The 288,358-nt window shown below is 41.4% G+C and overlaps 1 protein-coding gene across 4 annotated transcripts; it reads right to left on the bottom strand.

The window, feature by feature from the left end:
• Positions 1–49,219: 49,219 nt before the first annotated feature.
• Positions 49,220–285,752, bottom strand: grid1a (glutamate receptor, ionotropic, delta 1a). 4 transcript variants are annotated; one of them, XM_034238004.1, is made up of 17 exons: positions 285,674–285,752; positions 283,874–284,029; positions 147,022–147,306; positions 124,313–124,518; positions 95,960–96,013; positions 83,636–83,809; positions 79,970–80,131; positions 79,139–79,258; positions 70,969–71,070; positions 69,418–69,615; positions 66,978–67,308; positions 64,052–64,190; positions 57,397–57,592; positions 55,488–55,654; positions 53,261–53,501; positions 51,084–51,219; positions 49,220–50,143 (listed from the first exon to the last, which is right to left on the bottom strand). In XM_034238004.1, the coding sequence occupies exons 1-17, from the start codon at positions 285,750–285,752 to the stop codon at positions 49,731–49,733; spliced, it is 3,159 nt and encodes a 1,052-aa protein (XP_034093895.1). In that variant the 3' UTR covers positions 49,220–49,730. The 4 variants fall into 4 exon arrangements, with proteins under 4 accessions (XP_034093895.1, XP_034093897.1, XP_034093896.1 ...); XM_034238005.1 differs by having other exon boundaries at positions 49,731–50,143; positions 51,084–51,216; XM_034238006.1 differs by lacking the exon at positions 51,084–51,219.
• Positions 285,753–288,358: the final 2,606 nt, after the last annotated feature.

Genomic DNA, 288,358 nt, shown 5'->3' with positions numbered 1-288,358 from the left:
TTGAGATTAATATTCAAACGGCGTGGCCTTCTGCCTAACTCATGCTGCATTTTGCACTACAAGGCGAAACAATGTACCAATTATTTCTAGAACTTATGTCTCCTTAACACAAATCGTCAGCTGGGATACACTCTAACATACAAACATTTCCTCTGACCTCATGAAATAAATATTTTGATTTGTATCGGGTTTTGAGAAGTCCAAGGTTGGCTGTATTCTCTAAATCAGGGGTGGGGAACCTCCGGCCCCCGGGCCGTATACGGCCCGCGAAACAATTTAATACGGCCCTCAAGGTAACTCACGCAAAAAAGATTTTTTTTTTTCAAATCTAGACCGCAAAAGAATTAAACAAGCGAGTACCTATTTTTCCTGGCCAAGGTCAGGGTCCTTGAACACAACACGAGCCTAACGTGTCATCACGTGGTATATCTCTCGTCCGACAGGGGTTTAGAGCTGCCGGAGAGCACCAGGACGTCGCTCCGGCCGGGACTTCACAAATGTCAGTACCCATAAGGAGCCGTACACATGCTGCAGTTTTTGCGTGTCTGTGTCTTTAGTTGAAAGCCCAGTGGTGATCTGTTCATCTGTCATACTGATCATAGTCAATAACTTTGTTGTTATTAGCATCTGGTTAGCTAGCTATGCTAACAAATATAAGAAGCTTTTTCTACAACCAGTGAGGTAAAGGCACATCTTTATATGATCATTATAGTTCTAAAAAAAATAAGAGAATAAATTAAACGGGTATAAAATACTATATGACAGTGAAAAAAAGCTGTTATTAATAAACAACAATACAGTTTGAAAGGAGAGTGATTTGTAAAATATCCATAAAGAAAATCTGCTTACTGTTCTGTTTCATATGGGTGTTGAGAGATGTATTCATAAATCTCTTAACTCTTAAAGTGCACCAGATTGATGCTTTTAACTTCAACATTTAAAAAAACACGACAGATTTCCTCGTCGACGCATCGCCACACACACACGTGGGTCGCCCAAAGCAACAAGCAGTTCGCAATCACAATTCAAACACAATGGAGACTGAAACGGCGACTACCTCCTCCTCACAGGATTGCGCACGAAGCCCTGCAAAAAGCCCCCAAACAAAAACATCTCGCCCTAGGTCTTCAAAAGCATGGGAATACTTTAAATTTAGTCCAAAACGAAAAGGCATTGTTATTTGCAGTCTTTGCCAAATGGAGTTGGCATACCACACTAGCACAACAGCTATGTTGGAGCATTTAAAGCGGAGGCACCCCCTTGTCTCTCGTGAAGGGAACAATGATAAGTAAGTACTAACTTTGGCTAAATTAATTCCACGTTTGTGTAGTGTGTTGTGCAGCTTGAGTTCTATGCACTTCGGTAGTGCTAACTATCTTATAGCTCTCCGTGCGGTTTGTTCGTGCTTGGTTGGTTAGTAGTTAATGTTAGCTACCTAGCTAGCGGCGCCAGCTGTGTGTTAGTTAACGTTTGTCAGCATTTAATGTTGGCTGGAATGGTAGCTAGTTTACGTCTGCAGTACACCGCTATCTAGCCACTACTAACCCGGAACGAACTAACTGCACAGAGAGCTAACTCTTGTTGTGGTCCTTTACGAGTCAAACATAACATTAGACTAACGTTAGTCAGCTTATGGCGCGTTTCCACTGCAGCGGGTAGCTCGCTTTAAGCGTGCCGAGCCGTGCGGGGCCCGTTTTTGGTTGCGCTTCCACTTGGCCTAGTTTTGGCCCAGGGCTACTTTTTCACCTTTTTTCTGGCCCGACTAAATCGTGGTTCTAGGGCCAGGAACAACCAGGCTGAGTCGGGCTGATTATGCTAAACTAGAGAGAGAATCGCTGGCAAGGCGGCTACAACTACAACAAGATGAACATATTTGACCGTGATTTAATTGTAATACACGTTTCAAAATGATGCCGAACATACTGATACCGGTTAGTAAAAACCATGAATTAATGCTTTGAAAAGTCTGCAGACAGACGGCAGGCGAAAAACCCTTTTTTAAAATGCGTGTTTTCTAAATGTAGCTTGGCTAAGCTAACGTTATATACGCTCCGACCGTCCACACTCACAACAACGGCCTATACAGACATAAACAAACCAGCGACTGTATTCGCCATGACACAGGCAGTCTGTGGTTTGTACTTGTTTAACTTTTGTCTAGTTTCTGAACAGATATGAAGAGCTGTGAGCTATGAGTGCTAAGAGTTAACGGCTGTGTTGTTTTTTGGGGCGCTCATTGAAAAAAAAAACTATTATTAAGAATTTTTTGGTATTTATTTGAGATACATTACGTTTTTTATTAATCGAACAACATAAAAATAATCGTTAGATTAGTCGACTAATCGATAAAATAATCGCCCGATTAATCGTTTTGAAAATAATCGTTTCCCCCCCAGCACTACTGTCCTTAGACCCTCACATCGTACAAGGAAAAACTTCCAGAGAAAACCCCACAGTTTAAAGGGGAACATGGGAGAAACCTCAGGGAGAGCAACAGAGGAGGGACCCCTCTCCCAGGACGGACATACGTGCAATAGATGCCGTGTGTAAATCGAAGAGATAATACATTTTACAGCGTAGATAGACCAAATGTTTTGAAAGACCAAATGTTTGGAAATGCATGTGTCTATAATAAGAAGATGAATCCACGAGGATGTCAACAATCCTGTGGGAGCCATCAGGGAAGTAGTATGGTGAGAGTTAGGCAGGACCGCAGAGACTGGTTCAGCCACGACTCGAAGTCCAGGACTCAGATCCAGTACTCAGGATAGAGGATCCAGGACACAGCCGGCCTGGCTAAAATAACTGGATGGCCTACCTGCCTGTCAGCCTTCCATCTGTGCACAAACTTATCTCGTGCCCTCATTGGTCATGTGTGGCGCGTTCGTGTGTGTTGGAGGAGGGGCTCTGTAAGGAAGTGGCAGATTTGTTCCTGCTGTGTATTTTTAAATTCTAGCGCACTCGAGCTGGTTTCTCCAAAATTACCTACCCCATGCTGACTAAAATGAAACCTGGAGCTTTTGAAATTTTTAAGCACATTTTCTGTATATTACCAAGGTTTACAAAAAGCGGCTATTAGCCGCTTTCACACCAAGTTTACCGTACTTACTTCCCAGCACATAGTTCCCAGCACTTATGGCGCATTTCCACTACACGGCCTTGCTCTGCCTCGCTCGGTATGGCTAGGCCTCGTTAGGCCTTGTTAGGACTGGCTCACTTTATGGCGCATTTCCATTACAGTTTAGGAACTGGGGTAGTAACTATAGTAACGCAGTGTAGGCGGAGCCGTGACGTCATCTTCAATCAGAACCCCAGAAAAACAACATCAGCCGTTAGCTGTTAGCACTCAAGCTCACAGCTCCTCATATCTGTTCAGAAACTAGACAAAAGTAAACACAAGTACAAACCACAGACTGCCTGTGTCATGGCGAATACAGTCGCTGGTTTATTTATGTCTGTATAGGCCGTTGTTGTGAGTGTGGATGGTCGGAGCATATACTGCTGTTATACAATTAAATCATTCACGGTCAAATATGGTCATCTTGTTGTAGCTTCCTTGCCGCGATTCTCTCTCTAGTTAGCATACTCAGCCGACTCAAGCTGGTTGTTGGCCGGAAAGAACCTCGATTTTATGGGGCCAGAAAACTGTGAAATAGTAACCCGCTAGCGTCTACGCTAAGTGGAAACGCACCAAAGACGGGCCCCGCACGTCTCGGCCCGCTTAAGCGAGCTCCGTGCTGTAGTGGAATGCGCCATTAGTTCGCCAGCACTTATTCCCCCATGTGTTCTGAGGGAAGATTACGCAAATGAAGACGGACGTCTCTAGTAGTCTGCTTCATTCTTAGGTAGGAGAGGTGGGGAGGAGGAGGAGGAGAGGAGTAGGAGGGGAGGAGGAGGAGGAGGAGGAGGAGAGGAGGAGGAGGAGGAGGAGGGAGGAGGAGGAGGAGGAGGGAGGAGGAGGGAGGAGGAGGATGAGGAGGAGGAGGAGGAGGAGGAGGGGAGGAGGGGGAGGAGGAGGGAGAGGGAGGAGGAGGAGGAGGAGGAGGAGGAGGAGGGAGGGAGGAGGGGAGGAGGAGGAGGAGGAGGGGAGGAGGAGGAGGAGGAGGAGGAGAGGAGAGGAGGGAGGGAGGAGGAGGAGGAGGAGGAGGAGGAGGAGGCGAGGAGGAGGAGGAGGAGGCGGAGAGCGGAGGGGAGGAGGAGAGGAGGATGGGAGGAGGAGGAGGAGAGGAGGAGGAGGAGGAGGAGGAGGAGGATGAGGAGGATGAGGAGGAGGGGAGGAGGATGAGGATGGAGGAGTAGGAGTTGATGGCGTGAGGACGGATGGGTGGCTGAGAAGGAGGAGGAGTGAGGAGGCTTCGTGAGGTGCGTATGCTGTAGTATTCATTATGTATTGTGCTTTGATCTTCTTCTTCGTATTCTGTTTCTGCGTATGCTCTATGTCTATGATGACGTCTTCTTCTTCTTCTTCTTCTTGTCTTCTGTCTTCTTCTTCTTCTTCTTCTTCTTCTTCTTCTTCTTCTTCTTCTTCTTCTTCTTCTTCTTCGCCGCGCAAACCTACCTCTTTTGGATTTGGAAAGGTTGGCATGTAAGGGCCAGCGCCATATAGATAGAAGAGTTACGACAACGGAAGTCCAAAAACGGTTATCGTCACGTGGTTCATGTAGACGAGGATCGTTCCCCGGAAGTTCATGGCGGGCAATGTGAATGCATTGATAACAGGAGATAGAACTACGATTTTTGGTAATTATTAGTGAATAAAGGTTTTGATTTGCAATATTTATACAACAAATCGATATGTGTATGTATTTACATCAATATGTTTTAAAAAATAAAATAGAATTTGCTAATATTAAGTGATAATATTAGGATTAGTGTGAACAACTAGTTTACATGTTAGGCTAACAGTGCCTTGGTTAAAGAGCCTGTTGCTGTTTATTTATAGCTTTGAATTCTTTAAAACCAATATTATCTTCTTAAACTTGTATGGTAGTCAGGAGCATCACTTTCTAATGTTTATTGATATTTTTAGAGGGAGGGGATCTAAAGTAATGCTTTAAAATTCAGATTAGATTAATGTCTACCATTTTCTTAAATTCATGGTAGTTTCAGTAATCCCATGGTAATTGAGGACACAAGTTATCTAAATGACTAATGTCATCTTTATGGCTTTCAGAAAGGACAGGAGACCGACAGGTGACTATCAAAGGACTAGCAGCAGCAGCATGATGATGATGATGTTAAATGTGTTGTTTTAGGAACATCCATTGCAAATACATGGAATTCAATAAACATTGAATAGCATATCATGCAGATGGTCTGTGCCTTTTCCTCCGTGTTGTCCTGGTTTGCTGTGCTGCCTCCTAGTCGCCACCATGGTTTGCTGTGCTGCCTGGGGATGCTCAAATCGCTCAGAGAAAGGAGTACGAATGTACGGCTTCCCCACTGACACAGAGCGGAGGAAAAAATGGCTGGCTCAAGTCAGCAGGAGCGATTTCACGACCAACAGCAAAAAAATATGTGATGTAATTATATACAAACACTGCATTTGCACTTTTTCACTTAACGAAAACCACACCATTGAGAAAGCTTAATGTTTTGTTTAATACAAAAAAACAGGGAAAGGCTTGAAAAACACAGAGTTGAGACTCAGGGTGCAGGGTGAGGGTCTCAGTGCAGGTATTCAGGCTCCATTGAATCCCCCTCTGGTTCTTGTGCTGAAAGAGGGAGTAACAGACAGGAGAAAGGGTTATACACACCTATATAGCACACCTATTGGATGGGAAATTGCCTTGGGGAGATAAGGTGTTTACTTATATAAAACAGTAGTATTCAATTTACCTTGTGTTTTCACACTCACTTAAGTCCCTCTCCCTTTGCCATCAATCCAAAATCAGCTGAGCTGCAACATTATACAGACGGGTAATAATCAACATAATCACAAGGACACAATATGGCTCTGCTAAAAACACTCATTCTTACACGCACCAAAGTTATATTTATCTAATATTTAACTCCCTCCACCCCCACATACAATCCCGTTTAGAAGCCCCTCTTCTCTAATTCAACAACGTTGGACGAAATGACATTAAGAGAATGGAATTTACAATTAAAAGGCTGTTCAACGTGTGTTGCTAACTTGATTCAGTATCATAGCTTAATCTGTTCCCTAAATCTACTAATTTGGGGATAATCCACTGACATCCTTTAATACACATGTTCAATTTAATCAGATGTACTGATAATATCCGCAATATAAATCTTTAAACGTCTTCTTACCTTTTAAAAGTCCGTCACGAACGGTCTATTATGCTGCAACTCTATAGCTCTGCTAGCCTTGGCGCTAACTTCCGGGGAACGATTGAGAGGCTCCACGATCCGCCATTGCTGTAAAAAAGTGGTCCATTGGAGTGAACGGAGATGACGTAACTCTCAGTCTATATGGCGCTGGTATGGGCTAATGCTAATAATGCTAATTCCAGCAAATACAATGGTGGCTTCACAAACTTTTCAGAGTTTTACAGGTCGTGGTTTGCAATACGCCCAGCCAATCAGAAATTGGATCTTTGGATCCCCAGGAAAGTACCTGCTCTCTAGCAGGGACTGAAAAGGGGGGAAAAGTTCTCATGAACTAAGTTCTCTTTTTGGTGTGAATGCAGAATCCCAGGAACTATCGGAACTAAACGGGGAAAAGTAGGGGGAAAAGTACTCCGGTGTGAAAGAGCCTATTATGTGTGCTGGTGTACTGTGTATAGGTTTTTCTTTTATTCCATATTTTTTGTGTATTGTGTTGTGATAATACCTAAAGCTGTATATTTTTTAAATGTAAAAACAAAACCATAGACAAGATAATTATAACTAGCTATAAACTCAAATGTAATTAAATCCTCGACAGCTGAAGTTGCATTTTCATTAGATGATCACAGTGTGCAGCTGTTTTTGCATTGATACAGTGTCTTACATTGTTGAATACTTGACTGATTTATGAGGGGCATAAGTGGTCAATATATCAGGTTCAAAAAGTCTTTAAATGTGTGGTTGTTGAGTTGAGGATCTGTCTTAGGGTTTTTTTCCAGCCTGTCCTCCAACAAAAAACGACCATATAGGTTGATTGTTCAGCAGCTAAATACGACCCAGAGTCACGTTTTAAAGTGTAGCACCTCTAGTGGTCGTGTAAGAAACAACATGCTCCTGTCGATTGCAAACGCTCCGGAGGGTCGTTTATTCACAAATAACCCTCTCTGGAAAATCCTAAATTGTGGAATAGTTTGGCCATTAAAATACTTTTTTATTAGATTTCTAGCGAGAAGTGTATATTGTACTTTTATAATCTACGTCCAGTGGATGTGTAGGATCTATAGTTTGATAGATATACGAAGATGATTTGAGGTCTCGCCAGGAGAACGTGTATATGGGGCAGCTTCCATGTAAAGTTAGCGTGGGTGAAAACAGTATTTCCGGTCTCGAAGTTTTCATAATAAAACCGGAAGTATTCCCCACACTGTCAAATGATTACACAGTGATATCTCCATTACTCATCCACTAAAAAACATCAGTTTATCCTTGTTAATTACACAATATTGATTGGTTTAAATTGTGTACAATGCTTTTGTGTTTTTCACCTTCGATTCGGAGAAACAAATAGTTTTTTCGGATTTTAGACACTACAGAGTTTCCGAATACACTACACTACCCAGAATCCCCAGCTATCGTTTGGGACTACAACATCCACCTTGCTTTACAAACCCCGTGATTAGCCCTCAAGTTCTGTGATTGGATGTTGGAGTGGCAGTGCGACAAGGTTACGCCGAGTGTCAAACAGCTCTTTGAAATGAAATGGAACCACGCCAGAATCCAAAACTGGACTTGGACGGGTCCAGCCCAGCCCCCAGAATTACACATGCTGGTTATTGTGTGTTTTGCAACATGTTCTATGGCACGTCTCTACTGGGAATTGTAGTTTTAAAAGACGTTTTCGTATTTCCCACAATTAGAAGTTGCCAGTATTAAACTGTATACATCCCTGGAGGTTTAGGGGATACTAAACACATTGGTGTTATCAAATTTAAAATATATAATTAATACATGGGTGAAAATAGCTTGTGTCCATAATGGGCAGCATTAATATACCCACATGACAGCTAAGGTCAGAAGAGCTTTATTTAACAGCTGGTCTTATGTCTGTGACCCCTCCTGTTGTTAATTGATAAGCCTGAAACATGCACTTGTATAGGTTCAGAGGCACATTTAGCAAATATGGCAGTAGCCATCGATCATCTTAAGATAAGATAAGATACTTTATTGATCCCAAGTTGGGAAATGTTTTTATTACAGCAGCATGTACTACTTTGTTATACTCCACTACAATTCAGAGGTTAACCTGGTATTTTTACCCCACTACATTTATTTTTGTTACTTTGCAGATTCTGATTAATGATGTGAAATATAAACAACCCTTAAATCAGACTTTAGTTACACCTGAGTAAAATTCAGCCTTATCAGTTTGTCTGTTTTTCACATCCTCCTGTTATCTTTGGATGTCCTGCACTAAACTATTGTAGAGATCACTACAGTATCTTCTTGATATTTTCTATTATATATTTCTATCATTGACCCCTATTTTGTATGTAGGCTACTCTTAATATTTAAATGTTTTCATCAAATATAACTTATTCAACAAATAAATTCAATAACGTGCTTTAACCACTACGCGGTGCGGGTTAAAAAACCAGTGGTCTAGTTAACATAATAATATCAAACATAATATGACTATTAACTTTATTGTGAAATTAAAACAGAACGGTAAAGGAAAATACAGTTTCAGTCTCTCGATTTGAAGCTTATGCATTGTACCATGAACCTGTATAGACCTGTAACAGTCAACTGCATGAGGAGTTGGAAAGATAAGATAAGATAGAGCTTTATTGTCTCCCTTGGGAGAAATTTGTCTTGGGCATCGAGATAATACACATAAAACATTCAGGTCAATCAGTCATAGATACAGAACAGAGATTACATATCACATGGCAAAGAAACAAACAAGAAACATACAGGTACAGAACTTTCCCTATTGCACATACATAATCAAATTGCACTTTCCCTATTGTATTCATACACAAATCAATATTGCACTTTCCCTATTGCACCTATGCATAGTGTCCGTCAAATTGCACATATCCCTATTGTGTCCATACCTATTTACACATAATGCACTTCCCCTATTTAACCTTCTCGATTGCACAAACTACACTGTAAACATTGCACCTCCCAACAACTCCTAACACAGCATAATCACAATTGTTTCTGACTGTTCAGCAGCTTGATTGACAGTGGAATAAAGGAAAACTTATACCTGTTCAATTTACAGTTTGGTAATCTATACCTTCTGCCCTCGGGGCAGCAACTCAAACTCTCTATACAGGATATGTTTAGGGTCGCATGTGATTTTACGGCCTTGCTTTCTCACCATCTCCTCAAATATCTCCTGAAGAGAGGATGGTGGAAGCATGCCAATTATTTTTCCAGCCCTTTTTACCAAGCTCTGGAGTTGTGATTTAGATTTAACTGACAATTTACCAAACCATGTTGTGATGCCATAACGAATAATAGACTCAATTGCTGCCCTGTAGAACATTAACATGATGCATTTATCCACTCCATGAACCCTGAGCCGACGCAGAAAATGCATGCGCTGGCTTATCTTTGAGCATACCTGATCCACCTAATGGGCCCAGCCTAACTGAGCATCAAAATAAATCCCCACATATTTAAAACGTGAAACCTGCTCAACTCCCTCCCTGTTGATAAGGACGGGGCTGTGATCACCTACTGACTTGGGGTCAAAGATCATTTCCTTTGTTTTTTTAACATTTAACACCAGGTTGTGCGCCTTACACCACTTCACGACCTCTTCAATCTCAAGTGTATACATAGAAATGTCTGAGTCTCTAGTCAGTAGACTAAGTATGGCTGTGTCATCAGAAAACTTTATAATGTGGTTGTGTGTGTGCTGACTCCTACACTCATTTGTGTAGAGTGAAGAGAAGAGGAGAGCTAACGCAGCCTGTGGTGCCCCTGCTTATGACCTGTGTGTCAGAGAGGGTCGAGTTTACTTTCACCTGCTGCTGTCTTTAGGAAGGAGTGATACCATCTAATTAAAAGGTAAGTTCAGAAAATCAGTAATATCTTTAAAAACTACAAAAAAGTCCCTTTCTATCAGCTGTGCACCGTTATGGTGTAAATACAGACTATCTACCAATTGGATCAAATATAAAAGTCAGCCGAATTAGTGTTGATACTGCAAGGAGACGTATTGTGTGAAAATAAATGGAAGATGTTGTTTAATTGTTGATATATTTCTGATCCACGTCACGTATTCAGTTTTGGCGGCATTTCTTCCAGTTTGTCCAGAAGTCTTCTCATCAGGGCTCTATAAATAAATATCTACGGCAGATATGTAATATTTAATGCAGCCGAACCGTGTATTACAATGCCGTTATGTGATGACTTTCAAAGAGAAAATCAAGAACACTCGGTTTTATTTTCTAAAAACGTTTTCCGATTTCATATCACATAAACACCATATCCTGACGTGCATCAAAATCTCTGAAAAAAGAAATGTGTCTCTCAGAATCGTATGGGAAAAACACAAAAGCATTGTACACAATTTAAACCAATTAATGTCGTATAATTAACAAGGATAAACTGATGTTTTTTAGTGGATGAGTAATGGAGATATCACTGTGTAATCATTTGACAGTGTGGGGAATACTTCCGGTTTTATTATGAAAACTTCGAGATCGGAAATACTGTTTTCACCCACGCTAACTTTACATGGAAGCTTGCCGCATATACACGTTCTCCTGATGAAACCTCAAATCATCTTCATAATATCTATCAAACTATAGATCCTACATATCGACTGGACGTGGATTCTAAAAGTATAATATATACTTCTCGCTAGAAATCTAATCAAAAAGCATTTTAATGGCCAAACTATCCTACAATTTAGGATTTTACAGAGAGGGTTATTTGTGAATAAACGACCCTCTGTAACGTTTGCATTCAACGGGAGCACTAGAGACAGAACACTTTTAAACGTAATTATAGGTCGTATTAAGCGCTTGAACAAACGACATATTTGGTCGTAATAAGGGCTTGAACAATCGACCCATTTGGTCGTGTGACTTGTTGTTTTTTTCAGGTAAAGGTGAGACGATAATTATGATTCAGAATAGCCATTTTGAATATCCAACAGCTTGAATTCTTAATAGAAACCAAAGCACCAAAAAGCAGTTGTCTTTTTAAAAAAAAGAAGACAACAACAAATCTGTGGGCGCCATGTGAGCGTGGTTACATTACGACGTTGTCAGCCTTTATTATTCACATCAGTATGTGTATAATAATACTTCTTTCATCTTGTTGCACAGCTTCCACAGCAATCCTTTCCCGGTGTTTGTCATGCAAAATGTCACTACAAGAAAACACATTTCTATAGCTGAAAACTAGCTGTTAACCACAATGTACAGTTTTTAAATGTTCTCATTTACATGACACTTAATTAGATGTTTTACTGAAGATAGCTGACAATAACCCAAGAACTGACATGTAAATGTGTGTAAATTCCCTGACTGATGAATATTCATAACACGTAAAAATATATTACTGTCTTGTTAAAGCAGGCAAATGCACAAGATTCATACATTGTGAATATGGGATATCTTTGACAGAAACATTAGTTCATATTATATGACTCCCAGTGTGACAAATGTCTTCTCATACATTTAATTTCACCTCTGAAAAGACAGGGAGACCATCAATCACTTCTCCCTTTGTGTGAATTACTGAGCAAGTTAAAACTCAACATTAGGCTATTCCATTACTTTTATTGTATGGAAATATTTCAGAATCCAGGGTCATTTGTTTGATACAAATGCAGTTATTTTAATTATTTCCTCACTCAAAAGTCTGATTCCTGGTTTTTTCACAAGGGAAATGTCTAGTGGAAACCACATCTGACTGGAGACATGACTCTGACAAGTGCAACCTGTTCTCTGGTGCTCTGGAGTTTAGTCGGTGGTTGCATCTCTGTCTCCTTTGAGCGGTGGATGTCTGAGGCTGTTTACTTTGTGCCCAGAGTGTTGGCTGCCTCTCAGTACATATCTTGTTTTTAAACCTTTGCAGATGTGGGATTGCTGACCAGGCTCAGAGGTTCTGTCAGAGATGGAGAGCTGAAGGAAAACACACTTATAGCAAAGTTTTTATATATCCATGTGTGACTTGGGTTTACACATCAGTTTACAGTTGTAATGTTGTTATTAGAGGAGCCCTTTTATGCTCTCTGTGGTTCTCTCCCATCCTGTAGTGTGTTTTAGGTTTTTCTGTATGTAAATGGTTTACAAAGGCTAAAATCTGAGTGCCTGAGTTTCAGTCCCATTTTTAATTCTAATGGTTGCTTGAGGTTGTGAACATTTTTCTTTGAGTATCCGTGGCAGTTCAGCATGACGTAACTCTACCTATCAGAAGTGTGTATACTGGAAAAAGGAAAATTACGGCCTTCTATTTTTCACAAATGTTCAGAGATAAAATCAAGTTTCATAACAAGCATCCTCCGTTTCACTTTGTTGCAATGTGGAAACACCAACTCTGTTCTAAAGAAAAATAATTGGTCCTGAAAGAATCACCATAGGTTGCCAGAATCTCGCTATTTGCATGGGAATATATTTTTTCTGAAGAGCAAGAGGCGAGACTTTGTGTGGGAAGACTGTGATCATTATTCTTTTTTGGATTAAACAAGAAAGTGGAACACATTGGTATCAACAGCATGATACTTTTGGCGATGCATTATTCCTTGAGCAGAGCACCAAATTATACATTGTTATACTTTAGGGGACATGAATGTCTAAGCCAAATGTATTATCATAATCTGGATCAAAGAGGTGGACTGATGGTTTAAAATGCCACAGGTGTGGTTAAATCGTTAAAATAGCTTTTCTTCTTAACTGAAACAGTCTCACTGTTTGCAGAATAACTAAATCAATATTCATACATTCAATTCATGAATCACTAAAGATAGTCATTTCACAAAGAGGAAACAGAGAGAGCAGAGAAATAAGGGGAGGACAGTAAAATTGATTCTTTTGTCCCTTATTTCTCTTTCTCACTCAGTATGTCATTTTCTCCAGATAGGGGTCTCTTTATCAAATCAATGACATAAGACAAAGTTTAGTGGCATCAAAAAGTAACATGGGGTCATGGGAGTTGTTTTCTTCAGGTCAGAAAAATGATGAAAACCAAACCACACTGCTTTTTTCTCGTTAGCACAACATTGTTGTGCCTTGGTACATCATTTAGTGTGAGGACAGAGCATATGTTGCTAGAACTACACATCGTAACAAGCTGAAATGGCATTACAACATTTCTGTGTGGACCGTGTCTTACAATGAGAGGTCGTGGTAGTTATTAAAATGACCTTTCGGAATAAGACAAAAGAGTGCAGAGGATCAGCTATCTTTTTTACAATAAAGTTGAAGATAGAAAAGTTAAGGGAATTGAAGTTATTACAAGTCTTCTCAAGGGGTACATGAATACCTAAATATCACGAGACATTAATGAGACATCTTCCTCCAAACATGTGCATGTGAATCTCATGGTGGCTTTGGAAGAAAAGGTCAGGACATCACCAACGTTGTTAGGATTACACTTCTGGAGAGCAGGAATAATTGTATGGCTGCATCCAATAGGTTATTGCCATATTTCAGTCTGGCTCAAGTATTATACAAATAGACAGACAAACATTTCCATCCCAAAGCCGTGCCTCTGAAGTGTGACTTAAAGCAACCCCTCAATAGTCAAGTGATTACAACTCACTCCCCCGTAAGCTCCAAATCAAAGAAAGCACGGCTGCACAGTATATCCATTGCAATCATCAAAACACATAGATAGACTGCAGTATAATGTATTTCTGACTTTCAACAATGAAAATCTGAAGTAAAATTATCATGGCTACCAGAATTGGCTAAACATGAGGGCTAAATTAGGGCTGCATGATTTGGAAAAATTACTAATTGCAATTCATTTGACACAAACTGCAAATATGATATATTTCATGATATTGGAGGGATTGATAATTTGTCATCATTATATATATTTTAAATGACTTAACTGTGTTTCCTTAAAGGCCCTGTCACACTGTCCCGAAATTGACACCCGATGGACACACGATAGAGGAAATGTTCAAATTCGGCTGTGATTGTAGCAACATCGGGCCATTCGTGAGGGCATCTTAAGCCATCGTATGACCGCCGGTGGAGTTTCTCAGGCTCCGGCAGCAACTTCGTGAGCGGCAACTTCGTAAGGTACTCGTGAGGGCATCTTGTCAAATCGTGTCATCTTCGTGTTATCATCGGTGCATTCACCCTCACTCTGATCGTGGCGAATGCCCGATGGCACCGATGATAACAAGATGCCCTCACGATGGCGTTACGAAGGGCAACATTTACACACGAATTCAACACGAAAATGAACCTTCGCAAGGTCCTTCGGCAATTTTTTGGCATGCCAAAGATTTTGCCACCGCTCACGAAGTTGCTGCCGGAGCCTGAGAAACTCCACCGGCGGTCATACGAAGGCTTAAGATGCCCTCACGAATGGCCCGATGTTGCTACGATCACAGCCGAATTTGAACATTTCCTTTATCGTGTGTCCATCGGGTTGTTTTATTGCACAACAAAATCATGTAAATATATTATGTAAATAACCCAATTTGTGTTCTGTGAAACTAAAAAGGATATAATATATTATTTTGAAGGACAGTTGACAGGAAGTTGTTGTTGTTATGGAAACAACATTACGGAGAAAACGTAATATTTTCTACATATAACGACGGATAAAGTAAAGAACAAAGTCTGAAGATATCAGTACAGTATCATAGTACTGTAACATAATTGTTTTTGGTACTTTCATTGCAGTTGTATGTCTTAAATGTAATGTAAATGTTGCCTTCGTGTGTGGTTCGGGGCCATCTTCGTGCGAAATTCACAATTCCATATTCGTGTGTCCATCGGGTGTCAATTTCGGGACAGTGGACAGGGCCTTAAGAGTATCTATACCAACCAATGATATGTTATTCTGTAGAGTATGATTTGGATGTCTCAATATTGGAATTTTTATATAAATCTGATTAATTGTGCAGATAAACTAACAAGATAATAAGATTTAGAGATTGTTACAGTCCAGTATGTTTGTGGAAGGATGCAATGAATTAAATTAAGACAGCAAAGTGATGGATCTCTGAGGTATGTTTCTTTTCTTTTAACCAGATGGTCACACAATAAAATCCCCAAATAAAAAACAATCTGTTAACTAGATATCCTCCAAATATTGTGTTTTTCTTTCTTCAGTTTGGACATTTCTCTTCTGCTTCCTGTGCACTTGAGACACACGCTCTGAAAATAGCATCTCAATTAACTGGCAGGCTGCAGGGGAAGAATATCGAGACTCTAACAGCGTGGGTGCACAACAACCTGTTGGCAATCAGAACATATTTCTGAAGCATGCAGAGATAAAAATATGTTTTTAATATAAACAAACATTAAAAACACAACTAGCAAGAGTGAAAAAGTTATTATTTTAAACATATTTGAAGAGACAGACCCAGTGAAGGAAAACAGATTGAAAAACAGACATATTGGGATTCTGCATGCTACCCGAGTTATGTCTGGTATTCAGCAGGAGAAAGAGCCTCTGCGGCACAGGGCATACAAGTTTCATGGCTCTGTCTGTTTTTCTCTTGGATTATTTATCAAATAGTGAGGAGTTGTTTATCACACAGCTAATACTGCTTTGCTCAGGTATGGGAGCCCAGCAACTTCACATATATTGAACCTTATAATAAATATGAATCTGTTTTCCAGCATCAGGAAGAGAAATGGATGTGCCACGTTCATTTGACCTAAGTGTGGAATGAGGTGGATGTTACACTATAAAGCTCTTCCTGTGATGTTGTCTGAAAAAAGAATATCATAAGGGATGGATATAATGCAGAGTGGTGATTCACCCCACGTTAAAAAGACAACAGAGTCTGTACAAAAATAATAAAATGCCAAGTGAAACAGATCACGCCTGCCAACACAACAGACCTCATGTTATCAAAAGCTGTGTCCGTGAGGTAATCATAGGTCATTGCTAATTGACCCTATTGAGATCTGAGGGCATTGTTTTGGCTTCACAACAAAGTCATTATCTCGTCCTGATTAATCCTATTACAAACCATGCACAGGTCACTGATGTCCAAGGTGTAACTTTGGTTTGAGAAGTGGGGGGGACACAAAACAGGGGGTCCGCAATGAAACATTTTCTCAATTTAATTCCATTTCCTGCCTTTCTACAAATATATTAGGGACTGTAGTGTTAACAAATCCAAGAAAAATGTGTAGTCTGTATAATGAGTGTGCACACTTATCTAGTATCCTATCCATGTGAACCTGTTTTATTTGTGATGACCTCACATCCTCTAGGGGGGTCCGGGGGCGTGCACCCCCGGGAAGATTTGTTTCTTTAAATTGAATCTAAATGCATCAATCTGGTGCACTTTGAGGGCAACATTAAGAGATTTATGGATACAGCTCTCAACACTCATATGAAACAGAACTGTATATATTTCAATAATCAAAAACCATTAGAATATGCTCACAACCAATAACACATATTTGATAAACTCCTCTCTCCTATCTTTATCTTACCTAGTCTGCGGTCTTTCTTTTTATTTATGCATATTTGACTAATCACTCCCCTTTCAAACTGTGGTTTTTTATTTTTGTACTGACCTATAGTACACATTGGAAGGATTTCTTAACTTATTTTATATACAACTAATATTACATAGATGTACATATTTGTTTACAAAGATGACCAAACCGTTTGAGACCCACTGAGATAACTTAGACTAAAGTTTACAATCTAATCGCTCAGAGTCTTTTACCTCTCTGAGCTGCGTTATCTCTCTCAGTCCGACAGGAGAGGACTCTCCCTCTCCTTATTGTTGAAACAGTTTATAATCTCCGTTAGCTCCGAGCTAGCACCAGATGCTAACAACAATCCCCGTCTCTCTTTCTCCCCGTCTCTATCTCTTAAAGTCCGACAGGAAAGAGCTCTCCCTCTCCTTATTGTTGAAACAGCTACTAATCTCTGTTAGCTCCGAGCTAGCACCAAATGCTAACAACAACCCCCGTAACACTCTCTCTCTCTCTCGCTCTCGCTCTCGCTCTCGCTCTCGCTCTCAAGATGCATACACACACACAGACGCTCCTCTGTGACGATGACCGCTTGCGTAAAAAAATAACAATAAACACATTTAAAAAGTGGGGGGGGGGGGGGGACACAAATGGGATTTTGAAAAGTGGGGGGGACATGTCCCCCCTGTCCCCAGTGGAAATTACGCCCATGCTGATGTCTGTATGTTGTAGGGAGGGTGAGGCATCAGACACTGACCTGCCACGGCTGCTTTGTCTGGCACGCCACAAAAATTATATGATATGATCAGGAATGTTGTTGAAAATCTCACAGTTTGAACAAGCTATTGGCTATTTTCAAATAATAAATCGAGTGAAGGCTATGGATTCATCCTCCACCATAATGCCAGGCAGAAAATGTGAATGCTATTTTCACTTAAAGGTGCTGGAGGAGTTTTCTTTAAACAACCGTCCTTGTTATGTTTGCATTCAGAGTTACTCAATAAAGCACACTGTGGGTTTTGTAAAAATGGTATGAGGGTGGATTTTACATTTTCTATTTAAATCATCACTTGCAATATCACAATAAAAGAAATGTAAGATAATATGTCTCATTTCACAATATCAATATATTATCAACATGTTGTCTAGCTTGACTTCTGTAAAAACAAACATGCAGCAATTCACACTCGGGTGACATTTTGAAGTCATGACCAAATGAGCAGTGGAGTAACAATGTTGAAGAAGTTGCAATTGAGTTTTGACCGTTGGCTCACTTAAACTGCAGTTCACACAGATGATAGTTTTGATGAGTTATGATCACAAGCCCAGGCTACTCAACAAGAGTTCTCCAAATAGTGTGTGACAAACCAAAAGTGTTGTCAGCATGTCATCTATACAAACAATCTTCATTTTCTTAAAAACTACTCAAATAAAATCTAGTTTAATGTCTGTTCTTCACTTATTTGTTCTCTGTAGTGGGTTTTCTTTATGTCTAATACATGTTGTAAATGCATCTCCCTGCTTGCAAATCATTTATAAACTTGTAGATCTTGCACAAATTGTTCATACGTATTTTTCCGTCATTAACACAAGTTAATTAAAAAGCAGATGGTGTGTGTGAAGAACCCGAACATGTATAACTGTTAACGAGAACTGGGTATTAATTTAACTACTGCATAAGGAAGGCCTATTCTAATTTTGTTATAATTGTCCTATCAGTTGACCTGAGGGTGCATCTTAACAGATGTGAACACCTGAACAGGGAGCTCAAGGTGTCACACTTGTGTTTTCTCTTGCTTTACCACTCCATCTGTCTCCTACTATGAGACAGGTTGTCAGAGGGTGGATACCGTCCCTGTATAACTGATTAAACGATGAGTGGTACTTCAGTTTGTCTATTAGCCAACTCGAACCCTGACACCCATAGACCTGAACATAAGTATAATAAAATATACAATATTCTTAAAGGTCTATAAGGTAAAACGTACTAAAAAATGCCATTCACTTCCTCTTCTTTTATGGATATCTATAAATACTTTAAATTGTGCAGATAAAACTGTATTACTGAGACTGCTGCGCTTTGACACTAAACAGAACAGAGCGTACTGACTGCACCATCCAGCAGATTCATATTATTCATTCTTTTTGATTTGCACAAAGTTACCCATGCCTTTCTAACTTTCTGTTAGTATGGTTATGAACACAGCCATATTGTTGGAATAAATCTTATTGGAATAGTCAATGGAAAGTGGACCGTTGTCACGGGTGTACAAGGAGTGGACCCAAAAGCACAGAGGCAGACACAGGATTCAAGTACAAAAATAATCTTTACTTGAAAAGCAGTTTCAGTACAAAAATATGACGAATACCAAAATCATAGGATCAGCAGATCCAGAAAAATACATACAATAAATAATCTACACTAATGCTTACCTAACAAAATACTAGAAAAATACTACTACATGATCTTAACTTACTATAACTATAGATGCAGACAATGACTGTAACGATAACTTAATGCAAATAGGAAAGCGCTGGAGAGCTCGGCATAAGACACAAGACAATCTGGCAACAGACAAGGGGAGACAGTATCAAGCACAAGTACGGGCAAAAATAGGACTCAAGAGCACAACCAGGCAATAAGGTCTTTAGTCAAGCGTTTAATCCAAAAGGTAAAAATAAACCAGGCAATGATCAAAAAATGTACTGACTTGAAGTAACAAAAAAACAACCAACTAGGTTGGTACAAATGCTAAGCAGCTAGAACAATAGCTTACGTCAGAAGAGAAACATGGAGCACCTTCTGCTATACAGACAAGACGAACTGGCACTGACCAAGGAAACAGCACAGACTAAATACACAGGTGAGGAGTGATCATTAGGGACAGCTGAGGCTCATTGAGACCAGGCAGGTGATTAACAGGGAGCGAAAATACCCAGGTGAGGGAGTGAGGCGATCAGCCAGGGCCAGGATGTGACAGTACCCCCCCCCTCAACGACCGGCACCGGACGGTCCAGGCTCGTTTGGATGATGCCTGTGGAAATCCCGGATGAGGTCTGGGTCGACAATGTTCTTTGAAGATACCCATTCCCTCTCCTCAAGACCATAGCCCTCCCAATCCACCAGATACTGGCGTCCACGACCCCGCCGGCGAGTCGCCAAGAGCCGCTTGACAGAATAAACTGGCCCTCCATCGATGAACCGGGGGGGGCGGTGGGGGTCTGGAGGCAGGAACCAGAGGGCTCTCTTTGACCGGCTTGATCCGAGCCACATGGAACGTTGGGTGTGACCTCATGGACCTGGGAAGCTTGAGTCTCACAGCAACAGGATTAATAATCTTTGAGACATGGAAGGGACCAACAAAGCGAGGCGCCAACTTACGGGACTCGACTCGAAGAGGAAGATCCTGAGTGGAGAGCCATACTCTCTGGCCGACACGATAGGTGGGAGCAGGGATCCGTCGGCGGTCTGCTGCCCTCTTGTACCGAGCAGACGTCCTAAGCAGCACTTGTCTAGCCCCAGTCCAGATGCGACGGCACCTCCGAATCAGTGCCAAGGCAGAAGGAACCCTGACCTCTCCCTCCAGGGACGGAAACAGGGGTGGTTGGTAGCCATAAGCACACTGAAATGGGGAAAGACCAGTAGAAGAGCAAGGCAATGTGTTGTGCGCATACTCAACCCAGATAAGATTCTTACTCCAAGTAGTGGGGTTCTGAGAGACGAGACAGCACAGACCGGTCTCTAACTCCTGGTTGAGCCGCTCGGTCTGTCCGTTGGACTGAGGGTGATGGCCGGAGGAGAGGCTAATGGTGGCACCCAGGAGAGCGCAGAACTCCTTCTTGGAGACGAACTGGGGACCCCGATCCGACACAACATCCTTAGGGAAGCCATGTAACCGGAAAACATTGGACAGGACAACCTCCGCCGTTTCCTTGGCAGAGGGTAACTTGGGCAGAGGAACAAAATGCACCAACTTTGAGAATCTGTCGACAATGGTCAAAATGGTTGTGTTACCTTGGGACAGGGGAAGACCCGTTACAAAGTCCAGAGAGACGTCCGACCAAGGGCGAGTAGGTACAGGAAGGGGACGTAGTAGACCAGGGGAAGGCCGACGAGAAACTTTGTTCCGAGCACACACCGGGCAGGCAGCAACATAGGCAAGGCAAGGCAAGTTTATTTATATAGCACTTTTCAACACAAGGCAATTCAAAGTGCTTTACAAAAAATGAAAGAGATTAAGAAAATGGCATTTAAAATCAGTCATTAAAAAGAAAAGCTAATAAAATCAACATTAAAAGAAAAAATACATGGATAAAAGTTACAGTGCTGTCAATTAAACATTAAAAGCAAAAGTACATGGATAAAAGTTACAGTGCAGTCTAAGATATGAATAGTTCAATTAAAAGCAGCGAAAAAGAAAAGTCTTCAGTCTGGATTTAAAAGTAGTCAGAGTTGCAGCGGACCTGCAGGTTTCTGGGAGTTTGTTCCAGATATTTGGAGCATAATAACTGAACGCTGCTTTACCATGTTTAGTTCTGACTCTGGGGACAGAAAGCTGACCAGTCCCTGAAGACCTGAGAGATCTGGATGGTTCATAATTTAGCAGGTCAGAAATGTATTTTGGGCCTAAACCATTCAGTGCTTTATAAACCAGCAGCAGTATTTTGAAATCTATTCTTTGACACCCAGGAAGCCAGTGTAAAGACTTCAGAACTGGAGTGATGTGATCCACTTTCTTAGTGTTAGTGAGGACTCGAGCAGCAGCGTTCTGAATTAGCTGCAGCTTCCTAATAGATTTTTTAGTGAGACCTGTGAAGACACCATTGCAGTAGTCGAGTCTACTGAAGATAAAAGCATGGACAAGTTTTTCCAAATCCTGCTGTGACATTAGTCTTTTAATCCTAGATATATTCTTTAGGTGATAGTAGGCTGATTTAGTAACAGTTTTTAATGTGACTGTTGAAACTCAGGTCAGAGTCCATGACTACACCTAGATTTCTGGCTTTATCTGTTGTTTTGAACATTGCACACTGAAGCTCAGCGCTAACTTTTATACGTTCTGCCTTGGCTCCAAAAACCATTACCTCAGTTTTATCTTTGTTTAATTGGAGAAAGTTCTGACACATCCAGTCATTGATTTGTTCAATGCACTTACTCAGTGTTTGAATTGGAGCATAGTCTCCTGGTGAAATTGTTACGTACATTTGTGTGTCATCTGCATAGCTATGGTAACTTATTTTGTTGTTCTTCATTATCTGAGCCAGTGGTAGCATGTAGATGTTAAAGAGAAGAGGCCCCAAGATGGAGCCTTGAGACATACTCCCCCACCTCACTCCATCTTGGGCCACCAGAAGCGTTGCTTGACCACAGACATGGTCCGTTTGACCCCCGGATGGCAGGAGAGAGGGGACGCATGAGCCCAGTGGATGACCTGAGAGCGAAGAGGAGAGCGCACAAACAACCTGTTCTGAGGGCAACCATTCGGCCCTGGGTTACCAACATTTGCTTCTCTGACCCTCTCCTCAATAGCCCAGGTAACAGCACTCACCATACATGAGGGACGTAGGATGGTAGCGGGGGTAGAATGGTCAGAGCCCGTATCAAAGAGACGGGAGAGAGCATCAGGCTTAGTGTTCTTAGAACCAGGACGATAAGACAGTGAAAAGTTGAACCGATTAAAAAAAAGAGCCCACCTGGCTTGACGAGGGTTGAGTCTCTTCGCTGTGCGCAGGTACTCCAGGTTCTTGTGATCGGTCCACACAATAAATGGCACTTCAGCTCCCTCTAACCAGTGACGCCACTCCTCCAGTGCCACCTGAACAGCCAACAGCTCTCGATTCCCCACATCGTAATTCCTCTCAGCAGGAGAAAGCTTCCGGGAGAGGAAAGCACATGGGTGAACCTTGTTGTCCTCTCTGGAGCGCTGGGAGAGCACAGCACCAACCCCCACGTCTGAAGCGTCCACCTCCACCACAAACGTGGGTCCGGGAGGGTCAGTATAGGGGCCGTGGTGAAGGCCTTCTTGAGCCTCTGGAAGGCTTGGTCCGACTGAGAGGTCCACTGAAACCTTGTGTTTGGGGAGGTTAGTACATGCAATGGAGCAGCAACAGTGCTAAAGTTTCTTATGAATCGCCTATAGAAGTTGGCGAACCCTAAAAAACACTGCACTTGCTTGCGGTTTGCAGGGACAGGCCATTCAGAGACATCATTAACCTTAGCCGGATCCATCAAAACATTGCCCACTGACACAATAAAGCCCAAAAATGAAACAGTGGAAACATCAAACTCACACTTCTCGGTCTTGACAAAGAGGTGGTAGTCCAGGAGACGCTGTAGGACACGGCGTACATGATCTCTGTGGGTCGTTTTGTCAGGGGAGAAGATGAGGATGTCATCCAGGTACACGAAAACGAATATGTTAAGCATGTCTCGAAGTACATCATTGATCAAAGTCTGAAAAACAGCTGGGGCATTTGTGAGGCCATAGGGCATTACGAGATACTCGTAATGCCCACTTGGGGTGTTAAAAGCAGTTTTCCATTCATCCCCCTCCCTTATTCTCACCAGATGATAAGTATTTCTAAGATCTAACTTGGTAAAGATCTTAGCACCTTGTAACTGGTCGAAAGCTGATGACATAAGAGGAAGGGGATACCTGTTCTTGATGGTAATGTCGTTCAAACCTCGATAGTCAATGCAGGGGCGAAGTGACTTGTCCTTCTTTGCCACAAAGAAAAATCCGGCTCCAGCGGGAGAGGAAGAAGGTCTAATTAATCCAGCGGAAAGTGAAGACTCCACATATTCCTTCATCGCCCGTGTCTCTGGAGCAGATAGGGAATAAAGACGACCCCTGGGTGGTGAAGAGCCTGGTAACAAGTCTATAGCACAATCGTACACACGATGAGGGGGCAGCGAGGTGGCTCTGGCCTTGTTAAAAACCTCCTTAAGGTCATGGTAACACGGAGGGACCTTGGAAATGTCAGGGTAATCAGGATCTGACATGTCTTGAATTACAGGGACAGCTGGTGGAGCAGTCAGGGAACATTTGGACAGAAAACAGGTACTTAAACATCCTTTACACCAAGCAATAATCTTGCCAGTGGACCAGTCTATGTGGGGGTTGTGTAGGGTAAGCCAGGGGTACCCCAAAAATGATTGGGTGTTCCGGGACCGAAAAACATGAAAGACGAGAAGCTCAGTGTGACCGTCCTGGAAACTTATGCCCCGGCCACACGAGGACGAAAACGGTCGTTTGCGTTACTGTTTAGTGTCATATAGACCGTTCGGCCACACGAGGACGACCGAATACGGCACTAAACGACTGCGTAAACGATAACGGTCCCAAGGTGGATAGAACGGCATACGCAACGCTCTGGGGGGGTCCAACGGCTCCGTGTGTATGCCCTATACGATCATTTTCTGATAATGATGAGGCAATAGCCCCGCCTCTCCCCACCTCTGCTGCTCACCCCCGCGTCAAAGTAAACTGCACACTGAATTCAGATTATTTATCTTTCTCTCGATATGGACCTAAACGCGAGTGAAGTCTAATCTGACAGGACGGAGACACGCAGCTCTGCTCACCTGCAGCTCCTCCCGCTGTGATGCGGCGGTGAACGGAGTAAAACACACACTTCAAGTCCGATCATCACCCTTAGCTATTTTAATTACCTCTCAAACTACCTAAACTAGATATAAATATGTTTATTTTTACTGTCGGCCGGGTCACTCATTACTGGATCAGCTGCTGCATGAAACAGACACTGGCGCTGTCCGAAGAGAGGGAGGAAAAAGAGAGGCTCCGTGTATTTTATTATTATAATATATAGATTTGTTATTCATTTGTTTTAAAGCTCAATAAATAACAAAGAAGACCTTTGACTGGCACTTTTCTAATTTTGTCGGAAGATTTAAACTTTAATACACGTTGACTGGCGAAAAACTCTGCCCGGTTCCCTCGGCCCCCACCGCGGAGAATATACAGAAGGGCAACCATGACAACCATGCTTCTTCGCTGCTTTTGTGGAGGAAGTTACAGCGCCACGTACAGGCTCCTGCATATGTACTGCAGCTTCTCCAGCGGTTGGAGCTAAACGGAGCTGTCTCGTGTGGACAGACACTATCCGGATGACTATTGCGTGTGGACGGAAGCTTTTTTGCGTTTGCGTTAATCCTATGCGTTTAGCCGTTTTCGTCCTCGTGTGGCCGGGGCATTAGCTGAAGAGGTTGGGTGTGGTGAGTTACCCTACAGAGAAGACGGCCATCCAAGGCACTTGCTTCCATTGGTCTTGGAAGGGGAAAGGTCTCAAGGTTCAGCTTCTTAGCCAACTCAAAGTCTATAAAACTGGCATCTGAGCCAGAGTCTACCAAAACAGGATGCCTAAGAACCACAGAAGACGAAGACAGAGTGACATTTGGGAGACAACGTGAGGGACTAACATTAAGTGTAGTGCGGCTCACCAGTGCCCTCTTCTTTACTGGCGAGCCAGATCTTTTAGTAGGCGACAGTTGGTGACTGAGTGTCCCCGTTCACCACAGTAGAATCACCTGCCCTCCCGCAGGCGGCGCTGTCGCTCCTCGGGAGTCAGCTTGGTCATGCCGAGCTGCATGGGCTCCTCCGGAACAGCAGGGGGCGACAGAGGCCCAGTAGACGGAAGCCAGGGCCTGGGGTGATTCCATGAGGACAAAGAGCTGGGCGAAGACTGCCTCTTGTGGGAGAAATAGGGAATCGCAGTGTCTCTCTCTCGCTCCCTCTCTATCAGTCGCTTGTCAATCTTAATAGTCAATGAAATTAGGGAGTCCAAATCAGCTGGAAGCTCAAGGGGAGCTAACTGATCCTTTAATGTGCCGGACAATCCATAAAGGAAAGCATCAAACAATGCTGATTGGTTCCAGTCACTGTCCGCTACCAGGGTACGGAACTTTATAGCATAGTCAGAAACCCTCTGCTTACCCTGGCGCAATCCAACGAGTGCTCTGGCTGCCTCCCGCCCTGGTGGGATGTGCTGGAAGATCTTGGTGAAGGTCTCAGAGAAGAGATCGAGGGAGTCACAAACAGGAGACCTTCTCACCCACTCTGCCGTTGCCCAAGCCTCAGCTCGGCCAGAAAGGTGGGAGACAATGTATGCCACCCTTGAGCGCTCAGATGGGTAGCATGCAGCCTGGAGTTCAATGTGGAGGCCGCACTGAGCCAGGAAAGTCCGACAATCACCGGAATCCCCAGAAAACTGCTCTGGTCGGAGTTGGAGACTGGACTGGAGTAGGATCCACTGGAAAAACAGGCAATGGGGAAGCTGGAGGACTTGGCTGGAGTAATAGTCTTTGGATATTTTCGACCAAATAACAGACTTGCCCACCAAAAGACGACAAAACAGACTCCTGTCTCTCGGCCATCAACTTTAATTCCTGGCGAAGCCCGGTAAGTTCCTGCTCTTGGTGGTAAATCCTGCTCCCTTGACTCTGAAGAGCAGTCCACACAGAATCCTGGTCGGCTGAGTCCATGCTGGCCAGTTCGTACTATCAAGCACAAGTACGAGCAAAAATAGGACTCAAGAGCACAACCAGGCAATAAGGTCTTTAGTCAAGCGTTTAATCCAAAAGGTAAAAATAAAACTAGGTTGGTACAAATGCTAAGCAGCTAGAACAATAGCTTACGTCAGAAGAGAAACATGGAGCACCTTCTGCTATACAGACAAGACGAACTGGCACTGACCAAGGAAACAGCACAGACTAAATACATAGGTGAGGAGTGATCATTAGGGACAGCTGAGGCTCATTGAGACCAGGCAGGTGATTAACAGGGAGCGAAAATACCCAGGTGAGGGAGTGAGGCGATCAGCCAGGGCCAGGATGTGACAGACAGGACAAAATACGAGGTAAGTGGGCACAGGTGGAAACAATCAGGGGCGGGGCAGACACTGACGATGGCGGGAAAACAACCAAGGCAGGAAGTAAAGGAACCTGGAACGAGACAAGGTGAATACAAAATAAAACAGGAAGTGGAACATAAATAACTAAACTAACAAAAACATTTAACACAGTTGCCGACGCACAACAACTGTGGGCTCTGTGCCTGTGTTCATTTGAGTCAAAATGTGGCCACTGTCTCTGGACTGCTTGTTTATGTTGTCAGCACTGTCAGTCAAATCTGATCCAACCGAACCACACAGTCCTGAGGATGCATTAGCTGAGTGTAAACTGTGATGTTTCCTTTTAAGTCATTAATATCTGATTAATATCATTGTTTGTTCTGGACACTTGAACTGATTTGTTTATAGTAATACAACATTTATTAAAAAGCAATAATGGAAAATACACTCTGTTATATACAGTAGCCTACATCACAGACCAGCCTTTAACAATGTGCCGTTTGATTTAAGTTTATTCATGGCAACTAGTTAACCTTATCAGTGTGTACAGTTTACAGCAGTTATTTTTACTCTCCTCCCATTTGGGGAATATTTTTCTTACTATACTGTGAGATGACTTTTTAACTGGAACTGGAGGCCTTTTTAAAATTCAAACATTATGCAGAAGTCTATATACCGCATTTGAGGAAAAACAGTTCTCACATTCTTCCCACATCTCTAATGCAAAGAGCTATTTTGTAGTATGTTTGAATATTTGTATGCAGGTAGGCAGTTTAAAAAACGTCTACTGTAGGTGGACCACCAAATAGTTTTAAAAGAAGTGAGAAATACATAATTTAACAGTTTAGCACTTATGCAGGTTTACCAATATGAAATAACACGGTTTAACACCTGTACTCTCACAGCCGAGGCCCTCTGCTTCATGAACAATTCATTTATTTTAGCAACATCGCTTGTTATTATAATGCCGGGAATAAAATGCTGTTTTATTTGGCCATTGTTTAAGGCAGTAGGTTTAGGCTTTTTAAGTCCCAAAGGTTTAAAGTATAAAGGTGAACAATGGAATTGTATTCTAATCTATTCCATTATTGCATTGTGGTTTGTTGTTGCCCTATTCAGGAAACAGTTGACAGATTTATTCTACTCCTGAGGGAAGACTGAAATATTTATACAACTATTGAAGGGACTGCCATGACATTTCTTTAGGTGTTCATGGTCCCCAGAGGAAGAACCCTAAACAGCTTTCATCCCATCATCTCTTTCAGCTCCACCAACAGGTCAACATTTAAAGTTGCCTAACACTTTGGTTTATGACTAAATACCTGCAAACTATTGACCTTCACAACAGACACACTTTTATAATGTTTATTGCTGATGAGCTGACTTTAGCATGCTATTTGGCTAAACTTAGTACATCTGATTTAAACTGTTCTCTGTTTGTGTTACTGTTCCATAAGATTGGATGACAGTGTGGAAGCCAACCAAAAATGTATCAAGGCAGCAGGATGAAATGGGTCTGAGCAGCAGAGCTTCAGTCTGTGTAAATATACCCACTGTCAGTTTATTTACCAAGTTTATTTACCCTCTCAACCTCCCCCTGAAACAGCCAGTGTGCTTATTATAAGTAATGCATGTTAGCTGAGTGTTTACTGTGATGTTGCATAATTAATGTCATTAAATTTCATTGTTTGTTCTGGTCACTTGAACTGATTTGTTTATAGTAATACAACATTTATTAAAAAAAACAATGAAAAATACACTCGGTTATATACAGTACATCACAGAGCAGCCTTTAATCAATCAATGTTTATTTATATAGCCCAATATCACAAATGTTACATTTGTCTCAGTGGTCTTCACAGTGTGTACAGAATATCAGTATGACAATACGACACCCTCTGTCCTTAGACCCTCACATCGTACAAGGAAAAACTTCCGGAGAAAACCCACAGTTTAAAGGGAAAAATGGGAGAAACCTCGGGGAGAGCAACAGAGGAGGGATCCCTCTCCCAGGATGGACAGACGTGCAATAGTGTTAGGGCTGTACAAGGGCGTGGAACCATATGCACGATGCAGAGACAAACAAAGTATCAAAATAAAGTGTTTTAATGTAGACAGGTCATAACACGCTGAATACATAAAGCAACAAAACAAAAACTACTAATACACTAATCTAACTCTATGGACAATAACTCTATGGACAATGACAAAAGGATCTTACGCTGGAAGGCTTGGAACACACAAGACAATCTGGCAACGAGACAGGGGAAGACGAGAACTATATATACACTCGACAGACAACACCAGGTGAAGACAATTAGACAATCACAACCGTGGGAAAACAGACAAGGCAGGAAACGTACTTTAGACACATGAGGGTAGACAAGACTATCAAAATAAAACAGTAACCTATCTAAACACATAACATGAAACCTAAACGAGGGAACAATCTCCCCTCTCGGTGTCACCCACACCCAGGTGTCGTCCCCTCTAGGGACGACACCTGACGGCCCTGGGACCTCCGGATGACACCTGTAGTAGTCCTCGATTAAGTCTTTGCCCGATAAAACTCAGGACCGTAGCCCTCCCAATCAACCAGAAATGGACGACCTCGGCCTCGATTTCCCACTGACGGGAGACGTTTGACAGAGTACACCGGACCGCCATCAACAACACGGGGGGGGGGGGGGGGTTTGGAGGGTGGAACCAGGGGACTGTCCAGAACCGGCTTGATTCGGCTGACGTGGAACGTTGGATGAACCCGTAGGGACCTGGGCAGACGGTGACGGACAGATACAGGATTGATTATTTTAGTGACAGGAAATGGACCCACAAACCTTGGAGCGAGCTTCTTTGACAAGACCCTGAGTGGCAGATCCTTTGTGGACAACCACACCCGCTGCCCCGGTCTGTATGTAGGTGCCGCCCGCCGCCGTTGATCCGCCACCGTCTTCATCCGAGCCGAATTCCTCAGGAGGACCCGACGAGCTGCAGCCCAGACACGGTGGCATCTTCTGACTAAGGCGTGAGCAGATGGCACCACCACCTCCTTATCAGTTTCTGAGAATAGAGGAGGCTGATAGCCAAAGACACAGTGAAAGGGAGACAGACTGGTAGCAGAGGTGGGCAAAGAGTTGCGTGCATACTCCACCCATGTCAGATGCTCGCTCCAGGTTGCAGGGTTCTGAGAAACCAGGCAGCGCAGGCACGTCTCCAGCTCCTAATTCAGCCGTTCCGTCTGTCCGTTGGACTGGGGATGATAACCTGAGGTGAGGCTGACGGACGCTCCCAGGAGGGTGCAAAACTCCTTCCAGAACCTGGAGGAAAACTGAGGACCTCGATCGGACACAATGTCTCTGGGAATACCATGAATACGGACAACATGAGTCAATAACGCCTGAGCAGTCTCTTTAGCTGACGGCAACTTTGGCATGGCAATAAAATGGACCATCTTAGAGAACCTGTCCACTACAGTGAGGACAGTGGTGTTACCCTTGGATGGAGGAAGACCCGTGACAAAATCCAACGAAATGTCAGACCAGGGCCTGCTGGGAACGGGGAGAGGCTGCAGCAGTCCCATCTGTGATTTTGATGACGTCTTGTTCCTGGCACAAACTACACAGGCAGCCACATATTCGGAGACATCCTTAACCAAGGAAGGCCACCAAAACCTCTGTCGAACGACGAATACGGTCCGCTTGACCCCTGGATGACAAGTGAGCAGTAATGTGTGAGACCAATGAATAACCTGTGACCGCATGGATTCAGGCACGAATAGCCTGTCCAATGGACAGCCACTAGGTTTCGGCCCCTCACCATTGACACGTTTCACCTGATCTACTATAGGCCATGTTACCACCCCAACCACACGGGAGAGTGGAAGGATTGGCTCTGGATCCTTGGCCCAGGGGCTCTGGGTCATGGAGGCGTGAGAGGACGTCAGGTTTGCCATTCTTGGACCCAGGTCTGAAAGACAATGTAAAGTCAAAACGGTTAAAAAAAAGTTGCCACCGGGCCTGGCGTGAATTCAACCTCTTAGCTTTGCGGATGTATTGAAGGTTCTTGTGGTCGGTCCAAACCAAGAACGGCTGTGGCGCCCCCTCAAGCCAGTGCCTCCACTCCTCCAGAGCCATCTTGACTGCCAACAGCTCTCGGTTTCCGACGTCGTAGTTTCTCTCTGCGGGAGATAGTTTGCGAGACAAAAAGGCACAAGGATGCATCTTATGATCCCCAGCCGCTCTCTGTGAGAGAATGGCCCCCACCCCATCATTGGAGGCATCCACCTCGACAACAAACTGTCATTGAGGATCAGGAACAGTCAGTATGGGAGCTGTGGTAAACCTTCTTTTTAACTCATTAAAAGCCTCCTCGGCCCTGAGGCCCCACACAAAGTTAACCCCTGGTGAGGTCAGTGCATGAAGGGGAGCAGCAACAGAGCTAAAGTTCCTAATACATTGTCTGTAGAAGTTAGCAAACCCCAAAAACTGCTGTACCTTCTTCCTATTGGTGGGGGTGGCCCAGTCTGCCACTGCACTGACCTTTGCAGGGTCCATCAGGATTTGTCCAGGAGAAATGATGAACCCCAGGAATGAGACAGTTGATGCATGGAACTCACACTTCTCTGCTTTCACGAGCAGGTGATTTTCCAGTAGGCGCTGTAGTACTTGGTGGACATGTTGCACATGAGTCTCCTTATCAGGAGAGAAGATTACAATGTCATCCAAATACACAAAGACAAACACGTTCAAAAACTCCCTGAGTACATCATTGACCAGCGCCTGGAAAACTGCTGGGGCGTTAGTTAACCCGAAAGGCATTACGAGGTACTCGTAATGTCCTGTTGGGGTATTAAATCCAGTTTTCCACTCATCCCCCTCCCTTATTCTTACCAGATGATAAGCGTTGCGTAAATCCAGTTTTGTGAACACTTTAGCATCCTGCAATAGGTCAAAAGCAGAGTCAATGAGAGGGAGGGGGTATATGTTTTTTACCGTGATGTCATTCAGTGGACTGTAATCGATGCAGCGACGGAGAGAACCATCTTTTTTCTTCACAAAGAAGAAGCCCGCTCCGGCAGGAGAGGAAGACGGCCGGACGAGTCCTGCCTTGAGTGAGGTGTCGATGTAATCCTTCCCCTTTTCTGGAGCTGACAGGGAGTACAGACGGCCCTTGGGAATCGTGGATCCTGGCAACAAGTCAATAGCACAATCATAAGGTTGATGGGGTGGTAGTGCACTCGCCCTAGCTTTACTAAAGACTTCCTTTAGATCATGATAACATGTGGGGACCTTTGATAAATCAGGGTAATCAGAAAAATAGTCAGAAAGAGGTTCGTTGTGACAGTCTGCTTTAGAAGTGGAGATTTTCCTCAGTATCAACTTACTCTGATCGTGTACACACTTCTGTTTACACAACATTCCCCACTCTTGTACTTTCCCTGACCGCCAATCAATGACAGGATTGTGCAAAAGTAACCAAGGGTAACCTAAAATGATCGGGTGTTGAGCTGATTTAAACACATGAAAAACTATGTTCTCAACATGAGTGTCATTGATTGTCATTTTTACAGGTGTGGTGCAATGAGTCACTGTGAATAGTAGGCGCCCATCTAACGCGTTCGCTTTTAACGGCGAAGGTAATGGCGTCAACGTCAGGTTAAGCCTAAGAGCTAGTTCTTTATCCAAAAAACTCTCATCGGCTCCAGAATCTACAAGTGCCCCGTGTTCAATAACCTGATTACCTTCACATAGCATAACTTGAGTTAATGTGCGTGGAGGGAAGTCAAAAAAGTCAGATTGGCTCACCAGTGTCTTCCCTTTCACCGGTGAGCCTGTTCTTTTACTGGACACATGGTTTGTTGATGCCCCTGTTGACCGCAGTAGAAACATCTTGCCTCCACTAGGCGGCGACGTCGTTCCTCCGGTGAGATTCTGGCCCTGCCGAGCTGCATCGGCTCCTCCGAGTCAATGGGGGGCGCTGTGGCCTCTGAAGCAGGTGACGAGCCGAATGATGTCCTCCGGACAGGATGAACAGCTGTTGAGAACCCTCTGGTTCCGCTGGACGAAACGGCAGTCTTCTTTCTTTCTCTATCTCTCTCACAGATGCGATTGTCAATCTTAATAGCAGCCGCTACCATACTTTCTAAGTCTGTGGGAGGATCCATTCTTTCACACACAGTGACGTCACGAGCTACCCACAATGCAACACGCGCCATATAAATATATATAAATGCGCCATTTTCCTGGAGGTGCTAATATCCTGGAAGTGCAAATATAAACAGCTAGCTAACTAGCCAGGCAGAGCGCAGTAGGTTTTTTTTCTGAATTAACGACCGAAGAAATTGCTGCATGTCTTCGGATTACATCTCTGGACTTGAGGGATGTGCTTTAGGTCGTTACCAGCGTAAACTAGAGCTGTGTGGGTTGTTACAGACTGCCTGCAGATGTATGGAAAAACGACAGTGGCCTTCGTCGATTTTGGCTGCATCTACGTCTAATTTCTGGAAACACCAGGTGAATACCCCACTTGTCACAATAATATTTTCATGCCATTGCATATATGTGGTATTTTAGAGATATTGATTAAGGCAATAGACCATGATATTCAGTACAGGAAGCTTAGCAACACCTAGACGGTGTACGGCTGCTTGCACCTCGCGTAAAACGGCGCAGACCGGAAGTACGGTGTCGCGCTCGGCCCAATACCCGTATATGTGTGTGAAAGAATAAGCAATAAATGATCCTTAATTTTCTCTGATAGTCCGTTCCTAAAATATGTCCCTTAACGCTGAATCATTCCAATCGCAATAAATAGCCATAGTGCGGAACTCAATTGCATAATCCGCCACTCGGCGTTGATTTTGCTGAATGTATGTCAAATTCTGTGCGCTCTCTACAGCTGGTGTGTGATGTGCAAACACTCTTTTAAACGAGTGGATGAACTGAGAGACAGAGTTGCAAGTTGCAGAATTTTTCTCCCACTCCGCCGTAGCCCATGCAGCCTCACGGCCGGACAGATGAGAAATGATAAATGCAATCTGAGCATAATCAGAGCTATATATGTAGGGCATTAACTTAAAGTGTAGATCACACTGAGTCAGAAAGGATCTACAGTCATTGGAATCTCTTGAAAACTTATCTGAAGGGGCCAAGCGAGGTAACGGCACATCATGAGATCCAGGAAGCGGCGCCGCTAGGAGGGGCTGCCAGCTGTTGGAATGAGCCGCAGCATCAGGTAATGCGAGAACAGTGGAACCGGCGTCCAAGCGTGCCAGCACACGATGCACCGCCTCCGCCATGTCGCTCATTTGGGTGTTGACCGAGGCTTGGAGTCCATGTTGCTGCTCCGCCAGGTCCCTCACTGCCTGGTGTATGACAGAGAACTTCTCCTCATGATGGTGTAGACGTTTGCCCTGAAGTCGTATCGCTGTTTTAACTGGTTCTGCATCTGCTAATTCCATGTTTTGGCCAGATTGTACTGTTAGGGCTGTACAAGGGCGTGGAACCAAATGCACGATGCAGAGACAAACAAAGTATCAAAATAAAGTGTTTTAATGTAGACAGGTCATAACACACTGAATACATAAAGCAACAAAACAAAAACTACTAATACACTAATCTAACTCTATGGACGATAACTCTATGGACAATGACAAAAGGATCTTACGCTGGAAGGCTTGGAACACACAAGACAATCTGGCAACGAGACAGGGGAAGACGAGAACTATATATACTAGACAGACAACACCAGGTGAAGACAATTAGACAATCACAACCGTGGGAAAACAGACAAGGCAGGAAACGTACTTTAGACACATGAGGGTAGACAAGACTATCAAAATAAAACAGTAACCTATCTAAACACATAACATGAAACCTAAACTAGGGAACAATCTTAGCAGAGCCGTCTACGCACAACAAATAGATGCCGTGTGTAAATTGAAAAGATAATACATTTGCAACATATGTAGTCCAAATGTTTGGAAATGCATGTGTGTATAATAGGAAGATGAATCCACGAGGATATCCATCCAGGACCTATGATCCAGGACCACAGCCACGACTCAAGATCCAGGGCTCGCGATCCAGGACACAGGACCGCAGGATCATCCATGTCTCCGGATCCCGGCGTATATAGACACCAAAAAGAAAGACATTTGGGGAAGCTGGGTTAATCGGAACATGAGAGTACACAGGTATAGACAGAGAGAAGGAAGAAGTAAGATGTCCCCCGACAAACTAAGCCTATATCAGCAAAACTAGGGGCTGAATCTAATCAGCCCTAACTATAAGCTTTATCAAAAAGGAAGGTCTTAAGCGCACTCTTAAAACGGATAGGGTGTCTGCCTTCCGAACACAAACTGGAAGCTGATTCCACAAATGTGGAGTTGATAAGAAAAGGCTCTGGCTCCCATTGCACTTTTAGAGACTCTAGGAACAACCAACAACCCTGCATTCTTGGAACGCAATGCCCTAATAGGACAGTAGGGTATAATGAGTTCTTTAAGGTAAGATGGCGCCTGCCCATTAAGGGCTTTGTAGGCGAGAAGAAGAATTTTAAATTATATCCTGTGTTCTATAGGGAGCCAGTGTAAGGCAGCCAGAACAGGAGTAATGTGGTCCCTTTTCCTAACTCTGGTTAGTACACGAGCTGCAGCATTTTGAATCAGCTGAAGCGACTTGACTGACTTCTTGGTACACCCTGATAATAAGGAGTTACAATAATCCAGCCTTGAAGTAATAAATGCATGGACTAGTTTCTCTGCATCGTTTTGAGGCAAGATATGCCTGATTTTTGCAATGTTACGCAGATGGAAGTAGGCGGTCCTTGAAATTGATTTTATGTGGGCGTTAAAGGATAAATCCTGATCAAATATAACACCAAGATTCCTTACAGTCTCACTGGAGGTCAAATGAATGCCATCCATAGTTAGTATATCTTTAGATAATTTGTTTCGTAGATTCTTCGGGCCAAGTACAATAACTTCAGTTTTGGTCGTGTTTAACATAAAAAAATGTCCTTAAGGCAGTCTTGAATTTTATTTAGATGATTAACTTCATCAGGCTTGATTGATAAATACAGTTGAGTATCATCCGCATAACAATGAAAGTTTACAGAATGATTCCTTATAATATTGCCTAACGGAAGCATATATAATGTGAACAAAATAGGTCCGAGCACTGAACCCTGTGGCACTCCATGGCTAACTTTGGTTTGCGTGGAAGATTCATCGTTAACACGTACAAACTGAGAGAGTTCAGATAGATAGGACCTAAAGCAGTTCCCTGTATGCCTACTAAGTGCTCTAGTCTTTGCAATAAGATATCATGGTCGATAGTATCAAATGCAGCACTGAGATCGAGCAAAACAAGAATAGAGACACGTCCCTTGTCAGAGGCTATTAGAATGTCATTTGTGACTTTAACCAGAGCTGTCTCTGTGCTATGATGTGTACTAAAGCCAGACTGAAAATCTTCAAATAAATCATTGTTTTTTAAGTAATCACACAGCTGTTTTGCGACCGCTTTCTCAAAATTTTTTGAGAGGAACGGAATATTTGTCTTACTATACTGTGAGATGACTTTTTAACTGGACCTGGAGGCCTTTTTAAAATTCAAACACTATGCAGAAGTCTATGTACCGCATTTGAGGAAAAACAGTTCTCACATTCTTCCCACATCTCTAATGCAAAGAGCTATTTTGTAGTATGTTTGAATATTTGTATGCAGGTAGGCAGTTTTAAAAAACGTCTACTGTAGGTGGACCACCAAATAGTTTTAAAAGAAGTGAGAAATACATCATTTAACAGTTTAGCACTTATGCAGGTTTACCAATATGAAATAACACGGTTTAACACCTGTACTCTCACAGCCGAGGCCCTCTGCTTCATGAACAATTCATTTATTTTAGCAACATCGCTTTTTATTATAATGCCGGGAATAAAATGCTGTTTTATTTGGCCATTGTTTAAGGCAGTAGGTTTAGGCTTTTTAAGTCCCAAAGGTTTAAAGTATAAAGGTGAACAATGGAATTGTATTCTAATCTATTCCATTATTGCATTGTGGTTTGTTGTTGCCCTATTCAGGAAACAGTTGACAGATTTATTCTACTCCTGAGGGAAGACTGAAATATTTATACAACTATTGAAGGGACTGCCATGACATTTTCTTTAGGTGTTCATGGTCCCCAGAGGAATAACCCTAAACAGCTTTCATCCCATCATCTCTTTCAGCTCCACCAACAGGTCAACATTTAAAGTTGCCTAACACTTTGGTTTATGACTAAATACCTGCAAACTATTGACCTTCACAACAGACACACTTTTATAATGTTTATTGCTGATGAGCTGACTTTAGCATGCTATTTGGCTAAACTTAGTACATCTGATTTAAACTGTTCTCTGTTTGTGTTACTGTTCCATAAGATTGGATGACAGTGTGGAAGCCAACCAAAAATGTATCAAGGCAGCAGGATGAAATGGGTCTGAGCAGCAGAGCTTCAGTCTGTGTAAATATACCCACTGTCAGTTTATTTACCAAGTTTGTTTACCCTCTCAACCTCCCCCTGAAACAGCCAGTGTGCTTATTATAAGTAATGCATGTTAGCTGAGTGTTAACTGTGATGTTGCATAATTAATGTCATTAATTTCATTGTTTGTTCTGGTCACTTGAACTGATTTGTTTATAGTAATACAACATTTATTAAAAAAAACAATGAAAAATACACTCTGTTATATACAGTACATCACAGAGCAGCCTTTAACAATGTGCCATTTGATCCCATTTGGGGAATATTTTTCTTACTGTGAGATGACTTTTTAACTGGACCTGGAGGCCTTTTTAAAATTCAAACATTATGCAGAAGTCTATGTACCGCATTTGAGGAAAAACAGTTCTCACATTCTTCCCACATCTCTAATGCAAAGAGCTATTTTGTAGTATGTTTGAATATTTGTATGCAGGTAGGCAGTTTAAAAAACGTCTATTGTAGGTGGACCACCAAATAGTTTTAAAAGAAGTGAGAAATACATAATTTAACAGTTTAGCACTTATGCAGGTTTACCAATATGAAATAACACGGTGTATCTGTACTCTCACAGCCAAGGCCCTCTGCTTCATGAAAAATTCATTTATTTTTAGCAACATCGCTTGTTATTATAATGCCGGGAATAAAATGCTGTTTTCTTTTGCCATTGTTTAAGGCAGTAGGTTTAGGCTTTTTTATCCCACTGGTTTAAAGTCCCACTGTTTTAAAGTATAAAGGTGAACAATGGAATTGTATTCTAATCTAATCTAAATACCGAAATGTTGTTTTGACACTTTCTGTAAGGTAGGGTATTCAGATATGGACATAGTCTCCTTGACATCACCCTGGAGATTGCTGCTTGGAAACAACATGTTCCCAGCCAAACTATATTTCTTTGTTCAAATTCTCAATGCTAAACTAGCCGGCTACTGAGTGTAATTTACAGATTATATTATCCTCTATCTACCGCTAACGCAGTGACTAAAGCTATCTTCCAAATTGACAAACTGTTCATTTGAAAAGACATGTAGGCTAGTGAGGTCAATTTATGCTTCCCAATTAAAGCTCTCCATCTGCTATTCTTGGACTCTAAATAGTAAACTATGACGTAGTCCAGTGGTTCCCAAACGGTGTTCCGCGGCACATTGGTGTGCCGTGAGGCAAGTCCGGGTGTGCCGTCGGATTTTGTGACAACCATACATTATTATTGCAATATACAACTACACAAAAATAATTATGTTTTAATATATCAGTACTTTGTAGGTTTATATGTACGTAATCTGCGCGACTTGCACGTCCACATCTCCACGTGCAGTGCTGCATAAACATGGCTGAGTCAGCGATAACTTTCAAGGGGTGGAGGTATGCCCATTATTTTGAGTTCGTCCGAAGAATAGACAGGAATGTGACGGTGAGGTGCAAACTGTGTCCAGGCCAGAAGCTGTTATCCACTGCTGTAAACACCACGTCAAACCTCAACAAACACCTACAAAGAACACATGCTAAAGTGAAGCTACCGCCCACGCTATTTGTTGTTTGTTTATATCAGTCTGTTCTTCTTCTCTGTTTTCCGGTTGTTGCCTGTTTTGAATGACAAATACACACTACCGCCGCCTGCTGGTAAGGAAAGTTATTGCCACTCACGCATGCGCAGTTCGTACGTGCTCGGCGAGTAAAGTAACGAGTTACTTTATGTAGATAGTAACGAAGTAGTGTAATATATTACTTTAAAAAAAAAGTAATATGTAATATATTACATTTTTTTAGTAACGACCCCATCTCTGGAGTTGGCGTTCTCTACTCTGGTTTACATGAAGAACAACAGGAGGTCACGGCTCTCTGTTGAACAGGACTGGCGAGTGGCCCTCTCCTCAGTGCCACCAAGGATTACAATATTCTGCGCGCCCCGACAGGCACATGTATCTCACTAATTTGTAAGTCGGCAAAAATATTTACAATAGCACATGTTTCAATGCTGATTGCTGAAATGTTACATTTATAATTTGTAGTTCAGGACCATGGACAATGCAGCTTCCTTGCATTGACAGTTCTCTGTGCTGAATTTCTGCTGAGTTTCCTTTGCCTCATTTTTAATGTTGTGACCTGTCTGGTTTAAATGAGTGTGTTGCTGCTTTGATGAAGCCTAATTTGATAAAGTTTAAAATTAATTTCTGAAATATTTCGTTAATAAATATTTCATGAGTAATATAGTTGTCTTTGTCACATTTTATTTGGCATTAGTAAATAATTATGCACATTTACAGATATTTTACATGATATGAGTGATAACACGTGTTATAAGGGCTATTTTGCACAATAGGTGTGCCTTGAGATTTTTACTTGTCCTTTGGTGTGCCTTGGGCACAAAAAGTTTGGGAACCACTGACGTAGTCTATACTGTAGATGGCTCTGTAGTTAACAGATGGGCCTTCGGGGGATTAATAAAAGTCCATCTTCTTCTTCTTCTCCTTCTGTGGTGGAGGTGTGTTTTTGAAGAGGGAAGAGGGATTTTCACTTGTTTTTCGTTTTTTTCTGTTTCAATCGTTTCTTTAACTGTATGATCTTACGTGGGGATATTTGTACTCTTTGCAAGTACGGTTAATACTTTTTCGTGAGTGTTTTTCCGTGCCTCGTGGCGGGGATGGCGTCCTTCGGGGCGCCGCCGGTGTCTCTGAGACACGGGTTGCGTTCCAATAATCCAAAAATCAGCTCCTAAATTCTAACCCTATCTCCTATTCCTTGACCTCTGAGTGAAACGTCACGGGGTTAAGGGATAGTGGATAGGAGAATTCAAAAGGATTTAGGAGAAGAGACTGTGGTACTAGAGAATCCGAATGCACTTTCACTATCCGATGTGTTTATGATGCGCCAGCGGACGTCATGAATGTGCGTCTGCTATGGAAACTATGGAAACTACAGTTTTCTATACAGCGGACTACAACATGGATGTTCAATAAGAACGAGGGACTACTGTAAACTCATCTAGAGACTCTGCACCGTGCTCTGATGCTGTTGTTTTATGCTTTATGAATGTGGACAACAGAGAAACATATTCTTCATGACCAAAGTTGGAATTGAAATAAAAAAGGAAAGTGAAACGTATGCTCGTCACCCTCTCCCTCCGGTCCACATATGATTGTATGAACTATTAAAAGATCTTAAAATAAATTCAAATGTATTTATTATAAACGTTAGTCCTTAACATCTATCACTGTGTATATCACCATTCAAACATCTTTTAAAAGTTGAACAACCCCACACAGCTCAGTGAAATGTTGACTTTATTTGATCATTTCAGTAAAAACTAACGTTCATATTTCTCTTTTTGATTATAATACTGATGAACGTTCAAAACAAAGCACTTTGGCAACTTACCACATACGTTTTAAAATGCTTAATAAGCACCGTAACTTTCATGATATAATTTCTCTCATTATCGTTTGTGTCCGTGAACGGCCGACTGTTGAGTGACGGCAAATGCTGCGGCTGCAATGCATTGTGGGGCAGCATTTTCTCCTCTCCTTTCGGCTAGGGAGGTCCAGTGGTTCCTAAAGGAAGTTTGAAACCTCCTTTCCTTTCATTTGGAGAATTGGAACGGCACTTATCATGGCTGCCAGTGACGTACTTCCGGGTCATTTCACTTGGTTAGGAAGGTTCCTAAGCTAAATGGACTATTGAACTGGGCCCACGGAGTGCGTTTGGTGGCCCAGGCCGCAAGCACAGTGGAGCAGGTGCTGCTGGCTGTGGGGGAGCAGGTCGGTCATCTCATATGCTTCCCGCATTAACAAAGCGGTCGTGGTCTTTTTGAAAGACCAGAAATATGTGCGGAACTTATTGAGAGCGGATTAATGGTAAACGATGAATATATTCAAGTTTCGCCGTTGGCGACACCGTCCACGCGGATCACTGTGTCTGGCGTTCCTCCATTCATCCCGAATGAGGCGCTGGAACGGGAGCTGAAGCGTTTCGGTAAGTTTGCTAGTACTCTCCGCACTGTTGCTCTGGGGTGTAGGGATGAAAAGCTAAAACATGTCCAATCTCTGCGGAGACAGGTGTTCATGTTTCTGAATTGTCCCACTCAGACACTAGATGTGTCTTTCCGGGTGAGGCACGAAGAGGGGTTTTATATGGTTTATATAAGTGTTTTGAGTGCGGAGAGTCGGGTCACAAACGTGTTGCATGTCCACAGAGACGGCACGCCGCTCCGCCGGGTGCGGCTGAGCCCGGGGCCGCCGAGCCCGGGGCCGCCGAGCCCGGGGCCGCCGAGCCCGGGGCCGCCGAGCCCGGGGCCGCCGAGCCCGGGGCCGCCGAGCCCGGGCAGCCGAGCCCGGGGCAGCCGAGCGGTCGCTGGGGCGGCCGGGGCCGCTGGGTCGGCGGCCGCGGAGGCCGGTGTCGCGGGGGCTGCTGTTGCACCCGCCGGGGCCCCAGGGGCTGCGGATGAAGTAGGGATGAATATCGTGAGAGATGAAACGGGGATTGTAGAGAGTGTGGTGAGTGTGAGAGAAAACAAATGTGGAAACAGGTAAACGGGTGGGAGATGATGTAGTAGGACAGGTGAGGACTGGTGCTGTGGGACAGGTGGAGGCTGTTGGCACACAGCAGGAGCTGCCGTCTGGTTCTGGGAGGCAAAAAGAGCTTCAACAGGCTGCAGACAATAATGAGGTGACAGAGATGAACACAGACGGTGAGGGGGATTCTAACTGTGTTTCAGTTGCAGATAGTCTCTCTCAGAACGCAGAGATATATTCTTTGGAAGAGATTAATGTCTTTTTAGATGAGTCCTTTGGCAAGGCAGTGGAAGTGAGAGACTTTTTCCCTGACACTAACAAGTTTCTTCATACAGTGAGCACTCTTCAGAAAGTTGTAGGGTTAGACCTGCTGGATGAAAAGAGACGCTATCGTCTCAGGAATCATGTAACTACTATGAAAAAAGTTACGAAAGGGGGGAAACTGAAAAGGTCTAAATAGTTTCAAAATGATCATGCAACACTGGGTGTCTCCTCTCTGCTGTGTGTACCTGTCTGTTCTTTTTCTCTATCTCCTTCCTCTAATGCAGGCTTTAAGGGTTGCTTCTTTAAACATTAACGGGGGTAGAAGTGCACAGAAAAGAGCTTTAGTGTTGGAGGTCTTTAATCAGAAAAAATTAGATGTGATATTTCTGCAGGAAACGCACAGTGATAGCCTGAATGAGACGGACTGGGGAATGTGGTGGGGGGGTCAGTATGTACTCAGTCATGGCTCAAACCTTAGTGCTGGAGTAGCTGTTTTTTTTCTCCTCCTCTCTAAATGTTAAGATTTTATCCAGCACAGAGATAGTGGCAGGTAGAGCCTTGATGGTGAAAGTGGAACTGTTAAGAGTTATTTTTCACTTTTATTAATGTTTATGCACCCAATCAGGGCCCTGCACGTGTATCTGTGTTTCAGTTATTAAAAGACGAGCTAGACACTAGTGTACAGGGGGAGTGTGTTATACCGGGGGGGGGACTGGAACGCTTGCACTAATGTCACTTTAGACAGAATAGGACGGGAGCCGCATCCTCAGTCGTCCCTTTTACTGTCACAGGTGATAAGAGAGGCTGACTTAGTGGATGTGTGGAGGACGAAGCACCCCTCTGTTAAACAATACACCTGGATGAGAATGCTAGATGGGGGCGTCAGTGCAGCCAGGCTAGACAGATTTTACATGTCTGCTTCTTCTATTACTCGTGCAGTGAACTGTCACATCCAACCTGTTGGTTTTACAGACCATCAGCTAGTTTCTTTAGATTTGGTTTTATCCAACACAGAGAAACCTAGATCGTTCTGGCAGTTTAATGTTAACATTTTACAAGATTTGACTTTTTGTGAGAATTTTAAATTATTTTGGATCAACTGGAAATCAAAGAAAGAGTCTTTTCCCTCCCTGAGTCAGTGGTGGGAGGTAGGAAAGGCTCAGATTAGAGTGTTCTGCCAACAGTATACAGCCTACTCCACTGCAAACATTAGGAGAGCTATAGAGCAGTTAGAGAGGGAGATCAGAGAGTTAGAGAGTGTGTCTGCTCGAAATATAGAACAGTCCCTCCTAAAACAACAACAGCTTAACTGTTTTCTTCAGGAGAAGGCTAAGGGAGCTCTGATCAGAGCCCGTTTTACTTCTATGAGAGACATTGATGCACCAACCACCTTTTTCTTCAACCTGCAGGGGCAACGTGAGGCGCCCGCCGGCCACGTTCTAAAAATAGCTCGCCAAGAAAATCCAAAATGTATAAAATACACAAAACAAAAAAGGAAATGTAATTAAAAGAATCTACCACATGCATAAACGAAACTTAAATCATAGCAAACTCTATCTACTTACTACAACTCTATATCTAACACCCCTCCCCCCACCCCCACAATGAATATCGACCAATCACGTTCTTGCTTGATTTGCGGGACCAGCGCGTTCTTATTATACATCCATGGACCAGCGTTGCAGTCGGGAAGAAAAGCAATGTGGCACCTCCCCGCTAATTTTCCTTCTGGCAGAATCTACACAACACATCAGCCCCATTGAACAGCCCATCATGCCAGCCTATACAGCACATGAGGGGCAGAGTTTTACTGTGTGTGTTGCAACTTGCATATTTATTTATTGCACTTGACGCACACACACGCATGGCGTAATCTCCAGGGGGGACATGTCCCCAGCACTTTTCGAAATCCCGTTTGTGTCCCCCCACTTTACAAATATGTTTATTATTATTTGTTAACGCAAACCGTCATCGCCACGGAGGAGCACAGTGTGTGTGTGTGTGCGTGTGTGTGTGTGTCCCTTTATCTATTTAATATAGATAAAGTAAGAAATGGTAACACAAGATAAGAATAAACACGTTTAAATGATTTATTATTGGTTGTGATCATATTCTAAAGATGTTTGGATTCTTGAAAAGTATACAGCTCCCTTTCATCTGAGTGTTGAGAGCTGTATCCATACATTCATGTTGTGCTCAAAGTGCACCAGATTGATGCATTTCACTTAGAGGAGGTGAGGTCCCCCCTGGAGGATGTGAGGCCCCCCCTAGAGGAGGTGAGGCCCGTCCATCCCCAAATAAAGCAGGTTAAAATAATTAAATTGCATGTTATTTTAGTAAACACTGAAAACGGGTCCCAAAGACCCAAACAACACACAAAGGTTAAAGATAAGCATATAATAATGTTAAAATGTGCTAAATATATACACTGCAAAAAACAAAAAAAAGAGGAGTAAAAGTAGCCCCCGACTTGTTTTATTTTTTGAAAGTAGCCCTCATCCTAAAAAAGGTTGGTGACCCCTGGTATAAAGTGAAGCTGAGAGGCTATTCTTATTCCTAGTTCTTTTGGAAACTAAATTAATGTCATTCAGATTTAAAGTTTTAGGGGCAAAAAAAGGCAAAGAGGTTCCCTCAGGACAATAAAACGAAAGCCCTGCATGCAGTTTAAGTTATGATGGCCCATTGAATGGATAATAAAGCTGCTAATAAAGCTACAGTGGCAGTCTGGACAGACGGTCAGTGATCTTCCCGCAGGGAGAATAGAAGTTATTTTACAGCAGATTGCCTCACACTGCCCACACGAGCTAATTATACAGACTATTCATGCGAGTCATGTATGGCAGAATTGTATAATTACAAAGACCCTGTTACTGTGATAATGTGCTATGTGAAAAACTGATGGAGATTTGGGTTTTACAAGTAAGAAGAGTTCATCCATGCACAGTACATTTTCTCTAGTTAAGCATTAATATACACTTATATTAATTGTATTTTCATAATGTTTGAAAAGTAAAATTGTCTCATTTTTAAATTAACTCATCAATAATTAGTTTGGATGGAAGTAATCTCAGTAGCTCCTCTGGGGAATTGGATTGGTTTTAAGTGAGGCAGAGTATCTGTGTGAGTAGTTGATGTAGAGGTGAAAAGGCCTTGTCAGAATATGAGTCACAAAGTGGTGGCAGTGGACTCTTTGTGTTAGGCATTAAACAGGAAGTACGTCCCTGACAGGACTCAGCTCAGCTCTCAGATCAAGGTCAGTGAGTGCTGCCTTGGAGACCTAACAGCGTCGCTAAGGACCATGTCTAAGACTGGCAGACAAGAGGGGTGATAAGGCCAAATCAACACACATATAAACACAGACAGATCTCCGTACTCGAGTATGTTGAAATGCATGCACACAAATACTTGAAGGAAGCAAAAGTACTTCAAAGTTTCATCTAGAGGCAGAGTGCATTCAAGTTGAAGCACCTTGGTAATTACTTGAAAAAAAAACCTCACCGTTGCGTGAACCCGGCCTTAGCAGTGAACACAGTTGGCAAGGTTCCCCTATTGCTTCAGTAGTGACTCCTATAGGAACTTTCATTGTTTTTACCAGGAACAACTTTTGCCTTCAGGTGGAAATGAGCAGATGGTGACTCCAAGTGTGTGAGAGGAGGCAGATGTTGGTCTCCCTCCGAGTCAGCAGAGTGGGTCAGTGGCTGCAATGACTGTGTTACACAGAGAATAAATGGACAACAGCAATAGCCCCTAACACAGCGCTCACTAGTTGAAATGCTGCTGACTCATGACAAGCGGTCCTTGTACCATTGAGGATGATGATGGCAACAGCTGTTTTCCTTGCATCAGTGGTGACGATAACTAATGGCGCTTTCACCAGCCAAAGTTAACTTGGCTAGTCTGAATCAGAAGGGAAATGGATACTCTAGGTTTCTTTTGTTTTTGATCTGGTTTGGTTTAACAATGCAGAAATGAACAAAATTGCGTTTGTGAAGGAACAGGGCGGGAGATTAACCTATAGAAGTCGTTATCATTATAGTAAGGTTGCGGTGTAAAATGGAAATGGCTATATACCAGCAGAGAAAAAACACTAACCAAGCAGCATTGAGCAGATTGCATGTCCCTTCTCCAGTTTATCTTAAATTATGTTTTCAATTTCAATATTTTCGAGAACTGTATTTTATATTTTGTACATGTTCTCTAAGGTCCAATATTACTGCCTTTAACAGCATTAGAGATTGAATAAACAAACAACTCAACGTTGCCTTCTCGTAGCGCCCTGTACTTGTTGAACCCATAATAATCTCTTCTCACCACATCATGCAGCAACATCATTTGTTTAGCAGTCGGATACTTCATTACTTATTAATCATTGTGTATCTTCTTCATATGAAACAAATCAGTTGTTATCTTTGTCTTTGAAGTGTAGAATGTGTTTTTAGCATGAATTTTCACATTACAAGAAAACATCTTTCTTAATGGCATGCTGTGCAGCTCTTTGCCCAACACCCTATTGTATTCCTCTAAGTGATTATTTTTGCTGATCTTATCACTCCAGTAGCATTTACGGCTATTTAGTTGTGTTGCTCTTTCTCTAATGATTGAATAAAATATAGAACTGGACAAAATGCTTCAGCAGTCACTGTTTCGGTCTACTTGCAACTTTTCTCAAAGTAAGTGTCATCACATGCACACCTGGGGCCTATACTACGAAGTTGGTTCAACCTAACCTGGATATGTTTGAGTTAGCCGGTTGGCCTAATCCAAAACATACGCGCTCTCGCTAAACTGTACTACGACGCTGGTTATCAAGTGGATCGCTCAAGCCAGCCGTGTCCTATCTAGTTAGGTGCGCGTTCACATGAAAGGGGTGGTATTAGGAGCATTCGACCAATCACAAACATGGAGAAGCGCACTGACAGCGCAGCGTCATACTTCCTGAATGAAAAGTTAACTTTAATACTATAGTCAAAAATGAAGAAGTTAAACTTTAAACATCCATGACTTAAACACTTTATCCAGGATAAAAGCCACATAGCTGCACCTGCAAGGTGAATACAGCTGGTAACAGAAAAAGTGTTTGAATGCGTACATTAACAGGTTTATGATATCACTGCCCCGTCTAAAACACGATCTGACTTTAATTACATTTGTCTCGAGTGTTTCGTCAACTTAATGTGTTGCTTAAAATAATACTTCTGCATACAGTATGTGACACTGTGAGTGTTGCACGGCCAGATACGGCTCAGCTGACTCAGATAAGGAGATATATGATACATTATGAAGTGATATGATGTGATATGAATGATAATGGGACACATCGTCTGCACTCAGTGTACTTATGTTGTGGCAGATATTTAAGTAAGCTTTCTTAACGCTAATGTTATAATAGTCAGATTGCTCTGAAGATGGGAGGTGATATTCTATTAATGTTCACGTTCACACAGTCGGTGATTTTTGCCGGCCGTCTTTCCTGCAATGGCAGTTTTTCTGTATTTCCTTTCTCCTGTAATATGACTTGATCGCTTTAAACTCCGCACACTGAGCTCTGATTGGTCAGCAGGCAGTGCTTTCACTGAGTTGAGCTCTTAGCCTGCAACCTAACCTGGTCCCGACCAGGTTAGCCGCTAAGCATAAGTTACCATGGAGATCTAGCCTGCTAAAAAGAGAACCAGCTTCGTAGGACCGGAAAGCCGGAGTTTCCCCTGAATTTAGCCGGCTAAGCGAAAATCCTGCTTCGTAGTATACCCCCCAGGTAGACTTGAGCCAGGAACAAGTTAAACTTCTGCACACTGTCAGCACTGAGGTTATTACAGACATGTTTTGGTCAGCAGCTGTGTGTATTCCATGCTGACAGTTGAAGAGAAATCAATTCACTGTGTACATTAACCTAAAAGATAGCCCACAATGCAATATTCAGATAACTATCCCTTGACATTTTTCCGATTTTCCGTCTGCTTTTCTTGGTCGGAGCTTGAATTTGGACTTGCCAGAAGTTTATTTCATTAGTAACCATCGGTGGCAGCCTGTAGGATTTGAAGTGGAGATTTTGTAGTTTATAAACAAACATCAGTAAGCTCTTTGTGCACAACAGGCAGCAGGCCAGGGGAGTCAACAGAGAGTGGAGAGAAATGTTTAGTTTACGGTTTGTAAAATCTCACTGGTTAGAGTGACTTCTTGAATGATATGATGTTCATTTAATCACCATACTGTATACGATCAAAATGAGCTTCCGATAAATCTAACAACAATTAATGCTGGATTATTTTTGTTTGTCTCTATGAATTACATGTTTCCCATGTCTGAGATCGATCAATGGACTGGATTTAAAGCTAAATGGTTGGTTGAATAGCCTGTTGGATGTCATTGGATGTCATTGCTTGGTTGAATTATGTTGGATTTATTTAAGACTGAGATGGGAGCTTGGGATGAGATTCCCCAGCCCAAAGGCCACATATACAGATCAACTAGAGTTAAAGTATCAGTCTAAATCCCAACTGACGACTATTATTGACCAAGTAAATGCATGGTCTTTATGCAAGGGCCGCCCACACAAACTATTACACTGATCAGCTACATGTGGCGAACACAGCTGCATCTGCTTGGCTAACGTTTGCTTTCACAATTGCCATGTGCATGTGGGAACCTCCTGCTACGACTGGCACTGCTGTCCAGTCTGCTCATACAGACCCCATGTATTTCTGTGGGTGGTGGTGTGAAGGGGGCTCCAATGTGAACAATTATCTTCAAACCCCCCATGGACCGCTTTTTGTTTCTTTTTACTAAATGTGGGCTTTTAGTTGTGCTAGAGTGGGGTGAGGCACGTAGGAAAATGATCAGTTCATTAAACATGGGTCAAACGGACAATGGTAATATTTTAGGGCATTATTCTGCTTTTCCAATCCCAGTTTGTACGTGCTAAACGCATGGCTACTTAGATATATGGACCAAAAAATGAAATCGGAAGTGTTATAAGATTCATAACCTTTGGTATAACAAAAACGACATGCAGTTTTAAACTCATACCCAGAAGGTATTGTTTCCTCTTACAGGAACATTCCTTAATTTACACTAAACCATGTCCTATTAAGCACAGTTCAGAAAGTCTTCCAGCTATATATACGTTTAAAAGGGAAATGGAAAAAATGCAATGAGCTGCAAATCCATTTCTAACTTGGTTTGTTTCCCTTATTTTTACACAAATATCAAATATATAATATATCAAATGCAGACTTTTACTTCCCTTCTATTTTACTAGAGTCACAGAAACACACTGACAGCACTGCTAGTCTAAACACTGAAGGTTTTCAAGCACACGTCTCAGTGTTTTGTGTTATACTTTTTATTTTTTTCATATGAAACAAATCAGTTCTTTCAATGTCTTTGAAGTGTGAAATGTCTTTTTAGCAGGAATTCTCACAGTACATTCAGTTAATGTTGATCTGAAAGAAAACATCTTTGAACTTGGCACTTAGAAAACAACAACAAAGAATTGTCACCTTTATTGATTTAGAACAAAATTTACAAAGCCATTCAAACAGTCATTTTTTTTAATACTTTTACATTTTTTAAACTCAACTGTTGAGAATATTCAAAATACTCTTTTTAATGTTGCTTCTCTTTCTGTTTGTACTTACAAATATGTACATTAAAGTCTCAGTGTGTTGGCACGTATCGTCCCACTGACTCTCCATAACTGGTAATAAAAACCTTTTTTTTGTGTTTTATTTATATCTCTCCACAATGTTGGCACTCTGTTTAGCGCTCCTATCTGTGAGAGCTGGAGTGTCTGTCTGTGAATGCTCGCTGTGCTCAGATGGATGTCCCGTGGCTGGGCTCATTGGCTTTTGGGATGGGTCGTCCTGGCACTGGTTGGTAGGACATTGGCATGGGTGTCTTGACTGGGCTCAGCCGGAAGAGCCCCCCATTGGGCGCCCTGTGTTTGCAGCGGATAGAGGGCATGGTGGCACTGCTGAGGGGCAGGGGCAAGGTCCTGCCAGCGGATGCGCCCAGTGTCCTTCCCGCCCCACGACCCTCCTGGAGGAAGGTGGTCACAGAGAGACGTGGCGGGCCCCGATGGGTTGGGTAGTCCCGGGCAGACAAGGCCTCCAGGGACTGGCTGGGATGCATGCTGCCAATGTCCAGGGCAGAGATCTCGATAGACTGGCCTGGCAGCTGCTTGTGGGCCAAGTCTTCGTCCAGGAGGCTGCTCAAACGATGGTGGACCTGCTCCAGGTTCACCTCTTTGTCCTGTAGATAGATGGAAAGAAAGGCAGAACCACAGAGTGTGTGTGGAATAAAAGAGATTGTAATGGAAGGGAGAGCATTAATGTAATTGAAGGGGAGTGTGATAAAGAATAAAAATGAATGTGCAGTGAAAGGGTTGAGGAGGTTATGAGAAAGAATGGGACGGGGATTGAAAGTGAACAAAGAGAAGGGTATAGATTAAAATGGTTGTTTCATTATCGGCATCATGATCAGTTTACATGCAATGGAGTCTACTGTTCAGTTGTTATTGAAATAACACACTGGCTAATTTCCTCTTTATTCAAGAACACCCAAATATAGGCTATAGATTAATTATATATTAGATTAAAGCAGCCAACATCAAGAGAGACATTATCTTTAAAGACTACATCTTGAATATAGTGTCGTAAAAGGAAATGTCTCTACTTCTGGGATGAACTTAAATGAAGTTGTCTCTTCATGCAGAAGTATTTAAATGTTCTCCACAATTAAGTGACCACACATCTGCATGAAGAGCATCTGCTGTTAACAAGACAGGCTCCAATGAGTCAGACTTTGTGAGACACTAACATTTTAATGAAGACAGAGTAGTTAATGTCCCTTGACTAGTAATCTAGATCATATCGAATAATCTTTTAAATTATTCTTCTCTTTCAAAAACATACATCAATGAAGTAACACAAATATGGGAGAGGGAAGGGAGAAGCCAAATAAAAAAAACTGTTATCAGACATATTTTGGCTGCACCCTGCCCTCCACATTGTATCGATCATCATGCAAACATTGAAGTCGAGCCACACAGAAGACAAATAAACAGGAGAGACCATGGGGTGGGATGACAGATGAAGCAACTACAATCTACCCCTGCCCGGCCACATGCCCCGCCCCTTTGCCCTGACACAGCCAATGACCATCCAGCACAGTAAGTCAGGCCTCTCCTGACCTGTGTCAAGAGCCTCCTCCCAGTCTCTCTCTCTGTCTGTCCATATGTGCCGCCTCCCTTCTGGTGAAGCGCTTGTTATTTCATTATATGTCAATGGACCAGAAACTCTTTCCAGACCATAATCCTTAGTCACCTGCTGAAGATCATAGACAACGAAACATTACCAAATGGTCCTTTGAATCCGGACATTGACATATAATTGCACTTTATTACTACTAAATAGGAATAAAAGCAATAGTTTGACATTTTGGTAAAAGCTCTTATTTGCTTTTTTAGATTAGCTTTCTTAAACTTAGATGAGGAGATTTAAACCAATCACACGACTGATTGTTGAGTAGAGCGCTGAAAGGACAGGAGCGATTTAAGGCACCTCTGATTCTAGTCCCATTATTTCTTTTCAACAGTGCTAGCCAAGAAACTGCTTTCTATTGCCTTAACATCCAGCCTCTTGTTTAAGGGACAGACATGAGAGTGGTATCAATCTCCTTATCTAACTCCCAGCAAGAAACAAAAAAGATTTCCCTAGACTGTCAAACTATTTCTTTAAATGGCTGATGTGTACAGGTTAGCAGAAGGTTTTTGTTTGAAATGGCTGTCATAATGTCCACATACTGTTTGTGCTGTCATGGTGCTAGCATGGCTTGGTACAATTACTGTCACACTACTGAAACTTAAATAAATATGTAACACTCATTCCACACAGGTTTGAAATGCAAAAAGTTTGTAGTTTGAGAAAAACAGCTGCTGTGGTCAGCTTTATTTAAGCACAGATGCCATCCACACTTTACTTGTCTTAGTCCAACCAAGCTGTCAAAATGTGTAAGCTATTTAATTAAATACTGAAATAAAACGGAGAAAAGCAACAAAGTATAACATTTTCAGAGTTTGAATCTATATTTTAAGCTATGAATGACATGTATGATTATTGGGTTGTAATTAAAACATTTATTTTGGGTCAACACAATGTAAAAAACTGATTATTTTTAATCGAATGCTCAGTTACTTGTAATCTATTTTTTAACATTCTTTGGATTCAACAAGAAATGATGACTAATCATTTTGGCATTACTGAGAATGCAGATGGACAGTGGGGTATTCGGGGATTTTAAATGTATAAAAACTTTTTATCGTCACATTTCAAGCCGAGAGGATGAGTGTTTGTTCGCTTCAAGACATGTCTACAAACACAATAATTATCGAGCACACAACCATAATTAAACTCTAACAACACATTTAACACTTCCTATGGTCTATAGATAATTAGTGATGTTTGTCTGTTTTGAATCTAACATGACAGCAGTATGTGGTAATTATGAGAGCAGCTGTGCACAAAGACTGAAATAGAAATCAACAGCGGTAAGTCTAACTCTCGTATGCATAAAAAAAGCATGGGTAGAGTTTGATTTACTGTGTGTATTTTCAGGACAGGACTGGGTCTTTAACAGGTGTCCTCAGCCAGCGTTTCTTATTGTTGGACTGTCAAGTCAAACAGGCAGGTCAAGGCTCAGATTCTTTACTATCTGCGATTGCTCACACTTTAGTTTAGGGATCCATGTCAAGCCTTAGTTGTCTGGACGCCTCATGCAGAGGGGCTGCCCAGTCGACAGCAGCGAGGTGAAGTCAGAGCTCTAAAGCATTAAGACTTGAATGGATTGGCTAAAGAGAGCTATTGTACAACTGAAGCACTTATTGACTCAGAGGTACAATTTCAGTATGTGGTTTTGAATTTGCAATTCAACATTTAAATTGACTGTAATCACTTCAGCTGCGGTTTTCTCACATGAGCATCAGAGACTGTGATGGTTTCATGTGTCAGTATGAGAGAATCACAGTGAGTTTGTTTGAGAGAGAAGTCCCTAACAAAGCACCCCAACCTCTCTCCCAACATGAGAAGGAATGAGTAGATTGATCACATGATGTCTGGACTATCATCAGGGGCACACCTATTATAACTGGGTATACTGCAGCTCTACTAAATCGGGGCTGGCGTCAGCGCCTGCTGGATCCATAAAGTAGAGTGTGGCAGTGGCATCTCTGGGCAGGACCGGGGGGCCCGGGGGTCTGGCTCTCGACCGGGGCCTTGGTGGGGCAGGGGGACCCGTGGTTGCCACCATGGCCCGGTTCTGGGTTAGCAGGCTTGGGCCTGGGCCCTGGCCCGACGAGGTGTCGGTGGTCACCTCTTTGGGTGTCTCTCTCCGGCAGGGGTTGCTGTTCCACCAGGTCTCCAGCGCCGCCACCAGCAGGGCCAGCAGCAGCCCGGCAGCCAGGATGCAGAAGACGCCGGCAAAACTTTGGAGACGCAGCGCCCGTCCCTCCGGCTGGTTGTCTGCGTGGCTCATCAGGTCACAGCGGCCTTTCCTTGGCCACCATTTCTGCTTCAGGATGTCAAGGTCACCTTTTTCCTGAAGCTCCAATATCCTGTGTAGAAAAAATACAAATAAGTTATTTCACACGAGTGGGTACAGAGGGTCATGTAATTGCAACACAGCGGTCTAATCCTACAATAACATTAGTTCGGACATGTTCAATTTTAATGAATCAAATGACAAAGCTATTAGAGTCGAGAAGCCGCTAATTTAATTTAATCTTCAAAGTGCAACGACAAAATCTATATAACCGCTCTGCATGACTATAATGACATGATACTACTGTGTAGCCGTTAATGTACTGCATGAGTATTGATTGTTAGCTCACTGAAGACTTGGGCTAGTCCCACGTACTGAAATATTCAACTTTGCGACATAATTGTAGAATAAAGGAATCATTCGAAAAATGCCTTTTAATTAAACTGCCACGTATTGCAGCGCTATGCCACTGTCTCAGCCAAGCAGTCCCCACTCAGCCCCTGGCTTAAGTTTTAAAGCCCAACAAATTGTATTTGGGAAAGCCAGAGGAAAAGCCCCAAAGTTAATATAATGCCATTATCACAAGCTTCAGTTTGCACAGCAACAGATTTTAAGACGTATTCAACTTTATCCAAACACTAACAAGAGCTCAAAAAACTATGTACACGAGGCAAATAATAATAATAAAAGCTTTAGGAATATCTGTTTTGACAAGCTGTATAAGTGTAGAATCAAAGATGATCAAATACTACAGTCTTCTAGTTATCGTACCAAGAGGAATGGATGGATGTTTTGGAGGAGAAGGATGACAGCTGAGTAAAAAATTGGTCGAAACGCCAAACTGTCCCATCGGAGCGGTTAGCTTTCTGCACTGTGATTATTCAACCTCTTCAAAAGTGACTGGCATATGTAGTTGTGCGCAAGCCTGTACTTGAATTCAAAACAAAAAGAAACACTCAGACTCAAAGCTTGACGTTTATAAACACTCGAAAAACCCTTTAAATATTCCCCTTTCCTTCCCTGCAAGTCATGTATTTAAGGGTTTCACCGAGCACTGTTTGTTGTTGACAGGGTAATCAATCATCTAATTTCACATGGTCTTTGGCCTGAATTTATATTTTTAGTTTGTGGCCTTGATTTTAAATTCATTCCTATCAATCTTGTAGAACGGCACCGAAAATATTCGAGCAGCATATTTCTGTCTTGGGATAAAACAGACTAAAAATACGAAATATTTAGGCCAACTTCTCAGTTTGCCTCTCCAAGAGAAACTGCTGCAAAATGTCATTAGTCAACATGAATACGAAAACTACGTTTATTACAGCTTGGATTTCATTTTCATAGCTCTGACCCTCTGTTTTGTCAGTTATAACTCTGTACTCACAACCAATATTGATCTGGAAAAATGGTGCCACTTCTGAAATTGGCAAAATGTATGAGAATTCATCACACACATTGCATATAACAACCCTTGAGTATTTAAACTTGTTTAGAGGAGAGGGCTAAGGGTAAACGTATGACTCAAAACTTCTACTGATTGAGCTTTGCTGTAGTTGTGTGTGGTCCCTATGGTTTTCCTGTGGAATAAAGCACTTTTCGGTTTCACCTTATTAAAAATAAAGGCCCAGTTGTGCCTAATTTTTAATTCCAAATCTCAGAAGTTGTCATGTTAGCTGTTTAAACCGATGGCCAGTTCCTCAAAAATCAAACCCAAGTTGTAATATAGTGTATTTTCTCTAAATGATATGAACAATTTACACTGTAAAAATCGAGAAATTGTCGTTTTCTTGGACCTTGATGTGAAGTTACGATTTTTGATAAGCTTTGGGTATTGCAATTTTACACGTGTACAAAAGTAGCTTAATTCAACTGATGAGTGCTATGTGAATACATGTAAGCGATGTGATGCAAGTAGCTCTTGGCCACTTTAATTTGTTCAAAGAAGCTCTCAGATGAAGAAAGTTTGGAGACCCCTAATTTACAGGATAAAAGAAGGTCAGCTGGTTCCGTTGCTGCACAGTTAAAAAACATAATCTTTTAGTCCTTATTGAAAACGTACTTCTGAGAGAAGAGGTCTCTGTAAGGACTGCCGTGCTGCAGGGCCATGCCGTAGCCTCGGGTGCTCATGCTGTTTCCTGCTACTGTCAGCGTGCAGTCGTCATCTGTCAGAGCGGCGTACTCCACCACCGCCATGTCCCACAGAAAGGCATAGGACTCTTCCTTTGCCTGTCCACAAAGACATAGACAAAGGATAAATACATGACTGATGTGTTAAAAGCAGAGAAACACTAGCTGAGCTAAAAAGATCTGAGACAAATATTGTAACGTAGAGTCAAGAAAATACAGAAAGATAAAGCACACACACACACTAAACTACACAGCCCATGATTCTGTAGACGTCGATATAAACAGGAAAATATGTTGTTGTTAAAAATGAATAATGATTTACTTTAGTTTTTTGGCAAAATCTGCATATTTGTGAACTCCCACCCAAACATCATGAGTTGTATCACCATAATGTAAACAACATTATCTACACCAACAATGTTTTTTTTGTCAAGTTAAGTCTTTATTTCCGACTCCTTGAACTTGTGCCCCTGCGATGCTGGAAGTGTTTTGCACATCAATAATTTTCATGTTAAAGTAAAAGGAGAGCAACAGTAGAGCTAAATATTTGCACAGCAATTAGCATAAACATTTTGCCTACTCATTAGAGTACTTACTGAATAGCAAAACATTAGATCATTAAAACATATGAAAGCTGAAACCTTATTTATTTTCCAGCTTTGCATTTCTCTGCAAGTAGCATATTTTCAGAGACGTGTTCATGTGCTTCAGCCTGAAGCGCACATTGTGGAGAATATGTAGAACCACCCCAGCTGAAAAGCTGTCTGAACTCCTGGAGTTTTTTGTACGCACTTCTCTTGCTTTCTTCCCTGTTCTGTCCCTACATCCTACGTCTTCCGGATTGAGACTGTGCTCTAAAGAAACACAGCTGAGTAGCCTTTTCACCTCACATCTCATTAGGACTACACAGGCCTCTCAAGTTCACTGGGCTTTAATAAATAAACACGTAATGGAGAAATCACATCACCATCAAACACTGAAGTCAGAAGAATGCACATGCAGTACTTTGCGTGCTTAAAGAAAGCTGTAGTAATTCAGAAACACTAGATAAAATGGCTTTTTCTTATAAAATACACCTGGAGTTTAAAATTGGGAAAATGGTTTACCATTCATATGTCTATCTGTGCAATGCAAGCTGGCTACACTGAATGCAATTAGCTGCTCAAGTAAGACTTTTCTAGACTCTTGTTTAATTATGGATTATTCTTCATTCAGTGTTTGTAAGTGTGTGTGTGTTTTTATCTTTTAAAGGAGGATGGAGAGAAGGCAGAATGCATCAAATATTAATTCAGTTGCACACCAAGTTTTTGAGAATACTTGAAAACCCTCACAATTCGATAGATAGAATATATCGCTTTGCCCACATGCCTCCATGAATCAAGAATGGTAATTATTAAAGGGTAAGTATTATCACAGTGTCTTCTTACCTGGCGGTGAGACAGTAAAAAGCTGAATGTAATTATAATCAAGGATGTGCTCATGTCTGGCCAGATTCTTCTCTCTCTGAGCTGGAGATAAATAATATTTTAGATAATTTATTTAGAGGCATTTCCAGTTGATTTAGGGAAAAGCAATTCTTTTAACTATCTCCCTGCTTCATACCATGGATATATTTAATTTATGGGTTTCCACAGAAATGATTATTTAAATAGTTAGCACTTCAGAAAAACTGATTTGATTAATGCTGACTTTTCACATTGCATAGTCCCCCTGTGTTAGGTGAATGTTACTGTTCAATTATATAACGTTTGCAAAGAGGCCTTCAGAGGTCCAACATCAGCAACATGCATTAAAGGTGTTCTGACATCATGTCATTTATAAATAATAAAACAGATCCTCACCCGCTTGATTCCCTCTGATGGGCTGGAGACAGAGTTCTCGAAGGCGTTGTTCTTGTTGATGGTTTTCCAGAGTTCAGCGAACGTGCTGTCCTGCTCCATAGGGTTGGTCCCTTTGGCCTGGAAATACTCGTACACCGCAGAGTCCCTCACCGTCCCGTAGACCAGGTCCACCTGCTTGGACAGGTCCTGGAAGGACCTACAGTCAGGGACACATCAGCAGGTTAAGTTTAATTATTGTAAAGTACATGTATTATAAACACAGCATGACTACATCTACAGAGAGGGGTGAAGGGCTAATCAGCCATACTCTGGTACATAAGTATGGAGTGAGTTTTAAATTAATAATTACAATTGTGTTCATTAAAAAGTCATTAGCCGAATACAAACAAATCTTTGAGAGCCCATCATGTTCCAATCCAATTTAATGTTTGGTTATACTTGGATCCCAGACTGTGCCTTTACAATATCTTGTTGTCATGATACTGTGTAAATGTCTCATACCATTACTTTCCAAATGCACAAGCTGTGCATTTTAGCTGCCAAAAAAGCTGTTATTGCCTACAATATGTCCGTTTGTAAAATATAAACCTTTTCTTTGTGCACATATGAAGCAAAAAATCACAGACAAGCTTTTGGTTGAATCAGAACATATGCACTTACACAACAATTACTATAAACTGTAAAATCACCATCTTCCTTCTGCTATGAATTATGCATTTCACAAACGTTTTAGGCTTATTTAATTCCATACTTCACTCCTCACAACTTAGATCCATAAACACAACTTTTCACTGTCAAAGCATAACATACATCGACAGTCAATGTACCGGTAATTGAATTACGGTTGAGAAACAATTAAAAACCAGATGGTATCACTAATCTAGTGGATTCTTAACAGGGTTTGGACATTCCTGATGAAGTCCCACTGATGGCAGACTGACACTGACTGTAGACAATTATCAACCGACTCTTGGCTTCGCACATTTAAAAAAAATTCTAGTTTTACCTCTCTCCTGGATCACTCCATCCAATCAGTAAGCCGAAAACATCCATCTCCCTCTAGTGTACATTTGAGCCAATCACCAATCATCATCATGCTCCATCACCTAAATGAGCTGCACCTGTAGCGTGCCGCTTGCTGTTCTGATGCCGAAGCTTTCCCCAGCAGTTCACAGTAATGATGACCAGGTTAAGATACTGACAATTATGGGGTTCATCCACATGACCAGGCAATATCCTTTAATAGACTCTGCACCAAACTATAATGTCTTATCATGAACAATACTTCATATCTAAAATGCTTATTATGCAGATGCTGTGTGGGCAATAAGAACTGAGGGTCTTTTATTGTATATGTTGATTTTATTGCCAATTTTGTACAGCATCACATTTGCTAAATGCCAATGTGGTTGCAATTAGAGTTTTCTACCAACGTCATTTGAAGAGCAATCTACCCAGAAGATTACTTACCTCTTTGACTGGTATTAGGTTGATGTGTTTGACAAGCTGCTCTTTGCATTCGCTACATTTCTTGAGAAAATCAATACTAATTATAATATCAGAGTAGCAGCAGAATGTTAATATAACTAAGATTGTCTTCTTGCCAATTATCTTTAAAGTGAGATAATTGAAGAGGCTAAGATCATGATGTTCCACTAATTCAACCTTTAATTAGAAGCCTATGGTGTAGCACTGGTTGTTGGTGTTATTGTTGCATGGTCTCCTTTACTGCACAGAGTAACAAATGCTGCTTTCACTTTGTCTAACAGCTTACTTTAATGTTACTTCACAAAGTGAAGACAAAGAAACATGATAAATATTGAAAGAGATAAAGCTTGTGTAAGAACAATCATGAAAAACAATAATAGGGACATTTAGGCAAAATCAAAGTTCCATAAAATAAAATGATATTTTGCAAAGAACATTTGTCCCATATTTGTTCTTGTTTGTTTCTCAAAGCATTGTAGCCAACACTTTGATTCACAATCAATACAGTGAGGTCCAACCTGGCTCTCTGTTCATTAGCTGTAATGGCTGAACAAAGAATAAATACACACACACACACACGCACTCACACAACCCCTATTTTTCTCCCTCTGCAGTGCACAGCAGCACAGGGTTTCTAAAGAATAGTCCTCTCTTGTGCATGCCATTAATCTCCTCCGAGGTGTTATTATGTAATCAATGGGGCTAAGTGGCTGGCGCCGTTATATTTAGCTTTATAAATGAAGAATTGGCCATAGCCGCAACGATTAAAGCAACATTAAAAACTAAAAACTAAAAACAAAAGAGATCATCCAAAGAGTTCGCCTAATTATTATTAATCTATTCAATATCCTGGAGGACAAAAAAGTTATGAAAGTAATCTGACGTCTCAGTTAGGTTCATTCTCACACTCACTCAAGAGAGGAACATAACAAGTTGTATTGCCGAGTGGAAGAAACAAAACAGAGAAAAACAGTTTCACCTCCGAGGCGTAGGCGTTTTGTAAAGGCTTATTTACAGAAAGAGCAAACAAAAGGGGAAAAAGCCATGCAGTGTTTAAAGAAAGTTTCTAATATGTAAATGCTGGCACAAGTAAACTATTTTCAGATCAAGTAGTTAAATGTTCCCAGTTCACCAGCAGGGGCTTAGAAACTACAATAGGCAATCACCCATAAGCACTTACAGTAGCCAGTGGGAAGCAGGCTCTCAAACATACCATGCAATTGGTTTTAAAGGAGGTTATAATCTCTGTACATGGTGCATGCAGTAGTTCAGTGTCCTTACAATGAATTACGTGTGAAAGAAAGTTGATTTTAATAATACAAAATGTTTTGGCAATTAGAGTCAGTTTTTTAAGATTTAAATCATATCTGCAGAATCTTTCCAAGGTTTGGACATCGGATTAATGACAAACTGCAGATTCTTTCCTGACAAAGATTTGCCAACTAGGGAGTACTTTTCAGAGTTCGCCAATGTTGGAGATATCCACCCTTCTCTGTGAGGCAATTCATTGTATTGAGGATTTTTGATCGCTGCGTATAATTAAAACCTAGATTATCAAATGGATGAAAAGAGACGTTTATAGACGATATTGCCAAGAGGGATACAATGATTGAGCCTAGAAGTGAGCAGTTGGGGAACCCTCCAGGTACTGTGCATCTGGAAAGGAAGATTAAAAACGTGCTTTTTGTAATAGAGAAATTCATATTCTCACTATGTTAAGCTCTCATAGGATCAGACAGCACAACCTTTTAACCTCGACCACCACGACTCGGCACCTGTTTTTGCGGGAATTGAGTTAGCATGTCAGCACCTCAGTACCTGTCATTTTCCAAGCAAACTTACAGTCTGCTCACTTACATGCAATTAAGTAATCGGCTTTCTCCAGTAAACCAACAAACCCTGGTTTCCGCAATCGGGGATAGGGGATTAGAGAAAACTGATTTCCCCAGGTAGATTTCCTCTGGAGACGGCAGATTTCTCTGCAATGTATACGTGCAACCGGTTTTCTAATCTTCTTTTTACAAGTACACTTGTGCATGACGGGAGACTGCAGACAGCGAGAGTAACAGCTGAGTGGATGAAAGGAGAAAATATTACAGAGTGATGCGTCCTTGTGTTTAAACTGATTCCTTCCAAAGTCTTACTAAAACTGAAACTCATTTGTTGCCTGCAGGACTCTTTATGAGACGTTTCCTTTGATAAACATTTGCCTATTTGTTCAACAGACTTTTTCTTTTCTATTTGACAAATAAAATGAGTGACCCATATTTCAAAATAAGGTTAGAGATAATGGAGATCCCCTTACTGTCTTGCTGCATGTATACATCGTTTCACAGTCATAAGGTTACTAAGGTGCATGTAAAACATTTCTCAGATTACCATGTTCTCCAAGACAATGGTAAAAGCAGCAATGGCTAAACCAAACACTACATTGCCCATTCCTGCATCGGACATCCAGTCATGCTCCCATAGGAAACAGCTGCCGCCTTTTATGGAGATAGATTATGGAAAAGCTCGATTTAACCTGAGCTTTCAGTGTGTCTGTGAAAAGGAAAGGGCTTATTGCTAATTTAGTAGTTAGGGAGCAGGTTTCCTAATCCTATTCACAGTCTCGGCCACAAAAGATTGTCAAGAAATTTGTCGGCAAGTTTTACACTCTACATACATTTAGCAGTGTATTCTTCCACAAAGATCATGTTAATGGAAAGTAAGGCAGCATAGTTAATTTAAATGCACAGCTACTAAGTAAGACCTGATGCTGGGCAATTAAAAAAGTGTCTTATGCATGCTCAGCAAGAAATGGAGTATAATGAAAGGTCTCTCCTACTTAAGTTTGAAATGCTGTTTGAACAAACCTATTAATACGAAGGCTTCACGCTATGGATACAGATAACCAATAATTAGCTGCTTGTCAAATGTTCATTTATTTTTCCTGGTAAATGTAGTTTAATTAAGTTCAAAAATATACTTCAAAGAGCATTTAGTCAACACATTTAATTAAATGTTGAAATCTGTCGAATCCGTTTTTTCTATTTATTGATATGTCAATGTATTAAAACAGAAAGCCTTCAGCTGCTTGGCTGTTGTAGAAATGCCTATCAAATGTATTAAATACAAAAATATGAAATGCAATTGAGATAATTAAACTATAACGCAAGGACTCTGTCTACAGTATGTCTGTATGCCCTTTGCATATCTTGAGAAGCACACATCCTATATCCTTCATACTGTATTCATACTAATTTGGTGCGATTTGGACACGCAACCATTTTCAATATGAATACAGTTAGCGTTCTGTGCAGCAGCGTGGGGGGGGGGGGGGGGGGGGGGGGGGGGGGGGGATTCAGGGCTTTGCAGACTGTGTCGAGCACATGTCATTCAAATTGGGCTTTTATAGGCCGGGGCTCACTGACTGCAGTTTACTTTAGCTGATGAACGTTGGATGTTCTCACATTAAGTGGATGCTGGATACTAAATGAACTCTTCTTTACTTCAACACCATTCTAACATTGCGACTACATTTTCTTAAACGTTTGCCCTCTTCATTCATAATGTTACCACAGGCAAAATACCCCCTCTAATGTAATCCATTTCCTACTTTATAACCACTTTGGTTATGTCAAAGCCAGTGACTAATATGCCTATTTGGACATAATCCGCTTAGTGTATTTCACTGGTGGTTTTGACTGCGAGGACATAAGCAATTTAGCTTCATTTAATATTGTATTAATTTATGCGAAAATATTGGTCCCTTAACAGTTGATCACTTCCAGGACATTTGAAGTACAGTACCTCTCAGGTTTAGATATGCACAATGAATTTAGTAACGCCAAGGGGTGAATCCCACACAGGCTACGAGTTCTCTCTTCACAGGTGAGCTGTGTGCTGCTTAGCATGCGTCCCCTCTCCTCACATGTCCACATGTGGCTATTTGTTTAACAGAAGACGGACCCAATGCAATCAAATGCCTCTCTGGCCCTTCTTCGAGGAGCGACAGCACACCAAATTGGATTCACTGACACAAAGCATTTGGACTGAGGACAGGCTGCGGGTCAACATTTACAGAAAAAGCAGACACACCAAACACCAACTGCAGCTAATGAGAGATGCACTCAGATAAACCTTCAGACTGAGCTACAACACTTCACCTTGTTGACACATTATTAAACTGTATGATACCTCAAGATCATCAAACACCTATGTGTGTTTCCAGTAATGAAATACCCTTATATAATAAACACATCTGAATATATCCAATCAAATTATGGGGGCGTACTGTAGGGTTAGACAGAAGTGAAGTTCTCTGTGGCCTGCTACAATAGCTGCATTTTGCACAACACACCACAATCTGTGACTGCACTGTTGGCAGACATTTTACATTTTGGGTAAATAGGCACTGGCTTTAACAAACAAGAAAAACAGAAGGTCAGTTTCTGCTTCATCAATTCCGATTGTTTTGTGTGTCTTTTTTAACTCTCCATTTGACAATGTAATTGAAAGTGAGCCGAGTGCTAAATTGTTTTGAAAATCTGATCAAATAAAAAGGATAGTGATGTTAAAATACCTGTCTTTCTGTCTTAAATCTCAGTGTACAAATCATTCAGGAAGCAGATTGTCATTTTAATCTGGCGCTGACAATTGTTTCATGGCCACCAGCTGTAGGTCATATCAGCTGTGCGTAATTAATGTTAATACCGTCAGTACCTTAATAACATGCAAAATAAAACTGTCTGGCTGTTGTCAGGTGTATGTGCTCCTGTAGCAGGTGTCTGCGCTCAGCCAGAGATTGTTTACGAGGGAAAATAAAGCATCACTCTATGACTGTACAGTAGTTCCAACAACTGCAACAGAGTGGGACGTCTTCTCTCTAGTGGATTGCTTTCTGTAAATTTTTAAGGAGTCACATTCTTCCACTTGCGAAAAATTAATCAAGTTTTAAGAGAATAAATTAATTTGAAGGACTTGGATTTGTAACGAGACAGCTTTACAGTATGTACTATTCCCACTGTGACTATAATCTAAACACTACAAGTGTCATTTCTGTGTGTTGGACATTCAAGGTTAAATACCACAGAATGAAAGGACCCTAACTACAACTTACTTAAACATTGCTGTAACTAAATGTTCAAGTTGATTCCCAGTAAAAAGCTCCCATTTTGTGGCTTACCGGACAGCGTTGTCCATGCGTGACACGGTGAGGTAGGCCGCCAGGTTAGCTGTGTAGGACGAACACACAATCAGGGTGAAGAGCCACCAGCTGCCCATGACGATACGCAGAGCCACAGATCCCAGGATGGAGTCACTGCCTGTGGAAGACCAAATATAAACGCATGGGTATATTAACTAAAAGCAGACACACCCGTGGTCATAATCATAATCATCATTAGCCTTATTATGTACTGCACAGAATTGTACATACTTTGAAATGCAATCCCATTTCAGCAACACATTAGTATAAGTTATGATGCATGTCGAAGTGACAAAGTTCTATTGCTGCCAAAACGTGTAGGTGTGCGTTGTTACTATTATCAAGGTCTTGTGGACTATTTGTATTGTTTTAGTTAATTCCTTTATTGCTGTATGAGCGGGCCAAGAAACAGAAGGTTTAACATCTTGATTCCTTATGTTTTGAATGACTTTGATTATTCATTTCAAACAACTCACTGAGAAAACACACATTGATAGTTCTGTGTGTGTATTGAAGGTTGTTTCAATCAACCTCTGCTTCTTTCTTTAGGTTTAAAAAATATGGCATGCTTTATCAAAAATCCTATCATTAAATATATTCTACTTCTGAAACTCACACATTTAGATTCAACATGCCTTTTGTTAGGGAATAATTCTCCTTTACTCCTAGATATCTAACCTTTTTGTCCTTTGACGTTAATGAACAACCCCGACGTCTGTTATCTCCCTTAAGGAATGGGCTGCTCCAGCTATATGTTGTTATTCCCAGTTTATGACCGGGCAACTCTCGGTCACAAATGGTTTATGGTTTTGAGAACGCTGGAACACTTCCTTCTCGGTGTTTGTGGACTCCAAGGTGTAATCTTCGAGGCCATGAGGGTCAGACAAGTGATTCAGTGTTCCCAGATGTTTAGGCTATCTCCAGTGTTCCCAGATGTTTAGGTTATCTCCCCCACTATGTTGATTACTCTCTGTGAACCTATTAAAAGGTCTAGCAAAAGAGAGGCGCTTCAGAATTGACGTGGCAACTCTCCCGTGCAGTCAGAACCTCTGGCTGCTGTGACTTGTGATGTGAATCCTCCGGCCGATACTCCTAAATAAACCATCAGTGTTTGACATCAAAACTCCTGCTCGTCCCGTGTCTCCTTCATGAGTCGGTGACTCCCACTGCATTGCTACACAGAAGTTTCCCCCACACCTTTAAAGTACCAGCTATTCTACGTTAAAGCTAATGCATTTTTTCCTCATAATAGTCATATTTGGATATTACACTGGAGCAGTAGAACATATGCAAATGATGATTTTGTGCAATTTCTGTAACTTGTCATCACTTCTTTTCCCAAGAGCTTAGTGCAATACAAAATAATCTAGCCTCAAATGTATCTTGCCCACTTTTGTGTATTCTATTACACATCCCAAACCAATTTTATGTAAGAGTGTAGAACTTATTAATATTCATTGTTCTCCTTCTCTTTTTGATGTTCTTCCCTTCTTGTCTTTAAGCCTTTGCCCTTCCTTGTTTTCCTTGAGGGAAGAAGACTGGTTTGTCACATTAGCTTACTATTTTCATTTTCTTTCTCTGTCATATTGACTCTTTATCTCCAAATATCCAACTGCTTACGAGGTGCATGAGAAACATGTCAGCACATATTCTAATGTTGAAGAGTAAAGCTATAGAAATGTCATCTGAGAGATCCAGGAGTGTGAAATGTAATGAAAACATATTTGTCTGAAAGTGTCACAATCAACACAGCTGCGTCCTAAGGACAGTTTGGGAAAAAACTGAAGGCCTTGTCAAATGCAAAGCACTCCGGCGTCAGTCATTTTGATTACACATGGCTTTGACTGATTTCTTAAGGTCATGGAAATGTGCATGAAACTTTACTTGATCCTACACTACTGCAGCCGCGCTCTGTGGTGCGGTCTCTTTCTTCTTCAAAACACTGATTCATCTCTGTGATCAAAATGAAAAATCATTACTTTCCTCAGTTCTCCTAGACGGTTTAAGATGATTTCCTACCTCTCCCTGACCTTCTTATAAAACAAAAGAATGGCAGTCCCAGTTTGAAAAAGCGATGAGTCTGTGGGTGGACGGTTTAATCTGCATGAACATGCAGCAGAACGCCGCCAAGTGTTGGCATATTATGCTCTCTGACAGTGCCACAATATGCATCAGCAGTCAGATCCATATCAAAACCACCTACGTCACACCGAGAAAAAAATTCAATTCACTTGATTGAAACCAAAAGTGACGACGTTGGAACGCGAGCCAAAAACAAGGAGAAAAAAAGAGAAGGATGGAAGACATGGAATTTAGCTTCTCTTGAAATATAGTGGGTGTTGGGTTAAAAACGGCTCACAGGCAGAGTGCCAGACTTTGATAGATGCTGTTCAGGCTTTAACATCACTTGCTGAAGTAGTCATTTATCCAAACCGGACATACCTGGATCACCACCAGACCTAAAGATGGGATGTCTCCTTGACAAGGGCACCTTTAGAAAATGCTAGTGTGGGCATTGTGCCTCAAACTGACTCACTACTGAATCAGCATTTGTTGCATACTGACGTCCACATGTGCATTTATATTGATTGGACTCCTTTTTGTTTTGAATTGTATTTTCTTAATCCCCTGAGGTAGTTTAAAAAAAAAATGCTCCTTGTTTTTCAGCCTAAAATTAGATTTGACTATTTAACAACGGCATGGCTAGTGCTTGGTACCATATGTAGTACTGATAGAGGTCAAGAGCAGGCAGGCTTTCATTCATTCAGAAGTGACACAAATGTTTACTAGTAAGAGGTTTTGGTAGAATGAAACCCTGCCTAAGCACCAATATATGAGGAATCAGCGATTGGTAATTGGCTGTCCGTGGATTTTGTGGAGTCTGTACTAAAGTTATATCACCCACCCTGTTGCACAAAGGCACCGTAGACTATCCAGATGGCGCTCTGTAGTGATGTGGAGACAGAGGGTTGCGGGGGTCCTCCTGCAGTGTTCTGGCAGCGCACCGCCTGGATGCGCCTGAGCAGGAAGATCATGATGCCCACCACAGGGATGGCTGCGGCAATGCACGCCCACACTGCCAAGTCAAATGGTGCCAGCAAAGAGAAAATGTTAATCTTTTCCTCTGACTTGCGCATCAGGATTCCCACTGAATAGTCCAGGTAGCGCTTGCTGAAATCCACGACGCTCTCACGCTCCGGGGTGATGGTTATGGCTGAGATGGCCAAATCAGCTCTCTGTGGAAAGAGAGTCACATGCTTTAATAACTTGACATTTTAAAACGACAACATATATTTAAGACAAAGAGATGTTAGACATTGAAAGAGAGTCTAGCATATTGGACCTCCATGAGATGGTTGGTGTTATCTCATTGTTGAGTTTTTAAAATGTGTGGTTGACTTTAATATCTCCCTAGAGAAATAAACGTTGGTGACCCTGTGGCCCCTTCTCTTGTTTCTCCATCATGCTTGCTTTTCAGTTTTAAATGAGCTTCCATTTAACTTTTTCATACCCTTGTTTCTCTGAGAAGAGAAGAAATACTATTCTAAAAAGGAGCTGACACATGGTGTCTCTTCACTTGTACACTTGAGGGGTCAGAGTTCATATGGTGAGGGATTCCATGAGCGGTATGCGCCGGCCTGTGCCTTTACCTTGGACTTCTAATAGAACTGCTCGGGTCTTGATAGATTGAGTGGGGAAGTTCATGAGATCTTTCTAGAGGGTTATCAAGAATAACTTTTATCCAATGACCTTTTCCCTCTCTGTCTGTGTCTGTGTATTCTCTTGTTCCGATTAACCCAGCCAAATATTTTTTTCTTGTTTTGTGTCTATATCTACACCGGGATCCGGAGTCGAGGCTGATCCTCTTGCTGTAGTCCTGTGTCCTGGATCCTCTATCCTGAGTTCTGGATTAAGTCGTGGACTTCGGGTCGTGGCTGAACCTGTCTCTGCGGTCCTGCCTTGGGTCTCGTCATGCTGCTTCCCTGATGGCTTCCACAGGATTGTCGCTGACATCCTCGTGGATTCCTCTTCTTATTACAGACACATGCATTTCCTAACATTCGGTCTATATGCTGTAAAATGTATTATCTCTTCGATTTACACACAGCATCTATTGCACGTCTGTCCGTCCTGGGAGAGGGATCCCTCCTCTGTTGCTCTCCCTGAGGTTTCTCCCATTTTTCCCCCTTAAACTGTGAGTTTTCTCTGGAAGTTTTTCCTTGTACGATGTGAGGGTCTAAGGACAGAGGGTGTCGTTTTTCTCATACTGATATTCTGAATCAATCTGTGCTGTTATATTTGCTGTAAAGTGTCTCTACTGTAGGCTATTTTTATTATATGTACAGCACTTTGGCTCGACCAAAAATCGTTTATAAATGTGCTATATAAATAAAACTTGATTTGATTTGATAACTTGACTCCCTCCTCTAACAGAAACTATCCTTTATTCTCTGTCTTTTTCACTTAATATTCATCAAGCCACTGTTTTGACTGTCAAATTGAAAGAATATGTTTTTATTCCCAATATGAAGTAACCTTTGGATTGTTAATGCTTTGACTCGAGATTCACTTTCAGTCCACACTTTGAATTTTAAAATGCATTTATCTCTCTCTGTCAGACACAGACAGGCAATGTCTCTGTGCAAATTCATGCTCTCAGCAGGAGGAAACCCTTTTGATTTTCTGACACAATGATCCTTCATCATCATTCTGTCATCTGCTCAGTACGTTGTTGACTTTGAACCTAATAACTATGGAGATAATTTGGCCTACGTGAAGGTTTCAATAATGGAGTGCTTTCTTTTAAATCTTGGAATTAGGTCCACATTTCTTCTCCTATCTGCCTTTTCTTGATATTTTATGTGGAAAGATATGTGTGACCGTGTAGAGTATGTACCTTGAAATGTCCTAAATCTTCAACAGAAAAGTTAATTAAATCACCTTTTATGAAGATATCACTGTACATTAGATAGAGTTCATAAAACTGAGATTGATATAATTAATTTAGTCGTTATGTCTAGGAAAACGTCTAAACTTTTATTTCCATCTTAGGGAGTTCAGTTCCTATTATCATTATGAACTATAACAGCTTTGGTTATGGTCTCAAACTTTTCTCAGTGTCTGAAATGCAGAAATCAGACCCAGATAAATTGATTTGTGATGTCACCCACGGGAGGAAAAGGCAGTTGGCCCCTGCAATGTTTGTCTAATCTTTCCCCTTCCTCTGAGCCATATCATTTGGAAACTATTTCAAAACAAGACAATGTGGACTGACTCCCAGAAAAAAATGATTTGGACTGAAATCTGGTAATTGATTGACAGAGATATAAAGAAAACACACTGACCTTGCCAATGAGTTCTCCAATCATGCCATTCCAGGATCCATTAGGGAGAGCTGAGCCATACTTCCCGTCTCTCACTTGGTAGATGTCATACTTGAAGCCCAGGACCTTTGCCAGGGTGTCCAGGACATCAATGGAGAAGCCCTTGTATCTCTTGGGTTGGCCCAGAATATTCTCTCCCACCATCACAAAAGGCTCTTCCTGTTTGAAGGAAAAGTGTGCCTTTTGTAGAAGACATTACTGACAAAGATAATGCTGAGGAAAGTGAGTGTGTGAGGATTTTTGTTTAAGCCTGCGATTTATCCTCAAACTTTGGAAAGAGTAGAGTATGTGCACTTCATCACAGGCACGTCATTTATCACGATGCACCATAATCTCCTCTGGGCCAGTTTGGCCACCGAAGCGAGGACACATTCAGTCATCTTAAGAACTTTAGGGTGACACCTTTATGAACAGCATCTGAGGTGATCTAAGTTAAACTTCATCTTAATAAAAATAGTTTCCTCAGTAACCGTTGACCTGTAACACATGGCGCCATGGCAATTGCTATGGTTCATCAGCGTGGAAATTGCCATTTTAAATACATTGCACCCAGCCATGGTTCTTCTTTATGGTTTAAAATGTCAGGGCAGAATTAAAAGGGTGAAGGAGGAGTAAAGAGAGCTGAGGAAGACAGAGGAGAGGGACATAGAAAGACAGGGGGGTGTTAAAGTGGGCAGGGGAAAATGACTTGATTAAGTGACACTGCCAGGGGAGAACCGAGCAGAACGTATGTGAATAAATACGGTGCAGGTAAATCATGTGTGAAGAAGAGGGAAAACGAAGAGAGAGCGAGGGAAGTGACTGCCTCTGCTAGAATTGGTAAAGATAGTTCAAGAAAAACTGCTGCTCTATGGGATTGATTTTAACGGCCTTTTGTTCCTCTAGATTCGCAGGACAAGATGGAAAAGGTGACCTAAAACTCCCTCTTCTAAGTGAGAAAAACAGTGTAAAGTATAGATTAGTTGTCTAGTTCTGCAATTTCCTGTGTTGTCCTTATTGGTCCTCCACCTTACTTTGATAACAACTTGTAAAATCCGGTAGAACTAAGCAAATGTTTTATCACAGTAAATTATCAAATAGAAAAACCTGTTTCCAACTCAACTGAGGTAAGAAAGGGGCAGTTCTTTAAGACTATAATAAGATAATTATTTACCGCCATGTTTTGTAAGAATCTCTGCTCTGCTTGCTGCTTTATACTTTTATTAACTCATTATTTATTATAAAAAATCTGCAGGGAATTGTAAGTGTCATTAACAGTGGCTAAAAGTCAATCATAAAAAAGGCAAAGTACTTTGTTATTAACCAATTAATTCATCAGTCATTAAAGTACAATTGACAGTATCATGTTTCTTTGAGTGTGTAGTTCACTGAGAAGCTATTGTTTAATCAGTGGGTGTAAAGAACCACGTAATAGATGTGTTGGATGTTTGTACTGGGGTGTTTGTTTTCTTGCTCAGATATTTGCCTACTCAGGTCAAGTGTTAAAAGACTCAGTATACTCCCACAACTTACCAGTAATGTTACAATCTTCAGCGTCACTCCTTGCATGCCGCTCTCGATGCGATTTTCCTTTAGGCTACCATTCATACCACGAGTGTTGTCCCAAGACGCCAGCTAATAGGGAGAAAAAAAAAAGTCAGATGATAAAAAATTGATAAAAACGGGGCGGTTCCCTGAGAGACAAAAAGGTGACAAACACCTTATTAGTAAACATTGAATTGCAGTAAAAAAGTAAGAGAAATATAAGTAAGGTATCATCATGTCCTGCATTTTGTGTGACAGTCTTTGCTGAGCCACACATGTTTTTTTTAACATCTGAGCTAGTTACCAAGACAACAAGCACTGGCCACTAGTATGCTATTAGGACCCTCTATTCAAGCTCCTCCACTAAGTGCTGCGATGTATTGTCCCTCTTTGTAGCAATGATAGTATGATTAACCAGTAATCATAAAGATGGAGGTGGTGATGAGTGGAAGGAGCAAAAGTACAATAATGATGATGAGGACTTTAAATAGGTCATACTTATAATACCAATTCAGACTAAAAAACAAGTACAAAAAGTAACAGAGTGTTTTTTTCTTTTCTTTCTTGAACCAGTCCCTTCTTTAAAACTCTCTTTCCGCACTGTCAAGGTTTTGAGCTATGTCTGAAGTCGTGAAGCCAATGTTTGTTAAATTCTTAATCAGTGCTGCAAGCAGGACAAGGATTCTCAAGGATTCGACAAATCATTTGGGGTGGTCAATGAGATTTGAGCTGACAGGACAAGAATGGTGGCTCCGGGCCAAACGACAGACACTCTGGCCCCCACAGCCCTCCCTCAGCCTACAGCACACATGCCTCTTCTACAGGAGCCCCCTACAGATGATGTTCCCACATATACACGCTCTACTCAATTTGAAGTGAGAAATGTATGTTTTGTTTGTATTGAGATTAGAATTCTGGATCATTGTGGTCTTCTGAATAAATGGATGTTTTGCAATTACTTGTTATGACCTGTTACCTGTCATTTCTATTCAGTTAACTAAATAGTATCATATATTTCAATGTGTCCCTCCTCCGGTCCCCCTCCTCCCACCCTGCTGGTCCTAGTTTTGTGACCCTAACCCTAACCCTAGTTTTTGACGTTTCGCCTTGAAATAAAGGATTTTTCAGTGTTATCTGCGTTTGGGTCCTGCTTGCTTCACTCACCGTAACAAATGCTTAAAGACCGCTGGCTCCACGAGAAGATATTAAGTAGAAAAAGGTAGCAGAGATCAAAACTGGGAGCAGCAGTAGAGATATTATAACGTTTTACAATCCCATCACAAGTCCAGCACTTAACTTTGAACTCTTGCTTCTTGAAATGTTAAGGTTACTTTGCTCTCTTGCCTGATTTGGCCTAGGCAGTTTGGTTTGAGCCTGAAGTGGAAATATCAGAGCCAAACAACTGAGCAGATTGTCTTTTTGTATTTTAAAAGAAGATTTTGTATTCTAGTGATGTTCCATTTGGGGATATTGATGAGAAAACAAAGTGAACAAACATGAATCTCTGTCACCATTTGCAAAGGCAAACAATTATACAATCAAGAGGAAACAACAATTACTATAGACACACAAAGCAGCAACACATGATTTCAACTGTGAAGGAAATAGAATCATAAGAGGGAAACACTTCACTATTATTTATCTATTTTGTTATTCATACACCATCTGCAGAGCATGTGGTCCTCCACACACTCAGTCTCAAGAGTTATTCTGCTATGTATAACCACAAACTGCTACTGTATCATATTTATAACCTTGCAGCTTGTGTTCTATACATTTTCCTGAATAAGGATGTCACTCAAGAAATGCATTTTCAAAGGGTCTCTATCTAAGCACTGTGTATGTCAACGATATGAAGATCAGTTAGTCGTGGAGCTGTTCATTGTAAACATAACATAAGGTTAGGCCCTATGTATTCACATCCCTTTGTTTACCTAAAAGCTGCCCTTCAATTTGCACGGAAAACTATGTTGATATTCTGTAGCAACTAAGGTACGTTTTAGTTGTAATAGATTGTCTACTTGTTCATCTGTGTATGCGGATAAATGAGACTGTGTAAAGCCACAGCGGTTCGCGTGTTCGTGTGTGCGCGCGTGGGACAAAATGTCAGTCTCCAGGGGGGGGACTATTTTCTCCATGAGCAACTTCGTCCTCAGTGAAAAAACAATGTCCGCTCTGTAAACTGAAGAACACTAAAGAGGAACACTTCTACTTCACAGAGCCTTGCACAGCAGCACGCTACTTGGAAGGTCACAAACAAAACATACAGCCGAGGCAAAGCGCATGCATATGAACGAGTAACACTTCACTGGACACACTGTGATCTTTACCCACCAGATTTTCAAGGACATGACTCTAAAACAGGTTTCATACTTCTACTGAGAACGGATGTATTTTATAAAAATATATACTAAAAGATACAAGAAAGAAAAACACCACATTTCTTTAAAAAAAGGCTTTTTGAGCTTTTCCCCTGGTTCTTTCTTTTTGAAGTGTCAGCCTCATGAGGATTTAGGTTTAAGATAATCTTTGTATGAATATGTATAGTATCAGTATCCAAGAGCGTACCCAATGTAAGTAAGACCAACACATTCAGTTGTTTCCTCCTTTCTCATATATGCGTTTTTGTATCCTACAGCACAATAGAGAATATCATACTTTAATGAGATTTTGTAATATTTCCAGTTTGAAAGTTGCAAGAATATCAGGACTGCCATTAAGTTAATGGTGACAATTCTCAATGCCATAAAATGATCATCTGTAATGGAGCTGAGCAAACGCCAATGACCACTTAGAAATGACAAAGGGAGTCAAATGGCCTAGGATTCCTAGTGCCACAATTACAGTATCTCCTAAACATCGTGCAGGTAGAACTCTGTTCCCTTTCATGGAACCATTTAAGCTGCATCATTATGAATACCCATCCACAGTTTTCACACAGCTATTCTGTTTTTGTATTATTCCTCTGCTAGTTCAGTACCTCAGGACTAGGTGCTTACATATTGACAAGCCCATCATGCGACTGAGCTTCTTATTGACCCACACTCCTTTGTCTGACAAGCCAACTGGATTGAAAAGACTGTGCAACCTTGTACTGTATGTGTGAGTGCGTTTTGAACAAGTGTGTATATCAAACTTTAATCGCCTGCCTTATTTACCACCTATTAATAAATGCTTCATCTGCTTCATCTTTATTTCTTCTTCCTCTATCTATCTATCTATCTATCTATCTATCTATCTATCTATCTATCTATCTATCTATCTATCTATCTATCTATCTATCTATCTATCTATCTATCTATCCATCCATCCATCCATCCATCTATCTATCTATCTATCTATCTATCTATCCATCTATCCATCTATCCATCTATCCATCTATCCATCTATCCATCTATCCATCTATCCATCTATCCATCTATCCATCTATCTATCCATCTATCTATCTATCCATCCATCCATCTATCTATCCATATATCCATATATCCATCTATCCATCTATCTATCCATCCATCTATGTATCTATCCATCCATCCATATATCCATCTATCCATCTATCTATCCATCCATCCATCTATGTATCTATCCATCCATCCATCTATTCATCTATCCATCTATCTAGTTGTCTGTCTTTCAGTCTGTTATGAAACATGAGTCAGGATTCCCTTCACACCACTGTCGCATAGTAAGTTAAGAGTAAACACCTGAATACAATCAAAATATGAGAGAGAAGGAAACGAAACAAAGTGTTCATCCTTGTTTGAAAATAGAATCACTAAAACAAAACTATAAGAAATATGTAGCCATGATAATTAAAGTGTTCCCTGATCACATTAAACAGCATTCATTTTGACGTTGATTCAAAAAGACTGCATGCAAGACATGAACAAAAAAATACAGACAGAAAGAGAGCCGAGCTCTGAGCTTAAAAAGAGCGTTGAACTGAAGTGATCATACACACTTGCCAGTTATAATAAATAAGTGAACTTTACACTCAAAATGTCTTCATTCACCTCATAAAGTCAGAGCATCAAAGTGCAAGTACTGTAGGTGAAGTGCATTTTAGGTGAACTTGATGATGATGATAGGCTGGGTAACATTTGTTCAGCTGTTTTCATGATGGATTGGATCACATGAGAGAGAATTCATCAAGAGGTGGAAAAATACTGTGCACTTTTCATCCTATTACTTGAGAATCACAAGAGGATTAATTTTTAGAAGGAACAACCATAAGTGGCTTCTGCCACTTAAATGCTTTCCTTTGAATGTGACTGGGAGAAAAGGCAATTCAAACATAATTACAGTTCAACATAATGCAGTTTTACCAGGTTGCAAAATGGTTCTGTCTTTCACTTGATGTTCTTGGTCGAATGCACTTATTGTAAGTCGCTTTGGATAAAAGCGTCAGCTAAAGGAAATGTAATGTAATTGTCTGCATCGAAAAAAATTGAACCGACATATACTGTTTTCTACACGGCTAAATTGGAAATGGATATATGGCATGTAAAATACTAGCTGTTGCCTCACAGCACTTTTCTTTATCTTCCCGCAGGTGAAAAATCTAAGCAGGCAGGGGAGGTTTAAAAAAACTGTGGGAGCCAGAAAGTTAGTTTTAAAAAAGCTGGCAATCTTAGTGCTGACAAATTAATCATGGATCAACTGCCTTAATAACCCCCTCCAGGTCTATTGTTGGCAAGAGAGAAGTGCCCTTTGGACACTATTTAATGCCATTTCAGCTTCATGAGCCAGTGGAATAGGGCTGAGCAATAGGACGAGTACATCAGCTATGAACAACTGCAGCTCGGTTGACACAACATTCAATTGGGCACATGGAGCTAATACTGTATGACCTTTACCCATCAACTATCACTGGTTGAAGGGCTGATTATTGGCCGTTAAGAAAAATGTGTCATATCATCCAAAGTGGCCAATTGCAACCAAGTGTGACTGTAAGGTCTCCTCTGGCATCACAGGTCTAAATGTGAGAAGGCTCTGGTCTGGGGGGGGGGGGGGGGGGGGGGGGGGGGGGGGGGGGTATACTTGCACAGGTTCTCATGAGTTATTATTTAAATCTGGTAAGGATCTTGCCTCCAGATGTACCAGATTTATGCTGTAGATGATAAAGCCGTTTTAGCTGCTTCAGAGAAAATATGCATGTAAAGAGCAGCACAAATTGCAGACTCCTTTAACTATAACATTAAAGTGACAATGGCATCATAGCTAACTGAATAATATATTTTAACTTTTAACCCTAAGGGTGTATTTCACTTTTTCTATTTTGAAGGTTAATGGCACAGTCGCATGTCTCAGACAGCCAGGCTATATATTATTTCCAGCACAGGTGAGGCTATTTTGAAATGCTGTCATATAACATGTGTGGTAATATACCCTCTAAAATGAAAAATGTATTTTTCATGCGGCCACAAAATGGAATGAGGGACATTTGGAGCTTCCCTATTCAAACACTGTGCACAACATCAGGCAGACAAACATCATTAGGATGATACTTTTTTGCTCAAGAATAGTGTAAATACAACCAAAAATGTGACTTTAAATATGACTATGATGCCAGCCCTACTACAGTATGTGGACACATTTCAGAGATAACTACTGCATGAGGCATGCACGATGCCAGGCTAGGAAGAACAATTACATTCAAATGAATTACTTTTCTCTATGAAGAGCTTTGTGTTAGCTGGAAGTCATTAGCAATATCTGCTTAGAGATGAGCTGACACATCAATAAGAGCAAACTGGGAAACCAAAACAACAACAACAGCATCGATCACTCTGCTGCAGCCCTGGATGGTGGAGAAAACTCACAGTAGCCATCCAGGAAATAGTATTTCAGTCTTCATTACAGTGTCTAACCAGAAAGACGCCTCATCTAAGAGCCATCAGGCTGGGGAGAAAATGGACTGAATGCAGATAAACGATGATGGAGAGGGAGGGAACCAGGGATAGAAAATGGAGAGAAAGGGTTAGGAAAGAAGAGAAGAGGGGAGCAGGGGGGAGAGGATGGGACATGAGATGAAAGGAAAAGATAAAAGAGGGGTGAGAGGAACAAAATGAGGATGGCTCTGAGGGGTGAACGTGGTTCGGGGGGGATGAAGGACGACTTGCAATCACTGTTACCCTTCACTCGAGAAAACACAGACCTGACAACATGACATTTTATATTAGTACATTGCAGAGGACCATGTCATGGTGTGGCTGAATGTATATAAACTTCCTATTATAGAGAAACAGGGAGGAGAGATACATGAATTTGTGTCTGTTTTCTCACCGTAATGGTTCTGCCAAGTAGTGGGCAGACACACGGATAGACATGCCAGGTAATGAACAACAGCACTGAATGCATTTGGCATCCCATTATCTGGCCTTGCTGTCCCCTTCTGCCTCTAATGCTTTTGAGAAACAAGCTCCGCATGTTAGTTTGCTCCCTGGCCTCTGCTTTCTGTTTGTCTGGCAGCATGCTCTTAGTGTCTGAGATCCAAAACAGTGTGTACAATACATGTTTGTGTGTTAACATGCTGTAAGGCTCAATTGCACAGTATGTATCTGTTTCTTCCTGTGTGTGTGTGTAAACACATGGGATGGCACTGTGAGTAGTGCATCACTTCCTAGTTAATGCTAATGGCCACATTATGATGAATTGGCTTCATGATTTCAGTTAGGCTGAGTGGTAATCTTCATTACCGCTTCTGGTCAGTCCTGCTCTACATAGATTGCTGAGAAACTCCATTTCTCTTCATTCTGCAAGAAGTCCCTGACTGAATCAGGACATCCACAGCGACAAACAAATTACAGCTATGTGAAGAGTGCATAAATAATGCTCTCACCGCCTCACTTCAGCTCTGCAACACTCATAGATCAGACATCTCTCTCAGTTAAGACTTCATGGGTCGGCTCATAAGGCCTGCTCATTATTTTAAAAATGTCTTTACTCAACACAAACAGATCAAACATTCTCTGATAATCAAAGCCAAAGTTGCACGTTTTGTTTTTGATAAAAAACGAACACACCAAGTGTGGAAGTACAGTTAAGTCTCAGGTCGTAATGATACACTTAATGCAGGATGGTTGGTGTGATGAAAAACAAGATTAAAGCAGGCTGATCTGGTTAATTTAAGCGCTCCAGTAGAGGGCACCCTGATACCTGACACCTCACTGTCAAATGGTAATCCCTGCCACCGTAGTTCTCAGGGATCAGAGAACCGCTGATTCCAATCCTACCAGTATGTTTATTTTTGCATTCACCTGACACCCCAGAAAGTACCAAAATACCAGTAGAGCTCTGTATCCTGAGGATTACGATTCAGAAACAGTGGTCTATAAATAAAATGCAAATGCAAAAACAAAGAGTTAAAATCCTTTCTCCAGTTATTGTTCCATACAATGGACTCAAGATTCCTCCTGCAGGTCTTTTTACCTCCCTTGTTATAAATCAGCCTCACTTGGCATGTACTGTGAGTGTCAGATAGGAACTAAAACCTGCAGGACAGCAGTTCTTAAGGGCAGGAATTGAGTACCTACACTTTGCAAGGGACCTCTGAGAAAAAAAAGACAAATAATTGTATTTCCCTCTTATTTCTCTCCTTAAACAGTAAGTGGTCACATTGAGACAATGTCTTAGAAAAGCTTTTTCCATCAGTAGTTTCACAGTACCTGCTGTTCCTGAAACACCTACATAATGGACAGTTATGTAAGTCTGTGCAAAATCGCATCTACAGTACCAACAAAAAGCTTCTGAGTAAAGTTCTGTACAGAGGCTCCAATCCAATGGTCTGTGGTCTAATGCATACAGTATATAAGTGTGAGAGGGCACAGTCGCTTAGCTTTTCGAAATGAGAAAGGCGGGGCACCCTGCTGCGGAATACATTACGCTAACAAATAGAACAGCAACATGGTTCTTTCTGACACACTGAAAGAAAACAATGGACCACTGTTACTGAACATCTGAGTTAGTTACTAAGGTAACAACGAAAAACCATTGGCATATCATTCATCATTTTCTAATTAATAGTTAGGAAATGATGAATGATGAATGATGAATTGTATGTAAAACAAATCTAAATGTAAATAGTAAGTGTCCCCTGAAGTTTCCTTTACTTAAACAAAACATATATATATATATATATATACAATTCTGGACTCACCCGTTTTACATCTTTCCCAAATGTCTCACTGTAGCTGGTTCCAAGAATCTCAAACTGCACATGGGGATTAGAGCCTTCAGTTCGGAAGTCCATCATTCCTGTCAGGCCACTGATCCGTCCCTGTAGCAACAGCGAGCAGAAAATAGTTACTACGTGTGGATGTCACAACACAGGAGCAGTAGCAGTGATAGTGTTCTTGTTTTTTTTACCCTTACTGTTCAAAAGGTTTGGGCAAATAAGAATAGCCTGCAAGCATTAATCAGTACATTAATGAAACCCCTTTGTGCAGTCTAGTTAAATTAACAGTATAGACTGACATGAAGGGGAAGATAAACATCAATTATACCACATGATATATGCAAATTCTAATTTTTTGGCTGAGACGGGAACAAATCAATAAAATAGATTAGTGTAACACAACAATACGACAAGAGCACTCTTTCTCTGTTTCTTTATTTCTTTATGCTCTGCATGGTTATGTCACACTTGAGATTAAAGCAGCGTGAGTCACTGTAAGAATATAAAAATCCATAATCTGATTAAAGTGGATGAAATGTAGCCACTTTATACAATTGCAATTTATTTCAATGATAGGGTTACACAAGCCTTTCGATTAGAAAAGTCTAGCATCCACAAATCTGTCTTTAGGCCAATCCCGGTGATCACATTAAACCAACAGCTTCCTCAGGGTATTTTAAGGACTTCAAAGGATTTTCTAAATGACGGTTTGACTTTAAATACCTTTATACTTGCTTCTGATACTTCCCTGAATGGGTATTTCTTTCTAGATTTGATTAATTTAAGCAAAAAGGACATGTTATTTGCAAATACCTTCTTGATGGTGTCCAACATAGACCACCCTCCATTCCATGGCTTGGTGGACTTCCTCATGCAGTTAAGGCTGGCCATACTGTGCCACTTCCTGTCCTCCAGTTTTCTGTAGAAGGCGTTGGCTAGCATCAAAACACTGTCATACAGGTAGAGATTGGACACCTGTCAGAGGACAAAACAAGTCATTTAAAAAATGCATTATTGGACTATGTTTGTGTTGTGCAACTAACAACAGAATAAAAACTGTGGATACAACGAACTACACACATATTTGTTTTTTGGGCTGCAAGAAATATTCCACAGCCCCTCGTTGGACCCTTGTGAATGAGGCAGTGACACAAAAGCACTTTTCTTTCCGCCTGTTCCTGTGAGGATTGAATGTGAAATAAAAACATTCTCAGAGGGGAATAAAAACGTGTCTTCCTCCTTGGCGATATAATGGATGGCATTGGGAGAAACGGTGAACAGTTTCTATTGTGTCCGTCAATGTCATGGCTGTCATTGGGGGAAGACCCAGTTTCTTTCTTCAATACAACAATATTCAAGGATGGCACAGCAGCAACTTCACTCTGACTGTCCACATGTTTACACTTGCAGGAAACTTTCTGTTGAAGCACTTGGGTTGATTTGCTGAACAATCATGGGATTGCACTCCCTGACAATCTGGAGAGTGGCAAAACAAAAATTATTTCTAGGTCAATCATCCTTCCCGAATGAATTTCAGAGCTGCCATCAGTCCAGCTGTCTATCTCTGACTGCAGTGCACCCTGTCAGGAAACATGTCTATCTCTCCTGTGTTGGCCTGACAGTGGATTTGATAGGTCCTCTGGGTCAAGTCAAGTCAAATTCTCCCACAGCGGAAGATCCATGGGAGCAAAACTGGCTGCCACTCCAGGCAGTCAGTTAATGAAGCCTTCAGACTTCCGTCCACGTGTCTTAGTGGTAAGACATCACACTTGCCTCAAGGTCACTCAGTCAGACGCTAAGTCTAGATGTAATGCAACGTAGGAGCTCTGGACATCTAAGGTTACACTTCATGTGAAAGGGGTTATCACAGTGCAATCTCCACGGTGTTAAACTACTCTGATGAATGCTTAAACTGCCATTACCCAATATTAAACCCTCTTTCATGTGAATTATTTAGAACTGTGGGAGCACACACCACATGCTTTACCATCTGTACAGAGTATGAATAGAAATGAAAAGGACATTGTAATAGAGCTACAGGAAACACATATACCCTTACTTACAGTATACTGTAGGTTTCAACACAAGAGAAGTCTTAGAGGTGTAAAGAGTTGCTCTTACCTTACTATATATATACTATGTGTCAGGGTGAGCAATGTTACTCCGAAGATTAAAGTAGGACTGACATTGTGTTAAACAGCTAACAAAGCTGTAATTTTGCTGAAGGGTATCTTCCTCTATTGACTCGCATTGTCATACAGAATTTACCATAGGTTGGGTTACTGGTTGACACATCCTTAATACAAATGACAGAGAGCGTAATCTCTTTGAGATTACAGAGTACTCCCCACTGTGGAAGCCTTTGATAAGCTTGTGATAATAGTTTATCAACAAATATTATATATTTTTAAGATTTTCCATTTGAATATTTTCAGTTTTAAGTACATTTGCAAGTTAATGAAAAACAAGCTCTTATTCACTTTTTAAAATATATTTGATTCTGTTCTGCCATTATTCCCCAGTCGGAGTGAGCTTCCAGTCATTTATATTCATGGACATTCACGTCCCTCATAATAGCCTTATCTAGGAAGTTTAATCTATATTCAGTCGCATACATAATCAGTTAATATTTGCATTCATGAGGCACTTGGCAGATGCCTGCCTGTATACTGTCCTACACCATGAGAGCATTCTGTACAGTCTCTACTGAAACTGTGAAAGATCAGGAATCATGCTCATAACCCTTTTACAGCACATGGGCTCAGGACCGGCCCTTGGCATAGGCAGTATAGGCGAATGCTAAGGGCGCATCAATCTATGGGGGGTGCCGGAAATAAAAAATTAAAAAAAAAAGAGATTAGAAATTACAAAAAAACATTTTTTTTAATTTCATAACAACACAATTTCCCGATTTTGGATCAACAAAGTACATATTATTATCTTATACTAACAGAACCATGCCTAAATTGCGTACAGCGCCCATAAACTATGGCGCACCCCCCCCCCAAAATCAAGTTGAACTGCCCCAGCCCCAGTAATAACCAGAGGTTTATGTGAAATAATTCTTTTTTTAAATAATGGTTTTAGTGTGCAATTATAGGTTTTAATTTTGTATTTGTGTTAATTTAAAATAAATCAAACTCCCAAAAAACGTATACAGCTTTTATTAACATTGGAATTTACTGTGTAAGCGGCCGCGGGGGGGAGAGCTTTAGAGAGCTCTCTCCTGAAAGACTGAGAGGCTCTGATAACCTCAGCTCAGTGAGGTAAAGGCACACCTTTATATGATCATTATAGTTATACAAAAATAACAGTAGTATGAAATACTATATGAAAGTAAAAAAAAGTTGTTATTAATAAACAAGAATACAGTTTGAAAGGGGAGTGATTTGTAAAATATCCATAAATAAAAAGAAAATCTGCTTACAGTTCTGTTTCATATGGGTGTTGAGAGATGTATCCATAGATCTCTTAATGTTGCTCTCAAAGTGCACCAGATTGATGCTTTTAACTGCAATAATAACACAATTAAAAATCTTCCCGGGAGAGCATGCCCCCGGACCCCCCTAGATGAGGTTAGGTCCACCCCCCACTTAAATCATGTTCAAATGGATAGGATACTAAATACATTTGCACACATCTTGTGTCCATATCTTTCTGTTTTGGTTGTCATGCCACAACCGAGCACGTGCATGCATGCACGAGTCATAGTGAGTGTCTGCATTTTGGGGGGAGGGGGCGCCAGCTAAAATCTTGCCTAGGGCAGCAAATTGGTCAGGGCCGGCCCTGCATGGGCTGCACGCAGAACAAAAGAAAGAGACCAGATTGTACTTGTTTTATAGCCCTGCTTCTCCGACTGATAACAAGTGTCCCTCCTGTTGGCTGCTAGTAAAAGTGGATGAAACAGGGCGGTTGTTGCTAAGCACAGTGTTGCTGTTCACTAAGTACTAGCAGCAAAAGGGATACATTAACAATAAAATCAAAACCTTGTAACTGGTCAAATAACAAATAATGCCTCATCCATCATATTGCTTTCATGCTGTTTCGACCATACTGAGTATTTACATGGATAATGTGGAGTGGTTTGAGAATTTCCTTTGCTCTTCATTTCTAGTGTTCCCCCTCTAGTTGGATGATATAAACAAAATATAAAAAATCTGAGGTGTGTTTTGGGATGGAAACCTTTTTGTAGCATACTTTGCAAACATTTCACCACAACAGATGTATTTTCGGTTTCTCGTAATTCTGTGTGGGCTGAGCACTTGTATTTGCACGACACGATAAATCACTCACAAACCTTTGTCAAAAGGTTGTTTTTGATCCTGTTTGTGTCTGCTTGTTATGTGACGGTATATCTAAAACATGTGTTTACAGTTTCAGTGTAATTTGGTAGAAGGTTAAACCCGAGTTCAAATGAGTGATGAATATATAAGTGATAAGTGATGAGCTTCAGCAGTACATCTTTAAATTGTTTTTTACCTCTAGGGACTGCAGGTAGCCTTCCTGCGGGTCACAGAGCAGGGAGGAGATGCGATGGTTGTTCCTCATACAGCGAACGTTGGTGTCTTTCCACAATGGGAAGACCTGACGAATGATGGTCATCCGCCCCAGAGAGCTGTGCACCAGCTCCATGATGTCTGCATCACTCACCTCCTGAATATGGAAACAACAGGAGTTAGGTTCAACAAATATACCTATACATATTCAGTGTATGTTCAACAGAACCTCAGAGGGGGTTTGCAATGGCTGTGTCTGGTTCTTAAGCAATTCAACACGATTACACATTGGTGCTACAGAGCAGTTAAGATAGATTTAGATATATATACAAATATTAGGTATAGTATAGATTGTTCTAAAAAGTATAATGGAAACAACTGATTAGGGTTTAACATATAAACGTGTGCTTTGTTGCTGTTTAAGGACATAAACCTGGATGATCAATCTTTATTCACACAAAATGGCTGTCCAAGGAATTGGTTTATTCAATAACTTCCACCATCTGAGTCTTTGGTTGCCGAAATTGGATATATAGTTGCTATTTAATCCCAACACATTGCAGTTATACATCATCTTAATGTTGAAAGAATAACACATCTATTACAGTAACCAAACAATGTATTATCTGATCATTTACATTCTAAGTATTCTAAATGTTATCTTTTGAAGGCGTCCACCCTCATTTCCAGCTTTACTAAACACCAGCTGTGCAGCTGTGGTATTGTTCTTCACAGATCACTCAAAATACTCCAACAAGTCACTGGTTGCTTGTTCATCTGTTCTCCCTTTCACATTTCGGTTTCTGAACCTTTGTGCTGATTCCTACCAGAGATCTGTTGGCCCATCAGTGTTGGAGTCTTAGATTGTAAATCCTTCAAGTGACACCGACATCTGCTGTTCATCTTCTCTACTGACCGCCAATCTGTCCTTTATATCCTGCTTAGACAGCTGAATCCACTCTCACATACTTCAGAAGAGACTTGGGGATCGTGAAGCATCAGAATGTCGGTAATATCTTTTTTTCTTTAATACATCGTTTATTTCCAGCCTGGGAGCCATTAATATCGAACCCTTATACTTTAGTCCTAAGGACACAGGCGGAATGTATTGATCTATTTTCACATTTTATTTTAAGATAATTCAGCATCTAGGAAACTCAATTATTTTCTATTTAACATAAGACTGACAAATCAATGAACAGTTATTGTATATCCTTCACAATAATAGTGCAGGTGACCCTTGGCCCTCTCCTGTGAGCGGGTGCATATGTGGAGGGTCCGATCAATATTCATGACACATTGAGATGCCTGGTGGTCTCCGGAGCAGGACAGTGTTCAATGCAGAGGCAGACAGTGAGTCTCCTGGGAAATGTTTGGTGCATATTCTATCTGACAATAAAGCTGTAAGGTCACTGACGGGTCAGAACTTAAGCAGCTCTGGGTTGATATTATCTTTAACCACACATGCCTGAACCCATGCTCCCTATCTATTTTCCTAATCAGTAGTTTTGATCTCTCCCTTTTGCATCGACCTCTCTGATGTATCTGCTGGTCTCTGTCCGCCCTCACAGTTAATTTCCCCTGTCTTCTTTCTGGGTCCTTCTGTGCAGTCTATCTTGCTTTTTTCTCTGTCTCTGTTCTTCCGAAATAGTTTAACCTGCTTTTAAATTAATTTCATTGTTTTTCTTTTTGTATATGTATATTTAATGCCTTGAAGGTGGGGTAGGTAATTTTGGAGAAACCAGCTTGAGTGCGCTAGAATTTGAAAATACACAGCCGTACAAAATATGCCACTTCCTCACAGAGCCCCTCCTCCAACACACACGAATGCGCACATGACCAATGAGGGCACGAGATAAGTTTGTGCACAGATGGAAGGCTGACAGGCAGGTAGGCCATCCAGTTATTTTAGCCGGGCCGGCTCAAATGATTATTCGTGCTTTTTACAGCGCTACGGCTTCCACAGAAGACATTTTGTATGGATTTTTGGTCAAAGCACTTAAGATATTCATGGCTATCGGGATGTTAAGAGCATTCCATGGAATATAACAAAAAGTATATCTCGAGCCGGTTTCTCAAACTTACCTACCCCACCTTTAATGTAGCGCACTGTCTTGATCCAAGTTTTTTTTTTTTAGAGCCAGGATTCCCAGATCTTGAATCTGTGTTCTGCATAAATAAAACACTCCTCAGCTGATTCTAGTTCATTTAGTTTTGTCCTCTGACTCTTTTTCTGACTCAGTCAGGTGAACAATTATGAATATTCATGAGTTGCCTGTGACACATTAATCAGATGAATTACGCTGCATGGTTCAGAGAGCCAAACCCTCACGTCCAAGTTAATAACTTCCAGTGCCACCCAGTCCAAGTGTTCTGTCACCATCGTGGGCGATATTTGTGTCAGAACGTGACCCAACAATGAACCTGACCAGGCGGACAAGGATGATGTGCTTTTTTAAATCAGTTGGAGTAAAAAAAATCCAGACGATTTCACCTACATTTCACCTGTACTATATGCAATATACACATTTTTACAGACACAAAAGACTGTTAAATCAAGGACTCATTACAATGGATTCAGCATTACAGAAGCATTATGTATCTTAATATTGTATAAGCACAAACATAAATGTGTCTTCAGTTCAGGTGTAAAGCAGCTTGGTACTGTAGGTAACACACACACATTTCTGAAAGAGTACAAACAGCACGGCCATGTTTCAATGACAACCAATGACCAAGACATTCACAAATCAAGTTGATATGACAGATTATCCTCTTTGTGCTGCTTAGTCAATGTCATTAATCTTTCACTCGAAATAAATAAAAAAGATTACCGGTAATGATGACAGGGATTTAATTAGAAGTTAAGGTGCTTTTAGAAGCTGCAGGCAACTACATTGAGGAGTAATGGGAGTCAGGGAAGAAGAGCAAAGCACAGTGCGTATGACATTAATTTGTGCTTTAGTGTATTATTGAGAAAAAACGAATTAGTTAGGCAGAAAATAACAAAATGATTACGTTATTATCCAGTTGATAGAACCGAATAATTGGTGTCTTTTTCCAACGGAGAAAAAATAAAACATAAGGAAAAATTCATTAACACAAGGCATAAGCCTCCAATGAGTTGTGATACTCTGACCTAAATTATCTTAGTATAAGCTGCTATTAAATCATCAAACAATAGACATGATAATTGTAAATTATGCAACATTGAAGTGTTTTGCAATTAAACCAATACAATCCCATTCAGGCAGAGCTGCATTGTTGAAACTCTCTCATTATAAACTATTGTACCTGGAATCAAAAAGAATACTGCATACCACAAAGAGAGCAGAGACTGGATAATTACTTTTTTTTTTTTTTACCATGTAGGAGGCACTGCTGTTATATTGAGTATTAAAAACATGACGTACATCCATCACCAATTTGCAATGAGTATTTAACAAATGTACGTTGGCTTGAATAATGACTATCATTAAATATATTTAAAACGTTTCTACTAGAGCAGGGGTGGCCAACCAGTCAGAGGTTAAGAGCCACATTTTTTCTATGTTACTGCAAAGAGCCACATCAAACACACAGGCACTGATACCGCTTGTTTCCGTTTTTTTGTTTTCTGGAGACAAGATTTCAACCACGTCACTGATGCATTTTTGTGGCATTGGGATATATATTTTTTAAATCCTCTGGAGCAGAGAGAAGAGCTGTGGATTATTGTTATTGATTAATGCATCAGTGTTTCTTAGGGTCAAAAACACTAAACTCACAACTTAAAATGAAAGCGTTTAGTTTATTTAATAAAAGAGCACATGTTCAATGTGAAAAGTGACAGTAGTTATAGATTATTTGCAATTTGGTGCTATATATATATTAAAAAAAAAAAATTATATATATTTTTTAAACACCTTGAATTTCAGGGGGGGGCGGGGCTCCGTTGGCGGGGCGCAGCGCCCCTCCAAAACAATGGTAGGGGAAACACTGGATAGTGTTTAATCAACGATAGGTTTCCCCCCCTCAAAGGTGATTGGTTCACTGCATCGCAGGTATTATTGTGATTGGCTCTTGGGCCACATCAAAATTAGACTTGCTGTCATCCTCTCATACTGACACCTGACACCACACATACACACGTAGGGAGAGCCGGGACGAAAGTAACACGGGACGAAAGTAACGGAGCGATTTTATCCGAGCCCAAACAACTTTGACCGGACAAATTACGTTAATACTTAACAGACCTACTAAATATCAGGTTTAACTGTCAGGAGTAGCTAGTGTTGTCACGATACCAACATTTTGGTTTCGATACCAAGTCAAGAATTGCGATTCCGATTATTTTTCGATACTTTTCTTAAAAAACAGTCTTAAATGTAATTATTGTGCTTTATTTCACACCAGAACCATAACCATAACACAAACTTTTAAACAATGAGAACAATAAATTAAATAAATGACAAGATTTCCTATTAAATACAATTAATACATTTCTTACAGACAGGCCTCGTGGTGTCCGTAGGCTTGCCCTCACTCTCAGAGATATCGCTCAAATACTTCCAAATTTCGCTTCTGGCGTCTTTTTTGTCAACAAACTGAGGCGCAGCGGCAGCTGCACTCCCACTTGCAGCCATGCTTCTCGCTTTCTCACATGCTCTGGCAGCTAGCGCGTGCACGAGAGAGGGGAGGGACTTAGAGCGTGCTTGAGAGGGGCGGGACTGCAGGCACGGCTGCAGTGCAGGGAGTGGAAGCAGAGCGCTGAACACACACGGCTCTTATTAAAACGGCGCTTTCTCACCGGAGTACTTTCCCCCGTCATTCTTAAAGTACCGATACTAATGAAACGGAGGAATCGTAACGTTTTTAACGACAGGGTATCGCGGTATACCTTTCAAGTATCGGTACAAGCACAAAAACCGTGCAACACTAGTCAGGAGTCAGTGTCTCTCTCCCCCAAACTCACACATATACAATTCGATATGAACTGAAGAGCCGCATGAAACTAGGCAAAGAGCCGCATGCGGCTCGAGAGCCGCGGGTTGGCCACCCCTGTACTAGAGCTATTACATGTTCAACGACACTGTATACCTAAATACAATGATCTTTTAACTGTACAGCATGCATCAAGTATTTCTTTAAAAGCACGAGGATCTGCAATTAAATGTTAAGTCTACATATAAAATGAATGTCGATCTATAGTACAAGGATAATAACATTAACATTATCATTAAAGAGACCTGCATTAGCAGCAGCTCTTCAGTCACTTTATGATCGTTTAATTTAAATATTGGGCTTTATAAATGATACTGTCAAGCACTGCCATTAAAAACTGCATATTAAAGTAAACTAGCTGATTGTGACAGGGGATGGAGTTCCTGTTTGCAATCACATGAGCGAATAAAAAAGCAACCAAAGTAGCATGTAGTTTGATGAAATTAGATTTGTTACTATGTTTTCTTAAAACATTGGCATTTAGTGAATGATATGGAAGTTCATCTGTTTAACTCCACTTCTAAATAGAGAACAAAACATAGGATGGCTGCTGACAGGTCATTGTTGCCTCAAATGAATGGACTTTAAAATGAAACTGAAAGGAAGGGAAGACCTATTGCATTTGATTTGAGCAGGAGGAAATGGATCTCAATTTTGCATTGTGTGATGCGCATCAACCTAACCATAGTTTTATCGTCGACCATCTCTGTGCAAGGCTGTTTGTTTAGAGGTTCTTAATCCAGCTTTAGTGCAACAACATGGACACTGATGTAAGACAATACTGTGACTGCTAACACTTTAGATGATATAGGTTATATAACTAGTGCAGGACATCTCTAATGCAAGTTGAAATTGCATGTAAATTATTACAATAACTAATAATTGCACTATTTTTAAAGTACAAGTGCAAGTCATCATATTATTCCCATTATTATGAGTATAATCAGCTATCTATATTTGAATAGGTGTTTAGATTTGCATTGCTATGATGGAGCATGCATCCTAGAGCAGCAGTGGTCCTTATTCAATGAAACAAGCTGTGTGTGAATTGGATTGCCCACCTCATAACCTCTGTGACATAAAACCACTGTAACTGCTGTAACATTTAGATAAGGTGGTTAGTGCAGGGAGTAGCCTGTCTGGAGTCCTTTAGATTTATGACCATGAAGCAGGATGTCTCCTGTGGTCACCCTTTGTGGGTTAGTAAATCATCTTTTGACATCTGAATTGGATTTCTGCATAGATTCTCATTTTGGTTAATGGTTCAAAAGATCACAACAGCAAAGCCAAAGGTTTTGATGAATGCAATGTTATACAGTACTTTGAGTAATCAATAAACTGATTCTCGTAAGTGGCTTTTACAGTAATCTACCATCCTTTCCCATTGTCTGGTGTAGCAGAGATTGCGTCAGAACAAAAGGAGTTCCATCTCAGTTGCTTGACGGGCAGTTACCCAATACATCAGTCATATCGCGACTGTCCCCCTCAACTCTTTCTGTCAGAGCAGGCACAGCCACCTAATCCATCAAACATTCTGGGGTGTCAGCGTCCCGCCTTTGAAGAGAAAAAAAACAACAACAAATTCTCCCAATCCATCTGAGTCCACTAGACAGTGTCAGAGGCAGACACCCTTCTGTGTGCCAGCAGCTGCAGCACCCTGGCAGTGGGTGGTGAGGGGGAATGTACCGCTGCCTGTCATCCCCGTGTCCTCCTGCTCATGTCAAGCCACACCATAGATTTCAAAGCTTTTACTCTCTAAATATTATGTTGGTCATTCGTGTGTTGAACAAGTTTCATATCCTGCAGGCTTGTGAACTGTGTGCCATTCAAACCCACTCCTTTGGCTTTAAATTGCATTCGAGTCAAACTAAAATGTTTGCAACTGAAGAAAAAGTTTGAAGAGAAAAGTTGATGGTTTTTTAACTAAGAAATTGTGTTTTCATTACAAAGGCTATAAAAACACATGACCATTTACAAATGTGCTGGCTCTGGAATAAGACATCACTTGAGACCAGTTGTGGAATCTGATAAATAAATGCTACTGAAATGTATTATTGAAATACTTTTTGATTTGCCCACACTGGGGATTGAAGGTCAAGCTAATGTCTTGTATGTGTAAACCTACTTGTTTAGGTTGTTCACCTATAAACCTGATTCGGTGATGTCAGTTAAATAAACAGCAGTAGTACAGCCATGTGTGATCGACAGCATTTAGTTAGCTTCATCTCAGATATTGAAGTTACTTTATATGCATGTGTCATCCAGTCCGTCACACCTTATTGTTTCCTGACTTGTGAATATACTCACTTGTCACCATAATCCCTCCTCTCTATCCATTACACTCTGTGCTCTTATCACATTTCTACTTTGACAGCTACATTCATTATGCCACATGTTGCCGCTGGTGGCAGATTAGCATAGCATTGTGGCGAGAGTTGAATACAATGTGAGCCCTCACTGACTGTGTGGGGTATGAAGGCTGGCGGGAGTCTTTGGGGAGCTGACGGTGTGAACAGGCAGCAGTGAGGTTCAAGGACACCTGGTTAAAATGACTGTCACGACTCAGTCATGATCACACAGCTGAAAAGAGCCAACTGTGCACAGGGACTCTCGACACATGGGCAAAAGGTAACATGGAAATCTGTTCTCTCCCTGCAGGGATCTGTGATACAGCTGGACTGCGTCTGATCAGGCTAACAGGATTTCCCTTGAATGCATGCAAAACTCTCTGGTATATTTTAGTTGTGTAAATAAGGAAACATAATTCACAGCAGCACCCAAAGAACAAACATTAATAGCTGTTGCAAGTAAAAAAACAGAACAGAAAAGATTGTAAAATATAAATTCTGAGTATCACTGTGTTAGTCTTTCATCTGACGTTTTGAATTCATTAAAAAGCTTTTTGTACATTCTTTGTGTGACCAGCCATGTTAGGAGATTCTCAGAAATCAAATCACAGGCTAATAGAAACAAGTTGGTTTTCCTTTAAATCTCCTTTCCTGTGAGAGATCAGCAAGACAGGAATTAATAATTTGCTTTCACACATATGCCCCGATTCAATTTACATGGTGACTGTTGAAAGACATATAACAGGCTTGATGAATAAAAAACGATTCAACAAGAGAAAAGAAGTTGCTCAAGTTTTCAGGTTTCTTTTTTCCTCTTTGCTGGAGGCCAACGCCAGCATGAGTAGCAATTGAATTTTCTTGTTAGCTATTTGAACAGCCATGTCTTATTTTCTCCTTTCAAGGCAATTTTCAGTGCAGTTTATCTCTGGTGATGGATTGAAATGAAATGAAACAGAGAAAGGTCGACTACTGCCCAGTAGAACTCACCTCCATCATAATGAAGTGCTTTGAGCGGTTAGTCAAAACCTTCATCACCTCCTCCCTCCCTGACTCTCTGGACCCCCTGCAGTTTGCCTACAGAGCAAACAGGTCCACAGACGACGTCATAGCCCTCACCATCCACACTGCCCTCTCACACCTGGACCAGAGGAACACATATGTGAAAATGCTGTTCATTGACTACAGTTCAGCCTTCAACACCATTGTGCCCTCCAAGCTGGTCATCAAGCTTAGAGACCTCGGGCTCAACAGCGCCCTCTGTGACTGGATCCTGAACTTCCTGACGGGCAGACCCCAGGCAGTTCGGGTGGGAAACATCACATCCTCCACCCTGATCCTCAACACCGGAGCCTCTCAAGGCTGCATGCTCAGCCCTCTCCTCTACTCCCTGTTCACTCACGACTGCGTGGCCACACACAGCTCCAACACCATCGTGAAGTTTGCTGACGACACGACCGTCATCGGCCAGATCACCGACGGCAACGAGACCACGTACAGAGAGGAGGTCGAAAACCTGACATCTTGGTGCCAGGATAACAACCTCCATCTCAACGTTAGCAAAACCAAGGAGCTGATTATAGATTACAGGAAGCAGCAGAGAGAGGGTCACGCCCGATCACCATCAATGGGACTACGGTGGAGAGAGTCAGCAGCTTCAGGTTCCTCGGTGTCCACATCACTGAGGACCTGACATGGACTCTTCACACCACCACCATCACCAAAAAAGCTCGACAGCGGCTCTTCTTCCTCCGCAGGCTGAGGAGGTTCAACATGGACTCCAGGATACTCTTCAACTTCTACAGGTGCACCATATATAGTATCCTGACTGGCTGCATCACAGCCTGGTATGGCAGAAGGTGGTGAAAACTGAACAGAATATCACCAGGACGGAGCTGCCATCCATGGAGGAACTTTACTCCCAGCTCCTCAGGAAGAAATCCCTCCGGATTATAAAAGACCCCCCATCACCCCAGCCACAAACTGTTCTGTCTGCTGCCGTCTGGCAGGCGGTACCGCAGTATCCGGACACAACCCACCAGATTCAGAGACAGTTTCATCCCACAGGCAATAAGACTGCTAAACACCTGAACTTTCAAACAACATCTGTTAAACACCTGAACTGTTGAAACAACATCCACAACATTCATCTGGCTGCTACTTAGAAGAGAAATTATGTATCTTATATATTGTATATAGACTCTTATTGCACTATTTTTATTTTTATTTGTATTTAATATTTACTTGCACTATATTGTTCTCTGTATCCGTTTTATTGTGTTGCACTGTTGGAGTGAGCCTGTGACCTAAGATTTTCATCGTCATAACTAGGGATGCTCCGATCGATCGGTCACCGATCGATATCGGCCGATACTCACTCTCTACCGATCGATCGGTGCTCTCTAAACATGCCGATCGCGAGAGCCGATTGCATGACGTAAAATACATGACACTTTTCTCTGTGTGCGGCAAAACAAGCTCGCCAAAATGGCTTCACCGGTCTGGCATTATTTTAAGGTGTCCGAAAAAGACAGTAAAATAGCGGTATGCAACGTGTGTGAAGCAGAAATCCTGCAGCTCCGCCCGCCGGACAGGTAAGCGCAGCGAAACACACACACAGGGAGAACCAGACCGCAGTTCATTTCCTCATATTCCAAACGAGAAATTACAGTAGCAAATCACCCGGTTCTTTACGACCAGAACTATTAACGGGATACAAACCGGAGGAACCAGGCATGGAGGGAGGTGGCAGAGACAGTGGGTGAAACTGGTAGGTTTTCGCCTGTTTAGGGAGTTTATATATATATATTGCTCGCATAAAATCTCCGGGGTTTTTTGCTTTGTATGTCGGGGGCGGGAGATTCATGTGATTGGTTGTTTGTCGCGTTGCTCGCAAAAAATCCCCAAGCTTTCAGACACGCCCAGCTCCAAGATTTTCAAGATTTTTGAAAAGCTGCTGCGTGGACGTACCGTAAGAGTTAGACCTAACACACTTAGCTATTTTATCTACCTCTGGAACAAGCTAAACTAGTTATTATAAATATATGTATTCTTCATTGTCGGGTCACTCATTACTGGATCAGTGAGCTGCATGAGATACTGACAGGCTGTCATGAGAGGGAGAGGGGGAGAGAGAGAGAGAGAGAGAGAGAGAGAGAGAGAGAGAGAGAGAGAGAGAGAGAGAGAGGAAAAGAGAGCGCTTCCGCTAATTTCTCCCGTGTTATTATCCAAAGTGAATGTAAACTTGAATAATGTACATCATTTGAATGTAATAATTAAGTTGATTGTTGTTTGTGGAAGCTCCAGTGAATGAGCCCCATTAACTGAGTTTTAAACATCATTTTAAATGGAAGATTTAAAGTGATGTTTAAATCTTCCATTTAAGCCCCGCCCACTCGATCGGATCGGCGATCGGTATCGGCTGATACTGATTCCGGCGATCGGTGATCGGCCCCGAAATTGGCGATCGGAGCATCCCTAGTCATAACTATACTGTAGCTATGTTCGTATGACAAATAAAAAACCTTGGAAAGGATCATCAAAAATGACAGAAAGAGGAAAAGAAAATGGAGAAAAATATATTTTCACTGTCTTTGGACAGGGAATGGGTATTTGTTTCATATTTCAAATATTTAACCAGGCAGGCTTATTTATTCCCCTTTAAATGTGTAACCAGGAGAAATAACTCCACAGTAAGCCACATCACACCAACCATTAAGGGAGCGCAAGAGAAATTAACATGCCATTAGTTCATATGTTCCCAGAGTCTGATGCAATTAGAGCTAATGTCTTGCTAGAAGTCTGTTCTAATTGACTGAGATACTGTTTCAAAGAAAATAATAACAGTCCCTATCTTATTATCTTGTTTGACACTCCTTTATTTTTAGGAAACGTATCAACAAAATAATATGACTCAAGGTGCCAGACATTAAAGTTTCATAGAAAGTGCGGTCTCATTAGCTGTTGATTTTCAATACTTTAGTTTGTGTGCTGAAATGCAGGGTGAAAATGATTTAAAACATACAGGGAAGTTATTCTATAAAGGCTCATTACGATCAACAATGAGGTCATTTAGGCTTCCATATATAGCAGAAGGTTTTCAACACATTGACACTTTTGAAAATCATTATTGAAACGCACTACAACCAAATGACTAAATAAAGAATACAAATGCATGAATTACTTTTTATTTGAAGTCCAATATGTGTTGTATTTAGTATGTGTTTCAACCTTCTGTATCAAGGGATAGAGAAGCTGCTACTAAGAAATACAAAAGCCAATTAATGAATGTATGTTGCTTATAAGACATGGCTTTCTATATATATATACTGCAGCATATACTCATTATTCATAATTCATGCATTACAGATCAATATGTGTCATGTTTCGGATGTTGAACATATGCTCAGATGTTTGTATAAGGAGAAGACATTTAAATACGTGTGCGTGCGTTTGTGCGTGTTTGTTCGACAGAAAGTGTCTTATATTCCAGGTTAAATAAAGTCTGTGAAACCTTTTATCTAATTTATTTCACCCACTGCTTTTATTATTGTGAACAATCCTGTGTCTCCGCTCTTATCTCCAAATCAAATTTAATCTATGAAAATGCAGCGCTGAGGCACTAAAGCTAAAGGCAGAGTCCACTGTTCTGTATTCACAAAGTGCACCTGGATTTTGTGCTGTTACAGCCACTTTAGAAACCCATTTAGGTCAATGTCAGACATACGCGTAAAGGGGAGGGGGCGCACTTAACTTAACGGTATAAGAAGGGCAATTATACACTATTAAATAAAGGCCCAGTCCATCAGTCAGCCAATATAGTATAAAAGCATAAGATGTGCTGCTTATTTATATTAATGTGAATACATGTTTTCATGTGTTTGTGTGCGCCTTGGCAGCATGTGAGGCCTTGTTGACAGAGACAAAGTGAGGTCTGTATTTACTCAAGTGCATACAAGTGTGTTTGTGTTTGGCCTCACCTCATTGGCATAGACCCAGTGACTGTCCTTGGACGCCAGGTTGGTTTCCACAGCCTGCATTGAAAAAAATAACAAGGGGAAGAGAGGGGAAAGAGAAAAGGACATTTGAGAAAACCTTGAGTGTAATTCATTGAAATCTTACAACATGTTAGTCACTCCAAGTATCTTTACAGCTGATTCAGAGATGTCTTGAAGCTATATAAAAGCTGATTTTATGTTACATTTGATGGTAGAATGAACCTTGAGCAAAATTGCGCATACTATGCACAATGCTGTAGTACATAATACTCCGTTGGCCGTACTCATTTTCAGAGACTTTGAAAGTGAAAATGTGGAACCAAAATAAATTGATGCCAGTGTTGGATAAAACAAATCTGTTACCTGTCAGAATCTGGCAGTAGAGAGTCAACTGCGGAAATACTGATTACTAATTATTACTATGAGAAAAGGCTTTGTGGTGACACAGCACAGCATTGTGCAGTGCGACTATTACGATTCTGAAACTTCAGGAACACCGGTAAGAACAACTTAATTCTCAGACCAATGCGTTTTGGCTTGAGACAGGTTATCCAAGGACAACGTCTGACATTGAAGTCGTGTGTTGCTAGACATTTGAGCTCTTCAATTTGAATATGTCACACTGAAAAGAGAAGCTGTGCATTCCCCATGCATAATAGGGCAGACCTTTTCTAGCACTCTGCTGTCACGGCTAGACTTTCACCACCTAGTCTTTGTCAGTATCAAATACATCTGATTTTTCAAGGAGAAAACCAGGATTATATATAACAGTGTTTTGTCATTTACATGACATTTAGATATGAGTTTTCGGGAGAAATTGAATTGCAATTTGGTAACTTAAGTGCATGTAAATGAACTGGCTGACCTGAAACCTCTGAGTGCAGGTGGAAATTACCCTCCATAAACCCTCCATCTCATTATGAAGTTCCTATACCTGTCACGAGACTGCACACATTTGACATCTGTCATGCTTAACGTCTTAATGCATGCCCTCTCCAGCAAATTACTACCATTAGTATCTAAATGAATCCCTTCCATGCAAAGCAATGAAGACTGATGTCTCAAATATGACTGGTGTAAACATGCAGCATTTTTACTCAACAACACTACTCTCATCAATATTAGCTGGTGCAGAGCTATGCACCAAAAGCTGCCAGTCAATCCTGTAACCTCGGAATGATTTGATTTGAATGCTCCTTTCATTCCCAGATTGAGCTCGTCAAAGTGCAAGAGAACCAAACCAGTGCAATAGCAATATTTACCTCAACGGTTGAAATACCACGTCTCGTTCTAAAAGAGCAACAATAACTGTTGCACAAAAAATGGTTTATTACATGGTGGGCTTGTTTTTTTTACCAGTGAAACCACTCAGCTGAATTAAGTAATATTGAGACCAAAAGGGTCCAGTTTAGCATTCAAATCAGATTGGTTTATTTATACTTCAAGAAACGCGCAATATTTCAAATTAAGCTACTGTATAAGAGACTACTCACAAGGCTGTAAAGTACAGCACTGCATATCGGCCTAATCACATTTCAATGTGATAAAGGCAGAGAACAAATGAAGTATTTCAATACTATGTCACACAACAAAGCACTGGAGGGCCTGTGTATGAAAAGTGTGTCTTTGTGTCAGTGTGTGAGTGCGATTGTTTGCAGGTGTGGAACAAAGCAACATTCTGAGAAAGATGAAGCACACGATGCTCAACGAAGAGCCTTAGGGACCACTTTAGGCATAAGGTGAACAAAAAGAAAGCAGAAGCAGAGTGTTTCTGAAAGTGAATCATGAACAGTGTTATTTTGGTAGAATCTAGATATTTGAAGTATATTTTCTTCCATGGAATCATAATTGTATTACCATGTTTGATTTGAATAATTTCAGTTAAAAATGTCGAGTTCTCAGTGCCACGTGCAAAATAATATAATCCGTTTACAGATAGCGCAAGGCAGATTTTTTCACACAGATAATTACATTAGCCCTTGAATCATCCTTGAGTAACACGATAGGATGGTTTACTTTGACAAGAGATACATCGCGACACGTCTCTTTCAGCAAGTCAGCATTACCCTTTTAAATAAAAAAACAAAAGATCCCAAGCAGCTTCCTGTTATTTGATTGATTAGAAAATACCCGCAAAATACTTTAATTTGTGAGTGACCCATTCATTTCAATATTTATGATTTCTCTCTGGACCTGAACAAAAACCTGACAGTGAGAACCATTGTCTGCCTTGAAGAACAACCTTGACATTCAGGCGAGATGACAGGTCCTTGAACTGTATTCATTGTTCCAGACTAAATGCCATAATGGTAAGAAAACAAAGCCAAGTACCATAGTGGGTTAGTTGATGCGTACCAGCTGGGATGCAGTGTTTTGTGGAAGCCCCGGGCACAAAAAACCCTCCACTTGAGAGGCTCAGCCCTATAGTTCACAGCACAACTGAACACTTGAGACACTCTAGAAATAAAGCCTTAGTTAATCTAAATAATATTGTGCCCCTCGCATGGATGTGACAAAACCATTATTGTTCTAAGTGTTTGAGAGCTGCTATTGCAGACTCAAATCTGTGCTGGATTTACAGCTTAACACCGTGATGTCACTCATTGTTAGTCACCTTTGCCATTTTCTCCAACATCAATATATGAAGGCAAAAGGTGAGGACAATTACCCTTTTTAGATTCATGGGAATTGAAATATACTGTATGCAACAGAACACTAATTTGATTCTTAACATTCATGACTGGTTTTATTTCTTCAGTAATTGTGATTGGCCCCAGATTAATTTTCTTCATTCAAAGTGAGACACATCATTTTAATTGAAAAGTGCCTGGGTGCTGAGTTCTCGGAAATATCACAAACACGCCGTGCATAAATTATTTCAGCAAGTTGCTAATAAGGATTCAGAACTTGCAGCTCTTAAATACAAAGGCCCCTTATGTCTCAGTAGAATTCCTACATTATGTTACCTAATACGCCCTTTCCAAATCACATATAGTCATTTTTCAGCTAAACTAAGAAAGGATTTTCCCCTTTTCCTTAAAATATATCACACCAAAGCCTTAAAAATCAATTGGAGACCTTAAATGCTACCGACATCCAGGCAGAGTAATTTGGGCTTTGTGTGTTTTCTTCTTTTCCATTCACTTCAGGAGATGATGTAACAGTGAAACTCTGGAGAGCAATGTGGTTTTGGAGACGGCAGCACAGACAAGAGCCTGGAGTGACATGTGAGGAATATTCTATACTGTTGATACAGCCAAAGCCTGTCGACAGTAAGATCTCCAATCAGAGAGGCATAGTACCCCAGGCATGTTCTTACAGTATACAGTAGCAATGCAACAAAGGCAGCCACAGAATGCCAACTCCAATTTAAAACTGTGACAGCCAGAGAGGGATTGAAAGGAATTGCAAAGATGTAAAAATAGGTAGGGGGAGGTAAAGGTAATTCTAAGACGACTGAGGATGATTTGCATGTGTGGGTTGACACACAGTATTGTAAACTCATTAAATATAATTATTTGTCCAAGTACAAAACGGTAAAGCAAGTTTTGATTGTAAGTGTATTTGTCACACCTATATACAGTAGCTAAACGTTTTCCGTTTAATACAACATTCCTGAATTAAAGCTACTTTCCCAAAAGTCAAATTGTTCCATTTCAGTTGACATTGTTTTAAAGAGGCACATTTGATTTGAATTGCTGAATAACTCAGTAATTTCACTTAAGCTGGAGCAAAACTTTTCCCTGAAAAATAATTCTAACAACAACATAAACATACGGTATATGAACATTGTTTACGTCATTAACAACTTTCTCATTTGTTCACATCACAGTGTACAGACCTTGCAAGTGAAGCGAATCCCCACCCTGCAGCTCACAGTTTAGATAATGATCTTAAATCAATGTGTCTTCAAAATGGTATACAGCACCATGTGGAAAGAACAAACACCCAACCTCCTAGCTAGATAAAAAACCTTAGGCATTTGCTGTTCCCTAATGATCTTGCGAATCACAATTTCTGATTTAATTGTAAAACAGGATGTTTTGATTAACTTTAAACCAACAAAGATTTGCTCATTAAAATGTACCATCAGTTTCAGTCTAGCAATCTTTACCACTCATTGTCTCTAAATGTCTTCATTTCTACCTACCTACACGTATGCAGTGCGTAGTGTGAATGTGAATCTACATCTACCAATCTACAATATATATACTTTACTAGTGGTAGATTCAGGGCCGCCCCTCCCTACAGGCCAATCACGCAGGCTGCATGGGGCCCCGCCCAGAGGGCCTCTGCTGCTGTGCGCAGTTCTCCGCGCACCCCCGCTGAGACGCGAGAGTGAGAGGTGACAAGGGGAGCACGTCTGTAACCCGACACCATTGCAATGAATCGACATCTGACCAATCACGGCTTTGATACGGCCACATGCAGGTGAAGAGATGTCGGTGAAAAGACAGTTTCAGTCCGGGGCAAGCAAGAGGGAAAAAACCTCATCTCACAATGTCGCTTGGGGCCCCAAGTTGGCCAGGGGCGGCCCTGGGTAGATTAATTGATATCTCTAATCACATGCTCAGACTATCATTTACAACAATGCCTGAAACCATAACATTACATTTGCAGTCTCGATATGAGCAGTAAACAAGAGTTAAGCTTACGTGTAATGCTTATACTGGTTGCTGAAGCCAAACCGAATAATGGCAAATACTCAGTTCAGAGGTGTGACACAGACCTAGAAAAGGAGGTAAACATGGCTCAGTCTGCAGTGTTTGAGAACTAAAACTATGCAGGCTTGAAGGTTTTCCAGAATAACTGCCTCATTTGTTTGTGTGGTTTTCTGATGCAGCATTAAATACGATTGGGGATATAATTATTTGTTGTCACACATTTACCATTGAAACCATTCTACTGAATTATACTAGTATTGCAGTGCAGTGTATTTTATCGTTACAAAGTCATTTTTTACGTTTTTTGGGTTTGTGATTAGTGTACAGTATCTAAATGTTGATCTCATATATATATTCAAATATATATATATAGATACGATATGCAAATTAAGAGACTAACTGAATTATCTGAGGGAAAGATACAAACCCCTAACAACTATCTGTCCTTCCATCAGTCTTATATACAATAGTGAGGACACTCATGCACTGATTTTCTTGTTAGTGAAACGCTCTCATGATGCAGAGGCTGCTGTATTTACCCCCCCCCCATCTCTCTTAGTGGGTTCAATGATAACAGACTCGCTCCTATTTGAGGCCATGCAACATACGTTTAAGGTCAGCCCTGGGTGCATAGCAACTAAAGGCCATTGTTGGTTTGAAGTGGCGATATTTAAAAGAGTCTTAGTATTGGGCAAGAGGGTTGACAATGAAGGAGGAACTCTTTATCTCATCTTAAATGATTTTGTTAATATGTAATTATAACTCAAGGACAAGCAGATAGTCAATGCACTGTGAAAAGCAACACAGTGTTAACACAGTGTAAAAATAAAACGGCAATATTACACACTGTTCCAGAGAACAGACAATAATGAGGCCAGCACTTCAGTGGCCTTTCACAGAGTCTCAGTATTTGTTCATGATTTAGAAGAGGATGGACAATGAAAAGATGTTAGAAGCTGTCCAACCTATCCATGATTCTTCTGAGAGGGGATCTCACAAAGGAGCCAGGCCGGAGTAATAAGGTCTGTCATAAAAGATTCACAATAGTCCCTCTGAACCCAGCCTCGCCACCGTTGCTGTGGAAACACACCTTGAGACTAATAATCTGCTCCATCGACACAGCATTGAACAAAAAGGTGCTAACTGCACCTTTAGATAGGTCCAGACTCCAGACATACAAATTAAATGACCTTTTACACAAGCAATCATGTCAATAGGCCTATTCACACCATACATGTACGGGTTAGATTATTGCCTATGTTCATCACTGCCATGTGACTAATTAACTAATGACTGACACTCAAAATATACAGCAAATGATGAAACCAAGAGAAATGTCTCCTGGGGTACTGATCTGCAGTCCTTAGTGATAATCCAACACCTGATTCCCAGCGCTTCTGACCTTCCACTGTCAGTATTCAAGACCAGGTGGCCCTTCCAAGAAGATGGCACACGCGTGTCACATTAAAAACAAATCACGACTCCCATCTGCCGTGGTGCTGAGGCCGCTAGTGCCTCTCTGCATGTAGTTAGCTTCCCACAGGCTTAAGCTACAGCCATGAGTAGAATAGCTAATGTCCCCACTAGAAGACTCACCAGTTGGCACATTAGCTTTGTTATATGGATTAAATTAGAAGAAATGTACCACTCTTCTAAAGCCTGCAATGCAGCATTTTCTGTATGTTTGTAAATGTAAAAAAGTAACATTTGATAAACTATTTATTAAAACATTTATGAGAAAACTAGTGGATAGATACATTTATTTAATCTGCCAAAATGGTTCACAAAGAGCGGCTGCAGCGCAAGGAGGAGCTTAATATGACATAAGCCCTTTTTTCCCTTTCTGAGCACGAACTCTTCTATAATGTCTTTATTGTTGGCATTTTCAGTAAAAAAATATGTGACGGCTACTCTTTAACTGTCCCTGTGAAATATTCCCTCTGTGTGAGCTGTAATGTTGTGCGGGGGATTGTCCCTGACAGGATTAAAACTAGGTGTGACATTTTATGACTACCATAGCAGGCTGAAGAGCCTCCTGAGTGCCGGCATCCAGTGAGGCAGACCAACATTCAGGCCATGGGGGTTGGAACAGTTGCTATTTTTTTTAATGCAACAAACATGACTTTAGCATTGATTTGATCCATCACAACCAAAATAGTTTGAGACAGTCTTGTAATGAGAGGGCATGTTGTATAAAACCTAGGAAAACAATTGTATTCAGAACTATTTTGCTTACATTTCATTAACCTCGCATAATGCACCCAAAATAATACATTCACATAAGTTATAAACACATCAGAATGTACATTTTTTTTAAAGATCTTGCTCTTCCTTATGCTGTTTAAAAGGGGCTTTGTGTGGCTTGAAAGTAAACAACCAGGTTGATTGATTGATGAGGGTTTAGTCCATACAATGGTTAAACTCTTCTGAAGACAGGAATCTGCAGCTCTAGTATGCCTTTACTGAATATTCAACCGTCTCATAATCAGATATTTAAAGCCAGGTATTTTTCTATTTCACAATGAAAAAACGACATCTCTGTGAGTGCTTGACATTGTGAGCAGGCTTTGAATAAAGACAGTTAGCATTTTCATTTCATTTCTTTAACAAGACACCCAAGAACACTCCTTAAACAATACATCTTAGCAGAAGACAAATGACTTTGCATTTCCGCAGGGTGTCCTTGGGGAAGTACTGAACATAAACTAACCCCTTGCACCTAGGGGAAATTTATGTTGTGGATCTGTGATGATATTTGCAATTGGATTTTTATTGCACAGCTGATGAATGTAATAAAGCAGGATAATTAACAGAGAAGAAACTGATTACCTCACCTAAAGTTATGTTGTTCATCTGTGACAACAGTTACAACACAAGGACAAGCATATACTCTATACAGTCAATTTGATTTGAAAAGCAACATGCTGTAAGACATGAGAATATTTTATATTTATAAACTCTACACAAATTAAGCGTAATAAATTAACACTGATATTTTAAGCAAAGTGTTAAAAATAGATTTTACACAGAACATTAATGTTTCACAAACCAAAAAAGGTTGCATCAGGATTGTAGTTATGGAAACCTGCAGATCGTGTACTCTCTCTAAGCCCTTTGATGTTATCTGTACCATGTCTGTAAGATGCATAACTCAAAATAAAGTTGACAAGCAAAAGCTATTTAAATAAAAAAACGTAACTCTTGGGATTGAATCCAAGCAAAGACAATAGATAAGGAAAAGAATACTACTTAAAGGCAACTGAATAATGCATGCCACCATTACCTAACATTAGTCGAGTGATTTAAGGTGAGTGAAATACAATAATTGTTTCCCATAAAAGCACTTTGTACCATTCCAAGACCATTAGCTTCGAATAATGGATCACAGAACTTTCCTTTCGCACTGAACTTCACACCCCAAATAACACATCTTAAGAAAGAGGTAAGTGATTTGTATTTGGAAACATCTAAATCATTTATCTCTCTTTAGCCAATGTTGCATTCAGAGCAGGACAGGTAGCATCCACACAACTTGCATACAAAGTAATCTGTCCACTCTTTATGTTGTACTTCTTGATCAAGTTTTGTGTAAAGGGTCTTGAAGTGGTTTTATTGTACAGAAAAAAAGGGGCGAAGCCTGCGAGCTAGTTCAGGCAGTCAACTCGAGCACCAATGATACATTAACACGTGACGCACCTCGTCCCTCTTACAACCAACCAAACACATTCTCATAAACATGCCGCTCTATTTAAGCTGCCAGGTCTTGCTGTCTCTGCCTCGCTATGCTGCTGCTGCTGTGTTCACTTGCTAATGCTGTGTTCATGTTCCTGCTGCTGTGTTTCATGTCGCTGCTGCTTGCCTGCCCCCACCACCACCACCACCCCAGCTTCCACCCCAGCTTCCACCTGTAGGCTCGGGGGATAGTTATCTAATCATCACTCAATGTTCTTTGTAAATCTGTGGAGTGATGAGGCCCGAGCCTAGACGCCAAACTCAAACTATATGCTGCTTATAATAAACATATTAAGAAACACGTGAGTTGTCTGACTTAACTGACATCGTGGGAAACTGAGACCTAATTGCTCCTTTTAGTAAAGCCAAAAATAGACCACTTTAAAAAGATGTAAAGACGTTTCATATGACTTGTAGAGTAATAAAATAAAGTTATATAGCCCTCTCTCTTAAGACAGCTCACTACAGTGCAGTGTCCTTACATCACAGCCATGTCAGTGTCCTTGAATGTAATCAATGGATTAGGAAGCCTCTTAAGCTTTTTATGTCCTGTGGACTTTTTCCCTTGCATGGGCTATAAGAGGGCACTGCCCACCAGGTAAGAACACTCAGACACACATTTGCAGATGACTACAGACACTGCTGTAATCTCTGCTTGAGGGTACACGATAACACTTCCTACTGCTGAAACTCATAGGCGGCTTTCAGGGAAGGATAGCGACAATAACAGTGAGGTGAGAAACCTAAAAGAAAGCTCAGTTTGGGTATTACAGGAGGAACAGTGTCAGTCTTTTAATTTGAGCATTTATGCTTGAAGGTCTGTCCGATAATTGCAGTGACCTACCTTCGGGAAATGTAGCTTTTGTGGGAAATAAGTACTGCCGTTTCTTTAAAAGCACAACTTTTGGGGGGCTGTTCAAATATCTAAGATATACAATGTGGTAAAATAATGGATGATATAATTATTTTTCGAAAAATAGAATTCCATGTCACTAGCCTTTTTCGGTGCTAGAGGTTATTACTGTCTTATCAAATTCTCACACACTGCCTATCTGGAGGCCTGGATTGAACCTTCATTTAGGGGCATAGCTGTAAATTAATTGGTATTGATAGATACATTATATAATTCCCTGACGCAAAACAGATCTGATACAACCTTGAATACACAACACAAACACAAGGGGCTTTAACTAAACTGAGTATTGATATTTATTTGGCTCACTGTAGAGGTTTGGTACCAATAGCAAAAGATTGTGCAGTATGTACTGTAGGCCTTTGTTTTCATGGATGAATGTAGACATAAGTACATGATATGTTTACTGTATGTATGTGTACTATATGTTTGTTTATACAGCATATGCTTACTTGAACAGACCTACATTGAATATTTTGAGATAATTATTGTAGTAATAGAAGATGTGCTGTTTGTGTGCCCCCCTTCTACTTCTATCCCCTGTCGCAGAGATCCATTCACTGAGTGCATCCTTTAAAACCTGTGGCACATAAGCAGAATCAGATATTATCTCACCACTAAACAAGCCAAATAGGATTTCTCAACTGAAGAGCCAGTTCAGTTTTTAATATTATCTTCATAATGTCGCAGTTTAAAAAGGCACACATTTAATATTCTTCCTCAACAATGAGTCCCTCCTTGTAAAATTTGACAGACAATACCACAGAAGAAGACACGCTATCGCCTGCCAAGAGAAAAAGAGTCCGCGATGTGCCAAGTGAGCGACACAGTTTGAAGAAATTGCTGCATTTCTGGAACATCAAAGCTTGGAAATAAGACAAGTGGTGTCCACATGTGCAGATTTGCTCCTTACTGACTGTTGTGTGGAAAATAAAAGCTGTGGCTGTCCAAGATGCCAATGTGTTCCTGATGTTAACACTCCATCAATAGCCATTCTTGAAGTAAGTGAGCACTTACAATAGTGCTCAGCGGCTGGTGGTATGAGACTGGAGATGTGTGTGGCAGCTCCCTGTTGAGCAGCAGACATGTGTGACTAGGCAAGGAGCTCTTGAAAAAGAATATTAATGCTTGAACCTACTCTAAGTAAGAAATAGCCATGTCAAAATGCATTGAAACATTTTGGCTTGTGCAGTGTTTCTTACAATATAAAAAAATTCGTTCTCACAATACCTCACATTTTCTTTGGAGTAAACAGGGTGTTTTAAAGTAGAGAGAACAAGCTTAGAAAACAAACTGACAATACATGAGCACAGGCCAGAACAAAAAAAACAGGCACGTGGGGTACATGTTATAAGACAGATAGGTCTGCATTGATGTTATTTTCCTCTACTTCAACAATCAAGGATTTTTTTGTATCTGTGAAAATTACAGTTCGGGGTACGTAGACTGTGCATCAAACACTCCCTAATTGGACACAAGTAAGCAAAATAAGTGGGCAGGTGAATAAATAAATAAGAAAACAGGGCGCAAGAAAGGTAATAGTGGGAGGTTAGCTGGGCCAAAGATGAACTTGAATCTCATCCTAATGAATCCAGCAAAGAGTGAGGCATGTCTTCCGAACACCATGGGAAAGAAGAGGTGTTATGGAGAGTGGGAGTGTGAAAGTTTAAGTTTTGACATAATGCTAATTACAAACAGCATTGACTGCCAGGAAAGCTGTGAGAGAAAAATAGGGGAGGAGGCGGCGGTGATGGTACTTTTCCAACTAAATCTCCTAACAATGTCGAGAGATATTGTAAGGAGATGCGTTATTTGTTTTCTGTAAGATGTTCTACTGTTTGCTTAATCAGCATCCTCACTTGGCTGAGGACACCATGCAAACAGGCATGTACATGGCAATGAATTATGTAATTTATAGGGGCTTTATAGACAATAATTCCCAGCAAACAACCAGGGCAATTAAAGCAAAGTCTGAAGAGGTTGCAGTTGTACAGACAAGGAATTAGGCAAATGTGCTGTAAATAAAGCACTTGTGAATGCTTTTTTTTTGGATTCTCTTAAGACCACTGTGGTTGTATCAAAGAAACAAATAGTTGTTCTTTGAGCTGTGGTTTATCCCTTGCTTGTGAGGAATCTAATTTGCCAGCATACTCTGGTAGTGGTCTATGGGAATGATTTTATAGCTTGCAAAAGCTTTTCAATACACATGAGGAGCCCTTTAATTTAATCTGTCTCATCAAGATCAATAAATGTGTCTGAAATGTGATTCTTTGGAACATACTGTTAGAGAATATTTCTGTCTTAGTCCTAAGTGTCAAAGAATAATTCTTCCTTACTCCTAAGATATTTAACCTTTCTGCCTGTTGACATTTACAACGAACCCTAAGTCTGTTATCTGTCTTAAGGAATGGGAAGTCTCAGCTATTGTTGACATTACCAGTTTTATGACCGGTCAACTCTCGGTCACAGAACCAAAGAGTCAGATAAGTGATTCAGTGTCTCCAGGTGTTCACATATACCTTCCCCCAATATGTCGGTTGACTCTCTGTAAACTAGTTAAAGGGTCTACCAAGATGCGAGGCTGATCAGAATTGACATGACAACCCCCCCGTGCAGTCAGAACCTTTTGCTGCTGTGACTTGTGATATGAATTCTCCGGCCGTATCCTTGTAATAAACCATCAGTGTTTGACATCAAAGCTCCAACTCTCCTCGTGTCTCTCTGAGTCCTGACTCTCCATTGCTGCAGAAGTTTCCCTTACACATACTACCCGTTAATAGGCCACAATGATTTTAGGGTGACCATTTTCTGAAACCTTATCTACGCAGTTTGGTGCTATATGGGAATCAAGCCAGAGAGCTAGCGCTGCCAGAATGGGAAAAAGCAAAGCTCTTATGTATATTAAACAAAAGCCAAAAAGGTATACACTGTACCATAAAAAATACATTTCTCAATCACATAGCCATTTCTATACAATATGTAGGGAAGTGCACAAGGAGGGCTGTGAGGACAGAGGGACGTGAGGTGGTGGGAGGAAATGGGTTCTCAAAGCTCAGAATAAGGCGGAGTAGCAGGAGAGGGGAGAGGGTACATGATCAAAGCCTATATTTTGAAATCACTTACTTCTCCATTAGTTTGATTAATGGACCAGCCTCACAGTCAGACAGTGGCAAGGGGCTTGAAAAATGATGCAATTACTGCTTTTTGAATAGAAGGCTGTAAAGGCCTGCTTGAAAGGAGGATCTGGAGGAGATTCTACAGGGCATCCTGGACAGTAGACTGCCTCCTCTCCATCCATCCACGCCCCAAGGCATCTCTCTCTCATCAGGCTTTGTGCCACGCTTCACTGGCCCTCTCTAAACTGGGCAAGCATACTATCAATTGTGATTAATATGTATCTGCAGCATCTTCCAACGTTTCCGTCACATTTTGTTTAATGCTCAGATGATGCTCCACTCTAATGCCTAAATGCAGTCTTTATTCTTTCAACGTTTGCTTTGTCAACATGTATATTGAGCATATTGCTACTGTTACAAACGCTAGCGGCTCAATATAAAAGATTATTTGAATAATTTGTAAACCTCTTGGGTGATCTGCTGGAATAGAAAAGTCTCAAGTGCCTCTTGTGAATTTATTTTATTAAAACATTAAGACAGTTATCTCCAAGGCTTTCGAATTTAAATGAGATGCAAATAATAAGACTTTATGCATACAACAAAGAAAGCTGCTATATCCTCTTTTAATACCTTATCTAAAGTGTTCAGCTATGCGTTACATAAGAACAGAAGAGTGGAGTGTTAATTGCAAATTAAATGTGATAAATGAAACCTTCACATTTGTTGTAAAAGAGACTGTTAAGCAATTATAAAACACTTGTAATGTAAGAATGATTTTTGTTGAATTCTAGCTCTTTCTGTGGCAAAATGTGTGTGGGAAGCACTCCACGATAAAAAGAAGGGAAGACAGACAAAGGAAGAAGGTGGAAAGAGGAATTCATACTTGTCAAAATCTTAATAATCTAATACTTTCGAGGTTTCAGCTGAATGCAGAAGGTACGTGGCAAGTCTTCTGGAAAGGACAAAGGCAGGAAAGCCTTTACTTTTCATTATGCAGTTCTTAAATGCCACAGCGTCTGCGTAGTTTCGGATGAAGACATATTTTGACCACCTCTTTGTTGTATCTATGATAACACTTTAGTTCTTTGTGAGTGTATTCCTGACTAATACGGTATTAAGAAAATGCCTATTCCTCCTTCCAATGTGGAACCTGGAACTGTTCATTTTCTGCATCTAGTTTGCTAAAATCACAGACAGTCAAAATGCCCATGGTTGAAAGTAGCGCCGGTCATGTTAAGCCAGTGTGTGTGCCTGCATGCTTGCTTGTGCATGTGTGTATGCAAGCGTGCTAAAAAGGTTAATCAGGAGAGGTGAAACATGGGGATAGAAGAAAGGAAGTGAGAGGACTTCAGGATACGTTTTAGGACTGTTGGACAAAAGTGAACAAAAGTTTAGAAGGGCAGATGGATTGAAGCAAATGTTTTAAAATACACATTCACAGATTTATGAATTACATTTCCAACATGGCCCTAATTTGTATTTGACGTTATGCTTTTTGGCATGACAATGTTAAACATATTTCAGCTTTAAAGTACACTTAAATTAAATATGAGAACACGGGTAAGTGTTGGCACAATATCATCAAGTAACTTTCTTGGCAGAGTGTGAAATCGAAGATCAAAATATGTCCCCTGTGCTCATTTACACATTTGCATTTACAGTGATTCTCTCCCAAGTGCTCTTTGGGTTTTTACATCAAATCAGTTAAGGATTTCACTCGACGCTCCCAGTGCAAAGTAAATCCGCTAAAGCAATTGCAGAAGCACTCACAGCCGTATGAAACTCCCACAGGCTTGTAGGAAAAACTTTTCTCAGAACAGCAGGTTTCTCTACCGAGGTGTTATTGATGACCTGTTGTACATACATTAAGCTCTTTCAGTGATCCTGCCTCAATCCACAATACCCATAATTGTCTATTTAAAGACTTACTTAAAGCTCTCTTAGTGAATGTTGTTCTATATCAAATAAAGGAATTGCTAATTTCTTCAAAAGTAACAAACCTACGTTCAACTAAAATAGCAGAAAAGTGGCAATGTCCTGCTGTTCTGGATATTTTGTAATGACTGATACACAATATAGAAACTGTAGCTATGTCAAATAATTAATGCTGCAAAGATATTTAGGAAATGAAACTTTTAAACTGCACAAATGATGTTCCTCAGTCAATAATATAACCTGCACATGTAACATACAGTAGTTAAGTAAAAAAGGGATAGAGTTAATGGTTATATCGTTCAAATGTGGGTGTCAACACAGAGCTGCGAAAGAGACATCAAAGGCACATATGAATATGCATGAGCACATGTTGAACACTCACTCCTACATATTTGTGCAAGAGCAAAATCAGGAGAGGGAAAAGCAAGTCAGTAAGATAGTTAAGAAGAGAGTAATAGGGCACCTGAACTACACTTTATATTGATAAACGTTCCACTGGGACTGTACTTTAATTGAAAATGTTCTCCAGAGCTTTTGACCGGTGATAGGCTGTGCGCTGGGTACCAACACAGTTATTGTTTCCCGAGTGGTTGGCTTTGCAATTACCCTTATAAATCTTACTGTATTTTGAGTCCGCCACTTGGGTATTGGGCAATAATCCTGAGCCTACAGCAACAATTTCACAGAGACAGAACTTTCCGACAATCTTGTAGGTTTTTGGTATAATTGCATTTCTTATTATTCTGCGAGGAGACAAACATACACAGTGATAACGCTTTTAACATATACAGACAAAGTAATTTAGTTCTTCAATATTCCAACCCTTTTAAACAAGAATATGAGTTACACAAGTGTTTTTGCAAGAGCAGAAATGTCGCAAACAACACAAAAAAGAATCAAATTAACATATAGTTTGCACTTCACACGTTCTAACCAGCTGGTCTTTGAGCTGTGATCCTGCCGTTGGCTGCTTTACTGAAACAAAAAGAGACCAGCCTCCTCTATTTAAAGGACATCTGCCACTTATGTACAACTCTAGAGGTCACCAGATAAATGAGATAGACTTCAGCAGATACCTTTTACGAGATTAACTATTTTCCCTTGTGAAGAAATAAAAAAGCCCAAGAGGTTAACTGTTTCAATAATGCTAAGCATGACTCATAATGACAAACATCCATCACAGTTTATCACCCTCTGTCAAGACACAGACTTTGTTTAAGGTGCTGCTATTGAAATACATCAACAGAGAAGGCTTTTTTTAACCGGCTGTATCAAACATTTCCTTTTATAGCAGAAGAATAAAGGACAGGATTAGAGTGATCACAGAGGCCGGAAGCAGTCAATGTGGGGTCAATATTGTTGTTTTCATCACTTCCCTTACGGCCTCTACACACGGCGGCGTGCGTTGAAGCTTGCCGGCGGGCATGTCTGATGCCCGACCAACAACCCAGACACACAAGCAGCGGTTTGATTGGCTAGAGCTTGTACTGGCATATGATTCGATTGGCTAACGCTTCCGTCGAAGCTTCAAAAGTAGAACATTGCTCTACTCTTTGCTCCCACAATGCAGTTCGGCGAAGCGTGACGTCACCCCATTCAAAGTGAATGGGCAGAAGCGTTGAAGCTTCAACGCACGCCGCCGTGTGTAGGGGCCGTTAGAATAGAATAGAATATCTTTATTGTCATCACACATCAGTGTAACGAAATTCAGTTGGCATCTCTCACTGCAGTACCTTATCATCATCATTATCACTGTTACCAACACTATCCTCAGTAAAACAATGTTCAAGTGTTTACCATTTAAAGGCCCTCTCCCACATTTCAAAAAGTTCCCCGGCATTGATTAATGTGAAAGTATAAGCCATAACCTCTAATACACCGCAGTTTTAATTCTCTAGCATTACTTATGTAAAGGCAAATTATTTATGAAAAGCTCTTTAACTTCATCAGATGATTCATACTTGCGCAAGTAAAAACAATCCATCATGTAAAGAGCTTGCCAACTGTCCCGGTTTCAATTTTAATACCACAGTTTGGATATACAACAATTTCTCTTGATTATTCCGCCCTCCTGTGAAATATATTCCTGAAGAGGTGGTTAGATTTAGATTTTGTAGTGAAGTTTTGTGTAAAAAAGTGTCGTGTTGTTAAAGGTAACATATTGTGTGCTTAGGCAAACACGTTTTTAGTATTTGAAACTCAAAAACACGGAGTATTGCAGCATTTATCTCCAGCTCCAATTAGCATTAATTGATCATAGTCAGGGAGTTGTGTATTATTGTAGCATGTATTCATCATGCAAAGCAATTAAAGTTTCCCTGTGTGCACAACAGTTTCCCGATGCTTCATGGTAATGTCGCTTGGCTTATTATGAAAAGAAATCACTTGGAGTTGCTGAATTTAGTCACAACAAATACAATTGAAGTACCCAAGGGGTGCGAAATTACACTTATACTACAAACACATCTGTTACTGAGATTCAGGTCTATTATAGTCGGTACTCGTAGTACGGTATTGCAGTGTCTCATTGTTGCTAAATTACTGCAGGTGAACAAAGACAACAAAAGAACGTAATCATATATACCATGGTGTAGTTGTGTCTAACACAACAAGAGAGATGACAGAACAAATAGAGAGAGAATATTACAGAACAAAACAAGTTTGCAGAGAGGGTGAGGAGAAATGAACACAGGAAGAGAAATGGAGTCGTAGACAAAAGTATACAGTGCACAAAGAGAGGAGACAAAAGATGAGGTTATGGGGGGTAGCAAGGGCAGAAAGATAAAGTGCCAATGTACAGAAAAACGTGGAACCATTAAGTTGGGAAAAATACAGAGAGGGAAAAAAGGAATGTCCTGTAACAGGGACGGGAGGGGAAATAGATACAAAGAGAGAGAAGAGGAGGGAACAGAGGGCAGAGGAGGATGAGATGCAGGACAATGATATATCGTTTTCTGGCAGGCTCAATTTGTCACGCTGTTATTGGGAGGAAAATGGAATAGAGGAGCAGCAGTGAGGGTCAGAGGGAGAGGACAGGGGTCTAGACGTGGGAGAGTTAAGCCAGGAGGGAGCACCGCAAGCGGGCCGCGAGTGAGATAAACTCCACACACCTCCTCCCCTCTGGCCTTCAACAGATGATCACTGGGGTCACAGCGCTCTGATGACTCCATCACAATGAACAGTGCCCCAACAAACAGCGGGGCACCAGTTTCAATTTAAACATGGCTGCAATACTGTATGTGTGTATTATTATAGGTAGAACTTTATTTTAAGCTCAAACTGCTGGTTGGTGGTATAGTTGATGGATAACAATATGTAATTTGTTTTTGTTACACAAGGTAGAGAATCTTTACCATGGGCCGGGGATTTCAACACTTTTTACAGACAAGCATTGCATTCATAGTGTTCGGCTAAAGCTTTTCTTTACCCACTGTCCTTATTGTTTGGCCTTTGGACAAATTAAACATATTGCAGCTTTACAACAGTTAGGAATTAGATTCATGCTTCTAAATTATGCATAATAGAACAAGCATGCAGAGTGCAGTCGGTGATAACTTATTGTAATTTATAAATAAGTGCAAAAATGCAGCTTTTTCAAAATGTCCCATTATATGGCAAATACCATGTTGAAGCTGCAACATAACTGAACATGTTTGAATATTAAATAAGGACATCTCCCATCAACTAAAGTGGATTTAGGTCGGACGAATAATGCAATCAGTAAACATGATTAATTCTCAGACTGCCTCCATTGTCAGTTTACACAGTAAAGCTGATCTCAGTACTATATAATCTCTTCTACTTTGTCCTCTATTTAAAACTCTTGCACTCCTCCGGTAAATACTGGCCATCCCTAATGTGTTACTTTGTTTCTCATCTTCATACACCTCCATACAAATGATGCCACTCAACTAATAACACACCGTAGGCCTCATTTGTATTCTGCGGCCATCTGATGGTATCTTCTTGGTGACTGCAAGTTTGCTTTGCGATGGCGTTTAAAAACAATTCAGGCTGGGAAGTACTTTTGGGGCTTTGTAATTATACCTGGTCTAACTCATTAGCACTAAGGGAGGGGGTGTAGACAGAAGTGGCAGTGATGGATCATGGGAAGGAGTTAGGCGTAATGCAGTGAAGGCTTCACGTGGCATCCTTCTGTGTGTGTGCATGAAAGCAAAGGATGTTGTTTGTGCCAGTACGACGCGCCCGTGCACCAACACCATGCTCTCTGTGTCAGGTTAATGAGTCATGCTGGGATAAACACTTCCAGGTCATAGCTAGATTTGGTTCTGTCTGAGGGGAGGAATCCAGGTGCCAAGACTCAACGGTGCGGCATGCAGGAATACTTAGAGAAAAGTGAGAAAAAAAACAAGACTTGGGGTTGCAGACTACAGCCCTTTGCTGCATGTCGTGTCCTCTCTCCACCCATTTCCTATCTATTTTAATAAAGGCAAAAAGGCCCAAATATTATATTTTTAAAATAAATTGTATAAAGTAAGCGAAAGAAAACATATTTGGCACAGGAAGTAAAGGCCATTTGCACTATAGGAGCTAATTTCCCCCGCATTTAAAGTCTAGCTATTTTTTCTTAAAAGTTGCTAAGTGGAAACTGTCTATTTTACACAATTTTCACAGTTTAAAAACTTTAACTGCTGCAGATAGGAAGACATGTCAGATAGAAACTGAAAGCATTTTTGCTTTGGAACATTAAATACATTAAAAACCATATATGGGCATTATGCCTTGATATTAAAGTGTATGCAATGTTTGAAAACTAATTTTTTGTGTAAACTGTGTTTGCAACCTGTGACCCTCTGACTTTGACAACATAATTGTAGAGGATACAGAAATGTTTCTAAGCTTAGTGTCAAGCTGTGTTTACAGCTTTCATGTTAAAAAGATGTGTGTGAGACTTGCTTGCTTGTACGTGTATGTCTGTGTGTGTTTATGTGAGTGTGTGTTGTGAAACCACAAACTGCCATTTCTGACTTCCCTAAGCAAGAAAAGCCATCATCGCTGTCCTTTTTCAAAGCCCCCCATAATAGCATGTCAACTCTGACCGCTTTTAAATCACCATCCACAAGCTTTTGTGGCAATAAGAAGGAAGAGTCCTTGGCATCAAAACACAATTCCAAGCAAGGGCAGATGTGTTTATTACATCTCACACTCAAGTGTCACGAGGGTCCATTTTTAATCAGAGATTCATGGTCTCAAGTCTTGACAAGTGAATATGTTTCCAACGCAGCAGCCACGTCTGCCATGTGGATACCGAGACATGTTCTGAAAGACCTTCAGAAAAGAAATAACGCAAAGCACTGGTGGAAGAAGTACTCACATCTTTGATCAAGGATAAAATATCAATAGCGTTATGTAAAAACACTATTCCACGATTAAGAGTCTTACTTTTAGGATCTCACTCAAGCTAAAATATTATTATTATACAGTATATCGTTGAATAGATATTCACACAATCATATTTGATTATGTTTTGTAAGTTAAGTAACTTGAAACTCCACTTAGTAAAAAAGTTCAACCGTTTCATTTGAAATGTTGTGAATTAGAGGGGTCAAGTACAATACATAAAAGCAGAACAAGTAGTAGTTAAGAACAGTACTGTTGTATATGCATTTAGCTACTTTAACCACTGAAGCTAAGATACGGTTTCATTGTTAGGTGTGATTTTTAATCCCAATATTCCCCAAACGCCCTTTGTACCTTACTGTATGTCTTAGCCCGTTAAAATTAAAACCTTTTGTCATTTGCTTGCTTTTAATAAAATATTGTTAAATTATTTAACTGTTTTAAGGGAAGTAATTCCGGGCATATATTTATTTCATTAGTTGTTTTATTAAATGTTTTAGGTAGCCCACTGTCTTTCAGATATTATACTCCATTTCAGTCTCTCAGCACTCTCCTCTTTTGTCTCTCTTCACTGCTATCTCTTCCATTAGATCTTACCCATTACTGTTTCATACAGGAGTGCTATATTTTGGAAGAGCTCCCCATCCCTTTGTCATCTTTGACCTTTCCTCCCTACATCCATCTCATTTTGTCCTTTATTCCTCTCCCTGCCTCTGTCTCACTTCCTGTCTCCCTCTCTTTACCCTCATGCCACCCTGTGCAGCATCGCTTTCTGGCTCTCTTGTTCCCTGGCATCAGGCAGCAGTGCTTGTCAGTCTTATAGCTCGGAGTATCTGCCGCACAGGAGGCAGAGCTCACCCTGCTCTCTGCTCCATCCATCAACCAGCCTGCAGGGCTGGTATGCAAACTGACACAACGCATTTTGTTTCCGCTCACATCCACACCTTCAGAGAGCTGCTGTCCCACAAGCACTGAGAGGAGGAAAGCAGTAGTTCCAGAGAATAAGGAAACATATATCACATTATAAAAGTGGATGCAGACCAAACTCTCAGGTCTATGAGACCGAATTAATAACTGCAACCTGGAAAAGCTTGCTTGCAGAGTTTCGAATAATTATGCGCACAAATGTTCAATCTAATGGTATCATTTTATAGTCTGACTGTTACTGCACACAACTTTCAGTACATGTATTTCAATTGCTTTAAGCAATTTAATCAATGTTGATGAAAATGAGAGCCAAAAATCTAATTTGGGTGTCATCAAGATATATAGCTTGGAGCTGCATCGTTGACAATTAATTGGAGTATGACTTTGGTAACTCATAAATGTGTCACGATTTTTTACCTAAATGTGCATCGTTTTATGTAAGTGATTTAGCAAGTGCTCACTAATATAACCCAAGGACATACAAATGGCACAATTGAAAGCTTAAAACTCCATGTCCCTAATGACATGGCCATGGCCCTCTAAAAAGCTTGCGTGACTCAACTGAAGTCTCCTATCATGGAGCAGAGAGGGGTTGGGTGTCAGGAGGACGGAGGCGTCATTGAAGCTGACAGAAAACGCTACATCCTCTCATGGCCAGAGTGAACGAGAGATGATATGGCAACTGTCTGGATGGTAGAAAACAAATGCCCATATTCAAGCGTTGGAAACTGCAGAAACTGTCAATGACATAAGCATCAGGTTTTAAGTATGAAAAATGAATTTGGCCCGAGAGTAAAATGGAGAAGTGACAACTGACATAATTTATTTCTCAGGGAAGTAGAGTATCATCAAGCTGAGTCTGCTAATGCAGTTACAGTATGTCCTTAAAAATTGGCCAGTGAACTTAAAATTAAAGAATATGCAAATGTTCAAATATAGGCCAACTACATTAGACCTTTGCTCAACTGTCAGCCCGACAAAGGTGCCTCTCTCCCATCTGCCTAATGCATATTGGAACATTTTCCCTCACCCCTACTTGACCTTTAGACAAATAAGTATCCATGGACAGATTATGAAAAAATGGGCCTTTGGCCACAGGCAGATATCCCATACCCCTGCAAAGAAACATGACCAAGCCAAACTAAAAGAGACACAGCTGTGAAATATATAGTTGGGTTGCCTGTCCTAGTAGTTATTTTGTAGTAGTGTTGCGTCATTGGCCGTCTCTTTATGGTCATGTTGCGTCTCTTTTACTTTTCATTTTGTGTCTCTTTGTAGTCGCTTTAGGTCTCCTAACTTATTTTACAAATTCAGTGAAGAGAGCAAGAAAAACAGAGCAGTTCACTGTGGTAAACAACACTGCTACAGATGATCAACTTCACAGTATAACTAACAATACTTAAGATTGAATGCATTCCTTCCTTAATGCTTTCTGTCACGCCTTGCACCAATCGTCACTACTAATGCCATTAATTCTACTTATTAACCAAAGTTCTGACATTTACATTGCAATCATGGAACTCAACTTATTGTCACCGTGGCAAATTAACTTTCTTCATTCTCCATTCAGATATTAGCACATTCCCCAGTATCTCAGGTGGAGAGTGGGTAGGCTCTCTGACAACAGTTACCAACGCATTGATGAAGCTTTATATTAATGAATGTACACATCTCTACCACTTCTAATATATAAAGATATTCATAGGGGGATTTGAAAGCTGTGCTCAACGTGATGCGCTTCTTTCTCAGTTCCCAAGATGCCTTTTGTTAATTATATGAGGAATTATAAGGAATATACTTGGCGTGATTAAAAAAGAAAGATATAATGGTACAGCAGTTTGCCTGAATGTGTGTGTATGTCTGTGTGTGTGGTTGTGTGTATGCTGAAAAAGTATTAATTGGAGTACAGGAAAAGATCAGAAGCAGTATGTTATTAATCAAACTTTAAAGTCTTGGCTTTTTCATAAGCTGTTAACTGATGTATTTGTGTTTTACTGCTGTAGTTTTAGTTTTTTTACTTAATGTGAGCTTTTTTCTACTGTATTTGGTCTCACAAGATAAAACCGTTACATGAGTCAGCTCAGACTTTGTGTGATACTGTATGCAGAGATAAAGTAAAACCTTTTTTGAGACGTACCGTGGGTATTTCTTTGTGGCAGGTGACATTTAAGAGGTATCCACCAAGAGAAATAGCTTTTACAGTGTCCTGGGATCATGACCATTGAATGAAAAATAAACAAAAAAATAAACATCAGGCTCAATACATGAGTTCGTTTTTCAAGCAGTAATGAATAAGCAAGACGTTTGGAAGAATATAAATATGCATATAAGTGCAAGCTTAAATATTTAATACATATTTAAGTTATTTGAAATACATGTTGCTTTCTCTGGAGCTTAGTACAAACTACATACTGTATGCAACCCGGTATCATGGTGAGACGTGAACATGTGACGCTTTACCATTGCTGGGAGACGTGAAGATGTCACGGTTTCGTCTTTTCAAAACGTGAAAAGCGTGACAGCTACACGGTATTGTTAACCCATGTTAACCAGTGGAGAAATACCCGGAAGTGCCAAGCAAATGGTCTTCCGCGCCTATTGGTCGGTTTTTATTGTCAAAATTAGATGTTTTTAATTTATTTTGTAATCCTCACACTCGATTTCGCCGATTTTCTTGTGGCTCTAGCTGGTCAAGACCTCTTTCAGCAGAAACAAAGGCTACGATGTTAATCCATTTGTGTTGTTGTGGAAATAACGGACGTGACGTTGTGTGATCTCTTAGCAACTGAAGTCCGTGAAATATAAACACCACTAAGGTTCAAGGGTCAAGGGTTTTTGTTATCAGATGCTAGCTACAGTGTAATTTTCAACCCGGTATCACGGCAAGACGTGAACATGTGACGGTTTACCATGCTGGGAGACGTGAACATGTCACGGTTTCGTCCCCTTCAAACGTGACAGCTACACGGTATTGTTAACCCATGTTAACCAGTGGAGAAATAACCGGAAATACCAAGCAAATGCTACCCCGACGTAATGATTTATTTTTTAATAGTCACACTCGATTACAGCGATTTTCTTGTTGCCCCAGCTGGTCGACACCTCTTTTAGCATAAACAAAGGCTACATTAATGTATTAAATCGATGTTAATCCATGCGTGTGGATGTGGAATTAACGGACGTGACGTTGTGCGATTGAGTTGCCAAGCAACAGCTTCGGTTCATGTTAATTTACAAACTATTCAACTACAACCGTAGTTATATTTAAAAACATGTTAGAAGGCCTCACGAAATACTTTAATGCACATTAAAAATGTAAATGTGAAGGAATGTGTGTATAACAAAATACATCGGTCATTAAACGAAACCGGAAACAGACGTAGGCAAGATCCTCAGCTCGATGATTGGATGGTTATCCGTAATGCATGCTGGGATTTGATGTTTATGTGATGTGAAATCTGAAAACGTTTTTAAAAAATACAATAATACTTTATTCCGAGTGTGCTTGCTTTACTCTTTGAAAGTCATCACATAACGGCATTGCAATACACGGTTCGGCTGCATTAAATATTACATATCTGCCGTAGTTCTCTATTTATAGAGCCCTGCTGAGAAGACTTCTGGACAAACAGGAGAACTGCCGCCAAAACTGAATACGTGACGTTGATCATAAATATATAAGCAATTAAACAACATCTTACATTTATTTTCACACAATACGTCTCCTTGCAGTATCAACACTAATTCGGCTGACTTTTATATTTGATCCAATTGGTAGATAGGCTGTATTTACACCATAACCGTGCAGAGCTGATAGAAAGGGACACCTAGTGGTCAAAGCACGTTATTGAATTGTATTATTTTATTATTAGATATTAATAGGAGGATGTGCAAAACAGACAAACTAATAAGGCTTAATTTAAACATTAAAGAGTACTTTAGGTTAAGGTCTTATTTTGAATAAGAAAAAAGCTTTAAGAAGAATATGGAGGGATGAAACCCTCTTGAAACCGCAGGTCCTTCCTTCCTGCAGCGGTCAGACTTTACAACCAGCACTGCCCCTCCTAGACCCTCCTACACACACCACAACACAGACTATAACACCCCTTGCTGCTAAATACAAACCAACTTTGTGCAATATGTGCTATATATATATGCCATTAATAACTGTGTAATGTATACCTGGCCACTAAATCAATATATATGCCGTTTTGTTTTTGATCTGTATTTTTGAAAATGATGTAACTTTTTATCTTTTTTTTAGCATATTGTTTAATATATTCTAACTTAGTACTTTTTTAGCATATTGTTTATTTTATTCTAACTTAGTACTTTTTTAACGCATGTAAGATATGCAACACTAAGCTGTCTGTGGCTCTTTCCTGCTGTAACGCTGCACATTTCCCCTCTGCGGAACTAATAAAGGTATTCTGATTCTGATTCTTTAATGGTCACACATGCAGAGCACACAGCACACACAGTGACATTTGTATCTACAGATAAATATTGAGCCTGACAAAGTACTTAACGTCTAATATATTGCTTTCCTGCAATGTTAACTATGTTTAAGCACTTATTTGTTTATTATTTGTTTATTATTAAACTGATATTACACATATGTATTATACTCTTATAAGATGTATGTAGATAGTATAAGAAATGTGCAGAATGACAGTTTAATGGTGGAGTATAAACACATATTGATAGATGTCTTGTAATGCACTGTTGAGGAACCTGCGACGCAAGTTTTTCATTCATTGCATAACTACACAGTAGTTGTGTATAATATGATAAACCTTAGCTTATAAAATCTTGAAAGGGATGTTCAAACTAGTCATTATATACAGTCTTTAATGAACTATTAGTAGAGAATAACGAGTAATGAATATACTTTATAGAGATCCTATTAATATCTAATAATAAAATAATAAAATTCAATAGCGTGCTTTGACCACCAGGTGTCCCTTTCTATCAGCTCTGCACGGTTATGGTTTAAATACAGCCTATCTACCAATTGGATCAAATATAAAAGTCAGCCGAATTAGTGTTGATACTGCAAGGAGACGCATTGTGTGAAAATAAATGTAAGATGTTGTATAATTGCTTATATATTTATGATCAACGTCACGTATTCAGTTTTGGCGGCAGTTCTCCTGTTTGTCCAGAAGTCTTCTCAGCAGGGCTCTATAAATAGAGAACTACGGCAGATATGTCATATTTAATGCAGCCGAACCGTGTATTACAATGCCGTTATGTGATGACTTTCAAAGAGTAAAGCAAGCACACTCGGAATAAAGTATTATTGTATTTTTTAAAAACGTTTTCAGATTTCACATCACATAAACATCAAATCCCAGCATGCATTACGGATAACCATCCAATCATCGAGCTGAGGATCTTGCCTACGTCTGTTTCCGGTTTCGTTTAATGACCGATGTATTTTGTTATACACACATTCCTTCACATTTACATTTTTAATGTGCATTAAAGTATTTCGTGAGGCCTTCTAACATGTTTTTAAATATAACTACGGTTGTAGTTGAATAGTTTGTAAATTAACATGAACCGAAGCTGTTGCTTGGCAACTCAATCGCACAACGTCACGTCCGTTAATTCCACATCCACACGCATGGATTAACATCGATTTAATACATTAATGTAGCCTTTGTTTATGCTAAAAGAGGTGTCGACCAGCTGGGGCAACAAGAAAATCGCTGTAATCGAGTGTGACTATTAAAAAATAAATCATTACGTCGGGGTAGTATTTGCTTGGTATTTCCGGTTATTTCTCCACTGGTTAACATGGGTTAACAATACCGTGTAGCTGTCACGTTTGAAGGGGACGAAACCGTGACATGTTCACGTCTCCCAGCATGGTAAACCGTCACATGTTCACGTCTTGCCGTGATACCGGGTTGAAAATTACACTGTAGCTAGCATCTGATAACAAAAACCCTTGACCCTTGAACCTTAGTGGTGTTTATATTTCACAGACTTCAGTTGCTAAGAGATCACACAACGTCACGTCCGTTATTTCCACAACAACACAAATGGATTAACATCGTAGCCTTTGTTTCTGCTGAAAGAGGTCTTGACCAGCTAGAGCCACAAGAAAATCGGCGAAATCGAGTGTGAGGATTACAAAATAAATTAAAAACATCTAATTTTGACAATAAAAACCGACCAATAGGCGCGGAAGACCATTTGCTTGGCACTTCCGGGTATTTCTCCACTGGTTAACATGGGTTAACAATACCGTGTAGCTGTCACGCTTTTCACGTTTTGAAAAGACTAAACCGTGACATCTTCACGTCTCCCAGCAATGGTAAAGCGTCACATGTTCACGTCTCACCGTGATACCGGGTTGACTGTATGTTCCCTACAAGATGCATGGAAAAGCTAACCAACCAACAATCATAAATGGATGTGTTATGTACTATGAGTTCACCTTCTCCTTTACAGAAATACATACATAGATTGGAGTTAACTTCTATCTACAACTTTATCCCAACCTCCATGTATCTGTTGCCCTGTATTCGAGGTTCAATGTTTAATTTGAGTTGGAAATCTTCAATGGTTTATCAGTGTTTACTTTCCTTGCCAGGTGGCCAGAAGATTAGGTGTCAGACGGTGACGTGTTTACTGTGCAAAACAAGTCACTCAGGTCGCTCTAATGTGGCCATGTTTTTCACTGAACACTCTGCCAATGCCACGCAAGTGTTTTCTTCAGTCATGCCAAAGCAATAAAGAGCATGGATTAATTAAAAGAAAAATCTTCCACTTATGTCTGTCCCCTGAGCAAGGAGATAGATAAATGTGTTCTTTGTTATCATAAGATCTAACACAATTACTTTTGGTTGACTGGACTTTAGGTCAGGCATGGACACACACATCATCTCAAATTAAACATACTGAGGAAAGGGCAGCTGATTAACAAATGAGCTTTGAACTAAGCAAGGTAAGACAAAAACAATGTGTACAGTAAAAAGGTCTATGAACTTGTGCACGTTCCTCTGATTCCAACTGCTATTATTAAGACGCACGATGTGGCGGCAGCACAGAGAGAAGAGGTTAGCTTCCATGTTAGAATGGTAAGAGCTAAGAACGATGCAAATTACCGAGGCTATGACTTTGACTTTGTTTGACTCTTGCCGGGGGTTATATGCAGTGCTGCTGATCTGCACAGTAAACAAAACTCTCTTCATTGGCAGTGCAGTGAAGGCCACATTTTCAGTAGAAAAACTGCTTCTGCTGTCCAGATATATATTTGTACCAGTTGTTGAAGAATATTGGCACCTAAAATGTTTTTCTAGCCAACTCGATACTGAAGTCAAGTACACTGATCTCCAAACTCATGCCATCTGCTTTCAGTCAGAACTCTACATGGTTAGGAAAGGCAGTTGCATCTTGTTTTATCAGATTTAACAGGGTTCACCATTGTGGTGTTAGTGACCAATTTCCAATAAAAACGATTTATTTTTTCTATAAATCAATTACCTTGTCGTGTTTGTTCATTCAAAAACAGTTGAAGCAATTCAATGTTTTATCAGTTGTCAATTTGGGGTTAAAGACAAATGTGTATACCTTTATTGGTCATCATCTTTAAAGTCTACAGTAGCTCTTACTATTTCTCTGCCCCTGTTGCTAATCCCTCGATAATGAACAATCTAAAAACAACGGAGCCTACCTGGTGGATGAACACCTGTGCACCTCGAGGGCTCATGAGCAACACGGCTCGCCGAAGAGTGTCCCGGTACCGGTTGAGCTCCTCAGTGCGCATCGTGTTGAAGAGGTCAGTGAAGACTCGGCTGACGTTGCGGTCCACCCTCTGCAGAGAAACATCCAGACCCATCCGAGACGACTGGTCCATAAAGGTTTGCAGTCCACGGATGTCTGAAAGAAGAGAAAGAAAGACAGAGTGAGAGATCAGTGGACACACAAACAAGAACAGACAGAGACGGAGAAATAATTACTTTTAAGGCAGGTGCTATGTTCTACAATGCTTTATTCTGGGAGCATTGTGCTTTCAACAGCTGCACATGCATTGATATTTTTTCATGCTTCATTCCAAGGGCTTCAAGGCAGGTTTCGTACTCCTGATCTAAAGCGTTACAAATCACAACAAGCACTACTGTCTGTCTGTTTCCTGGGGTTTACAGGATATGAAACTGCAGGCAGGTGTTGCTGTCCCCATGGACAGTGGCGGCCGGCCCATAGGGGCACTAGGGGCGCCGCCCCCCCTCTTCCCACATGTTTGATTGTCATTACAAATTAAAAATAAATAAAAAAATATATTTCAAAAAAATATTTTTATTTTTAAAGAACAAGGTAAATATTATATAGTTGGTATCAGTAAAATGTATAATCTACAATAAAATCTCGTTTAAAATTGTTTTACGATGTCTAAAGTTACTGATAAGTCACAAGTTTCCTGCCTGGCCGCAGCGTATCATTACCCTCTCTCGTCCGGGCGGTAGAAAGGAGCCCTCAGCCAGAGCAGCAGCAGCCAACAAGCTGACTGTTGCTATCTGTAAACTATGCCGCCGAAACAATTTCAGCCAATCAGCGTCGTCAGATCTGATGCTCAAAGGGCGCCCTGTCAGCGCCCTGGCCTGTGTGTCTGTGAGTTGTTTGGACTCGTATCCAAGGTGACGCTACAGTAGTTGACTGCAGGTGGAGACTCCGGTGCTAGTGGATCGCCGGAGCTGTAGATTAACATTTACATGCTCATTGTAGTTGTAAGGGCAATGCCTGTAGCCAGTACTCAAGTTGTAAAAAAAAATCAGGGGGGATGGTGGATTTTATCATATGGGGACATAATTTGTGCTGATAACCCGCCGAGGGTGGGAGACCAACCAGCAGGGTCGGCGTCATGGGGGGTCATTCGCGGGCCATGCCCCCCCAAATGAGTCACTGTGCCCCCCCAACGCAGGGTGGGCAAGCCTTGTCACTTTGCCGATTTTTTCTTTTTTTTATCATATAGGCTAAGTGAAAACGTTTCCACTAAAGGTTTTTTGTGTGAAATACATGAGAAATAAAGAATACAAATATAAAACACAGCCTGAGGTGTGCTCACTGCTGCTCTCTGATTGGTGTGTTGCTTGACCAATGAACCCCGACCTTTTTTTTGTTATCATTACGTGGCTGTGTGTTCAGATGAAAGCCCGGTGGCGATCTGTTCGTCTGTTACACTGATTATACAGTAAAGCCATCAAAAATAATATGATATACAGTACAGTACAAGTACATGGGTCTCTGTGTTTCATTCAAGCTCGGCTCTGTGTGTGTGTGGCACGAGCGCATTTTGTGAGTGCGCGAGCGGTAACGTGGAATGTTGTGGTTAGCATCTGGTTAGCTAGCTATGCTAACGGATATAAAGGGCTGTTTCTACACCAAGGTGGAGGAGAGTCCTCTCCTGTCAGACTGAGAGGATCTTATAACGTCAGCTCAGTGAGGTAAGGACTCTCTCAGTGTTTAGATAGTTAACTTTAGTGTAGGTTATCTCAGTGGGTCTCAAACGGTTTGGTCACTATTTATGTAAGTATTTTCGAGGAACACCTTTATATGATCATTATAGTTATTAAAGAGAGAATAAATGAAAAACGGGTATGAAATACTATAGGACAGTAACACAAGAATACAGTTTAAAGGGGAGTGATTAGTGAAATATCCATAAAGAAAAAGTAAATCTGTGTACAGTTCTGTTTCATATGAATGCTGAGAGATGTAGGCTATCCATAGATCTCTTCACTTTGCTCTCAAAGTGCACCAGATTGATGCATTTAACTTCAATATTTTAAAAATAATCTTCCCGGGGGAGCATGCCCCCAGACCCTCTGGTTAGGTCCACCCCCACCTAAAACATGTTCACATGGATAGGATACTAAATACATTTGCACACTTTTTATATGGTGGCCTATGTCCAAATCAAATCAAATCAAGTTTTATTTATATAGCACATTTTTCAACGATTTTTGGTCGAGCCAAAGTGCTGTACATATAATTAAAAAAATAACCTACAGTAAAGACACTTTACAGCAAATACAACAGCTCAGTTTGTGCAGAATATCAGTATGAGAAAACGACACCCTCTGTCCTTATATGTTTCTGTTTTGGTGGTCGTGCCACAACCGTGCATGTATGCACAAGTCATAGGTGCACTATACAATAGCACTACACCCCTGCAAGGTGTGTGAAAGACAATAGACTTTACAGCATGTTTTTTTAAATTGAAGTTGGTGTTTGTGTGTTGGTTGTTGACGGCAGTGTGTGCCCCCCCCTTGGTAAATGATTGCCCCCCCATTCAAGTTGTTCTAGAGCCGACCCTGCCAACCAGCATAAAGACAATTATTATACTCCTAAAACAACATGCATGTTATGGATGTTCAGATACTCCTTTCATTGCTCTTGACCAAGGCACCTCAGAATTAGAGTCGGTCCCCGGGCTGCCATGGCACCACTAACATTTAGGGTCAAATGCAGAGAACAATTAGTACAAAATCTTTTTTTCACTTTAATTTAAAGGGGGGGAGGGGATACAAAAATGTGGTTATAATGCAGGGGTGGGGAACCTCCGGCCCCCGGGCCGTATACGACCCGTGAGACCATTTGGTACGGCCCTCGAGGTAATTTATAAACGCACGCAAAAAAGAAAAAAATTAAAGAAATCTAGACCGCAAACAAATTAAACAAGCGAGGGCCTGTTTTTCCTGGCCAAGGTCAGGGTCCTTGAACACAACACGAGCCTAACGTGTCATCACGTGGTATATGTCTCCTCTGGGGTGCAGTTCTGACGGAGAGCACCGGAATGTCGCTCCGGGTCTTCCAAAAATTGCAGTACCCATAAGGAGCCGTACACAATACATGCCGCAGTTGTTGCGTTGCTGTGTCTTGAAAGCCCAGTGGCGATCTGTTCATCTGTCATACTGATCATACAGTCAATAACTTTGTTGTTATTAGCATCTGGTTAGCTAGCTATGCTAACACATATGAGAAGCTTTTTCTACAACCAGTGAGGTAAAGGCACATCTTTATATGATCATTATAGTTATAAAAAAACAAGAGAATAAAGTAAACAGGTATAAAATATTATATGACAGTAAAAAAAAGTTGTTATTAATAAACAAGAATACAGTTTGAAAGGGGAGTGATTTGTAAAATATCCATAAATAAAAATAAAATCTTCTTACAGTTCTGTTTCATATGGATGTTTCATATGGATATGGATGTTGAGATATCCATAGATCTCCTAATGTTGCTCTCAAAGTGCACCAGATTGATGCTTTAAAAAAAAATCTTTTTCATTTTTCATGTTGTGTCCAATATCTTTCTGTTTGGGTGGTCATGCCACAACCGTGCACGTGCATGCATGCGTGAGTCATGGTAAGATATCTGGATTAAGAGGTTGCTTTTTCTTTGCACAGCATGAAAGAAAGGCGAAATGAATGGGCTGTGATTTTAGTATTTTTAAGCAGAGGTCAATCATTTGTACGGCCCTCGGAGGAAGTTGGAAACATGTAAATGGCCCTTGAGGGGAAAAAGGTTCCCCACCCCTGTTATAATGGAAGTATATGGTACACATCTTGTAGGTTAACAGTCCCTCATTTATTATTCAGATGGATCAACTGATTATACTAATAATAAAGTCAAAATAGTTTTTAGAATATTGAATTATAGTGTATTTTTTCAAAAAAGCAGTTACTGGTATACGATCAAAACCGGTATCTAAAGGGTTACATTTGTATCGTAATTAATTAAATCATTATGTAAATTCTTCATGAAAAATGTGAGGAAAAAAATTGGAAAAATATTGATCCGTCATCATTTTATTGCAGTTTAAATACAAATATTTTATGTTAACATTCCCAATGTTACTTTTTTTAACAGGGCATTAAGTGCAAATTGAAATTGTTTACAAAATATGAAAATATATTAAAAGATTATAGAGATAATACAAAATAGGACCAATGTTGTCAATGGCTGCCTACTCCACTCTCCCCCATCTCATAGAAGTTTCCAAAGATTTTCATAATCATGCTTTTTGGTCTCAATTTTTCTGGCTCTTGCTTTCGGATTGTTAGCTAAGCAATGGCTTTGAAGCCAAGTCTTGACATATACCTCTGGTCTGAACTTGTTCAGTGGAGGGCCAACACACTTGATGAAAAGCAAGGCTGACATGCTGTTTACCTATAGGGAGCTTCTAGTTGTGGTTAAAATGTTCATCTGACTAAACCCACGTTCACACTCAGCTGTGGAGATGACCAGAGTGTTCACTGCTTGAAGGAGGGGTTTCAGCTCTTCTGGTGCTGGTGGTATCATTTCATCAACAGTTTTGAGTCTTACCAGCTAGCTAACACGAGAGAAAAACGTATAACTCCAAACTGATTGATTGATTGATTGATTGAAAAGTTCATTAACAGCTTGTATATTGGGTACAGTACAGTACAGCTCAAAACATACAATTGTTAAGGGGATGCAGACCAGAGAAAGACTTTCGTCTTGTTTACATCAGGGTCCCCCATTTCCAATTCATCATAACTAAGTTGTTATTGCTGCTTATGTCCATAGATTGCACCTTTGGTGACTAAAGTAGTGAGTAATGACTAAGATTACTGACTCTTGACTTACCTGAAATGTTATTTTTAGTATTTTTAAATATGAAGTCCCTCAGATCGCGTTGTCCTCCTGGTTGCTTGGCCATTGTGATGACCGTTACCTGCGCTTCTGGCATCGATCAAACAGGCGCATCACGGCGCTCTGGCGCCCTCTAGGGCACTCGCATAGTATAGCGTCAGTGACTTGGTAAAAATGTCATTGCGTGTGTGCGTGCTCCCTCGCCCACAGTATTTTACTCAAAATGCGCAAAATTAATGTTGAAATAGCAGTAATACCAGTGCCACGTTCATTGATAAAGTTACATAAGGGATGGAAAGGGGGAATGGCAGTTTTAGAAGGGGGATGATTTTGACCGTTTTTATTTCAGGGGGGATGCCATCCCCCCTCATCCCCCCTCAACTCGAATACTGCGTAGCACCATGGAGCATATGTGTGGGCTGGACCTGTATTTTACAGGAAAGGAGTGAGCAGAGGGTGGAGTTGTCGATTCTTGTTCAGTTTTCATCTTCCTCACCCTCACTTTGAGTTGCGTGCGCTACTAAAGAGACGCGCTACCATGGAAACCAAACAATTGTGTAGCTGTATTAAAGTCAGAGTGGAAACAGTCGTGAGTAAATCTGATTTTGTCAGAATTCGGGAGAAATGCGGGAGTGTCCCGCGAAAATCGGGAGGGTTGGCAAGTATGACACACACACACAATGTTCGTATTTAGTCTCCTGATTTTAAATGGGAATTCAATCATTTGAGTCTTCCCAAAGCACCAGTGTTCTGCAGTTTGTGTGGGCCTACTGTACTGTTGCACAGGAAGATTCATAGCTAACCACACTGAAGATTATGGATTATCTCATATTTTTAAACCTCAATTTGTCCCCCCCCCCTCCCCTCTAACATCACCAGAAGTCATGATTTAAGGGGTAATTTCTCAAAAAAGTATTCCGGGGAGGATCCCCCCAGACCGCCCTAGTATGGTTTTGTCACCATTAACATAGCCCCACCAAAAATATTTTCCATCAGCCGCCACTGCCCATGGAACTAAGTTTGTGTGTGTGTGTGTGTGTGTGTGTGTGTGTGTGTGTGTGTGTGTGTGTGTGTGCGTGTGTGTGTGTGTGTGTGTATGTGTGCGTGGGTGTGTGTGTGTGTATGTGTGCGTGGGTGTGTGTGTGTGTGCGTGGGTGTGTGTGCTCACAATACAGGAAACCACTTGAAAGAAGCCTGTGCTGCACAGACAAATCAAAAGTGATGTACAGCAGAGGGCTCACAATAAGCACACCATTCCCAGCAGTCAAAGGGGGAGCAATAGCTTAGCATGTGCCAAGTCATGCCTGTTAAGGAGAGGGGTCAGGGTCATAGTCCTTTAAGCATCCCTGTGTGTTTGTTTTTCTCTGTGTACGGATGGATGGGTGGGTTTTGTTGCATCTCTGGAGGTTTGATGAGTCATCAAGCGCCTTAGTGCCTTACGGCTTAGAGCAGATTGTGTATAGTACAGAGGGATAGAAAGTCAAACTAGCGCAAACACAGATATAGCTGCATTGATGCACAACATACAGACGCAGACTCAGAATGTTATACTGTAGGGGTAGTAGTCGTTATTTGAGATGATATGGCACATCGTTTTAAGATGCTTGAAGCAAACACTTGGAATTAGGCTAATAAGAAAGCTCTTGGCCTAGTCTGCGCAGTGAAGCAACATATTGGTACATCGCCCCCGTTTCTCTGCCTATATAACTTGGGGCTCGTTGAGACAGCAATATGACTTAGCACCATATGAAGCAAATCATAAGAATTAGACACAATGTTCGATTTTCCCGGCCACTGTTGCCTTGCAATTTATTTTTGGGATAACAAAAATACTCACAGAATAAAAATGTTCAAAGGGCAGAACAAAACAAGAAATTAAGTCATTCATCATTTTTGAAGCATGGCCAAACTCATACTGCGACACTCTTTGAAAACTCTTTCCACACACACACACACACACACACACACACACACACACACACACACACACACACACACACACACACACACACACACACACACACACACACACACACACACACACACACACACACAACCCTTAGCTTTCTTTGTTTCTAAATCGAATTGAAATTACCCTTGTTGGTTTTGAGTACAATGGGCGGAAAGTCATCTCTGAGTAAGTCCTCTAGTTGTACAGTAAGTGCACAAACACAATTTATAAGTTAATCATAGCTCCTTCCCCTTGTGTTCCACAACTGAACCGTTGCAATTAATTTCAACAACAATATTTTCTATACACAGTTTTTAGATTTAGTAGCATATGGTTACGTATTGACTGTAGACCAAACATACATATATCTGATTTCATGTTTACTATATTCTTAATTGTGAATGGTCCTTGTTGTACCGACCCCTGAGGGCTTGTTGTTCCTCCTTGAACATTAGTGATGAATCAAACAAACAAGTATCTAACTCATAAACACATATTTGTTGTGGAGTTGAAGAAAGGTGATTATATATCCAAGAGGCTTCGTCAAAATCCTTGTTCACAGCATGATTCTACAAGAGTCTTAACATGAATGAATGTTGTCAAACCTGCATAATTAGTTTGAGCTTGGAAAACTTTATAAAGACTTTCAACACAACAGAAATCAAAACATCCTCGTAGAGGCTTTTTAGTTCCTAAAAAGGACAATGCGGTTCAGATTGGATCAACATGAGAAGAGATCTAGATCAAAAGACAAAACTATCCTCTGCAGTGACATAATGAATGCCATTGTTGGCTGAAAATCTTGTATATTTCCCAACTGGGAAATAGAAGGAACAAATTGTAGCAAACAAACAGAGTTTTTAATCCCATGAAGGGTCGAGGGAAAGCTGCCATGCGATAACGACTCTAGGACTTCGATAGAAACATCGGACTTCAAAGCCAGCGTTCCGAACCCAAAGCAGGCTTTTCCACCGGGCGTCCCTGTCAGCCACGCTCAGGGCTGCAGGAAAGAGGATTAACGTGGAATTAAAGGTCTGAGTTTTGGAAATGTTTACCCGAGCGTCATTTCTGAACACAAATCTGCTTCTGAAACTTTTAGATATCAAAGCTCAACCTTTCTCTGCCCCATATATATCAGCATCCGGCTTTGTCACAAAATATGGGAACTCACTCAGTACTGTTGATATCTCTCCATCCCTTACCTATCTTTCACTCTAACAGTATCAGTTTTGGAAGGACAGGCTAGATACATCTAGGGAGACTGAGATATAACCAATGAGGTTTCTCTAACATCCTTTTCAGCTTAATGTTCCTCGAGGTTGTAATAAAAGCGGGACTCCCTCTTGTATTGGAGCGATGCTGAAATGAACATCCCATGATCAAAGGCCTCAGAGGTTTTTACAGAGCTGTCGAGCTGAGTTGCAATCCAAGCAGTAAAGCCTGAGCTATGGCTATGCTACCAGCCTGTGTTTACTCAAGATTGTGATGAATTTGTTTAATTAAGCAATCAGAGTTTTGTCTTGCAACAATAACATCTGTTAATCCGATGCAATGAAGATTTTTTTTGCAAATCTGAAATAGATCAGGTGCTGAGTGTGTTGTGCATTGCCACAAGTGCAATGAGACACACAGAACAAAACTGTAAGAGAGAAACTGCTTCGGATTAAATTCACCCTCATTTTACTTGCTTTTATTAACTACTGTATGTGAATATACACTGAACAAAAATATAAACGCAACACTTTTGTTTTTGCTCCCATTTTTCATGAGATGAACTCAAAGATCTAAAACATTTTCTATATACACAAAATAACCATTTCTCTCAAATATTGTTCACAAATCTGAAAAAATCTGTGATAGTGAGCACTTCTCCTTTGCCGAGATAATCCATCTCACCTCACAAAGTGCTCACTATCACAGATTTTTTCAGATTTGTGAACAATATTTGAGAGTACAACAAATGGTATCTTATGACATAGATATGCACATCATATCCAAACAACAGTAAAACATATTTTGCAGACACTTGCATCCAAATGTTTGACCTGTGTGTGTGTGACAGTAATTAATGCATCAACACTAAATGAGAACCTTATTGCATCATGCAGCACTTAGAACATATTTTACCAAAATAAAACTGACAAGGCAAATGGGGTAAACACAGATATTAGCTGCTGATTATATACACCACAGGAACGCAAATTAAATGTTGTGATCACAAAATGTAATTTCTAGTTCATGCATTATTGATTAGTTACACTACCAATATTTTGTAGCCAAAATAAAACACAAATGTTTGATGAAAAATCTAATGATTAGCCTGACAGTCACAAAACATAATCGGGAAGCAATCTAGCAGCATTTTGGACTGGATACATGTTTGTAAGCTAATGTGGAGAGTGCAAATTATCCATTTAAACCAATAATCAGAGTGCATGTAAATGCATAATCACAATTTATCTTATATCATTTTTTCGATCTTTCTTATCTATCATTAGAGGACCGGGCATTTTTGGTGAAGATAATAGAGAAGAGGGCAAATACAGCAAGGCTTTGTCTGTATGTCTGTCGTCTGCATAATGTACATTATGAGTTATGAACTGGTTGTGGACTAACAATCTGACACCTTGCAGAAGAAGACAAATGGTGAAGAAATTAGAATTATCTTCTCACACAATGCCAAACACCATTGATGGAATGGTCCTTAGTGGTGTGGGACTCCAGTGCTCAGCCTAGCTTAGCCAAAGATAAGGTTCAGGTTAAAGAGATAAATGTACAGTAAGGCTCAGATGGAGCAGATAAATAAACCCTTGCTAGTGATTTTTCTAGATGTATAGGCAGAGAATTAGAGGACAATGTCATACCATAGGAAATTATACAAAATAAATGAAGTTGACCAATCACATTTGTGTCATAGAGTGTTGTACATTACTTTTCTTTTTCATTCTGTTAATGGTTGTGGTCAAAACATTGGCAAGATCTTCTAAAGAGGACATATTAAGCTCATTTTCAGGTTCCTATTTGTATTTTATTTTAGCCTCTGCAGACCATACATGCACAAAAACCTATATCACACATGACAAACCACAAACCACCATTAGCATATTGGGGCTTCTTTAATATAACGGAGACAAAACCACCACTACAGGACCATAACACAGGATTTGGATTAGATGTGTTGGATAAATATGTTTTTTGGTGAAGTTATGATGTTGATTCATCTCATCAGTTTTTTGTCTTTTTTAAGGTGAATCTGTGAAAATAAATATATTCTCTTCCCTGTTTATTCACTGATAGCTGTTTGATTATACTTTTGGTCGGCATGAACATATGCCATTGTCATTCAAAGACAATACAAACTGAAGGGAAGCAGCATCAACCAAAAGGTTCCAATATTAGTAGTCAAGTCCCAACGTGCAGACCTAATATATATTTCAGTCCAGGCCCAGTCCATAGTGTACTGTAGGCTTTAGCAAAAAATACATTTAACTGACTTACTTTGTTACTAAGTTTGGCTGGCATGCCTTTGGGAAGCCGTGTGCTTTGAAGGGAGACAATCGGACCAGAATGCAACAATTTAAATTATAAATATGACAAATAATGCAGGAATACATTAAAACTGAAAAATCAGCCCCTGCACAAAACTGTAGAGTATAATTGAAAGCGTGGTTTCTTTCGTTATTTAAAAATAGGTCAGGTTAAAGGTTTCAAATAGTTTGCTGAGATGAGGAAAATTGCCTTGACATTTTTCTACGTTTTCTGTCATCAACACAGAAGTATGCAAATAAGGTCTTGCCAGTTATTTTACCCTTTCACAAAAAGCTTAAGTGTCTTGCTCTTTGGTCATGCAGGATTGATTTATTCATTTCCAGCGGGTAATCAACATTGTAGTGAGGAGAATAATGGAGTAGTATCTTAAAAATATCCGTACATTTCCTATTTCTTACAATCTCCTATGAATGATTAACCTTTTCTAAATTGTTCCTGGACAACCTTTCAGAATAAGATTTAATACAGAGAGCTATCAGGTAAAACGTTGTCCGTGAACTGTATGTACCTAAACTGCATAACAAAGCTAACAATATTCTCTTCCCAAACACTCTTCTATATTAAACATTTGTTATCCTTTCCTTTCGTTCTGCTTTTAGAAAAAGCAACATTAATTCAAGGTCACCTGTGCGTTCACTTCCTGTGAAATTACATGACAAGTTAGTTGGCAGTGTCACAGACCTTATGGCCTAAATGTAGCATTACATTGTCATTTTCTGTGAAATAAGTTAATATAAAAAAATACAAAACATTTTCGATGCATGTCTTCACCAAAATGCTTGGTTTATATTCTCAGATCCGTCGCCAACCCTAACATAACACATTACACAAAGACCACAGTCTCTGCAGGAGGGATCCTTTGTGTTTGTCCTGCCTCAGTTATAAATGCACGTTCCACATTAGGAACCACCCCCTACATGGGTCCAAGAGCATTTTAATCAATCTCACAACTAATCCCAGCCTAATTCTCTCCTCCTCAAACAGAGAGCCAGTCACCACAGGGTGGGCAGAGACAGATATAGCTGCTCCAAAGTCATTACTAAGCACAGGTTAACTCAGTCAGACCTGCCAAGGAGCCTGCTGATGTTCAAGAAATCGACCTTTCTCTTAAGATTTCCGATAATCGTGCCTCTTGTGCTCCCCTTGTTATGATAAAATGACAGGGCAATTGTACAGACGTTTTTGTCTGCAGATAGGCTATCCACTGTGCCTCCTCCCACACAGAATCAATAGCGTCCTTTTACATAAACACAACTGTGAGTACAGCGTAAGCACACGTTAAATGGCCCTTACAAAGGCACACAGTTAACATATATCAAACCCTTAGACTGAGAGTGTACAGCCTACAACTCTGTGAGGCTGTACTTAGGCCCAGCAATGCTTTGAGCTAAAGTCGTTAGGCGTCAGCCTCTGGGAAACATTAATGACCCAGGGGGGCATTAATGAATTTCATGGAAATCCATCCAATAGCCGAGATATTTCCGTCTAGACCAAAGTGGTAGATTGGCCTGCTGACCTACAGGCTGACATTGCCCTGCTATCATTTAGTTGGATTTGTTTAGGGGTTAATGAAAATACATTTTCATATTACTATTTTAACATATTTCTTATACATCTCTGTTCCTATTACTAGAACACGTTAAATGCAGAGTCTATTTCAGCGTGTCATTGTGTGTATGTGCCGCACGATTAAAAAGAGATTTAATAATCCTCCATTTCCTTTCCTAATTTCCTTCCCTGATCGAACAGCGAAGGTGACTCAGCTAACTCTCAAGGTCTTTTCAGGATCTTACTGTTTGGGAGGGCGTGGGCCAGATAGAAAGGCATATTGTGTCTGATTTAACTGCATGGCATGACTGACTTATTCAATCTGCAACCATTCTTCTGAACTGTAGGAATTTAAAGACATGGATGGTTTGATAAACAAGAGAAGAGGAGAGAATGAACACGAGTTGTGTCAGGTCATGGTAAAATGTAAAATTAAATGTAATAAAACCACATCTTTGGATTCAGTCACTGTATTTTAAATAAGACATTCCTTTTTTGGGTATACAAGTTTATTTTGATATCGGTGCACTTTGGTCATTTTCAGAAGAATCCTTGCAGTGCATGGTCCTTGACTGCAGAGGGAGAGTTTGCCTTGCCTGCAGTTTGTTTGTCAGTCTTTCTGTTGTTCGGGTGAACTTTTGTTGCCTTGACATGCACCAGGTCTATTTTGTGCTTTTCAAATAAAAATACGAGACATTAAACTACCCTTCAGCGCTGTCAGAGAGCAGGGCTGAAATCTGCACTGTATAACTGTTTGAAGGAGGAAAAATAAATTGGCATAAAAAAAAGAAAGACCTTAACAAAAAGGAAAAAGCTGAATCCTAAAAGGCATGAAAGGTCTTTTGGTTTGCAATGGGCTTTATGGGATTATAATATTATTGAATCATTTCATATTTGTTTCGGGCACAAAACCAACAAAAGGATTCGTATTATGAAATCAGCTTCCTTGAACTAAAGATTAAGGTTATTACTGTTGCTTTTGAAAGCCATTAAGGAAAATGCTCTCTCACAACAGAGAATCAAATTATGTGTTGAAAATGTACGATAGCGAATGGAGCCAGAAGAGGTGAAGCCTTAAGAGTTGTTTGTTGTGGCTTTTATGCAACTGATGCATTGGTGGCTAGACTGCTAGCTTCCCTGACACACTTCATTACACCAAGCTACTTCGCCTCTGAGGTCAAGGAATTCAGCCGTTTAAGCTATAATAACGCACCCTGCTCTCCGACTGAAGAGCAGAGTGCTGCACACCACCCAAAAACAAAGGAATATGACTGGTTATATTAATAATTTTCAGATAATGAGTTTTCAGATCATTTTTGCATGTAGTGCTACACTGTTATGCCGGTGGCTCTAAGTTAAACGGTGCTCTATATTTTATAGCATCTGCCTTTACAGACTAACGCACCACCAGCAAATTGATGAATCGGCAGCCCAGCAAAAACAAAGCATTATTAAACTACATCGCAAATCCATCAGCTCACTGCTACCTTACATGTTCGATAAAGATGGCCTTGGTATAGCAATCATGCTTGTGATTAATCTGTAAATTAAATGTCCTTTTTCAAAATATTCCATCTGACCGTCATTTATTCATATTATTAGTTTTGAATCAGATAAAGAAATAATGGAATGATGATCTTTTCGATCTCTGAAAAAAGAAATGAAAAACTTTCTATAGGAAGTAATGTAAAACAAAGATAGCGATACAAAGATGGAGCACAGTGATGATGGATGAGATAGTGCTTTGTCATTGTGACAGTCTTTTAAAACATTTAATTATAGCTAAGAGGGAGAAAGAACACGCCTTGTCAGTGTGGACATCTTTTAATTCCTAAACATTAATGTAACTGCTATTTAATGGTCAAATAATGTCTTGCTGTCTGACACTCAGTGCTTCAGCCGATAAGTCGTTTGCATTATTCCGTGTAATATAACTAGACTTTTATGATAAAAGTACTTGACAAACCATCTCAAAGTTCTTTGCTGATATATTTTTGTTTAAATAAAACATAGTAACGCTGTTTAGATTACAGATTGTTTGACAAATATAATTGTCATGTTTTCAAGCATTGCAGTATTCAGTTACATTTGATTTTTAAATTCACCAATGGATAAGATATAAAGAAAACTTACAAAATAGGAAAAACATCTTGATAATCGAGTCATTAACATAATACAATTCCATAGTTTGTTTATTTAAGCTGTATAAACGTTGGCTACCAAAATGTTTCCGCAGGATATTCGCCAAGATAACTATAGGTTACTTACGTAACCCCAGTTCTCAGAGTAACATGAAGTGAGATGTCTCACTATGGGATGCGCCTCATCGCAGAGCAAACAGAAGCATCAATCTCATTACGCCAATCCTGATTGGCTGGTGATCTTGACGTCAGCGTCAGGGAATCCACCCCCTATAAGTAGCTTGCGCCACGACGCCTGCGTCATTCAAAATAAGCACCTCTTCTCGCTTCACCATAGCAATGAGGGCAGTCTGGTGAGACATCTCACTTCATGTTACTCTGAGAACTGGGGTTACGTAAGTAACCTATAGTTCTCATTCATAACACTCCGTTCGATGTCTCACTATGGGAAATTGTAGCTCCCGTATTGTCAGACGAGCTTATCTCGAAAATCACCAAACCAACCAGAACTTAACAGGTAGAGCTCTGACTCAACCAGGTGCCCAGCACTGCTTGAGTCACACTGGGAGCAGAACGTCCAGCCTGTTAAGAGGTGGACAAAAGTGAGCAGCGAGGACCTGCTCGCCGCTGCACCAATGTCTTGGATGGGAGACATCCTGGACAGAGCCCAGGATGCAGCCAGACCCTGAGTCGAAGGAGCTCGCGGACCCGAGGGTGCCTGCGAACTCTGACTCGTATGGGCCCCAAAGCAATTGCTTCCACAAACCAGTGGGAGAGCCGTTGCTTAGTAACAGGCTTGCCCTTATAAGGGTTAGCCCAGGACACAAGGGGTTGGTCATTATGACAAAGCACCCTTGATCTGTCCCTGTACGTGCGTAAAGCACGGGCTGGACACGGCAAATCCGGCCGCTGTTCCCCGGAGGAATACAGTGGCGGGGAGGATGCCTCAATGTCAAATGTGGTACCTGAACCAACCGCCTTAAGATAAAGGCAGGGTTGGGCTTCAACCACACTCCGTTTGCCCTGGGGCGAACTGAGTGCATGAAGACTGTACAGATAGCACATGAGTGCCACTGGCTCGCTTGGCAGCTGCCAAGGTCAGCTTCATGTCACACTGTATTCAGATTGTACCACTCACGGGCCAGGCCCATAGAGCCAAGCACTCTGGGTGTGGGTGAAAGATCGCCGCCCCCGCTTGGGACAGTATGTCCCTGCGTAGTGGGAGCTGCCATGGCTGCCCGCACAGCAGCTGATATATCTCCGCTAGCCAGTACATAGCTGGCCAGTGCGAAGCTATCAGGATAAGTGTGTGGCGTTGCTCTCTCACTCTGGCCAGAGTTGGGGGTATCAGAGCCAGGGGTGGGAACGCGTACAGAAGGCCCGGGGGCCAATCGTGCGCGAGTGCATCCATGCCTAACGGTGCATTTAGATCGCGCATCGAAAAGAACAGCTGACACTGAGCGTTGTCTTTCGATGCGAACAGATCCACCGCGGCTCTGCCGTAACGCACCCACAGCTGGCTCACAATCCTTGGATGTAGAGTCCAGTCTGCATAAAATGGTATACCTCTGGACAGTAGATCTGCCCCGAGGTTCATCACTCCCGGTACGTGCGTCGCTCTCAGAGAGAGGAGACGTCTACCGCTCCATAGGATCAGTTTGCGCGCCAGTGTGTGTAACTGGAGAGAGCGCAAACTCCCTTGGCGGTTAATATACGATATTGTGGTCGTATTGTCTGTCCTCACGAGGACGTGATGTCCCCTGAGGAAAGGCAGAAAGCGTTTTAGGGTGAGAAACACCGCTAAAAGCTCCAGGTAATTTATGTGCGCCCGCTGGAGGTCTCTGCTCCAGAGACCCCTCACCGGGCGACCTTCATAAATACCTCCCCAACCTGTCAGACATGCGTCCGTGGTGACCACTTTCCGTGAAAGGACAGCACCCATAGGCACACCTCGTACTAGAAAAGTCGGGTGCAGCCAGTGGCGCAGTGCCATTACGCATTTCACAGTAACCATCACTCTCCGCGCGCCATGGTGCGCGGGGTTTAGTTTTAGGGCGGCCACCCAGCGCTGAAACTCCCTCATGTGTAAGCGTCCCAGTCGTACGACCAGGATGGCTGACGCCATGAGCCCCAGCAATCGCAGGCATGATCTGAAGAGAACATGTTTGCGCAGCTGGAAAAGAGCGAGACAAGCTCTGAAAGCTTTCACTCTTTCCGCTGACAAGCGAGCTGAAAAGGGCACCGAGTTCAGGCGTAAACCCAGGAAGAGTATAGTCTGCGCGGGGCACAACATGCTCTTCTCTGTGTTTATTATGAAACCCAGGTTGAGCAGGTGCTTTACGAGGACATTTGTCTGCGTAACAGCCTCCTGCTCCGACTGTGCGAGAAGCAGCCAGTCGTCCAGGTAGGTCGCCAGGCGAATACCCTGTTGTCTTAACGGGGCTATCGCGGCTTCCGTACATCGTACAAACACCCTTGGACTGAGAGACAGACCGAAGGGGAGTACTCTGTATTCATAACAGATCCCCTGAAATGCGAATCTCAGATATTTCCTGTGTGGGTAATATAGTGAGACCTGTGAAGACACCATTGCAGTAGTCGAGTCTACTGAAGATAAAGGCATGGACACGTTTTTCCATATCCTGCTGTGACATTAGTCTTTTAATCCTAGATATATTCTTTAGGTGATAGTAGGCTGATTTAGTAACTGTTTTAATGTGACTGTTGAAACTCAGGTCAGAGTCCATGACTACACCTAGATTTCTGGCTTTATCTGTTGTTTTGAACATTGCACACTGAAGCTCAGCGCTAACTTTTATACATTCTGACTTGGCTCCAAAAACCATTGCCTCAGTTTTATCTTTGTTTAATTGGAGAAAGTTCTGACACATCCAGTCATTGATTTGTTCAATGCACTTACTCAGTGTTTGAATTGGAGCATAGTCTCCTGGTGAAATTGTTACGTAAATTTGTGTGTCATCTGCATAGCTATGGTAACTTATTTTGTTGTTTTTCATTATCTGAGCCAGTGGTAGCATGTAGATGTTAAAGAGAAGAGGCCCCAAGATGGAGCCTTGAGGAACCCCACATGTCATATTTGTCAACTCAGATGTGTATTTACCTATAGAAACAATGTTGTTTCTGTCCTTTAAGTAGGATTCAAACCAATTTAGAACTGTTTCCGAAAGTCCCACCCAGTTTTCTAGTCGGTCTAGTAATATGTTGTGGTCAACAGTGTCAAACGCAGCACTGAGATCTAATAATACTAACACTGAAGTTCTGCCACTGTCTGTGTTATAGTGGATGTCATTGAAGACCTTCACAAGAGCAGTCTCAGTGCTGTGGTTTGGACGAAAGCCTGACTGGAACACATCAAAACAACTATTTAAATGCAAGAAATTACTCAACTGTTGAAAAACAACTTTTTCAATGATTTTACCTAGAAATGGGAGGTTTGATATGGGCCTGTAATTGTTCATTACTGAAGCATCTAGATTATTCTTTTTTAAGAGCGGTTTAATGACTGCAGTTTTCAGGGCCTGTGGAAAAATACCTGAGTGAAGAGATTTGTTTACTATATGAAGTAGATCTGAGGCCATGCAAGGCAAAACATCTTTGAAAAATCCTGTTGGAATAATATCAAGGCAGCAGGAGGAGGATTTCAGAAGTTGTATAATGTCCTCTAGGTTTTTATCATTAATCTGATGGAATTGTGTCATGGTGTTTGAATTGATGTTAAGTGGACACAGAGACAACACATTTGCTGTTCCTGATGCAGAGGCACTGACTGCTTGTCTGATTTTCTGAATTTTGTCAGTGAAAAAGGAGGCAAAATCATTGCACGCCCGGGTGGATAGAAATTCAATTTCGTTTTTCAATTCCAAATTATAAAGGCCAAGTCTTTCTTTATAGATTTCAAAGTGAACCTGGAGTTTTGTTTTTCGCCACCTGCGTTCAGCTTTTCGTCATTCTCTTTTTTCTGTTTTCACGGCGCTGCGCATGCGCGTGGCGGTGGTGCCTTCACAGACCCGCCTGTAATCCGCCTTTTGAGAGATGCCGTAGCTGCTCTCAGAAGGGGAACAGTTGACGGGCTGTTTATTGGTTTCATTGTTTTTCTTTTCATTTTTTTGAGCTGCGCCCTCGGCCTGAAGCCTGGATGCGTCAGCGGCAAATGTTTTATGACAGAAAAATCAACAAATGTGTGACATGTGTTTGTGCGGACTTGAGGATGGTGTTGAGGCATCTCTCGAGGCGGCGGGAACACATTTAGAGCTGGGGAACCGTGGACTTCCAGCTCTGTCACAGAGGGGAGAAGGAGGGGCTGTCACGCCGCTCGCTTCTTCTTCCTCGACTGCTGGCCGAAATTCTGGGTTGGCTGCGCCTGAGCTGCAGCCGGAACCGGAGATTTTCTAGGCCAGCTCGCCCTCGTCTCCTGCCTGGGCTGGGGACTCGGGGCGGGCTGCGACCTCTGCGTCTTCGGTGTTTTAAACCAAGCAGGGTTCGAGGCAGCTTGGGTGAAGGACTGCTGCTGCGAAGGCAGCGGCTTGACCCTTCGAGGGAGGCAGAGGTGGAGTGCCTCGTCCTCCTTCTTTTTCGACTCACACCTCCTTTGCATGGAGGCGAGAGCGGAGCCGAAAATTCCCTCGGGAACGATGGGCATATCCAGCACATCCTCCTTTTCCCGGTCTGGGTGGTTGGTGAGGTTGAGCCATCTCGCTCTTTCCTGCACCACCATGATCCCCATTGCCTTGCCCGTGGCCTGGACGGCGCAGCGTTGGAAACGGAGACAAATGTCCGTGACCGCTGCCATCTCGTCCAGAGTGGCTGCCCCCGGGTTACCCGACAGGTCCTCGCAGAGCTCCGCTTGGTAAGCGGTTAGCAGCGAGGACACATTCAGGGCCCTGGCGGACAACGCTGCGGCTTTGTAGGACCGTTCAGTCATTGTCGACTGAAATCGGTCCGACTTTGCTGGCAGCGTGGGGTTCCTGCTTGGTGACGGGCCCATCCTCGGTAGGAGGTGGGCCGCTACCAGCGGTTCCATGGGCGGTATGCGGAGTAGGCCGAGCTTCTCCATTCCGTCACAGTCTAGGGAGGAGGCACCCTGGATTGGGACCTTGTTGCTGAAGGGCCGGTCTCTCCACGAGACCGACACCTCATCCAACATCTCCGGGAAGACCGGAAGGAGTTGCCTCTTCGTCCGCGCTGCTTGGGGAAAAATGTTTCCCTTCGTAGCGGGACCTGGAGGTCTCCTTGGCCATTTCAGGCCACGGGATGTCGAGTCTGGCCGCGGCGCGTTTACACACGGCCTGCAGGTCCATGCTCAGACAGGGCGAAGCTGGTGTGCTATCGCCCGGGAGAGCAGCCCTCGCTCCAGGCTTTGCAGCCTGAGCCGATGACATAAAGATGTCCTCTTCATGTTCATCCGACTCGGACAGGAGGAACACCGAGTCGTCCTCATCGTAGTCCAGCTCGAGGACATCCTCCGCGGGTGAGACCATGGTGAGGTCTAACCGGGAGCCCCAGCTCGGTAAAGCGTGGGGTCCCATTCCCGCGTGTCTTGCCGTCACCGGGTCCCGGCCTGCCAGGGTGCGGGATTCCGGTTCTGCAGCCATTGCAGATAATGAGCCCCAGACCGACACGGAGAGGGGTTCACTCTCTGCGGCGGACGCCCCCGCGTCTTGACTGCCGGCCGGCAGGTCAGTGGACATGGGGGGATCCTGCTCCGACAGGCTAGCTTGGTGTGCTAGCCATCGGCGGAGGCTCTTCACGGTGAAGCGGACACAATGTCCGCACGAGCCGGGGTTGTCGATAGCGCCTCGGGCGTGTTCCAGCCCGAGGCAGGACGAGCAGACCTGGTGTGTGTCTGTGCCCGAGATCTTCAACCCGCAGCCGCAGAGTCGAGCCACCGAGTCCCTGACTCCTCTGGTGTGAGGGAGAGAGGCGTCCATCTTGTTCGCCTCGTGGCGTGGAGAGGACCCGCTCTCAACAGGTAAGTTGGGAGAAAAAAGGTGTTACTACCCTGTCCTTAATCCAGAGAAAAGGACGGTGTGGGTCTTTTATTCCCGGAGAATACTGACTGGTGTGACAGTATGCTCCTTTAATCCTTTCCTCCTCCGTGGGGAAGAGAAAAGAAAAAACTTCCTCGCTACCGTGGTGTCGATAGTGAGGGAGCGAGCTAGCAACAGGTGTGTTGCTAGCTTGAAAAAATCAGACCTACCCTACTTTCCGGGGAAAGAGAACGGCGAGGTCGATTTCAATACTAACTGGCGTTAGTATTACCGTCTTCCTGCAAAGCAGAAGGAGTAGCCGGCGAGCGCCCGTCAACCGAAATGGTTATATTTGGGTTCAGTCTGTGGACCGTTAAGCTTGTCCGGCTACTATAGAGATGTGCTCTGAAGCGAGAAGAGGTGTTTGAATGACGCATGCGTCGTGGCGCAAGCTACTTATAGGGGGTGAATTCCCTGACGCTGACGTCAAGATCACCAGCTAATCAGGATTGGCGTAATGAGATTGATGCTTCTGTTTGCTCCGCGATGAGGCGCATCCCATAGTGAGACATCGAACGGAGTGTTATGAATGAGAACTAAAAGTGTCAAGATGTCTTATCAGCCAGAATGACTGACAGCACGAGTGTGGGTGTGCAGTGTCTGTTATTTAGCTCAAAAGCTGTTAAATACCAAATGCTGGCATTTAAATGTCAGATTTCTGATCTTGTTTACTTATTCTTCGATGAGTTCTTCATTTCAATCAAAGTGTTTAAACAACTTCATGTATGACTACTTGTGTTTGGCAACCATCTAAGATTTGTCATATAATACACACAACAGTAAGGGAAGGTAAACACAACTCATACAACTCAACCTTAAGTTTGACAAAGAAGTCAAACTAAAATGTATCATATGAATCATGTTAAACCACACAGATACATAATCTGAATAAAACTGAGCAGTTCATATTTCAATCCAATACTTAGTATCCCTATATTCAAAGTGAAAACACAGATTTACAGGCCGCACTTTTCTCTATCAGCAGCAGCAGTAGTACTGCTTCAAGGCAGGCACCATGGGTATTTTGACTGTTATGTGATGAGGATCCTAATTAGCCGCTACATTCCTTAATTTAACGAGTGCAGAGTTAAACAGTGTTAACACCAGCACAAATGTCAACGGTGCTGACTTTGTAGCATCTAATTTAGCTTGCTTAAAAAAAGGCTATTCTGTTACAGCAGTAGAATTACTATCCATTATTTCTCACCAACAGTGCCTTGTTAAACCAAGCCTTCATGCATTAGATACAGGTTCCCTCTCAAGGGTTTGCAATTTAAGGCTATGTATGTTCTACACAAAGACTTTCTGATAGGATATTATTCAATACATGAAAGTGTATTGTACCATTTCCTTAAAATGCAGATTGATGGATAGAAAGCAAGACAGACAACTAGCTATTATAGCAAATCAGAGACAGAGAAAGTGAAAAAGGCAGACTGATAGATACAAAAAACAGCAAGTCGGACAGTCAGGCAATCAAGTCAGACAGACATCTAAATAGAAAAGACAGATACTAAGAGACACATTGAGATAGCTAGTCAGTCAGACAGACAGAGAGCTAACAGGTCAGACAGACAGATAGAAAGAAAGATAGACAGATGCTCTTCCACGGAGGGATTTTAATCGATCCAAATTAATGCTGAGAATCCACTTTCTACAAAGAGACAGATGTGTAAATGTGAAACAGCATGTCACATACATTAACTGGGAGCTCCGTGACTAGCCGTAGGGTCCAACATGTGTGTGTGCTGGGCAGCTTGTGTGTGATAAGTGGAAGGCTGTTTTCCCCTGAGGGCTCGCTTTGCTGAACCGTAGCTTCTACTGTACTGAGAACAATCAAACTGATTTACGATCTCCTCGTGATTGCACTTTTCCGAGCAGTAAAAAGATTAGCCAGCAGTGGCAAAGTATCATCAGAGTAATGCCAATGCAGCAATTATACTCCTAATCATTCTGCCCTTGTACCATCTTGTCAATCACTCCACGCTCCTTTTCCTTTTACCAAATGTGGGTCAGGAAAGGTTTGGTCCATGTGGGCGTTGTGATGAGAACAATGAAAAATAATACAATATATTAAGTACTGTTGGGACACGCCGTCATCCTCTGGTGCCACAAATGAGCCAATTAGGCGCAGACTTGTCTCTTCATGAAGATGCTACTAATGGTGAACGAAGCAATGAGATTTTGTTTTTCCTGACAATCTCCTGAACTTTGATGCATTTTTGTAGCAAAGTGAATGTACAGTATAATGTGTGTCTGTGTGTGTGTGTGTGTGTGTGTGTGTGTGTGTGTGTGTGTGTGTGTGTGTGTGTGGTGATGTTCTTTCATCTTAGCTCCTACTCTGAGTGTGTTCCTCAGCATAAGAATTCTTAGTGTTAATATACGGCTTTACGTCAGCCTGATCTCCCGCTGACACCGGAGTGGTTTTTTCGGAGCATTAACATTTAAATTAAAGAGCTGAAATCATCTCACATACAAATGTCATGTTTTTTTTGGCCATCAGCTGCTCACATTCATCCCAACTCACCATAGTCGCTCTCATAAAAGATGATGAACTTCTGCCAGTGTAGTTCTGAGACGAGGGTGAGCAGCACGTCGTTGATTCGAACAGGTGGACGGGCAGCCAACGTGTAGCTCTCTCCTTCTGGGCTGGGGTTGAGTTGGCAGGCGGTGCGGGGCGCGCCATCCCCATTTCTCTGGATGAAGAGGTGGGGAATGTGCATTGCATCTGTGAGAGACTGCAGGGCACTCGCAGCTGCGCAGCCAGTGGATGTGACCAGAGCGAGGATCCCCTGGTTCATCAGCTCACATGCTGCACAGAGGAAAGAATAACAGAGGGAAGATGGGTGAAGAAAAAGGAGTAATGGGGTGCATACAATGATTTAAAGAAAGGAAATATAATATAGGATAAGGTAATAGGAGGGAAAGAATAATGAGAAAAGCAAAATATATGGAGGAAGATGGAGTCGGGTAAGAAGAAGAGGAGAAATAAGGCAAAACATGGTTAGATTTGCCATTCAAAGTCAATTATAGCATGTTTTTCATTGAACAAATGTCAGGTTGTTAGAGCACTGTACATTATTCAAGAAAGTGTGCTCAACTGGTTTTAAGAATTCAAGATGGGTCTTTGTGTATCCTCCTTAGGATTACATCTGAGCCTCTGCAGTAGAGAAGAGATCACAGAAAGGAGGAGATTGGTTCTCAAATTGTATTATAATGTGAAGACGAGAGATTCAGAGGGGGGCATCCTCTAATCCTTTCCCCAGACAAAAATGAGACAGCTGATTAAAGCCAAAAATGCTAGCTCAAGTCAGCAGTCGCTTGAAAATCAGCAGATGACTCAGAGTGGTGCAGGAGTCAGTGTGCTACTTAGCAGAGAACGGAAGACACAAATTAAAGCCAGGAATATGTTATTATAAACTTAATTCTGTCACATCCACCTCTCTCAATAAACATGGTGAACATCTGTAAGCCAGCACAGACTCAGACTGCAGACTCAAGCTTGTAAAGTCTGTGGTGGGTCTTAAAGCCCCGACATTTTTATTTACACATGTAATTTGGGCTAAATCTGTTTCAGATCCTCTTAGGGCAGGTCAGCATGTCTGCTGGGCAAAATGCCAAATAGCTTATAAAGATGGAAATGCTAGCATGGACATTATTAATATGTCTGCAATTGACAAGAAAAGCTGTTCTTTCTAAGTGGTGGTAAATATTTAATGAGAGTGGGTAGACTGAAGCTGCAGTGATGTGATCTATAAAGTACTCATTATTTGCTCGTTAAATTATCTGACGGTTGATCAATGACCTAAAAGATGAGATCTACCAAAAACACATGTGTTTATTTCATACTAAAGGAAGCGGAGAGATCTTTAAATACATCTATACAATTAATTTGGAGCAAACCACATTTGTTGTAATGTATGGTGAAAACGTAATATGAAGTTAAAAGTCTCTTTTACATTTGACTTCATTGGTGTTTCCAATGCTTTTCAAAACGTTTTCATCAGAATACTAATCATCCTACTTTCTCAATTTTGGGATCAACACACAGGCTTAAACTAACTGCATCAAATCAGGCAATATCCCAGGACACTCACTCTATTCTAAAGCAAAAGATGACTTTCTAAGTTGAAACCACAACTTTTATAATTGTATAAGGAACAGTACACATTCATATTGTTGACCCTTTATAGCTTTGACCAACCCTTCTTGTGTTGTGTGTGTATTCACGTCATAAAGGAAATCATATGTGTCCCCTCTTACAGCAGGTTACAAATATGCAAAACACTGAAACAGGCAATCAGCATAAAAGAGAAAGTGATGGTGATTCAAATGCAAAACAGTTTTAATGAATAATATTGAATTTGCATATAATCATAGACTCTGTTATGAGGTGCATAATAATATATTGCAGGGATTTTCTAATTTAGCAAGTGAAACGGTACAGGGTACTGCTAATGCTGCCATGAACATTTAAGCCATCATTTCTCACACAGCAGGCCTGCTATGAACCTTCTAAGAAGCACGAGTACTGCTCACCATGAACATATCATTAGCATATACAGGTAAGAAACTGTTAAATCCACCATGATACCGGAGGCAGTAAAGGAGGCTGAGGGGAAGACGGGGGAGGGTGGTTTTGAAGAAAGGGTGTTAGGGGGGGGTGTTCTGTCAATGGGGCCGCACTGGGGAAGGGTTGTGTATGTCTGTGCGAATGTATTGCAGAGGGGGAGGACTATTAATGTGACAAATGATGATTTCATCGGCTGACTGTAAGCACAGGAGTACATTAGGGCTCTGTAAATCATGCGTACAGGGGCAACTAAATAACATGCTGAGGAGGAGCGGGAGAGGAGGGATGGCACAGCCGAGGAAGAGGTAGACGCACTGTAGTTAAAGTAGAACAAAAATGTAAAGTGCAAGGTAAAATATAGGGATTATGTGCATCTTTTTACATGAATGCTAAAGAAAGTGCAAGATGTATTGATGCACAGGAAGTATGATAATGTTGACATGGACGCCAGCATTTCCACCAGAGAACATGGCAAAGATAATCCTTTGTGCAACATGAAATTCTAATGCTGTGCTCAGCAGGAAGTCATGTGATTGACAGTAATATAAATCCAGAGCACGATCTAACACTTATCGAATGTCAAAACGTGTCAGCTTGTAACAATAAACTGTGTACTGTACTATGCACTATTCTCTCTTCCTGAGAGATGCCAGTGTTATTGCTGCCATTGTAAAGAGGCTGCATGCACTTAGGTATATAGCTGAAACAAGATGATTCATGGACCATTCAAGAACAGTTTTAAGCGATTGACTTTAATTAATCATCAAATGTAAAATAGCAAACATTCTCTGAGCTATTCAAATGGGAAGACTGCCATTTTTCTGTGTGTTGTAGTACTTTAAATTAAATATTTTAAATCTCGATTGGGTTTTGTCTGAAGATATCTTATACCTTGTTAAGGACAATTTCAAATATTATTTGACATTCTATAGTTGAAAGAAATTAATAACCCAAATAATTATTCCAACAGATGAGTTGATAATGAATACAATCGGAAAATGCAGAAGTAAAAATATAAAATGATCAAATTAATTGTTATATTTTGAGACTGTAATGAAATAAGGCTGTGGTCAAGAGGATTGGCATCCCTTTTTTTGTGTCAGCAGAACTGTTAGTGCTTGCAGGATTACTGCAGTATCACATTTATCATTTATTTCACCAGTTCCACCATCTGCTTATGTGAGAGACTCCAAATGATATACCTTATTTTTTGCTGAAAGACCACTGGTCTATAAACAAATATTTGTTTTAGTCTGATGAGCAGCCCCCTGTCCCTCGGCCACTTTAAGCAGACTAAAGTGTGTCCGTGGCCATTTTGGCTTGGTAATGGCCCATTATACAGCAGACAGCCCACTGACAGGTGGCAGGAGCGCTCAACAGTCATTGGCAAGGATGATAATGGTGGAATCATCACTCTTAAATGTTCCTCCTGAAGTGGACAGAGGCCATCACTCATTTTCTGCTAGAATATTTCTGCGATATGACATCTAATGTCAGCAGTCCTATATATACACCTTAAAGAAATAGCTTGGAAAATCCATATAAACCTTCCTATAACCATCTTTAATATTTATAATCCTATTGATTCGGAATAATTTGATAAATGAATAAACTCTGTATATGGATGCCAATGGATAGGGGGAATAATTTATTACATTTGTTAATTTGTAATTCAAGGAAAAAAACTGAAAACACTGCAGCTCCAGCGCTGTGGCACAGCACATGATGCATGTCCAGTGGCATTCATTGCACCAATAGGAAGTGTTGCTGCTACAAGTCCAGAGTCTTTCACTCTGTGATATTACAACTTTTCCTGAAGTAAAATATCTGTGTAGTTCTTCCACCTCTGCATTAGCTTTCAATCATGTGTGGACACCCAGCACTAAACTTGATTTCTCCCCTGAAAAGCCAATCTCCAGAGCTATGGCTATTTTTTCCTTTATATGTGTCTTTATAATGACGGGACTGTTTGTCATATAACTGGTGATATTTCCCGACCTCGATCTCTCCTCATCCATTCTTCGACTCACATGAAAGACAGCAAAGGCAAGAGGTGAGCTCAGTTGAGCTACCACGGGAGCCAAAAAACAGTTTTTTAAGGGCGCCGTATCGGTAAAAAGATAATGTTGCGAAGAGATGCTGTGTGCCTAGCTGCTGCAGGTGTGGAGGTTCTAAATTGGTTTGTTTCAGCACTAATAGGGAGATGAAAAACGCATCCATACTGGCAAAGCAGTCATTTTTTATCAGTAATATTATAGGAGATTGATGGATGATATATTCAGTAGAGAGGAATGAATACAAAAAAACATCTAATCATCATTGCATATTAAAAAAAAAACCTGACACAATGACCATCACCATGAGATCATGTACTTTTGCTTAACTGTCAGCAAATGCAGGGACCATAACAGGAAAGGGGCTTGTAGATTGTTGGCATAGATATGTTCATAAACTCATAATTGACATTGCTATAAAAAGGACATCTGCCATGCGGATTAGGGCTGATCAACAAAAGTACACAGTATTTCTCAGCAGAAGTCCTCGCCTCATCAGACCAGTGCTGTTATGCAGAGATTGGTCCAGGGAGAGAGAGCATTAGCATCAAGACACCAGGCTGAAAGAAGACATTTCAGCTTTGTGCCACACAATCTGTTTCCTACGAAAACAAGCTGTCGACGGTGTCTTGCCCTCATTTTACAAATGTAATATGAAGGCAGGAAACAAACCACCACACCACTGATGTAGTGAATATTGCATAAATGGGGTACGTCTTTGTGATTTCACAGTCATTTCGTTTGCTCTGACTCAGAGCACAATCCTGGGATACAAAAGAGTCACCACTGAGACAAATGCTGCGATGTTGTCAACACCACCCTACCCTGCTGCGACAATGGTGTAACTATAGCCTAATTGAGACAGCTTATAATGCGTGATTCAGAATAAAATGTCTGTTTTGTTTCCCTAAGAGACTGCTTGAAAAGGCTTTGATTGTATTGTAATACTGTCTGTTTCGTTTAGGATGAGCATCTACTTATTCCCTCAGAATATGAATATATATAATATGATGAGGAAGATGTTGAAGAAAAATGGAAATAAGAATGGGTTTAGAGAGTTTAGGTTAACAAAAACAATCATAGAGAAATGAATGCAACTAGAATATTGTCTACTTAATTTGGGATTCAATTATTACAAAGTTGAAGCCAAGCCAAAACTGCAAAGAACATTTTAATCATAAACTTACATATATACATTTTTGTACTTGAGTCTATCAACTTTGGACCAGGCTCCACGTCTTTTCAGCACAGATTACTGATGACAAGATAATGTCAGGTCATTGATGTTTTTTAAGGGATGACGAGCACAAAATACAGTTTATTTGATCTTTTCACTGCTGGAAGATTCACAAGAGCCTTAAATGATCCATATCACCCTCAGCTAAGAGGAGACCAGATGTTGGGTTATTTCCTCATTATCAATGGGCCCTTCCACTTTGCTTTTTGGCAGCTTCCAAAAACATAATAGCTGTTCTCCACACATAAGGGAGGAATGGGAGGTATCAGTATTAGATGGCAGCTGGGCCACAGCTTAGTTCAAGATTTAAGTGTATAGCAACATTGCACCATCAGGAGGAATGAATTGTTTCTCCATCCGTCTCTCTCATTCACTCACTCAATCTCGACCATGGTCCTTTCCCTAAGCATACTCTCCTGCTGTCAGACTAAGATAAGGGTACACATCCCCATCAATAATATTGATGCTAAGACTAATCTGAACTGTGAAGGAGTGTTTCACCGCTGTAAATTATACCCTATTCCCAGACAACTGACAGCTAGAGCAACATAAATAGACTTACAGTAGATACAGCAGTGGACATAATAACAACAGGACCTGTATAGTACAACTCAAATCAGTATACACAAATATTTCCTCTGTGAAGCTTGAAGATTTAAATTATTAAATTAAATTATGTTTGTATACAGTGGTGGAAAGGAAAACCTAAAAATACAATGAGATTTAATATAACCCCACCACAACCTGGAGCCTCTGAAATCAGTTGGATTCGTACCCAGCTGATCCGTGGCTAATCCCCTCTGGGTCCCTGCTCAGTCCTGGCAGTATGCGATCCCCTTCCATGACTTAGTCCATGCAGTGCCGCCTCGTAATGTCGCTAAGCACGATGCATGGAAGTCAGTTGCAATGCTTTATCTATCCACCAGGAGGAGCAGTGATTAGCAAAGCTTTAACGGTTTACTGCGATGGAAAAAGGTCTGGCTTCACCCGTTTTCATTCTGCTATTGGTGAAACAAATATCCTGTTTTTCACCCGTTTTCATTCTGCTATTGGTGAAACAAATATCCTGTTTTTCACCCGTTTTCATTCTGCTATTGGTGAAACAAACATCCTGGCTTTTTTATATTTATTTTAGACAATCACAAACATCTTGGGTTAGGCGCTAACTACAGGATGCATCGGCGATGCCCTTGAGAAACAGTAACAAGCGGATAGCGGATAGGGAGGAGAATGACACATCAATAATACAATCTATTTAAGGTGAGTGAAACTCGCTGTAGTGTGACCATTTTAATTCAAGTTTAACCATTGCAACTGGACATTTTCATTGTCCTAGTTCGCAGTACAAATCATTTCAGATTTGTAAGATGGACTGTGCTTCCATCCTCAATTTTGAGGAAATGTGTCTAAAATGATGCACAATACATCCACAATATTTCCATTTGATGGAAGTGTAGTATAGTGTGGGCACTCAAACATTAAATAAGCAAGAATGTTAGTTTTTCTAAGTAAGTTTGTTTGGATTACAGTAGAAAGTTCCTTTAGAGCAGGGGTGCCCAACCAGTCGATCGCGATCGACCGGTCGATCGCGGGGAGATTCCCAGTCGATCGCGAGATGTGTCTAAAAATAGAACAACAATATTCTGTTTTATCGTTAATGTCCTGTAACATAATCTTCCTGTGCCAGAATAATGCACTTGAACGCATCAAAGCTTTGTGATTGGCCGGCGTGACCCCATGTGTCGGGGCGTGGCTGGTGAGCAGTGGGCAGTGTGCACTGCACTAGTTCGCTAACGTTGTCCGTGTCAACCATAGACGGTGTCAACACAGGAGTGACAGGCCGCACACACACAAGACCGCAATTATGGCAGAAGCAAAACATATATAACTCTCACTCCGAGTGGGAGGATGATTATTTTTGTATCTATTCCAATTCAAAGTCCATCTGTCTCATCTGCAATGCGAGCGTGGCTTTATCGAAGAAGGGTAATTTAGGAGCGGCATTTCAAAACAGTGCACAAACGCTACGAGACGGAATTCCCTCCTAATTCTGCCCTACGCTCCAAAAGGGGAGGGGCCTGAAAGGACAGTTAAATGCACAGCAGTCCATTTTCACCAGGGCCCAACAACAAGAGCAAGGCTGCTACCATAGCATCTTATCGTGTCAGTCACGTTCTTGTCAAACACATGAAGTCTTTCAAAGATGGCGAAGTTGTGAAAGAAGCAGTCCTGGAGGCTGCCGACACGCTTTTGGGGGACAGTAAAAAACGGTAGCATTTCAACAGGTTTTTGATATAATAAAAACTCAAGTTAGATACCGTTATTAATCAGCTGTAAGTTTTAGTTTGTTTGAACTTATTCATTATAATTATTGTACAACATGGTATAAGAATGCAAACATTAAGATCTGTTCTGTTTAAATTGATTAGTCTATTATCAATTCAGGTTAAGAAACTAGTGTTGCTTGCATCCTATTTTAAAGGCATTTCTTTTTATAATCTACTAAAATGCAACAAAAAAAGGGTTTGATTCTATTAATTTAGTCTTTTATTGCACTTTGGCAGCAGATTCCTGTGTAGCTTCAGATCTGAGTTGTCTTATTAGTAAGCCTCATTTATACTTTTGTAGCAACACTATTTTTATATAATGGCAAATAAAGGGTTCAGCGTCTTTTCCTTTTTTCCTGTGTCATATGTGGCAGCACTTCAATGTTTCTTGAAAACATGACCCACTGTAGTGTGTGACGTGTGAATAAACTCCAACTCTGTATCAACAACACTTGTGTAACTTCAGTTAACTACTTGTGTGTGTGTAGATTAGAAAGAGGTAAGATAAAGGATCTGCAGTATTTTATGAAGTATTCATCGTAGAAAGGTCAGTTTTATACAAGTAGTGTGTATTTACCTGGTAGTAGGCTGTCAGTAATGGCTACGCCTCTCTATTTGGACTGGTAGATCTCGGCAGACTGGCAACTTTAAAAGTAGCTCTCGGTTCAAAAAAGGTTGGGCACCCCTGCTTTAGAGCATTCCACCATTTATGGAAGATACAAAAACAGAGACAAATGTGTGCTAGAGCAATACAACACAATACATTTGTATGCACTTAAAAGCAACCAAAAGTCAACTGCACTTGACTACCATATTGTTTTACTACTGCAAAGCCACTTATTGTTGACTTATGAATTTCTTGATGCCGAGATGGGTCCACTTATGAACAATTTAGTGTGATGTGGCATTGCTGCAGCACTAATGTGAAACATAGCTTGCGTCTGTGTTTCTATTTATTTAAAAACATGCTAGACTTAATCCTGCTATTATTATACAGCACATTACCTCAACTACAAGTGACTGAACACAAATCTTTACCAATTTAAAAAGGTTCTCTCTTCCTCTCAATAACACACACTCAATGAAAGAGTTTAACAAGATAATAAAATACATGTGTTCCTTACACTGATTCATTTTTGTATATTACAGAAGAACTGTCTACTGCTGTTCTCTGTTTGAAATATAAGGAACACATGCATGTACCTAATAGTTGACGGTAACAGTAGGCTTTAAAAAGTATTGATGCTTTGCTTAAATTCTGCTTTTAGTCTTAGGCTTTGTGATACGGCTGCTCCAGGAGCTATAATCAATAAAAAAATATCATTGTGGGTTGACACTGAGACCCAGTTTGTGTAGTGTGTTCATGTCCCTTTGTTCATGTCCCTTTGACCAGGTCCCGATGTTTAATATGCTTTTGAAAGTTGGTTCTTATTATTTCTGACATTGGAGCTGACAAAAGAAGATAGCTGCTGTGCCCTGATACATTTGTTCTGGGGGATGTTTTTCGACTGCTGGCACCCGAGGGATGCAACAGAAAATGGCCTGCAGTCTAAATCTCTGCAGCCTGGGAGAATAGCCTGACCTAATGAAACAGAATCCACTCTGTATACATTCAGTAAACAAAGTTAATAAAAAATAGAAGAATTGTTTTGACTGGGGAGAAACACCAATGCATAGATCTCAGGAAGTGCTGAGTCACTGACTGCTATTTCGACACTGACGCCACCAGACAATGACATAAACAACACCACCAGAATGGGATACAGCTACCACGTCTTGTGGCATCAGTTTAAAATGTTAAGCAATTGGCAGTGACTTATTATGCATCACAAAGCAAATATGGGTGGGCAGTTACAGCCTGTAAGATAAAATATATTATATGTATTCTTACATCATATCGATGTCTCTGTTAAAAGGAAAGTACAAATGCCCCTCCAAAATTGCATTTATGTTAAGCCATTTCAATGAATTCCCACATCTCTGTGTCCTTGTTATTTCTCCACTGCGTCTTTCCTTTTACAGAGTGCTTTCCACTCTCTGTCCCTTGTTCTCTCATCAGCTTAGTACAACCGCTGTTCCTTCCAGGGCCAATATGGTCAGTCTAATGTGCATAACATAGTCCTTTGCATACACAATGATGTGTGTGTGTTTGTTTTTCGTTTTTTGTTTGCTGATTAGCTTCCTTAAAATGAATATGCAGCAATGCCTGTTGTGGCAAAGCACACTGTGCTGAATTGTGAAACAGGTGAATAGCCCAGTTTTTGTATGGCAAACATGTGTTTGGGTTCTGTGATGATTGATTTGGATGGTGTTATTGAGAAAGATTGGCTAGCATTGTCAGAGGATAATCATGACTCATTCACCGTTGGGACAGGGACAGGCTGGGTGCTTGTCTGCTGGAATTAGAAACATTGGGACACATCTCACGCTCTCTCTGTCATTTGCTCAGATATCATCTAATTTCTTTCACTTTCTTTGGCTGTCGACATATCTCACTCAAGTCTTTTTTTAATCTCTCTGTGTTTGCCTCACACTTGTCCTCCTGATCTCACCCTCCATGCTGATTATCACAATCTGCCCTTGTCTTTCTCGGCCCAACTGAATCTCGACCAACACCTCAAACATGACGGATACATAATGAATAACCATGTGTTTATTCAGGGATGTTCTATGTATTCGTGCTGCAGTAGTACATTATGAGTACAGAAGGTTGGAGGATAAAACCTTTTTTTTTTTTTTTTTATAAATCAATGAGAAAAATACAAAAATGCTAATCCAATGCCTCATGCTTTATGAAACTCAGAGCCACATGAATACAGTAATGTAGAGTCAGTCTGAATTCCTCTGAATCACTGTATTCTTGAATTTCAATGACCATGCTAACATGTGGTTTATGTGATAAAAGTGTAAAGCGTAGATGAGGGCTCAGGAGTATAACCTCTTAAGGTGTTAAATTGATTTATACTTCTCCCAAAACAAGTTTTTAGTGGGACCAATTTATGTTTTTGTGGAAATAATTGAATCTTTGGTCCTTATATCTCAAGAAGAAAAGGCCCCCACTAGCAGAGAAGTACCACAGCTAGTAAGAGGCTCACTAGAGGATAACAGATATCCCCTACTGAAAAGTGCCATGTAAAAAAGCACAGGCCAACATTAAATTGTCTTGCAATGGTTTATGATTAGATATTGGCAGCAGTGTGCATTGTTACAGTTGTAAAGGTCCATCTTATCTTATCTTATTATAGCAACAAAAGGTCAATGTTGCTACATTTTCTGTCCACATTTAAAAATATTATTCGGGGGAGGATGAAATGTTCTGTAAAAAAGGAAAGAAAAGCACTATACTGTACAGCATAATACATCAGGTAAGGGCATTTACAACACAACATCCATACACCATAATAAACAATCACCACAAAGATGAAACAAATGTACGCTTAAATGTAGGCTTTAGCCACTGCACTGTAAATAAATAGTTTGAGCTCCTTAGAAAGCTGAATTGATATCCTCTATGGCAATGATCGTCTATTCACCATTTCAATGGCTGACATGAGGTTAGAATAAGCAATCCTCTGCAGTAGGAGTTGTAGCTACAGTATGTTGGACATAATACTACAAACACCGACCAGTTTCACTGAGGCTCAAGTTGTCACACAAGATCGCAGCCTGCTGTTCCCAGTTTGAACACATCAGGACATGTGCAACTCGTATGGCAGATAGGTATTCTCCTATTTAGGTTACTCATCTAAATCAACCAAATCCATTAATAACAAACACCCGACTCAAAGTAAGAACTAACCTTCTTCTTAAGTGATAATCAGCTTGATGGGCTGATCATTCTGCTGAGCTGAGCAACGCAATGTCAAGCAGTTAAAAGACACAGGGTCTGTGTAATGACGCTTTTGGCACAGGTACCGGGGGAAGGAACTTCCTTGAAGTACTAAAAATGCATGTAACCAAATTAAGTGCTTCACAGAAAGCATACACATGATGGTGTACCCTTTAAGACATGCAGAGGTTGGAAACATATGGATTAGAATAGATTGAATAGAGATTTTTTTATAATCTTGTGTCCTAAAAGTGATTTTTGTACAGCCAATCCATGTGTATAAGTGAATGCTGCTTGATGTTGGAAAGAAGGATGTAAGGAGATGCGGTCTGTCTTTACAACATGAAACTGCTTCATTTTCCTACTGAGTTCTGTAAACTCTATAGGCAGTCTCCACATCTTAGAAGAGGTTAACTGTAATGAAATTGCAATTGGCAAGAGCAAGTTCTTTGATGAGTGTAATGGTGTGGATAAAGTCAACACAGAGGTGAAGAGGTGAAAGACTATTATTTAAAAAGTCGGCCTATATAAGTTGTTTGAAAGGATTAAAGTAAATTATGCTTTGAGCAATTTATTAATGCAGGTGGTGCAACATTTGAACATTTATCACTCCTTCTGTCTGGAAGAAACTGCAATAACTTTCTGGTTTGTCAGTATTTCTAATTCGGAGCGCCAGAATTTTCCAGGTTTCAAAAAGGCGTTTTATTATCCAAAATGCACATGCGCTGGCCCTACACAAAATAATAATTGTAATGAGATAATCAGCCAGCAGATCGTCCATTTAAGTTCACACTATAATTAGGAACTTCTTGAAAGTTTCATTCATAAATATGTGTAGCTTTTTAATTTAAAGTACAAACATATGATATGCCTTGTTAGTCAGTTTGTGATGAATATGTTATGGTGGTAAAAGGTTGTTGTACTTTTCTATGATCTTGCACATATTATATTGTCCTACTTTATAATGAGCCCTAATAACTGAACACAAATGTGTCTGAAGATTGAAAATGTGTCATTCGGAGCAATTCTCCAGCACATAAAAGGTGATTCTTCTTTCCTTTGAAGAGGAAGAACTGACTTTTCTCTGGCTTAATGTTAGCACTGTCCTGTTGAAAAACAAATTAGCTCATTATCTTTGGAAGGCTGGGCACATAGGCGCAGCATGCGTGACAAGCCAAGCCTTTGGATGTGACAAGCTTAAAATGTCAACATACTACCTTGAGAGTGCACATTAAACTCAGCTGGTAATGGCTGTCACAAGACAGATCCCCATTATCAAGTCCATTAAGGCACCACACTCCTTCCCAAAAAAATAAAACACCCAACAAGCAGCAGGGTTTTAAAGTTTGGAATGGGCGTCTGTAGATAAATGCCAAGGTGACACACTTTGCATCCTGTTGCCAACAATGCACATTCCTGAATGTGTTAAATATGGTCTGATGGAGGAATTTGTCAAAACATTATTTGAGATGTGTTCTAGGACTTCCACCCAGAAATAGGAAAACATATTTTAACACAATAATAACTCCAACTGTAATAAAAAAATGTAGCTAACTGATGTTATAGCAGCTTGTTTAACATGTATATCCTGTACCATCATCATCCTTCAAGGTTACAATCCTTCATATTATTCTAACCAAAAATGGTTTGGCCAAGGTAAAATATATGCATGAATAAATACTTTTTAGGAGCTTATATAGTTGTGTGATAAAATGCAAACTTCATGAGTGTTAATGCATATATTTATTTTTGTTAGAAAGAGTGAAGGGAGACACAATTAATTAACAAGGACATGCAGTTGGAATTCTGAAGAGATTTTGAGATGATAATCTACAAAGATGAAATGCTTTTTGGAGTAACAGAGCAGTTCAAGTGTGGTTAATAAGTTATGTGAATGGACTGTAGGCTGCTGATAGCAATCCCAGCTCGACACAGAAGGTCTGGACTGCTTCCAACCTGGAAACCAGAGTCAACATCCAGATTGCGCTCTGAGCTTTTCCCAAACGCTCCTCCAGCAACGCTGGATAACCACCAAACTCTGTGTTGAGGCTCCCGTGCTGCCATGCTGCTCATGAACATATGTCTATGAACTGGTCAAATTATCTGCATGACTTCAATCTTTAAAAAAAAGTACAAACATGCTTTATTTAGTTTTCAGTTAAGCCTCAAGTTTTGTTAGGTCGCACAGTGCCTGCAATTATGTACATTTTTGAAAATGTTCTGGTTAATTATAAAAGGGATAATTGCTTTTTGTTTGTTTTGTGACTCACTAATTTCAGCAACAACAAAGGAAAATCTACTGTATGGTTTGAAAAGAAAACAGTGTGATGTAAGTTGAGACGGTTAAGGAATGTACTGTAAAGTAAAGAAAGACTGGGTATGTTTGTTATTTCAGTGATTAAAGAATATATAGCCTAAATAATATGTGGAGCATGTATACTGTGCTAAAGGGTAAGTACACTAAATTATTTGCTATGTTGTGCTCCAAATACTTAATTATATCCCAGAGGTTTAGGGTTTCCATAGTGTTCCAAATACCATTAAGTTAATCAGTGACACTAGAGGAGTTGTCGGGAAAAACATACAAGGACCTCATCTATATTAATATTCACAGGTGATGCAGGCTTTCTTCCCCCAAAATACGCATTCCTTAAGGTATGCGTATTAAGGTAAAGGCCATGACAACTGTTTATTTAATTGCAGAAGTTTGTATTATCTCAAATTCCAAATAGGAAAACACAAATCATTTCTTGAATTAGGATCCAATTTCCTAATCATCAGCCCTTCTCTTTGTTCTGTTGTGTTCTGCACTCTAGTTTTTATTAATTTCCTCTCTTGGGAGATGAATTGTGAACAGAGAAAACAACACAATGTGGAAGAGAGGCTCCTCATGCATGAAATGAAAGAGGGCTTTGCCATTCTGTAGGAGCTGACACTGACGTATTCGCTAGGATAAAGGCTGCATACATATTTTGCATTTTACCAATCCGGGTTGGATGGCCTCTGTATTTGTCCTCTTCAACTCTATATGGCTGTGCATACTGTCAATCTCATGCGAGTGCTCCCTGGCAACAACTTCAAGACTGTTTCCCAGGCAACAGAAATAGTATGTGTGAGTGTGTGTGCGTGTGTGTGTGTGTGTGTGTGTGTGTGTGTGTGTGTGTGTGGTTTTATTTATGCATTTATTCTGCAATATTATCCCAATGTATAGCCCAGCAGCACTTGATAGAACATAAAACACCGGTAATTCAACCTCTGAGGTATGTTCTTCAAAAATATACTGATTCCTTTGTTATTGATCATCTTTTCCAACAGGTTTCACATGCGCTGCACAAAAGGAAAAACCATAGGGAAAAACATTCTTTGAGACCTGCTTCATTTCATCCACATAGTGAAATCCATATACCAATATCATAACGCAATCCCTTTACTATCATGTTTCTTTGCACATTAATCAATTATGTTCAATCAAAACAACAGCTGAGATCTGACAACATCAGATATTATTTTTGGTGCAAATACTCCATTTACACTGTAGTCAAATGATGAAAGTTGCATTGAGACTGAGTTGGAAAGTCTGATGTTTCTATGAAATAAATGAACTGTAACTTATAAATACTACACTACTATAAGCACTAGATGTAATTTGAATACGCCACATGGCATATTGTTTTCATACATATTTAAATATAGTCCCTGTTAAATCTTGTTATGTTGCTGCTACAAAATATTCACCAAGGATAACAACATTTCTCCTAATCGCAGATTAACCAGAATGCTAATATTTTTTAGTGTGCCAGTTCAACAGGTGGCATGGACGACACGCAGGCCAGGCCATCTGCCTGCAGATCCGAGGTCTACGTGTACAGACAGAAGCTAGTGGAAATATGATCTACATTATGTAGTCCCTAAGTAAAATGTCATTCCTCATAATGCATGAGGGGATCTGGCAAAAGTAGGTATATTACCATGTTGATAACATCAATTTGAAGTGTCAGTACGGGGTGAGCTAATACCCGGCCCTGCGAGGCTGCTCGATCGTCTCCTGAGCCGAAGGGTTTCTGCTTTGATTAAAATCACAAACCAGCCAGTCTTCCATACACCTTTCAACCCACTACTTCCTTCAGCAATTAGCTTGATATAATACGACACAGGGTGGCTTCACTGGTGCCATGCGGGACAGAGGGTATTTCAACTACTGGCAGAAATGTCACAAAATTATGTTTCTGATGGCTTTTACCATATTAGACAGACTGACTGGTTAAAGGTGAAGACCCAGCTGTAGCCATAACCAATGCTGTGAAAAGAGACTTTTTTTTTCTCCTGGATAAATTCACAGAGTGACCATTGATAGAGTCCAGTGCCATTCTTTGTATTTAATGACTGTTTGGTAAAGTGACTTGCTTGCTTCCATGGTACATATTTGACTGATCCAAATTCAGAATAATCAAAGTTGTTATATGTATAGGGCTTATATTGTGAGAGGTATAAGAAAGATTGGATATAGTACAAGCTGACTGTTTCAAGTTTACCAAGAGTAATAGAGTTGTCTCTCTTTGTTCGGACTATGGAGGCTGGTGTTGTTGTTTTATAAATCTCATAGGTGCAACTCGATTTGTTCTGCACAAGATAATTGGTTGATGCCTTTATTTGCGATACAAAAGCTCAGAAAAATCGACCTTGTTTTGAAAACAAATTATGCAGCTTATTGGTTCTGTGTGAAAGTATTCATGCCAACCATTTGAAAAAATGTATTGACATGCAAATGAATCCTACACTCCCTTCAGTCGAATAGTCAGCCTAATATGGTAGATATGGTTTGGGATTTCAAAAACTAATACTCTTTTATTTCATTATCAGCTCGCCTCTCCCATACTGTTCGAATGTGTTCTTTTCTGGTTTGAGACACAGGTGGCTTGGTGCTGAATCACTGTCTTCTGCACTGTGCTCCAGTGATCACCGCTATGACTGACCCAACAGACCCAAGCTGCCATCTGCTTGAGACCTCCTGCTGCCGTGTCTCTGTCTCTCAGATCCCAACATGTCCTATGTATCCAAACCATAGACTGTATCTAAACCTTATTCCTTCTCTCCGTCTGCTGCCTCACCTTTCTACTCTCTCCTGTGCCTTCCTTCGGCTTTTCATTTCCTGATATAATTATCTCTCTACAGCTGCATGCTGCGTGCATTTCCAGTGCTTATACACACATTGCAGTGTAGGAGATAAATCATCACTCATTAGCATACGCAAACATACTTATCCTGGAAAACTAATACACCTTTTACAGCTAAATGCTATCCACTGCTACTGTACTCTTGCCGTTTCTCATATAGGGGCTGTAACAACTGTTAGTACAATGGTATCATTACAGTGTTCAAGGTATAACGGAGAATAATCAAGGGCCTTAAGTCTGCCTCACGATTCTCTGCATGCATATAATTAACTGATGCAGACAGTACCAGAGAGACTCAATAACTCTACATAGGTAAAGCTACCACGTTGCTGTGAATGAAGAATTCTCTATTTTACGTTCCTCAAAGCACAAGTTTAAGACTACTCCGTTAGAAACATCTTCTTTTGATTGAAGACTATACTGTAAGTTGCAAGATATTTAACTGTTAGAAATACAGAGATTGTATCGTAAGATATTTTACTTATATATCTTAGTTCAGTCAATTCAGGTCTTCTACATACTCATGACCACAACTTAAACTAGACAGCACCTTTTATTCTTTGATCTTTCTTACTGCCGCTCCTACGCTTTTGAAAAGCTCTACGAGTCAAGCCATCTCTCACGTATGCTCTTTCTGGCTAGACTTTACCCTCCAATCCTTTGCCTCATCTCCAAGTAACGTTTGCTCCCTCTCCCTCTGTATTTTAAATGAGTCCAGCAAGCAGGCGAGAACTCGATTTCCCACTGGCTTTGTAGTTGTTTAGCCCTGAGGTCAGTGTGTGAGCAGTGTGAGCGCAGGGTGGACCGAGCAGCCCACGATCAGCAGCACTCATCCACTCTCATGGGAGCCAGCAGCTTAAAAGATTATTTTCGATTTTTTTTCATGCTCAGCATATACGTAAAAAAAGGAGGAAAACATATTTTCAGAAATGGTTTATCAATTTAAGATGCTGATTTTATTTTTTAATTAGATGACACAATTGATAACATTCTCTCGCCTGTATGATACATATGAAGTTTACAGCCAGTAGCGACATTAACTGTATTACTGTACTTATAAACTGACAGACCAGCTTGGGTTAATGTTTAAAAATATAAGGTATCATGTTGGGTTTTGAACTTAATGTAATAGCTGAAACTGAAATTAAGATTTGAGCCGCAAACTTTTTATATCTGTCGGTCTGGCTGAAGATATACGGTATGATATAAATTACATAAATAACGGTTGGCTTTTGAGTAATGTCCACTTAAGAATTCAGATGTTCACAAGGTGTAAATATATCTGGACCATGCCCACAAATATTCCCATTCGTCCCTTCCTATCCAACAGCTAATAAGCAGATGCCCTCCGCTCGGTCTCCGTCGCCTACTTGTCTGTTCACTTTATTAACTTTACAAGCCTCGAGCACAGACTTTATATCGGCCCTGTAATAATAATTGGCTAATCTCACACTGCTGCACTGCTAAGCATGTAGAGTGTGGACCTTGACAAAGCCTCTCCTAGTTAACCCTTTTTTACAATAGGCTCAAATCCCTAATGGAACCCTCAACAGTCCTAAGTACACATCCTAAATACTGTACATGCTTCAATTAATTTTGGTACAACATCTCCAGTGTTAACATTTCAGTTGAATAGATTTATATCAGAGTAGTCTGTATAAAGGTTGATTAAACGTACATTGCATTAGGTCTTGATGCAATGGTGAAGACTGTAGTGGTAGAGTGGGTTAGCGAGTGGCTGACGACACACTGAGAAAGATCGGAGCTCTATCTGCAGCATTACTGGGTGGAGATTGATGGACTCGAACATACCTGTTAGCAATCACACCGCCCTCTTCCATCCAGAGCCCTTCTTGCCTAAACCCCTGTAGGTGTACCTCTCACCCCTGACTGATAATTGGAAATGTAAGCTCCCTTTGAGTGTGAGGGATAATGTTCTTATATCCCCACTACAGGCACATCTGTTCTAAAGAATAGTGAAAATCTTCTGTTGAGGACATTAAGAAACAAAAAGTACTTAATAATAGATACAGTTAATCCATCTATCCATTTGAAGTGATAACAGCGAGCCACTTCAGCAACATGCCCCTCTCTGATAAAGTTCAAACCGCTATTTTAGATGTGTATACTGTAAGATATTACACAATCAGAAGTAAATACTGTATTTCTATACAGTAAAACACGTTGGCGTATGGGCAACATCCACACATATCTCTAAACTTTTTAAACTGCAGACAAAACTTTTGTTTTTTTGCATCCTCTATCTGCTTCTTGTGTTTCTCAAGTGTTCAGTCATGTTACATCTTTTCTTTGTTGCAATGTGGTGGGCTTCTGGGAATTACATTTAAAGATATTTCAAATGTTCTCATCCGTTGCCTCGGGTTTCATTTTACATCTTGTTACTCGTACTTTGCTACATGCTTCCAACTCTGATCGCTGCAGGGTTTTTTCTGGTAAGCTCCGAATGAGGTGTTTCGTTGGATACCGAGCAGCACAATACAAAAGTAATGTCTAAATGTAAGATTTATTTTTCCTTTGCTTTTGATTTGTGCTGTCAAGAAAAAATACCATCCACATGGTCTTATCAATTCCGCTGCTTCTACCAGGCTCATATGTGTTTCATTCTCTGCTACTTTGGTTCATTCACTATTAGGCTGCACGATTTTGGGAAAAAATCTAATTGCGATTTTTCTGACAAATATTGCGATTCGATTTGCGATATTTGTTTTTAAGCAACCCAACGGAAGTTTATTGTAAAATGCGGCCATATCTCCGGCTAGGAAGGTTGCATCAACAGTGAAATAACTAAACTTACATGAAACTTCCGTTGGGTTGCTTTAAAGTCAAGCTTCAGTTTAAGATTCACCCGGTAATAGATGTAAAACATGTGATGGAGCATCACTAACCTGACACAGATGGTTTGTTTCACCAAACCATCTAGGAAAGCTCCATTGGAAGCCATTTGGAAAGGGCAGGCACTTTCAAAAATACTTTCTATCGTGTCAAAAATCACCTTCCATCATGGGCCACTTCTGATTTGTTAACAATGGCTGGTACATGTGGAGCACAGCACTTCTGATTGGTGTGGATGACTGACACACAAGAAGAAAAACAATCAAAAAATGTTAAAATGCAATTTGATAATCGCATCATTTAAAATCGCGATTTCGATTTAAAATCGATTAATCGTTCAGCCCTATTCACTATCAGTGAAGAGATCAGACCTTAAATGCATACAACTTGGCTATCTTTTCCCATTCAGTCCCCTGGGCCTATTTGTTAGCTGTCAGTGACTATCTACCTTTATCCCTGCCCCGTTCTGTTTGCTGGCTCATGCTGCCAGAACTGGATCTGTCAAATGGCCGTCCCTGCAGGCTAATAGCAGAGCTCTGCATTTTGCTTTATCGATCCTGGGAGATGCATGAAGAAGGAAACAGAGTAAGGGAGCAAGGATAGGGAGAACAATTTTACCACACCAAGAAGATAGTTTGAGGATAATGCTTAGGGGCAAGCAGAAAGGGTTTGACACAGTAAAAAGATAAAACAATAAGATGATGGATAGTGGAAATGAGACTGAAGTAGCAAGAGATTTTTTTCTTGTTGGTGTTATTTTCCCCATAATGACCGCGTCGCTGCACATTATCCCGCTTATTACATGGCCACATTCTCAACAAAGTAACGACATGACTCCCAATATTAATTGAAATGCTTTTATGGATTTAGAAAATGATTTTATTGATTTAAAAAATAGTTGTATTGATTTAAATTGACATGCATCCGCTAAGAAAAATAGTCCATTGTTACTGTTTGAACTGATGTTACTTGGAACTGCTTCGATAGTGTTTTTGAGGAGCTTTTTGATTACAGATTTGAAAACATCGTTGCTTGCTTTAAAAGTAGCACAATTCATTATGTCAAACCTTGGAAAGTATCTAGATACATTACATTACATTACATTACATTGCATTTAGCTGACGCTTTTATCCAAAGCGACTTACAATAAGTACATTCGACCAGGAAGACACAACCTTGAAGAAAACAGAATCATATAAGTACATCAGGTTTCATAGAGCCAAACATTTCAAGTGCTACTCAACTGGCTTTAGATAAGCCAGTCCTTTATTAGTGTATAAGTGCTTTGTTAATAAATCTATCGCTCGAAGTGGAGTCGAAAGAGATGAGTTTTCAGTTTGCGCCGGAAGATGTGCAAGCTATCTGCTGTCCTGATGTCAATGGGGAGCTCATTCCACCATCTTGGAGCCAGGATAGCAAACCCACGTGTTTTTGCTGATGGGAACCTGGGTCCCCCTCGCAGCGAGGGTGCAGCGAGTCGTTTGGCTGATGCAGAGCGTAGTGCACGCGCTGGGGTGTACGGTTTAACCATGTCCTGGATGTACGAGGGGCCAGATCCATTCGCAGCATGGTAAGCAAGTACCAGTGTCTTGAAGTGGATTCTAGCAGTTACCGGAAGCCAGTGAAGGGAGCGGAGGAGCGGAGTGGTGTGGGAAAATTTAGGAAGGTTGAAGACCAGGCGAGCAGCTGCATTCTGGATGAGCTGCAGAGGTCGGATGGCACATGCAGGTAGACCAGCCAGGAGGGAGTTGCAGTAGTCTAGGCGTGAGATGACGAGAGCCTGGACCAGAACCTGCGTCGCTTTCTGTGTCAGCTGGGGACGTATCTTCCTGATGTTGTAAAGCGTGTATCTGCAGCAACGGGTTGTAGCAGCGATGTTTGCAGTGAAGGACAGGTTGTTATCTAGGGTCACACCCAGATTCCTTGCAGTCTGAGTCGGGGAAACAACTGAGGTGCCGATGTTGATTGTTAGGTCAAGAGTGGGACAATCTTTTCCCGGAAGGAAGAGCAGCTCAGTCTTGTCAAGGTTGAGCTTGAGGTGATGAGCAGACATCCACTGAGAGATGTCCGCTAGACAAGCAGAGATGCGTGCGACGACCTGGGTCTCTGAGCGGGGAAAGGACAGAATTAATTGGGTGTCGTCAGCGTAGCAGTGGTATGAAAAACCATGCGGGCTAATGACTGATCCGAGCGAGTTTGTGTACAGGGAGAAGAGGAGGGGACCAAGAACAGAGCCCTGAGGGACCCCTGTAGTTAATTGACAAGGGTCGGACTCAGACCCTCTCCAAGTCACCCTGTAGGTACGGTCTTTGAGGTTTGAGGTGAGGAGGGAAAGTGCAGAGCCTGAAACTCCAAGTTTTTGGAGCGTGCAAAGGAGGATCTGATGATTCACCGTGTCGAATGCAGCAGACAGGTCCAACAGGATGATGACAGAGGAGAGGGATGCAGTTTTGGCAGTGTGCAGTTCCTCCGTGACAGCAATGAGAGCAGTTTCTGTGGAGTGACCTGCCTTGAAACCAGACTGGTGCGGATCCAGAAGGTTGTTCTGATGGAGATAACAGGAGAGTTGTTTAAAGACAGCGCGTTCAAGTGATTTAGACAGGAACGGGAGTAGAGAGACAGGCCTGTAGTTTATAACATCTGACGGGTTGAGAGTGGGTTTTCTTAGGAGAGGGTTTACTCCTGCCTCCTTGAGACTGTTTGGAAAGTGACCAGAAGTTAGAGAAGTGTTGATGAAATGGGTGAGAAACGGTAGAATATCAGGAGCGATAGTCTGAAGGAGGTTTGAAGGGATGGGGTCCAGAGGACAGGTGGACAGGTGGACAGGTATCCCTGCCCTAATGCCAAAGTAACTGCCAACTCCCCTCTCCTGCAGGGGGGTGTGGTCAGTTGCAGCTCACAGAATCAGCCCCCTGCAAAAACAGGGCTGGAAAGAGCAAATAGAGCGAAATGAGGCATGGCTAAAATGCAGCATCTGTTTGGTATTTTGAAAAAAAGAAAAAATGTATATACTTTATATAGGTATGGCCCTACAATATAGGTTTCAAATATAGCATGATAGGTCCACTTTATCAGAGCAACAAGCTGAGCTAGCTCAGTTAGCAGCGCCAAACTGCCCTGGAGAAACACATGAAACCACTTTATTCAGTGTTTTTACCTTTAATCACCGGGTCCCGTTTGCTTTGGAGATTTGATTGTGATTGTTGGTTTGCTGTGCATGCAGAGCCTGCAAGTCACTCACTCAAGCAAGTGCCCCTGATATGAGAGCCGCGCAAGTTCTCATTCATAACACTCCGTTCGATGTCTCACTATGGGATGCGCCTCATCGCGGAGCAAACAGAAGCATCAATCTCATTACGCCAATCCTGATTGGCTGGTGATCTTGACGTCAGCGTCAGGGAATTCACCCCCTATAAGTAGCTTGCGCCACGACGCATGCGTCATTCAAACACCTCTTCTCGCTTCAGAGCACATCTCTATAGTAGCCGGACAAGCTTAACGGTCCACAGACTGAACCCAAATAACCATTTCGGTCGACGGGCGCTCGCCGGCTTTTCCTTCCGCTTCACAGGAAGACGGTAATACTAACGCCAGTTAGTATTGAAATCGACCTCGCCGTTCTCTTTCCACGGAAAGTAAGGTAGGTCTGATTTTTTCAAGCTAGCGTTAGCTCGCTCCCTCACTATCGACACCACGGTAGCGAGGAAGCTCTTTCTTTTCTCTTCCCCACGGAGGAGGAAAGGATTAAAGGAGCATACTGTCACACCAGTCAGTATTCTCCGGGAATAAAAGACCCACACCGTCCTTTTCTCCGGATTAAGGACAGGGTGGTAACACCTTTTTTTCTCCCAACCTACCTGTTGAGAGCGGGTCCTCTCCACGCCACGAGGCGAACAAGATGGACGCCTCTCTCCCTCACACCAGAGGAGTCATAGACCCGGTGGCTCGACTCTGTGGCTGCGGGTTGAAGATCTCGGGCACAGACACACACCAGGTCTGCTCGTCCTGCCTCGGGCTGGAACACGCCCGAGGCGCTATCGACAACCCCGGCTCGTGCGGACATTGTGTCCGCTTCACCGTGAAGAGCCTCCGCCGACGGCTAGCACGCCAAGCTAGCCTGTCGGAGCAGGAACCCCCCATGTCCTCTGACCTGCCGGCCGGCAGTCAAGACGCGGGGGCGTCCGCCGCAGAGAGTGAACCCCTCTCCGTGTCGGTCTGGGGCTCATTATCTGCGATGGCTGCAGAACCGGAATCCCGCGCCCTGGCAGGCCGGGACCCGGTGACGGCAAGACACGCGAACCCCACGCTTTACCGAGCTGGGGCTCCCGGTTAGACCTCACCATGGTCTCACCCGCGGAGGATGTCCTCGAGCTGGACTACGATGAGGACGAAGAGGACGCCTCGGTGTTCCTCCTGTCCGAGTCGGATGAACATGAAGAGGACATCTTCATGTCATCGGCTCAGGCTGCAAAGCCTGGAGCGAGGGCTGCTCTCCCGGGCGATAGCACACCAGCTTCGCCCTGTCTGAGCATGGACCTGCAGGCCGTGTGTAAACGCGCCGCGGCCAGACTCGACATCCCGTGGCCTGAAATGGCCAAGGAGACCTCCGGGTCCCGCTACGAAGGGAAACATTTTCCCCAAGCAGCGCGGACAAAGAGGCAACTCCTTCCGGTCTTCCCGGAGATGTTGGATGAGGTGTCGGTCTCGTGGAGAGACCGGCCCTTCAGCAACAAGGTCCCAATCCAGGGTGCCTCCTCCCTAGACTGTGACGGAATGGAGAAGCTCGGCCTGCTCCGCATACCGCCCATGGAACCGCTGGTAGCGGCCCACCTCCTACCGAGGATGGGCCCGTCACCAAGCAGGAACCCCACGCTGCCGGCAAAGTCGGACCGATTTCAGTCGACAATGACTGAACGGTCCTACAAAGCCGCAGCGTTGTCCGCCAGGGCCCTGAATGTGTCCTCGCTGCTAACCGCTTACCAAGCGGAGCTCTGCGAGGACCTGTCGGGTAACCCGGGGGCAGCCACTCTGGACGAGATGGCAGCGGTCACGGACATTTGTCTTCGTGTCCAACGCTGCGCCGTCCAGGCCACGGGCAAGGCAATGGGGATCATGGTGGTGCAGGAAAGAGCGAGATGGCTCAAACTCACCAACCTCCCAGACCGGGAAAAGGAGGATGTGCTGGATATGCCCATCGTTCCCGAGGGAATTTTCGGCTCCGCTCTTGCTTCCATGCAAAGGAGGTGTGAGTCGAAAAGGAAGGAGGACGAGGCACTCCACCTCTGCCTCCCTCGAAGGGTCCAGCCGCTGCCTTCGCAGCAGCAGTCCTTCGCCCAAGCTGCCTCGAACCCTGCTCGGTTTAAAACACCGAAAACGCAGAGGTCGCAGCCCGCCCCGAGTCCCCAGCCCAGGCTGGAGACGAGGGCGAGCTGGCCTAGAAAATCTCCAGTTCCGGCTGCAGCTCAGGCGCAGCCAACCCAGAATTTCGGCCAGCAGTCGAGGAAGAAGAAGCGAGCGGCGTGACAGACCCTCCTTCTCCCCTCTGTGACAGAGCTGGAAGTCCACGGTTCCCCAGCTCTAAATATGTTCCCGCCGCCTCGAGAGATGCCTCAACACCATCCTCAAGTCCGCACAAACACATGTCACACATTTGTTGATTTTTCTGTCATAAAACATTTGCCGCTGGCGCATCCAGGCTTCAGGCCGAGGGCGCAGCTCAAAAAAATGAAAAGAAAAACAATGAAACCAATAAACAGCCCGTCAACTGTTACCCTTCTGAGAGCAGCTACGGCATCTCTCAAAAGGCGGATGACAGGCGGGTCTGTGAAGGCACCACCGCCACGCGCATGCGCAGTGCCGGCTGGGGCTTTAAAGGTACCACCGCCACGCGCATGCGCAGTGCCGGCTGGGGCTGTAAAGGCACCACCGCCACGCGCATGCGCAGTGCCGGCTGGGGTTGAGAAGGCACCACCGTCAAGTGCTACAGACTCCAATTCGCTGTCACCCCCCCTCGCTTCTCGGGCATTCTGCATTCGCAGGCCCGAGGAGAGTCAGCCCATATTCTGGAGAGAGAGATTCTCTCTCTCCTACAAAAGAGGGCTATATCTATTGTACCCGCCGAGCAGAGTCAGGGCGGCTTCTATTCCAAGTACTTCCTCGTTCCCAAACGGGGAGGGAACGGAATTCGGCCAATACTTGATTTGAGGGCTCTGAACAAATATCTAAGAAGATATAAGTTCAGAATGCTCACTCACACATCTCTGCTGCGGCTTGTGCGACAAGACGACTGGTTTACATCAGTCGACCTGAAAGATGCGTATTTTCACATCCCAGTATATTACCCACACAGGAAATATCTGAGATTCGCATTTCAGGGGATCTGTTATGAATACAGAGTACTCCCCTTCGGTCTGTCTCTCAGTCCAAGGGTGTTTGTACGATGTACGGAAGCCGCGATAGCCCCGTTAAGACAACAGGGTATTCGCCTGGCGACCTACCTGGACGACTGGCTGCTTCTCGCACAGTCGGAGCAGGAGGCTGTTACGCAGACAAATGTCCTCGTAAAGCACCTGCTCAACCTGGGTTTCATAATAAACACAGAGAAGAGCATGTTGTGCCCCGCGCAGACTATACTCTTCCTGGGTTTACACCGAACTCGGTGCCCTTTTCAGCTCGCTTGTCAGCGGATAGAGTGAAAGCTTTCAGAGCTTGTCTCGCTCTTTTCCAGCTGCGCAAACATGTTCTCTTCAGATCATGCCTGCGATTGCTGGGGCTCATGGCGTCAGCCATCCTGGTCGTACGACTGGGACGCTTCAGCGCTGGGTGGCCGCCCCTAAAACTAAAGAGAGTGATGGTTACTGTGAAATGCATAATGGCACTGCGCCACTGGCTGCACCCGACTTTTCTAGTACGAGGTGTGCCTATGGGTGCTGTCCTTTCACGGAAAGTGGTCACCACGGACGCATGTCTGACAGGTTGGGGAGGTATTTATGAAGGTCGCCCGGTGAGGGGTCTCTGGAGCAGAGACCTCCAGCGGGCGCACATAAATTACCTGGAGCTTTTAGCGGTGTTTCTCACCCTAAAACGCTTTCTGCCTTTCCTCAGGGGACATCACGTCCTCGTGAGGACAGACAATACGACCACAATATCGTATATTAACCGCCATGGGGGTTTGCGTTCTCTCCAGTTACACACACTGGCGCGCAACTGATCCTATGGAGCGGTAGACGTCTCCTCTCTCTGAGAGTGACGCACGTACCGGGAGTGAGGAACCTCGGGGCAGATCTACTGTCCAGAGGTATACCACTTTATGCAGACTGGACTCTACATCCAAGGATTGTGAGCCAGCTGTGGGTGCGTTATGGCAGAGCCGCGGTGGATCTGTTCGCATCGAAAGACAACGCTCAGTGTCAGCTGTTTTTTTCGATGCGCGATCTAAATGCACCGTTAGGCGTGGATGCACTCGCGCACAATTGGCCCCCGGGCCTTCTGTACGCGTTCCCACCCCTGGCTCTGATACCCCCAACTCTGGCCAGAGTGAGAGAGCAACGCCACACACTTATCCTGATAGCTCCGCACTGGCCAGCTATGTACTGGCTAGCGGAGATATATCAGCTGCTGTGCGGGCAGCCATGGCAGCTCCCACTACGCAGGGACATACTGTCCCAAGCGGGGGGGGCGATCTTTCACCCACACCCAGAGCGCTTGGCTCTATGGGCCTGGCCAGTGAGTGGTACAATCTGAATACAGTGTGACATGAAGCTGACCCTGGCAGCTGCCAAGCGAGCCAGTGGCACTCATGCACTATCTGTACAGTCTTCATGCACTCAGTTCGCCCCAGGGCAAACAGAGTGTGGTTGAAGCCCAACCCTGCCTTTATCTTAAGGCGGTTGGTTCAGGTACCACATTTGACATTGAGGCATCCTCCCCGCCACTGTATTCCTCCGGGGAACAGCGGCCGGATTTGCCGTGTCCAGCCCGTGCTTTACGCACGTACAGGGACAGATCAAGGGTGCTTCGTCATAATGACCAACCCCTTGTGTCCTGGGCTAACCCTTATAAGGGCAAGCCTGTTACTAAGCAACGGCTCTCCCACTGGTTTGTGGAAGCAATTGCTTTGGGGCTCATACGAGTCAGAGTTCGCAGGCACCCTCGGGTCCGCGAGCTCTTTCGACTCAGGGTCTGGCTGCATCCTGGGCTCTGTCTCCCATCCAAGACATTGGTGCAGCGGCGAGCTGGTCCTCGCCGCTCACTTTTGTCCGCCTCTTAACAGGCTGGACGTTCTGCTCCCAGTGTGACTCAAGCAGTGCTGGGCACCTGGTTGAGTCAGAGCTCTACCTGTTAAGTTCTGGTTGGTTTGGTGATTTTCGAGATAAGCTCGTCTGACAATACGGGAGCTACAATTTCCCATAGTGAGACATCGAACGGAGTGTTATGAATGAGAACTATAGGTTACTTACGTAACCCCAGTTCTCAGAGTAACATGAAGTGAGATGTCTCACCAGACGGCCCTCCTTGCTATGGTGAAGCGAGAAGAGGTGCTTATTTTGAATGACGCATGCGTCGTGGCGCAAGCTACTTATAGGGGGTGAATTCCCTGACGCTGACGTCAAGATCACCAGCCAATCAGGATTGGCGTAATGAGATTGATGCTTCTGTTTGCTCCGCGATGAGGCGCATCCCATAGTGAGACATCTCACTTCATGTTACTCTGAGAACTGGGGTTACGTAAGTAACCTATAGTTTTCCTTTTGTAGCAAGCAGCAAAATAATTGTAACATGACGTTTTTGAGTTAATTTGCCTACTTAATATCGCAAGTCCTAAAAAATTAAAAATACGTCCCGCGATGTGTATGCATGCGCATATCGCGATTATCATCACAACACGATATATCGTGCAGCCCTACTGTAATTGGAACTAAAAGACTATAGATGTCCTTTTTCCAGAATCTCGTCCAACAATATGGCTGAGGAGTTATTCCTGTAGCCAAGCACTGACTCCTCTCACAGTGATTAAAAAGAACCTTCCTTTGTTTTCCAGGCTTGGTTGAAAATTGGAATTATACGACAGTCATTGGAAATGCACGGCTTCTTTTTGGTCAAAGGATTTTCCATCATAATCATCGTCCTCTCTCGTTTTTAACTCTTACACACACACATAAACACGTACACAGGTGCACATCCTGGGAAAACACACAGAGGGCAAAGTGTTCTTTTGTCTGACAGCAGGTTTGTGGTTACCGGAGTGATGGGAGGCAGAGCAGCAACCTGACAAGAACAGACAGAGACATCTCTGTCTCCCTCCCTTTAGCCCCGAGGGCATTGCTAAGAGCAGACATTTTAATTTGCTAGATCAAAACAAATGCTCTAAGACTCTGCTGGTAGCCCCGGGAAACCTAATGGCCTCTTGAATACTGCAGTAGCATGAAGGAACATCGATCTGATGTAGTTTCTTTTTGCCATCATTTTCTAATGGGTCCTGGGCCAAAAAAACTTTAATGAACAAAAAAACGAGAATTAACCATATAATTAGGCTACCTTATAATCAGTATGATGTACTGTGTAGCAGATGCAATTAACTTGGGCCAGATGTATTGAACTCAATGTAGATAAAGGGTGAAAGTAAAGAAGTAATTATTGGTTCATATCTATAGGTGCCGGGGAATGAGGTTACATAAAAAAATAAAACACATTACAAGCTCTTTTAAAAAGGCATTCAATCACAATAGGCTAACAAACCGTAAATTATCTCTTTGAAATTGTAAATATAAAATACATCAATAATAAAAATATATATGTATATATATTTATGTTTGTTCATCCAATCATATATCATAATTGTCATGTGTTAGTGATTCCCATCAAATGTGTCTGGATGTTTGAGATGAAATCAATAGCACTCTCATATCTGTCCATCAAATACATACAAGCAGAACACAGTGTGATTATTTGTATCATAGAGGTTGAAAGGGGGTTAAGGAACCAGCACTTCTTATCTCTAATTCCAAATAATTATACCTTGTTTGTTTATTACTGTAAGTACAAACAGTGAATTATTAAAATGGCCATTCATTGTTAAATGAGCTGTTTTTTCTTGGTCAAGTGCAGTGACTCCCATAGGTCTTCAATATGACCTACCAACATATTCATGTCTCACAAAATACTCGTCAAAATCCTATGCCCCCAATATTTCAAACAACATAGTGCAGTCCAACAAATTAAAAGTGCCAATAAACACTTAAAAGGTGCTGATGGTAAAACTCCAGAAGCAATGTCACCTTAAGTCATATCTGTGTCCTGGTGCATCTAAATCACCCCCGGCCCCCACCTCCTCTTTTTGCGGTCCTCAGATTTTTTTACTTGTAGTAGCCTACTGATACCGTCCACTAGACTCCTAGTTACGTCGCGAGCTGCGTAGATGATTTCAAATACCGCAAAAATAATCTGTGACGCATTTGTGTGTATTGTGTTTGTTTCCCGGGGAAACCCTCACAAGAAACACCGGCTGTTGTTATGCCTGCTGTGACGTTAAGTTGCCTCTTGTAATTATGCTTAAAGCTTAACAAGCTTAACAAGCTTAAAAGTTGTTTTTATCATCTCAATTTGGCGAAACAAGTTTAATATTCTTAAAACCAAGACTTTATTTATTTGAAATCAGATGAAAACAAACTGTCACGGACCCTGCCGTGTTATCTATGATTACTACGCTTTTCATTCATAATTTCAGCGGGAGGGAGGGGGAGTGGTGGAATAAGGGGAATGCAGAGACTGGCTACAAGTGTCGTAGGTTCAAGTTAGACAACTAATGTCTGGGTTAGTGTTCATGACTTCATGTGTATGTCATCTAATGGTTAATCTCAATACACACACATTTGCCGTGCTTTCCATTAGTTTAACATAGTTTTATTCCACTGTTCAATACAAACATGCCACTTGTAAAAATGAAATAACATTTCTGTGAACTGATATTTGTTTAGTGAGCTTATTAGAGGATGTTCCCATTTTTTGGGGATGTTCCCTTTGATTGTAAAATGTCAATGAAGATGTCAGACTTAGTATATGTGTTAATAATTACATACAACACATGGAATTTTTGTGTGTGTGTGTTCCAAGTGAATCTGCGGCCCCCTGGTGGCCAGTAGATCAATGATGTGGCCCCCACCACCATCAAAGTTGCCCATCCCTGATCTAAATAATCATGTTTCTAATGTTGGAGATAAGCAATATTTCTCTTGTGTAAGAGATTCAGAAAGCTCTACCACAATGACCCTGTAGCATCTGCCAAATGGCCTTGTTCTGTTTTAGAAATAAATGTTAGTTTTTTTCTTGTTACTGAAGGACAGATACAAGTATTAAAAATCAAATAATAGTTTTTTTTACTTTTCTTCAACAAGCATCCCTTCTTACCTCCCACCCAGACCTTACCTTGAATTTATATGAAAATACAAGTTCAATACACTATGGCATTGAGTCCATATATGATACAAAATAATAAAGAACAGAAGATGATACAGATACAGATAGAACACAAAATGGTTGAAGTGGATAAGGAAGAAAACAACTATTATATTTTACATGATAACCCTCTCCTATTCAGGGGGGATCGTTTGAAGGCTGTCAAAATAATCGATCAAGCATGGTTTAAAGAAACGGCCTATGGCATTGTTCTATTTGAACACATACGCTTTGGACCAATGACAGCGTGTTGTCATTGGTACAACATTCTCAAACATTTGGTCGTCTCCGTGTGACTCTCCTGTATGGTGACTTTTTTTTATATAAATAAACGAAAACCTTGAATTTACACACTGATATGCTAAAAATAACGTGCATACTGCAGCTTAGAAATATGTCAATAAACAGTATATTTTAATGTACTTTGTACCGGTTACAAGTTCAGTTATTTTAGGACTCCTCTAAGACTATGCATGCTGTAAATAGCTTTCCAGTTGGTGTTTTTTCTCTATCTATCTCTCTCTCCTCTCTCTCTCTATCTCTCTCTCTCTCTCTCTCTCTCTCTCTCTCTCTCTCTTCTCTCTCCTCTCTCTCTCTCTCTCTCTCTCTCTCTCTCTCTCTCTCTCTCTCTCTCTCTCTCAATTTCCGACAAGACAATAGGAATTATTGTGAATCTGCAAATAAGAATACCACCAGCAAGACAGCTGATCTGGGAGTTCTAGTTAATTCCAAGGTGAAGTAAATAGTTTGCTGAACCGAAGTAGGGCAGCAAGAGGTGCTGTTGTAGATTTAGAGGTATTAAGGAGGCAATTTGGAGCATTCTTTGATGCCTGCGCTGGATGGTGAGATTCTTCAGTAATGAGCAAGTTCAAGGTTTTCCTTCTCTCATCAGAGAGCTTTTAAAACCTTGCTCGGCTCAAGTATAAGAGGCGCAGAGGAAGGTAAACTGTCGGTGTGTCTTTTTCAGAAAATACAGAAACACAGCCTCATCAAAGGATCAGTGCAGATACAAGCAGAGGATCACCTGGCTCTTAATCTTAATGTTTTCCATCATTTTTACACCGCTCTGCATTTCCTGCAGATGACAGATGTCAGCACTCTGCGGGTGAATTAAATATAAAGCGCCTAATTTGTTTATTTTTGCAAATTGATCCTCATCAAACCCTTAAACAGCTAACAACCATTGATCTCTGTCTAATCATTTTTCAATCCAATAAGTGATCCATTTAATGTAGTTTTAATTGACAAAGGAGTTATTGGAAGAGCTGTTGACTGTCACGCTACATTATCACATTATACATTACCTCCTGTTTTCTTTGATACAGTAGTTTTAGCCTGAGACAAATGCTCAGTACATTGCTTTAAGCTGTGTGTGATCAAATATTAGCATTTTAGCTTTTACATGTGTCTAAATATATTGAGTTGATTTTGCAAATCCTACAGCGGATTCATCAGTCATGTTCATCCTTTTTGGCAACTGTCATTTAACTTAATTATAAGCATCTACTTTTTCTGAGTAAAATGCATGATTTCATAACATTTAGGGATTAGATTTATTTTGGCAGTGAATAACGTTTTCAGCAAAGATTTATGTCAACTGTTTAAGTTGGAAAGCTTTTCCTCTGTGGTGATGGATCTTAGCCGTGGCAAAACAAGCTCCGCCTGCTGCACCCATCCATCCATCCACACACAGGGAGGCGGACAGACAGGCAACAGGATACAAAATGTTCACTTTCACCTGATGGATTGGCAGCGGCAGACCTACACAACTGTAATTCAACCCATGGTTACCGGATTGGACTGATAGCTGGATGAATGGATTGATAAAATGAGCCCTTCTCTAAAAAGAAAAAGACTGAAATAGAGGAGAGGCACAGGAACACCCTTTAATCACAGTGTGTGACTTCATGTTAACAATCCAAATCTATGCTATTGATTAAAAGCTAATCCCAATATTGACATTTTGTCCTTCACATGATAATGGTTTAGTTTTCTTTTATTGTATGCCAACACATTGTCATATTCAGACTTTTGTGTTTGATTATGTGTGAAAGAGACCAAGAAGAACAAAATGTTACATTCCTGCGTGACAAAGTAAATGTAACTTTCTGAACTACAATTAATCTTTACAGGTTGAGAAAGGTTATCACACATAGGACAAAATAATGAGGCTTTTATTAGGATGGCAAGTGAAGAGTAGAGAGTCAGTGAATATTCAGTTAATTAAAAGAGCACATTCCCACATTGCACATTATTTGATGGCAGCTCAATTTATCATTGATTTAAAATAGCCTAGTATTTTTACTGTGTAAAACAGATAGTCCTCTCCAGCCTCATGTCTATGCTCAGTTTTCATTTTTTCAGGCTAATTATCATCTTCAAAATGCACTGTTTGAGAAACATTTGTAACAAATGCATATTTAAAAAATGCATAGCAACACCCTTATGTTAAACAGTATCCTGTTTTGCTTAATTATGTTTGCTTTATTATAATGGAATCATGAATCCCCAAACACCATTCCCTGGCCTACTTCAATGTCAATAGGTAACACTGACATTGGCAAGACATAGGCATGTATTCCAACAACAGAAGACAACAGCATACACATACTGAAACACATTAACACACAAATACATCCTTGTCCTGGAGTTTGGGAGAAGAACAAACCCGACATTGGCATTGACCACAGGCTGGGTTAACAATGCCCAAAATGCTGCACTAATCCCAATTAGGCTTCTACGAGTGGAGCATGCACACAGAGAGGAAATGCCAGGCTGCCGCTGCTCACCAAAACTCAATTACACAGCCATCCAGGCAAGGAAAGCGGTGACTAAGTCCAGTAATGTGTGTGTTTATGTAAATGTGTACGTGTGTGTGCATGCGTGCAAGTACAGGGATATGGCTTAATGAAGAAACATTGGTAGACACAGAGTGGGGAGGCAGAGGGATTGTGTGGATGTAGAAGAGGTTTTTACTCCAAAAGACAGACACAGAGCGAGGCTTAATTCAAAGTCACTGCTGTTGTTTAAGGGAACTTGAAGTTCACATAGAAGTGCAGCTTCGCAAACAGACCTTTGCAAACAACAAACAAGTAAACTAGGTTTGTCAAGGAACTGACATGAGGTCATTTGGCAAACGGGAATCTAATAAATGGTCACAAACTATTTTTAAAGTTTAAAAGTTGTTCTATTGATGTTAAGAAGTCTCCACTTGCATCCGTTAAAATGACCAGTCGTGACTCGTGTGTGGAGCCTTGGTGAAAATACGAAAAGATTTGTACAACCCTCCGGCCGACACTGTTCTAACTCAGGCATGTTAGAATGACATCATTGGGGCGCAGAACTTGCTCTTATTGTGCTGCATAATAATACAAATCTCTAAGTTATTAGGGTAGAGTTAATTAAAGCATTAAGGGAAATGTAACCCCAGTCGAGCATGTCCAACGTTTGGTAATATACAGGGGACAGGAAACATAATAGGCCAGTCACCTTTTCTAAAGCAGAATTATGGACACTCAGTTATGAGTGAATGCAGAAAGACTCGACTCGAAGGCCATTCGGTCTTTCATAAGGAGATTATACTCTCGGACCAAGATATTGTGAATAGTCTCTCAGGTGTAAAAACCCCAGTCAGGTAGAAGGAGGTTGAGGGGATTTCATTTCTGAAAAATTACAGTCTGATCAGATCACACATTAAACACACTCTGCACATTCAGACGACCTGGAGGCAGGAGAAGCATTCATAACCTAATTTGGTGATTTAGTTAGAGATTAAAATAGATTTCTTAACTTTTTTCACAAAGTTTTATGAATCCACGTGGGTTTGTGTCGGTAGATGAATGATGTATAGGATTATGCTGTATTCATCATGCTTTAGAGGTTTTGTTCTGATAAAAGGTCAAATGTTTCATTAAAACAATGTCTCTGTAATGGAATATCAGGGAACCATTTATGCCACATTACCTAACAATTTCACTTTAAAAATGGTACGGCATATGGCCTGGTGATCGAATGCTAACACAGGATTAATACTCCTTGACTGATGGATATGTGTGTGTGTGGCTGGTTGTGTAGGGCAGGAGGGGAAGGAGGTAGTGTGTCTCCTGTAAAGGTCACCCAGTCCCAGATTACACACATCAGCAGGCTATTAGCTACAATGGAACTGCCAGCGCATTTATCCAATCAATGAAAAGGATGCCATGTTAAAAGGACAGCTGCTATTCTATCAGCCTTTACCTTTAAATGCCCACTCACAAATTAGTGTGAGCAGTGAAGAAAAAGCACTCATACATACAAAAATGTACCGCAAACCTTTTATCAGTGTATTACAGAGCTGCAATAGAATTGACGGACAAAGAAAATGAATTAAAAATGAACAAGATGTCTGGAGGCAATGCTATTGCAGGGCCTTTACAATGTGGTGTTTGGAGCCAGATTCATAGTATGTGAACGTTCATGGATTTGTGAATATGTGAATATGTGCCATTTCCTTTTAATTCTCTTATCATTTAATGTTTCAGGCAAACTTAGCCCTGGATTTTTAAGCCCACTGCCACCATGGAAACACCTTTAGAAAGCCTCAGCTTCAAATCCTTTCACACATAAATGCACAGCCATAATTGAATTCCTCTTATTTTTCAGAGTAATCTGCAAGAAGCCCTCACCTCTGGCTATTTTTATGTGCATGGTGCTGCAATTCAAAGTTTGAATGACAGTAGCATTCTGATGAGTTGCCTTTATGACAACCCCCCACCAACACAGACACACTAACACACAACCTTGCATACATACAAATGTTTTATCTGTCACCCGTTTCTTTCATCTCTTGATGACTTCATTTGTATAATGCCCTTGAGGAGAGATCGTATCAAGAACATTAAGGAATGTCCAATCTAATGTAAGCATGTCGCCTCCAAGACATTTTGCATGATTAAGTCTTCATCTTTTGTCAAAACATAGATGAGACGGATCCTTAGATATCTTGGGGATCAGTTATATTCAATTAATAACCCAAGAAATACTTGCAGAATGAGAAATATCCTTGGTTTTGAATGGAGAAATCAGAAATGTGCAGTAAAAGTCTTTTTTTTACATTCTTAACCTTGAATGCGAGCTGTCCAGGAAATATTTGAGTAGCACAAAAAAATAGACTAGGCGACTAGAATAGTGCACTCAATGGGGATTATTCTGAGAAGGACTTCACAGAGATGGCATGTTTTTGTTATCTGGTTCGTAACCCGAGTACTTCAGACATTTCAATAGTAATTTCATCATTACACAATGAAAGTAAACCTACAGATGGCAGACATTATATCACCCCAAACTAGTCCTTCACCAGGAGGATTACAGTAATTGAAAATACATACAGTAAGTATAGTTCATTTTGTATGAATAGAAAAGATTAGTGTTGCAGTTTTTCAACTATATTCCAACAACTACTATTATGATTAGGAAATACGATGTGGCTTGTGCAATAAACAGGTCAAGTGGGGTACTGAACTAACATTGGGGTAGCAATAATACCCCTCTTGTATCCATCTCTAGCATTTAAATCTGTATTATTGTCTTATAATCTCGACAGTCTAGTGTGAGCCTTTTTCCCTCACTGTGGGTCTACCAACCTCTTTTCTTTGCGGCCCTAATTTCATCGGCAGTGGAAGGAGGAACACAAGGGCTCCCTTTCATCGTAAAAATGTGAGATGAGCTCGAAGCTGAGAGACAATCTTAGGAAAACAGGCAATTCATCTCCCCTTTTCCCTTTTTAATCTCCTCTCTCTCTGTCTTTGCTCTTTACTTCTTTCTCTCGTCCCTTTTCACCCTTCTACACCCAGTTATCAAGGCCAATAAGGAAACAGGAGCCTGGTGGTTATCTGTAATTCCAATTACAAAGACACAATAATTATACGAGAATCAGAGGTGTAGCAATTACAAAAAACATCAGCTCCTTCCAATGACTCTTTTAATTAGTCTCCAGTGCTTGGAAAGAAGGGATGCACAATTCACATACCTTTTTTTAATTGAGAGAAATAATGGTTTGCCTTGTTCTGCTGCATAAATATGCTGACAGACTTATTACATTGATACGACTCCTCTGCAACTGCAACTACCCTCACTGAGACATTAGGTAAATTCATTGGTTCTGCTGCTGCGCTGCCAGGAAAAAAAAACCTTCATTCATCCACAGCTAAATAGCTCATTAAAACAAATGTTGAATACAGTGTCTCTTATGAGAAATAAACAGCATATTATGCTACAGTACATACAGTATATGGTGAAATGTTTCCAATTGTTGAAACATGAAGTAGAAAACATGACGAGCAAATGTATAATCTTTAGAGTCGTGGTTTGTTCTCAATAAAAGCATGTATTATCATTACTTTCACAGCACAATGACGTAAGCCCTGGAGCTTATTTTATGTTCTGTAGCAAACTGAATGACTAGTCATTTATGTGAAAATAGACTACTGATGCTTAATATCTTCAAAGTATACAGCTGACATTAATGTGATACCAAATCAGCCAACAAGTAGCTTTGCCACAGTCATATGCTTTATAAATGTTTACTGAACACTAAATGAAGATGTACAGTACGGTGTGACTGTGAGCTCATTTCCTGGTATTGTTGTGTAATGTTTTGATTCAACCAATGTTTCATTCAGTTATTACATAACTTATCTGATAAAGACATCTGTAGTCATGACTATGAATAAATTATTCTAAGGGTGAGCAGGGAATTGCTGCATCGTGCATCAGCAATTGTTTGCAGCAGGCAGACTTTAAATCTTCTTAATAATTAACAATTCTCAGCGGAAAGCTATGAGTCACCGGCAGGAGTTTGACATACACCTTTCTAACTGACATTTAACATTCAGCCTGCCTCAGCAGTAGAAATCAAACAACAAGGAGGCCGGAAACTGAAATAACCCTCTGTTTCCCCTTCAGTCTGAACACACATTTTCCAATTTCTCCAGATAACTCCATCCTTGCATGGAGATCTGATGTATCTTGGCATCCAAGCAGAGGATTTGGGTGGAAAGAATAGTGGATGTGTGAACTATGGATGCTCAGAAAGATGCCATTTTTAGTTTGGCCAAGCTGGCTTAGTGCTTTCAAATGGTGATCACATTTCCTTTCGTTCCATGGGAGACCTCAGAATTTGAAAGTGCCGACTCACCACAGACGAGACTGGTGTATAAATTGAAGGAATTCAAAATCAATGACTCAACGGATAATCGAAACAGAAATGCTGCTTCAGAAGTGACCACGAGAGGACACCATCCATCCTTGCTGTTCTGTAAGGGCAAAGGTCAGAGTATATTGGAAGGAGGACTGCAACAAACTACATCAATAATATATTCAGACTACTCTGAATTCCTCATAAAACCCTGTAGGGCAGGCAAATCTCCTGAAACCCATTATAGAGGGTACACTACAGTAGGGCAATCAAAGTCACTTCACACTTTATAGTGAACCTAGCCCACTTAAGCTGGAGCAAATGATCGTTGTGCACTCAGCAATCTTAATTAGTAAAATATTAAAGGCCTCTAATAGGTACTTTAGATTTGATGGATGGTCCAGACATGTCCCACCTATTGTGATGCCACAACAGTGACCCGCCCAGTAGACCCAATGAGAGGAGACGTAAGAGGGAGTGGAAATATCAGACAGCTAGTGGTCAGATATGATTAATGATGTAACATTAGTTAGGGTCCATTTGCTATCAGTCCATGACCTGGTATCATTCTGATCCCACTTTAAAAAGGTACGAAGGAGGCCAAGTGACATCAGAGTCTGACCTTGTGCCATTGTCATTTCATTGCAATAACTTGTCGTTTATAATATTACTTTGTGACTCCATTACACTCTCATACATTGGTATACACATTGTTTTGTTGCCTAAGCTTTAATATGTGTTCTTAGTTCTCTTTCAGTCTCTCTGCACTGACCTTGAGCTGATTGGGCGAGATTGATCACCACTAATATGGACGGAAAGGACAAGACGTAAAAATAATAGCCTTACAGAGTATAAAGAATAAAAGTAGGATGACAGTTGAGGTCAAGTATGCCCTACGTCTGTGACTCTGAATTATGTTTAAATGTGCACTGTTGGACAAAAGTATGTAAAATGTCCCCTTTGAAACTCAACGTAGTTTACATTTGTTATTATTACATCTATCTCCCCCTACAGTGCATACATTTTACCAACAATGTTACTTCTTCTGGCAACCTCTCATTAGAACATTTCAATCGTGCTGTACACAATTAATCATATCATAACAGTAACATAAATATGTACTAAATTGAAATACAGTGTATAGTATCACACATAACTGATAGCTGCTTTGGTAAAACACGAAATAAATCCTCATGTGGAAGCTTGTTTGAAGTAAGCCCTATTCCTGTGCATGTTTGACGTTTCTTTCAAAGACAAAAAGAGCAATTCTGCACTCAAAAGGAAGCTTCAACTGTAGACAGGTATTCTCTTTGCAGGATGTTTCACTATCTGTCTCTACTGGAAAAAGCACAACTGTTGCAATGCGAGTGTGTGCAGTAGCTGAGAGAGAAAAAACCCTGAGGCTCACCGGTGATGTTCTATGGGAAAATGCATACATTCAGAACAATCAATCAATCAATCAATCAATGTTTATTTATATAGCCCAAGTATCACAAATGTTACATTTGTCTCAGTGGACTTTACAGTTTGTACAAAATATCAGTATGACAATACGACACCCTCAACAACAACATTAAAACTACGCGTCTTCACAATGTTGAGGTTTTGAGCCAACTGAGCTATTAGGGCTGCACTGTACAAAGAGACAAAACATATCTGTTGACAAAGGGGAGAGAAACACATTGTGCAACAGGGCTGAGCTACAGAATTGAAAACAGACATTATTCAGTTATGTACACTCAGTGAAAAAAACAACTCTCTTTATAATAATGTAATCCAATACAACAAAACTATAGCTTCAAATGTCACTGACGTCTGCAGCCCTGTCTCCTATACAACTCACTTATAAGCCTAGTATACAGCACTTACTGTAGGGCCAATGCAGAAAGTAGTGTGCTTTCAAATAGTGTGACTAAATATAGGATTGTGTAGGTCTGAGAGTTGGATGGTTGTATATGCCTCGAGCCGTTGCTTTCCACATGTGTGCTCCATTCTAGTTTTCTGTTTATTTTAAAATGATCCTTTGTTTCGCTAATCCTAATAAAATATCAGTTAACTCACTATTATTTATTATTTAAGTTAATTAATGAAGGGAATCCAGGTAGTTATAATTGCTTTCAAATGATTACTAATTACAGAGAAATTAGTAGAGATTGAGAGGAGTGGAGTTATGGAAATGTTTTTTTAAACTGGGTATTAATTATGCAAAAATTAGCTGCAACTGAAATTACATTCAACGAAATCATCTAGTGGAACGATCCTAGAAACATTTAATACGACATGTTATAAATGAGGAAAAAGAAAAATCTTAATCCAATTATCATCGTATCCAAAAATAGGTGGCAACAATTACGCAAGTAATTCAGTGTTCCCAGCTGTTTAGTCTATCTCCCCAAATATGTTGATTACTCTCTTTTAACTAGTTAAAAGGTCTATCGAGAGAGAGGCTCTTCAGAATTGACATGGCAACTCTACCGTGCAGTCAGACCTTCTTGACTGTTTGACTTGTTTTGTGACTTCTCCGGCCGAAGCTCCTAAATAAACCATCAGTGTTTGACATCAAAGCTCCAGCTCTCCCCGTGTCTCCTTCCTGCGTCGGTGACTCCCACTGCATTGCTACACAGAAGTTTCCCCCACACTACTCATTTAAGCTAACATGATATCCTGAAAAATGTGATGGAAAGCACTAAAATATGTGTCCCCATACTGTTGTAAATCAAACTCCTCTTAAGAAAGGGAAATAAAGTGTGTTGCAACAATTAATAATATGATCATAAACTTCATGCCAAACAGCTAGTGGATAAAGGCACAAACAGTATGGCCAAGACACTCCGGGAAAAAACATTAATCATGTGTCTCTCCACCCGCCCCCCCGTTTCATGGTCTTTCTGTGTGATTGATAGTCAGCATAACTGTGACTAACGTGTTGTCCGACTTAATTAGCAAAGATGAATGGCGGGGTGTTGAGGCAGTGTCAGCCTTGTTTGCGAAAAAAACCTGTATGTGTGGAGGGGTGCCGGCCAGAAGCAGTGAAGAGTGAAACCAGCGCACCTTGCCAACACAGGTTAGTGTCCATTTAATGGTGTGAAAGGCATGGCAAAGTTAAACTAATCAGTGCATTGAGACACAGACAAGTATTCTAGAGCGGGTTCATAGTCAGAATCCCTACCTGTGGAAAAGTCTCACATTCAGTCACCTCACCTTACAGCCGCCTTGATGTCTCTCAGCCCTCGGAGTATAGTTCCCCTCTAATCATTTGATTAAACATGCATACAGTGACCTCTCAGGGGTTTGACCAACTGTACCACCTGCTGCTCTATAATGCTCTAAAAAATCTCAAAGCATTACATAACTGTTAAAAAGCCAAAGAGTCACTCAGAATATACAAGGCTAATCATTTCTCCACTGAAGCATAGCTTTTTGTTTTTGACTTTTACAGAAATAACAAGTGTTTTCAGAACTAAGAGGCAACAAAGTGCAATCACTTTTCAAGCTGACCTCTGCTAAGCAACCCACTTCAGTTAAGGATAGAAAGCAACAACAACATTTAAAGAGAGACAAAGAGAGAGCAGCTATACGCCAGTAAATCATGCCCACATATAGAACAAAGTGCACAATGTCCAAGTAGTTCTCTTTTCTGCCCAATGCATTTTGGGATAGGCCCTATTTACCCCCATGTGAATGCCCCATTCTCTGCTTTATCCTCCCCAAATCAAACTCTTAAACTCCTCTTAGAGTGGATTTATATCTCTATGGGTGGTGGCTGGAAGTGGAGTCCTACAGAATCACCCTTAGTGACAATGCACTAAGAATAGAGAGCTAACCTGGGCATGTGAAAAATGTGGAAACTGTGGATTTCGTGTTGCTGCTGTGACTGATAAATGTCTCTAACACCAGTGCCATTGGATAGCCCGACAGGAGGGGTGTATTGAGGTTTTAACACACAATCCAGCCTCCCCTAAAAGATGCTGAAAAGAAGACTACTGATGATTGAAACATTTGGACTACCTATGTTGCAAATGTATTATCTTTTCAATTTACACACGGCATCTATTGCACGTCTGTCCGTCCTGGGAGAGGGATCCCTCCTCTGTTGCTCTCCCTGAGGTTTCTCCCATTTTTCCCTTTAAACTGTGGGTTTTCTCTGGAAGTTTTTCCTTGTACGATGTGAGGGTCTAAGGACAGAGGGTGTCGTATTGTCATACTGATATTCTGTACACACTGTGAAGATCACTGAGACACATGTAACATTTGTGATATTGGGCTATATAAATAAACATTGATTGATTGATTGTCACCGAGTGTAGAAAAAGAAGAACAAAGTGAAAAGGATTATCCAGCCTGAAGAAAAGACGAGGTGTTACATTTTGTTCCCAGTCATAACCAAAAACTGTCAGTAGCCGTAGATGGTGTCACTCAGTTAGATATTTAGGAAAAAGTGTCAAAGAAAAATGTAAACCATTTGAGTGGAAAGAGGAAAATGAATATTCTTGAAGTTTGAAACATTTGAGTCCCTTTTTCCATCAATGATAACATTGAATTGTTCTTCCTTTTGTTATTATTAGTGTGTTAGGATAATGAGTACATAGGTATCATTTTGCAGCCATTTATTTGCCAATGTTCTGCCTCAAAACCAACATTCACTCTGCAAAAATGGATTGTTTCATGCTGATAGTTTTACAAATGATATATTTTCCCCCACCAGCATTTTTGAATGCTATTTTCATTACACAAAAGAAGAAAGGGTCTCTGGGGGCATGGAAAACACAATTTAACTAATCGAAATAACTGTGGATTAAAAAGGTCAGAACAAAGCAAGCTGTGTGTAGTGAGAGAAAAGTAATTCAGAAGTTCTTTTAAAAGCTATCATTAGAGAAACTTCATACAAATTGCCGGAAGAAACCTGAAGATGTGATGAAGACATTCATCAGTCACATATGTAATATATATAATCACCCTGTCATCTAGCATCTTAGCTTTGCTTTGACAACATGTATTGTTAATGTGATGATTTAAGTCGGGTACAGAAAAGAGCACTTGGATGCACTGTCAAAATGATAACAACCCAAACAGCAATTACCAAAAAATGTTTGCTTGAAACCACTGATTTACAGTCATGATAGACAGCAGAGAGACATAAGATCCAAAACAAAAACGCATATGTACTTCCCAAGCCTCTGCCAACATTAATTGGTTTTCATTCAAAGCCAGGAGGAAGTGAGCCACAAGGCGGACAATTTGCATCCGTCAAAATGTTGGCAGCCTGGTCAAGCAATGAGGACTCCCATTATAAGCAAACTGTATAGCACCATCAACAATACATCCAGCCAATCAGAGAGGATAACAAGCTCCATGGGAGAAGAATGGCCACAACTTGAGTGGGCCGGGGTGAAAAGACCCCGACTTGCGAGGGACAACGGCCATTTCTGAATTAAAGCAAAAAGTTGTAACATGAGCCAGTTAAGTATTTTATTGCACCGCAAGAATAATGAGTAGCCACTAAAAAATGTGGTCCCCCTCCTGTTTGTACACACGCTGCAACATCAACATCTCCAGTTGTGTCCAGCTACAGCCGGCCAGTGACAGGCCACGCCCCGCTGCGCTAATGGACCCTGATGCTTTTTAGAAGAGATCATAGCTTCCTGCAAATGAGGCGCGTAGAGAGGGGGCATTGGTCAGCGGTTTCAGAAAAAATCTCATTGGACTACTCAGCGACTTGGGTAAACAAGAAAATAAACACACACACACACACACACACACACACACACACACACACACACACACACACACACACACACACACACCACACACACACACACACACACACACACACACACACACACACACACACACACACACACACACACACACACACACAAACGCAGGGATAGCTAGCTGCCAGACCCTCATTAAGCTCATCCTGTGGGTGAGGTGGCAGCAAGCTAACAGCACCCTCTTTTTTTCCGTGCCTCATTTACCCAGGACGGTTAATAGCAGCCTGAATATTTACATTCAACCTACTGCAGCAGGTAGGAATGCAGCTTGCATGTTCAGTATTTTGAAAGCATTTACTGTATGTATTTACTTTTTCCAAGTCAATGTACAGAACATTCTACATTTTGTAGGATAATAAGTAATGAGGGAGACAAGGTCAGAATAACATCTTGAAAGAAACTCTAAGCAAATGATAAGAGATAACAGGTAAACAGGAAATGAAAAATGCCCTATTCTCTGACTTATTAGCAACCTACACTCGACCAGATAATGCACTTCTCAAAAACCAATGACTATTTTATTCTTTATCCACTTCTATTTTTCACTCTATTTGTGTTGTCCAAAAAAAGAAGGAGGCTATTTAGTGATAAAGCAGGAATCCATTACTTGCTTTCACTCTCTCCTCTGACCTGTGAAAGCAGTTTGGTTTTGTCTCATGAGGGGAGGGCTCTGAGTGAAAAATGAATCATTAAAGGATGTGACAACCTCTGCCACGGTGGCTGTCACAGCGAGGAACTGCAGTTAGACTTGGCCCAGGCCCATGGCGGGGCACAATAAGTGGACAGACCTATGACCGAAGCACCGCAATAAGGCCACCAGAGGCTCCAGGCTGAGCAATCATACACTATGTCCTCAACAAAAGACCACAGAAAACTCTCCTGGAAATACTGTCTCCACCCTGTACCCTGGCAAGAGGTGATACCTTGTGCCCTCTCCTGAGTGATAATGAAATCAGGAACACGGCATGTACAAATTAGAAATATACTTTGTTTTAAATAATGGTTGTGCAGTGGAACTATTAGGTGAAAATGGTATTGCAGAAAAATTCAATAAGACCAACTTAACTAACTTAAATATGCAAACAAATTATTACATTGAGGTTTACTAAGTGGAGTTTTATTATAAGGAGGGAGAGAGAGAGGTAAAAAGAGAGGTTGATAATAAGCATGCAGATTCCAAGGAGCTCTCTAAATGCTTTTCTTCTGCTCGATTCCCCCTTTAGATCTGCTTGGATTGACCATAATTATATAGGACCTTGACTTAACAACCTGATTTTATTAAAACAACCAAATTTGTCATAGTTACAAATTGTAATCAGGTACAATGATCCCTGAAAGGAAGAGAACACATTATAATCATAAACAGGATCAAAACCTGATAAAGAAAGTAACGTGTAATTATAACATGTTATATGATTTAAGCTTGTTAGGTTTCATGTTAGAAGCACTTTAGCGTTTCAAATGAACCTACTTATTACCTAATGAAGAGTAGCAGCAGATGTGAGCTGGATGAGCCATCTTGTACCATGTTGGTATTTAAAAGATAGAACATAAACACCATATGCAGAGAAGCATCACAGGTGTTGGCATACTTTTATAATGTCTGGTTTAAAGAGTGCAAGTGTCAACAAGGCCTTTCCCAACAAGCCTGCTATTTTGTTTGGATACATTTGAATGACCTTGTAGGGGGAGTGTGAGGTAATGTGCAGAAATGCATCATTTAGCTTTAGGATCAGGATTTACATTTGAGTGTATGTTTAGTTTTTGTTGAAGGGGTGGATGGACAACAAGTGAATTATGCATTTTGTATTTCTTCATTTATATTATATTATGGCTTTCAGCCCTGTTTTCATCCGTAAAGAATGAGCTCCAAGGTAGCTCCTACTGCGCAATTACTGGACCCTTCTTAGCAACAGTAGAATATTTGTGACATGATTTCCATTTATGATCATTGGGTATTCCGAAAAGCTAGGGTATTGTGTGCAGCCAAATGGTGCCTTGCATAATAACCTACATATAACACAAAAACACATTTCCATAATACTCCATGAGGCCCAAACAGCAAGCACGATGTCTTCATCCATGAGATTATTTATGATTCAGCGAGCAGCCTTGCTTTGGCATGATCATAAAACGTGACATTTTACCACGGTGCAGCTTTTCAGAAAAGACCATTGTTCCAGCATGTATGTTGCTCTGGGAGTTTTAAAGGAAAAAAAAAAGATACAAAAGGAGAAAGTGTGTGCTTCTAACCCCCTAATCCCACCAGGAGCGTCTGCGCTGCGTTGCGCTGCGTTGCGCTGCGGCTGCGGCGTTTTTAGCGATCGCGGCCACTCTAGTCAATGGGTGCTATTCCACCAGACACGCTGCGCCGCGCTGCGCCGCGGCTCGAAGCGTCCCAGAAGCTCCTCGCCGCAAGGAATTTCTAAAATATAGGATGAATCCTATTTTTGACGCGGCGCAGCGCGGCGCAGGCAGGAAGTGGAATGTTCATCCAACAACTGCGAGGCTGCACACAAGACGCTCCGCTTCCGCAACGTTTTGAAACGCGCCTGGTGGGTTAGGACGCAGGAGGAGGACGCAGGAGGAGGTCGCAGCGCGGCGCAGCCTCAGCGCAGACGCTCCTGGTGCGATTAGGGGGTGAGTGTGTGTGTGCCAAGGGCGTTGTTTGTGTGCATATGTATGTGGACTTGTGTATGCACATGCTATGTAAGAGGGATTGAGTCTGAGAACATGGTTGCTTGAAGCCCCTGTAGCTCAGTCACAGAGACAGAATACTGATAGAGAAATCCACACTCCACTAGCTCCTATCTCTCTATCTACCCTCGAGCCTCCATCCACCTCACTGTCTCGCTCTGCACAGCCCTGATCTATCCCTTCCTATTTCAGGCTTTCTCTAACATTTTTATATTTGATTCATGCACACTCCAAATGCTCAGCTCACACAATCTATGCGACCCTCCCTGGTCAATATCCCCCCCGGAAAATACGTTTTTATCTAATCCTCGTCCGATTCTTCCACCCTCTATATTACCACGTCTCACTGCCCATCTCTCCACTGCTCACCTCATTTCCTTCCGTCCCACTCCCTCTAAATACTTGTTAGCTTAAGCAAGACTCAGGAGTCCCTCTAGCTTTGCGATCTCAATTAAGAGACCACAGCTCATTCAATGAGCCTTTAATCCATAGTGAGGAGTAACATGAATGCCTTTGCCCCTGAATATGTCCCTCTTAATACGGGCTCAAACTATGTCCCCAGTGGGCCGCTGCTGTGTGTGCTCAAGTGAAAACTTATTGCCAAACTACTGCAAATAGTCTACATGAATTAGATCAGATCTCCCAAGGAGCCTTTTTTGCTTGCTCATTTTGTTCTTATTGAACATGACCAAAACCGAAAACAGATAAGCAGCTGCTTGCTTTACCACAGGGGGCACACCCAAGGCAGACAGCCAATATTCACTCATGATGGAGAATTTCAAACCTCTATAATGTAAAGAGGCATCTGTTTTCCAATGTCCTCCTTCTCCCCAGGCTGTGCATCTCATTATAAACAGAAAGACAACCAACACTTTGCTTTTTAGGCATTCAAAAAATGTAATTATGTGCACATATGGGCAGAGTTTTGAGCCCCCCCTGTGATGTGGCTTAGTGTGGGATTATGACAAAGTGGGCCAATGTGATTCCATTCAGTGTTCAAAGCCATATTAACAGGGAAGACACCAGAGCTGGCTTGAAGACTTTGTGGATTCGTTCAGGCCAGCTGGAGGAAGAAAGTCCAACAGTGAATACAGTACAGTGACGTATTCTGCTGCAGTAGTACTGGCACACTGGTGACGTTTCTTTTACACCAGATGCACTGTAGTTATGTATTGAGTGTGTGTGTGTGTGTGTGTGTGTGTGTGTGTGTGTGTGTGTGTGTGTGTGTGTGTGTGTGTGTGTGTGTGTGTGTGTGTGTGTGTGTGTGTGTGTGTGTGTGTGTGTGTGTGTAGAAACATTAAAAACGTACCTGGTGTAGAGGATTGGCAGCATCAAGTCGGAGCGAGAATGAGGCAGAGAGGAGAAAGAGAGAGAAAGATGGTGAAAGGGAAACAGGGAGAGAAAAGGGAGACACACAGTTAGTCATGCACTGTACCCAATGCAGTTAGGACTGACTTTAGCGTCATTCGCAAAGTGACATCAATCAATGTCATTGTTCCCACGTCCATATTTGAACAGTCATTAATCATGGAGTCTTGACTGATGTGGGCCATAATGGCACATGCTAGTCCCATCCCTTAATTATAATTGGCCTGAATAGTGTGAATTTATAAAAAAAAAACTTTGCCTAATCTCATACTGCCTGAAAATGTTACAATTACTTCAGTGCCAGGGCTTTCCAACGTAATTGCTTGGATTTTCATTCACGTTTTGAGCTGAAAAAATAAAAGGTTAAGTCTCCTTGTATAATCTTTGTTGCCCTCACCACTCGCCTTACTAATGCAGGGAGGCCAGATTAATATTTCAAGAGCATAATTCTCCATTTGCCATGCAAAAAATCCATGTTAGCTATTGCATATTTGGCTGTGAAAGGCCAAGAAACAAAGACCTTTGCTAAGTGGTGTCTGCCCACAAAGAAGCATCTACCATTGATCATGCAGTTTGACGGACAGGGAAGATATCTCTAAAAGCATTTGAATCCTTGGCACTCCAGAGAAGGCTGGCAAAATTATTTTTAAAGAATGATGAAGCCAGAAGATGTGCATTTTTTTAACTGACTTTACGCAGCCTTGCTATCGTTTCCCCCTTCCAGCAAAAGAGCTATAGGTTTCTCCCAGCAAAAGAGCTATAGGTTACTAGCTATAGGTAACCCCAGTTCTCAGAGTAACATGAAGTGAGATGTCTCACTATGGGATGCGCCTCATCGCGGAGCAAACAGAAGCATCAATCTCATTACGCCAATCCTGATTGGCTGGAGATCTTGACGTCAGCGTCAGGGAAATCACCCCCTATAAGTAGCTTGCGCCACAACGCATGCGCCATTCAAAATAAGCACCTCTTCTTGCTTCACCATAGCAAGGAGGGCCGTCTGGTGAGACATCTCACTTCATGTTACTCTGAGAACTGGGGTTACGTAAGTAACCTATAGTTCTCATTCATAACACTCCGTTCGATGTCTCACTATGGGAAATTGTAGCTCCCGTATTGCCAGACGAGCTTATCTCGAAAATCACCAAACCAACCAGAACTTAACAGGTAGAGCTCTGACTCAACCAGGTGCCCAGCACTGCTTGAGTCACACTGGGAGCAGAACGTCCAGCCTGTTAGGAGGCAGACAAAAGTGAGCGGCGAGGACCAGCTCGCCGCTGCACCAATGTCTTTGATGGGAGACATCCTGGACAGAGTCCAGAATGCAGCCAGACTCTGAGTCGAAAGAGCTCGCGGACCCGAGGGTGCCTGCGAACTCTGACTCGTATGAGCCCCAAAGCAATTGCTTCCACAGACCAGTGGGAGAGCCGTTGCTTAGTAACAGGCTTGCCCTTATAAGGGTTAGCCCAGGACACAAGGGGTTGGTCATTATGACAAAGCACCCTTGATCTGTCCCTGTACGTCCGTGAAGCACGGGCTGGACACGGCAAATCCGGCCGCTGTTCCCCGGAGGAATACAGTGGCGGGGAGGATGCCTTAATGTCAAATGTGGTACCCGAACCGACCGCCTTAAGATAAAGGCAGGGTCAGGCTTCAACCACACTCTGTTTGCCCTGGGGCAAACTGAGTGCATGAAAACTGTACAGATAGTGCATGAGTGCCACTGGCTCGCTTGGCAGATGCCAGGGTCAGCGTCATGTCACACTGTATTTAGATTGTACCACTCACGGGCCAGGCCCATAGAGCCAAGCGCTCTGGGTGTGGGTGAAAGATCGCCCCCCCCGCTTGGGACAGTATGTCCCTGCGTAGTGGGAGCTGCCATGGCTGCCCGCACAGCAGCTGATATATCTCTGCTAACCAGTACATAGCTGGCCAGTGCGGAGCTATCAGGATAAGTGTGTGGCGTTGCTCTCTCACTCTGGCCAGAGTTGGGGGTATCAGAGCCAGGGTTGGGAACGCATACAGAAGGCCCGGGGGCCAATTGTGCGCGAGTGCATCCACGCCTAACGGTGCATTTAGATCGCGCATCGAAAAGAACAGCTGACACTGAGCGTTGTCTTTCGATGCGAACAGATCCACCGCGGCTCTGCCGTAACGCACCCACAGCTGGCTCACAATCCTTGGATGTAGAGTCCAGTCTGCATAAAGTGGTATACCTCTGGACAGTAGATCTGCCCCGAGGTTCCTCACTCCCGGTACGTGCGTCGCTCTCAGAGAGAGGAGACGCCTACCGCTCCATAGGATAAGTTTGCGCGCCAGTGTGTGTAACTGGAGAGAACGCAAACCCCCTTGGCGGTTAATATACGATATCGTGGTCGTATTGTCTGTCCTCACGAGGACGTGATGTCCCCTGAGGAAAGGCAGAAAGCGTTTTAGGGTGAGAAACACCGCTAAAAGCTCCAGGTAATTTATGTGTGCCCGCTGGAGGTCTCTGCTCCAGAGACCCCTCACCGGGTGACCTTCATAAATACCTCCCCAACCTGTCAGAAATGCGTCCGTGGTGACCACTTTCCGTGAAAGGACAGCACCCATAGGCATACCTCGTACTAGAAAAGTCGGGTGCAGCCAGTGGCGCAGTGCCATTACGCATTTCACAGTAACCATCACTCTCCGCGCGCCATGGTGCGCGGGGTTTAGTTTTAGGGCGGCCACCCAGCGCTGAAACTCCCTCATGTGTAAGCGTCCCAGTCGTACGACCAGGATGGCTGACGCCATGAGCCCCAGCAATCGCAGGCATGATCTGAAGAGAACATGTTTGCGCAGCTGGAAAAGAGCGAGACAAGCTCTGAAAGCTTTCACTCTTTCCGCTGACAAGCGAGCTGAAAAGGGCACCGAGTTCAGGCGTAAACCCAGGAAGAGTATAGTCTGCGCGGGGCACAACATGCTCTTCTCTGTGTTTATTATGAAACCCAGGTTGAGCAGGTGCTTTACGAGGACATTTGTCTGCGTAACAGCCTCCTGCTCCGACTGTGCGAGAAGCAGCCAGTCGTCCAGGTAGGTCGCCAGGCGAATACCCTGTTGTCTTAACGGGGCTATCGCGGCTTCCGTACATCGTACAAACAACCTTGGACTGAGAGACAGACCGAAGGGGAGTACTCTGTATTCATAACAGATCCCCTGAAATGCGAATCTCAGATATTTCATGGGTAATATACTGGGATGTGAAAATACGCATCTTTCAGGTCGACTGATGTAAACCAGTCGTCTTGTCGCACGAGCCGCAGCAGAGATGTGTGAGTGAGCATTCTGAACTTATATCTTTTTAGATATTTGTTCAGAGCCCTCAAATCAAGTATTGGCCGAATTCCGTTCCCTCCCCGTTTGGGAACGAGGAAGTACTTGGAATAGAAGCCGCCCTGACTCTGCTCGGCGGGTACAATAGATATAGCCCTCTTTTCTAGGAGTGAGAGAATCTCTCTATCCAGAATATGGGCTGACTCTCCTCGGGCCTGCGAATGCAGAATGCCCGAGAAGCGAGGGGGGGTGACAGCGAATTGGAGTCTGTAGCACTGCGCATGCGCAGGACGGTGGTGCCTTCACAACCCCTGCCGGCACTGCGCATGCGCGTGGCGGTGGTGCCTTTACAGCCCCAGCCGGCACTGCGCATGCGCGTGGCGGTGGTGCCTTTAAAGCCCCAGCCGGCACTGCGCATGCGCGTGACGGTGGTGCCTTCACAGACCCGCCTGTAATCCTTCTTTTGAGAGATGCCGTAGCTGCTCTCAGAAGGGTAACAGTTGACGGGCTGTTTATTGGTTTTATTGTTTTTCTTATCATTTTTTCTGAGCTGCGCCCTCGGCCTGAAGCCTGGATGCGTCAACGGCAAATGTTTTATGACAGAAAAATCAACAAATGTGTGACATGTGTTTGTGCGGACTTGAGGATGGTGTTGAGGCATCTCTCGAGGCGGCGGGAACACATTTAGAGCTGGGGAACCGTGGACTTCCAGCTCTGTCACAGAGGGGAGAAGGAGGGGCTGTCACGCCGCTCGCTTCTTCTTCCTCGACTGCTGGCCGAAATTCTGGGTTGGCTGCGCCTGAGCTGCAGCCGGAACCGGAGATTTTCTAGGCCAGCTCGCCCTCGTCTCCAGCCTGGGCTGGGGACTCGGGGCGGGCTGCGACCTCTGCGTTTTCGGTGTTTTAAACCGAGCAGGGTTCGAGGCAGCTTGGGCGAAGGACTGCTGCTGCGAAGGGTTGCTGCTGCGAAGGGCTGCCGCTGCGAAGGCAGCGGCTGGGCCCTTCGAGGGAGGCAGAGGTGGAGGGCCTCGTCCTCCTTCTTTTTCGACTCGCATCTCCTCTGCATGGAGGCAAGAGCGGAGCCGAAAATCCCCTCGGGAACGATGGGCATGTCAACCACATCCTCCTTTTCCCGGTCTGGGAGGTTGGTGAGGTTGAGCCATCTAGCTCTTTCCTGCACCACCATGATCCCCATTGTTTTGCCCGTGGCCTGGACAGCGCAGCGTTGGACACGGAGACAAATGTCTGTGACCGCGGCCAACTCATCCAGAACGGCCGGTCCAGGATTACTCAACATATCTTCACAGAGCTCCGCTTGGTATGCGGTTAGCAGTGAGGAAACGTTCAGAGCCCTGGCGGACAACGCCGCGGCTCTGTAGGACCGTTCAGTCATGGTCGACTGGAAACGGTCCACCTTCGCTGGCAGCGTGGGGTTCCTGCTTGGTGACGGGCCCATCCTCGGTAGGAGGTGGGCTGCCACCAGCAGTTCCAACCGGCGGGATGCGGAGCAGGTCAAGCCTCTGCGGGCAAGACCATGGTGAGGTCTCGCCGGGAGCTCCCGCCTGGTGAGGCGTGGGGCTCCGTTCCTGCGTCTCTTGCCGCCACCGGGTCCCGGCCTGACACGGCGTGGGCTCCCGGTTCCGCAGCTGCCGCTGTTAGTGAGCCCCAGACCGACACAGTGAGGGGCTCAGTCTCTGCGGCGGACGCCCCCGTGTCTTGATTGCCAAACGGCGAATCAGTGGACATGAGGGAGTCCTGTTCCAACAAGCTAGCTTTGTGTGCTAGCCGTCGGTGGAGGCTCTTTCGGGTGAAACGGGCACAATGCCCGCACGAGCCGGGGTTGTCGATAGCCTCCTGGGCGTGTTCCAGCCCGAGGCAGGACGAGCAGACCTAGTGTGAGTCTGTGCCTGCTATCTTCAACCCGCAGCCGCATGACCGAGCCTCAGAGTCCCTGACTCCTCTGGTGTGAGGGGGAGAGGCCTCCATCTTGTTCGCCTCGTGGCATGGAGAGGACCCACTCGTAACAGGTACGTCGTTGAGAGAAAAAGTGTTACCAACCCGTCCTTAATCCGGAGAAAAAGGGACGGTGTGGGTCCTTTGTTCTCAAAGAATATTGACTGGTGTGTCAATATACTTCTAATCATTTTCTCCTCCGTGAGAGAGAAAAAGAAAAGCGTCCTCGCTACCGTGGTGTCGGTAGTAAGGGGAAGCTAGCTAGCAACAGGTGCGTAGCTAGCTTGAGAAAAATCAAAACCTTACCTTACTTTCCGGGGAAAGAAACGGCGAGGTCGATTTTAATACTAACTGGCGTTAGTATTACCGTCTTCTTGCGAAGCAGAAGGAGTAGCCGGCGAGCGCCCGTCGACCGAAATGGTTATATTTGGGTTCAGTCTGTTGACCGTTAAGCTTGTCCGGCTACTATAGAGATGTGCTCTGAAGCGAGAAGAGATGTTTGAATGACGCATGCGTCGTGGCGCAAGCTACTTATATAGGGTGAATTCCCTGACGCTGACGTCAAGATCACCAGACAATCAGGATTGGCGTAATGAGATTGTTTGCTCCGCGATGAGGCGCATCCCATAGTGAGACATCGAACGGAGTGTTATGAATGAGAACAGAGGAGCGACATTTCGCCACAACTGCGCCGAGCACTTGACTTTATGCAGGAAGCCAGACAGTGGGACATTGTACGAAAAGTCAGCACACTCAGCACGGATAGTGTGCAACATGATTGCAGCGTCCAGGCAGCTCCCGTTCGAGCATATGCCTTGAGTTGCACATAGCTCCAATGATCCATCACACACACACACACACACACACACACACACACACACACACACACACACACACACACACACACACACACACACACACACACACACACACACACACACTCACACACACACACACACACACACACACACACACACACACACACACACACACACACACCATTTGTATTGTATTATTGTATGAGAGAGGTTCCAGGTTGAATTGAGGCGAATATTTGTAATGTTCAGAGGTTGTTGTGTTTAATATTCATGAGAATATTTGTCATTGTTCAAATGAAACAAACATTTGCATAAAGCATATTTGTCCACTCATATGTTGATAACAGTATTAAAAACTTGAAAAATATTCCTCTAAGGTACATTTAGAACAGATCAAAAATGTGCGATTAATTTGCGATTAATCGCGATTAACTATGGACAATCATGCGATTAATCACGATTAAATATTTTAATCGACTGACAGCCCTAGTTTCTGTTAATGGCAGACAATGCTTTAAAACAAAGAATGATTTAACTGGAACCATAAACCTGAAGTTGTGTTAACAAAGGGAACTTGATTACCTTGATTCGTTGAATCTGCTTCAACAAACCACATAGGTCTGGCAGCCTGAGCTTGAGCAATACAATCAGTTGAGAGTAGGAAGATAAGCAGGAATTCTCTGTAAGGTCAATGTGTTGACTCGGCGCTGAACTACATGTATGTGAAAGGATTTTTTTGACTGCACTTTTTACACATATAGAACCAGATGTACGTAAAGAAGGATAACAAATCTATATTGCACCTTTTTTGATGATCATTCCTCAAATGAATATGCTTAATTTGAAAGGGTCTCTCACACTGATTACTGCACGTTTTTCAAGATAAAAAGGTAAATGGCATTTCCATTACAGTGGACATGTTTAAAACATGACGGATAGGTCTATGTCTTCAGGCACATAACCCATTTGGAATGAGGCACGCATTATAATAAATCTGGGAGCCTTGACTCGTACTGTATGACCCCGGATTAATGCATTAATGCTTTACTGTACCTTACTCAAGAGGATACCAGTGAAAACAAGGTTGTCCTCTAATTCAAAGTGCAGTTGAATTGCTTTAATTTACACCATATTGAAATGTTGCCTCATCTTCAATTAAATATGTTTCAAAAAGCTGTGAACCAGAGCAAACACCAGGAGAAGGAAGAACAGTGTGTTGTGTTGTTAAATCCACATTCACTCATTTATGTTGGCTCCTCAGGTAACATACAGCAGGTGAGTGTGAGCTGCACAGTGGGGAAGTGATGCTCAGCTGGATCAATGTTCTTCATAGTCCTTTATGTTCATATTCGGGGATATAAGATAATATTTTTAGAGTTACATTATTTATGGGTTTACTCTATATATATTTTGTGTTAGGTGATTCTATTCTAGATACTGATGTAAAACCAAACTCGCTTTTGTGGATAATTCAAATCTGTCTTTAACTCAATTATTTCCCGTCTCGCTGTCGCCCTCCCGTCCCTCGTGATAAGATGCTCTGCCTATTCGGTTTGCTCTTATCAGCACGTCTGTCACACCCATTTAAAATGTGTGGCCTGAGAGTAAACGCTGCTTGCTCTGTTCTCCCCTCACTCGCCCTGTCATTGCAGTGTTCAATTAGGCCCTGTGGGCCCTGATCCCCTTTAGCCTTCCCTTCAGTACCCTTCCAAACACCTTGACTGCAGCCTTCCCCATTGGCATAGCCTAAAGCAATGAGGCAACACAAACAGGTGTACGCGCACACACTTCTTAATGGATACCTGATTAATCACAGTGCACATGTATGCGCTAATATCGTGTGAGCATCTGTGTTTGTGCGCAAGTGTGAAGTGTTGGCATTGGGCTAGTTCCTATTGTCTGTTTGTGTTCTGTGACTGCTCCAACCTCAGAAACTTTCTCTACAACCTCTCTCAGTGCGAGCATTACTGCCTCATCCTTTATCCCTTTACACTGGTTCATACAAGTAGAAACACTTCTGAACAGTTTAAAAAAGAGCAAAGAACATGAATTGAACATGAATCGAGGGATTTGTTTGAAATACAGGTTAAATATATATTTAAGGCACCCCATGGCATGATTAAATAGTGACAATACAGAAAATGGTACATATTTTAAAAGCTTCAGTAAAGCCTAACAATGTTAGAAAACCTTGTGAAACATGTCCAATAGAAATATGTGGAATGATAAGATACCACATAACATTGGCATTGTTTATGGACAGTGTTTTTTGGATAAAGCGAGTGATCACAGTCAGAATCAATCAATGCTATGTGCTCATTGAAATGGATAGCAGGAGAACGAAACATCAAGGACAGCTATTATTAGATGTTGATTATAGGGGGCTGTCTGTTAATTTGAAGTGCGTCTTTCATCTTAATCAAAGTGACACGAACAAAACAAACCATCACAGGAAACAAAATGGACACCTCAGCCTTTTTACCTATAACAACAAAGCCACTTTACAATAGGTTCTGCACTGAATGGAACCACACTGAAATAAAAGTATAGTACCATGGGTAGGGATGTTAAATGTAAGTTTATCAGATAGAAATACAAAAGTATGCTTCAAAAAGCTAAGTCCACTTTAAGTAAGCCTGATCTCGAGTAGTTTCTAACTCTTTGGGGGAAAGCGGGTCACAGCAACCTAGCTCGGGTCTTGAAGGGTTGTAGCATTTATTCACCTGCAAATACTCTTACACTGTGCACGCAGTGCACTGCTAGGTTCACTGCTATATCTTCAATGCTAACTTCCTTGTCAAACACTGGATAATTTATTCAGCTTTGATGATTTATAAAGGGACACGCTTTGTTGGAAGAAGATAGAGTAAATAAGAACTATGGCAGACTGATAATAATAATAAAAGGCAGCCTATAAGTATCAGACTCTGTTTATTGAATGTGTACTCAATATTAGTTTTTTATTACCTACTGGATGTGAATACATTTGTTGTATTTAATTGAAATGCAACAATGAGTATGAGATTTAAGTGCTGAGATTTTCCCAGGCGCCCATTGTAGTTATGCTTTACTGGTTCGCTTTACTCTGATGTGGCAAGGTCAAAATAATCCCAAGGGTCTGGATTGTAAGGTTACTGTTATTTGTGAGACTTTATGGAGGCCATTTACCAATGGATATATAGAATTCAGTAAGTGGTGGCCAGGTTTGCCTTTCTCACCTGGCTGGCAGTTTAGTGGTTAATTATGTTCATTCCGTTCCCCTCAGTGTGATTCAACACCACACCAGATAGTAGACTTGGTATTGCACAGAAACAATCATCAAGTGGAGACATTCAGAAGGCAAATCCAATCACAATGCAGCAGATAATTACTTCACACCACTCCCTGCCAGATAAGCCTTGCTGCAAAATGTTTTTTCAACTGCCAAGTTCTGACTTTGCTTGGGTAAAATTGTCTTCAGCAGGTCTCAAAACAATAACTGTTTCTAATAAAGAACAATAAGTAAGAATTCTGTATATAATGAACTAATATTGGTATTGATTATGACTGGAGAGAGAAGATACTAAGATTTGTGACAAACTGTAAAGCATTAACCCATCACTGTACCCTGTATGCAAGGGCTGGTTTGCTTTCACTAACTGTACGGAGGCTCAGTCACTGGTACATTTTTATATACAAAGCCATGTTAGGGAAACTTCCATCTTATATCTGCTCCCTGATCTCACGGAAAATTGTAAGTGGCTACTGCCTGAAATCGAATGCTGTGGTTTTATTAAATGTGCCAACTGCTAGGACTATCTTAGGGAAGACAGCTTTTAGATGCGCAGCTCCTCTGTCTTGGAATAGTCTGCAAATTAAATGGAAACTGAACAATCTGGTGCCACTAAATGTTTTTAAAGCTCGGTTGGATGCTACTCAATCGGAAGCTATTGGTACCTGTTTATGTGGATAATTATGTAAATGATGCTGTATGATGTCCTTTTATGTTTCGTGTGGAACTACTTGAGCAGGTCTCCCTTGAAAAAGAGATCAATGATCTCAATGGGATTCATCTGTATAAATAAAGGTTTGAAATGAAATGATACAACTAAATATATAATGTATAGATAAAAATAGAAAATGTATTCTAAACAAAGACATCTGCGCTCCAGCGTGCAATCATCTTGCTGTTATGTGTAATTATCTGAAAAGGTTTCAAGATAATTGCAACTTGGAAAAATGTAAATTGATCACAAAGGAGCTCAAGTGTGTGTTACACCTGGTTGATTGAGGCTTAGAGATACATGGATATAGATAGCAGATGTGTCGAGCAGGTCCTTTTCTGCCTTATTGCCACTGTGCCAAAGAGAATGTTTGATACATCTCCATGAGAATAACATCATTTGTATATTTTAAAAAGCAGATATGGGCGCTGCATAATAGATATTAACAATAAAGGAATTCACATTATAAGAACAAAAACGTGTTTTTTTTCTCATGAATAGATTTTCTGATGACATTCATCGAGCCATGTACCATCCCATTAGAGGGGAAAGGTGCTTACTCATTAAGTAAAAATTGCTCTGGGATTACCAAATGTCACGTAAAAATGCTTATCTAAAATCTATAAATGGCAGTAAATACTAAAAACCACTTCTATTTAGAATGAATATAGACACATGTAAAGATCAGCGCTACAGTTAAAGACAGTGGCTTATCTGTACTCCTCTAAATGGTGCAACAAAGAGTTTTATTTTTTCTCTTTAGCTCCGTAAAGCTTCATATTTGAAAATGTGTTGACATCACCAGACTGTTTACAGATGTGTCAGTGGGAGCTTCAGTATCAGATCGTCACTCTTTATCCTCACCAGCATGCTAAATGTTGTCAGAGCTGAAAATCTATACATTCTATGTTTGGGAGAAAAACATCTGAGTAAGATGCTACGTAAACCCAACAAACGTTTATGGTAAAGTATCATGAAACACTTTCCTTGAACATAAATGTTTAATGATTGATTGGCTCTGATCTCTACAGGGGTTACCAATATAAACTAAATGTATGGTAAAGATTAATCTGGAAGCAATTAGAAGAAGTCTTAGATGACTGGAAAGTCATTTCTTCTCATATTTTACATGTAAAATGATTTTCTTCCTATCTTTGGTTTGATACTAGTTTGTAAGATATTCTTGAGATATACTATTTAAAAACAGGTGTTAACATGGTTAAAAAGAGCGGTTTAAAGTTGTAGGTTAATGAAGATGTATCCCACTGTCTATACTGATTAGGTGGTTTGATTTTTAAGAGCCTTTTAAAAATGTTGGAATCACAGTATATTTGTTCAACAATGTAAAGGTAGGTCTTTGGATTGGGCTTTTTATAAAGTCTTTGATCAGTCTCTTGGACTGTAAGATTGGTTTTCAAGGACACCAGAAAGGATGCAATTCTCTTTTGGGCTTCTTGTTTGAATTTCTGATATGGATTATTTCATGGTTTTGTTTGACTGCAGCATAAATCTGAATTATGTTGATTTTGCCAATTGACAAACAGGATTAGTTTTGATTTAATTAATTTAAAAAAAGTGTATATAAGCTTGTAGTGCATTGAACAGGCTTGAAATCTGAACTTGATTACATATTAGAGCCATCCTTAGCATAACCCCCACATAGCATCATTAATTATCTGGCAACAATTTGGTATACAAAAAATGGCGGACCGCCTCGTTCATCGGCCGTGGGACTTTGGAAAGCCTAAACAATTTTCAACATCCGAACATAGCAGCAATTGTCAAACAGTGCACTCACTTCTATTGTCAGGGTTAAGGCACAACATAGGTTTGCATTAACCTTTTCAACTATTTGACAAAATGCAGTTTCAAGAGAACTCACTCTCTTAAAGTGATCGATCGCTGAGAAATGCTCCTTCTAAAAAGGGCATGATACCAGAGTAACAAGCTGTTTTCCTCCTGCCAGCACACACTGGGGAACATAATGTCAACCCCACCATTACAGTATGTCAACTTTTAAAGTGAACAATGTTGTCTGGATAACTATTAACAAAGAAACATGGAGGGCTCTTTAATGCGCTTGAGGATGCCTTGAAGATAGTACTGTTTTTACCTCACTTTACATTATATAATTCGTCTCCCTCTCTGGTCTACTGGTCATGATAGGAGGAAATTGTATTGAACCAAACAACATGGATCCATGCAGCCAAAAGCTAGAAGGAATAAATGTGACGGAACATACAGTCAACTTTTTAAATTTTCCCACAGCAAATGATTTTTAAGCTGCCTCACCTCGTTGCCAACAGTACTAATACCGCTGGCGTTGAGATGCCAATAAACCAATAGACCTCTGACTTTAAAACAGCTGGTCCATGTTCCAGGAAAATTCTCAAATACCCTACTCCTCACGTTTTTTGTTCAAAACCTTTACAACACACTAAATTACTGTATTGGATAATGCATTGGTGATTTATTTCACCATTTGTTCCAAGCATCCTACATGCTCTGATCCATCTGCATTCTTTTTTATTGACATTATTAAAACAGCCACATTTAAAAATATTACTATACTTATAAAAAAAAGTATTTTATGTAACCTTTATTTAACCAGGATAGGTCTCATTGAGATTACAAATCTCTTTTTCACGAGAGTCCTGGCCCAAGAATGGTAACAGCACAGTTACAGACAATTGTAAAACACACAATCACAACACACTCATACAACAGTTAGCCAAATGTTATCTTATGAGTAACTAAACTGTAACCAACACCATGACATTTGGAACCTATGAACATGTACAGTATAGGTGAGAGAAAGAAAAGCTTTAAGATGTGCCAATGTGTGATGGGAAGGATTCAGCCTGCAGGCAGCCGTCTGTGCAGGTTGGGTTGAGGCTGTTTGAGTCACACTTTCTCTGAGTGTTTCCGAAGAGATGTAGATATGGGCATAGATATGTCTCATAATTATTTGTGTGAACATAACAATAATTTGTGTGTAAATATGTGATTTGTAAATGTAAAACAACATCCACAAATGCATTTAAAAGATTTGCAAACTCACAAATACATTTGCAAGTGTAAAACGGATCTGCAAATACGCTAAATATGTTCACAAATTAAAAAAAAGATCTGTGAATATCTCTTTAACATTTACACCTTTCGATCAGGCATTTGTGAATCCATTTTGTATTTGTGGACCAAAAATGCGCTTGCGGATCTCAAATCTCTGTTCGCGGATCGTCTTTTTACACACACGGAATTTTGAGACATATTTTCCGCATAATTTCAAAGTAAGAGCATGATGGTTTGTTTAATGCTCTGTTTTTATATTATAATGAACAGCGGAACGTTAGATGCATTCTTTATCACCATAACCCTGACCTAAATACGGTGCTTTTCTACAGATTACTTTATTACTGCACTGGTAAGGTACAATTAGGCCGATTAATAAGATGTGAAGTGCTTTGTAACTTCGACCCGCTTGACTGAATACACAACAAACAATGAAGAAAGAGTTTTATCTGGGCTGTTTCACTGCCAGCTGCTCCCCCGGGACCCGAAAGTGGCGTATAGCCTGCACTTCAACATCAACGAAAGTGCTCGATATATGCTATATTGAACCAATAACACAAACTAACTGTATCACTATAACATGATGATGATGGTGATGGTGATGAAGAATGCATCTAACGTTCCGCTGTTCATTATAATACAAAAACAGAGCATTAAACAAACCATCATGCTCTTACTTTGAAATCATGCGGAAATGTCGTCAACAGCGGGCCATCACGTGGTTTCCGAAAATAACCGAGTGACACGAGTAGATTTTAGCCGAGACCGGCGGAAAATATGTCTCAAAATTCCGTGTGTGTAAAAAGACGATCCGCGAACAGAGATTTGAGATCCGTGAACAGAGATTTGAGATCCGCAAGCGCATTTTTGGTCCACAAATACAAAATGGATTCACAAATGCCTGATCGAAAGGTGTAAATGTTAAAGAGATATTCACAGATCTTTTTTTTATTTAGCGTATTTGCAGATCCGTTTTACACTTGCAACTGTATTTGTGAGTTTGCAAATATTTTAAATGCATTTGTGGATGTTGTTTTACATTTACAAATCACATATTTACACACAAATTATTTTTATGTTCACACAAATAATTATGAGACATATCTATGCCTATATATAGACAACAGCATGACAGCTTTCACCACTTTGTTTAACCTGAGGAGCAACCTCAGCTGAAGCACTCGGACAGCAGCCAACACTCACTGCAATCACTGTGCTGACTCAGCCCATACGAGCACATGTTCACTGTTGTCTGCTCTGTAGGGATTACGGCTTTGATACAATGTGTTGTTTAATGAAGCCCTTAGTCAGGTCATTAGGCATAGCAGGCATGTTTGGAAAATGATGTGAGAATAACAGCTTTTAGGCAGTTATTTGATTACATTTCTCAACTTTAGTTAAAGCCGACAATTTAATAGTTGTAGATTTTGAAGAGTTAAATTAGAGCTGGGCAATATTGCCACAATCTTCTATCCTGATTTAGGACATATATATTCATTTAGAGAAAACAATATTTATCACAATAAACATATTTGTGAATTAAAAACTTTTAATTTAACGTTTGTTAAACACACAACAATTTCAAATTGAGTGGACAATAATCTTTAAACGATATTCCCTCAAAGCATTTCACATCAGATGTATGGGGAAGTTGTTGCTTGCTTTATCTTATCATGATTTGCTCAAGATTTGATTGCATAAATTATTATATTGAATAATCGTCCAGTAACCAGTTGAACTGGTCTTATCTGACTTAATATTGTGATCGTAGTATACAGTTCAGTGTATTTTTAACTATATTTACAAATAGACAAATGCATCACATATCCAGGTGTTTATAGACTTCTGTTCATGGACAAAAGGAAGGAAAAATTAAATGAATCCAAACCTAAGCAGGACACGTTTACCTTGGACACATTTGACCAACGGTAGAAACCAAAGATTGTCTTGCTGTGCGCGCTACAGAGCCACCTGGTCCTAAAAAACAGGCAAGTCTTTATAGGAAACAGACCTACAAACCGTCACCTACACATTTCTCTACTTAGATGTTGCTCCTGGTTATCATTATCTTATAATATTGGTTCGATTTTTCTATTTAACAAAGACATTTGTTGACAACAATGGCATTGTTCATCAGCTATTTGAACAGTCAATCAATCAATCAATCAATGTTTATTTATATAGCCCAATATCACAAATGTTACATTTGTCTCAGTGGACTTCACAGTTTGTACAGAATATCAGTATGACAATACGACACCCTCTGTCCTTAGACCCTCACATCAGCACCTCCTTTTATTTTAACGTTTTACCAGTAAATGGCTTCCAAACAGCAGGAGGTGCAGTGTGAGGGAAGAGTCTGAGAGCGGTGTGACAGAGAGGGCTGTTTTGAAGTTTGTTTTCCTGCTCTCATAATCCACCTACTCAAACCCCCTGGAAGGAGCTAGAGATCTTTGCTGAAAAAAAGATTTGAAGCTTGACAGCCAAAGAAAGACAACACAGTGCAAAGAGGGAGATTTTGGAATCCTTTAAACAACATTTAAAAATAGTTATTCTTGTGCCTCAAGCCATTCGCAATAACAAGTAAGTGCACCGGTAAATAGTAGGAAACTTCAATAGTTTTTAGTAATCCAAGTTACTCCAATGATGCTCCATGTAAAGTCCCCTCACCGTCTTGATCATGAATAGATTCCCATTGGTTTACTGTATTATTGCTTTATAAATGCAGCTCTTCGTACAGCAATGGCTGATGAGTAGAGTTAATTAGCAAGCGGCAGGACGGCTCTAGGGTTTATGTAATGTTACACCCACTCTGTCAGGCCAGATTAGCCCAGCACAGAGGGGAAAAGGGCATGAACAAGCACATGAACAAGGGAAATAAAGGAACAGCTTCCTTCCAGCCTGGCTGACTGCCAGGCTGTGACATAGCCTACGTTGAAATCCTTCAATTATGTTGGGATAAAGCTGGCCACAAATCGAGAGTAATTCAGCAAAGTGGTGCGAAGTCTGAGCATGTGTTAAAAAAAGGAATGAATGCTAATACTCCATGCCTCTCTCTCCTCCATGTGAATAAGTTGTGGTTATCTTCCAGAAAAGGCAATTTACACAATGCTGAAATGCAATTGCTGACAATTACTTTGACTATGGCAAAACTGCATCACTCCAGGTCCAGGTTTAGGTACATTTACTGCCTGCAAAGTTGTATATGACAACAAGTAAAACAATGAGCGCTCCTTAAAGTCTAGTTTTGGCTGCAAAAATGTTGGCCTTATCAGTCTTTTCATGACATGAGAAAGAAAGAGTGTATGATTTGAATTCACACGGAGCTGAAGAAGCTGCATGTTGCAAATGTTACAGAGGCTCTCAGACAGAGAGATATGTGTGAGTGCATGTGGCAACCAGCAGCAGGATTCCTGGGAATGTGCCATGAAATCTCAAGAATCACAGCTCTATGGGCCAGCGGTTGACATCTACAGTATCGGCGGCTATGAATCCCCTCAGCACCCAGAAAGATTGTACTCATGCAGCATGCTCTTGCAGGGTCCTTTTAAAATATCCCCAATATCATCCTAGCTAAGCCGTCATGCCAATTAAAAGTTAAAACAATAAAGATTGATAATGAATTAGCATGCACTATTTGTTTGCACTGCTTAAAAGTGTGTGCATACCATAAATGTAAACACTTAAATGTAAGAGAGCAGTGATGTTGGTTACATATCAATTAGAATCCCAATCAAGGCTACGTAGGTTCACTAGCGTATCTCATTAAAAGTGTTAGGAAGCTCTTCTGGGGGAAATACGTTTTTTGCTACAGTTGCTTGTAATGTAATTGCTGTCACTGCTGCTGCTGTTAATTCTAGATGTATTGAAGAGGCCTGCCTAGCTTCCATCTAACAAGAAATGATGGCATTGTCCTCTCAGGCAGCATTTCTTTCTCTTGAAAAAAAAGGAGTTCAGGAGAATCTCTTCTATTCAGTTCTCTGTTCAGTGTTCTTATCTTGAATGAAAATGATGCAGTTGTTTTTTATAATTGAGGTGGAATGAAGCCACCCTGGTACATTGTGTCAAATAGTGTAGGGGAGATGGAGTAAACATAATCTGTGCCACCATTAATAACAACATTGGGATTTATGAAGAATAGAAGAATAGCTTTCTGTCTCAGGGAAATATCAGTTTATGTGATTTTGAAATTAACATTAAGTAGTGCTCAGCTAGTACAATTTATGGTAAACATCAATCTATACACAGAGCCTGAAGAAAAATCCCTTAAAGCTAACTGCTGCTGTTTCCAATTGATTCGCCGAATAAATACATTGAACAGCTAATGTCAAAACATCTACAGGATATTTAGCAATCACAATTGGAGTCATGACTTAAGACCTTAGATGCGAGTGCCACCCGCTGTGATGGGGCATTACAGAGAAACTGACCCCACTGCACACTCAGACTTACCTTGGCATGCATATAAAATCAAAGGCACACACATGCATGCAATGCAGAGTTTAGTGGTTCCATTCCAGTGAGCATGGCTCAGGAATGACATTCAGCCTTTATCCTTGAAAGACGGACAGCAGAGGAAGATAGGAGGAAATGATGCAGCACTTTGTTACTTTGACCTTCAATGCCCACTTATCCAAGTCATTTCAAAAAAGACAACATTTTCTATTGTAGGCTGTCTAAGAGAGGAAGCTATAAAGCATCAACAGAGAGAGTGACAGTCAAAAATAATGTGAAAAGCCCCAAAAATATTTGCACTCGTGTCTGGATGAGGAGTGCCGATGCTGAACAAACCTCAGAGTGGCTTTTCACTAAAAGGACAGTCAGAGGTCATCCCACTTCACTGTAATCAGCAGGTTCCAAGCAAGACACTGGAACATGGCTTCCTGATCTCGAGGAAAATAAACTTTCATCGGTAGAGTTTTAGTGCTCTCGTAAAATAAACAAAACAAACAAAAACCTTTGTTCAGACTCTCTGGTCTGAAAGAACCCTGAATCTCAGCCACAGGCTATATGTTCAAAAGATGCAAATACACAAAAAAACTAATATATTCATCATCACAAGTACATTTAACAAAACTGAAATAGTACAACCTTCATGAAGTCATAATGTAAGGCAGTGCGGTTATATAGAAGGATGTTAGTTGTATTAAATTGCAACTAAGATAATATTACATAACACCAGTCTAATTTATAATATTGAACAATTGAAATGCCTATTAAAGAGTAAGAAAATGCCAGTGGAAATGTCATTTTTATTGCGTCTCTGCATCAATATCTGACTATCTGCACCACCAGTTTCCGCTTTCATCTGGCTAATGATGGCTGTGCTACAATCCCGTCTTTTCTTCCTTCGCTTGGAGATCCTCGATCAAACAGTTTATTTATCAAAGCATAGCCCGACTGATAATCAACGCATAATGTCTCACCTGGGAGAAAGCGTATAGTTCCTCAGGTAGAGACTTTGTGAGCCGTCCAGAACAAACAGAACACACTATGACCAAGCTGTGCAGTCCTTTCATTCGTCCATCAAAAAACAGTTGGAGAGCAAAACAACACTGCCTAATTGTACAAGGCAATTTCAATTCTTCAGATGATCCTGGCAAGTTTGTATTGGCAAAACCGGCCAGAAATCCATCACAGCAAGCAAAGACGGGCTTAAGCATTGATGTTAAGGGGTCAAAGAACAGTAAAAGGAATCCTAATGAGTCAATTGTTAGCTACTCCCCATCATCGTTGTCTTTCTGTCTTTCTCAGTTTTCTGCTCAGGTGTTTCTTGCCAAGAGTTCACCGCCTTTTAAAAGAAGAAAGAGGCGATGGGTACAAGGACATAAATGGGACCCAGGTGCTACTCACCGTTGCATAGAGCCTCCTTTCACCTTTTTCTCTCTCTTTTCACCACTCACTTGACCTTGTTGTCCACAGATTGATTGACAGTATATAGGAGAATGCTGCGATACTGCCTGCTAGATAGCTTCATTATCCCCACACTGTTGAATTCAATACATTTTCTCCTGAACTTGTACAATAGCTTAGACAAAAGTATCAGGGTCTTAAACAACCTCATTTGAATAATCTTATAGCAGAGCAAAGATACATTTACATAACTACACGTTGGATTTCCCCCGAGGCACTGGATGCTTTGACTGCATCTTTGGATTTCATTCAATCTCCTAAAATTGGCTGGGAAGTAACACTATTTTCTGGAAGATACAGTAAGTACCAAAGTGACTCTTTAAAATGGTTTCATTTGGAAAGGCGAGAACATAATGAAAGAATGATTTAAAGCATGGTGAACGAACATACAATGCTATCAAAATCTCATTTTTGTATATATTTAACTGTCTGACATGCCTTCTTAATGTGTATCTCTCGTTACTAATAGCAACACCCATTTGCAAAGGCTTTTGACTTATGCTGCCTTCATGTGCAGAGCCCTAAGTATCTCAGCCTGATCAAAGCCGTGTCCACAGTTCAAGAGACAAGGCCGGAAGATCTCCAGATAGATGAATAGCATCATTAATGGCAGTGACACAGGGATTTAATTGTGGCTCTTGTATTCCGGCTAGCATGGCCCCCGGCGGGCTATCTCTCAGCGGTGAGGCCGAGTCCAGCAGCCACAGAAAGGCAGCGCTGACTGATTGGCTGAGATGGTAATTTCATTGAGCTATATCCATGGCTACACTTCCATTTCATTCGGAGAGAGACGCTTGTTCATTTAGTTGCATCCACTTGACAAGCGAGCTAATTATGAGTGGCTGCAACTTGCCCAAAGATTGCCAGATTAGTCAAGCAATAATAAACTGAAGGACTGTTTTGTGTATCTAAGAAAGCAAAACAAAAAAACGTAGCTAGGAGGTAAAGGGCTGGGAAGCAGAGTGATGCATGATAATGACTAAATTGGTATTTGGTACTGATGCTTAAAACTGTAAGCCTGTGAAACATGTCCTCAGTAATGAATAATAGTTGTGCTTACATAGCAGGTTAAATCTTAAAACAATAAATTAACAATGAAGGCGGGACATTTATAAAATATTTTCCTTTTAAATGACAGTTTCCTGCTGCATGAGCCTTTAGCACGTTCAATTTGAATAAACTAGATAGAGACATTGCACTCCATTACATTCAATTTGGTAACAAAGTTTTATATAAAATGTTAATACAAGCATATTTTCAAAATGCAGTGCTCTTAATCACAAGCTAGGTGCCATAACGGAGACCTTTTCGAACGGAGGTGTTAAGCATGAGATCTATATGCATGAAAATGCATACTTTTTTAAATGACATTTACTCAAATGATTGCAGTGTCCTTAAGTACTTCTACTTTACTACATTCAGAGATAATTATTGTCGATGTAACTATACAACAAGTATGTATTTACTTTAGTCACAGGGCAGATTTCACATCCAAAAGGACCTTTAAGATTATTCACTTTTTTGATTTTGATTTTGATTTGATATACTTTATTGAAGAGAGACACAACTAAATCGTGATTGATTTTGGAGTAAAATACAGTAACATACTGTTTACGTCAGAATGTGATCTTGAGCTCCTCAAAACATTTCAATGGACTTCTAATTTATGCAAACTTGTCATGTGAAGAAAAAACGGGAAAACTGAAATCATATTTTCGGTAAAACAGACAATCCAGATTAGGGTTATTAGACTGACGTACCCACCATAATTCTGCTGGAGCAGACCCAACATGAAAGCTTCAGGAGATCAAAATAATATTCTACTCCTTAAAATGGGGCTACAAAATACTTTTGAAAAACGATGATAATAAAACCAAAATGATAGATTTCGGACTCTCTACAACACTGCCCCAGTAAGTGAGTATCTTTGTTTCATCATCATGAAGAGCAGGTTTTGTTTCAGACTTGGAAAGACATTTCAATTTAGATTGGATGCTTTGATTTGGCAAAAATAACCGTGGCTCTGAACTGCAAATCAATGGAATGAAACAAGCCAATACTTCTTCATCAATTTGTCTCATCAGTGATATATCTTTGTTCAAAATGGAGCACATCACAGGCGGACAGGGATTGGATATCATGCGTAGAGATGGTTCTGTTGGTTGAGTGAGTTCTATTATTCCAAGCCAACTTAATCAATGGCAGAGATGTATTAAGGAGAATATGAAGGTTTATTCAATAATACTCACTGCTATAAAATACTTCAACCAAGCTTTATGAAGAGCGTAGAGTGAGGAATGAAGAGCGTAGAGTGAGGAACGAAGAGCGTGGCTCTCATGATTGCCTCAACATTAACCCTTTTCTTTTTCTTCACTGGGCTATGCGTTTCCAACAGATGGGAGAGCAGAAGATGAAGCAAAAGAAAGCACCAGAGATAATAGGGAGAAAAGGCCGCATGGCAGCACAGGGGAGGCCCATTTAATTTGCCAGGACCAAAGCATGACCAAAGCTGCAGAACATTATGAATAAATGACATGCATTATTTCACACGGATCTGCTTTGACTTTCACTGTTTTTGTTAACTTTGTCATTTCCCTGCTCTCCCCACTCACAGCACCGTGTCTGCACAAATGGGAGCTCTGAAACAAGTCCAGAGTGCCAGCCTGTTCCTCCTCCCCTTTGTCTGTGCAGTAAAGAATGTTCCCTCATCACTGCTGCTGTGTAAATGTCCCCTGCTTCGCTGATGGATCTTCACAGAACTGATTCAACAGCAGGGTCTGACTGAATTCCCCTCCCTCAGATTCATCTTGAGCAGACACATGGTGCTGCACATATGAATGAAAATGCACATACATGTGTGAATGTATAACACATTCACATGAACACCGAAACAATTACTGTATGCAAAGATATTGATGCACAGAGGGAGCAAATGTGCAGCGGTACACATCAGAACTAAGTGTTGTTTCACTCCCAGACTACACTGTGTGGTCCCTTTGTATTATACAGTTTAAAATGGTACCATGTATAGTAGGGTCCAACTAAATAGTCACTTGCCCCTACACACACATTTGGCGAATACCCTGCACAAAGGAAGCTCAGCATTCAAAACAGCAACATTTTATAATGATAGATCAAATACTAAACCTTTTCATATTCCAAAAAAACACTCTTCAAACCCAATTAGCTCATTAAGACCAACATGTGACAATAACACAGATGACAGCTATAATAATAATATTTCTTCTAATGTGATTGGACTATGCAGCTTATCACTTATTGTTCTGTAAACATGTCCACCTTTTCTGATAGAATACACTGTTATAGTTCTCTGGTTGCAGTCGAGCTGCTAAACAAAATTTGGTAGGCACAATTATCTCCTCATAATCAATTCCATTATAGTGGATTTAATTATGTTATAACTGCAAGCCTGAACATCTCATTTGAAATGTTGTATTTGGGTTAGTCAATGCAACAGACTGCCTCTGCAAACCGTTTAGGATGGATGTTATTTAAACAATGGCAGCCCATAATCACAGGTTGAATAAAGCAAACCTTCAGAGGCATATGTAAGGTGTGGAAAAACATCAGAGAGTTTATAATTAACACTGTTTAATAATCAGCTTCTTAGCATAGCAGAAGTCTTCTTGTGCAAATATTAACATATCTGCAAATAACTATTTAACTGTGTTAAGTCAAAGGAAAACATGTTTTCATTTTAGAAATGACTGGTGGAAAATGTATCACTAATGCATCTGTGTGAAACCTTTTTACACAACTATTCAATCAGGAATCCGTATTGAACCCCCTTTAAACTGATAGGAAACAGACCTAAACTATCCTTCACAGATATTTATATTTTAGTTTCTGCTCCTATATTTGCAGTGGTTTTCATGCTTCTGAATGTATGGTTAACCCATTATACCAACTTAAAGCTGGGATTGGAAAAGCAGGCAAGAGTGACAGATTTCTTAAATTACCAATTATAAAACCCATCAAAATGTTGTGAAGAATAAATTATTGAACAGATTATTCCAGTCCAGTGACAGCCACACACGTTGTACGTTATCTTATTTTTGTCAGGTCATTTTGAGGATGGTTGTTGGGATGTATTTCAACAAAAGCTTTTTTATCAAATGAATTATGAACCCTAGATTACAACTGTAAATTGAAACTGATAAACTAACATTTTGAGTCATTGTCACAGAAGGAAGCTACGTAAGCCTCGATTATTCACAACTTTAATGTTTTTTTACGCAGAATTATAAAGTACTGTGTGAAGTTCGCCCTTGTTGTAGTTCAACATGTTCTGTGTAAGAAAATTGGATCTAATAGCTTCATCTGGTGCCACTTCTTCTGCTGGACAGCTGTTTGTAGATGGGATAAAGATATAGAGGAGGACCTTCTTTGTTCCTCGTGCAGATGTTTTGTTCAGAGGAAGGAGTTGGAATGAATCTCTGTGGAACATTTGAGCCCTGACGCATCTGTTTGTGCTCAAACCAGGATGTGCCTCTCTTAACAAACTTACTGTCTGTCAAAGCACTCTATTCAGTCCTAATTAAAACAATGTTGAAGTTTAACTAAGAGTTTGAGTCTGTAATTAAGATAACCTGCTACAGTTGAAATTGTGAATTCACCAACAAACAAACAAAATTATGTCGAGATTCATTATTTATCAAAATGTATAAAGAAATGTTACATTTTGTATAGTGTAGGATATTCGGAAAATATTTGGGGGGGCATCTTTTACCACATTGTCTTAAAAGGCGGGGCATTAAACAGTATATTGGGCATAAGTTGCATAACATTATCACCTTCAGAGCAATTTCCACTTTTGGTTCTTAACACTTATTTAAATGTTCTATCTTTTATAGCCCACAAGTGTTTGGATCACAGTCATTTAAGTATAACCATTCCTACAGTTTAAATGATCCAACACTGCCAGGCTAGGTTGCCGTGGAGAAGAAAGGATTGGTACTGTAGGTTTAGGCGAAGTGTGCTTGCCAGGAATCCCGGCATGTCTAATTGCACAAACCCACTATCTCTCCTCCTCTCTGGGTTTTGCTTTGAGACAGGATTTGGCTAACAGTGTGGTGGAACCTGATCCGTCGCTGGCAGGCAGAGGAAGGCAGCTTTGTTTTTGCCCCCAGGTGGGCGTTCCCGTAGGGCTTTGACGTCAGGTGAAAAAGGAATTGTGTAGTGAATACGACCAAATGTCCCCCGAAGGATCCAACTGTGATCATTCAATTACAGTGGAATTCTCAAAGAAGCAAGTGTTAAATAATTTGACTCATACTTCCTATCTTTTGGAATGATTTTCTGAATCTGAGACAGCCCTGTGTTTAATGCCTCTAGCAATATTTGTGATATTGTGTTCAAATGCAACACGCACAAAGGATAAAGCTTATTGTTATCATACTGACTGCTCTATAAGAGATACATCAAACGTTTAGAAAACTGAAAATAACAGTAACATTATTTGGGGAAACATATGGTCTTCTATGCTAACCAACATGTTGTATTATGGCACTCAAAGTGTACTGTTTGTTTGTTCTGGTACCACTAAGATTCATAACATTAAGATTTGAACATTGATCATTAGTCACTGCACACTATTGAATAAACACAATTTATAAATAAAATATGGTATATTATTCAAGAAAAACATACAGTGACTGATCATCTTTTGTATTGGACTGATTATGACAAATACACAGATTGTATGTTCTGAACCAACTTTAAAGAAGATTGAGGGAGAAGCCCGCTATAGGAAACCAACTTTATGTCTTAGCATATGGTTACCTTAGCCTGGAGCAGCTTGAACATTATAGAGGAATTACTCTTTCAGGACACATCATTACGAATGCGTGCCAAGCATCAACAATAGGGTAATTTATTCAGCTATAGTGCAGGTGACGCAGCATTTTGGACACAGGTGGGTGCAGACACTGAGATCATCGTTGTTGTGCTGCTCTCTGCCTTCGTACCAGATGGCAAGCCCTTTCTACCTCTTTCTTCTCTTTCCTACGCTAATTTTTCTCAGTTTTAACATAGATGGCAGTAAATGCTATTCTTGCTGAGAGAGATACCGCCTCCTGCCAAAGATGGCACCATGAGGCCCGCTGTCAACTCAAACGAATGCTGAACCATTTATGAGATGTCAGCTTCTGTTTACAGCAATCATTTCTCTCAGTGGGGGTTATCACTGCGAAGGATCCTGCTTATAGATCATCTGTTAAACACATCTCATCTCTCATGATCTCTCTCTCTCTTCCAACCTCCCTTAGCAAAACAATGGCTAATTAGTTCTACTCAGTTTTGTACTAATTTACTCCAGTGCTCTGGCGTCCTCCTTAAATCTCACAATGTGATTCAAGATAAATCACTCTCTGTACCTTTTTTGTCCATTTGTTTGTGTTTAGTGTGTTTGATGCAGACACATCTTGCATGGATGATGTATGCATGGTAAGTGACATTGAATCAAGCTCTCAGCTGAATCACAGCGTTAGAGAGAAAATGAGAAAGACAGGGAGGGTGAAAGGGGAGGAACAGTGAGAAACTGAAAAGGGAGAGCGCGCCATTGAGCCTCTGGGCCGGGTAATTGTAATGGTGTCTAATGAATAAGGTCATTACTGTTAATGTCTTTCAGGGCATTACAGTCTATGTGTTATGTCCTTTATACACCCAGGCAATGCCTGGATTATGACACAGAGGCTAAAGTATAATTTGCATCACTTGAATATATAAAAAACAGATCTATTGTCTTTTATTTTATTGCCTTTCTTTTATATTTCACAGTAATGACTGTGCATGAAATAATGAAGCCCCTCTTGGCTGTGGATTACCTCAAGTGTCTATTAAAAGGAATGAAGAGGAGTTCTTCTTGTTATATAAAAAAAGATCAGAAACCTTTTCCCATATAAACCACCCAATGTTACAATATCTCTGCCTAACTCACTTGAATACAAATATTTAAAATAACCTTGGCCAATAGAAAACATTTGAGAAATATTGAAAACATTGGTACCCGACTGATCATTTCAGATTTGTTTTAATCACAAATACCACAAATTACGTAGTTCCAGCTCGTTATTTGATTGGCTGCTTTACCAAACTAAATATGCATATGTTGAACTAAACTAGCAATTTGATGACATCACTAGTCAGTTTTCGCTCCGTTACACACACAATGTTTTTGGAGAAAATAAACTGGCAGATATTCATGTTGGTGTGAGTCTGAAAGTAGGAGTAGTGAATGAGCCATCTGTGTGTGTGTGGGGCATTTGTTGGAGATAAATGCAGCTATTGTAGCTACACAAAGAAGTGCAAACAAAATGACTGCTGTCGTGTGCACCTATGTGCTGCTGCTGCTGATGACCTTTGACCTTGTTGGATGCCCTCAGGACCCTGGACGGTGCCATTTGTCTACTCGATGTTTGTGACAGTCTGTCTACCCAGCAGGTCCTCTCAGGCCTTACTTTCAGCCACTGACCCGCACCAATGAGAATCCAGACCGTATGTTAGCTTCCTCCAGCCAGAACTGTTGGCACATGGTGCAACCCACTGCCACCCACAAACACACACTCATCACTACACTTAGACTGTACACAACATATCAAATTAAAGCATTTTAGCTGAATTATTGGTGCATGCTTGCAAATAGTAGACAACGGTTAGAGAATGTAACACACACATGTACAGTTGCCATGTTGACATGTCTCAGCTGGCTTGGAGTGGCTACACAAACACCATGACTCCGGCCATATGGACAGTGACATACTGCTCTTCATTAGGGCCCAAAGCGACAGCCCACTGGGGCTAAGCTGTAACTCACGGTCACATCATGGGCGAGTAGGATTGCTAAATGGATTTTACTCCATGAACATGCATTGTAGTGCTTATAGTACAAATATATCTTTGCTTGTTAACTAATTGACAAAAGCCATTGCTCTCAACATTATAGTTTAGTTATTTATGTAGTAGCAAAGGGCAGATATAAATAGAATGAGGGGTTAGCAATTCATGTTCATTTCTGTGAAAGGTTACAAAGACGTTTTATGCCACAGCATCGATTTAGAGTCAAATTGTAAAACGACAGAGTTGCAAAAGGCAGACTATTGTACAACATAATGCAATCCAATGCAATAAAGAGTACTATATTTGTTACTTCTTCCATATGCACTTTAACTATAATCATTTCTTTAAACTCAAGTCAGCAATGGCCATATCCTTCATCTTTGATTCATCTTTATAATATTTATTTTGTCATATGATCTGTTTGTATGATCAGATAATGCTTTTTGTTTTACTTCAATGGAGGAATATACATGAAAATATGACAGAAGATATCTTTACGCTTATACTCTAGTCTCTCCTATGTATTTTTATCCTGCCTGTTTCATCCATAATTAATATATTTTGTTCCTACAGTACATGAAATGTTTATAGTTTATTTCCAATAATATGCTCATCGAGACAGCAGATGTACGGTTTATAGTTCTGTTTTCTAAACAACCGTGTGCAGGATACATCAGCTTTACCTGCTTATCTTTGAGGGGAGCAGGAAGCCAATTCCAGCTGACGATGAGCAACCATTCACACTCACAATACATGACCTACAAACATTTAGGATACTTTTAACAGTTAGAATACATTAAGCTTCATTTAGATTTAGAGTTTTTTAAGGATTACATACATTTTTGTTTGTGTGTCCTTATCTTCATGATATGTGGGTGTCTATAAATCATATTGGTGTGAGTCTGTTCAGTAGGTGGTACTCAGGGAATGAGCAATCTGTGTGTGGGTTCATAGCTTTCAGGTTGTTATGTTTGAGGTATTTGTGGGAGAGATTCCCTTTAGTGGGTGTCATTTGTCTTTGATATTTGAACGTTTGTTTTAAAATGTATTTGTTTTAAGAGGGGTGTGGTTGTTACCCATGAAGGGATACAGATTACACAAGTTGTGTTGTAGTAATGTTCCTATTAATTTGTTTAATTGGCTCTCAGTATAATTGTTCTCCTGTTTTTTAAATGATTTGCCAAAAAGATCATATTTGATGTACCTAACTTAAATGATTTGGTAAAAAAACAATAGTAGTTTATGTGTCATATTGAACTGCAACACTCTCCGGTCTGTCGTCGTAGCCAGGCAACAGCAGATACATATATATATATATATATATATATATAATATGAGGTGGGTGCAGCAAACGAAAGAGAAAACGTGTCACTTTCAATAAAAGAAAAAGATGTAAAGGCTAATCCTGACGCTACTGTTAGCGTTTGCATCAACCCACCACAACCTGGGGCTCTTACAACTCACAATCGCAGAGGATTTACGAGTCATCTGACCCGGCGTTGTGTGGGGAAAGAAACGAGGTGGAGAGGAGGAGACATATAGTCATATAGAAAGGCAGAACAGAGCAGAGCAAAGAGAAGCAGCAACATACTCACGTAAGAGTGAGAGAGGACAGCCTTCATTATACATCACATTAATTTGTCATTATGTGAATTATGACTTTAGTTTCCATTTAATATTAGATACTCAAGTGATTTTAATCAAGTTGTATTGCAAAGTTTACTTTTCATTTCCCAACTAAGTACTTTGTTCTCCATGATGAATATTAACTATTGCATAGATGCCCTGTATGTAATGTCTGATTTATTAAAGAAAGACATGAAGGTTGATCACCAAAGTTGGCTATGGGTAAATCAGATATTTGTGCCAAGGGTTTCTAACTTGATCATGGCCTGGCTGTAACATCTCAAAGCTCTACACACCAAAAACATATTAGTCAAGGTTAGAAAGTCTGCAAAGATTTTATTTAATTGGTTAATTTGTTGATGTCACATTGTCAGATTGTGCCATTTCAAAACATAGATGTGAAATAGTTTCCACTGAATGCACCATCAGATTGCTTTGACAGAGACTATTACTCATGCTTCAACAGACTGTTCAGAATCACAGGGCATTAAAGTGCTTTCAAAAGGTTCTCATTTACATTTTCCCTTGTGTTCCCTGCACTCACTTCTACTGAAGTTCGCCGGGGTTGTGACTTTCAATGACTGTAATTGGTTAAAGTCAAACTGGTTTTAAGACATTTTTCATTTTGTATATATTACCAAATATCTGTAAAGATTAGATGTTATGGATCAGAGAGCTGTAGGCTAATGTCCTTAAAATACCTCTCCTGAAAATATTGGTTAGGTGCACCACATGCTGCACCTAACCAATATTTTCATTCACTTAACTTCTCTACCAATTATTATCTCACTTAATTGTATGGTCAATAATATATCTGAAAATAGTAGAAATAAATACACCTTTGAGAGCCCATGGTAAGATCTTCAGAAGCCTTCAAATAAAGAAAACAATACATTTGAAAAACATTAACATGGCTTACAATTGGCATTAAATCCAACAGTAACAGCTTTGCCTTTTACAAAATAAAAGGCAATCGATGCTAGATATCATTTCTTATAAAGGTATTTCTTAGATTAGATGTAAAACGGGTATGCTTTATCTGACATCAATATAGGGAAAAGGGATATCAATAATTAGTTTTTTAACACAAAAACTGCAGCGTGAGAAAGGAAATGACTGTTTGAGTATTCAGAGAAGGAACTGCATAATTGTACTCCGTATAAAAGCTCACACGTTCCATTTGATCAAGATAAAATGTATTGGAAACCTTATTAACCCCATTCAAATGAGCCAGTCAGTTAATGGATACAGGTTGGGACCCTCTCAGATTTCCATTATGATGTTGCTAAGACAGTCAGTTCATCGACTGTAGCAAAATCAGTCAATGTATGTTTCAAATGTGTTGTGAATATAAATGTGTTCATTTATGCAGCGGGCCTTTGTATTCTGTTGAAATGTGACACACCTACAAGCAAACACATGCATGTACATGACAACCTTTTGCACATCACTTTCTTTGTCAAAACAGCTTGTCAGATGAATAGTTTAAATGTGTTCTGCCAACTATACAGCTTTTCTCCATTTGTCTCCAGTGCACATGTTCAACAGGTAATATGGCTTGCAATGCAGTTGAATACAAAATGCTCAACAAAAATGCAGAGACAGGTGGGTTTGGGAGGGCCTAGTTTCCAGAGAGATAAGAAAGAAGAATGCATCGGAGGTGGATCGAGGGGGGGATCAGGGAGGAGACAGGAGCTACCTGTGGGATTATCTAACATCCCATCTGCCCTGCATGCTGGCACAGATAAAAACAAGACAAGGGACCACTACCAACACCCCCGTCAGCGCAGCAGCAAGAACAAACCCCACTGCAGTGAGATATAAAAAACACAATGAAATATATCACGCTGTCATCGTGGGCTCTATCTTTTTTTAATCTAGGATGTTTTGTTGTTGGCCCATAGCAACCCTATAATCAACAGTTAGTATAGAGCATAATTGTTTAATAATCATTGACTCCCACTGTAATTATGATGACTGTCCAGAGTGTTGAATGGAAAACCGAGCCACAGATCTATTGTATTACATTGTTCACTGTTGGATTGTATTATTTGAATTATTGGATTGTTTCGGCAATCTTAGTGCATAATCATAACAGAGCTGCTTCTAGACGAGGTGTTTAATTATATGGTAAGGCCGACCACAATAATAGACTTGAAGAAAATGCTCTAATAAAAAGCTCCGCTAATTCTATGGTAAACGCATGTTCAATATTAAAACCTTCTCATTCAGCACAATAGCCACCCTTTATTTAACTTAACAAGACTGCTATACAGTACACCTGAAAGAAACAATAACAGGTCAAATAATGCAGATATCATTTTAGAAACAGGAGAGAAACTAATCTTCACAGAGATTCAGTTACAAGCTACAAAGAACACACAGAGACTTTTAAAAACATCTTCATTGCTGGTTTCCTGCAGAGACGTGAGTTAATCGTCCCCCTACTTTGAGGGGGAGAAGGGATTCACTACAGGCTGGTTAGGGTCAGTAGATGCCCAGCACAGGAGAGTAAAAGGAGAGGAGAGAAACTAGCGTGACAATAATGACAGCAAAGACTCTCACACTGAGTTGAAATGAAAGAACTGAACAATAAATAGGTTAAATTAAATCTCTTTTCTCTCAAGGGGGGCAATAGTATGGGAAACATACTCGCAGATGCACGCATGAAATGAGAAATAGTAATCCAACATGAAACATTACAAATTATTCTCAAAGGTATTGTGCTTTTTGATGTGTGTACTCACTTCCACTCTTGAATATGTTAAGCTGAAGCTTCTAAGCCTGAAATATACTGTATTGTCGAGATGGCTCTTATGCATAAACTAATGATAGTGGAAAGATATTTGTTGTGCCTTTCAGTAGATTGGCCTAACTGGCAAATGGAGTGTGCAAATTATAGCACAAGCAGCCGTTCCCATGGAGTAACAGAAAGCAATATTGCCTGGAACCATCGAGTCATAGGTTGTAATTGTGTTTTAGATTAAACGCTTAGTAGGCTGATTATTGGTGCTTGCTTAGTCAATAAGCGGCTGGGTGAGAGGAGTGCACACTGGACCTGCCGAGGTGATTAACTACATGTTCCTGAATTTTATCTGTGATCAAGCATAAAGATTAAGAGCAGCGGTGGTGAGGGAGGAAACTGCATTAAAGAGAAGTGCACTGAGTGCCAAAGGGTCTTTAAGTTCACTCCAGGCTAGCCAGTGGATATATCTGCGAACACAGAGTCCTCATGAGGCTGTTTTCTCTAGCAGTGCCTGGAGGTTCTAAGCAAAACTTGCATAACAATGTGTTCCCATTCCATTAACCACTATCATGACTTTGACACCTAAGGGGACTTAGACTTGTATGGATATCACAACTTCCAGACTCTGAGGCTAGGTTTCTTATGAAATGAGATAGCCACGTCACACAAGCGCCACACTGAGCAATCACACTAAGCTGTTGACATTTTGAGAAATCCCTACTGTGTCATCCCAGGTGAAAAATGATCTTCGGCTCAATAACAATCTATTATGGATAAGGTTTTGTGGAGACACTGAGTCCTCACAATGGGTTGTCATCCTAAGGAGGAACATTTACTGGCTCTCACAAGGTCTCTGATATGTAATTATTTACAGAAATAGTATCTAACTCATGTCACAACAGCGGATGAAGAGGAATCAATGTTTGCTGAAGAAGTAACAAACATAAATCAACAAAGATAATCGCATCCAAGTTATTCGTGAACAGACAAAATGAGTTGATTTGATCTATGTACAAAAAACAATGATGGAGGAGTAAGAGGAGGAGCAAGAGGTTTAACATGGTTAAACTGTACACCCCAGCGCGTGCACTACGCTCTGCTTCAGCCAAACGACTCGCTGCAACCTCGCTGCGAGGGGGACCCAAGTTCCCATCAGCAAAAACACGTGGGTTTGCTATCCTGGCTCCAAAATGGTGGAATGAGCTCCCCATTGACATCAGGACAGCAGAAAGCTTACACACCTTCCGGCGCAGACTGAAAACTCATCTCTTTCGACTCCACTTCGAGCAATAGATTTATTAACAAAGCACTTATATACTAATAAAGGGCTGGCTTATCTAAAGCCAGTTGAGTAGCACTTGAAATGTTTGGCTCTATGAAACCTGATGTACTTATATGATTCTGTTTTCTTCAAGGTTGTGTCTTCCTGGTCGAATGTACTTATTGTAAGTCGCTTTGGATAAAAGCGTCAGCTAAATGCAATGTAATGTAATCTAATGTAATGTAATGTAATGTAAAAGAGGTGTTTTTCACCATTTCACATCATCTTTGCGGCAATAAATCATTCTTCTATTTGTCCATCCATCTTTCACACTTGCTTCTTCACATTCATTTACACTTCAGCCAAAGTTAACTGAAGTGTATAAGCGACAACAAAACTATAGGTTACTTGCGTAACCCCAGTTCTCAGAGTAACATGAAGTGAGATGTCTCACTATGGGATGCGCCTCATCGCGGAGCAAACAGAAGCATCAATCTCATTACGCCAATCCTGATTGGCTGGAGATCTTGACGTCAGCGTCAGGGAATTCACCCCCTATAAGTAGCTTGCGCCACGACGCATGCGCCATTCAAAATAAGCACCTCTTCTCGCTTCACCATAGCAAGGAGGGCCGTCTGGTGAGACATCTCACTTCATGTTACTCTGAGAACTGGGGTTACGCAAGTAACCTATAGTTCTCATTCATAACACTCCGTTCGATGTCTCACTATGGGAAATTGTAGCTCCCGTATTGCCAGACGAGCTTATCTCGAAAATCACCAAACCAACCAGAACTTAACAGGTAGAGCTCTGACTCAACCAGGTGCCCAGCACTGATTGAGTCACACTGGGAGCAGAACGTCCAGCCTGTTAGGAGGCAGACAAAAGTGAGCGGCGAGGACCAGCTCGCCGCTGCACCAATGTCTTTGATGGGAGACATCCTGGACAGAGTCCAGAATGCAGTCAGACTCTGAGTCGAAAGAGCTCGCGGACCCGAGGGTGCCTGCGAACTCTGACTCGTATGAGCCCCAAAGCAATTGCTTCCACAGACCAGTGGGAGAGCCGTTGCTTAGTAACAGGCTTGCCCTTATAAGGGTTAGCCCAGGACACAAGGGGTTGGTCATTATGACAAAGCACCCTTGATCTGTCCCTGTACGTGCGTGAAGCACGGGCTGGACACGGCAAATCCGGCCGCTGTTCCCCGGAGGAATACAGTGGCGGGGAGGATGCCTTAATGTCAAATGTGGTACCCGAACCGACCGCCTTAAGATAAAGGCAGGGTCAGGCTTCAACCACACTCTGTTTGCCCTGGGGCAAACTGAGTGCATGAAAATAGAGCCAAGCGCTCTGGGTGTGGGTGAAAGATCGCCCCCCCCCCGCTTGGGACAGTATGTCCCTGCGTAGTGGGAGCTGCCATGGCTGCCCGCACAGCAGCTGATATATCTCCGCTAGCCAGTACATAGCTGGCCAGTGCGGAGCTATCAGGATAAGTGTGTGGCGTTGCTCTCTCACTCTGGCCAGAGTTGGGGGTATCAGAGCCAGGGGTGGGAACGCGTACAGAAGGCCCGGGGGCCAATTGTGTGCGAGTGCATCCACGCCTAACGGTGCATTTAGATCGCGCATCGAAAAGAACAGCTGACACTGAGCGTTGTCTTTCGATGCGAACAGATCCACCGCGGCTCTGCCGTAACGCACCCACAGCTGGCTCACAATCCTTGGATGTAGAGTCCAGTCTGCATAAAGTGGTATACCTCTGGACAGTAGATCTGCCCCGAGGTTCCTCACTCCCGGTACGTGCGTCGCTCTCAGAGAGAGGAGACGCCTACCGCTCCATAGGATAAGTTTGCGCGCCAGTGTGTGTAACTGGAGAGAACGCAAACCCCCTTGGCGGTTAATATACGATATTGTGGTCATATTGTCTGTCCTCACGAGGACGTGATGTCCCCTGAGGAAAGGCAGAAAGCGTTTTAGGGTGAGAAACACCGCTAAAAGCTCCAGGTAATTTATGTGCGCCCGCTGGAGGTCTCTGCTCCAGAGACCCCTCACCGGGCGACCTTCATAAATACCTCCCCAACCTGTCAGACATGCGTCCGTGGTGACCACTTTCCGTGAAAGGACAGCACCCATAGGCACACCTCGTACTAGAAAAGTCGGGTGCAGCCAGTGGCGCAGTGCCATTACGCATTTCACAGTAACCATCACTCTCCGCGCGCCATGGCGTGCAGGGTTTAGTTTTAGGGCGGCCACCCAACTCCCTCATGTGTAAGCGTCCCAGTCGTACGACCAGGATGGCTGACGCCATGAGCCCCAGTAATCGCAGGCATGATCTGAAGAGAACATGTTTGTGCAGCTGAAAAAGAGCGAGACAAGCTCTGAAAGCTTTCACTCTATCCGCTGAAAAGCGAGCTGAAAAGGGCACCGAGTTCAGGTGTAAACCCAGGAAGAGTATAGTCTGCGCGGGGCACAACATGCTCTTCTCTGTGTTTATTATGAAACCCAGGTTGAGCAGGTGCTTTACGAGGACATTTGTCTGCGTAACAGCCTCCTGCTCCGACTGTGCGAGAAGCAGCCAGTCGTCCAGGTAGGTCGCCAGGCGAATACCCTGTTGTCTTAACGGGGCTATCGCGGCTTCCGTACATCGTACAAACACCCTTGAACTGAGAGACAGACCGAAGGGGAGTACTCTGTATTCATAACAGATCCCCTGAAATGCGAATCTCAGATATTTCCTGTGTGGGTAATATACTGGGATGTGAAAATACGCATCTTTCAGGTCGACTGATGTGAACCAGTCGTCTTGTCGCACGAGCCGCAGCAGAGATGTGTGAGTGAGCATTCTGAACTTATATCTTCTTAGATATTTGTTCAGAGCCCTCAAATCAAGTATTGGCCGAATTCCGTTCCCTCCCCGTTTGGGAACGAGGAAGTACTTGGAATAGAAGCCGCCCTGACTCTGCTCGGCGGGTACAATAGATATAGCCCTCTTTTCTAGGAGAGAGAGAATCTCTTTCTCCAGAATATGGGCTGACTCTCCTCGGGCCTGCGAATGCAGAATGCCCGAGAAGCGAGGGGGGGTGACAGCGAATTGGAGTCTGTAGCCCCGTGTTACTGTCTTGAAAACCCAAGCAGATGATGTGAGCATCTTCCACTGCATGCTCCTTAGAGCCAGTGGAGATGTCACATCTCTTCCCCTCTGAGTCTCTATTTGTTGTGTTATGGGGCCCTCTAGTGTCTGAACACAGTGGTGCCCCCTTTCGACAATCCCCACCGACACTGCGCATGCGCATGACGGTGGTGCCTTCACAACCCCAGCCGGCACTGCGCATGCGCGTGGCGGTGGTGCTTTTAAAACCCCAGCCGGCACTGCGCATGCGCGTGACGGTGGTGCCTTCACAGACCCACCTGTAATCCGCCTTTTGAGAGATGCCGAAGCTGCTCTCAGAAGGGGAACAGTTGGCGGGCTGTTTATTGGTTTTATTGTTTTTCTTATCATTTTTTTGAGCTGCGCCCTCGGCCTGAAGCCTGGATGCGTCAGCGGCAAATGTTTAATGACAGAGGAACAAACAGATTTGTGACATGTGTTTTTGCGGACTTGAGGATGGTGTTGAGGCATCTCTCGAGGCGGCGGGAACACATTTAGAGCTGGGGAACCGTGGACTTCCAGCTCTGTCACAGAGGGGAGAAGGAGGGGCTGTCACGCCGCTCGCTTCTTCTTCCTCGCCTGCTGGCCGAAATTCTGGGTTGGCTGCGCCTGAGCTGCAGCCGGAACCGGAGATTTTCTGGGCCAGCTCGCCCTCGTCTCCAGGCTGGGCTGAGGACTCGGGGCGGGCTGCGACCTCTGCGTTTTCGGTGTTTTAAACCGAGCAGGGTTCAAGGCAGCTTGGGCGAAGGACTGCTGCTGCGAAGGCAGCGGCTGGACCCTTTGAGGGAGGCAGAGGTGGAGGGCCTCGTCCTCCCTCTTTTTCGACTCACACCTCCTTTGCATGGAAGCAAGAGCGGAGCCGAAAATTCCCTCGGGAACGATGGGCATATCCAGCACATCCTCCTTTTCCCGGTCTGGGAGGTTGGTGAGGTTGAGCCATCTCGCTCTTTCCTGCACCACCATGATCCCCATTGCCTTACCCGTGGCCTGGACGGCGCAGCGTTGGACACGGAGACAGATGTCTGTGACCGCCGCCATCTCGTCCAGAGTGGCTGCACCCGGGTTACCCGACAGGTCCTCGCAGAGCTCCGCTTGGTAAGCGGTTAACAGCGAGGCCACATTCAGGGCCCTGGCGGACAACGCTGCGGCTTTGTAGGACCGTTCAGTCATTGTCGACTGAAATCGGTCCGACTTTGCCGGCAGCGTGGGGTTCCTGCTTGGTGACGGGCCCATCCTCGGTAGGAGGTGGGCTGCTACCAGCGGTTCCATGGGCGGTATGCGGAGCAGGCCGAGCTTCTCCATTCCGTCACAGTCTAGGGAGGAGGCCCCCTGGATTGGGACCTTGTTACTGAAGGGCCGGTCTCTCCACGAGACCGACACCTCATCCAACATCTCCGGGAAGACCGGAAGGAGTTGTCTCTTTGTCCGCGCTGCTTGGGGAAAATGTTTCCCTTCGTAGCGGGACCTGGAGGTCTCCTTGGCCATTTCAGGCCACGGGATGTCGAGTCTGGCCGCAGCGCGTTTGCACACGGCCTGCAGGTCCATACTCAGACAGGGCGAAGCTGGTATGCTATCGTCTGGGAGAGCAGCCCTCGCTCCAGGCTTTGCAGCCTGAGCCGATGACATGAAGATGTCCTCTTCATGTTCATCCGACTCGGACAGGAGGAACACCGAGGCGTCCTCTTCGTCCTCGTCGTAATTCAGCTCGAGGACATCCTCCGCGGGTGAGACCATGGTGAGGTCTAACTGGGAGCCCCAGCTCGGTAAAGCGTGGGGTCCCGTTCCCGCGTGTCTTGCCGCCACCGGGTCCCGGCCTGCCAGGGCGCGGGAATCCGGTTCTGCGGCCATCGCAGATACTGAGCCCCAGACCGACATGGAGAGGGGTTCACTCTCTGTGGCAGATGCCCCCGCGTCTTGACTGCCGGCCGGCAGGTCAGAGGACATGGGGGGTTCCTGCTCCGACAGGCTAGCTTGGCGTGCTAGCCGTCGGCGGAGGCTCTTTACGGTGAAGCGGACACAATGTCCGCACGAGCCGGGGTTGTCGATAGCGCCTCGGGCGTGTTCCAGCCCGAGGCAGGACGAGCAGACCTGGTGTGTGTCTGTGCCCGAGATCTTCAACCCGCAGCCGCAGAGTCGAGCCACCGAGTCCCTGACTCCTCTGGTGTGAGGGAGAGGGGCGTCCATCTTGTTCGCCTCGTGGCGTGGAGAGGACCCGCTCTCAACAGGTAGGTTGGGAGAAAAAGAGGTAACCACCCTGTCCTTAATCCGGAGAAAAGGACGGTGTGGGTCTTTTATTCCCAGAGAATACTGACTGGTGTGGCAGTATGCTCCTTTTAATCCTTTCCTCCTCCGTGGGGAAGAGAAAAGAAAATACTTCCTCGCTACCGTGGTGTCGGTAGTGAGGGAGCAAGCTAACGCTAGCTTGAAAAAGTCAGACCTAGCTTACTTTCCGGGGAAAGAGAGCGGCGAGGTCGATTTCAACAATAACTAGCGTTAGTAATTACCGTCTTCCTGCGAAGCAGAAGGAGTAGCCGGCAAGCGCCCGTCGACCGAAATGGATATTTGGGTTCAGTCTGTGGACCGTGAAGCTTGTCCAGCTACCATAGAGATGTGCTCTGAAGCGAGAAGAGGTGTTTGAATGGCGCATGCGTTGTGGCGCAAGCTACTTATAGGGGGTGATTTCCCTGACGCTGACGTCAAGATCTCCAGCCAATCAGGATTGGCGTAATGAGATTGATGCTTCTGTTTGCTCCGCGATGAGGCGCATCCCATAGTGAGACATCGAACGGAGTGTTATGAATGAGAACAAGGCATGTTAGTGGTATGCACTCTTACACACCAGCCAAACCTTTTAATTCATTGAGCACACAATGTTAACACTGGTCAGCAAAGCTTTACTGCAGTGGGTGTGTCAACAGCACTGACCTGTCAATTAACTGTAAGTCTAACTACTGTGCAGACGGCTTGCTTCCGATCATTAAATGTGTTTGCATGTGTTTTGTAGGGCTGTCTATTTCTATTGAGGAAAAAATACCAAAATGTTATGACCTGGTTAAATAAATAAAAATTCAATCCATTAATGCAACAGGTAGCTTTTGTGATTCAGCAAAAATAGTTCTTCAAATAGTCATCACCTTTACATATTGCAGGCCCAACTGACCTATCAGTATACTAAGCTAATAGATAAAGAAGCTGACATGCAAAGCCGTGCTGATAGAATAATCAAAACATCACAAAGGAACAACGTCAACTCTCCAAAAACCTCGGCCTCCTCAGGAGACACAGTGAAGTCCTATGACACCACAAGAGAACATCACAAGGGTTTAAAAGACATCAAAAATAAAGGAATTCAAAGTTAGATTCTTAAAATGCTTTTAATAATTGGCGTGTTCTGATTGATCAGGCTCAATCTCAGCTCCCTCTTTTGGGAGCGCTGCAGCTCTGGAGCGACTCTTCCTCACAGTTTACTCAGAATTCAGAAGAGCTAGCTAAAAGGTTCATAAACGTATAAAAAAACATTGGCTGGCCCCACTTGAGCTCTGCCTGAGGCTATATGACTTCAGTAATACAGAAATGACATCTCCCTGTGAAGCCATGGACCACTATAAAGCCAGTCAGTTTATTTATGTTTTAAATTGTATACATGTTTTAAAGAGTTAGTAACAGCAATGCTTCCCACATCATTTTATTCTATTTGTGGGGGCACCGCACCCACCCACCCCCAGCCCTTAACCTATTCGGGTGGCCCACGCTTCCACCTACCCCCCCCCCCAACGTTCTTGTTGCTCTGTGTTGCGTTGTTAATGAGTGAGACACAGCGGAGTTGAGGATCCGTGGGGTTTATTCTCCCAAACATATAATTTACAATTTAGGCATTTAGCAGATGCCTTATTCCAAAGCGCTTTACAATGAGCAATTACAGGGACATTCTCCCTGGAGTAACTAAGGGCCTTACTCAAGGGCTCACTAGTAGTGTTCCAGGCAGGATTTGAACTCATAACCTTCCGATCACCGGCCCACCTCACTATCCATTAGACCACCAAAATTAAAATGATACAAATACATAAATGTATGCAAAACACTGAACAGTAGAATCATATGAGAATTGTTTTAGATTATAAAAGAAAGGACTGAAAAAATGTGGAGAATGTAGTTTGAATACTCTCTTAACCCTTTAACTGCGAGACCAAGAAAAAAGCTATGGAAAAAATATTTTTTTGCATTTTTTGTTATCAAATGGGCCACAAATAACCACAAACAATTATTTGTTTTGTTGACTGACCACACAGTTTTGTTTTTATGAGCCTCTACCAACTGGTCGAGCTGGCCTTGGTAAAAGTACATTTTCAACAATCATCATATACAGTACAGTATTTGTACGCATCAAACTCAAATAAAACACAAACTCAAATACATTTGTTTATTTTATGGAAAATTAACAATATATACAATCAGATATATTCATAAAAGATAATAAATTATAATTGTAAAAAAAAAAAAATGGAAAAAAGCAATGTAAAGTGTTTTTCATAATAAAAAAAAGACTTGCTCATCTTACTGTATATGCTGAATTGGCCTAACAAGAAACCACTGGCCTAAGAGCAAATGTCTATATCCTGTGTTGGCCTAACTTGCTCATCTGTGTGCAACTTTGGGCTGAATGCCATGCATGAAAAGTGCTATATAAATTATTATCACTCTTTCACTCTGAGACTCATAAGGCAGTACTAGATTTAGAAATATTACCATGAATCTAGCCATTTATTTACCATATTTTATTGGAAAACATCTCTGAAACTCTGAAAAAGTCATATTGCTAGTTTACCATAAAAAGCCAATTCGACCGATTGGTTGAGTATATTTTCAAAAAAATAATTACACCCTTGTTAAAACTTTTTTTGTGCATCAAGTTATCTAATTATGTTCAGTCAGTACCCTGACACTAAAATATGTCAAAAAGGATATGGTTACCTTACAAAAGTTGACCAAAAAGAGTGATTTCTTCAGCAGTGATTTTTAGCATTGCCAACTTCCTCAGTAGAAGCTAGCTGAAGGGCTTTCTGTTCGAACCACAGTGACATCTAGAGGTTGTTTTGTGCATAACATGTCAACCAAAGGGTAGAGCTGGCTGAATCAGATGGAGTTCAACTTTTTTTTTTTTTTCAACAAGATATCAAGACACACAATGTGCTCTACCAAATGGTGGTGCTGGCAGTTAAAGGGTTAATGTGGTCAGATAATAAAATAAAGCATACCCCATATACATAACATTCAAATACATAGCATATTTACACACTCTTTGCACTTGTGTGTCCAAAAAGCTAATTTGTTGCATGTAAATTAGATTGATGTGTAGATTATTGTAGGACATTAGATTTTTTCATTTGTTGTTTTATTATTTTTATTATAAAAGACCAAAATGTAACAATATTGAAGAAACATTTCAATAAAATACACACAAATACTATACTGTATTGCATATACTTGCACATAATTCATTTGCATTACTATTATTTTCCTTTTTGTCTAAAGCAACAGCTCTAGTGTTTTGTGCTGAAAAATGTATCTTAACAGGCAAACACTCGCTGTAGACAGGAGTATAAATATTTTTCTTTGGTCTTGGAAATAAGCTCCTAAAGCCACCGTGGTGGGAAGCAGTCACACAGCTACGGTACAATACAACATTCTACATTTAGATAACGGCATTTCTGTATTTATTTAGTTCGGGTTCACACTGCTGAGTTTCAAGCATGAGTAACCAGCAGGTTTCTGATGTCAATCACATTGAGAGTACACAACCGTGATCAAATGCATTTTGAAGTCATTTCCAGGACTCCAGAAGACAAACAAGACAGATATTTCACACATCTCAGGGGCAGATATTTGCTGTGACCATGATGTGTAGACACATCCATGTGACAACAGGTCATATATGCTGTCTTATACAGAGAGTTGTTGTACACACACCTGCTGGACCGACTACGTAATTAACGTTTTATGTAAGGTGAACATTTTCGTCACTTTACGTGCTCGCCGGGCGGAGCATTTCATTGGGTACAGTTATTGTTTTACACGTATATCTTAATTGTAGAGCAGAAGTTATGTCAGGGTTCTGGTATTTAAACATTCCTCCAACATACCAGTATTCCTATCATTGTACCTTTTACACACTAGCTTGTTAAGTAGGCCTAACAGTTCATTCTCCAACCAATGAATACTGTGTACGATATAATAAGAATCCTAAAAATACTAAACAATTATAAATTCTATTTTAACATTCTGCTTATAATTGACAAAATAGGCCTTATTATATGCAAAGTATTAATTACATTATAGGGGACACACTTAGATTTACAATGAATTACTCGGCTAAATGTTCAATCATAATTATGTTGTTGAAATACAATTATGAATGATTAATATAATAATCAGTTGCAGCTTTACTCTGGATTTATTCATTATTTGTCCCTAAGGGTTTGGCTTCATTAACAATACTTGTTTGAGTGAAAGGTGTGTGGAAAAACGACTGGTGTGTTCCTTGCCATACACGAGTGTGAAAAGAAGCATGTGTGTGTATTTCAGCAACATATTTCTATATTTTGTATACATGAATGCAAGTCTATATGAGTATTTCCATTGTGATCGGTGGGGGACTGTAGCATTGTAAAAGCCCATCATTGTAGTTTCATTTTCTCCACCTGTCACATTTTCATATAGAGAGCTGTGAGCTTATTGGACATCATTACAGCTGCTTTGTGTGCCTTTTGGCGCTGTAATGAATACCTCAATGCTGCTCCTTTACACCTGTCACACACAAACACACACACATTGACACTGTTCTGACATGTATCATGATATTTCAAGAAAATGCTTATTTCTTTCTCTCTCATGACCCCACACACACACACATGTACACATAAGGATTGTGTTTGGTGCATTTGAGGGTGAGGGGAGCTGGCGGGTGAGAGACGTATGGCCTGCATTTGCATCCATGCTGCAGTAATGGAATCAACAACTGATGAGTGTGCATACCAGACTATTTACTCTGCCTGGCTTCAAAACAAAAAGCCACGGCCCCCACTATCTTTCTTCCAGTGGCCCTTCCACCCCATCTCACAACATATGTCCCTATGCCCCCCCTCCCTCCCTCTGAACTCTGAGTTAATCATTTAGAAATAATTAAATTCAATAAAGCGGAACAGATTAAATAAGAAACAACGATTGGGCGTTAAGGGGCAGGGTGTGTAGCAGTAGCTTCCTCCCCCGCTGGAGGGGGGAGCGTCTGATGTGCTGAGACAGAGAGACAGGCAGGGGGAGATAAAGACAGAGAGGAAGGAACGACTTACAAGAGTTTCAGAGAGGAGATAGAGACAGACAAATGTGTGCAGCAGCGACAAAAAGGTATGACAGAGGATAAGAAAAAAAGCCAGGGGAGAAAAGAGGAAGCATGAAAGGAGAGCAGAGGAGCTTGAGGATTGGTTAAATATTCACAAAGGGTGCGTGGTGATGGGTAGTGACGTACGGCAAGGAGGAGAGAGAAGAATAATGAACATAGAGAGAGACCCCCATGCTATACGACACAGCTGGCAGCTCGCAGGCACAGACACAAGCCCACAAATACAATGCAATTAAAGAAAGACAAATGTGCACCAAAACTCGCACATACTCTGCTGGCAAACGTTGCATTACACACAAAACATTCTCACTTTAGGACATGTGTAAGTTTCATTGTGAGTCAATTGTTGTTGGTTGAAGGCCTGCTTTCAACAGTATAAATTACTTAAAATGCCCCCATCCTAGTATCACTTTTAAAACTGCTTAGTCATTTCCTAAAACACCTTTTAGACCGTAAATGTTATTTAAACAAGGGTAAATACTTTTTTCAGTACTAAATGGATTCGTTTAGTAACCTATAAAGTATTTACAGACGGTAGATTGACTAAAAAATACAGGGTCCTTATACTAAATTGTCATGAAGGAACAGTGCATCAACGTGGGTCATTTCAATATTGGAATTGTAATGGTTTCCTAACGGTTTATGGCACATAGGAAGCCCAGCTTTGGCTACACACAGGACGTAGTAAACGGGTTTAGTGTTGGTTTTCTGCTAATTGGATTCCTATTTGCCGCGGCCTCTAGAGAGAAAGCTCTACGATATTGACCTTGATAAAGCAGATTCCACCTTGCTTTGGTTTACACTGCAACAACAAACCACTGCATGATATTTTAGACATGCAAATCCCTCCGCACCTTGTTTTCCATGAGTAGAGGGTTTGTAATGAACTGTACTTACAGCTGACATCTAGGCCTTTTCAATTATGTATCATTTTTGGAAGTTGGCTCCGTACCCAGTATACTCCCTGTTGGCCTTGCACTGGAGAAGAAGCTATTGACCGGGCTGCACTGGATCGGACATAAACACTGTATTAGTGTGATTGGTTGAGCTGATCCATGCTGGGGGCAGCCTGTCTGCCTGCCTGCTGCTGCTAACCAATCTCAGAGGGAGAATTGGAATTCAATTAGTCTGACCAGAGGAGCTATCTCGCTCTCTCTTTCTCTCTTTTATGTTTGTTATCCAATCTCTCGGCCATTCTCTAACTTGCTCCCTGCTCTATGCTCTATGTTCTCCGTCTTTCTCTCCAACTCACTCAGAATTTCCTTCTGACTACTGCAGCTAACCCGACTCACAGTGGAGAGTGGATTTCAATTAGTCCTGCCCTAGGAGCTCTCTCTGGTTTACTATTCATTCCCACATTCTTGCACTTCATCTGATGGTCACTCAGATTTCTCCTCTCTCTCGCAGGTATCCCCTCTGTCCTTTTTCTAACTGCTCTAAGCAGTAGTATAAATCCTTATAGATGGAAGGAAAGGACATGGGCGGAGAACAAAAGATAAAGAAATAAGGAAGCTAGAGGGAGAAATGGAGAATGATTGCCGTAAGAGGCAATTGACATCCAGGGGGCTATTAAAAAGAGAAAGAGAAGATAAAAGAGGCGCGAAAGGGAGAGATGGACCTGTAAAGAGGAATGATGGGGTAATGGAGTGAAAAAGTAAGAGGTATAAATAACTGGTTATGATGGCAGCAAGGGCAACAAAAACACATGGGGGATGGAGGGTGGTAGAGAAATATAGGACGTAGAAAGTGATGGACGGAGAGAATAGAATAAGGTGCACATTAACATGAGCAATAGAAGCCTGAGAAACATAGAAAGACATTAATACACAGAGGAAGAGAGACAATGTGGAATGCTGGTATGATATATTCATCATGAATATCTGACTCTTAGTGCGACAGATGTTCTGAAACCCAGTCAGCGCATCCCTCCACTTGCCTCTCCCTTCATCGCTCCCATTATCAGTCTTTCTGCCTGTAAACCCACAAAAAGCCTGCATTATCACAAACTCATACAACACTACATGCCGCTCTTGTGAAAGTGAAGATGCGGGCTACTTTCAAATCCTTTCACACAGTCGCACAGCATATATGCAAGTCGCACAGTTGTTAGACGTCTCTTTCCACAAAGCTGGTGTTATCCACCACCACCGCACACCCACCTGTGGACATTTTGATTGCGCTGAGTCTTCAGTGGAGGGAAATGGGGAGAGTTGCCTGAAAGAACTTCAGATTTGATTAATACTGCTGTAGTTTGAGGTGCACGCCGCTCTAGCACCGCCAACGGCCTGCGCTATGCTCCTCCACAAATCCCAGGAGCATCATGAGTAGTCAGCTTCCCTTTGACGAGCATCTACTCTCAGTACTTTGCAGGATTTCAAAGTTTTAGAGGGTGTAAAGTCTTTCTATTACAGTCTAGTGAGGAGGGAAGTGTCGCTTTATCAAAAAGTGTTGCCGTTCCAGACATGATGTCAAAAGAAAGTCAGCATATACAGATCAAAACAGAACAACATTTATTTGGTTTTACAATGTGTTTGCCAGCATTAGCTAGAGTATGTTACTTTGGGATTCAAGACAAATGTTACCAACAGTACTTTGTACTCTCTCAGGATATTCAGACATCTTACCAGTAGAGCCTTGCTAACTTCTATAATTCAGACTCATTTGCAGAATCATAAAGCGGGTTAAACCAAATTGTCATACCCCTAAAAACCTTGAAAAGACTATAAGCTGTACTCTCACATATTATAGTTGATCTGTACTGCCGTACTGTGAACACAAGTCTATTTTCGTATTGGCTGCAATTGTTGTCTTTGTTGAACTCCTCTCTTTTTTTAACCACATTCTACTGCATGTGGATTTACAGAAGCTGTGTGAATTGATTTTTTCTCTAAGCTACTGAAACTAAAGTAGTAAACAACATGTACTGAAAGACTTAAAATGTTTATAAATGTAGCATATTGTATTATACTGAAAGAGAATGTCAGTCACCAGGAAATGAAAATGGACCTATTATCTTAGGTATATATTATAAGTGATATTAACTGGCAGGGCTCCCATTTGATGACTACTTTTCATCCACACATGTTCATTTTTGTATTCAGCACTTATATAAAGACATTTAAAAATGAATTAAATCTTTAATATGTACTGCTCACTATCTGTTAACAAAGCGTTTTTCTTAACATTGCAATTTTCTTCATTTTTAATTGAAATGATTTGTGTGGGGTTTCAAGGTTTACGTTTTACATGTTAAACTCATAAATGTACATGTTTTAAACCTGACTAATTGAGACAGGTAACGGTAGCTGTGAAATAGCTTTATAAAACAGCTCCCGGTTCAGAATGTTGAGATAATTGAAGACAGACTTTTCACACTATAGGCCCTGCTTTTTTGTTTAGCCTTCTTAATGAAATGTGTAGAAGAAGCTTATAAAATATTATTTTGATTAAAACCCATTCAAATATTATGATATTAATGGAGATAAAAGCTGGAGAGAAAGCTGCCTGTTTAGCATAAAAGTCACAATTTCAACGTCTTGAAAAGAACTTGTTTCTTCTACTTTGTTGGCATTTCCATTTATCTTTTGATGTGTGTTACATAGGAAAGTGAACACAACACCTATCCTAATTTAAAAGGTGTTTTTAAAGACATTCATGGCAAGGGCTTAGACAAAGCTCCTGATCCCATCGAGAGATAGCGGGGCGCGACCGCTTTTGATTAGCATGCTGTATAGGTAAGATAAGATGGCATGCAGGAGTGGACGAATTGGGAGTTAAAGGGTTTTCACAACCAATCGTCCTCAACATCTCTTGCCAGAAAATACTATTTGCTATGTTTTTCTTTTTGGGTGTGTGTGCCCATGTACACCAGCCCGACAGAAGGCACAAGAAAGAAGGGGAAGGACGTAAACAGAAAAGTTGTGTGGTGTGCATGTATTTGTGTTTATGTGAGAGGGAGCTTTTAAAATCCCCAGAGAAAAATGGTGTTTCTTATCAGTCCTTATGTTTCAAGGGGGGATGAAAGCAATCTTCAAATGGCATCTGCAGTCGAGGAGCACTTGAACCCAATCAGCACCCGTCAGACCCAAATGGACCACAGGAGAGTTTGTGTGGTGAAGGAGGCTTAATGCCAATCACACCAAACACTCACATTCAAACACATCAATCAAGCATTCTCATACGGTCTGGGGAAATAACGACACGAAAATCAGACACCGGTTGCACCTCTGGAGTGATGACAAACACACACTCGGAGGGGGGAATAGCACAGCTTTGAAGCAGCAACAGATGCAGGAAACCTGTGGTGATAAGGCAGATCACAGGGGTGACATGAACGGGCTGTTCAATTCGTTCACTGCCAAAAAAAATGCATGTCTCTTCTCCTCCCATGACACCAGGTGGCTTTCCGGCAGGACACACAATTATTTACCTCCATCGCCAACTAGGTTTTCCAAGCTCTAATTTCACTGAACTTCAATGCCCATGTTTCCAAAATATTCAGGCGACTTGGGTAAGTATCACAACATGTTGCTGGCAATACAAATGCACGCTAAAAACACACACAGACTCACTTGTTCTGGTTAATAGTTGGGGATAAGGTGGACTAATTAAAAATAATGAGCTCTGGGGTGTTCATATGCCAGCCATAAGGTAGTGATATCATTCACTTTAAGAGAGACATGTTGTTCATTTAGATGAGTAAGCTCTAGTTTATCTTTATGATCCATTGGGGCGCTTATTTATCCCCAGTAAGCGTCTTACAGTAAAGGGTGTTTTTATGTTGTAGGGATTGTAAAGCCACTTTTTTATTATTAAAAAAATGACTTGTTTTACCTGAGCATAACCCTCCAGGGTCCCATAATAAAGCTTGGCTGTATCTTCGAAAAAGGGCTCATTTGCTCATTCAGTGAATTCCACTTCCCCATGGCAAACAAATCAAAGTGTGAAATGTGTTGACATAAAGGCAGGTACATTCTATTTTAAAAAAAATCAATTTACTCACCATTAGTAACCCAAAAAAACCCTTGATATTTGGATCACATTCTCCATTCAGCTGTAAAAAAGCTTTTACAGAAAAAAAAGTGGCTACTTATTTTAGTCAAGAGGTTCAGTGTTTTTGAGTTTCATGAATAATTGAAGATAATCATTGTCCGGCTACATTTGGCTAAGAAAAGGGGATTATTGTGACCTCTTACATTAATTCTGTTTATCAGGTGAGATTGGGCTGCATGCCAAAGTCTGAGCATGTTGTAATGACAAACCCCACCTGTGCCCACTTATACTCGGCTTGGGTGGACATGGAGTGGTTTGTATAATTTGGAGAGCCTATCCCACTGAAAGCGAAAAAAGGGCACTGCCACGGCCAAATGACACTTTGTCACACTGCCAACTCTCAGTAGGCGGCTCAAAAACCTTGAGGAGGTAGGAAACTGCTTCTCTTTTGTCATATTCCTACTTGAGGAATAAGTGTACAAAAGGTGGCACTTGTGCAAAACAACATTTGGACTGCGTAAGTGGAAGGCTCCCTGCGTTGTAACCAAGGCAACATCAAATGTGGTGACTGCACGTTATTTTGCTGTACGTTTCCTCTGATTCTGCCGTTGAGCTTCGAGCGTTATTGCTGAAACCCTGTACACATTTAGCACACTTACTTATGCTATAGGCTAATATATGCAAATAATGTACTCAAGTATTCAAGCTTAAATGGCAATGGTAGCATAACAAAAACTTAAATTACTGCTTTGTGTAGAGGAAACTTCTGTGTAGCTATGCAGTGGGAGTCACCGACTCAGGAAGGAGACACGGTAGGAGCAGTAGCTTTGATGTCAAACACTGGTGGTTTATTTGGAGTTACGGCCGGAGGATTCACATCACAAGTCCAAGAGTCAGAGGTTCTGACTTCACGGTAGAGTTGCCACGTCAATTCTGCCAGCCCATTTAACTGGTTTCGCAGAGAGTAAACAACATATTTGAGAAGATAGCCTAAACAGTGTGGGAACACTGAGCTACTTGCGTCGGACACTTATGACCTCGAAGATTTCACCTTGGAGTCCACAAATACAGAGAAGGAAGTGTCCCAGTGTACCCACAACACAGACCATCTGTGACCCAGTATTGACCGGTCACAGAATGGGAACAATAACATTATTGGCTGAAGCAGCCTGTGTCCTTAAAGGAGGTAAACAGACATCAAGGTTTGTCCTGTATGTCACATCTTGGCGTCTATGACAATTATTTCCCTAACACTTTGTATAATTGTATTTTTTTTATTCAGTGAAACTGTTATTATTTCGGAGTAAATAGGACACCTTGGTTGTTTTATCATCACTAATGAGAACAATGTAAACTAGTGAATAAAGAGAAAAGGAGAGAAAAAAAGGGGGAAATAATGTAACAGTATCGACACAAAATCAATGAGGAAAAAAAGGCTGGTGTGCTTAAAATGGAAAATAACTGTCTTTATGCCAAACATAGAATTAACTTTGGCAGTACGTTTCCAAGATGAAACAAGCTCAAAGATAAGGAAAGCCTGATGAGTGATGCAGATGTGGGTCTGAAATGCTGCTCTTTTCAGCTTGTTCATTTCACCATTGTTTGCTGCAGCTGAGAAGCTTCTTTATCTTTGAATTGTGATGGTGTCTACACAGTATGACTCTAGCTTTAATGGTAAAGGCGCTATGTTTTCACATTATTGATTTTCATTTGAGTATTTGTTTGTAATGTAGCTTATGTGTTACAAATGACTGGAAGTCTTTTATATTGCTGTGCTTAGACCAAATTGTGCTTGGTCTGAGCACAGAAGCCACTTCATAAAATATAATAAGAGGTCCAGTGATTTCCCAAAAATGCATTTCTGGGAAATGTAATGTACTGTACAAGAACAAAATATATGAAACTTAACAAAATGTATCTCTACTGAGGCAGAAAGAAGCTAATGGATGATCAATTTTCTTGTATTTTTTTAGATAATGAGTTTTGCGCCAACAGACAACAGAAATAGAGGATATGGTTAGTGCTGCTAGCAAGTGAGGTGCCTTTAACAATTGAGCACCTTTGGAGAACAGCAGAGGGGGAAGTGGACAAAGCAATGAACATGTCACAGTCCCTCACCAAGAAATGATGAACTACAGCATCAGCGTTTAAATGTTCAAATTAAGTCAGTGGTTGTAAAAAAAAAGGCAATGATCAAAATACCAATCACTGGGGAGGGTGGACTACACATGGAAAGGGAAAAAAATCAATGTTTATTTATATAGCCCAATATCACAAATGTTACATTTGTCTCAGTGGACTACACAGTTTGTACAGAATATCAGTATGACAATACGACACCCTCTGTCCTTAGACCCTCACATCGTACAAGGAAAAACTTCCAAAGAAACCCCACAGTTTAAAGGGGAACATGGGAGAAACCTCAGGGAGAGCAACAGAGGAGGGATCCCTCTCCCAGGACGGACAGACGTGCAATAGATGCTGTGTGTAAATCGAAAAGATAATACATTTACAACATACAGTAGGTAGTCCAAATGTTTGGAAATGCATCTGTCTATAATAGGAAGATGAATCCAGGAGGATGTCAACAATCCTGTGGGAGCCATCAGAGAAGTAGTATGATGAGAGTCAGGCAGGACCACAGAGACAGGTTTAGCCACGACTCAAAATCCAAGAAATGATCCTCCTCGAGCAAAATAAGTGCACTTGAAAATCAGGAAAGTTATTGGCAGCATCCCCAATAATGATACCACAATAATGCCATAGAATATATAAATGCCAATAGAGGCATTGTTGACACCACCAGTGACCTTTGACCTTTCTGGAGAATCAGCACAATGACTCTCAATCTTAGAAAGCAGCTGAGATGAGGAGGAAATGAAAAGGAGGGCATGTCTATGAGGGCATGCTATCAATAGAGAAACGAGAGGCGGGGTAGGAAGTGAAGATGTGCTTGTGTGTGGTCCCTTGGGATCTTAGCATCTGTGTCACAGTAATTAATAACAGATTAGCCCAGAGAAAGTCACCAGAGATAGACAACCGATCCACATAGTTGGATTACAGCGGCCTCTGCTTCTTTTGTCTTTCCGCTTCTTGCTTTTCTGTCCAACATAACTGTGCATAAACATTCCTCCGAACACACACAAATTCAAACAATAATGTAAGGTGAACAACTGGATATATATCATTTGTGGTTATGCAGGAGTGACACAAAGAGTGTCAGCTCTGATCAAGAGCTATTTCTCCGCAGTGCAGTGTTTATCTCTATTGCTTCAGAGTTGCACAGGCTCATCTGAACTGACTGCGATGTAAGCAGCGCACCTCGGAGTTCGGCGCTTCACACGGCTAACAAAAGCCTAAAAGCACAAAAAGGACGGCTAATTAAATATGAATGGGGCTACATTTATGGTTTAGGACATCTTGCCAGCGGTACCAATGAGAGCATGGGACAACTTCTTTTAGTTGTCACTATATCTATGTAATGGTCTCTACGCAGTAGTGGAAACAAACTGAAACTATTTGTATTTAACATTCAAAAGCATTTGGTAGGCTTGTGAAATACAATGCAATATTAAAGAATCAAACAACAGTCCCCAACTTTACAAAAAATAAATGTATCTACAAGTTGTTGGCAGTTCTTCAAATCACACGTTTCTCTGCAAAATATCTGACTTCTCAGATATTTGAACCGAATGATTTTTCAAACACACAGGGAGAAAAAAAAAATGCAATATTTAGTAAAAAGGCAAATATTAGGATGGTCAATCATTTTTGATCGACCTTGTGTGGCAACTCTTAGTTTTGAGAAAAAATCGTCAAGGTTGTTCCTGAGCCAATAACCACTTAGCACAGTAAATTACCTCTTGTACACTAATACAGGGGTATTCCACCTTTAAAGCCCAGGAAAATCTTAGCTAAGAGAGGGCCAGAGTAGAGACCCTCTTCAACATTTATTCAATTGAGATGCATATGAAACTGGGCCTGTAATAAGGTGTCGGGCAGCTCAAAGTGCCATGTTTAAACACAGCTGTTCATGGGGCATACAATACTAGAAAATCCATGCACTAATGCATCTGTGACAATCTAATACAATATTATACTGTATATGGGTCAAACACTATCTTATTATACTTTAGATGTTTAAAGTAAATGTTACCATTAATGTGACTGAACTTAGATAGGATAGATAGGATTTAACATGCAGACATGTAATTGCAATAAAGTATTTGTACATTTTAGAAGTAATTATTTTACTGCATCAGAGGTTTGGTGACTTTTTCAACCCTGGTCTTTTTGGCTTATTATGTATTAGTATATTTAGCTTTTCTCTAGGAGCTACATGAAGAGGTACAGATTGGCCCGAACAGACTCCCATGCTTTTGACTTGTTAAGTTATCAAATACATGCTGCATATTTTATTACAGAAGCATATAGGCCTTCACACACCACCACTAAGGGCCAAGCAGAGCGCCGGGCCCCCCTCTGGAGAGCTCTATATCATGTGGGAAACTATAACGAGCAGATGGCAGTCATGATGTGTGGTATGGCCGAGTGCACTTGACTTACAATGCCGGATCAGCCACAGTGGTAAGAGACAATTTCGCATTAAACTCGAAGCGGAATTGATGGTTTAATTAGTGCTCCATTTTAGTGACGGAGAGGAATGGCTTATTCAATATATTGGAAGACATTTGCTGCTTACAGAAAAAGGTCAAAGAGAAAAAATAAAATCAGGGAACAGCCTTCTCCCGATTTAATAGTTCTCTGACAAAGCTTTAGCTCCCACAGGGGGAGAGTGAAATCAGAAATGAGGGGAGGAATATCGAGTAAAAGTGCTAATATCAGGCTGTAAGGAGAAATGAGATGGAAGACTATCTATTATCTGACCTCAGAAGAATGAGATGAGAATGACAAGCACAGGGACACTTACGGCCCGTCCACACAGCGGCGTGCGTTGAAGCTTCCAACGCTTCTGCCCATTCACTTTGAATGGGGTGACGTCACTTTTAGCCGAACTGCATTTTGGGAAGCGACGTGGAGCGTTGCTGGCTTCAAAAGTTGAGCAATGTTCAACTTTTTACATCTCGACGGAGGCGTCAGCCAATGAAATCCCGTTTATGCAAATATGCCAGTACAAGCACTAGCCAATCAAACCGCGTGTATGCTGGGAGAGACTACGCAGGTCATTTCCTCATATTCCAAAAAATTGAGGGAAAATTCATTATAGCGGTAGAGAATCACCCGGTGCTGTATGATCAGTCTCTGTTCATCTACCGGGATACAAACCGGAGGAGCGAGGCATGGAGGGAGGAGGCAGAGACAGTGGGTGAAACTGGTAGGTTTTCGCCTGTTTGGGGATTTTATATCCAGTTTACTTCGTTTTAACATTGCTATTGCTTTGTATGTCGGGGGCGGGAGATTCATGTGATTGGTTGTTGGTCGCAAAAAATCCCCAAGCTTCAGATACGCCCACCACCAAGCGTCAACGCACGCCGCTGTGTGGACGAGCCGTTAGGGGAAAATGGGTGAAAAGAGACATTTGAATGTTGTTGCATGGTGTCTTTGTTATCTTCATGTTACAAAAGCCTTGCAGTGAAGCCAGTGTCCTGTCAGGTATTTGCAAAAGAATTTGCCTTTGTATAGCCAACACTAGCATATTCCAGTTGCCTTTATTGTTTCACCCTCAGCTTTCTACACTCCATGCAGATCACTTTAAACAACCTACACACATTACCACACACTCAAACTGTGTTATAGAAACACACACACACAGACACTCGTTCACATTCACGTTGGGCACGGCTCATAAGGAACATCCATCAGCACTGAATACACACTTGTGAATCCAACGCTCAATAAAGCAAATATAAACCTTTAGTTTCCGTTATCTGTCTTCTGCAGGAGCCAACGCTGTGACAGAAAGCAGAGAGAAGAGAAAGAAAAACTAAAATAAAAGAGAAAATAATGACAATAGATGAGGATCGGCCATAGTTTTGCATTTCCTCATTGGATTTCTTCAAGTAAGTGTATATAAATGTACAAAGAAACATTGCAACCAAATATCTCTATCTTAAGACAAATGCCCAACCTCCATCTACTTCTGAAAGACAATACAGAGGAGAGAGCTGCTTCAGCAAACATTTAGCAGAGGCTTATGCTTGCTGTGGGAGAAATAAATTCAATATGTCTCATGTCTCACTGGTCCACCGGTCTCCTAGTTTTTTTTTATCTAGCTCTCATCATCTCCTTTTACATAACATCACCAAGCTTTTCCTCCGCAGCGAATATCCTACATATAATACTCTTGTAGTAGTTCCACTGAGGCCTTATACAATATACATGCACAGCGTGTGTGTGTGTGTGTGTGTGTGTGTGTGTGTGTGTGTGTGTGCGTGCGTGCGTGCGTGCGTGCGTGCGTGCGTGCGTGCGTGCGTGCGTGCGTGCGTGCGTGCAACTGTCTTAAGACTAAATTGATGCGTAGACACATCTGCGGGAGTGGTAAATATTGACCTTGAGCGGAACAAATGAGAACAAACTGGAGTTATTGTATTTGTTGTTTTGTGAGAGGCTGATCTTACACACAGGGAGATTCTGCTCACACACTGCTGATGCGTTCACAGACAGATATCTTACAGCTAAAGTCTGTGCAGTAAACTCATTGTTTTGGGTGAATGATCCCACACTGCACCAATAATCCAGTAAATGTGTTAAACAAGAGAAAACGGCTCTGCTTTAAGTCTTGACACATATTATAACAAAGTCATTTTACATTCAGTGTTACCCACCAAAAGGCATTGTGTGTATTTTGAGGTCTAACAAAGTGCTATTCTTCCTCATTTCTTTACATTGTTAACATCCAGCTACAGTGTTCTTCTTCCCTGCCTTTGTGTGTTCACATTAGCATTTGGTAATCAGCGGAATCAACCAACAGCAGAAGGTGAACTGTGTTTTTGTTCATGTGCATTCACTTGTGTATGCACAATACAAACAAACAGGGAGCGACTAGCAAAGACTCTCTATGGTGACACTAGAAGCCAAAACTCCACAGGGTGCTTTTAAATGGGACATGGTATGCAATACTCCGTTTTCTGGTCTGCCTAGGTCATACAACATGGGATTTAACAAGGACTTGGATTTGGCTGCAATTCTATAGTTTGTCACATGCAGGCTCATTAGAATATACCACCCCCCCATTCTAAAAATCACCACCAATGGCCTGCGAACTACCATGTCCATTTATTCAAAAAGGCAATCCCAGCAGAGTGTTTTTTGAGACGAAGGCTTACAGAGACAGGTGTTAAAGTTCAAGGTTAAGGACAGAGAGTGAATGCAGGTACATCTAGACAGAAAATATGTTTTCTTTGTGGTTTTCATTAATCATGTAAACACTTCTAGTAGTAACCCGATATACATGCAAAACCCTTAAAAAAGTGGATACAATGTCCCCTTTAAGGCAGTCACTCACTGGGGTGAGTGACTGTAAAAACTGTGCATCTCAAAAGTGACTGCTTTGCACACCATAAAACTGCAAGTCAACAAAGGCTTCTTTTAACAACGAAGGAAGATCTTACAACCGTAAAAAAGCAAAACCTTGCAGTCTTAAACATTAAATGGACTCTCAAATTAGTTTTTTGATGACTGGCATATGGAACGGTTTGGAGAGAATGACCAAAAAAAAACAATTTTATCGCCAAGGAATGAGGAATTGTTAGTGCCACCATTTGCAGATTGAAATTTGACTGAGGCAGATAAATCTGGAATTGGCACCAGGATACATTTACTGTCTACTGCGGCCAAAGCGTATCTAAAAAATGGATGAAATGCATAAGATTTGGATTGTGCAAGCACACACAGAGACACAGGGTTTGAAGGCAGCAGATGTATCTGGGAGTCACACAGATGTGCCTGAGTCTGCCCAGCATGAAACCGCTTTTATGTTCTGGTTTTTCTCCTTCTCGGGGTGTGTTTGTGTATCATGGGGTTTAGCCGTGTTAGCTGGATGAAACACACCGCCCCTGCTCCCTCATGAGAAAGGTCAAGCTTGAGTGAAATTAGCCAATAAGACCTTTACTGAACCCTGTGGCTGTCGACACACGCAGCTGCATTTTCCCTAGCTAACTGCTTGACCATTACTGATGTCCCTCCACACTCTGCAGCCATTTATGAGTATGTCTCGTGTTATCATAGCCCCCAGGTGGGGCCATGCTTCCCTGGAAAGAGAGAGGGAGAGAGAGACTGATAAGAGAGTGATGGAGGGAGAGAAAGGAAGAGAGGGGGATAAAAGATGAACAGATAATAGAAGGGAGGTTTGTGTGAGGAGATTTGAAAGTGAGTCAGTGGCACCTGATGCCATGCAATTTTGAACACAGAATAAATAGCTGATATTAACAACATTCATGCAGAGTATAATTGACATGCTTTTTTTTGCTGAAACGTAAACACACAACAGGTTACGACATTAAAAATAGATCGATAAATGATAACGTGTTGGAGGAAATTCAATGTTCAAGATGCCGTGGAGCTGGTTAGAGGAATTAATTGGGTGTTTATTTGGGAGCCAGTGAAGCATGATTGGAAAATATCAATAAGCCAACCGCTGTCTGACGGATGAAGATTTCCATCCAACATTGAGCGTGGTTGCAGCTGTAACTAATGCTTCTGTATTTAAGTCAATCAGTTCCTGTGATATCTCCTGTACATCGGCTGATATTTTTCTCATTTCACATTCAGCACCTTCCTCCCCGAGTGCATCAGATGTGCTGTAGTTATATTAGTGGAAGCATTTCAACGTATTCAGCGGATCGTCGAGGGATGAAGGGTGCTTTTTGAGATAGTGGAATGTGTGATTTCCTTATTGTGTGCTTTGATTCCTACGCCTCGCCATGTCAGCTCACAACAAAGATAAGTCGGAACTCACTTACAAAAACCCACACAGAAAGGACCACATGGGTATTTGGATCTCTAGCTATTCCACGATAAAGCCTGCATGCTCTTTGCGCAGGGATGCACACTAAGATAGGTGACATTTGTAAAGGCGTATTCAAACAATGACTGACGCTCTCATTGATCCAACATTTCAAATGGTGATACCATTGATATGCATGAGGATATCTATCAAAAGGATCAGTGAACAAACCAAGAAAGAAGGAAAAGGAAGACCGCCAACAAATTAAAACCATCAGAGTGGAGTTTACGAAACAAACGTAGATTAATTTATTTGTGGTCTTGCTGCAGCTTGTAATAATAACATCTAACAAAATGATTGTCAACCCACAATGCATATCGTCTTGCTTTGGACTCCACTTTCCTGACAGCTAATGGCGATGAGAATATCGAGTTACTGTACATCATGTAGGTGGTGAATGTTTCAAGGCATACATAACTGTTCACCCTTATATCTATTTACAGCAGCAGGAACCTCATTGGAAGATATTTATATAGTTTCCACATACTGTACATGAGAAAGGAGCATTGGCTGAACCTTGGCTCTGTGTTTAATCAAAGCCTTTTACCACTGAAGGCTTGTTTGCTCTGTGCTGATTTACGGACTGTCAAATGTCAAGAAACCCAGGCCTTTATTAGGATGGCTCTGATTGAGATGAAACATCAGATCATAATCCTGCAGATGTGCTATGAAAAGGTCCTGTAGTAATACAGAATGTATTTACTATCTATTTCATTTCAGAGAGGATGTCAATGAAAAAGACCTCGATAGGAGACATGCTGGAAATCTCTATAAATGTAAATGCTGACATTATATGTATTACATTGAGCTTTCCTTTCAATGTTGGCATGCAATTTGTGTTCCACATCTAACTTTGAGGCCTTTTATTTAGACACCTCATCACTGTAGCTGCCATTTTAGAAATATGTGCAGAAGCTTCTACATTTCTGTGTAAAGTGACATCTTAATGCTAGCTTCACACTAGCTGTAAGTGTGGGGATGATATGGTATTCTTTAGCAAATCCAATCCAAAGAAGTGTTTGTATATTTCCTTAGTTTGCAAGGATTAAATAAATGCATATATTCTCCACCCAGCCTATCATTCCCATCAGTTTTCATAACCTCTGTGTCAGATCAGGCAAGGGCTTCAGTTTCGATTAAACTTTGCTCACTGCAGGACGACATTTACGTGAGAGGACATCTGATATTTTCACACTGTAATTACAGGCACAGGTCAATGAAACACAGAGGCAGCACGCCCTGTTCTTACTACCCAGCAAATCAGTGCTGACCCAACCAACCGGGCTAAGACCACCTTCAACGGGAGCTGCACATATTCAGCTGAGTGAAACAATGTTTGAATAATAAAAACAATGTAAATCAGAAAATGAATTCCTTTCCCCAGAGAACTTTTTGATTGACATATTTCTTTATCAAAACATTTTATTAAAATGTGATTGATTCCTGAGTTGCCATATTCTATTAGTAATTGTACCGAAAAATATAAATCTGGTATCAATCTCAGGCTACAAGAAAATAAATGAAGACAGATTGGCTTAAACCATTTGCAAAATGTTCAGTTTAGAATACTTAATTATTGAATAATTCAGATCCAGGTGTAGTTACAACCAATATCTATCATAGCTGTCTTGGTATCAACTGCTTGACATATTTAAGTTCCGGGATCATTTTTTTTCCATAATATATACAAGTCTATTTTTATATAGATATAGATTTGCTCCACCTCCTAATGTAGATGTGACTCAGGCAGTATGCCAACCTACCTCCCACACCAGTCATTGAATAAAAGAGAAGAGACGTTAGAGGAGGTGCTAACTCTCTTTTTGATTCCTGTCTCCGTCTCAGTCTGACTCCGAGGGAGTTTAGCTGGGTCTGGCAGAGCAGCCTTTTCATCACGAAAGCTGATAAAGGGAGAAGCCATGTTGGGCTAAGGGTGGATAACGAGGCACAGCGCTGACTTCAAAGATGAAACAAGTCTTGACGAAAGCATTGCCTTACTGTACTGGTAACCCATTTTGGTACCCACTTTACAATAAGACTACCCTTATAAAGGATTCATAAAGGGTTTATAATTAGGTTATTAATTAGGTTGTAAACACTTTATTAATCATTAAGAACCATTTATAAACCAGTTCTAAAATAGTTTTCATATATCGACACAGGCTCACTATTTGGCAAGAGGACTAAGCCTTATATCTACCTACCTATACCTAGCTTACTTCGTCTTCTTCATCAGCCAAAATCCTTGGTATCTGTTGTTCACTGAGTTGATTCCCCCCCCCCTTCCATCTTGATGTTTCTTGGCATCTCTTTATGACCATTTATTTATGAGTTACTAGCATTTATAGTTGCCAATGAGCCTAAGGCACACCTGTGCAATAATCATGCTGTCTAATCAGCATCTTGATATGCCACACCTGTGAGGTGGGATGGATTATCTCGGCAAAGGAGAAGTGCTCACTATCACAGATTCTTTCAGATTTGTGAACAATATTTTAGATAAATGGTTATTTTGTGTATATAGAAAATGTTTTAGATCTTTGAGTTCATCTCATGAAAAATGGGAGCAAAAACAAAAGTGTTGCATTTATATTTTTGTTCAGTGTAGCTAGTTGTGGTCCATCCATCCATCCATCCATCTTCTCCTTCCCGCTTATCCGTGGTCGGGTCGCGGGGGTAGCAGTTCCAGCAGAGAGCCCCAAACTTTCTTTTCCCTGGCGACATCAACCAGCTCTGACTGGGGGATCCCAAGGCGCTCCCAGGCCAGCGAAGAGATATAATCCCTCCACCTGGTCCTAGGTCTACCCCTTGGTCTCTTCCCAGCTGGACGTGCCTGGAACACCTCCCTAGGGAGGCGCCCAGGTGGCATCCTAACTAGGTGCCCGAACCACCTCAACTGGCTCCTTTCGACGCGAAGGAGGAGCGGCTCAACTAGTTGTGGTATGACATTTAATATTTCTAAATCCATATACAAATACCAATGCCTTTAAATAATGAATGAGTAAATAGTATGCTTCTCATCCTTATTAGACTTTAGTTGCACAAAGTCAAACAATGATACTTAATTTCAATGGCAGTGATTAATTTAATTAATGAAGAATTCATTTTTAAAATGATCAGGTGACTGCACTCATAAAAGGTGCTTTTTGTAGGAAATTTGAGACATTTTGTTTGAATTTTGTCATGGAATTGAGAGCTCAGTGATGCTCGTGCTTATGGTCGGTCAAAATAATCCGGATGCCCTGCATTTCACCTTCTCCATAACTGCATATTTGCAAACACTTAGGGTTATCAGCACACATGCAGCACACACATACAGTCAACCAATGGGCCAGTGCACATATGTTAGTCTCATGTTAGTCATAAAGACATATCTTCTCGTAACACAAGCTACTTTGTAGATGCCTGCAGAGCATGACAAGGTTGAGACTGTAGATGGAGGGGATGCTTACAGGGCAGCTGATATAAATGGTTTGTTCGCTGAAGTGTGGGGGGACGGGGGGACGGGGGGGGGGTGGCTGCAGCTTTCTAATTAGTATTCCTTTGGCTGTAGAGGACACCAGTACACAACCTAGTTCTCTTATAGACACACAACTAGAATTAAGTAAAAACCGGTGGATAGTGCATTCTTCATTGACAGTCTTTGTAGCTTACAATTGTGTGTGCAATGCATGCAGGGGGATCGCATGCTGGTGTTAAATGATATCCGACTGTTAGCATCCATGGTCTAGATTTGGTTTCCAAGTAACTGCTTGGTGTGATCAATCCCAGCTCCACACAGCAGCGGGAAATCTATTGAGAATAGACATGCTTCTCTCCAACCCTGTGTAAACTTGGCACGTTAGAAGTTCATCCTTTCAGAGTCTTATATGTGAACCAGGCATATATAAGATGTGAACACCGAAGATACTACTCTCAATTCTATCCTGAGAGAAAACAGCTGAAAGGCAAGATAACGTCTTTCCACAGACAAGAGAAACAGCATTCATTACTCCTGGTTAGACTGTTCTATTACTCTGGATTCACTGAGCAAAAGTGACATGTACCATTCACTTTCTTTGACAGTCTCCTACATTGAAAACACAGGGGCGTTGAGGAGGATGACAATTTCCTTCTGGGCTATTCATTTATCAGCCTAGAGGAGCGAGAGATTTGAGGTGTAATGATCTGATTCAACGGCAAACTTAAGAAAGGTCAAAAGCAAGATAAATGTCATCTGCGGTGAATCCAGGGGAGCTGCTAAGACCTCCGAAATAAACACAAGACAGGTATTGACTTAAGACGTTTTCTCAGGACCACCGGCTGCAGCTTCAGAGCCACAGGCCGCTGACAGATAATCATAAAGAGGGTGAAAGGCTGACTTTCATTTCGCTGGCTGAGTTGAGTGCATAATGTCTGATAAAAATAATACCATACTGGCCATGAAATAAATCAGAAGAGAGAGGTAACATGAAATAACAGCAGAGTGAGAATGCCAGCTACAGTTTCCTTCGGTATAAATAGTGCATCACATGATTTCCCTGTGGACCATATCAACCTCAAAGCACTCTTTGTATGCTAAAGCACTGCATTAGAAGCCCAGTGATTGATCTCAGCCCCCCACCCACACTGACAGTGGATGATGCAGTACCTAGAGGCTTGACTCCATGCCAGGAAGGAGGAGACGGCTCGGAAGAAGTTGGTCAAACGAGGAGATGGAAAGGACAAAATGGAAAGACAGGGGGGTAGAAGTGATTCAGAAAGGAAAATAAAAAGGTATTAGGTGGGAAGAAGGTAGAGGAATTAAGTAAGGAAGGAAAAGAAGCAATTGAGGACAGAAGAAAGGGGCTAAGGAATGAAAATAGTAAGTAGGTTAGGATGGACGAGATATGGAAGTAATGAAGGCAAGATGGAGGAAATAAGGAAGACAATTAGATGATTAAAAAGAGACGAAAGCAGGAAGGAAGGTAAGGAGGGCACAAATCAAGCATTAAGGAACAAAGGGGTTAAGAGAGTGAGCAAAGAAGTAAATAGGTGAAGAAGGAATAAGGTAACAAGAAAAATAACCAAAGGAACTAGAAAGCAGGGAACTAACCAACTAATAAGAAGGAAGGACGGGGGTCAAATATAATAAGTTCCAAGTAAAACATAACACAAAGGAAGAATAAATTACAGTAAGGATTAAAGAAGCAACAAGGTAGGGAAATAATAATGGATGGACAGAGGGGAGAGGAGAATGTGGAAAGGCTGGAAACACAAAGATGACTCATTATTCTTTCTCTCAGTAACCATAGTTTTGTAGTAACAAACAATATATGTGAACAAGGACCCGATTGATGGATCATTCGTTCACTGGGGTGGCCAATAACATTTATGCTGGAGCACATTTTAAGTGTTAAAAGGAGTGTTCCAACTCCATTTGTCCCTGGCATTTTATATAGAGAACAAGTGCACGAGAGGAATGCAGAGTGATAGGCATTAGCAATATAATACAAAACACTAAACATAGACCAAAACTATTTGCAGTAAAGCCATGCTCTACCTCACAGTTTATAAATATCTCCCCGGATCATAAACTTCAAGCAATGATCAACAGCTCAAAACACTTACATACTGTACACATTTGACTGTAACAGGAAATGGATAAAAGCAATGAAACGAAGAGGTACAAACATGAACATGCCTACTCTATCATGAGCATCCTATCTCTGAGCATAGAAACAAACAACTTCCTCTCTGTGTGTGTGTGTGTGTGTGTGTGTGTGTGTGTGTGTGTGTGTGTGTGTGTGTGTGTGTGTGTGGTGTGTGTGTGTGTGTGTGTGTGTGTGTGTGTGTGTGTGTGTGTGTTGTGTGTGTGTGTGTGGTGTGTGTGTGTGTGTGTGTGTGTGTGTGTGTGTGTGTGTGTGTGTGTGTGTGTGTGTGTGTGTGTGTATGAAATCATTGTTAAATCCCATTTTTGCACAGTTTGTCACATATTTGGATCAGCAGGACACAACTGCGTGCAACTTCCATGCAAAGACAGGGGCCGTTTCTCAATCTCGAGGATGCTGGCTTGGTAGTCGCATACTTCCAAGTCACTTCCTTCAGAAACAAAGCAAGTATACTTCCAAGCCACGGCTTCAGAAAACGAAGAAGAATGGAACAGGCTAACAAGTGTGCCACTCTCTCTAACGGTTTCAACATAAACTGTACCGAAAATAAATACCTCACGATGTCTATCTAATTATGAACTTGCTTTACTTTCACGGAACACATTTTTGGTGAAAACAAATGTAACAAAGTAACATATTTACCAACACATGTTCTACGCCACTACTTACATTTAAATGTGTGCTGCGTCGGTTCAGCCATTCTCCGCAAGGGTTTTTTAAATTGGTCCGTGCGCAAAGCATTGTGGGGATTTTAAGGACGCGAAGTCTACCCATGTGCAGCCTCGACATTTCCCCCAAACCAAGGACGCGGCCTCTGTGGAATTCCAAGTATGCTGGACATTGGAACAGCACTCGGTGACGTAGCATCCTTGAAATATTGGCTTGGAAGCCAGTATCCTCGAGATTGAGAAACGGCCAGTCACTTGCAAAGAAAATGGAGAGGATCCATTTCTCTCATGTTGTTTAAGAATAACACCAGAAGACTTATATCTAAATAATGTGTTGATCCTCTTCTGAGGACTGGGGGGTGGGAACCGACTGTGATTGATTGACACGTCTTTCACTTTCCTGTCAGCTCAGTTGCAACTGTCAGGGTTGGAAAATGTATACTTATAATTAAAATGTATATTAATACTCGGTCTAGTGAACTTCTCTGATTATGTTTATCATGTGTGTTAAGGCAGAAAATCATGTTTGTTTTTATCGTTCTGCATTATAAATAAATTATGTTTACATGCCCCAGTGTTATATTGCACAGTGTATCGTTTTATCATGCTTAACATTAATAAATAATGTAGCCAATTGAGCTCATATTCAGTGCACTTTATCACGTCCATTGTATCACGTCCCACCTTACCACAAACATAGTATATATTTTGATCCAACAAATATAACGTAAACACCTATAACAGCTAAGACTAACCTCTTGAACATTTAACATAAACTTATACTAGCTGTGCTCATGTGTTTTTTTTCCTTCTCCATTATGACATATCAAAATGCTTGAAAAAAGACAAAGTAGTACCATAATTGCTTGCCTTCTCTATTTGGGTCGGACTAAAAAGCGTTGAGTCATGTTTCTCCATCACTCACAGTATTGCTGTCCATAATCCCTTTATCAAAGTAAATATCTACATTAAAGTCCCATTGCAGCCGTATATTTCTGTGTGGACATACAGACATATTCTCTATGCTGTAATTGCATGCCAACAGCATGTGTGTCTCTATGTGTGCACTGGAACATGCATGTGTTTGCAAGACTGTTGTTATTCCTGCCTGTGTACCTCTGTGATGGACTATCAACAGGTTAATCCCAATAAATCCAGCCATCTAAATGATTGTGGGTCTTCTGCAGCAGAATGATCAATACAGAGATAGAGAGAGGGATGAGCCACGGGCAGCCGGCTCTCCAGAACTCGGATGCTTTCAGCGACGTCAGAGCGGACTCCAGTGTGTGTGGGCGAAGGGCACTGCAGCGGTTTTTAATTTCTGAAGAGCAAACAGGTTGCCTTATCAATGTGTCAGGGGAGAGCCATTTTCTGATTCCCAGACGCAAGCTGTGATGTGGTCAGACCCTCATTTGAGAACACACACGTACAAACACATGAGGGTATACAAAGATCAGATGTGCATCAAAGACATATACAAAAATATATGCACAAATCTGAAGTGAAATCTGGCATGCACACACACGCTAACAGTATACAATCCCTCATTATCGTTTCAGTTCAGGACTGCAGCGTATGCACAAGGGGCCAGATGCATGTACATGGACAGATTTAATCATATCTTCTCACTTTTACTCAAAATCTGCCTGTTGAGTAATACATTAAGTTATTTTTATCTTTGAGGATGTTTATAAGAGATACATTATTAGCCGGTAGTCTTTACTGCTAACAACATTTCTAACATATTTCCGTAAATACAATAAAGACATATCTGTAGACTGATGAGTCATGACCTCCAGTGCAGATTGATCTTAAGCCTGACAATTAGCTACCAGAAGAATGTCTCTTATTTCACCTGCTTGTGTTCTTCTCCCTATGAAATTCACCTAACTGCCCCCAGCGGATACGGTTCATATGAACAGTAAACATATTATGTATGCAAAGGTAAGCCGATTATATGTACATGGATAATGTGTACATGTATTCATGCATAATGTATGTGTGCGCATGAGAGAGGAAGTGCAAATGCCAAGGTGTACCTCTGGTTTGTACATGCTGTATGAAAGTCACCACAAAGAGAGAGTCAGGCTTCTGTATGACTGGTAGTTATTAAGCAAGTAAGCAAGTAAGCAAGTTAGCACGAAGGCAAGTAAGTAATGAATGAAGTGAGGACACTCTACTTGTATAGCACTATACAAAAACAGCAGTTCCTGAGTGCTTCACAGTTCATATTAGAAATGCATAACAGTAATCTACCCAGCATGACACATATAAGCTGCATTTTTCAAAACATAAACAGATAACAGTACAAGCATTGTAACAAACTAAACAAAATGGGAATGCAAAAAAAGACAAGGGCAATTGCAAGCAACATACATTTAAAATGCCAGCCTATATAAGTGGATTAAAACAAATGTGGTTGTAAAAATCACATTCCCCCATTGTTTTGAGCTTGGACAAAATATGCCAAGACATAATGGGAGACAGACTGCAGAACACATCGATCCTCACTCTCTAACAAGCATCAGTCATATCCCCTCCAGCCTACATCTACCAACAAGTCCTTGAGTCACTTATTCCGACCCAATGGTGTCCAAACAACTCCCACTGTCTAACCAGCATGTTGTATAACCCTACTATTAGACCACTCTCAGAGAGAAGGAGATAAATGTACAGAGCAGGGCTTGAAGTGTTTTTGAAGGTCTTCAGAAGAGGTGATGGAAGATCAACTGGGCTAATCACAGGAGCGCAGAGGCGACAAGCTGGCTAATGGCTCTGACGTCCATCGCCACATAGCTGTTGACACTGTGGTAGCAACTCTAATCTCTTCAGTATCTATAATCAACCTGTCACAAAGGCATAAACATTTAAACCACAGTACTACATCAGAACTATGCTGGGAAATAGCAGTGCCGATAATTCACTCATCCTGGTGCCTTCATGGTTTCAATCATGTGACATGAATGATTTTACTCCCCATATCTACATGACCAGACTTCGTCAGTGAATGTGAAAACATTTCAATATACTACAGTGAGCGAAGGTCTTAAATTGAATCTATAAAAATATTGGGTGGATAAGAGATGTATATAATATAATCATTAGATATTTATATTAAAGGTGGGGTAGGTAATTTTGGAGAAACCAGCACGAGTGCGCTAGAATTTGAAAATACACAGCCGGAAAAAATCTGCCACTTCCTTACAGAGCCCCTCCTCCAACACACACAAACGCACACATGACCAATGAGGGCACGAGATAAGTTTGTGCACAGATGGAAGGCTGACAGGCAGGTAGGCCATCCAGTTATTTTAGCCGGGCCGGTTCAAATGATTGGTCGTGCTTTTTACAGTACTACGGCTTCCACAGATGACGTTTTTTTATGGATTTTTTGTCAAAGCACTTAAGATATTCAATGCTATCGGGATGTTAAGAGCATTCCATGGAACACTACAAAAAGTGTATCTCGAGCCGGTTTCTCAAACTTACCTACCCCACCTTTAACTGTCACATATTGTAGTCATGTATAACATATTGACTATTCTTACTGTGATATCAAACAACTCTTCATCTTTTGATTAAGTGATTTAGCATATACCGGTCACAGTTTTACAGCGTAATCCTGGGGAGGCCATGGAGCGTTATATGGCCCATTTTTCTTTTGGTGATTCATCTTGTACATGATTGTCTTTCAAACCAACTGGGACCTGGGAGCCCATTTTAGTTTTATGAATTATTATGATAGACAGCCAAGGTATTCCCAGTTCATCAGCATTTCTAATATTTATCCTGAGTCACAGTAGCAGAGACTTGTGCAAATCATCACCTCCAGTGTAATTGGATTATTTGATAAATTGTTGGGGTGCCAAATAAATCCAGATTTACTCCCCCATCAAGAAAATAGGTTTTTAAAATATCATTATAGTTGCAATTTTATAAACTGCTAATGGTATGAGTCATGCTACTGGCAGCAGCGTACTGATGATGAGCAGACTCAGAGCTAAATTTAGCACTAAAAGGCTTTTTGAATTGCAATTACACCAGAGTCTTAAAATTAGGACAGACATGAGATTTATTTTTAGAAGTTTCTGTTAACTGTGCCAGTTAGGTGCTACTTTTAGCTTTAAGATGTATTGTGAAAACACTTTCTGATGTCAGGTAAGTGTTCACTGTACAGCAGCAGCCCATTGCCGCAGAGGTAATGAGGGTCTACGGAGGCTCTAGGAGGGAGAAAACACTACTCCGAGGGGCAATGAACTATGTTTATTTCTGTGTAGGGAGTACATTTACCGTGAAATGTGCAAACGAACATGGTTCGCTGTTATCTGAACAACAAACCCTCGATCACAAATAGAAGCGCCCATCGTTTGAATAGGAAGTGAGCTTCTGGAGTTAGGAGCAATTAGCTCACGAGCAGAATTAATACTGGAAAGGAGAACACCGACTACGAGGCAAACGTGGGGAGTGCAATTAAAACAGTGAAGAGGAATGAGGACATAAATGATTGGAAGGTTTTTCTCTCCTCAGGTCACCCAACTCTTGTACTACCTAACACCAGCAAAGCATGCTGAAACTCGCCCAGAGTACCCATCATACCAGGGATCAAAGTCATGGCTCTGCCTTCCTCACTGCTGGAAACACGGCGAAGATTATGTTCCTTGATCTCCCCACTCTTCACCGTACTCATCATTTTGTTCAGATTCCCTCTGAGATCATGCCCTCATGTGATACAACCTTCATCTCTGCATTTATTAACTTCTTAGATGTTGCCTTTTATCATTTTAAGCACTATAGGTTGTAATGCCAATATAAGTCCAATGATAAATGTCAAGAAAAGTGAAAATAAACACCACTGGTGGAATAAGTAGTCAGATTCCTAAGAAGTAAATGAACCATAGAATAACTACTTATTTATGTCTCTAGATAAAAATTGTAGTGCAAAGCGTATGAGATAGAGCAGACATTGTGAGTCTAATATTTTAATTAAACAAGCTCCACTCACTGCAACATACTATATATCCAACACACCCTTTGCTAAAGGGCAGTCTATTTAAACCCCCAGTGCTCTGCTCATTCTTTATCTCTGCCACGGCCTGCTGCTGCTGCTGCTCCTCTGAAAGCAGCTGGAGATGCTGCATACAGTGTTTCATAAGCTCCTACATCCACCCCAGCATTGACCTGTATCTACGGAGTCCAAGGTTCCCTGGGGGAAATTATTATCATCACTCCCCATTCTCTGCAGAGGGCGATGAAAAGTTACAGGGGGTGTGGAGGTCATAGACAAATAACCCCTCTTTAGAAGGGCGCAAATTATTATTATTTGTATTATCGATGAATAAAGGGTCCAAGGACAGAGTGTGTCGTATGATTGATAAGATTGTAAAACCCCTCGAGGCAATTTTGTTATATTTGGCGAAATAAATTGAAATTGACTTGATCCATACCTCTATAGTTTTTTAATTGAATAATTGTTTAGTTCTATCACTTTTATGAAAGACCAAGACCTCATCTTTAAATATATTGTTCAAATGAGTCTCAAATCAAAAGCATTGATTGATTAACGAGGATATAAAACAGTGAGAGACTGCCATGTTTGCTTGATGAATGAGATTGACGATTAAATCATTAGCACATTTGCCTCACGTTATTATCTTCCTTTCATGATTTGAATGGTGTTATAATACTTAAATTGCAAGTGTTTGTATTAGCCTCTTTTCCACAGATAACTCATGTTACAGACTTACATCAAGATGCACGAGTAACTTGTTATTTGAGCAGTATCTTTGAATGATAAACGACAGCATGATACTTCAAGTTAGAGTGTCACTACTACATACAGTCTTGCGATGGTACAAGGATACTTCAGCGAAAGAGATGCACACGTGTTCTAACATGAGGGCATAAACCAGGGACCTCTAGATGAAGGAGAGTGGCTTCCTCCCTCACTATGCTACTCCTCAGTCTCCAGTGAGCCACTTTGTAGAGGAGACTGGGAAGATTGAGGACTCTACTACCTGTTTGATGCTGGAGAAAGGCGAGGAGTAATTAGTGAGGCTGGGAGAAGACGTAAATGACCCCTTCAACAAACATTTAATGGATTGTACAAGCGTCTGGCCCCCGGGGAAAAGAAGACAGAGATGTCTTATTATGTAACATGCGACCTGGTAATTTGTGCGGTTTTCCATGGCCATCCTGCTCACATTCTTCAAGGTGAACTACTCTGAAAACACACACAGACATATAAACATCAGCAGAGTCATAGAGTGTCAAATGACCCCACATCCATTATAAAACAAAGGAAATCTACAGGGCCGTGTTCCTACAAGATATTATATAAAAGTCTATACAAGAAACAATAATTTCATTATTTCACAACACGGCATCCAAGAAAAAGAATGAATAATATTTGGGTTGACGAGAATTGACTATGAAGTTTCCTTATGTTCTTGATAGTCATTTGTTCCGTGCCTATTGTTTTCGATGTTGATGCCTGACACCAACTGTTGTGTTTATTGTTTAACCTTCAGTCTGCTTCCTCGAGAGCATTTATACAAAAGAAAGTCTTATTCATCTCAAAATGAATAGCTTAGGACAGGTAATGGTGACAAAGTAATACTGATTGTACAAAAGCAAAGCTGCATATTGCAATAACAGGTTGTGTGTTCTTCTTCGATGGTGTGCAAATATAGCCTCAAGTGGGTGGGAGATTGTTAGTGTTACCTGCTTAAATGTGAAAATAAACAATGGTGGTGTGCCTATCAGGGCTCCTCTGTGTCTCTGTGCCCTTGAAGAGCTCCTGTAGGAGCAGAGAAGTGCCTGGGAGAGGCCTGATCAGCCTGTGACAAATCAGCCTCTTCTCCAGCTTGTTTTTCATTTGGGTAATGCTAGCCTCCTAAGTGATAAAACAACCTTTGTGGAGTGGTCTTTACACAGCCAGATTAAATGTGATCACCTTGCCAACATACCCTGGAAGATTGCCATGATTAACAGGCAAGAGAGAATAATGATAATCATATGCAGGATAATAGCCCATACCAAATGGCTGCATGATCTGTACATAAATCACAGCCCATTTCCCACCCTAAAGGACACGGTTTTACCATTTGGCGGGATTTAGACGAGAACAATCGGATTTTTTTTAACCCCAATGTGACCTAAATCTGATTATCTCACTACCAATTTAGAATATATAAAAACACTCGCAGTAAATCTGGATGACAGAGTGTTAAAACTTTGTTTTTTCTTTCTTTCTATGCCGATTATTTATTTTTCTTTGGTTTGGTATGATTATACGCCTTCAAAGACAGCAACGGGCTTCACACTGGGACACACAGCAAGGTGGAGACCTCATGAATATTACAATGAAGTTAATAACGCTCAGCAAATATTAGCTCAGATTCAAACAAGACAATAATGACTAGACTATACAATCTGGGCTTGGGGGGGGGGGGGGGGCATTATAAAACCGCTTCACGACATCCTGTAACCTGCCATGTAGAGTACAAAAAAGCATGTAAAAGGGTGTAAAATCCTGTGTATTTAATTAAAGTGAAGGTGTTTATGCTCTTGTTTGTGAGCTTTTACACAGAAGCACGCTGTGGTAAAGTTAATAGATTTGTTGGACATAAACCGTGCAATTGTGGGTGTTTATATCACTTACAGAAAGCCAAATCCCATCAGAAAAGCTTACCAGTATTTTATTCTCCCACTTAAATAGAGAGGTTTTTAGGTACGCAGTCTGTATATCCGCACTAGACAGAGTGAAAGCTGCCAGCATCCCATGAACCAAATTCATGCACAAAGTTGGAATTAATTGGCATCAACTCAATTTTGTGATCTATGGGATACGGGCAAAGCTTGCATTCATATAAGATCCCTGACAGGCTTTAGCATCACCCACAACCCTTAGGGAAATCCCCCCCAGAACTAATCCATATGATTAGGGAGGTACATCATGAGAAAAAATGCAAAACGAAGCACACCATTACAGAGAAATGGGGAGAGCTACCACAAAGTAATGAGAAATCAAGTGGTACTGGATCTTAAAATGTAGTCAATGCTGAGATCTCCTTTTAGACTAGATCTGGGCACAGGAGAGGGCCCATGCATCAATGACAACTGTGAAAAGGCAACAGCATCAATAGGCTACTTTTACAAACTTGATATGCTGTACATGTGAAAAAGTAAAAGTCGCTGCCAGGCAACTAATCCCGTTTCCCTTTGATGAATTTAAAAGTCATCCTTTTCTTGGCACATTACCACGTGATGAAAAGGTCAAACTCGTCAGGTTATATCTTGTCGTTTGCAATAAAGTGTGTGAGGTGAATACCAAAAATGTTGTATCTCCTCTGACTCCGTGTGATGATTAGACGCGCCATGTAATCTGACTCACTGTGGGTGAAGGAACATTCTTTACACAAGAATCAACTTTATTTTCCGAAGGCGTTGACACATAGAAATTAATGAAATTCTGGTTTTAAATAGCTTTCACACATGGGGCCGAGAAAAAGCATAAAGGGAGAAATGGTAGACAGGAGAGAACCGAGCTAATGAGAGATACATTGACAGATATAAACAGGACAGAGGCTATACAACGATATATATATATATATATATATATATATATGTTGCATATTCTATAGTCCTGAGTTATGAATATAAAAGTGTTTGTCTTGGTAAAGCAACAAGATGCATTACCTTGGTATAAAGAATGATTGTAACTCCAGCCATTTTTGTTTTTTACATACATTTGCCCTACTTTGTAAAAAACCTTTGTTAGATATAAAAATTATATTTAAGGATGAGATAAGCGTGACCACAGCTTTCTTCTTTATTGCATTAATGGTATCATCATATCAATTTGTTGCAGCACAGTCGGCATGTATTGTTCATTGGCTATACTTTCATCTTAAAATATCTCATATGCATAAAAGGGAACTTCAAACGTTCTTTATTAATTGTGTGGCCTGAACTCCGGAGTCCAGTGATTTCTGCTGAGTGGCTAGAAAGACAGCTTTCCTTTGATCATTAAAGCGGTTCAGGGAGGGAGGTGAGGTCATTTAGAAGCTGGAGCCCTACAGGGAATTAGACGAGGGGGAAATCATCAATTCAGACAGCACGGTCACATCCTGTTGCTTAAACACTGCTGATTGGACTCGATCTCAGAATCGTTACACAGCGAGCCGGTGATGACTTCAGGAATGTGCCCAGCATTGACACCAGATACTAATATGGATGAGGCAGCTCCAGGGAAAGATTAGCAGATGTTTATTTTCTATAGGCTCCTCTGGCCTTATGTGAATTGAGTCCTAACTTTACTCTCTTCCTATAAAGGGCAAATGCACAAATAATTAGACAGTGGGAAGTCTCAAGGTTTGAGTAAGTGAGCTCATGAGATAACATCATCAGGCAGAAGAAGTCATGTACATCACTTTCTCTCTGCAACCATCTCGCATGAGCATTCTGTAAATCAGTAATGTAAGGTAAATGTGTACTATATAGGCTTATTTATATATCTATATGCTATTTAATAATCTGGATAATATTATAATAACAGTACGTGTGCATACAGTATAGGAAATTGTTTATTTGTGTATTGTATGTTTGTATGGCAAGTTGCAATACTCTGTTCTACTACAATGCATTATATGAGACCTTTCTCTTCATTTGTGTATCACAGGAACTTAAATTAGAATAGTTGTTTATTTTTTATCATCCACTTTATTTTCTACACCATGATACCTTGTGAGAATTATTGGAAAAACTCTTGGTCCATTGCTTTAACTGATTGGACTATTAGCTGTTGCTTTTGGGGGAAATAACTGATTTGGGAACGCAACCAGTCACACTTTCAACGACATAATGTGATCATACCTCTCCCTACTACAGAAGGAATGGCCTCAGACAGTAGAAACAAACTCACTTAGCTTATAGATTGCAGCTGCAATCGAGCTATACTTAATGTGTGGATTTAACAAGGGTGTGTTAAACATAGACCAAAAACTGTTTCATGTTTCCAATGGCTACCAGAAAAATCCAAATCCCAATGAATGAATATGCTAAAGGAAAAGATTATACATACAATACAATCTTAATAAGCATGATGAGATTCTGCTAACTAACTAAATCACAATGAATATCGCTCAGCCCTGATGGAATGGATTGTGCTGCAAAATTAAATAAACAAAGCACCATAATGTTGAAGTCTATATATAATTGTGGCCTGTATCCAAAGCAAACCTTGCATATTCCAAATTGTTCATGGGGATTTATTACTCCAAGCACCACATGTATAGAGGTTGCTTTATAATAAAACACCTAATAACACCCCTGTTAAATGTAAGGCTCGGGAGTAATAATAATCAACGGCCTTGATCAATAATGCACACCGCCCAGGTTGTCCAGGGTCAGAAAGCACCGCAGGAAACAAAAAACTGAGTTTTTGTTCCCATTGATCCTAACCCAAATCTGTGCCAGGTGTAATCCATTTCTGTGAGAGCGCAAACTTTTAAAGCCTCCTCCTCTTTAAGCAACACAGCAGTGGGATAACCCCTATTCATATTGCACAGTCAGAAATACTGCAAAAGGGTAACATTAAGAGGCAATCAAAGAAGCTGAGATAGGCTGTGTTGGATTAGAAAGGCTATAGTATCGGTTAGTTTAATCGGGTAGCAAAAGCTAAAATGGCATTGACAGCACTGAGAATTGAGGATTGAAAGGCATTACAGGACTACTGAGATTATTGATGACACATTCCCCGAGCCTTTCCTATTCAGAGCTTGCGCTCCGACAGAGGAGCACGTAATCATAGATTTACGATGTTAAAGGCACAATCCTCAAAGCTGTCCGTCTGTTCCTTACAGAGGGGGGATGATACTGAGCCTCTGCAAAAGCATATGTGACACACAGAGCCGAACACATGCATTTATATTTGCAAATATTAATGAACACGAATAGGGCTGATCTGGCTCACAACAAAAGCTGCTATTAGCCCTTAAACAAATGGACCCGATGCCAAATAAAAATCCTTCCCAATGCTCTTAAACCAGCGGGAGCAGATTCCTAATGCCTTCTGAAGGTAAAGCAAACACAGAGAAACAATTAACCATCACAATCTGCCTTGAAAACTATAAAACATGGGTTATTTATTGAATTTGAGGCCAGGGTTGATCCCTGTTAAATCCTATGAATATTGTTCAGATCAAATTAAGAGAAAAACCCACCAGCATTCAAAACATATTTAGCTCAAATTCCACTTAACTAACTAACCAGAAAACGAAAACAGATGTGTGGTCTCAGGAGATATTTCATGCAAATTAAACTAAATTAATGACAAATCAAAATAGCAGCCAGCCCTTGAAATATTGACACACAAACACTGCAACTATTCCATCACCAGCAAAGAAATCCCAGCAGCCACAAACAGGCGAGTTTGACTTTCAGGCTGATGTATTTTCTCTCCTCTGGGCCTAGAAGCGAGAGAGGGTCATTACTGCTCGCTCGCTTTCTTTCTCATGTCACAGAACGAAGCTGAAATTCCTGTCGCTAATCTCTGCTACCATCTCTGTTTTATACACTACACATGATCTCATTATATCAAGCATTTGTGAAACGAGCCTGGCTAATTTGAAAGAAAGAGGGCACCGCTCAGTACGAAGTCATTATGACAAATAGAATATGAATTTCCACGTGAAATGGCATTTGTAAAAAAAGAAAAAATGAAATAGCTCCAGCATCCCCCTCAAGTACCTGATTGTATCATGCTGTTATCGAGAGGGAGAGAATCGTCGTGCATATGACGGATGTTTTAAATGATATCCTGCATGTGCTTTGATTTTATCTCATCATTTCAATTCATATGTCTCCCGGCCTGTTTCTCCCGCATCAACAGGTGGACGAAGAAAATGTGTTCCTGAGTAGGGAGCAGTTGCCATATCAACGATGCAGAGGATTGAGGCATTAGATTTCTCATCCCAAGTGCAGCTGGATATAAGAAACATAGTTTATTAAGTCAACGGTCCGTGGCATCATGACCATACAGCGCCGTGTTATCTTGACATCTTGTTATGTGGTTTTTGAAGAATTGCAATTCATTAACATGCTGCCAATGCAGGACTAACAAACAAGCTAGTTTGTTGTGCATTCACATCCGAATCACACACAAAAACAAACCCACACAGTGTACCCTCACTAACCACATGCCGGTTACAAAAGCACACACACTGTTTGTGCCGGAATGAATGTGACTGTGTCCGAGAGTTTCCATTTGTGTGCAGTTAAAAGGAGGCTTTGTTATGGCAGTGAGTGGGCATGCGGTGAGTCAGTGAGGGACAACTATTCAATGGGGAAGGGCCTCGTTTTCTAGCCTCTCTTCCTGGTTGCATGGCCTGCCAGGGCGTTGCTAGGAGGCCGCTGGCACTAACAGAAATGATGAGTTGCCCTGATAGACATCCTCCTGCTGTCCAAGAAAAAAGGGAAGGATAAAGACATGAACTGAAATGCCGCCACCGCTTCCTCCGCCGTTGTTCGCCTCCTTCTCCCCTCGAGGCGATCTGCTTCTCTTCTCTTCCTACTCATGACTTTAGTATATTTTCCCAGTGCCTATAAGGCATATATTTTCTGATTGTGATACCGTTGTTGTGCAGGAGAGATAAAGCTATACTGAAAGTTTTTGTTGTGTTCAATATTCGGTTATGTTTTCTTTCTGTTTTGGCCCAAGACACAGTCTTAACTACTGGAAGAAGTGAAGGCACTGAAAACTAGGTGCAACAATCACTAAAGCCAATCTTATTTTAGCCTGAGGGGGTTGGTTGCTTTGCGTGTGTGTGTGTGTGTGTGTGTGTGTGTGTGTGTGTGTGTGTGTGTGTGTGTGTGTGTGTGTGTGTGTGTGTGTGTGTGTGTGTGTGTGTGTGTGTGTGTGTGTGTGTGTGTGTGTGTGTGTGTGTGTGTGTGTGTGTGTGTGTGTGTGTGTGTGTGTGTGTGTGTGCAAGGTGTTGCTTCTTTCCGTGTGAAAATGTTCTTGAGCTTATTTTGGAATATCCCTGCAGTGCCCTCAATGACTGTATGGGAATAACTACATCGGACACAATCTGCTTTTAGAACAGAAGATATGATTCTATCTGGTCTTATAAAGGCTAGTTTTTATTTAGTTTGAATCAAATGAAGCTAAATCCTCCTTTTAATGCCATTTCATGTATCTCTTCTTGAAAGACTGATGATCCTGAGGCATGGTACTTGGTTATTTGTTACTCTTTTATAAGAGTCATACAGAGAATTGGGACACTGTGTCGAATATATATATGGAAGGAATATAATGGATGAGAACATGTGTTATGTAATTCCCTTATGTGGGAGACTATGCATATGCCTGTAATATGAAAAGCCACTTGTGGTATGCCTTCACATCCTGGTCTCATATTAAATGCAATTATCTTACCAGCTCTGACCAGACGCATACGGCAATTTAAACATTTCTGATTACTGACCCTCTTTAGTCTAAATACTTTTTTTTTCAGACTGAATAGGGTCAGTTATGTATAAGTCTCATGGGAACACTTCAAGGAGGACAGCAGCCGGTTTCAGGATAAATGTAGAATGGGTTGGAACAAGAAAATGATTAGCGAAGCTTGCCCTAAAATGCTTTTGGGGGGTTTTCCCTTTCCGTGTTATTTGGATCCAAGCAATAATATGGGCTATTTGATCCTTGTGAGCTCTACAACATGTAGAAAGCTTTGGTTTACATGAGTTTATAATATATCAGAGGGTGAGGTGATCAATAAATACACTCTCTGACAGTCACATCGCTGGTGTTTTTGCTCTAAAAACTGTTCAATCAAAGTGACGCCTGACGACAATAGCTCAAAAAGTATAGAATTATTTGTTTTCACTTGTTCTGTAATTGTGTGTACAGTATGTCAATGTAGCTTTCTAAATATTTGGAGGTTTTGTTTGTTAAAGCAGCAATCCAAGGGGAAGCATGACCAGCCATGAGTGGAGTGTAACAAAAACACCTGCACAACAACTAAACAATTACCAACACAGGAAATGCTATGACAAGTATACGCTGTAACTGTTAACAAAGAGTGCTTTTCATTCCTTTGAGGAAAAATTAGATATTTAAGTGACAGCAGGACGCTGTTAATGCACAATGCTTTGGAAAGGTTTTGTCAGAGGCAAAGAAAATGACTGCATGCCTCAGAGTGACATGATCATGCCTGATGATTAACCTGCTGTCTCGTTCAAGTGAAATAATGAATTGTTCACATTGCTGTCGATTTGAAAAGGCTTGCTCTCTCCATCACCTCTTTCTCTGGATAAAGTGATCCTCCTCAGCATTAAACATCCAGCTGAGTTAAAAAAAAGTAATTGGCTCAGTCAAAAGCCTCAGTTAAAACCATTTTTTCTTTGCTGAGACCACGGCTTAACTTTGAAAAAAATGTTCAGCGGGTGAGACCTTTACTCTCAGTGTGAGATTACTTTCCTTTTCACAGGAAAAACTCAAATGAAACGCTCAAAAATGTAGTAGCAACTGTGCAGAAATGTGATATTTGTAAATGACTGTATCTGGATTGACACTTGTGTTCAAGGGTGACATATTGTATGCAGCTTTCTTTGATTTATTTCTTATCCTATACAGTTTTAGTCAAACTCGCGCTGTGGCTCTTGTGATAGCAATGATGGTCAACCACTTTGTTCCACACTGACATATTCCAATAACTATCAGATGGATGACCTTGATATTTGACTGGTATTCAAAGTGCTCAAAGGGTATCTCATCTATGTGAAGGATTGGTGAAAAAAAAGTCATTCATGTTTCACAAACAATTCCCCCCCATTCCCTCTTGTGCCACCATAAGGTGAATATTTGTGTTTTTTTGGTGAACATTTCTTAACAAATTGTGGATTTCCAAAAGAAAAATACAAATTCTGGGTAGTGCTAGAACATCCTTACACCATAGAGTGGACAGACATCAGGGGTGAACATCACGTTGGACCACACGCCAAGGTATACTTTTCAAATCAAAATCAAGCACACGTCTTTCATCGTGTGCAAACCTGGTTGTGAAGGGGTTTGAGAAAACTGATTGTCATCAGTTGGAAGAACACACATTTCAGCCCCTTGTTTTATAAATAAAACTGCTCTCATTCTTAGTTTTGATTACAATTAGCTGGTCATGTTGATCTGCTGAATAAGGACAAGATAAAGGAAGGATTCATTGAATTATGAGGCGTGGATTACCAAAGCTTGTTGCAGTGATGATTGAAACCCAACATGACACCTTGCTTGTCTACAACATGGCAAGAACTCACATACTTGTGATGGGTCGGAAGAGCAGTAATCAGGGCTATATATATCTCACAAGTTCTCTGGGGATGATTTGTCTTGAAGTGGTAATGAGACGGATTAGATAACATGACAAATCATGGCCTATGCTGTTAGACTGAAATATGTACTTGGCTCATGTTCTAAACCAAAACAAATGAATTATTTATCTGAGACTTATCTCTTTATCTTAGGCTGACTGATCTGAGACAATCTGTGAGTAAGTCTGTGAGTAAGGCAGATGATCTTCAGGGCTCTGGTGTTTTTTCTCATCATTGCTTAAAACTGAAGAAGTATGTTTCCCCATTTACATTTTAAACATCCTGTGTGAAAGCTGTGATGTGTTGGATCGAGCACTGTTAGGGTAAATAGTCGTTGAATGAGCAAAGAAACGAGTGAGTCTTAGGATAGATCCGCTTATCATTCATGTTCAGAAAAGCAGAGCAATGGCTAGTGATGATTTTCACTGTAGAATTCAATAAAAGATTTCTTCATTAGACAAAGTGTTGGAAGAATATCTTAGGACACACATTCGACCCAGTTTTCGGTGCATGTTTCGCCCTCTACACTCTTTTAGGCTTTCACTCATGAGGTTTAAGCTTGGTTTTGATTTCACTCAGAGAGGGCTTACACACTAGCTTAGCCTCATCTTTGGATAAAATCCATGTTGCCTGTGCAGGGCAGAAAACCCATGGCAGTGAGAGAGAGACACAGTCAGAGGCTCAGCGAGGAAGACTGAGGAGGGATTCTTGTGACAGATGGTCCCACTCGGTAGCCTTCTCTCTGGGCAGTAATGCAAACAATGGTTCCCAAATACACATTGGCATCTCTTCATCAATGAGGCAAGTGTGCCGAGTCTGCAGTTTTGAATGACTTTGCCCCTCTTGTCTCACCCCCTGCATCCCCCTCCTCCGTCTGTCTGAACGGAGTGTGAAGCCGGAGATAGCCGCGCAGCATTTCTTTGGCTGACTCCTGTTTAGCCTCTAATAGGATTTACTCGGGGGATGATTTTCTGCTCCTTGTCCTCCTTCCTGGAATGAAGTCTTCGTGCCGCCAATGGTGCAGGTGGTGGGTAGTCAATTATACACACTTCCCTTTCAGCTAGTCAGCATCCTAGTGAGTGGAGGGGGGTTTTAACAACCTACCATCCCCAAACTATTATCACACACACTACACATCCCACCAAAACATTACGATTTTACGTAAACATCAACAACAACCCTGTGTCTATAAAACCACCTCAAACAACACAGCAGACATACATAAAAAGGCATGTATTCATACCACGATGCCCAAACAAGAAAACCTCTCCAACCATTTATATGCTCTCTCTATCTTTGCCACCCTCCCGGTCGCTGTCATCTCAGCGGCTCAATAAAAGTCGGAGCATAACAGTGCGTACAAAGAGAAATTATGCTAGTAACATATGGGACTTCAATGTATTACAACCGAAGGTGTCCTGGGGCCTCATCAGCATCAATCTGATTGGACAGGACGTCTCCTTTGGGCCACCTCTGTCTCCCTCTCTCCCCCTGTCTCAGTTTCACTCAGTCTCTCTCATTCCAACAGGTAGAGTAGTATTGATGGCCAATCCCCAGCGGTGGTGGGGGGCTGTTCGGGGTCGTGGCAAAGCACTAACATCTGTCACAGTGTTCCCTACACCTCGTTATAAATCTGTCAAACCAGGGAGGACAGGAACATGAATAAGACATGGAGCTGAGAGACCTATGAATGGGAAAGCATATGTTGATGTTTTCATGTATGTATAACAGGCTGGTTTTTGAGTTATGTATTTCACGTGTGCAGCTGTTTTAATATATTCCGCGTTCTTTGGCACATTCATCAAATGCTGCTGTCATCTGAAAATCAATACTGCTGCTAAATGTCTTTCAAACCACTATTACAGCAACAGGCCAGGTTGAATTAGGTCTCCTGCTAGTTTCATGTCACTGTCTGACAGTGCTAATTCTAAATGACCCAAATGTTGTTTTCTGATGCCAAATGTAGGGATCTTTCGTGCACCAAAGGGGGGATAAACAGAACATCAATCAAGATTTGTATTCAAAATGTGTCTGCTTTTCAAATGTGTTTTTCCTGCCTTTGTCCTTCAGAGACAGACAGCTATCATACCACCCAGAAGCCATTAGTCAGCCCACACAATGACCCCCCAGAATCAAATATGCCAGTGTGAACAGCGATGAGAATACTTTGAGAATCAGCTCTCAGCTGTCTGCCAGTGAGGCAGCATGGGGAGTGTGATGAATTCATAAATGCACAAAGGCCCAAATTGACTGCCACTCTCTCTAATTAGCCCAATACAGTAAAACTGTTTCCATCAAACACCAACAAATACACTTCCCTATTATATAAAGAAACGTCAAAACATCTGCTGAAGTCCAACCAAAAGCAAAGCAGCACATGGCTTCACAACAACACTGGCATTGTTTATTCAAATGAAAAGATTACTAAAATCCCTGCTCATGGTGACATTTAGCTCGCTGCCGATGATTCTTTTGAATACAGATCAGACGTGGCATTTAAGTGAATTGACTCTTTTCTTGAAGTTAATCAGCCAACCAAGCCTTCCAACTCAAAAACCAAAATCACTTTTCAAGTCTTCACACATTTGTGTGTATTTATTTTTATAATTGGATACTTAGAAATGTCCCTGTACCTTCAATTGCAGTCTGAGAAGTGCTAAATGAGACATCTGTTACACATGTCAAAACTGTGTGACAGAGGTTTTTCCACTGCGGGAGAGGAATACTGACTCGCTGTTTCTGTGCACCACAGAGGACAAAACCTGTAGGCCTACAGGCAGATCCAGCATTTAGCAGCCTTGACCTCCCCCTGCCTCTCACCCTCTGTACTCGGCACTATCACTCTGCAGCAGTTGGCAGACATTGCTGACTCTGGCTATTGTAAAGAAAAGCAGAAGGAAAACGTATTCTATACCGTGGCTGTCAGTCAGTGAAATGCAGGTCTCATAGGGACTCCCCTGTGTCATCCATACTGTATGGTGTGAATGGCACAGGTAGAGGGACAAGTAATGTTGTGTAATCCATAGAGCTGCACAGCCAGTAGAATATACAGACTGACAAATAAAAGATACCTGCGTGACAAAGGAAGTTAGAATTTCAACATTTCTACCAGGAGATTAAATGAGTTACTTGGAAGCAGACAGAGTAGAGAATGAGAAAAATAGTAGCGTACAGTCAGCAGGGAACCAAAACTATTGCAACACTTAATATATACAGCACTGTAATAACATGCATAATACACAAAAACATTGCACTTTGCACAAATACAATAGCAACACATCGAAGCCCCGTGATATACTGTAAATAACACGTTTTTTGTTTCCCTGTTTCACAACAAATGCATTTCTCACTGCGTTATCAGAAGTTCACACACATTCAAGATGCGACTTTTCAGTGTGTGTGTGTGTGTGTGTGTGTGTGTGTGTGTGTGTGTGTGTGTGTGTGTGTGTGTGTGTGTGTGTGTGTGTGTGTGTGTGTGTGTGTGTGTGTGTGTGTGTGTGTGTGTGTCGAAAGCCAAAGAAAATAGTATCCGCTGTAGTATTGATAGGGCAGATACGATTTGATTCAAAGGGTAATGGCTGTGTGTGTGTGTGTGTGTGTGTGTGTATGTGTATGTGTATGTGTATGTGTGTGTGTGTGTATGTGTGTGTGTGTGTGTGTGTGTGTGTGTGTGTGTGTGTGTGTGTGTGTGTGTGTGTGTGTGTGTGTGTGTGTGTGTGTGTGTGTGTGTGTGGTTTTAAAAAGTGGGCACTCCATCCACTGTATTGTAGGTATTGATTACTACAGTCCTTCCCAACCTTTTATGTTTGACAGTCCTGCATAGCCCTATTAGATTATATTCAAACAGTTTTCTGTACCCTTCATATCTTGTTCAAAATGTCTCCATTTGAATCGATAGAACGGTTATTTAACTATTTATTATATAGATATGAATATTGTACTAGTCTTCTGCCCTATGCATGTTGGTTCATAGCTATGCAGCGCGTTAAACACACTTACAATATAAAGGTGATGACAGATGATTAGCCTCGAGTTGATCATTGAAACAATCCTAAAACTGGGAAAACAGTAATAACTGCATTGAGTAGTTTTCCGCCTTTCTAATAGTGGCTCCTATAAACAGAAAATAAACATTTTATTTACCGCAAAGTGGACCACCAGTGTGCAACCACCTATAGGTTAACCCTACACGGATGCTGAGTAGTGTGAAGGGATTAAATGGTGATACCTCTGCCACAACATCACTTAGCTGATTAAGCCACCAGCAGGCCTTTCTACAGCCCATTGAGAAGCTTATGACGGATTTAAATAACCACTGGGTAATTAACAGGGGTTGGTAAAATGGTCTGATCATCCCCCCCTCTGTGTTGAGCTGGTAAAAAGACGTAAAAAAAAACAACAAACCCATTATCAAGATTTATGTGGCATTATTAAATTCACCGGGACAATAATAGAGAAAGGGCAGCATTCCATCACGTTTAGAGCAAGTTGAGTAATGAGTTGTCATAAGCAGAGAATCAGATGGAGGATATTACATTACCCATGCCAACTCTTTCAAAGGAACCATTATTTCAACTTTTGTCATAGAGATTGAGCAAAAAAGAAGAATAAAAAGGCTCTGCCAGCTCCCTTCAAAGTATATTTCCTTACAGGGACAGTAGGAGTAAAGAAATAAATCCTCCTTGACATTACCTTGGCTGGGGTTAGATGAAAAGGGAGGGTCACTAGTGGTGTGGTGTGTGAAGAGGGCTCTGTGAGACAGAACACTCAACAGATTACTGCACATCAGAGAGGCAGGAAACTACTTCCACTAACTGCCGCCAGATGGCTATGTTTTCTACCTGCTTCACTCTAAATGTATATTTAAAAATGAATCAGGAACCTGCAGGGCTAAGGGTTGAAGAAGGATTTTGAAAACAATGCTGAAAAAGGTGCTCCAAAATTGATTGAATGTCAAAATGCAGAAACTGTAAACCTTATGTTTAATGCAGGTCAAACAAATCCATGTTGGTAAGTTTCAACTTGGGAAAGATCTTTTTTTCTGTAATATAGCAGTTTTCATTATGTTGCTCTATGTTTGCCTCTTCAGTGAAAGGTGGGGTAGGTAAGTTTGAGAAACCGGCTCGAGATACACTTTTTGTTATATTCCATGGAATGCTTTTAACATCCCGATAGCAATGAATATCTTAAGTGCTTTGACAAAATATCCATAAAAAAACGTCATCTGTGGAAGCCGTGGCGCTGTAAAAAGCACGACCAATCATCTGAGCCGGCCCGGCTAAAGTAACTGGATGGCCTACCTGCCTGTCAGCCTTCCATCTGTGCACAAACTTATCTCGTGCCCTCATTGGTCATGTGCGCGTTCGTGTGTGTTGGAGGAGGGGCTCTGTAAGGAAGTGGCAGATTTTTTCGAGTTGTGTATTTTTAAATTCTAGTGCACTCGAGCTGGTTTCTTTAAAATTACCTACCCCACCTTTAATTGGTCAGACTGAAATGTCTCAACAACTTCTGGATGCAATGTAGTTTAGGCATTCCTAATACGTAGAGAATGAATCCTATTGATTTGGTGATCCCTTAACTGTTCATCTGGTGCCACGAGCAGGTTGACCTCTTTGGTTTCCAATTAAAATAGATAAAGATTTAAGATAGTCCAAAGCCTTAATGATCAGATAATGAAATTGCCCTCAGTCTTTGCTGTACTGCTATTCTTAGTGCTTATTCGTAAACGCTAGCGTGCTAACAAGCTAGACTAACAGAGGTGCAAACATGGCTAAATGGACTAAACATGCACCCGCAGCAGGAATGGTGATTTGAGTGTGTGCCTCTCTGTAAGCTGTCCTATTGTGGGTTAGAATGTATTTTTATAAAAAGGTATTTTCTTTTTTTGTAAATCCTCTAAATGCTTTGATGCGTGGAAAATCCCAAATGTTGCACCAACATGTGCCATCACAATCCTTTTTCCCACCTGCTCTGAGAGATGAAATAAATCAGTGCTGGTGGGGGAATCCTTTCACTTCCAAACGCATGTGAAAATGGAGATCTCACATCCTCAAAGCAACTATGCCAAAAAAACAAATGAAAAAAATCCACCTCACGAACTAAACTTTTCTTGAAATATGCATAATTTCAGATTTACATAATCACACAACATGGTTGGGGGCTTTGCTGTCCCCTTTCTGCCACTTCATTTGAATACAACTATAGACAAAAAGGTTATTGAAGCTGTGTGTGTTTCTTGTGAATGCTTATCTCGCCTACAGGACAAACCTTTTTTTTAATCAAGGTGGGAAGAAAACCTGGGTTGACAAATTTGAAGAGGGTTAGGGTTAGTGTTAGGGTTAGTGTGAGAAACCAGTAAACATTTATAAGTCTTCCATCTAGCTTTTGTCACAGCCTGATTCCAGAAAGGACTATCCTCAGACGTTATATTCTTAAGACATTCAGCTTTGTGGGATGTCAAGTTGATACCCTAATAGGCTGTGGGTATACCATGAAACTACATTTTTCTCAGGATATTAATGAATAATGTTAACAGACCCAGACAAGCTTTCCAGAGTGATGACTGGCTGTTACTAGATAAGAGGCATTCATGTTAAATTGATCAGAATGGCAGTACATGCAATTATATCGTGCATATCGACTTTATGGGACTCTTCACAATTTGCCCTTCCAGGCAAATGTGTGTAATTTCAAATCACGATTTTTGTCATCCCATTGCCTTATCTTGATCTCTATAAAATAACAAGAACTGAAGGGGGGATGGAGAAGATAAGAAGGGAACTGTTATACCAGCCACATGTTTGTTTTTCTGCAAGATGATGGGATCTATACACAGTCATTTGTCAGATAAGCTACAACAAAAAACAAGATAATTTTCGGAGTTGGCGCTTGCGGTGTTGAAATCGCCCTATTCATCCTCTCCAGTTGCTCCAGCTTATAAATAGGACAGCTTCTGCCTGTTGTGTGGTCAAGCAGTATGTCCAGCCCGCCTTGAGCTGTCATCTTTGAATGATAAGAGTGTGTGAGGACTGAATAGCTGGCTGTATCTGTGTGAATGGTGTCCCGTTAATATATGTTCCTCTAGTGCAAGGACACAAGAGGCCGAATGAGGACAAACTAAAATGACGCTGCAACTATTCCATTCAGTGTGCTTGCAAATTTTCCTCATCACCTCACCCCTATCTTAACTCTTCTTTTGTCCACTCATGTTTATTCAGGTCTTGATCATAATTCCCTTCTCTCTTTTTCTGTTTCACCGCCCTTGCTGGTACTCATGGGTATTTTTATCTTCATTGCTCTTCTCACCCATAATCTCCCTCCCTTTCTACTGCCACTATATTTTCCGACTCTATCATCTCATCATTATTCTCAGCCTCACTCAGCTCCCCCCCCCCCCCCCACCTGTTTATGCCCACCCTCCCCTCCTTGTTCTCCATGCGATGGCAAGGTCCTGACTGCCACTCACAGTGGGATGGCAGCGAACAAAAGAGCAAAGCAAAAGGTTAACTTATCCAAGTTGTCACTCAACACTCACCACCCTGTGTGTCTAGTGCAAGAGTCCGGGGCCACCTATTGATCCTCACGTCAGCAACTTCACATCACTCCAGAAAGTGAATGCCACGTAATCACCTACTTATGTGAATATTTGATTATCCGGAACCTAACCGTAAACAGTCATTAAACATGGTAAATGATACCCTATCACCAACAAAAGGCAATTCGAGCACAGGAAATAAGCTCTGAATCATTTTCACTGAGCATTAACAAGCAATGCAGTTACGAATTCCATTAATGTGTTTTTTTGTTCCCTTACAGCATCATCCACAACCTGTTTGTACAGGTTCAACACTGTGCTATAATATTATCTAGAGGATTGTCAACGGAAAATAACTTTAAGATAATTAGAACGCAGAGTTCAGTGTGTACGTTCTCCACCAAGAGCAGTTTTGTTTTAAACACTCCATCTTATGGCGCGTTTCCACTGCAGCGGGTAGCCCCGTTTAAGCGTCCTTAACCGTCCTCAAGCGGCCAGGCCGGTTTTTGGTGGCGTTTCCATATAGCCTAGTACCGGCCAGCGGGTACTTTTTCCCTCTTTTTCCGGCCTCATAAAATCGTGGTTCCCTCAGACCAGGGCCAGGGCTGAACTAGTGACGTCAACACTCTCGACTGCTGATTGGTCAGAGAGAATCGTCACAAGATCGCGCGCGAGTTCATCCCTAGCGTCGCATATATATCTAGAAAAAAGCTTGCAGCATTTTTATACACAGCATTTTGTAAACGGATGAGCTACAAAAATGGCTACGTCTAATAAGAAAAGCACACCGTGGTCGACCGAGGAGGTGACGACGTTCCTACATCTCATTGGGGATGATCAAATCCAGCGGGAGCTCGACGGAACAATTCGAAATGTGAACAAAAACAAAGCCGATCGCCCCGCCTACACTGCGTTGCTACCCCAGGTCCTAAACTGTAATGGAAATGCGCCACGGCCTCGGACGGCCAGCGAGGCAGCCCGAGGCCTGAGCGAGGACGCTTAGGGACGCTTAAACGGGGCTACCCCGCTGCAGTGGAAATGCGCCATTAGACTGCACTCCTAAAATAATCAGAGCAATGAACACATTATTTGCTGGCAAGTCTTGCAATTACCATCCCAGCAAGTGTGTCATATTCTTAAAGGGACCCTATTGTACTTGTTGGGGGTTTCTCTTTCCTGTAGTGTGTTATACAGGTTTTTGTACATGGAAATTGTCTGTTAAGGTTAAAATACCAAAGCTCCCTCCAGAGCGAGTTTCTCTCCCATAAACTCCGCCCCCCCCCCCTGAAACGCCTTGATTGTAGTTCTGTGTTTACTTCAGTAAAAGTGACATCACTATGTAACACTTGTGGATCTATTGGCTAGCGCTCCAACACATTGTACGTTATGCGGTTGACCAATCACTACAGATACCTGGCCAGCTAACCAATCAGAGCAGACTGGGCTCTGGTTTCAGACAGAGGGGGAAAAGAGGTGCTGCAGCACAGGCAGTATGAGACAAAAAATAAGCACTTTTAGAACATTAAAGCATGTAAACATGTCACAGTAGATGCTCACAATACACATATGAACCTGAACATGGGCAGAATATGGCCCCTTTAATCATTATCTGAAGCAGCAACCTGGAATATCTTCTCTGTGTACTTAAGGTTTATACCACTCTGTTCCATGTGGACCTCATCAAGGTTTAAGTCATGTGAATTTGAAGATTAAAAATGTGTGATGTTTTTCTGGATAACTGCTAAATGGCATGGGATCATTTAAGCAAAAGGCAGGACATATTATCATGCTTCTCTGCCTGTCAGGGGCACTATGAATAGCAATGACTCATCAAGGCCTTTGTACAACTGGGGACAAAAGTACAGGCTGGTTACTAAGTGCAGCGAACATACACAGCATTTGAAGGTCCCATCAAATCTATTAAAGTCGTAATGATTCATTTTACTAGAAGAATTTGTAATCACTGTTGTAGTCAACTATTGGACCACCTTTCCATGACAGAGAGATAACCTTGATCAAAATCATTTCATTGCTAATCCTGTCTGATTGGTGGAGGTGTGTTTCTTGTCTGCTTACGGGGAATCCAAATGATGCAGACAAACATTTTGAGTATAAACAGCTGAAGGGGTGATAAATGTGCATGGATGGGATTGCAGACTCATCCTTGAAAGGGATATAAAAGCTAGAAATATTTGTTTTGTCTTGTGTGATTACTCAAGTGGATTATTGGTGTTGGAATGACATTTGATCAACTTCAAATGATTTTCATTTCACACAACATATTATTATAAGCTGCTGTGCTCTAACTCAATGCTTCCACCTAGCTTTCGACCACAGAAGACACCTTGCGTTAGTATAGTGGCACAGCACTTTGCAGATGGCCACACACACACACGTTTTTTCATCCATGACTGCTTCCCAAGGGACCACAATGCCTGATAAACACGCGTAACGAAAAACATAAACTCATGGCTTTAAAAAAAACCTGCAAGATCAAGGCAGTCAAGACTTTGATACAAGGGAATTATTTCCTGATCGTAACTAGAAGTGACGAGAGACCGCCTTCCTGACGTGCCCTGCGGCCTCCGAGTAATCAAATCAAATAGCAAGGGCAATTTATAGCAGAAATGATCCGTGGGGGAATCGCGCTTACCTTCCTGCACGGCCTCGAAGGGGTTGTTTGGCTCGATAAGTTTCACAGAGTGGGTGATTTTCTCGCTCTGCAGAATGTCATCGTTCAGACTCAGGTCCGAGATGGCAAGTTGGAAAATCTCCTCATCTCTCGCAGAGTTTTCCTCGAATATGGCACCTGTGGAATAAAAGAATACCATGTTATTTGGAGAGTAATCTCGAGGGGATGAAGTTCGATTGCACGGTAAAGTTGAAGGTGAAAGCAGTTGATGTATGGACCTTCCCAGCTAAACATAATGTATAATCTGTTGGTGGACAAACACATGTAAACATGATGCCTGATTTCATTATAGTTAGTGGATTTATCTCAGTGAGCCAGTACATGATTTCAGCACCATGGAGAGCAACACGGCCACATCACACAGACTCTCATTATTTGATGCATAAAGTAGTCAGATTTTGAAAAGAATGCCTGTCATGTCTACTAGATCGATGGCACTTTACCCAATAAGCATTATAGGCCTATGTGTGGGAGGCGCACTGAAGCTCAACTGTCTCCCTCCCTCCCGTCTTTTTTCCTCTGTTTATGGCATCAGCTGCTATTGGGAGACGCATATATATCAGGGAAAAAGGTTTCAGGAAATGAGAAGTATAATTGGGGTACCCGAACAATATGTGGGGCATCTGCCAATATTATCTGGATAGAGTCCCACCTCTGTATTAAGCCAGTGACTGAGCACCTGCTGCTTGCCAGACTGTTGCAGTAAACTGTGAACATCAGCAGCAGGAGGAGCAGCGGCGGAGGAGCACCGCGACAAAATGTGCTCACAGTGACATTGACATTTGTATCTGAGACTACAATGCCAGTCATTATACATGTAAGTGGACACAGAAGTGAAAAGGGGACACAAATATAATGTACACAGTGTGTGTGTGTGTGTGTGTGTGTGTGTGTGTGTGTGTGTGTGTGTGTGTGTGTGTGTGTGTGTGTGTGTGTGTGTGTGTGTGTGTGTGTGTGTGTGTGTGTGTGTGTGTGTGTGTGTGTGTGTGTGTGTGTGTGTGTGTGTGTGTGTGTGTGTGTGTGTGTGTGTGTGTGTGTGTGTGTGGAGAAGAGATCATGTATGCATTTTGAAACTGTAATGCAATGCGATGTGTAGGGATTGACAGATCATTATTTCAACATCATGATGAGATTAAAGCATCCCCCATCTCTGGAAAAGGCAGCTCTGGTTTGAAGTTGAGAACAAAGAGGCTCTATGCGTTTTGCATTTCTAAAACGAAACTCCACTGACATTCACTCCGTCTTGTAATTGACATTGCAGTCACGTTCCGGTGAAAGTTGAGGCTTCTCGGATACAGACAAGAGGTGGCTTGGTCTAAAAAAGCCTCAACCATTTGGCTATTGGACATTGATTTCCTCAAAGCTTATAGGCCCTCTTGCTGTAGTCCGTTTAAAAAAAAATGAATTTCAATTTACAGGCCGATAAGAGTGAGGATACGATCTTAAGCCTGCATTGGGATGCATTGATTTGCGGTAGATAAGCTAAACAAATATATGCAGAAAAAGGCTGATAAATAAATAACTTAGAGAAAATGTAAAAACCGTATAGGTCAGAGGCATGTCCATCTAAAAACCGCCAACTTTTCAACTCGCTTGAGAGTCAAAGTGTTACTTAAACACAGGATGCAAGCTGAATAGACTATTTATCCCGCCCTCTCACCAAAATCCTTTGATCAACGCAGTATGCGCTGGCTGAGCTTTATCCCCGCACGCTTTGCCTTTACACCTGTCAAACAGCATGGTTTTTTTCCTGACGCTTACCGATATGTATGATGGAGTCCGCTCCGGCCGAATTGCATTGGAATATCCACAGGGAAAGGCAGATCAGCAGCAACTCCATCTCGGGATTTCAGCGAAGCGGATCATCCAAGCTCTGCTCGGCTGTCCTATACTGTCCAAATGGAGCACCCAAAAAAAAAAGGGGGGAAAAAAGATGATCAAAACCCAGCGCAAAACACAACTGCGGTCCTCCTACTGGCAGATCGGACCCGCATGAAACCCTACAGAAATGATCAGTTTGTCTCTCTTTTTTTTGACCAACAAAAACAACCCGACTGCAGGAAGCAAGGCTCAAAAAGACGAGGGAGAACCAACGGGGACGCGAGGTAAGACTGAAAAAAAAACAGGTAGCCCGGTGAGAGAGACCGGCGTTACCTCTCACTCTCGCCTCTCTCCCTGCGTTTCGGCGTCTAAAGCATGGCAAGCAGCAACAAATGCGGAGGAGGGACACCCCTCTAACTACACACGGAAAGAGGCTCACATACACACTCCGAGAGAAAAAAAACCTGCACACACTCACTCTTCAGTCCTATCTCGATCACGTGACTGCAGAGACTTCACGACTCCGCTGCTGTCCCGACAAGCCGGGTAGAAATGATTTGGACTAGCCGGAGAAAGACGCACGGAGAGCCGATATCTCAACTCATGACTTGATGTTATAAAAAAAAGCCAATCAGCCTATGTATGCTTTGCAGAAAAAGAAAAACAAGTGCGTGACAAAAGCTCAATCGCAAACGCAAACATATAGACTGGAGAGATGGGAAGTCGACGCGGTTTAAACAGTTTACTTTGGAGAAGTTGACGTTTTTTTCAAGAAGGATGTGAGGGCGCAGCGCGGCAGAGACACATTTCAGCGTTTACTTCAGTAGCGACGGAGCGCAGCTGATGTGGCAGAGGAAAGGATTTACACACGGTGCTCCTCGGCGAGGGCTGATGGATGAGGGACAGACGTGACAGAAGCCACACCGCCTGACTGAACCGGGAACAGCTGGACTGAGTTACCGGAGGAGCATTTTGAAGAGAAGCACACACAATAGCTAAATGTTTTGTGACAGCTGCATGACTTATTCGATTCATTAACTGTTGCTTCAGAAAAATTGACGCCCTCTTTTTTCCACACCGGATTCTGGCATTGGGGGTTAATTTTAAGGACAGTTTTTTTGTTTTTGTTGCAGGGTTCCAGTAATTCTTGTTGGGTATACGAGACACTCCTCATAATATCTGAACAATGCCAGGCGTGTGCAGAGCTGTGAAGAAGAGGAAGAAGTCGTGCCAGAGACGGAGTTTCTAGATAGGCATAATCTTACAATTAAAGGATATTTCTCGTGACTGCAATAAAAACGGAAATATCTCTTAATTGCTTGGTTACGTCTGTCAGAGGCACAGAGCAGAAACTTTCAGCACCATCGGCAGCGGGCAGCTCCACTACGCTGCACAAGTCAAAGAAAAAGGCACCTGTAGAGCAAATAGTCAGCTATAGCACAGTGTACTAGATACTTCAATGTTTTAATACCTTGTTTCCTTCCCATTTATTGGAATATATCAGAAACCATTAATGGAAAATTGTTGCAACCATTCTTGCTTTACTTCAGAGACAAACTTGATAAATCCACATCACTCTAATGTCAAAGTCTCCCATGTTCTGCATCATGGTTTTATAATATGGTTTTCATTGCAGCAGAGGAATAAACACCCATGCCTCCAAAGTTGTTGTACAATCACACACTACCCCTACTGACCATCTGTGTGTACTGCAGCTGTGTTTACGCAAAATGTTTCCTTCAATTCAGAACGATTCATGACATTTCTGTGTGATTTGGATATAACAGGGTAAATATGAAGTTGACATGGCCAATTTAAAACCTTTATAGCACAAGCTGTCTGTGCCCATAACGATAGCTTAAAAGTGAAACACAACAGTAGATATTTATGTTTTAACATAATGCTAACCCGCATATCAGTGCCATAAATCAGAGTCTAGAGCAATAGTGTTGACAATAAAAGGAAAGGAACACATGATATGATTAAATTATTGTCATGATCCCAATTACAGTTCCCATGAAACAGTAGGTCAATCGAGACTCATTACAAGAGATCAAAACAGACAGATTTAACTAGATTTGGGTTGTAATCTGACAGGCTCTTCAACAATACCATAAACAATTCATCACAGCCAGCAGGAGAATACATTTAGTTATTTAATTGAAGCAGTGTGTTGTTGAGATTTCATCCTCAAAATATTGTGTAATGCAAATCTGCCATTTCTCTATCTCTCATGTATTCTGGGTAATACATTGTGAATCTTGTGCAACATCTATAAGAATAAAAAACGTGTTTTATCTGAATTAAAACTGCAATGAATCTGTCCAATAACATTAATGAGTTATGTACATAGGATGTTGAATAATAAAAAAGATAGAATACATGTGATTGTGTTTTTTAACTGTATAGATACAATGTGTGAGTATTTCATGGTGAACTTCAGCATATGAAATACATAATGTCTCAAATATCTGCGTTACAGGTGAGCTGTGATCGACCAAGCCAAGGCCTTTTTTTTCTCCGTAAGTGTAAGTCTTGCCGTCTTAGTCATTACCATATATCAGAGAGGCATGTTGAAAACGTGTGTCCTTGAATATTTATTCTCTGCATATAGAAAGGTCATGA

This window comes from Gymnodraco acuticeps, unplaced genomic scaffold, assembly GCF_902827175.1.
Source record: "Gymnodraco acuticeps unplaced genomic scaffold, fGymAcu1.1, whole genome shotgun sequence".
NCBI classification, from domain to species: Eukaryota; Metazoa; Chordata; class Actinopteri; order Perciformes; family Bathydraconidae; genus Gymnodraco; species Gymnodraco acuticeps.
Note: the sequence above shows the minus strand (reverse complement) of the source record. Positions and strands in the feature narration are given on the sequence as shown.

Coding starts and splice junctions, on each gene's coding strand:
- grid1a (XM_034238004.1), bottom strand. CDS start 285,752: ATGGAGTTGCTGCTGATCTGCCTTTCCCTGTGGATATTCCAATGCAAT. Junction 80,132..83,635: donor GCTACCTGCAGTCCCTAGAG/GTAAAAAACAAT, acceptor GTCCTCTGACAG/GTGTCCAATCTCTACCTGTA. Junction 53,502..55,487: donor AGAGACCTCTTCTCTCAGAA/GTACGTTTTCAA, acceptor TTTTCTACACAG/GATATTGGAGCTTCAGGAAA.